This window comes from Sceloporus occidentalis, unplaced genomic scaffold, assembly GCF_023333645.1.
Source record: "Sceloporus occidentalis isolate IW3139 unplaced genomic scaffold, rSceOcc1.0.p SCAF_2, whole genome shotgun sequence".
NCBI lineage: Eukaryota > Metazoa > Chordata > Lepidosauria > Squamata > Phrynosomatidae > Sceloporus > Sceloporus occidentalis.
The window spans coordinates 166,677,390-166,965,747 of record NW_028316982.1 but is presented as its reverse complement, the minus strand read 5'-3'; the positions used below and the strand labels follow the sequence as shown (position 1 = coordinate 166,965,747).

The window sequence follows — 288,358 nt, the reverse complement described above, 5'->3', positions numbered from 1 at the left end:
CATGCACATTTTTATGTGTGTCAATTTAGTTCAGAAGTTATATATTGAATATGCACAGGGGTTATAACATATCATGTCATACAGAGTTCAGGTCCTGGCTATCTGAAGGACCATATCTTCCAATATGAGCCTGTCCAAGTGCTAAGGAGAAATACTTCTCTCTATCCCACCCCTGTCATAGCTATATTTGGTGGGGAATAGTCTTTTCGATGGCTGGTTCCAGACTCTGGAACTCCTTTCCCATGGAGCCCAGGATGGCTCCTTCCTGCACTGCAGAATCCATGCAGTTTGACACTAGCTCCTTCTTTGTTGTATTTTCAGTACAAGTAACTTCCTTTTTATTCCAGCAAACCTTTGGGAATTTATTGTTTTACAAGAGAATAGCTTTTCAGTGTGTAGTACTGCTTTTATTCTGTTTAAAAAGGTTTTAATGTTGCTGTTAGTTTAATACAGTTTTAATCTCAGTTTCTGGCATATTTTCAGCCATATGTGTTTTTATTGTGATTCTACTTTTAAGCCTCCCTGAGTTCAGTGTGGGCAAAAGGTGGGGTATAAATAAAGGGAGGGATGAGTAAAATACGAAAGACATTCCGCACAGACATTCATAGCTGACAAGAATACTATATACCGTTGGAGATGAATTGAAGCCCAGTGCTAAAACCTTGCATCGAGAAAGTCCAAGTATAATCCACAGCATCTACAAGGAGCAATGCTGAAGACATCTGCCTGAAAACCCCAGAGACCTACTGCAGCAGAAAATCATAAATTTGTTAGTCTCTATAGTACCACAGAACTCCTTCTATAGGCATGTACACATGTACAAAGATTAAATCACAGACAAATGTTTCAAACATCAGATATAGGATGGGAGACACCTGGCTGAATGAAACTACGTGTGAAAGGGATCTAGGAGTCCAAGTAGACCATAAGTTAAACATGAGTCAACAGTGCGATGTGGCAGCTAACAAGGCCAATGCGATTTTAGGCTGCATCAATAGAAGTATAGTATCTAGATCAAGGGAAGTAATAGTGCCGCTCTATTCTGCCTTGTTTAGGCCCCACCTGGAATACTGTGTCCAGTTCTGGGCACCACAATTTAAAAAGGACATTGAGAAACTGGAGCGTGTCCAAAGGAGGGTGACTAAAATGGTGAAGGGTCTGGAAACCATGCCCTATGAGGAACGACTTAGGGAGCTGGGGATGTTTAGCCTGGAGAAGAGAAGGTTAAGAGGTGATATGAAAGCCCTGTTTAAATATCTGAAGGGATGTCCTATTGAGGAGGAAGCAAGCTTGTTTTCTGCTGCTCTAGACTAGGACCCGGAGCAATGGATGCAAGCTCCAGGAAAAGAGATTCCACTTCAACATCAGGAGGAACTTCCTGACAGTAAGGGCTGTCTGACAGTGGAACAAACCCCCTTGGAGTGTAGTGGAGTCTCCTTCCTTGGAGGTCTTCAAACAGAGGCTGGATGGCCATCTGTTGGGGATGCTTTGATTGTGATTTCCTGCATGGCAGGGGGTTGGACTGGATGGCCCTTGTGGTCTCTTCCAACTCTACGATTCTATGATTCTATTATTCTAATTTTAGAAATCTATTCTTTTTTTTTAAAGGAAGTAAAATTTGTGTGTCATTGAAAAAATGATTCCTGTTATCTGTATAAATCCAGTATGAATGTATATGTCGAATATTTTATGGCTTGTTGGTTCAATTAAAAAAAAAACCTGTTCTAATCCAGGAAAATAAATTTTCTTTGTTGTTACCTGCCTCAATCCTCAATCAGAAGAGGTGGGATATAAATAAATATTTATTATTATTATGGCAAGAAGCACTTTATTCTCTTTCAGAGTTTATGCAAATGTGTTTTTAAAAAACACTTCTCCATACAATATGTATTAAGTACACCCATAATTACAAAACTATTTGGCTACTGCTCTCCAGTACATTCTCTATGACAATCAAGTGCAGTAAACTTGTTTGGAATCCCCTACAAGGATTGCTACCTTTTTTCTTTTTGTCTGCAGTTCACTAACACAGAGGAAGAAACTCAAGTATGAACTAACTGAGAAAAGATAAAGCCATGGGCAGCTTACTGAGAATTTCAGTTAGATGTGTTGAATTACACTAAATGCAATACCTTTAACATGTCTTATATTCTTACACATTTATATTACAGTCACATGCATGATTATTCAGAAGGAAGCCCCACTGCATTCAGTATAATTTACTGTAAGTATGCATAAGATTGGAGCCTAAAGTGGTGTTTATAATATATGAATCACTGAATTTACTTTTTTGTTAATACTATTAATCCCAGTTTCTAGATAAACTGTGAAATTTTATTCCAGACCTGACCTTTCTCAGGTCATTAAGAGGTTAGGGTTTTTATGTAACTGTGACTACATGTGATAATGACTATAACTGAAGTGATGCAATAACTAATATTCACACAGTAAATTTTGTCAAAAGGCTTATATACCACAATGGTACCAGATCCCATCTGATAAAATAATAATAAAAATATAACTTTTATTTATATCCTGCTTCTTGTTACCACAATCAAAGCTGTGTACAACCTTTAAAAAATACAACAATATATACAGCTTCCGCACCCCCATTAAAAAAGGATTAAACAATTATATCCATTAAAATTACAGACAATAAAATCTAAAAACAATAGTACAATAATAGAATAGGTTGGGCCCAAGCCATGGAGGGCTTTAAAGGTAATGACCAACACCTTGTACTGTGCCCAGAAACTAATAGGCAGCCAGTGGAGTGATTTCAATATAGGTGTAATATGGTCACTCCTAGTTGTTCCTGTAATCAATCTGGCTGCCATATTCTGTACCAGTTGAAGTTTCCAGACTAGGCACAAGGGTAGCCCCATGTAGAGCACATTGCAAAAATCAAGTCTTGAGGTTACCAGTGCTTGTACTACTGATCTTGGAAGGTAAGCTAGGTTAATACTTGGATGGGACAATGCCAGGTACTATAGGCTCTGTTTCAGAGGAAGGAACTGGCAAACCACCTCTGAGTATTTCTTGCCTAAGAAAACCCTACGAAATGGATGGGGTTGTCATAAAGGAACAAGTGACTTGAGGACAGATGCACACACACAAATGAAGTTTTCAGTTCTGAAGCCTGTTGTTAAAATATGGCAGATCATCTAATTGGTTTCAGAGTAGCATTTTAGGTATGCACATCTAGTAGTTTTTAATAATTTTGTTTTGTTTTTGTATTTTTTAACTTTTTCTTTGTCTTGCAAACATTCAGAAAATCTCATAAACAATGGCCTCACGCTACACGGACATTTGGATGTCCTCCTCACTAGAACTGTTGAGTATAAACTATATGGCTTATAATAATAAAGTGACATTAGCACTTTTTCTTGCAGCAAGTTTTATTTTTTAAATAATGCTTTGTAATTTAGTCTGAAGTATAATGTATGTTTTAGTTCAGTGCAGTAAGAATGTACTGTTTAATCTTTTGGTTTCCATTTAATGAATTAGTTCATACTGAAACTCAGGAGAGAGATCTTACATCCATACACAATTTAAAATGTGTTGATAAACTGTCTTCAGTTTAATTGTTACAATAAAATCTTTGTACTTGATAAGCATGCTTCTTACCTGAACTTGGCAAGTTTCCCTTCTACCCTGATCCATACTTTGTAAGACCTGAAATGTTTTGCTATAGGTTTCAAAAATGCAGATGCCTAAATTGAAGCCGCCTCTCAGTACAATAATAATCTTTAATTAAAGCATGATAAATCAAAGAGCCAATTAGAATCATTTAGCAATCTGGGTAGATTAAAATTATCTTTAAAGTGAAATAATTTTGAGCTTACATAAGAACTGCATTATAGTCACTGCTAAATCTTTCAGGTCCCTACTTCCAGACACTACATAACCAATAGAAGTCCTGGAAATGTATCACTTGTATCAGCTTAACATAGCTAGTTTTTCTATGGCTTTCCTCTCAGTTGGTTCCAATTTATGGCTTCATTTTAAAATAAAATATAGAACAGACCCGAATATCTTACGACATTAGAGCTAATTGTCTGCCTCTCTTTTGCAGTCATCTTGGATTCAAATACACATTCCCATGATGCTTCCCTCCCCTCCCCACTCCTTCACTGGAACATCTAAACCTGTGAAAAATTCAAATGGAGGTGGAAGCATTCCCTCACTTTATTGACTTTCTTTCTAAATATGAATTCCAAGGTGCATAGTAGAGTTAGTGGCAGCAATCAGTGTGTCAGAATTGATCATAACAAGGAAACCATATGTTCTGTTGCCAAATAATTAAGCAAGGAGGAACAAAAGTAGGAGAGGGAGCTAGAATCTTAATACAAAAAGAATGATGTGTGAAGGTGCAGATATAATTTAGGAAGTACAGTAAGAAGATAATGCAATACGAATTAAAGATGAAGTAGTTGGGCATGTTCTACTTGGTGAACAGAAGACTGAGGGGTAACATGATCACACTCTTTAAATACCTCAAGGTCTGTCACAAGAGGCAGACTCAGAGGGTGCAACTAGGGAGCTTATCAGATGAACTTGAAAACCAGATTAAGTGTCCCGGGCTGCAGCTGGGATGCGGGATGGACGTGGGAATTATTGCATGCTTATTTGCCGCCTAATTGCTGCCTGTCATCAGCCCGGTTCCCAATGGCGCTCTGGCAGAAAGCTCCCAACTTCGAAAAAGTGCTGGCGGAGCACAGCTGGGACCTGGCCTGGACTCAGGCTGGATGGGGGATAGTGATCAGGCGGCAATTTAGCCTGCGATAATCCCCACCTCCATCCAGTCTCCTGGCTCCAGCCTGAGAGACTTGATCCAGTTTTAAAGTTCATCTGATAAGCTCCTAGGTCTAATGGTTTCATATTACAGGAGGGCAGTTTCGATTGAGTATTAAAGGGGACTTCTTGACAGTGAAAGCAGCTCAGCAATGGAATGAATTGCCTAGAGAGGTGGTGAGGTCTCTTTCATTGGATGTCTTCAAAAAGAGACTGGAAAGCTACCTGCTGAGGATGCTTTAATGAAGATCCTTCACTGAGCAGGAAATGGGACTTGGTGGCCCATGGAGCCTCTTCCATCTCTATGATTCTAACCCCAGCTATAGATCAAACTAAGAAAAGGCCAACAACAACAATAACAAAACAAGCAAAACAAACAAACAAACAAAACAAAACCAGGCAGGTCTATAGAGTTTTCCTGAAAACCTGCAAAGGGTAGACTGGATGGAACAAAAAGATGCCCTGTGGCACTAACAAATTTATTATGAGTTTCATGGACTAACCAACATCCTCAGATGTCATTAAGCATTTCCAGAATTTAAGGAATATATCCAGTATACATGGTTGGGGACTGGATTGTAGACAGTGATGTCAGACAGAAATTAAATTCAGAAAATACACGTGATGGTTAAAATCATACAGGACAAGCACACTGACAATTACACAATTAGATTTACAGATCTTGCTTGATATGTTTGCTTAAAGTGATGCTTAGGGTGATCTTGGATAGCTTGATGCAGATGAAGGGGTATGCCAAATCCTTTAGGTTCATAAAGGCAGTGAAATAATTTTTTAAAGAAGTCTCCAATGCAGTAACAAAGAACCTCCTTTAAAGAACTGGCTCTGTCCTGACCAAAGAATAGGTGCTTTCTGCTTTTTGCTTAGCCTAACAAAGTGTGTTTTTTGGATTTTATTTCATGATCAACCATCACCCGTCCCTAAGCTCTGTTGAAGCTTTCCAACAGAGAAAAGTTAAGTGGCTGAGTCTGCCTCAGGGACAGGTGATGGTCGGGCGATGGCATGGTGACGGCATGGCTATGACTTGCCAACAGTTGCAATAAAATCCATTTTTTCCCTCCCTTATGGGCATCCCCAACCCATGCCCAGAATGAACCAAAAAGTGCATGCCATAAGCCCCTTTGTTTCTTTCTTTGATCTATGTACTCAAGCCTTTTTACCTCTTTCCTGTGTGCAGAGGCTGCTTTCCTCTTCTTCCAAAAGTTAGTTAGTCCTTTGGTTCCTTTTGTCTGGGAAGCAAGCTTCCACAAGGCTTCCACATTAGGATAGCTTACATCCAGAGGAGAGCCAGCTTTTAGGGTCTTTTTAACTGAAATATAGATAATCTTTTGTTCTTTTTTTATTCCAAAATGGATTTTCTGAAACAGATGTTTCCTAAATATAAGTTTTCCCTTTCTTTTACCTTATGAGAGCATCCTGCGTATCTTCTCCCACTTTCTACCACAAACTCCTATTTTACCAGCTATGCTTAATATAGATACCAAATATCCCTACAGAGAAGAGAGGCAGAATCTTGCCATTCCCTTAGGCTCAGGCAAAAAGTAAATTGACATAGCATCTCCTATGTTGTGTGTTCTTCCTCACTTTGCCATCTTGACCACATTCTGATGTTGCCTGTCCACATTTGTCCCAGTTTTCACCTGTGAAATATTGGAACGTATGAGCTACCCTGTCATCTATTTAAAAACTGAGAGGGAGACCATCATTTCCCTGATAGAAGCTAATTTTGAAAGTGCCTAATGAAGGCTATTTTATTACTCAAAAATTGGCAAGTTACTTTTAAGAGGAATGAATGTTATTTTGAAGCTATCCTCAATGAGCAATGGTAGGATAATACTCTGGGTCCCAAAGTTTTATTCTACTATTGTTCAGTTATGAATGATTTCAGCATGTTATTATAATAATTCTTCTGAAAAGCAACTTAGGGGCTTAACATGCAGCCCCTAAGCAGTGGCTCTGTGCAGCCTCATTCCTCGCTGCGACCCGATCTGGCCTTTCCACTGCACAAAAAGAAGCCACAAAAAGTAGCTCCTTTTTGTGCTGCGGAAGGTCACCCTAGCCATGGCAGCTTTTCACTGCTTCTTCGGTGGAAGTATGATGCTGCACGTTGTTTGGTCAGGTGGGCGGTGCAGGGGCTTCATGGGGTTGGAGTCGGGGTGGCTGGCATGCGGTTGCCATGCCCCAGCTCTTTATGCTGGTCTGTAGAGGGCCTATAGTGTTCCATTATATTTATTTGGTCCAGTATTCTATAATAGAAAAGGAATGGATGCTATAAAGTTTTATCTTTATCAATGCAGGAAAAAATGTCATGTTTTCCTGCTGTTTTCTGGATTTTGTTACAGAGATCCCTTTTAAAAATTCAGTTGTACGGCATATACATTGGAACAATAAAATAAATAATGAGCCCAACTAGCATTCTCAAATACGGTAAATGCAACTCACAAAAGCAAGGTTAAGTATACCTTGAAAAGCAGAGTCCTGCTTTGAATATCAAATACTGGTTCAGGTCTCTTCCAGCATCTAGATAAATTACCTCTTACCTATGCATATTGTCAAGAAAACATTCACTTCCTCCCACACAGCACAGAATGGTGGGAAAGCCTACATGTTATTTGAGAGAAAGAGAGAGTGGCAGGATGGCTTGATATCAAGTTTAAAACATTTCTCAGTTTAAGGCAATGACAATGAGTGTTCTCATTTCATTTCCCTTGCAAATCAGCATTGCTAACTCCTTGTAGACAGCTTTGCATTTGCTGCTTGTAAGTGTCATGATGTTAAACCATTCTGGGAGTGCACCTGCTTTTAATGGTTTATTATACAATTATTTTATGTTAGGGTAAAGTTGAAGCACCTGCTACTGCTGGACTTCATTTTCCATCATCATGGCTAATGACCAGGAATAATAGAAATTATAATCCAACATCAGCTGGGAATTACAGGTTTTCGCATTCTTATACTAGATACATGTACATGGAAGACCTACTGGCTTTCAGATCTAGTCTATGGGTTTCCAATCTAGCCTGCATCATGGTACTACTAGTTACAACAGCCTTTTTGCTAATGTTACTTAGCTGTCATCTATCTTTTCTGCTCTCTAGTACTTGCACATTCCACATTATAATTCATGTTCCAGGCCAGCTAAGACTGTATGTATATTGGGACCAGACAGAAATCCTGCTCCAAATGCTCAGTGTTATCAGCACCTGATGCTGAGATGCTACTACCATCTCCAGAACTTTGATCAGGAATGGAATATTAGATAATTATCCAGCAACATATATTCCAAGTTAGATTTCCCCTCCCCAATTGATCACAGTGTCATCTTTCTTTTTTAAAGGAGTATATCCTGTCAAGGACTTCTAAGGCCCACACAGCAAGTCCAGACTTGGTTGATTTTACTGGCAAGAAATGTGAGAATTCAAAAAGCAATCTTCCAAACATCTCTACACACTGTATTCTCACGTTTTCTGTGGCTGTCTTAACTTCCACTTGCAAGTTGAGAGTCTGAGAATGTCTTTTTTTTTACTTAAGCTGGTGATTAGTGTCTGGCAGATTCAAGGAATGGGTTCTTGTAAGGGTTGCCAGATGTCAGAGTCTAGTCCCTCTCCCCAAGCTGCAAGGCTAGGAGAGGAATTTCAAGGCAAGAGTGCTACCTTAAATGGCTGTTGTAGATTCTCCAGGAGTCTGCCAGCTGTTTTCTCTCCCTCTCCTAAAAGTTTATAAAACCACACTGGCATTGGGGCTCAATAGGAAGGATTGGCCAGTGAGGGGAAATACTGAGCAATCATATTCAGTGGCTCCTGGCAGTGGCATCACTTGGGTTAGTGTCATCCCCAAGCAAGCAGCTATGCCACAGCTCCGGTGAATGGGCACCACTGGCAGAGGGAGAGATCCAGTTTTGACTGCCTTCCCCCCTCACCCCATGGAGCAAATACAAGGGTCAAAAAGGGCCCCAAATCAGAGCCTCTGGGAATCCCCCCTCAGACCTGTAGAAGGGGGAAGGGAAGGGGTACTAAAGAGGATGCTGCCACCACCATTCCTGCAGCCGTTCCACCTGGCCTGAACACTCCAGGCAGGCAGTGCCAGGTGTTGAGTCCTTCCTCCTCCACCTTGGTTGGCCTGTACAACCCTGGGAAGAGAGTGGGAGGGATGGAGAAGTAGAAGCAGTCCAACACTCGAACCACTACACCACATTTGGGCTCCTTATGCTTGGTGGTGGTTGTGTGCCTTCAAGTTGTTTCCGACTTATGGTGACCCTAAGGTGAACCTTTCATGGGGTTTTCTTGGCAAGATTTGTTCAAAGGAGGTTTGCCATTGCCTTCACCTGAGGCTGAGAGCATGTGACATGCCCAAGGACACCCAGTGGGTTTCATGGCCAACAGGGAATTGAACTTTGGTCTCAAACCACTACACCACACTGGCTCTCTTTATGCTTACTGCATTAAAGATTATTATTGTTGTTGTTATTTTCTTTCCAACCTTCCACCTGGTACAGGGACGCAGGAAAAAAAAAAAAATCCTGCTAAAGGGACTGGAGAAAAACAAGCCAGGTTTTATTTTCTTGATCAGACAGCCACCTAACTGTTGCTTTCTATGAATCAGTGAGCAGAGCCAATGGGGTCTCTCCTGAAATTCAAAACATGGATCTGTTAAAAATTATTTGGTAAGCAGAGGTTTCCCTTGATTCAGTTCAAAGGACAGTATATATTCATGGAAATTTGGAGCAGAGATTTTTTTTTATGCAGTAAGCAAAAGGGGACTCAGCATGGTATAGTGGTTTGAGAGCTGGACTCTGGGAGACCAGCATTTGAATCTCCACTCAGCCATGAAAATACACTGGGTGACTTTGGGCAAGTCACACTCTCTCAGACATAGAGGAGAGCAAGAACAAGCCTCCTCTAAGCAAATCTTGCCAAGAAAACCCCATGATAGTTTCTCCTTAGTGTTATCACAAGTCAGAAATGATTTCTTGGCACAGAACATCAATAACAACTGTAGCTGGTTATCTGGTATAGCTGGCTAAAAAATAGGTCTGAATAGATTGTGTAAGCACTAACTAAAAACTAAAATAAAGTTTACTTAAAGAAGCATATTACAAGAAATCAACATACATTGTACCAGCAGCAGCACCATTGGATTGATTTGCCTTTCAAGTGACTTCAAATTGTAACATTTCACCCAACTGTGAATGTATTCAACTGCTGAGTGCCTCAAGATGTCATATCTGAACAAGACTTCTGATTCATGCTAAGTTAGGCCTCTCTCTCTCTTGACAGCTGAGAGGACAGAGAATGAGTATGGTTTTTGTTTCTGTCTTTCAAAAACAGAATGGAAGAAACATCCCACAGTGAGAAGCATAAAAGAGATGTTGGGAAAGCTGCTGATATTCTGAAGCTTCCAAATTTGAGACAAAAGAATACTGTACAGTGCTGAAAACCAAGCCATCACAAAGTCATACCAAAGAGCCTATGGCCTAAATCCTATTAATCACAACTAAAGCAGATGCCTTGAATCAATGATAATCTGATAAAAACATATACTGTATGTGAGCAAATCAATAGATTTATTCTGTTTTAGAATTAACAATAGCATCCAGGCCCATATACTTTATCATCCAATATCCAATATCTTTCAGAGGAAAGGAGCCTACAGTACTTCAAATGTTGTTGGACTGCAATTCCCATCCCATCATCTCTCATTATTGTCATGCTGGCTGGGACTGCTAAGAATATGCATCTGATTGGTCACAGGTTTCATAGTCGACCCACATGCCTCTGGGAGATTTATCAGCATGGTGTAAAGATAAAAGTTTCACTCTGTATACTGAGATGCACATTATATTTACTCAGGATACTGAGGTTTAATGCCTCTGAAAACAGACATTCCTCCTAATCCCAAACAACTTTTGTTCTCAATGTATAAAAAGATTCCATCCAATAGTGTGTCCTATCCTATACCTAAGACAGGAAGAATTGAAACCTTGGGCTCATCTACATTGGCCAGAATACTTCAGTCTGATCCCAGAGTATTCTGGCCCCAGGCCCAGATCTGCCTTAGATTCACCCTGTTACCTCCACACTCTGTAGCCACACTGGGCAGCTGTCTATACAGATGTCCCCACTGTGTTGCTCAGCACTGCCACCCCAGTCATTCCCTCTGAGGTCAGAAACAAGGTGCCCAGTTATTATCACATGGCTGGGTGCCTCATTGTGATCTCAGAGGGAGCAGCTCTTGCCAGCAATGGTGGTGGCACTGTGTGACATAATGAGCACCGGGTGACATGGTGGACACATGTTTAGACAGCCACCTGGCATCACTATAGACTGTTCTGGGTTTTCCTGCAAAATCTGAAGCAAAAGGAAAGTATTTAAAAAGGGGTTTAAGAGAGGGATAGGATGGAATCAATGGCCTTCTCGGTGGCTGCTTGTATACTCTGGCACTCCCTTCCCAGGGAGGCCAGAATGGCTCCCTTCTTTTCCTTCCATTGGAAGGCTAAGGCATACCTATTCAGATAGGCTTTAAAAACAGAATTTTTGTAAACAATCACCTTGGGATGATGTTTCATTTTACAGTGTTTTATACAGTTTTATCTTTTACAAATGTATTTTATTCTTTTAATAAAGGTAAAGGTAAATGTTGTCCCTTGACATGAATGTTTAGTCGTAACCAACTGAAGAGCCAGCTTTGTCTGAGGACTGCTCTGGTGGTCAAGTGGCCAGCATGACTGCACCGAAAGCTGTTCCCTTCCGTCTGAGAAGTGGTACCTATTTATCTACTTGCAATTTGCATGCTTTCGGACTGGTAGGTTGGCAGAAGCTGGGACTAGTGACAGGAGCTCACCCCATCGTGCAGCGCTTAGGCCTCAAACTGCCAACCTGCTGATCTTCCAATCAACAGAGTCAGCGTCTTAACCACTTGAGCCACTGCTTTTTTAATGTAAACCTTTTCTATGTTTTTATTTTTATTTCTATGTTTTGTATTGTTCTTTTAATATTGTGAAGCTGCTCTGAGTTCCAGTTCTGGGAAAAGAGCAGGAAACAAACAAACAAACAAACAACAACAACAACAACAACAATAATAATATGCTGGAACTGGTCTTACATTGTGAAGACAGTCTGCATTCAAATCAGGGAGTTGGCCCTGTATTGTGAAGACAGGTTGTCATGAGGACAGAGTGGGACCATTTTATTGGGCCTCTGTAAACAAAGCCCTTGTCTGAAAACTTGGAGATCCTGCAAGTTTAATTCAAGACAACAAGGCTTTTTGTGGAGTGCCACTGACCATGGCAGGGGATTATTTTTTTTATGAATGAATGAATGAATGAATCTTTATTTGTATACCGCTATTCCAATGATCACAGCGGTTTACAATCAGTTAAAATATGATACAACAAATCCAATAAAAGAAATCCTCCCACATTAAGCAATAAAATACAACAATAAAAATATCCATCATTCAATCACCTTTTAAAACCATTAAAACTAATAATAGCAATAACCCCAAAGACATCCATTACATTACAATTACAACAGCATAAAGGAGAAGAGTGGAATTAAGGGACATGGGGGAAAGCAAGGCGGAAAAAATGAGTCTTTAGGTTTTTCCTAAAAGACTCCAGGGAGGGGGCTGAGCGGAGCTCAACAGGGAGAGAGTTCCAAGCCTGCGGGGCCGAAGCAGAAAAAGCCCTATGTGCAGACATCACATATCTCGTGTCAGGAACTCTCAAAAGCTGTTTCCCACCCGACCGGAGAGTGCGGGGCGGATTGTATGGGGAGAGGCGGTCCTCCAAGTACCCTGGGCCCAAGCCATTTAGGGCTTTATAGGTTATAACCAACACCTTGTATTGCGCCCGGAAGCCAATTGGCAGCCAGTGTAGGTCCTCCAGTACCGGTGTTATATGACTGGCTCTGGAGGTACCCGTAACCAGCCTAGCCGCCATGTTCTGAACCAATTGAAGCTTCCGAGTTTGGTACAAGGGTTGCCCCATGTAGAGCGCATTACAGAAATCGAGTCGAGAGGTTACCAGTGCATGTACCACTGTTTCAAGGTCCCCCCGGCCCAGGTAGGGTCGCAGCTGGCGTATCAACCGAAGCTGATAACAGGCGCCTCTGACTGTCGCATCCACCTGAGAAGTTAGGTGGAGCGACGAGTCCAGAAGCACCCCCAGACTACGAACAGTGTCCTTTACAGGGAGCATGACCCCGTTCAGGACGGGTGGAAAAATTTCCATCCCTGGACCAGGGGAGCCTATCACCAGTACTTCCGTTTTCTCTGGATTCAGGCTGAGTCTGTTTTCCCTCATCCAGTCCATTACTGACTCCAAGCAGGCGTTGAGCGGAGAGATGCCATCCCTAGTCACTGCATCAGTCGGAGACACAGAGAAGACTATTTGGGTGTCATCAGCGTACTGATAACACCGCGCCCCGTGTCTCCGGATGATCTCTCCCAGCGGCTTCATGTAAATGTTAAATAGCATAGGGGACAGAATCGCTCCCTGAGGGACCCCAGATGTGAGGGCCCTCTTATATGAGCGACAGTCCCCCAGCTCCACCATCTGGAATCTACCCGAGAGGTAGGAACGGAACCACTGCAGAGCAGTGCCCCCGATACCCAACTCCCCCAGGCGCTCCAGAAGGATACCATGGTCGATGGTATCGAAGGCCGCAGAGATGTCCAAGAGCACTAACAGGGACACGCTACCCCTGTCCATGCCCAGACGGAGATCATCGACTAAGGCGACCATGGCAGTCTCAACCCCATAGCCCGCCCGGAAGCCAGTTTGAAATGGGTCCAGATAATCCGTATCCTCCAAGACCCTCTGCAGCTGGGAGGCAACCGCCCTCTCGATCACCTTCCCTAAGAATGGCAGCAGTGACACAGGCCGATAATTATTTCGAATTAGGGGGTCAAGGGAGGGCTTCTTTAATAAAGGTTTTACAATGGCCGTCTTTAAATTAGATGGAAAACGGCCCTCCCTGAATGATGAATTGACAATACGACGCAACATTTCTGTGGACGCCGTTCCCCCTTTAAACTCTTTTTGACTTCTTGAAATATTTGTCATGGAACTAAATTTTTCTGCTGTATTGAATTAGTGAAATTCCAACTAGAATGCTAGGATTCTAAATTACATGAATTAGTTCCAGGCTTTAAAATTGCTATTACTCATAATTGAATGTCACCTGAAGCAGTACTCATAGGTACATGTGTAATTAAGAGCTGTTTCTATCAGCTTTGATTCTGAACTGTTTAATAGCAATGTCCTTAAGATAAATGGCTTCCCTCATTGACAGTATCAGTCAGTGTGGTTTCAGCTGATAAACATAAGAAAAAACACAGATCAAGACAGAAAATATCTTTGTACTAAATGCAATCATATTCTAATCCTGAAATATATAAAAAGATCCAGGGAAGCTCTTTGGGCTAAAAGCAAAGAACAGATGGTGAACTAAAACAAAAAATAAATATTAACTTGTATGCTAATGTCAATTTCAAATTTTAAATAGCTGTATTTATGAAAGAAAGAAGAAAAGCTTGGTCATAGTAATTCAAACAATTGATTTACATAATCTTATTTGCGGAAGCAAATTGATGTTTTCCAATCAATCCGTATCCAATCTGCAAGGAATTCTTCTGGTTATGAAAAATTAGTCAGGAACTCAGATTGGCCATGACATGGACAGAAGACTGAAAAAAATCCAGGAGTGCATTTGGAACAATATAATGTATTTGCAGGATTCAGTGTGAAGCAATGGTTTGAATGTTGGGCTAGGGCTCTGAAAGACCAGAGGTTGAATCCTTGGCTGGCCAAGGAAACTCACTGGGTGACCTTGGGCAAGTCACTCTCTCTGAGACTTAGAGGAGGGCAATGGCAAGTCATCTCTGAACAAATCATACCAACAAACCCCATATAGGTTGCCATAAGTTGGAAATGATTTGAAGGCATACAACAGCAACAACATAATATAATTACAGAACTATATTATGAATAGTTTTGTGCTTTTATGATGACTCCCAATTATGGTGACCTTATCATAGAGTTTTCTTGGCAAGGTTTATTCAGAAGAGGTTTGCCATTATCTTTCTCTTAGGCCAAGAGAATGTGACTTGCCCAAGGTCAGCCAATGGCTTTTCCTGGCTGAGCAGGGATTCAGTTTATGGTCCCCTGGAGTCGTAGTCCAGCACCCAAACCAATGTACCACAGCAGGCCTATACTAATTTAGATTGCCTGGAGATGCACATATCTAAAGTGACACACTTCACCTCCTCAACAGTATGTGTTGTGTCCAAAGGCCATGCCCTCATATACCTAGCAATAAATATCTCTGGGAAGTGAGCATCTTCATATTGTGTCACTTGCTTCTAAGCAAGATGTTACAGTCATGAGTCACTCAAATTGTTTTCTACAGAAATACTCAGGATTCTGTATGTCAGAAATAGGTAGACAAATGTTTTAATATGGCTTCAAGGCAACACTGACTTAAGGGGATCCCATCCTAGAGTTTTTTTGGTAATATTTATTTGGAAGAAGTTTGTCATTGCCTTCCTCTAAAACTGAGGGAATGTGATTTAGGCAGTTGGTTTCCCTGAATGAATGGAATTCAGACTCTAACTTTGTTGAGTTCTAGTCCTTTATTCAAATCACTACACCATGCTGACTTTAATAAGATTAAGACACAAATAAACACAAGTATTATGTAATTATTACTTACTGAATTGAAATGAGCACATGAAAAGGGAAAAGCCATTCCTTTGTTCATAACTTTCCTCATTCAGTAAGTGGTAAGCGTCAAGAGGCAAGATTCCTATCTGCATGGAGACCTTCCATGTAAGCAAGAACCTCAGGAGATACTGCAATAATGAAAATCCTCCATACAAACAGGAGTAATTCCTGTTCAGAGGGGCTGAACAGACTGCCCCCCCTGGATCGGGGCCATGGCAACTACATGTTGTGGCCCTAATCTGGCCTTTCCACGATGCAAAATGGAGCCGCAAAAAGTGACTCCTTTTTGCATTGTGGAAAGGGCACCATAGCTGCCAGCCCTGCAGTTTTTTTGACACTCCTTTGGCACTGCCATCATAGGGGCAGAGTCGGAGCATGCACTGCCAGCCTTTGATGCCAGTCTGTCGAGGCTCTTAGTGAGGAGAGCGATGTCAGAGAGGAACAGAACTAGGCATTCCTTTTTCATGTTTTGGTTACTACCTGATAGCCTAAATAGGGTCACAGACATAGATATCTATAGATAGATGAATGGACAGACAGACAAACAGACAGAGGTACAAATTTAGGAGCTTATGCCATAACAAATAAGCCGGCTTATCTCTTCTGGCTTGAATTGAGGATTCAGGATGCCCCCGGATGTTATCATACCTAAATCGCCACCTATCTAGCTGGGATGCCGCTGCCTGGATGCATCCCAGATCGAAGCCTCACTCAGCTGTTGAATTTTTGGTTTGATTTCTGGCATTTCTGTCTAGGTCAGTACTTACCATGTTTCTGAGAGCCAGGTCATTATAGGCAGCCAAGGATTGCCAAACTTTTTCTTCTTCTGGAAGCTGCTGTTTGGAATTAACAAATGCTTGTCTTCAATGAAGGGAAAATGTTATTAAACAACTATGGATTTGGAAGAAAGGAAAGATGGGATCTTCCAACATTGGCTACATGATTCAGAGAAAGGGGAAGAGTGTATGAGAAAAGATGAAATCAAACCTGACAGTATCAATCTTTAAGCAAGGAAGCAAAAGAATAGACAAAACAAAGAAGGGACACACCAGGTGCCCCAACCATCTTTTTATACCACTGTTGTCCCCTGTAGGCTCATAATCAATTATGAAATCGTGGTTGCATGATTCTCAACTTTCAACTGTAGTCACACATTTTTCTACTTTAAAAAACTTGGTGCTTTTTCACAACTGTGTGACAGGCTGAACTACCCCCATCAGGCAGCTTGCCACCCATCACAGAATCTCTCTGCCAGGAAAAGCAGAAATTTCTATTTGTCGTTCACCTATTAAAAGAACAGTTCTTTCAAGACAAAAGGCATCCTAGATACAAATTGCTTGAAAAACTCAAGTGAATTGAAATTTGAATTCACTCTGATAACTAGCTACATCACTTACAGTTGTCTTCAAATGACAGTTACATCTAGTCTTAAATACACCTGACTTTACCTATTGCCACAGAAGATCCATTACCCCTAATGTTTTAAATTTAAATCTGCAGAATCCTTTGCTAGGTCATTGGGTGAAACCAGGTTGCTTTATGTCTTTGTCCTTACAACTTGAGCCATTCCTTGTAGTGAGGCAGCAGGTCAGCCAGGAGGTTTGATGCAGCATACCATCAAGTGACATTAGTTTAATTGAGTATGTTGTCTGTGCAGTTAGCATTCGATGATGAATACAGATGTGTATTTGGAAGCTTTGTCAATTACATCATTTTTGGTCAATTGATCTGTCTTGTGTAGCTCAGACGACTAGATCCATCAATCACCTATGAAAAAAGTGGGAACAGGTCTTAATCAATTAAGCTTGGAAGCAGTGTTTGACAACCCCCTCAGGGATGCAGGCTATTGTAGACATGGCTGTAAGAGAGGAATTAGCAGTTTCAGGAAACCTCTGCTGATAAATGCCAGTGGAACACTGCAGGTATTCAGACCAAAAAATAGCATTTCAATGAGTGGGCCATATAGAGGTGTTCACACAATCATAATTATTGCATTTTGATTCCACTTTAACTGACATGGTTACATTCTATGGTATGCTGGAATTCTGTAGTTTTGTGAAGTAATTAGAATCCTCTGACAGATAGCCCTAGTGCCTCACCAAACTACAAATCCCTGGACTCTGTAGGATACAGTCATAGCCGTTAAGTGCTACCAGAGTGTTATAGCTCTTCAGTGTGAAAATGAGATATGTCTCAAATTACATAATGCCCATCCATTTCTAATAGATCTTCATTCCAGTCATTTTCATTTCAGAATAACTCTGGAAATTTAAATTACGTTGCTATGATTCCTTGGTAGATTTTTAAAATCCTGCATGAATTCATTTCCATCATGGATGTGTCATTTCTTTTGGTTTTGGTGATGATAAAAGCAAAGTTTCTCCTCTTTTCTGAACTCCTCTCTCCATGCTTTCCAATCTTAGAATCATAGAATCATAGAATCATAGAGTTGGAAGAGACCGCAAGGGCCATCCAGTCCAACCCCTTGCCATGCAGGAAATCACAATCAAAGCATCCACGACAGATGGCTTTCCAGCCTCTGTTTGAAGACCTCCAAGGAAGGAGACTCCACTACACTTTGAGGGAATTTGTTCCACTTTTGAACCACCCTTACTGTCAGGAAGTTCCTCCTAATGTTGGGGTGGAATCTCTTTTCCTGCAGCTTGCATCCATTGCTCTGGGTCCTAGTCTCTGGAGCAGCAGAAAACAAGCTTGCTCCCTCCTCAATATGACATCCCTTCAAATATTTAAACAGGGCTATCATATCACCTCTTAGCCTTCTCTTCTCCAGGCTAAACATCCCCAGCTCCTTAAGTCGTTCCTCATCGGACATGGTTTCCAGACCCTTTACCATTTTAGTCGCTCTCCTTTGGACATGCTCCAGTTTCTCAATGTCCTTTTTGAATTGTGGAGCCCAAAATTGGACACAGTATTCCAGGTGGGGCCTGACCAGAGCAGAACAGAGTGGCACTATTACTTCCCTTGATCTTGACACTATACTTCTATTGATGCAGCCTAAAATCGCATTGGCCTTGTTAGCTGCCGCATCACACTGTTGACTCATATTCAACTTATGGTCTACTTGGACTCCTAGATCCCTTTCACATGTAGTTTCATTCAGCCAGGTGTCCCCCATCCTATATCTGTGCTTTTCATTTTTCTGCCCTAAGTGCAATACCTTACATTTCTCTGTGTTGAATTTCATTTTGTTAGCTTTGGCCCAGTTTTCTAGTCCATTCAGGTCATTTTGAATCTTGATCCTGTCCTCTGGAGTATTAGCTACTCTTAATTTGGTGTCATCTGCAAATTTGATAAGTATTCCCCCAATTTTGTCCTCCAAGTCATTGATAAAGATGTTGAATAACACTGGACCCAGGACAGAGCCCTGTGGGACCCCACTGGTCACTTCTCTCCAGGATGAAAAGGTGCCAATGTTGAGCACTCTTTGGGTTCAGTCAGTCAACCAATTACAAATCCATGTAACAGTTGCCTTGTCTAGCCCACATTTTACAAGCTTGTTTGCAAGAATATCATGGGGAACTTTGTCAAAGGCCTTACTGAAATCAAGATATACTATATCCACAGCATTGCCTTTATCTAACAAGCTGGTAATTTTATCAGAAAAAGAGATCAGGTTTGTCTGGCATGACTTCTTTCTCTGAAACCCATGTTGACTTTTTGTGATTATGGCATTGCCTTCTAGATGTTCACAGACTCTCTGTTTAATGATCTGCTCCAGAATCTTTCCTGGTATTGATGTCAGACTAACCGGACGATAATTGTTTGGATCCTCTTTTTTCCCCTTTTTGAAGATGGGGACAACGTTTGCCCTCCTCCAGTCTGCTGGGACTTCTCCTGTTCTCCAGGAGTTCTCAAAGATTATTGCTAATGGCTCTGATATTACATTTGCCAGTTCTTTTACTACCCTTGGATGCAGTTCATCTGGTCCTGGAGACTTATATTCGTTTAGGTTAAACAGGTATTCCTGTACTATCTCTTTATTTATTCGATGCTGAATTTCCTCTTTTCTGTCCTCTTGTATCTTGTTTGCATTTTATGAGTTTGATTCCTGTTCTTCTAACATTGGATCATTATTCTTGGTGAAACTGATACCATAATGTTTACTGAGGGCTCTTTCACACTACATCACACAATTATAGCACTAACTTCCACTTGAACTTCCTGTGAAATCTTGGGGTTTATAAGGCACTAGAACTCTCTTCTTGAGAAGTCTAAGTATCCCTCCCTAAACTCCACCCAGCTTTCAGAAGATTCTATACGATTCCTATTCCCCTTCCCCCATTTTTTGGTAGGATTTCACCTTTCATTACAATAGAACACAGTACCATATAAACTGCTACGCCACAGAGGTAAGTAAGGAAAGTCTACCAGGGTTGCTTTTTATGTACTCCAGTGGAGGCAGATTTAGAAAAATATGACACAAGGCACAGCGATGTATTTTAATTTAGAGGTACTCACGCTCCCTTTCAAAAATGAATCAAAAGGGACTGTTGATCCCATGGATGCAGAAAGGAGAACGTAGTGAATATATGGTTTTATGATGGACAGCCATAACCAGGGATTCAGAGACTGGTGAAGGATTAGGAAGATTGTGAAAAACTATTTTACTGCACAGAAAATACTGTAACTGGGAGCTTGTTCTACATAAAATTTGCACATGGGTGGTTTGTATAGAAAACAACATTTATTGCACAAAAACATAGAAATATTATTTTTCCCAAAGGAAATGTTGTTTCCTATGCAGAAAATGTTGTTTTCCTATGTGGGAAATGTCTATGAATTAATTTTGTGCAGGAAAAGTCCCAAACTGGGAATAGGCTTTACAAACTGTGAGGTTTTCAAAGGTTATCTTTCAGTGTGAAGAAAAAAGATAAAATTACCGTACTCATTGCTTCTTTTAATAAGTAGGAATTCCATCCCTACCCTCTATACATTTGCCCCATCTGAAGGAACTCTGCGTCCAATCTTTTGAGTGTTTGTAAATCCTCACCAATAAGTGCTATCAGAATCACTAGATTTAAAATAATGTAATGTAACATTTTGCTCATTGCCTACACTCACACAGCACACATATAAACAGACAAAATAGGCCAGGTCAGGGAAATATAAAACTGCTTCCTGGCCAGTTGACTGTGAAAAAAAGCATGAAGAGAATCCAAACAGAGTCGTTCAGGAGCTCATAAAATACAATTAGAACTTTTGCCACTATTCTTACTAGGCATCACATACCACACAATTTAGGAGATTTTAATATGGGGATATAAAATGGGAGCAAAACGGAATGCTCCTGTCATCATAGTATGATCACATGAACATTTTCACACTACACTGCACTCATCCAGTACATCTTTCATCAATAACCTGGAATGCTCCCATAACTTCACATTAACGGGGATACCCTGTGAATGATTTGCCAACAATGCTTCATTTGCGATATTAGGAAAGTGCAGAAGCCAATAATTATTCATTTGCCCTATCGTGGAGCAATCTGGAACCTTTTCCCAGACTGCATTTTGGTACAGGTAATTCATTCTTTTTGGTAGGATTGTTTTTGGAGTAGATTTCTCTCTTATTTCAAGGTGTAGGTGTGGGCGGGGGGCCGGCGTTGCGGATTGCATGCTGGGAAGTGTAGTCGGCCGCAGAGCAATTCACGTGGGAAACAAACTTTCAAGAGACAGCAGTTGCTGAAACAGTGACCCTGTTTATTAACACTAACCAACTCAAACAGTGCCAAACTCAAACAAACAGTCCTCTCTTCCTCTCAGAGAGTGTTATTTCCTATAAACCAGGTTAAGGGCTACCGCCCAAGTCCTCAGATGAGGAAGGGTCCTCAGCTCGGCGTCCGCCGGCATGCTTCTCTAAGGGCTCTTTGTCCGGCTTCTCCCAGTCCTTGGGTTTGGGCCCTTGTTCCCAACAGGCCCCTTTGATGTCCCACCACTCGTCCTCTATCTTCCCGGACTCCTTTTGCCTCCACTCCCCTTCTCTGGGCAAAACCAAGTCCCCTTCCTCTCTAGGGTCTCTCAGTCTAACGTCCTCGTAAGGGCCTGGTCTCCTAGGGCTAGGTCTCCTTAGCAGGGTCACCGCCCGCCCGGCTCTTCCTGGGCTGTGGGTTACCTTAGCTGTCCCTGCCTCGACCGCCTCACCGCGACCTCCTCTTCCACGACTCCTCCCTCCTCTCGCCAAGCCTTTCACCTCCTCTTATACCCTCTTGGGGCTCCACCTCCTTCTTCTCTGGCTTCGCCTTTGGGTCTCTCTCTCTTGTCTCCTCCACCTGACCGCTCTCCACCCGCCCAACTCTCCTTACACCTGTATCTGGGCTTGCCTTCTACAGTAGGGCATGATTTTGTTTGAAATAGATAAAAGTAATGTTATAAAATATAGAAATTATATTTTGTTCTGCTCAGGATGATACCATGATTTTCAGACATGTGCAATAATGTGAAAACAACGCCTGCATGAAATGCTCAATCATCATATAATAATGATAAACAAATGGGATAATTTTTTGTATGCAGAACACATTATTATTATTATCATCATCATCATCATCATCATCATCATCATCATCATTAACCTTTATAAAATGCTGTCAATTTACACAGCGCTGTACATACAATCTTTTTAATTATGTTTCTCTTTTGTTTTTATGTCCTTGTTATAGTGCAATTGTGTGACTGTGTAAAAATGTCAGTCACTATAGTGCTATGCTTCCATTATGTTCAAATAGTGCAATAATTGTAGAACTAGCCCTAGTGTGATAATCTCTTTTATCTACAATGCAAATGACACATGAAGAGTTTTTCCAGGCTCTCTTCTGTTTAGCACTTATGATGGGAAAAATATGTGCTATTATTTGCATCCTCTATGAAATTTGTGTGTCCCAACACTCAAGACATCCTATCAGGGGAAAATAAAATATGATGGTCAAGAGTGCCTGTTATCAGCTCTGGCTGATATGCCAGCTGTGCTCTTTCCTGGAGCCGGGTGACCTCGAAACTGTAGTACATGCATTGGTAACCTCAAGAGTTGATTTTTGCAATGCACTCTACATGGGGCTACTCATGTGCCTAGTCCAGAAACTTCAACTGGTACGGAATATGGCAGCTAGATTGAATATAGGAACAACTAGGAGTGACCATATCACACCAATATTGAAATCACTCCACTGGCTACCTATTAGTTTCCAGGCACAGTACAAGGTGTTGGTCATTACCTTTAAAGCCCTCCATGGCTTGGGCCCAACCTATTTAAGGGGTCACCTCCTTCTGTATAATCCGCCCCATGCACTCAGATGCTCTGCGAGGAATTTGTTGAAGTCCACAAAGACCAGATTGATGGCAACCTCCCAGAGGACTGTTTCTGAGATCACTCCCACCTTATGGAATGGCCTGCTGGATGAGATCCGTCAAATTACTAACCTAGAGAGCTTCAACAAAGCTGTCAGGACGGATCTCTTCCAGCAGGCCTTCCCAGAATAGAATCCAGCCACATAAAGATCCCCCCACAGACATATATAAGTGAAGACTCTGCCCACCATTATTCTATTATTGTACGATAGTTTTTAGATTTTATTGTCTGTAATTTTAATAGAAAGAATTGTTTAATCCTTTTTTAAGGGGGGGACAGAAATTGTATATATTGTATTTTTTAAAGGTTGTATGCCGCTTTGATTGTGGTAAGAAAAAGAGGGAAATAAATAAAAGTTTTATTATTTATTATTTATTATAGCTTCCTCCTCATATCATTTTGCATCAGTTTCATTTTTCTTCAGCTAGGAAAAACAAGATGAATATAATAAAGTTAGATAAAAGTGAAGAAATGGGGAAAAGCATTATCCGGGTCCTTAGTGTAAATTATTTCCAAAATACTATCTTCAGAAGACTTGGATCCATCACATCCCTCTGCAATATCTAAGAAATAAATAAAACGTTTTCGTCCAAGGGACTGAGAAATTTGCATATAATTTGGACACACTCTTGCTAAATTATCTGTATCCTTTTGCAGTTTACCATAATTAGCGGAACAACAGTTCTGTCTTGGCAGGAATCCAGACTGATTCACAGCTTCTTTGGAAGCACAGGAGCACTTTATTATTAAATTTATTGATATTCTACCTTCCCCCCAAATTGGGACTCCAGCTGGGACTTCCAAGTGCCCTTGAGGTTTTATCTAAGACACTGTAGTATGTGTCTACTCTACATTTGTGTGTTATAATATATGAACTGTTTCTCCATGGATCAGCCCTTGTTCACCCCTAGTTAACCTTTGATATCAATTTACTATCAAAAGGGATGTTTTAAGCAGTTAGCTGGAAGGGCATTTCCAGTGCAAGAAACTAGCCATGCTGGCTCAGCATAGGGGAAGCTCAAGGGCACTTAGCCAAGTTAGATCAATTAAGATCAGAATCTGCATAATCCCTTCATATAGGTGTGTGTTGCTTGGTGATAGACCAGGTTTTTGCCAGAAATCTGGGAATCAAAGAGCACTTCCCTCTGGTAATGACACCTCTGTGTGTAAAACATTTCCATTGATTGCCCTGCCATTTCCATGCATCCCTGGCAATTCTTCCTCCTGGAAAATCCACTCAAACTCCTGAGAAACTGCCTCAGGACACATTTCATCCCATAGATATGCCTACTTGGGCAATTCCAATTTGGTCCAGTTGGAATCAGGCAGAAGCTCTGTTGAATTTAAGCTTGACCCTTCTGCTGCGTCACAAAACATAGTACTGAGCCCCATTCAATTCACAGTCTTCCCCCAAATTGGAGCCTCACTTCTGGAATCGGTAAAGTATCATGCACTGCAATCTTTTAATTCATTGTCTTCTACCACCTTTTATATCTTAGTTCTTGCATGTGTGTGAGAAAGTGTTTTGTGTGTATGTGGTTTCTCCTTTTGGTCAATAAACTAAATTAATTTGGAACCTCCCTCTGGAGTTCTTGAGGTCAGAACCATTATACATAGGCGTGTGTCCCAGCTTTAGAGTTGCCTGAAGCCCTCTTACCACTTCCTATCGAGTTAAATCAGTTCCCCTATTGAATACAATTGAGGGTGCCCTCCTGGGATCCTAGCATTTTGGTAACAAAACAAGGCCAAAAATTGGTACCAGGTGTGCCAAATAAGGTTGAATGTGATTTTTAGCAAGATCTATAGCTTGGTAGGTAAAGGTGATAAACCTGCAGTTACCACCTTCTTACAAGTGTTGCTCTATCATAGATAGTGGTACCTGTAAAGAGACTACCTATTTTCCAACTACTGGAGTATAGAGCTTGCTAACACAAAAATCACATTTAACCATGGTACCATCTTGGTACCATCAATTTTGGTGATGTGGCTTTCGTACTATTAGCTTGCAGTCACTTCTTCCTTCTGCAAACATTTTTGTATTTCTGAGCTGTTGATCATTCATCTGAATATATGGATTCAACTCAGTTGCTGAGTGCCTTTTGCCTTGTCTTCAAATTCTTTAAAGTTACCTCATGGATAAATTGATGAGGGGGAAAAAAGCCTTTTTCTCCCTAATCCAACATCAGCAGGTTTTTGTAGGATTTCTCTCCTGAAGCTACTGTTTTTTCTAGGACTTTGTTGATACAATTGTTCTCAGAGGGGTGGGATACAAATTATTATTATTATTATTATTATTATTATTATTATTATTATTATTACAATCAAACTGATGAAGGACTTTATGCCATAAAATATTTTTCAAATATTTTCATTTTCTTTAGCAAAGAGTTTGCCTCTAACTTAACAACTGCTCTCTCTTTGGAATTATTGGCAATCTTTATTAAGGCTTCCAAAAATACAGTCATGACAGATGACAAGATTTTGTGTGGCATCTTCTCTGCAGGACCATCTTGTTCATGACAGGTTTTTCAAAGTGACCTTGCTGTACTATTTTTTTCAGAGCAGTGATTAATATTGTTTTGAAATACTTTCCATCTGTGAACAAATCCTAAAAACAAAGTATAGCAAGAAATTTGATGATATTTTTTATTTTATTTATTTTGCACCAAGGGCTATCATCCATGCTGGTTTTCTCAACATGTTTCAGGAAATGACCTGTATAAGGCACAAAAATAGATGGCTGTTCATACTACTAACAAAATCTTGCAGACAATGGTATTGCCCCTGCATTTTTCTTCCATTACTCTATATATATATATATATATATATATATATATATATACCCTGTAATTACTGATGTCAATACAATACTTCTGAAGAAAGCTAATGATAGTTTTACATACATTTTATTCCCAATGTGGCAGTCACTTGGTTGAAGAATGGCCCCCTGACTTACCAGGGAGCTCATTTGTGGTTTATACCAGAGGCAGACCACATTACCGCACTACATTCTTATAATGCTGCTACTCCACTTGTACTGCTCTGGATACCTCCTGTTGCATTTTGAGGCTTCTAGTTCAGTGAGACCTAAGAGCTCTCTCGCTCAGAATTCTAAATGCCCCTCCTTAAACTGCAAATCCTAAAATGCAACAGGAGGTAGCCAGAGCAGTTAAAGTGGAATAACAGCGCTATAAGAGTGTTGTGCGGTAATCTAGGCAGTGATGCTTTGGTATCATCTTCTTTCCACACACTGGCTTCCTCTTTCCAAGAAGAAAATGTAGTTTTTCAGGCTCTGCAAGAAAGGCAAGACGACCAGACAACCAGAGGTGGGCTGTTTTGCTTGGCAGGGCTCTATGGATGGGTTTGGAGGCTTCACTCTGGTCTCAGCCTAGAGCATTTAAACAAGCTATACAGATATGCTAGTAGTTGATTGATCCTGAGCTTCTTGAGAGACCTTTGAGAAGGTAGCAGCAGTGATGGTAAACTGGTGGTGGAGATGGTTAAGTAAATGGTGGCAAGGGAAACAGAAACATCTGAAGTGAGCAGTGGTGTGAGCTGAGTATTGGTAAGAACGTTTGACTGAATAGCTAGTCCAAAATCTTTGGCATGGCCTGTTAATTTTGGCTAAAGCCCCTTTCAGGACTCATTAAAACTGAAATGTGCCTCATTATTTGTTGTTGTGTGCCTTCAAATGATTTCTGACTTATGGCAACCCTATGGTGAACCTTTACTGGGGTTTTCTGGGGCTGACAGTGTGTGAATTACCCAAGGTTTCCATGGCCAAGTAGGGAACTGAATCATGATCTCCAGAGTTGTAGTCCAATGCTCAAATTACTACCCCATGCTGGACTATTATTTTTCAGTTGGTGCCACCAACACACCATGAAATTTGCAAAGGTCCTCTCACTTCCCTGCTTAAGTGGTACCAAGAAAGAATGTATAGCTGACTTGTATGAGAAATCAATGGTATAGAGTCAACCTTAAGAGAGAAGTATGTTGCCTCTTTGATCTCTGTAATGATTTTCATACAAACAGCATTTCCCATCATATATTGAAAAAGAAATCTGTGAAACATGTTCCCTCACTTTATCTCCATGATTTCTCAATTTTGTTGTATCTGACTTATGGTGACCCTAAGGCAAACAGATTGTGGAGGCTTCTGCAATTGAGAGTGTGTGAGTTGCCCAAGATCAAGAAAATGCGCAAACTTGGCAAGACATTCCAGTTTAATTTCCATTATGGGATGATCCCACAGTCTCTTTGCCGCTGTAGAATGGAAGAACTCTTTCTGCAAGAAAAATAATAGCAGCAACAATTCACTTTCTTATGTCTTCTATTGTTTGACCTTTTAACACATCTTGCTTTGAAAACGTTCCTCCACTTTGCTTGTTTTTTCTTTCTTAAAATCTAGGCCATAACAGAGTTACGGTGTGGGATGTTACTTTCATTCTCCTTCATTTTTCTTCTCCCCTCCTCCCATTTGAAAAACCTACTTTTTGAAAAGCATTTTTTAATCCCTCTAGATAAGTGAGTTTGCAGGCAAAAGAGAAAATAGTTCCTCATGATTCAACCTAAAAGAGCCATTTCCTATGCTATAATACTTGTGCCTGTGGATAACACTCATTTGAAATAAATTCATAGCAAATATTAATCAACCATCTTTTAAAGGCACACATTTACAAAAGCATTGTCTTATTCACAAAGTGAATGGCTACTTGAATTATATATATGCCCCATCCCTACTCACTCACCCACAGGTTACCTGAGTAACCCTACTCCTTCATCTCAATGAGGAGGAGGAGGAGGAGGAGGAGGAGGAGGAGGAAAACCCAATGTTAGTCTTTAGAGCCAAACTCTAACGGAAGGACAGAGGTGATTAAAGAAACATTGCGGCATAGACATTTTCCTAGTCACCACTGACCTTCCCACAGAGACTGGGGACATCACCACACAAGCCCTGTTCATGCCACAATTATGTTAGTTAACAAAAATGAAAACATACCAATCTGAGAGCTGCCATTATCACAAGCCTCTGCAACAGCACAACCACCACACTTTCTTCTGCTCTTCCCCTTAACCCTAATTCCCTGCTCTGGTATTTGATTTGGAAGAGCAGCCCTAGATGATACTATAGCAAAGCAACTCAGAAGATACTGTAGTTGAAGTTTGTTGTGAAAGTTTGTGGCAACCACACTACCACTGCCCAGTCCAACAAAGAAAAAAAGGCAGGCTTACTTATATCCTATTGATGGGAAAGAGCAGCTTCAAATCCACACTCAGGCATCAAATTCACTGGGCAGCCTTATGCCAGTCACTCTCCCTCAATTTGTTTTAATACGGAGGCTTTTTAAAGGACGTGTCATCTTCAATTATATGGAAGAAAGGTGGGATGTATAAATATATGAGTAAAAGGAATACAATATTGAGGCCACAGAAAAGCTTTTGTATTTGTTCATGTCACTGCATCTAAATGAGTTAATTTCGGTGGCAACAAATTCCTGCTCAGACCCATCATTCCACCTTCAGCCACACCTAACTGCAGTTTTTCAGGCTCCTTCCTTTCATGCACACACCTTTCTGACTGAAAAACTACTAGACCTTCACTCATCCCCTTTCTACTGCTTCACTCTCCCTTGCTTCTTCTTCTTAGGACCACAGATCCAGAACCTATACTGGCCCAGTTTGACAAATGACAAGTTTTAACGATAACAGTGATTTTTTCCCAGCTAAGTAATCTTATCACATTCATCTATTATCCTGTAGCTTTTTCTTCCTCTGGATTTCTAACTATCCATGGCTAGCAAAGAGCTGCTACCTATTAGATGTACTTGCTCTCTCATCCAGCTTTTGGAAGTACTGGCCCAGCAGCTATGCTGCCTCCTGCCTGCCATTTCTGAAAATTGGTTACCATAGCAACTTGTCATGCGCTCAGAGCATGTATGGATTAGCTTCTCAAACATACATTTCAAAACACAGACAAAATCAGCCAGAAAATGACATCCAAAATGCAGCAGCCAGAGAAGAACCAGCTCCTAGAAGTCCATACAGGCTTCTCAAGACTCCTCCTGAGCAGTGTAAACCAACCAGAGTCATGGGGCTAGAGCATCTTATGTTATATTTCTCCAGTAGGAAAATGTTCTGGGGTTCTGTCACACAATAAGAAGTAATAGCGCCACTCTGTTCTGCTTTGGTCAGGCCTCACCTGGAATCCTGTGTCCATTTCTGAGCACCACAGTTCAAAAAGGATGTTAAGAAGCTGGAGTGTGTGCAGAGGATGGCAACCAAAATGGTGAAGAGTCTAGAAACCATGCCTTATTAGGAAAGACTTAGAGAACTGAGTACATTTAGCCTGGAGAAGAGACAGTTAAATGGTGATATGATAACCCTGTTTAAGCATTTGAAGGGTTGTCACATTGAGGATGGAGCAAGCTTGTTTTCTGCTGCTCCAGAGACCAGAACATGGGACAAACGACGGCCGCCCGTCTCGCCGGGCAGGCCGTTTTGCCGAAGAATGGCAAAAAACTACAAGCCCCAGAATGCTCTGGGGCTTGCCCGGCTCCCTATTGGTGCAATCACTTTGATTGTGAGTTCCTGCATGACAGGGGGTTGGACTGGATGGCTATGAGTCTATGATTCTACTGGAATGTTCCTTTCATGCTCATGTAAGTTGGAAAAAAAATCTTAAACTGAGGCTGGGCAAGGCATGGCCATGCCAAGAGTTTCTGGCTGGCACTATTCCACTGCCATTTTTTGTGTGTATTCATGAGCATTTTTGCTCAGAAGGCTGCATATGTCCAAGAAGTGGAGTTAGCTGGACTATCATAAGCTAGGAGACACACATGTACATCAAAACAGGAATTTTCTAAATCCCAAACAATGTAGTTTCACAGCTAGATGCGATGGGTGGGTGGAGGGCAGGGATGCCATTTGACACATCTCATGTCAATTCCAGGGCCAGGAGCCACTTTTCAAGTTGTGTTGCCCAAGGGTTCAAAGGCTGCAATTGTTTTACAGATGTTTACGTATATTAACTGAAATCAATTAAAGTTAATTCTTTATTTAACAATATTGTTTAAGATTCCTCCACTCATCGTAACTCATAGTTGGTTATTATTACATTTATATTTTTATATATAAATGCAGGTTAGATATACCCAAAACTGAGCTTAACTAGTATGAGACTGACTATGAGATTGATTATCCCATTGCCTAAAATCCATTTAGCAGTTTCCTGCAGAATTTCAGAAGCAAACCACAATGTCAATCTTTTAAATAAGAATTCTGGGTAGCACTTACGGGTGGCAAAAAAGGTGAGGCTTGGGGACCATGTTTGTCTGTGGACTGTCACCTCACGATATGCCACAATAGTCAGAATTTTAAGAAATTAATTGCAAGATACCAAAGATGCAAAATCCAGTTCCTAATCAAGAAAGACACCCAAGAACTCTTGTCGATAGTGTGCTGAACTATTACTTTTAAAAGTTGGTACACACCAATGACTGGATAATGAGTATATTATCTACTAAACAGATGCAACATATTTCCACAATGTGGACATATGATCCCTTGCATTCATCCAATCCATCTCTTATATTTTCCTTGAATTTTTCTCACACATCCTGCTCCTCTTGTTGGGCAGGCTGGCACTGTCTTAAATTTCCCCATTTGTGGAAACAAACCGTAGGTAGTTTCTGTCATTTCTTGATAAAGGAAGAATCCTCCTTCCTGAAATGAAGTTAATTGCATAGAAACCCAAGACAAAAATAAACTCAGTACCTGTAAACAACCAGTTTGGGTGGATTCATGAACAATAGTTTACTTAGAATAACAGTAAAGGCAGTTATGGTGACTACTTTAATTGTAAATTATTCCACCTTTCAGAGGTATGAACACATATAACAGGGATTTATTTTACATCTTCAATATTATACACATATTTATTCATTATGTAACAGTAACTTATTATGCATTCTTTATATTATATGTGTGGGCAGCTGAGAATAAACATTACGGTTTATTTGTACGTAACAGTTACCTGACAAATACATTCTTCGTATAGAAAATGAAACCAGTGGAGATACTATACAACTCATCTTCCAAGTTTCCACCATGCATAATGCAATATCATCATGTTTTTTCGTATTTTCCATCCTCGATTCCCCACTGCATAAAAATCCATTAACATGTTGCTTTAGCTAAGGAGAGGGAATTCCCTGGTCTGTGGGTCTGATCTGGCAGATGGCCTAAATCCAGTCCACAGAAGGCCTGGATAAGCCATGCCCCCAAAGCCGCACCTTCACGGAGAGTGGATTGGGGTGATGTTTCCCCATGTCATTTGCAGTCACTGGTAACCATGCCTTCCCTCACCATCATTTAGTAATACAGTTTCTCTAAAGGGGCATACTGCTCAGGGTGGAATTAAAAAGCAAATAAATAAGATAACTTATTCCAATAACCAATATTATTTATAAAAATAAAAACTTTAGCAGCCATGACAAAAAATAATGACAAAAGCTGGAGCCTACTCTTTTATGTAAGGAAGTTTTTGGTTGTTAGTGTGTTGCAACAAATAAGATTTTTAATGGGGGGAGTACAATATTTTTATTTCATTATGTTTTAAGCATCTTTTAATGCTGTTTTAAACTTGCTTTCAATGCTGTTTTAAACTTATTTTTAACTTTATAAAAGAGAAATTTAGTTTTACATTTTATATTAAGAGGTCTCCAGAAATGTTGTCTGTCTGTGATAACACCACTGAATGTAGAGGACTGGTATCCATTGAGAATAGAAGTTGCATAAATCCTTGTAGGTACTTTGAGGGCATTAGAGAGTACCCTCAACGGGTGTCACACAGTTGGGACATGAGGAAGTCCTTACATTGTGGGAGATGTGGGGATCAAGGAAAGCCATCTATCTAGATATTGACATTTGGTGGGTTAAAGGTGGAAACAGTGGTGGGATTGTCTGAGAGCAAAACCCCACAGTTGGTGGGATAAGGGTTGAAAAAAACCCCAGATTTGATGGCATTGGGGTGGAATAAAAGCTTAACTCCCTACACAAGGGAGCAGTCATATCCTCCTAGAATATATTTATGGACAGCTATCGGGTAACTCTCCAGAGTGTCCTTCCTTCAGTAAGGTTTGAAAATGGAGCTTTTCAGTGTCACAATGCAATGTGCCTTCTGTAGTTCTTTAGGGCAATTTCTCCGACAGACATTCCCTACTAAGTAAATCAAAGGCAGCCTACAGATGGGTTAACAAATGTAAAACAGAAGGAGCATTTCTTTACCTTAACATATTTATGGATCAGTTGGGAGACTGCAAAAATATTCCTCAGCTGTTGAGTTGCACATTTGAATACTGTACTGTATTTGTTTTGGGACTCTTATGTTTTCCTTCTCGGCCCATTCCTTCAGCCTTACCAACAGATAACTGTGGATATAATTTACTCATAACAGACAACAGAGAAATCAGTTGGTAATTCATTGGATCTGTCTCATCACCTTTCTTATAGATTAGAACCACAATTCTTTCATTCTACTCTTTCATTAACTGTCCTGTCCCATTTATCACTATGAACAAGGAAGCTAATAATCCAGACCGCCCCCTAACATTGGACTGCAAAAAATTCCAGTGGGATATAATCATTTCCTGGGGCCTTTGTATTTTTCAAGCAATATATCATCACTTTCATTTTTTGCAGTGAAAACAGGTGCCCAGCCTTGACAGTGATCTGCATGAGCTCTCATGGATTCACTGGTACTTCTGATTCACTTACAATAAATGACCTATGACAGTGGACCTTTCAAATCCCACTTAAAATGCAGTTTTCTAAGTCAGGTCTGAATTTATTTTCCAGCTCACAAATAGCTTCCAACGATCTTGGCTCTGTGCCTCTGTTATTATGCAAAAAAAGATTCACCCAAACTACATAGCAACCTTCTTTTTTGCCACTGCAACTCCATCCTGAAAACTCTGGCTTATTCATCAACTTTTATCTTAATGATTATTTTTTCCCCAAAGCACAACAGAACTCCCACAACAAAGGACCCTATTGCTTGGGGTAAAAAAGCCAGCTTACCTTTCCTGAATTTGAATTCAAGAGACATCTGGATCCTATCATATGTAAATTGCCACTGAAATCACTGCCAGGATACAACCCAGGTCTCTGGAGATGGTTTGGTGGCCATTTTTTAGATTTGGAAGCTTCCGTTTTCGAAAAGGGGCTGGCTGGGCACAGCTTCGCCCCAGGCAACATCCGGGCTGGAGCCAGGCAGCAATTTTGGTAACGATTTGCATTTGATAGGACCCAGCTGCCTCCTGAATTAGAATTGAGTTCAGGAAAGGTAAGCCGCCTTTTTATCCCATGCGATATAGAGTCCTAGAAGGCATTTGAACTTCAATGCATACTTATGATCCATCACTGCTGCCAGCTTAAGCGAATTATGTATGTCTCACTCAAATTCTGGGAACCACCTGGCCATTTTCTGTGGTATCTCTTTGGTAGTTATCTTACATCAAAACCAGAGGGAAAATGTGAGGCTTCTGCGCTGCGTGTGGCCTTTGGGTGTCAAGTACAACCCTTTGGGCCCCACCAGCCCTCCAGTACCCCATAGATATTTTTCAGCTAAAACAGATATTTTTCAGCCTTAAAAAGACTAAAAATGGCAAGAATCTCCCACCAATAGTCCTAAAGATGGCCAGGAGAGGTATGATGTCAGTTTGAGTCACACAAAATAGTAGCTATGACACCATGGTGCATCTCAATGATTCTCCAATGGGCATTAAAATGGAGTACTGTTACCCCCTGGGCACCTGAACATGCCAGCCCCTGATTCCTCCATAACATGGTACATTGTAGATATATCGAACTACAGTTCCCATCACCTGCAGCTAGCATAAATAGTTAGAACCATTCCAGTTCTATTCACTGCTGCTTTTAACAAGAAAATAGTTATTGCTCCAGGAGATCCCGTTTCATTAAAATGTAAAATATCTAAATCTCTGCTATTCTTCAGGTCTTGAATATTTCCATAATATGAATATTTCCGTAACAGATGAAGGTCTCCTAGATACAATGTCATCCAAATCAATGAAGTATCCAAGAGACTGATCTACCTCCTGATCTCAGTGAAGCAGAAATAAAGACTGTCCTCTGATTTATTCACAAAGTTAAACCTTGCTCCTTTATTTTTTGTATTGATATTCTAAACATAATGGTATCTTAATCTTAATGTGAAAATGTCAGATTAGAAACCTGGAGTTCCTTTACCAAAGGTACCATAAATAATCAGTTACTGAAGTTAAATTATCTGAGGAACAACTCTCTGCCTTTGAGTTAATGTAACTCTCAACTTTTGTAGATTAAGCTTCCCTAAACATTTTAGCAAAGTCTTTTAAATATGATCTCTTCACAGTATCATAACACACTTGAGATAGAACCAAACTTTATATAGTAATTGTTTTTTCCTTTAACAGCTAAAGCTATGCGACTTGGCATTTTAAATATTAAATAACCATCAATTTGCCTTTTCAAACTCTTTGTTTTGAGAGGCAGCTTAGATGCTGAATTGCTCCAATATGGGACATCACACTTATAAGGAAGAACAAACAAGGTGAATTAAAACTACAATACCAAATTACTCTGTGAGCTAGTAGTTACATTCCCCACCTGTTAGGGATTCTCAGAGGTATACTAACAACGTCTCTTCTGTAGTTCTCTCTGGAATAGATTCAACAATATTGCTAAATTCTTAAGGTTATTTGATATAGTTGGTGGTAAATATGCCTAATCATTGGGGAATTCTCCTGCCTGTTGCATCTGCAGTTTTAGGACTGCTCTCTGTCGTTAACTGCAATGAGGCTAGAACATCAGTATTTTAAATGACAGCTTACTTGTGTGTAGGAATTCATATAAGAATCTATCCTGGGGGAAAGCTGTGTGAGGGGGGAAACAGACTGCTGTACTTGCATTATTTTGGAGTGAGCAGTCTCCAGGATGTTTATTTGTTTAAATTTTTGTATTTGGAAAAGTAAAACTCAGAATCAAAAGTGAAATTGTGCAGTAGCCACAAATCATGCAACCAAATGCCAAGATTGCATCATTAGAATTTTTCACTATTTGCGCACTGATTAAAAGTACTATCCACATTCCAACAAGTGATGCCCTTTGGCTCTGCCCTTTAACTATTGAGTAACTGATTATTATTAGTCTTCTACCCAGTAGCTTACATAGTTTGCCTCCTACATCCCCCAAAGGAACACAACAAGCAGTTTCAGGTAAAGTTGTTTTTCCTACTCCATCATACAGCTGCCTTAGGCTTCTCTTTGTTACATAGCATCTTGAAAAATGTTCCTTATAAATTTCAGTTGGACACAGTTACTTCCTACATACAGGCAAGAGGGAAAATGGAACATGGTACATTGGACAGCTATGAGTCAGAAACATATGCTGACAGGCTGATCCAAAATCATTCTCTATAGTTTGCACTAGATAAAGGATGGGTTCAAGAACCAGCACAGTATAGTGGTTTGAGCATTGAATTATGATTCTGGAGACCAGGGTTAAAATCCTGACTTGGCCTTATAAACCTACTGGGTGACACTGGACAAGGCATATTCTCTCAGCCTTGGGAGCACTGGGAGAGTGAAGGATGGGTCAAAAGATGATGAACCAGGAGGGAAGGAGCTTTCATTAAAAATATTGGCAGGAAAGCGATCTTGGCACCTTTAGGACTAACTGAAAGAAAGAAGCTGGTAGCACGAAGTTTCATAGATCTGAGTCTACTTCCTCAGTGGATGGTTCTGGAATAAACCTATATAAGCAGGATGTGTGAGAGAATAGCAATAGAAATGCAGAACTTATTGTTATGGAGATGGAGTGACAAGTACAGTTTTAACTATGGTTGTTGGGAGACAAAGGCAAAAAGAAATGTTGCCTAAAGCCAAGGTGAATAGCTAGCCATATGAATGGTGGTAGGAGTATTGGAATCTAGTGTGAGAACCAGAAAGAAGGTGTGATGTACAGGCTATACTCATGAGGCTCTGAGTATAGCTAGTGTTATAATGTGTGTAGTGTGCCAGAAAACTATTGTCTCTGTTCAACACACTATTGATGGTTGTGTTCCCATTCTGCTATTTTTCTTTTTAATCTCCCTTTGTAGGCAGTGTTGTTGTTCAAGGACTGCTGGTCTTGAATGACTATGTCTTTGAATATTGAATATTGGAAGAGAGGAATTTAAAAATGCAGGAGTGGAAGGGGGAATGCTCAAAATATTGCATGAAAAGAATCATTACAAACAGCAATAAATCTCACCACTTTTCAAAACATTTGAACAGTCTGGAAGACCTTATGATGAAAGTGATTGGAAAAGACTACAGATCGATATTTTTGCACAGGAACACTTGCTCGTTGTTAATTATGCAGCAAAGCATATGTCACTTTATTTCAGGAAAGATAACTGAACAGAACCTAAAAATAACAAGAAAGAGACATCCGACTGTGGAATCTAGCTTTAGTCCATAATAATGGAGCTTATAATTTAACTCTGTAATAGTCACTTCACTACATTTAATTGCTGACTAAAAAAAGATGTTTCACATAGTCTGCTTGCCCAGAATTATTCTTTAGGTGGAAAAGTGGCACTTGGCTAACGCAATGCATTGCCTCACTGTAGTGGCTGGTGGCCAAGGCCTTTTGTTTTTCAGCACAAGCTGTACTAACCCCCTGGTGAATAGGTAGCATAAGCAATGACTCACATGCTTATGTACACTTCTTCTCAAATTTCACATGAAAGGTTTGTGGTGTTTTGTAACATCTGAAGGTGCTTCCAATGATTATTGTCATGACCCATCTACCACCCTGTTAACAATGCAATCTAGGTTTGCATTGCACTATGAATATGAATATGCATATGTATGAATTGTTTCTTAATCTGAGTGCCATCTGCTCCACTATTTATTACTTTCAGAACTGCCACAGGTAGACAGACCATGAAATCATAAAATAACTTCACACATGCCTACACACCCCTACATGGTCAGCAGTTAGTTAAGAGTGATTGTGATTGGCCCTGCCACATTTTTCATGTCAGCTCCTCGAAAAATATTATGGTAAATCCCCCTTTCTTTTAATTTAAAAAAATTTAGATTCATTGGGTTAAAAATACTTTCAAAGTTGCAGAAAGAAAAAAAAACTTATAGCAGGCAGGTGTTGCATACTCAAAGGACTGGTGAAGAACAGACCTAAGAGGAGGAGGAGAAAAAAACTGGACGAACTATCAAAGAGCTTGCAACTGCTGGACCCACGTGGGATATAACAAAACATCTGTGGAATGACAGCTACAACTAAATATGAATCATTGAAGAAGTTTCTTTTAACTCCTTTCAGGATTTCTCTATGACCTAGATACTGAAAACACACATAGTGCCACTGTAGACCAATTACTTCTTCTGGACAGGACTTTGGGGCACAAGTCAAAGGCTCCACTTAGCAAAAGGAGCAAGAGATCCCTCACATGCAGCAGGGCTGACTTGTTAAATGAATGAAGGGATAAACATTGCTATCTGCATTCACCATACCCACAAGTTTTGCATGTCCATGGGTATTCATACAGTCTGTAATGGTCCTTCCTGGGCTTCAGTTCACTTCATATATCAAAAGCTTACACTACAAATTATTTTGCACAGCTAATCTCAGAGGTGCTGCAAGATCCCTTTGCTGTGTAAAATGTGAAGAACATTGAGAATATAACACTATCTAATCGCACTACTCTATTTTACCTAGCATATAAAAATCAAGGACTCATTCACATTACACAATTATAGGGCTATTATTTCACTTTAACTGCCCTACAGAAGGGGATTTTAAAATTCTCAGCCAGAGATGTCCTCTGGTGCTTCTGACCAAAATACCTGTTGTTGTTGTTGTTGTTGTTGTTGTTATATTTGTTTGTATCCCACTTTCCCCCAAAACTGGGACGCAGAGCAGCTAACAATTTAAAAGAACAAGGCAATTAAAAACATACAAAAGTGATGCATTAAAATAGAATAAGATTATGATAATACCAAAAATAAATCACCCGTTAAAATGATAAAATACAGTTTAAAAAGATAAAAATGTTTAAAACTGATCCCAGAATTCCACAGGAAGCAGTCATGGTAGTTGAAGTAGAATAATAGTGCTAGAATAATAGTGAATAGGCTCCAGTTAATTATAGTTCAAATCCAGGACTTTTAGCTGGATTAGAGTTCATGGATTCTGGGTCATTCACAACCTGCCTACTACTACTGAACCTATTTAGGATTCAGAGGCACAGTACAGACTGCCCAAAAAGGATGGCCTGCCGGCGCCTATTTATCCACCAGAGGGAAGCCACAGCTGCCAAACCGCGTTGTCAAAAGTGTTTTTTCCATCACTGCCGCATTACACCGTGCAGCACTCATTACATAAGTGCTGCACGGTGCCGTAAGGATGCCATGTGGCACTTACGTAACAATAGTGGCGCACTTGTATACAGTGGCGCACATGTGAGGGTTGCGGGGCGTGTTGACATTCTGCCCCCCTGGCAACCCTTGCACGTGACAAAGACGTCACAAATAATAATAAATATTTATTTATATCCCGCCTCTTCAGATTGAGGATCGAGGCGGGTAACAACAAAGTAAATACAATATCCAACAATAAAAACAACAAGCCCCACAAAACCCCGACCCAACCCTCCCTCTCAACTATAAAATTAAACAATAAAAAAAATGTTTAACAAGTACATAACAATACATCAAAGTTAAAAACAAATCACAAATAATAAAATAATAAAAGGGGGATTCAATTGGTTCTGGACATTATCAATCAGGGAAGGCCTGCCAGAAGAGAAAGGTTTTTGTCACTTTTTAAAAAGCCTTGAGTGAGGATAATTGGTGAATCTCTTCTGGCAGGTCATTCCAAGTTTTTGGAGTGGTGACAGAGAAGGACCTCCGGGAAGTCACAGCCAGTCTGGTCTTTCTAGATTGTAAAAGGTTTTTCCTGGAGGATTGGAGTGTACGGGAAGGATTGTATGGGAGGAGGCGTTCCTTCCAGTAGACTGGACCCAGGCCATGTAGGGCTTTATAGGTGATAACCAACACCTATGCGTGAAGGGTATATATCGGTATTTTATCATATGCTTGATTTGTTTCTTAATGGTGATGCAGAAAAGCCAGGTATGTACCGGGCCATAGTTTCTCTGTGTCATTTCACTTTTAGTTCACATGCCATCAAAGCATGTACAAATTTTAGTACATGGAGCAAACAAAGGATTCATACTTTTTAGCTTTGATATACATTATCAAAAGTAAGATACTTGCTTTCAGAAAACATAAAGTAAAAGCATCTGTGTTGATGTGCAGTCATGTGTTTTGAGTGGAGGAAGCATCACATGCCATTGAGGCCCGTTACAGACGGGCACGAAAGTACGCGCAGAGTGCGTACTAGGGTTAGGGAGGTGCGGTGCTTCCGCACCTCCCTTACCCTAATATGCGCTCTGCACGTAAAAAAGGATGGCGGCCATTCCAGACAGCCGCCACCATTTTTACGTAGCGGACGCTGTGCTTCCATACGTGTCACAGCGGTTATGACGCCGCGAGTGCGCCAGCGGCGCTTCGCGGTGTCATAGCCGCACCGCGAGAAGGAGCTCCATTTTGGAGCTCCTTTTTTGCTGCACAAGGGAGTCGCACGGTTTGCACGCAGCGGCTCCCTCGCGCAGCAAAGAGCAGCGCCGGCAGACCGCCGTATTTCGGCGGTCTGTAAAGAGCTTAAGTTTCTACAAAAATTTTTTGAAGCAGGCTTGATATTTGCTTTCAAATGGTTGCATTAAATATAGTTTGTAATGAGTGCATCTGTATGTTTCTAGAGTTGCAAAACCAGATATGAGGAACCACAATCCCTTCACCTAGGTTTGAGGCCATATGAGGAAATTTGGTGTAATTGTGGTAAGAGAACATTCACTTATTTTTAAAACATCTTGAGGAAAAGGTGGCCGAAGGGGGAAATGTGGTAACATGAAAAGACGTCTTAGCTGGAAGTGCTTTGCAGACCTTTAGGTTGACAGCTTTTATTGGAAGAAAGAATACATCAGCAAATAGGCTCCCAGTAGGTCCTTCTTTGTTTCCCTCTTTCTTGTTAAAATAACATTCTTAACATCTGGCATGGACCCAGAGAAATTATGGTACCCAGAGCACATGGTACAAACCTGAGATATCCACTTTCAATTCCTGTAGGAAGACAGCTCTGCATTATGAACTTTTTTCTGGTATCTTCCAACTCTATTTTCACCCTCCTGCCTGGCTAACAGAACTTGATTGGTTTCATAATACTGTCAGGGAAGAGGGTTGTCTGCAAAGGCCCTCTTTTTCCCACGCAGAGCAGCAATATGTGTCCAGTGCTGTCTGGATTGCTTCAAGGTGAATAGTTTTTTGTACAATTCTGTTTGAACACCCAGTATCTGCAGCCTGCTGTCTCAGGGCTTGTTTGCACTAGCCAGGGTGCAGAGGGAGCCTGGAATATCCTGGCTCCACAGCTGCCTCATATCCCCCTCTCTTACCTGACCCTCCATTTCTGCAACACAACAGCTGTCTCCTTGAGCATCTCACTGGGCTGTCTGGTGCATTTTATTCTGCTGCAGGTTGTTCACTTCTGAGATTAGAATGAGGTGTCCAGCAGCAGTCACCTGCTGTGGACATCACTCAGAAGGAGCAACCCACAGTGGTGGCAGATGTACCAGGTGGCCCAGTGGGACACCAATGCAGATAGCCACAGAAACTGAGAGCTTTGCAACAAGTAAGTTTTTAAAATATATTTTACCTTTGATTTGCCCCAGTTCTAGTGCAGGACATGCAGGATGCTGTGCAGGACATGCAGGATGCTGTCTGGACTGCCTGCACCAAAATTGGGATATGAGTCATGCATCATCCAAATAGGACAATGGTGAAACCAGAATTGGGGGATGGGTAGGCTTGCCATATCCCACCTGGGGGTGGGACTTTCCCAGTTTGGGGCGGGTCCACACGGTCCTGCCCCAGTTTGGCCCTGCCCCCGGGATTCCCCCCCAGCGAGGCCCTGGAAGGCTTTGCCAAGGGCTTGGGAGACACTGTCTCCCAGGCCCCGGCGAAGCCTTGGAGTGGCTCCACGATCGCGGAGCCCTGGAAGGCTTCGCCGGGGGCTTGGGAGACACTGTCTCCCAGGCCCCGGCGAAGCCTTGGAAGCGGGCTCCGCGATAGCTTGGGAGACGCTTCTTCTTGCGCCCCGGATGGCGCTTCTTCTTGCGCCCCGGATGGGACGCCGCGAGGTGCTACTCGCACACTCGCGGCGTCATATCCAGGGTGCGACGTGTGGACCCTATGCATCCGGCACATAAAAATGGCGGCGCCCGTGTGTATAGGATGCCACCATTTTTATGCCCCCGTCACGTGCTAGGGGTGAGGCCGGTGTGGACGCTAGGTCCTCGGCCAACCCCTAGCATGTGACGGGGGCGCCGCAAAGGCCCGTTTGTAACGGGCCTACGTTAGCCTCAAAATCCTGATCAATGTGGTATCTTACAATACAGAAAACATGCAGGGGTAACTGTGCTGGTATCACTGTTTGGTGGATTTTCGTTTGAATTTACTAAATGGCGAAAACAGCTACCCCTGCATGTTTTCTGTATATGGCGAGTGACTGTAACTTTGTTGAAAAAAATCTGGCAGAGAGAATAACCTCATTTGTTGCAGACTTGTTCAGTTTTTTGAAAACCTGCTACAGTGGAAATAAGGCTTCATTTCAGGTTCAGTAATAAATGTTTTCAGAAATGATAAGGAGGAAAAGACTTCATGAAACTCACATTAATATATGCTAAGCAAAAAGACAAAGAAAAGAAAAAGCAGTATGTTGAAAAGAGCACGCACACACACACTAAATATAGATACAGTTAAGGGAACTGTGGTGAATTGTAATTGTTAAGATAACAGGCACTTTTGAACAGGATTTTGTTAAGGAAAATAAGGAAAAGAGGTGCATTGAGTTTAGAATTATAGACAATTGTAGATATGAATAAAGAGCAACTAGGAAAAATGGAAAGCATGTTAATCAGCAGGCTGATCCCTGTTTGAATACATCCTACAATGTCAGCAAAATTGTCTAGCAATTAGCCAAGTTGATTCCCTAGAATCCTTAAAGAAAACAGAGAGAAGCACTGTTGGGGGTGGGAGGAGGTAACTTTTTTGCTAATTACTTTAACAGGAAAAGTAGCAGTTATGGTGAGTATTGTCTAGCAGAGTTAACCTAACTTTTGACTAAAATGAAGAATACAGTCTAACCATTCCTCTGTAAAGAAACAATAAATAAATAAAGTCGTCGGTAGCCTGGAAAACAATTTGTATCTGCTGGTGACAGAAGCAAAAGCCAGTATGGACAGAGAATAATCACACAAGGAACTTTCCATTTGTTATACAGTACCTCCATTAAAAAGCCAGCCCACACTGCCACTGCTTTAGGAACCAAATTTACACAACTAATCTTGGTGTGCCAGAATGGTATTTTTAATTCACTTCACTCAAATTGTACTCTTTTTCTGTATGTATGTAGTTATACAACCTATATTTTCTCTAAGGATATAAAGATGGTGCGTATCTCCTCAGGCAGTTTATCCATCACTCTGCAGTAGGCTAGGCTGAGAATGGCTATGCGATCTTTAGACAGGTTTGTCTTAGGGTCACTGTAAGTCAAAAATGACTTGGAGGCACAAAACAACAACAACAGGTAATCTTTATGGCTGAGTGGGGATTTGAACCTGGGTCTCTCTAGTTCTAGTCAGAGAAGATCCACATAGTGTAGAAATTGTATTTTGAGGAATATGCCACAATCCTTCCTTATATTAGCTGAGGTAAGCATGCCAAAACAAGATTGGTCTCCACAAACAACTGTATGGATCCATTTGTTATGTACACAACAGAGTTCAGACTGGAAACCAACCTACCTACCATCCATAGGAGCAACATTTACTGTGGTGATGTAAACTGGGCCCAGATATGGAGAACATGGCTATATTAACAGTTATACTCAAATGATGTATGCTAGCTTCTTTTAGTTTAGTTTGGAAATGTTGGTTGCATATCATTTGTGCTAGTGTTTGCTGCTTAAAATCCTGGCTTTAGAAAATTCACTTTAAAAACTAGCTAAAATGCCTCAGGACTTTTATCACACAAACTTCTGTCCCACCTTGGTCTTGCCGCAATTGCATCATTAAAAGAAAATGAAAATGAAAACACAGTTTTGGAACTTTTAATATTACATCTCTCTTCAATTGCATGATGGGGCTTTTGCACCATTGAGAGTCCCTGAATGCTCTCTTCCTCATTCTCCCTTGATCCCACCTCCTTGCCCTCCCCACCTCTTCGCTCCCTCCTGTCAAAGAAGGAATGGAAATGCTGCCTTGCAAGGTAGCAGCTATTCCCTCTTTGGCAGGCTGGCTGGCATCGAGAAGCCTGATTCCTCATGAGGAGGCAGTCATTCCATCAGGCCGTGGAGGACACAGAGAATCCTCCTCTGGAATAGGGAGGGGGAAGGGGAAGGGGAGGAACGAGGGGACATTGACCTGCATGACTTCCCAATACCAGAACAGCCATGCCAGGAGGTTACTGCATGGGGAAGAGACATACTTCAGCAGTATGTCTGGGATCTTTTTGATGGGTGTTTCCTATTAATGAAAAGGGATGCTCTAACAGCGAAGGAGCAACAAAATGGCTATGTTGTGATGCAATAAGTATTGCCAAAGGCACTATTCCCTATCTTGAACAGCAGATTTAAAGTCTCATATGATAAATTCTTCTATCAATACCCATCAACTGTCTTAATTTGGGAGGAACCATCCCAATCAGTCCTCTGTTGTTCCATGTTTTGAGCTGCTTTTAAAATCTCACAGTTTCTTTCTCATCTCATATTCCCCTTTTATCCTTAGCTCCATTCCATTTCTGCAAACTGAGTTCAAAATGCAAAAGCAGTTTGCACTCATATAACTCAGCTGAGGTAGATTAGCAGAGGGGGTGAAATCTTCCTCTTCCTAATAAGCCCAAACAAAAGCAAATTGCTACGGTTTCTCCAAGGTTATGTGTTCTTCTTCAGCAATAACTTCTGCCATCTTGACTGCACTCTGATGTTGTTTGGCCAATCTGTGAAACATTGGAGGATATGTCTTTCCTCTTACATTCTAGTTTCTCGTTAGTGCAATGGTTGTTGTCCTTTCTTTCCATGTTTGATTAAATTGCCCATAAAAGAACTGAATGTATAGTTTCACACACAAAAGTAAGTAGCAAGGTGAAGTGGAAACATCTATTTCTGCAGCTAAATTGTCCTAAAACAAGTGTTTCTTCTGATTTAGCATGTTACCTCCAAAACTGGTCCATAGCACAGACCAAAGGATGATTTTGTTGTTGTTGTGTGCCTTAAAGTTGTATTTAACTTAGGATGACCCTCAGGGAAACGTATCAGGAGGTTTTCTTGACAAGATTTATTCAGAGGCGGTTTGCCATTGTCTTTTTCTGGGGCTGAGAGACCTGCCCAAGGTTACTTAGCAGCCATCTTAATGATAAATCTACTGATAGCTTTCATCTGCTTAGTAACAGGTATTATGTTTGCATTTTTATAACCCCTTTGTGTACGATGGAAAAAAATGTACAGATTGTAAATATTTGGACCTGTGTCAATTTACACAGCCAGATTGAAAGTTAGAATCCCTATCCTTCTTGGTCCTTTGAAACAGAGAAGAATATAGACTCACATATAGACCAATACCTAACTGGTTCTATAGGCAACACTAATTGTTTCTGTTTTCTTCTCATTTCTGTGTCTACATCTTCCATTGGCATCTGAATTTCAGTAGGGAAAAAAACCCACAATTTCTTTATAAGGAAAAAAAATACAAAATTAGGGATATACTTTAGTCAGTAATTTCAGTTTGGATATTTTTAAAGGAGTGACATGATACATTTAAAGTCTTGTGCACTACTCTTTATTCTGTCTGTGGCTTTCCTATTTCAGCCTCTTTTTTGGTCTAGTGTCATTGCTGAATTGGCTGGGTTCAGCTAATTCAGCTAACTTTAGCTGAGTTCAGATCCCATTGAACCCAATAGAACAAGTTATTAAAATAATAAAATCAGATGAATTGGAGTGATATGCATTATCTGTCAGATAAAATAGTTTAAATCCTGAAATATTTTTACAGATCTTTAAGGAAATACTTGGCTAACAAAGGTAGTTAACATTAATACATAGATAACATGTATTGTGCTGTGATTGCACTTAGGTATGATAAAATGTGCAGTATTTTAGCAAAACAGTTTTGTAAAACAGATTATGGATGTGCTGTGTTTCCCACAATAAATGATATTACACTGATACTTTGTCAACAATGTTACCCTCAGTAATATTCCTTAACATGTCACCTGGTTTGAGATAAGTTGGTGTTTGCTTAAGATGGTTAATTCATCAATTAAATGGACTGAAGAAAGACAGTTAATCAACCAAAAATCATTAATCAGTTGGCAGCCCTGTCTGCAATGGACATCTGTATAATTATTGTTAGCTGCCAAAGAAACTAGATTTAGGTTTTTTCTGTAATTAAACAGTGAAAAAGAGGCCATAAATAGTGCTTACTGTAGCTATTTGCATGCTCAGTTAGCAGCAGAGAACTACAGTTTCCATTTATGCAAACAATTTAGCTCTGCATTTCTATACATTGTTTTGTATAAATTAGGCTCATCATAATGTAGATGAGTGTAGATCTAAATATTTTACAAATGAAATAGTGACCTGGTGTGCTTTTGAACTTAACACTTGCAGCAAAATTGTTGATTTGTTCTGTCTTCTTTTCTAGGAAATATTTGAAGTGTAGTAAGTGTAAACAATTTCATTTTTGTTTTCATTAGATGTTGGTATGAAATGACTTAATTTTTTTCCAGGTCAGGCAGAGGGCTAGTAAAACTAATAGTCAAGATGCTGTGTATCTGGTCCATCACTTTCTTGTTAGGCTTCCCCTTCTCTCCCCCACATAATAAAAAAAAAAGTGGTGTGAAAATACAGGAAGAGTAAAAGTGAAAGACCACAATGTCTGGACCACAGTGTGGAAATATCACTTTTTCAATGATAACTCCCCGAATCCTCTAGCAAGCATAGTGAGTGACCATGCTGTCTGGGAAGTTCTATAAATTGTCATCCAGAAAAGTAACTTTTCCAACCTCTGGTCTGGATTGTCCTGTGAATAGGAAAGTATGTTTGCTCATCAGAAAGCTTCATGTTTTCAAATTATATTTTTGCCTTCCATCTATCATGAAACAGAAAAATCTCCATGCTGGCAAATTATTAATTTCTGTGAAATGCCTAGCAAGTAGCTATACAAATATTGGCATTATGTTAACATGAAAAGTGACTACAATATTGTATTCATCAGGGACTTTGGTACAGTGCCATAATAGTTACTCAGTCATTACTAGACCATTTAGTATACTCTGAAGCATTTTCCAACAGTTTCAGTTTAGCACTTGAGCAATGGAAAGTACATCTTAAATAACGAAGGGGATGTTCCCACTTAAGATTTGAAACGATTTAAAATATAACGTTTTTAATAGATCCGATTCAAAATAACCCTGGTCTTATCCCGCGTTCCGAATCGCTTTTATTCTTCGTTCCCATCTGGTTTTTTAAATCGAAGTTTTTACCTGCAAGCGTTCCTACTTGGCATGAAATCGGTGTTTAAATAAAGCGATTCTTCTCCTCCATACCTTATTTGGAGCTGTCAATCAATAGTACGTCAGAATGACGTAACGTTAATCCGGAATATTTGGAAGCGATTTATCTTTTGGCATCGTTTCCATTTCATTGACTGTTTGTGAATTTAGCGAATTTAGGAAAGCGAATTTAGGAAACCCAAGCTCTTTCCAGAGGAACTATGGGATAGGTTTTGCATGACAGCATCCCCTCTTCATGTCTCCCAAGACAGCCAGGGAGAATCCCTTCAGAGAGCACAGAGATCAATGGGGGAGGCTTCTGGCAAAGCGAATTTAGGAAACTCAAGCTCTTTCCAGAGGAACTATGGGATAGGTTTTGCATGACAGCATCCCCTCTTCATGTCTCCCAAAAGACAGCCAGGGAGAATCCCTTCAGAGAGCCCAGAGATCAATGAAGGAGGCTGCTGGAAAAGCAGGGAGGGAGCACTCTTCCCAAAGATTCTCTTTCCAGGGTTGGAGGAGAAGGCAGATTCCATTTGAGAAATGGAGGGAGAAAGGCTCTATCCCCCCCCCCCCCATTGATCAGAGCCCTTCCTTGCCTGGGCGAGATCAGATGCCTCCTCGCGAGGAGCCTTCCCTTCCCTGTCTGGGCGAGATCAGAGCCCAAGCGGGCAGGGAATGCCTCTTCGAGAGGAGCCTTCCCTTCCTGCCTCTCCTCCGTTAGAAATGGGCTCTCCCCACACAGAGGGGAGGTTGCAATCCACCGGCAGATGCAGGCGCTTGAGCAGCCGGGACTTCAGGCGCTTAAAGCGCTGAAGAGATTAAGCGCCTGTAAACCATTAAAATAAAAAATAAAAATAATCCTTATCTCTTATTGAAAGACCACAGCGGACAAAGGGGTGAGGGAAGCAAAAATGGCGACAGCCATGATGGATGGGGACAGAAAGGGCAACTCCCCCAAGGCCAGCCCCATCGCACTCGGCTCCTCCCATCCATCTAACCCGATTTCAAAGGTTGTCGTTCCTATTTAAATGCTCCGGTTCCTAACTCGAATCAAGGGGAAAACGAAGGTCAGACCCTTCGTCTTTTTTAACGCGCGTTAAATGACGAAAAATCGATTCAAAATTTTAAACCGCTCTACGATTCGATTTGTAGTGGGGACGATTGCGGGTTGCTCTAGAACTGTTCTAGGTTTAAATTGGATCCTAATAGGAACGCCACTCCTTGGATTCGATTCAGAACGCGGGGTTTCACTTAATGGGAACATCCCCGAAGAAGCTTGAACCCTCAAACTGGTTTGCTGGCAGAAAACTCACAGGAGCACACAATCACAACATCACAGAAAGATAGTATCAACAAGAGAAGGTCCTCAAGTGTAAAGATATATCATTGAATACCAAAGTCAGGATTGACCATGGCATCATATTTCCATTGTCTGTGCATGGTTACAAAAGCTGGACAGTGAAGAAAGCTGACAGGAAGAGATTCAATTCATTTGAAGGTGATGCCGGAGAAGAGATCTGTGGATTGCAAGAAGAGAAATGAACAGGGCCTAGAGCAAATCAAACCTGAACTCTCCCTAGAAGGCAAAATTACCAGACTGAAACTACCATATTTTGGTGATATCATCAGATGACATGACTTGTTAGGGGGGGGGAATGATAGGGCTTGATAAAGTGAGAGGCAGTAGGACAAGAGGAAGACCCCATTATAGGTGGATTGATTCAATCAACAAAGCCACAAACTTGAGTTTGCAAGACCTGAGCAGGGCCATTGATGACAAGGTGCCACCTGTTAATGACAAGGTGTTTTTCATTCATAGGGTTTCCATAAATTCAAGCCATCTGGACAGCACTTAACAACAAGCTCAAACCTATATTTTGTGGATGAGAAGCATCTGCGGATACTTGAATGAGGTCTAGAATCTTCTCTCCTCTATATTCACTGATGTTTATTATTCATGGATTCAAACATCCACAATTTGAAAATATTTTAAAAATAGATAAATTCCTTGATTGTTACACTAGAATATTGATTCTTCCCTCTTTATCCTTTTCTTTTCTTTTTTTCTAGAATCATGTCTACTTTTGGACATTAGAGGATAATATAAAGACTGTCTTAATATTACTATCACTATTTTCTACTAGAGGACCCATGGAAGGATAACATTGATGTGTTTAGTTATTTTATGGTAAAAGTACAGATGAGATAACTTTCATGAGGTATACAGGATTAAGGAATAATGAGAAGTAAACTTATTATGGAAAGGGTTTATAATAACCATGTTTTTTGGACATCGGAGATATACGTTTATTAAAGAAATGTGGACATCATTCTGGAAATAGGGTTTCAGGAGTAAGAAGGCTATTGGAGACTCGACCACCAAAAGACAGACAAGGAAGAATGGAATGGGTGAAGAAGAACATTATTTGGGTTTTTACAACTACAGGGATATTGTAAAATCTTCGTTTTCTTATTTTATTGGAAATTTAATAAAGATTATATTTAAAAAAATAGATAAATTCCAAAAAGCAATTCTTGATTTTTTTTTTATAAGGGACACCATTTTAATATACTACTGTATTTAATGGTGCTTGAGCATCCGTAGATTTTGGTATACAAGGGGGGTCCTGGAACCAAACCCCAGTAGATACCAAGGTCAAACTGTTGTTCTTTTTTTGGTTGGGGATCCTGAGATCTTAGAAATCAAGAGACAATTTTAATGGAACTTGTTCTAGCTACTGCTTTCTCAAGAAACTGAATTCCTGCTCTATTGCACTGCTTTGGTGCAGCAGCTTTAAAATTGTGTTCTAAAGAATCCCAGGGTTGTTTGGAAACATATGCAGAGTTTCTAAGTAAAAAGATTGCTAAGAATAATCAAGCTTTTTTGAAAAACAGTTATTGCGTTTCAACTAATTTTCCACTAATACTAATACCCTTAAGCCATGTTTGTTCATTGGTTGGTTAATTGATTTTTTTTTAAAAGGCCATCCAGATTTCACCCTTAGGGCTGCCTCTAAACCATACAGTAGCTATCTTGGTTGTAAGACAACTTCAAAACTCCATATGGATTAGTCACAAGAGAAACAGGGATGCTAAAAGCTGCTAAAGCATCCAGTACATTTCAGACTGGATGGGCTAAAGCCATCTTCATAGGCTGCAACATGTCAAAATCCTCATGAGACATATGTCATCTACTGTGGATTTCATCGGATACTCTCAAGCTTTTGTTCTTAATAATTTTGCTAGACCATCCAAAAAGGTACAAAAACCTGCCTTCAAGTTCTCTAGGTACAAATCCTATCATAACATTCTAATGACATCATGATTTTGAGAGCTGCTCATCCACCCCCACCTATGTTTTGTGTATTTTCATTGTCTTTGTTGTTTTCAGCTAGTAGTATGGTGTCATCCACTTATCTTAGATTGTTGATATTTCTTCCACCAATCTTCACTCCTACTTCCTCTTAATTTAAACCTGCTTTACATATGATGTTTTCTGCATACAAGTTGAACAAATAGGGTGATAGAATACAGCCTTGCCTGGCCCCTCTGCTGACTGGACCATTCCATTTCTCTGCATTCTTTCCTAATGGTAGCCATCTTTTTCTGAGCACAGGTTTTGCATCAGGACAATAAAATGTAGTGGCACTGCCATATCTTTAAGAACATTCCATAGCTTTTTGTGATATATACTGTCAAAGGCTTTACTTTAATCCAAAAAGCACATACTTATTTTCTTCAGGAATTCCCTAGTGTGTGCCATTATCCAACATGTGTTTGCAATGTGATCTCTGGTGCTGCTTCCTGTCCTGAACCCAGCTTGCACTGCTGGGATTTCTTCCTCCATATAAACAGGAGTCTCTGCTGCAGTATTCTGAGCATTACTTTGCTTGAATGGGAAATTAATGCAGTGGTCCTGTACTTACTGCAATGTTTTGTCTCCTTTTTTGTGGATGGGAATCTATATTGATCTTTTCCAATCTGTGGGCCACTGTTTTGTTTTCCACATTTTTTGGCAGATTTTAGTTAGGACTAAAGTTGATCCTATCTGTGTAGATTGTAGCAGTTCAGTTGTTATCTGTTCTTGGTGATGTATTCTTTCTAATTGCACTGAGTGCAACTTTCACTTCACTTTCCAATATTTGGGGTTCATTTCTGCATGATTCCTCTTCCCATTTGTTATTTCTCCTTTCATCTCTTTTATATAGCTCTACTGTGCATTGCTTCTATTATCTTTTTATGTTTATGTTTTTGTTTAATACTTCATGTTTAATGATATCAGAGCCTGGCCCTGTGACATCATCAGAGGCCATCTCTCAGCCTCAGGCCTGCGATGCTCTTGACCTAATGACATTGTTCTTGGCAAATGAGTCATAGTCGTGAAGGATCTATGAAGCTCTAAAATGTGAAAACCATTAGTGGAAAGCAGCATCCAGTTTGGGTCTGCCTTTGGCAAGTGACTACTCATGTTTCCTACTAGAGTTCATGCAGTTCAAGATGGTTTTTCCTTTGGGGAGGCAGGGGTAAAAATCAGATCCACTACAGAGTCTCTCTTCAGGGATTGGTCTCAAGGGAACAACATGGAAAATATTATTTTCCTATTGCTAAATAATAAGCAGTGAGTCATGGGCTGTTATATGGGAGAAAATGAGACTACAAAGATGACTTTATTGAAAAGCCACATTAGTGATTCATTATACACTATTTTCTTGCATCGTTCTGATGTCCATTTCTCAAAAAGAAGACAATGTATGCAACAACAATAAAATTGCTAAGTAATGTTCTCAGCCAAAACCAAAAGTGTGAATTTAGATTTTTGTTTGTTGAGCTCAGACACAGAACTACCTTTAAAAATCAGTTACTAAATGTATATTCTTATACTAAATATAAGCAGGCCACAGCTTCTCTAGGGATCTGAGTTACTTTATAGTGTGTATCATATTCTAAATACTTTGCAAAGCCTCTGCATTTTAGAATAGTACAATAGTAAATGTGAAAAAGCTTTTCTTTTCTTCTTTACTGTTTTTAGATATATGCATGACCTATGGGGATTCTATGGGGATTCTCTCTTTATTCACGATGTACTTTCTCAAGACAGTATTTTGAGATAGTTGCTGAAATTTAATATTTTGTGTGTTGGGAGTTAAATCTTATATATGATCTTACATCAAGTTAAGGCAGAGAACTCGAGGCTAGTAAAATGCTGGTCAGGGATTTTTATCTTTACTACATACACTTGTGTGTGTGTGTGTGTGCGCGCGCACACATGCACACATACAGACAGATCTACTTGAAAATTTGCACCAAGAAGCTCCAAATTCAAGGATCAAAATAAATTATGAAAGTTGATAAATGTGCATTCAGTTTTATAAGACTCTACTAGATGAGGCTAGCAATTGATATTTTAATGGGATAAAATAATCTTTGGCTGATACTTATCACAGGTCATCATGTCCATCCTGCTACTATCCTGTTGCACACTTTTTCATTGACAGGCAAAACCCATCAATAGGCTCTCAATCTTGCTGCTATTCCATTACTGCCTTTGTGCAATAGGTCCCCTTTACTGCAGTTCCACTTCTCAGGGAGTCATATATGAGTGGACATGATTCTGCTCCTCTCCTCCTCTCCTTCCCCCTCACAGTGATCGTGATCACCAACACCTTCCCCAAGTTGGCTGCTATGTGCAGGCAGCTTTGGGATGTGGTAAGCAGCCATGATCACTAATCCCCCTTCCTCCTGGAAGGTGCTGTTTGACAGTGTGGAAAACAGATCATGCAATCATGGTCACCAAAGGGCTAGCTTGGGGCAATGATGCCAAACTAGTATGCTTCCATTCCTAAACTAGCATGATTGTTGTAGGATAGAAGGCTGGTGTGAATTCTGATTTTGGTAACCATATGGCAGGAGAAGATGCTGTGTAAAATCTTCAAGTTTCATAGACTTAATTTGAATGTTACACTTAAATCTCCGGTGGCTTCTGAGATTTCACTGGGCAATATCTATATATTATTAAGCTTCCTTCTGAAGATGCAAATGCTAAATAATTGCTGTTTGGTTTGGTTTTGCCCTCTGTAGGTGATCTTGTGGTGTTTATCACACTTGTGTGCACACCTTAGTGCCATCGTTCTTACTGTTAAGGATAATAGTATTTTTTAATCTATAGAGAAAATGAACATACACAGCCATGCAAAAGACGGTACCTCCTGAAGTATTTTTGCTTCAGATATCAGTGTTTTCCCCCCTTCATTTTTATTTGCTTGTAACATGTCAAATTATTTATTTAGAAACATTCCTTTGTATTACTTTTTTGTGATTGTGAATCCTGGTTTATTTTAAGATATAGCACAAAATGTCAATATATGTAGGTTATTTGCAGACGTTCCTAGAAAATTACAGTGTAACTCAACTTGAAAATGGGAAAATGTAGAGGGGGAAATTCTGCCTTCAGATCTTTTTTCTTTTTTTTTTAAATGAATGGTCTTTATGCAGCTTGTGGGTGAATTATGAAGTTACGAAGAAATTCAATTTTGGTAGTTTTTACATCTCATTTGCTGCGTTGACATCTAATCTATTCCATTCTTTAGAAGCCAGATGTACAGTGAGAGAGAGAGAGAGAGAGAGAGAGAGAGAATGCATTTAATAGTTTCATTGCCTTTATTGCTGGTTTGGGAAATACTTCTATAATGGCATGTTTATCCATTATAAACACAACATGGCCTCTGTATACAAAATAATACAATGTACATTTAATTTTTCTCCTTCTGTTTGATGCCTATACATATTTAGAGTATTCTATATGCTTTCTATGGCAGGTATGGCAGAAACTGCCCTGCAAGTCAGATGTATAGTTGGCCCTTCCCTTATGTGGGGATCTGTTTCGGACGCCCCCATGTGAGGGAAATACCACGTATGCTTGAACACCATTGAAAACAATAGGGCTCATGCACACAGTGCGATGCGGTGTGCACACCATGGCTGCATGCACCATTGCTATAAGCCATGTATGGCGCACATGTGTATGTGAAAGGGTTTGCAAAGCTTTAAATATAAATATGGATTTATCTACAAAAGTAGAAATATCCCAAAACCTGGGCCAGTTTTCCCCCCCTCTGCACAGTTTGTAACTATATGGCAGTATGATATTTGTGTGTGTTAATTATCCACAAAAGTCAAAGGCCTTTTAGGCCTTCTCTGTGCAATCTGGAAACCAGAGACCTAGCTCTTTTATTCAAATGTGTGGTCTGGGGGCATCAGTTTTAGCAGCAGTATCTATTTCCACTGTCCTGGGATCTCAACATCTAATAGTGTTGCTAGGTAAGTACTGCTAGTAAATGCTGCATACTCTGCACTGTATTTGGGGTCTCCATATTTTCATATTTCATATTAGAGCCAGCATGTTCTCAAGAATTCCCCATGACCTTTTTGAAACACTAGGTGAGGTTTCAGCAGGAAAGGAGCAAAGACCTGAGGGCATGTACATGATCCAGGTAATAATACAATCAAGGCTAAATGGATGTATTAAATACTTTCCACCAAATCCTCAGCATTTACTGTTTCACAAAGAGACAATGTAGATCTCATTTCAACCAAAGCATAAGCCAGTTCTCTCTGCCTACCCCCTTCTGTACTTCCTGCCAACTTCCCTGTCATTCACCCTAATCCAATCAGTTTTTCTTATCCTAAGGCCCCATTCCCACTATGAAAAGCTCCAAATCCTGATTTGAGCTTTATGTCTATAGTTTCCACTGGAAATCGATCCTGATCCCCATGTGATTGATTCCAGTGGGGGAAAAAACGGAGCAAATGCAAAAAGCCCAGGGTATTTTGGTAGCTGGGTTTTCAAGGTTTTTCCCCAAGGAAACGATTCTGACACGATTCCAACAGGTGGGAATGTCATCAGAATCAATTCTGTTTCTGCAGAATGGACAAGTGGCAGAGATTTGTCATTATTCCTCCCCAGAGACACCTCTAGTGCTGGTCTTTTGTTGTTGTTGTTGTTGTTGTTGTTTAAAAGAATGTTATCTCAAAGTTATATATTATATTATATAATGCTGAAGCAGTCACTTGCAAAGTGGTCGCTTTAGCAATCTAGCGATTTTTCGATAAGTTTTTTTTTAAAAAAAAAAAGAAAGAAAGAAAGGGGGGGGGTCCATCCATCTCCTCCTCCTCCCGGGTCCCCTGGCCTTGCCTCCATCTCCTCCAGTCTTGTCCTCCTTCTGATCCACCACCTCCTTATCCACTTATACCTCCTCCTCTCTGCTACTTTCCCCGGCCTCTGTGCTCCCTCGCTTGCTCCGCTGCCATCCCCAAGGCTCTGGGGAAGGCACTCTCACACACACTCCTTAGGTGTTGGAAACCCTCCGGGGCAGACCACTCCTCCATCCCCCGCCCATGGATGGAGAGTGCGCGTTGGAGAGCCACCCCTCAGTCTGCGAGTCACTCGCGTCCTTCCCCCATCCCGCCATCCAGGTTCGTTGGGTATAGTGCTCCTGAGAGGGCCCGGGGGGGGGGGAGGCTGGCCACTGCGGCCCAAGAGGCAGGCTCCCGCCGCTGGAGCAGCCTCCAGAGCAGTGAGGTGAGGTGCCCTGGATAGAATTTGATCAGAGGAAACTAAAACTCGCTGGTGTAAAGGGGTTCCGGGGGAGGGGGTGACCAGCTGAAGGGCTGCTGTGCCTCCCCAGGCCCCAATGGGAACGATAATGGTTCCAATGGATAAAAACTTATTCCAAAAGGATCCCTTTTCATAGTTAGAATGAGGGACCTTTTGGAATCGATTTCTATAGCGAGATGGAGCCAAATTGGAACGTGGGGTATTCCACCAGTGGGAATGGGCCCTAAGGTTAAAAACATCAGTGAGTCCAGAATCCCATTGCCAATTCCTGGGAAAGAACATCAAGTCTTTGTTACCTGACAAGATACTACATTCCAGGAGGCTAGTTTTCAGGTATAAATATTGGTCTCAAAAACCTAGCTTGTATGCACACAATACACATACAGTTACCCCAGGATGTGTCCAGCAGTGGTGTCAGTACAGTTGATGTCACCCAGTGTGGTAACTGATGGTGTCACCCCTCCCATTGACTTTCTCCCATACCACGCCATACAGAATCCTTATTAATATTTTTGGTAATAACGTTACTCATAAATTGTAATTCTCATACATCACGGAATGTAATAGTAATAGTTGTGACATAAAACAACTAGCAAAATTAAAATTATACTTTTAAATTACAATATCATATGCACAGCTTAAATGTATTTACATGTACATAGTTTCATATGGCTAGAGAGAAAACTTGGTAAGAGCTGATGTTTTAAAAGGACATTTTAAAAGAATTTTAAAATTAAAAAATTATAAAAATATTTCAAAATTATTTTTAAAAATCCCTGAGCCCTCTCCTTTTTCTCCCACCAAGCCTTGCTCCACTCACACCACCTCTTCAGTGTTTTAAAGGGATGTAGGTGAACTCTACAGCCAGTTTCTGCAAAGAACAGAGCATTGTGATATCTTGTATTTGTCAGACAAAAAAAAAGGTGTGTGCATGAATACACATGCATAAAGACATGAGATATATGTTATGGACTTCCTTCACAACATCTTAACAAATTCTGTACATGGGATACTGAAAAGTTCTTGGTTCAACCCTCTTTCCAAAATCTAAGCATAATTAGCATAATTAGCATAAAATCTAGGAATCTCCTGGTTCTCTGGTACAACACTGCTAGAGGTTGATCATAGAATCATGCTGGAGGACCTACAAATGCCTAGAGAAGTGTTTTCTTTAGGATGTTCTAGGTTCTCCAGCACAACTCTATGGTCAGTTTCTGGCACGAGTTGCTCTGGATGACCTAGTGATTCCTAGACAGAACATATTAATCAAAACTGCAAATAATCAAAGCCACAAAAGTCAAAGCTGCAAATGTGAAGGGACAACTGCCTTAGTGTGTGTGTGTGTGTATTGCTAGAGACCTCCAGATAGGGTTGCCATATCCCGCCGGGGGGCGGGACAATCCCGGTTTGGGCGGTGCTGTCCCGGTCCCGGCCCGGTTTGGGGCCCAAACCGGGACGGCCCCGCCCACCGCGGCCACCTCAGGCCCCGCGGCGGCTCCAAGGCCTTGCTGAGGCCTGGGAAGGCTCTCCGCGGTTGGAGCTCCAGCCGCGGAGACGCTCCCTCCCAGGCCCCAGCGAGGCCTTGGAGGCAGCTCCGCGGTCGGAGCTCCGACCGCGGGGTCCTCAAGGCCTCCACGAGGCCAGGGAGGAGGAGGAGGCCGCTTCCCACCGCGGCGATCGCCGCGATGAGGGGCGGCCCCCGCCTCCTTCCCGGCCTGGGAGCCGGCCGAGGCTTCTTCCCAGGCTGGGAGGAGGAGCAGGCCGCTTCCCACCGCGGCAATCGCCGCGATGAGGAGCAGCCTCCACCTCTTTCCCGGCCTGGGAGCCGGCCTAGGCTCCCTCCCAGGCCGAGAGGAGGAGGAGGAAGCCTGGCACCGCGGAGATCTCCGCGATGCCAGGCTTCCCCCCGCCCTTCTCGGCCTGGGAGACAGCCTAGGCTCCCTCTCAGGCCGGGAGGAGGAGGAGGAAGCCTGGCACCGCGGAGATCTCCGCGATGCCAGGCTTCCCCTCGCCCTTCTCGGCCTGGGAGACGGCCTAGGCTCCCTCCCAGGCCGAGAGGAGGAGGAGGAAGCCTGGCACCGCGGAGATCTCCGCGATGCCAGGCTTCCCCTCGCCCTTCTCGGCCTGGGAGACAGTCTAGGCTCCCTCTCAGGCCGGGAGGAGGAGGAGGAAGCCTGGCACCGTGGAGATCTCCGCGATGCCAGGCTTCCCCTTGCCCTTCTCGGCCTGGGAGCCGGCCTAGGCTCCCTCTCAGGCCGGGAGGAGGAGGAGGAAGCCTGGCACCGTGGCGATCTCCGCGATGCCAGGCTTCCCCCCGCCCTTCTCGGCCTGGGAGACAGCCTAGGCTCCCTCTCAGGCCGGGAGGAGGAGGAGGAAGCCTGGCACCGCGGAGATCTCCGCGATGCCAGGCTTCCCCTCGCCCTTCTCGGCCTGGGAGACGGCCTAGGCTCCCTCCCAGGCCGAGAGGAGGAGGAGGAAGCCTGGCACCGCGGAGATCTCCGCGATGCCAGGCTTCCCCTCGCCCTTCTCGGCCTGGGAGACAGTCTAGGCTCCCTCTCAGGCCGGGAGGAGGAGGAGGAAGCCTGGCACCGTGGAGATCTCCGCGATGCCAGGCTTCCCCCCGCCCTTCTCGGCCTGGGAGACAGCCTAGGCTCCCTCTCAGGCCGAGAGGAGGAGGAGGAAGCCTGGCACCGCGGAGATCTCCGCGATGCCAGGCTTCCCCTCGCCCTTCTCGGCCTGGGAGACAGTCTAGGCTCCCTCTCAGGCCGGGAGGAGGAGGAGGAAGCCTGGCACCGTGGAGATCTCCGCGATGCCAGGCTTCCCCCCGCCCTTCTCGGCCTGGGAGACAGCCTAGGCTCCCTCTCAGGCCGAGAGGAGGAGGAGGAAGCCTGGCACCGTGGAGATCTCCGCGATGCCAGGCTTCCCCCCGCCCTTCTCGGCCTGGGAGACAGCCTAGGCTCCCTCTCAGGCCGGGAGGAGGAGGAGGAAGCCTGGCACCGCGGAGATCTCCGCGATGCCAGGCTTCCCCCCGCCCTTCTCGGCCTGGGAGACAGCCTAGGCTCCCTCTCAGGCCGAGAGGAGGAGGAGGAAGCCTGGCACCGCGGAGATCGCCGCGATGCCAGGCTTCCCCCCGCCCTTCTCGGCCTGGGAGACAGCCTAGGCTCCCTCTCAGGCCGAGAGGAGGAGGAGGAAGCCTGGCACCGTGGAGATCTCCGCGATGCCAGGCTTCCCCCCGCCCTTCTCGGCCTGGGAGACAGCCTAGGCTCCCTCTCAGGCCGAGAGGAGGAGGAGGAAGCCTGGCACCGTGGAGATCTCCGCGATGCCAGGCTTCCCCCCGCCCTTCTCGGCCTGGGAGACAGCCTAGGCTCCCTCTCAGGCCGAGAGGAGGAGGAGGAAGCCTGGCACCGCGGAGATCTCCGCGATGCCAGGCTTCCCCCCGCCCTTCTCGGCCTGGGAGACAGCCTAGGCTCCCTCTCAGGCCGAGAGGAGGAGGAGGAAGCCTGGCACCGTGGAGATCTCCGCGATGCCAGGCTTCCCCCCGCCCTTCTCGGCCTGGGAGACAGCCTAGGCTCCCTCTCAGGCCGAGAGGAGGAGGAGGAAGCCTGGCACCGCGGAGATCTCCGCGATGCCAGGCTTCCCCCCGCCCTTCTCGGCCTGGGAGACAGCCTAGGCTCCCTCTCAGGCCGAGAGGAGGAGGAGGAAGCCTGGCACCGTGGAGATCTCCGCGATGCCAGGCTTCCCCCCGCCCTTCTCGGCCTGGGAGACAGCCTAGGCTCCCTCTCAGGCCGAGAGGAGGAGGAGGAAGCCTGGCACCGTGGAGATCTCCGCGATGCCAGGCTTCCCCCCGCCCTTCTCGGCCTGGGAGACAGCCTAGGCTCCCTCTCAGGCCGAGAGGAGGAGGAGGAGGACAAGGTTTAAAAATCTAGGACTTTTTTTTTTAATTTCCTAGCCAGGAAATAAAAAAAAAAAATGTCCTACATTTTCAAACCTTGTCCTACATTTGTCCCGGTTTCGAGGTCCTCCATTATGGCAACCCTACCTCCAGACCAATTCTCCCCCTAGAGTATAGCACTAGAGGTCATTATTAAAGATTTTTATGGCCCTGGACAGATGGGCCCTTTGCAGTGTCATGGCAACAAGCTATGGTTGCCTTGGGGTGGCGCGTGCACATGCCCTGCAACCCTAGCACATGACCTGTCATTTATTTGTATACAATGAACATTGGTGTTGATAATGGACCAGTTCAGTATAGAGAGGTTCCTAATTCCTACCACTACTTTCTAGAGATCATGGTGCTAATAGTGGTCAAAAGTTGGCACTGAAGAGCAAAAGGATGTAGGCTATCCAGATACAATTTGCATACCCCAAGTGGTCTAGCTGTCATAGCTTTAATGCCCCCCCCCCTCTTTTGCCCAGAATGTGATGTTCAAACTCTCTGGTTAAAGATTAACTCTCCCCTTCTCCTCTTACTGGCATTAAATAGCATTTGCATTATGAGTGCTATCTAATATATTTTTGCAAATGCATAACAGAAAGTTTCCATTCTGTGGAAAATTGGCAAGCCTGGCTTGTTTACAACAAGGACAGGTAACAGTTCGGGGGGAAAGCAGCACACGTTTCTTCTGTAATTACACAACTATCCATGCAGTTCTGGTGGAAGTAGTTGGGATTGGTGAGGAAACAATGCACAATTAATCATGCCTAGCCACCTTTGTACAAACAGAGGGAAGTGTTAAATAGTTGTTTTTCACACACCAGTCTCTTCACATAGGTCTGTGGAAGGGTCTGTTCTCAGGACTGCTTTTCTGGTATGGAAGCTTGGATGTACACCAATGCTTCTTAAGCTCTCCAATGTGGAAGGCAGCAGTTGTTTGCCCCCCAGTGTACCAGGGACTGGCACCATATTTGTGTCCATTGACTACAATTTTTTATTTCTTTCCTAGAAGTTTGCTATGGACTGGCAGCCAATATCTTATGGACTGGCCCTGGTCCATGGACCACCACTTTCAGTAGTGCTGCTGTACACTTTAACTGCCATGTGAAGACTCATCTGAAGCCAACTGTTCAGTTCTATCAAATTACAAGTCCCATCATTCCCTACTTCTTCTTTGGCTCAGCAATTTGTACTGAGCCCATAGAGAGACACGTGGCCTTTGGTCCTGGAAGTCATATAGGTGTATGTGACTAGAAGCCAGCCAGCCATTAGGGTTCTCAGGTCTCGGGGTCTAGACTTGAGTCTTAGGATCTAGCCTTTTTTCTCTAATCCTCAGGCAGGGGGGTGGAATCCCAAGGGGACAGTTCATCTCAATCAGTGAAGCAGATATAATCATGGGCATTACTTCTTCAGTAGAAAATGCGATAGCAGAGACAGAAATAACTTGAAAAGAATAGATAAACATATTAAACTCATCTTCTTTTTCCAATTTTATTGAACTACAATTTTTTTGTGGTATAGAGACCTATTACTGTATATACTCATGTATAAGTCTAGAAATTTAGATCAAAAAATGACCCAAAAAACCTGAATTGACTTATCCATGGGTCAATGTAAGTATTGTATCTTAACTCTTATTTAAAAGGAAGAATCATCCCATGGTGAAAGACAAGAGTGTAATCTGTCCTGGAAGCACCAATCCTCTCTATTCTCTTATCCATCCAGTGATAAGAGTGAGCACAAAAATCATAGCTGGAATTTTGTAGGTTCTTTGACATTGTTTTGGTTTGCTTCATCCTTTTGATCCTTTGCTATATGCCCCTAAGTTTTGCCCTCGACTTATCCATGGGCCATATCAAAATCCACAATTTTTGCCCCCAAACTTGCCCACGACTTATACATGAGGTTGACTTATAGTCAAGTATATACGGGTATATTCCCTATTCAATTGCTGAATAAGAGACATACAGCTGACAAGTAATTTAGCAATGTTTTAATATGGTATATCCATGAACTATTGTATATGTGAACTATTGGCCAAGATTCTATGCTGGGAGACATATGTAGCTCACATTGAGGTGTCTCCCTAGCTATGCCTCCCAATGCTACACCTCACAAAACCCACCTCGTAAACTGCACAGCCCACCCAACACAGACATTTCTGGGTTGTCAAAACAGAATTCTGACCTTCATAGTGACTGAAGAAGTGAAATGTGATGTCGTAAGGCAGTCTAATGAGATCATAATTTACTAACGGGATGCCAGTCAAAACTTTTAGTCCCCCCCCCCCCCCCCATTACAGTTCAACAATCATAAATAATTGAATTTGTAAATCTGGTCCCTTTTCAAAACTGTTTAATCATTTATGCTAATAAGACACCTATACCCTAATTCATTTCTCTTAATTTTAGGGCTCTAGCCATTGCCTCTGTCCTTTCACAAACTATGAGCACTCTAGTCACCCTTGTAAAAACCTTCATATTTGACCCATCAGGTTTCTACAATTCTCTTGTTAGCATGATATATTCCTACCTTTTCCATAAATTGGATTAGTTATTTAAATTGAAATCAATTGCATTAGCAGGCAATATCAATTTCAGCCATCTGCTATTATTTCTTTAGACTATGTTTTTCAGTTAATTCCACCACTAATTAATTACAACATCGATTGATTGTACTGATGCACTGCTTAGTTGCATCTATATGTGAGACCAAGGTTATTCATGGAGTATAACCACAGAGAAAGAGAGCAAAAGAGCATTTGTTTTAGAAACAATGGCTAGAGTTTTGCATTGGTATATGTATATATAAGATGTAGCTATGTCTACGAAGCAGTGTCTCTTGATGATGCCTCTCAACTCATCTTTTAATTGACACAGCTCCCACAGCATGGTCATTTCTGTGCCATTGGAGAGTAGGGGATCAGGAGAGACATGTACAACTATTTTTCTGTAATTGGGTGCATTGCAACAGGCATCCACAGGGACCTCCAGACATCCTCAGAAGGTCCTTGCAGATGAAGTCCTTGCAGCATCTACAGTGACAATAAAATAACTCCCACCATCCTCTAATAATATGGAAATACAGTGGGCCCTTGGTATCTGTTGGGGCTTGGTTCCAGGAACCCCCATGGATACCAAAAGTAGTGGATCCTCAAGTCCCTATATATTTAATGCCATAGCAGCATTTGTTGTTGTTGTTGTGCGCCTTCAAATCATTTCCAACTTATGGCAAGGCGACCCTATCAGGGTTTTCTTGGGAAGTTTCTTCAAAGGGGGTTTGCCATTGCCATCCTCTATGGATGTGACAGTAGTTTCCATGGCCGAGCCAGGATTTTGAGCCCTGGCCTTCCAGTGTCCTAGTCATTACACCATGCTGTTCCCATAATAATGTGGTGTCCCTTATATAAAATGGCAAAATCAAGGCTTGGTTTTTGGAGGTTTAAAAAAAATATTTTCAAGTTGTGGATGGCTGAATCTGTGGATATGGAGAGCCAATTATAGCTGTGTTGGAGGAGCTGTATCGCTTAAAAGTTGGAGGGGTGTGTGTTGTGCCATTGGTAAAGAATTCTGATACCCACAATGACCAAAAAAAGGAAGTTGTAATGGCATTAGTCTGACTTACTCCACTGTAATTCAACAAACGGATAAGGGTTGATATATTTATTTCCTGTATTTGTATGGTTGCCTCCCATTAATGTATATTCTTTGGGTGGCTCACAGAACAAATGATAAAACACAATATTAAAGTCCAAAATACAGTAATTGAAAACACCAGCAGAGCTGTGGAGGGTTGCCAAGCCCAAAGTCTCCAGTTTTCATGGTTCAGCCCAGAGCTGGTTCAGCCCAGAACTGAGCCCACCCAAACAGGAGGCAAGAGTGCAAGTTCTCCTGTTTAGATGGGCTCAGCTCTGGGCAAGAGGAGAGGACTGTGTAAATCAGCAAATCACCTGTTCAGCAAGTAGAACAGCAGCTTGCTATAATTTTGCAAGGCTTAACTGATTTGCATCTGCAACTTGCATAGATTCTCCAAAGGATCTTTGTATTTAATTAGTTAGCTGTCTCCTTCTGTCCCAGTTGTTGTGGCACTAGGTCTCACCCTCCACTCTGTTATGCATCCACCTTCTAGCTAGAAGCAAGGAAAATATGTTTCGTGTGCATGTGTGTTTCTTTGTTTGAATTACAAGTTGTGAGCAACTGTGGTCGACAATTATTGAATAACACTTTAATGACACCACCAAGGGAGTCCCTGCATCCCAGGTTTTGGCCTGGAAATCTCACTGCCCATAGTTTTGCATTTCATTTCTTGATGACCTGACTCCATTTCTTGCTGATCTCCCCTCGAAGGAGCGCTGAGAGGAATCAGGCTTTGAAAAAGACATTCTGTATGTTTATCAATTTTTTCTAGGTTAAAATCAGGCAAAGTTATTGCATTAAAGTTAAAGACTATAATCACTACTAATTCAATCACAATTTGTATTTTCATCCTTTCTGACATGTGTTCATTTTCTTAGCCCCGCCTGCACCTGGTCCCCATTTACCATAGTTCCTTCCTCATCCATCCAACCTTTAGGGTGAACACAAACAGTTATGCCTGCAGGCATTTTGTAAGTTATTTGCCATCATTTTGTTCTGTGTCATCTTTTATATCCCTTGTTACAAGCCCCTAAGTTTTACCCTCACCTTCTCCACAGGTCATATCAAAATCCATAATTTTGGCCCACAAACCTTTCCTCAATTTGTACATGAGGTCAACTTATAGTCAAGTATATATGTCCATGAACTTTATCGCACCCTTTTTTCTCCCTGTTACGGGTACGGGAAGAGGATGCTCATGTGCGCACCAACCATCCAAAAACGGATTTTACTGCACGCCAAAACATCCTCCAAAAGGCCCCATTCCGTCCCCCAGCACCAAGCCATCCCTGTTCAGTGCTGAGGGGTGCCATTTTCCTAGGTCAGAAAACTTACAAACAGAACATTTAATGCCCCTCAGCACTGAATGGGAACCGCTTGGCACCAGGGGACAGAACAGGGCCTTTTGGAGGACGCTTTGGCGTGCGATAAAATTTTTTGTTTTTGGCTGGTCGTGTGCACGCATGAACATCTTCTTCCTGTACCCATAATGGGGGAAAACGGGTGCGATAAAGTCCCATATCTGTCACAAAATGACCATAAAGAGATAAGCTTCTAATTGAAGGCAATTCCACAGCTGGGGTAATACCACCCATGGTACAGTTGGCCTTCTGTACCCACAGGTTTTTTTTTATCCATGGCTTGAAAATATTCAAAAATAATATCAATTCAAAAGCTAGCCTTCTTTTTCCCATTTTATATAAGGGACACACTTTCACTATGCCTTTGTATTTAATGGGACTTGAGCATCCATGGATTTTGGTATCCATGGGGAGTTCTGTAACCAAACCTCAGAGAATACTAAGAGCATACTGTACTTCCTTGGAGGATTTATGCAGCAGGATCCCTTTAGAGAATCCCATATTCCGGTAGGTATATGTGGAAGAGGCCCATCTTTCAAGTAAGCTGGTCCTAAACCACCAAGGATTTCAACAGTTTGCAGAAATAATACCATGAAAAACAGTGACTTGACAAATCATATGCTTGAATAGTGATTTCTGCTGTTCAGCTGTCACAGTTTAAAAAGTCTGTTAGGTAAACAGATCTGCAAAAATGTTTGGATTTGACCCAGAGCATCTCACTTTGTTTTCCTCTTGACATCCAAGACAATCTGCTAAGGGCCACGCTTTTGATTTAGCAGATATTTCAGACACAGTGGCTTTGAAAGCAACGGTACTATTCCTTTCATATATTGAATACCAATAGTAAAGTTGAATACAAACATTAATATTGGCATTTCTCTTGGCCATTATGTTTTTGGTAACCCCAGGCTTTCTGGTGCCAACAGGTTAAATGTTTATTTTACAACTAAACCATTCACGATTAGTCCTACTATTCTGTCTCACTCCATGTTTACTGGGAGACAGGATATTGAAGATACCTTGCCTTGATCTATATCTTGCTTCTCTGGCTACCATCTAGGGGAGATTCAACTGCTGAATTCTAATCTGCAATATAATCTATACCACTAGGATGCTTCTGAAGGCATTGGGTCCCTCTTTATGTCAGAAGTGGGCAAATGAGAAATCTTGCAATTGTGTGTTTTTAAATAACTAGAATAGTTATTTTACATTAATCCATTACTATACAACAATGTATGTTTTTCAATGTATTTTAACCATTGTGTAACATACTACAGCCCTAATATTTCAGTGAGGGAGCCAGTGTGGTGTAGTGGTTTGAGCATAGGACTATGACTCTGGAGACCAGTGTTCGAATTCCCACTTGGACATGGAAATTCACTGGGTGACCTTGAGCAAGTCACAGTCTCTCAGCCTCAGAGGGAGGCAAAGGCAAAACCTCCCTTTGAACAAATCCTGCCAAGAAAACATCATAAAAGGTTTACCTTGGGGTTGCCATAAGTTGGAAATGACGTGAAGGCATACAACAAGAAAAACAATATTTCAAGGAGGAAAAGTTTTAAGAAGTAATTTTTGTTATAGTTATGTTGTTATGATTATTAAGTGAAATGGTTTTTAGGGCAGTTGCCTCACTCAATAGATTCTAAGCTTTTTTAGCAGCACACAAAAAAGTGAATTTTGAATTATGGCTCCCAGAATCACTGAAGTACTACTGCTACTGACCATTTTGGCTGAGGGATTCTGAGAGTTGTAAGATAACTTTTCCATATTAATGAGGGGGGGAATCCTCCTAGTGAGCATTGATGGTTACAAAACACTTAAGTTAGTATGTCTTCTAACAGCTGGTGGCTATTAGCTATAATAGCTAGTAGCAATAGCAAGTACACTTCTGTACCACTTATCAGTGCACATAACCACTTCCTAAGTGGTTTACATTGTGTAAGCTAATTGCCCCCAACAATCTGGGTACTCATTTTAGCAACCTTGGAAGGATGCAAGCCTAAGTCAAGCCTAAGCTCCTGGCTGGTATTTAACTCACAACCTTGTGGCTAGTGAGTGAGTGGCTGCAGTACAGGCATTTAACCACTGTGCAACAGTTCTGGAGAGAAACCAACTACCACTGCAATGTAGTCAGCAAAAAAAGAAAGAGGTTATTGGGTTTTGTGGATGGATGACAAACAGCAGTGTTGTTCCAAGAGCATAACATCTGCTTATGGAAACAGGTGTGTCTTTAAGAGCTTGGAGCTTAAATATAAATATAAACACACACACTGTTTATTTGTGCATATAACACACACGCGCGCACGCATGCACAGATGTTATATTTAAAAAACATGTCATAATAAATCAAAAAAACCTTTTCCACACAAGGAAACTGACCTGGGAAAGATTGCTCTGGAAACTCCTGTTGTGTAGAAAAATGGAGAGCAGCAAAATAATATTAAGACCATTGCCACAATTGTGATGAGTGCATGACAAGATTGTATTTGGTTGCTTTTTATGTAGTCCTAACACTGCCAGATAACAGAAGGGGGAATATTTTCCTTCCTTTATTTTGCCTCTTATTTGGTCTTTGATCAGGATTTGAGCACTTTTTCTATGGCTTCTGAGTCAACTTGTGCTAATTTTGATCATCTGAATATGAAATGCATATTTTTATAGCACACCAAATTGAAAGACTCTTCCAAGTGAACTGTAGAGAATGAAAGCTTGTCTGTATCTTTAGATGCGTGCGTGGGATCTTTTCTATGTTCCTAGTTGCACAGAGAAGGAGTCTTGAAACATTTCCACACTAGTACATAAAGGAATTATGCCTCAGGGATCGTGCCAATCTGAAACATGAACAGCAGAAGTTAAAATGTCATGTCTGTCACCTGACAGATATGTGAAGGAGAAATCATCACTTTGGTGATTGGTTTTGTGCTTCTTGTTATGAATAAGATACAATTATATCCATCATCACAGCCATGTGATAATGAATCATACTTCAAGATCAGCTAGTTATTATGCAATACCACTGTATGATTCTGTGATTTTAAATATTTATCATTGTTGTTGCTCACCATCTGCAATAGAAGCTGCAGCTTCATACTACGGTTTATTTACAGCAGGGGTGGGAGTCATCAGATGCAGGTTCACAGTTTGGGTATACTCTTGGATTCAGGGGCAAAACAGTTTGTCCCTTGCGAAGGTGAATTGGGCCCGTGGCAGCCACATGCCGCGGCCCCAATCCACCTTTTGGCTGGTCAAAAAAGAAGCAGCAAACAGACACTCCTTTTTCTGCTGGCAAAAAGCCAGCTTTTCCTCCCCGCCGCAGCTGAAAGTTGGTTTTAAGGTGCTCCAGCACTGTGTGTTGTATAAACACCACACCGCCAGAGCACCAAGAAGCTGGCCCATGTCCAGTCAGCTGGACAGCTTGACACTGGCTTCTGGGCATCTTGGGAGCATCCTTCATCACGCCCCCAAATGTCCAGAAGCTGGCTTTTTATGCTGGTCTGTTTCTCACCCCAGTCAGAAAGCAGGTTTCGGTGGTGATGATGAGTGCATTTGCACATTTAAAGCTAGTGCACCAGCTACACCCACTCCTGGAGATGTCTGATCTAGCCATGATGACACATGCCTTGGTTACATCCTTTCTGGATTACTATAAAGTACTCTATATGGGGCTGCCTTTGAAATGTGTGCAGAAGCTTCCAGGTAGCCCAAAGAACTCCAGACACATACTCCCCCCCCCCCCCCCAATTGTCTTGATTTGTCAGGAACACTCCTGATTAACACTTTGTTGTCCTAGGTTTTCAGCTCTTTCTAAAGTGTCCCTTCTTCTCTCTCTTCCTCTCATTCCCCCCCTTTGTCCTTGGCTTATTTCAGTTGCTACAAACTGCGTTCAAAGTGCAAAAATAGTTTATACTCAGTTAACTCATCAGGTTGAAGAAGAGATGAGGGGCCAGAGTCTTGTGCTTTCCAGTAGGCTCAGGCAAAAGCAAACTGTTAAGACTCTTCTAACTTTTGCCATCTTGGTGTCACTCTTATGTAGCTTGGCCACATGCATCCCAGATTTCCTTTGTGAAATGTTCAAAGATATGCCACCAGATTATTAATTGGGGTTAGCTTCAAAGAGCAAACACCTCCCTTGCTGCACCATCTGTACTGACTATCTTGTCAAATGAACCTTACCAGGTTCTGAAGTGAAGACTTCTACGAAAAGGCCAAAAGACTTGGTTGTTTTAAACTGTATTGTTGACAGTTTGAAACTGTGTATGTTTTAAATTATTTCAATATGGTTAATAGCTTAATCTTAATTTTAATAGTCATTTTTTTTGTAAAAAAAAGTTTTTAAATATATTGTAAACTTTTCATTTTGTAAGCTGCCTTGAGTATTGGGGAAAATATTGGGGAAAAGGCAGGATATAAAGAAAGATGATACGAAGGAGGGAGCTGGGCAATCCAATTACAGCTCAGGGAATGCTGTGAAGGTGGGGGCTATGACCAGGAAAGGATACGAAACTGAGGCTTGTTTCTGACCAGGGGTGTCACTAGGGGATGTGTGTGTGTGTGGATTGCACCAGGTGACACATCAGAGGAGGATGCCTCCTAGTACGCTGGTGTAAAGGGGCTTCCTTGCAATATGGACCATACTGCCCTGTCTCTCCACAGGTAGACTGGGACACTGGGAAACAGAAAGTCCCAGGAAGGGACTGTCTTTGTCTTTGTTTTGCCCAAGGTCACCCACTGGGTTTCCACTGCTGAGCGGGGATTTCCCTCTGATCTCCAGAGTCATAGGTGAGCTCAAACCACTATACTGTCCTGGCTCTGTTATAAATGCATAATTTTTTAAAAAAATAATCACTCAGACTTCCTGATGTTGTTGGATTGCAACTTCCAGCATTCCTCACCATTGGCTCTGTTGGATAGGGCTGCTTGGACCTGCAAAGTCCAATATCTTCTGGACGACTTCATGATTCCCACCCCTGATTTATAAAAGGAGAAAGCCAATGTGGTGTTAATAGTTTGAGGATTGGACTAGGACTCTGGAGACCAGGGTTTGATTCCCTGCTCAGCCATGGAAACCCACTGGATGACCTTGCGTGAGTCACACACTCTCAGCCCCAGAAAATGCCTTAGGGTCACCATAGGTCAGAAATGATTTCAAGGCACAGAACAACAACATAATGCTTCCATCCTATAAACCGGAATCTTCCAATTACAGTTGAATCCTGCATTCTACATTTCTTTCAGCAGCAGGAAACGGGGCTGAATCCAAACTTAGTCATGCTATGCTGATTTAAGTCTCATGGATATCTAGATTCCATCCATTACATTCAACTTTGAAAAAAACAGTGTTCCTGGTCTCCCACGGAATCTATATTAATTGAAGAAGGAAGAGGTCTTTGAAAAGAGGCCACAGCATTATGATAAATTTCACCCACCAACCCCCCCCCCCGCCAAAAACAAAACAAAACAAAACAAAACCTTATGAAATAGAGAAGTGATTCTTAGTTCTATTGTCAGATTGTCAGGGAAGACAGTGTGATGTTCTGCAATGTTATTTTGGTTAAAATAATAACACAGATCATTTCATATGTCTGTCTATCAGTCTGCCGCCCATCTTAGCAGTTTTGAATTTGATGAGAGTCTGCACAAAACTATTCAGTCTTTAAATTTTCTTGAAGAATTAAATTGTGTCAGTGTATTATTTAACTCTCTATAGGGTATGATGGCTTGCTAAACCACTAATAACATTGCTAGCCTATATCATAACCTCCAACATTTCACAGATGAAAACTGTGGACACATGTGGCCAAGCAACAAGAGTGTCAAGAAGAGAACAAACGTTAACCAAGGGTAGTGCATTCTGGCCATAAAGGCTGGCCTGCTGACAGAGTCAGGGTGTGGCATCCACATGATGCAAATCCCGTCTTGGCCCCCAGGGCAGCATGACACTGCAGACCATACATCGTGCCGCATCACGGCGCTCCTCTGGCGCTGTGTCTGCACAATGCAGTGCCAAAGGAGTGCCGTAAAGCTGTGCCACTGCAGCTATTGCACCCTTTGCAGGGCACAAAAAGGAGCTGATTCTTGCAGCTCTTTTTTGTGCCCTGAAAAGGCCAGATTGGGGCCGCCAGCGTGCACTTGCCACGGCCCCAATCTGTCTGTAAAAGGGACGGTCTGCACAGTCCCTAAGAACAGACAAGTTGGGAGGAATTGCTGATTTGCTTTTACCTGACCTTACTGAGAAGGGCATCATTCCACCCCTTCCTCTCCTATCCTCCTTGCTGAGTTAACTGAGTGTAAACTACTTTTGCATTTTGAACTCATTTTGCAGAAAATGAACTAAGATGAGGAGGAAGGGGGAAAGTGGGAAAAGGAAAAAGAAACTGGGCCATTTTAAAAGCGGCCAAAAAACTAGGACAAAAGAGGAATATACAGAACAAGATACCCACCAACTATCTCAATTTGGCAAGGACAGTCCCAATTAAATTGGAATTTAATTGTGTTGTTGTAGCATAATCCCAAGCCTGCTTTTTAAAGGAGTATGGCCCATTAAATTTAATAGCATATACTCTCAAGTATGTCATATTTGAAAATGTAGTCTCAGGGTTTCGTGGGTGGGCATTTAAAAATTATGTACAATAATTGTTACCATGTAGCAAAGTCTTCACCAGCGGTGGTTTATCAGGTGAGTTTGACAATATGTTTGCAGTTTTTTAAAAATCTCAAAATGGAGCGTGTGCTTTTTTATGCATAATGGTGGTGAACACTAGATGAGCAACAGACTGAGATTCTATGCAAGTGGTTTATTATAACCTGTAGTAATGGTTCTCAGCTGCAGTGATTTTACATAACCTGGCCATCAAATAGATCCATATTTACAATTTTGGATTTCCATTCTTTCCATCCAGCCACTGATGAAGAAGATGAGACTTACTGCTTACAATAATAGAATTAATTGATTGTAACAGCATCTCAACTGGCTTCTAAATTTACACTGGAGTGTTAAAAAAACCAAAAACACATTTGATCATTTGTTGCAGTTAGGACAGGAATGCAAAAGCATTTTCAAGTCCTGAAATCATTCTTCTTTGAACCTGTTTTTAGTAAATGTCACTGACAATTCAACAGTCATTCTGCTAAGTGAGAAAAGCAGCTATGTAACTGTCAGACTGAATTAGAATCACAGCACCAGGGATTCATAAGTGAGTCAGTGGTAACTAATGAAGTATTTTGGATATGTTCTGCCCTCTGCATTCTGTAGTGGTGAATTAAATTGGATGTACAGATGGAACAGATAGAATACTAAAAGCATTTTCCTACCAAAAGCCTTTAAAGTCTCATTTATTGCAATGCAAGATATTGACAGCTGGATTCTATGCACAGTTAGGTATACAGCTTTTAAATTGTAACCCTGCATGTGAATCCATCCTAGGCGTGAGACTTCCCCACTGAAATCAGTGGGACTTAAATGCTTTGTCTGAGGTTACAATCCTGGGCTTGCTGTCTTGGAGAGCAGGTGGGATTTGTTCCCTAATAATCATGCATAGTGTTGGCCTTCTGTTTTTGCCACATAGGTTTGTTAACATTGGCAGAGGATGGATGCAAAGGTCTTTCCAATTTTTATAGTTTAACTGGGGATAAGAATGTTTCATGAAAACAAAGCCACTTTAAAATTGTTGACACAAGTTTTTTTTTAAAAAAAAAACAATTTAAGCAATTGAAACACTTGTTGTTATATGCCTTCAAGTCAAACTTTAAGATTAACCTCTCATAGAGTTTTCTTGGCAAGCTCTATTCAGTGGAAGTTTACCATTGCCTTCCTCTAAGGATGAAAGCATGGGACTTGTGCAAGGTTATGCAGTGCACTTCTATGGCTGAGTTGGACGTTTAAACCCTGGTCTCCCAGGGTCCGAGTTCAACATTCAAGTCACTACACCACATTGGTTTTGTGATTAAAATGCTTTTATCATATTTATAATGTCCCAATAACACCAGCAATGTATAAGTTCTGAAATCTAATACATTTGGAAGCTGCTTTATACCAGGTGTATTAATTGGTCCATCCAGCTCTGTATTGTGCAAACTAAGAATGGGTGGTCAAGTTTAGGATATAGAAATAAATAAAATTCAGCTATGTAGCCCAGCTGTGTGCTTATTCAGAAGCAAGTCCCACTCAGTAGGATAGGACACTGCCAAGTAACTTAAGATCAGGGCTTCTCAACATCTGATCTTCTAGCTGTTTTGTACTTCAGCTCCCAGAAGCTTCCACCAGCATGGCCAACGTTGGTGGATTTTGGAAACTAAAGTCCAAGTCATCTGAAGGACCAAACATAGAGACTGCAGTTTTGAGATATTGTCCAATCTTAGATATGTTTAACTGGAAATGTCCAGCTGCAGTGAATATGACCTACTTCCAGATGTCTTTTTAAAAATTGCAGCTTAAAGCTGCAATCCAATGAGCACTTTCCTGTGTGTAAGCCACTGACCTTAATGGCAACAAGTTTAATGTAAACAGGAACAAGATTTCAGGAAACTTGGCCTAACACCACGAGGGAAACTTTACATTCTGAGAGCCACGAGTTTTCTAATTAAACTTCATCCTCTTGTGCTTCTTTTATCCATAGAAAGGATCAGCAAATTTGACAATGAAGTCCAGTGGATGGATCACTGGCCACTTAGTATCTGCTGATGGCTGGGGTTGTTGCAAGGCATACTGAACCTTGCTCATATTCTGTTACACACGCTGAATAATTTAACTGAATTGATTATGCCTTAACTCCTAGAGATTTCAAATATGCTCAATTCCTTTTTAAATTTAGAACACATTGGCATCCTGTGGGGATCTAGTTAGAAAAGTGGGCCATGCAAGGTGAAGGCAGCTCTCTTCTGTTCTTATCTCTCATACTATTTGACAGCCTGCAGATATGGCATACAATTACTGCATATCTAAGTTAGCACCAGAAAAGCAGTGATCTAGATGAGGATTGCAGTGTGTTTAACCTCACTACTGTGTAATCCTTATCAGTATTACTGATGCAAGGGGGGGGGGGGAGCTTTAGTATCCTTGCCGTCCAGCGACCCTTCTCAAAATCCTTGTTCCTTAGCTGCTGTGATCAGTGGGAAAATAGATGTTTTTGTCAGTTTTGTGTGCAGGGTGGTAGCAGAAAGGTTAGACTTTCCTGTTTCACACTGCTAAAAGCTGTCTGTTTCTGGCAACTTGGATAAGAAAGGTATGTGAGTTGCCCCAGGCTTCTAGGGCCCACAGATTGCTCACATGTGTCTTAAAGGTTCAAGTTTGCAAGCTTGCATGTGCTGTTAGTTGTCACTTTGAAAATCATACATTCACAGCATGAAGCAACAGTGTGCAAAGTGCAGTTATCCATAGCCAGGTAACATCAAGACTTGATTCCTGCAATGTGTTGCACATGGACGTGGGCTTTTCTGGAATACTATTCAGAAACTGCAGATGCTTCAGGATATGCTGTCCAGATTGTTGACTAGTGCATAGCACAAGAGTTGCCAGTATTTCAAATTCTGGCTTTGTTTCTGCAAAAAAAAAAAAAAAAGCAAAATGATGGTACTGATCTGAAAAACTGTATTTGACTTGGGACCAAAAGAGTAACCAATGGATCACTTTCCCCCCACAAGTACCTGCCCATACAGGTTCAGAGCACCAATATCTGGTTCAAAAGTCCTGTACATAGGGAAATGAAGAAGCTGGCAAGATCCAGTGGGTCACATCTGTATCCAATGGTGTAATTCTGTACTTGATACTAGAAGAACTGGGACTTTCTTTCCCTTTTCATCCCTGCTGCAGTCCTCTGTAATGCCAAAAACCTATACCAGAGAGTTCCCCAGTTCTCCAGAGTATTGGGGAGGGGGGAGGCTGATACTGTTGGAAGAAGTAGAATCCAGTGCAAGTATACAGGTATTAACATATCATGGCCAATAGCCTAAATCCAATCCCTAGTCTAAATTGGAAGAAACCCACTGAATTAGTAGATTTACATCAATGATTATTGGGATTAGCAGTTGGATGTAAATCAAAGCCCTCTCTGTCAACCTTGAAAAAGTTACTTTTTAAAAATAACTCCAAGCATTTCTTGCCAGGAGCTATGATAGCCAGAGGATTCTTGGAGGAGTAGTTCAAAAAAGTAACCTTTTAAAACCTCTGTTAATACAGTACCCTGACAATGTAATGTTTTTTCCATTCAGGTTCCTCTACCGACTTGCTCTATTTTTGGTTTGTGTGTGTGCATGCCCTCAAGCCACCCATTGTGGCAACCTCATGAATTTCATAGGGTTTTTCAAGACAAGGAATACTAATTGGTTTTACCAATTACTTTCTTTCCTCTGTGTGTATATGTATGCACACATTTTAGATTGTATACCTCGGGCAGGACCCACTGTTTTCAGTTGTTGTAAAATGCCATGTAAACTGATGGCACTATATAAATAAGCAGTGATAGTAATAATAATAAATGTAGCCTACAGCACCCATTATTGGTGGTGGTCTCTCATCTAACCAGCATTGATGCTGCTTAACTTCCAAGCTCAGAAAGGATTTAGTACCTTTAGGGTATTTCTCACCAGCTCTCTGTGGATTAGATCCTTTTGCAGCTTTGGTTTATTTTATCTTCCTCAGGAGTTTATCATACTGGGGCTAATTTTAGCGATAAAGAGAGATTAAAGTGCATTTAAAGCAGGGGTAGGCAACCTTTTTGAGCCGGGGGCCAGGTTGCTGTCCCTCAGACAACTGGGGGGCCGAAGCAAAAAAACAAATAATTAAATAATTTTTTAAAAATTTAAATAAATAAATAAATAAACCGGAACAAAATTTTCAAATGGAGGATACTTTTTTTAAAAAAATGGAGGACACGTGGAAAAATTTGCTGATTTTTTAAAAAATGTTAATATAAATGCATGTTTCTGAGGCTTCTATAGACAATTGCCCCCCTTGCCCCCCACTTGCCCGCCGCTTGCTCCCTCTTGCCCGCCTCCTCTTGATAGGCCAAAGGCCCCGGCGGCAAGACCGGGCTGGGGCTGGTCCCAAGGCCTCGCCAGGCCGGATCCGGCCCACGGGCCGTAGGTTACCTACCCCTGATTTAAAGCATCCCACAAATAAAGCAAAAATGGTGAGCAATTACACGAATGATTATTCCCTAAAGTAAAAAGATTCACATTAATGCTTCTTTGTGACCACTTTAATGGTGGGTTTTGTGCGACGTCGTGTGAAATCGTTTCATGTAATTACGTGATTTTTCCAGGATATTCACGGGATAAACTCACAATTTCCTTTGTGTGATAAACCCCTAAGTTATAAGTCTGTCACACTTACCTTGGAAAAATGTTGAGCAAAAGAGGATATATACATAGGTTTGTGCTGTTCCATACTGCTTTTACAGTCTCACCTGACAATTTCATCGTTTATTACTAGTGTCTGTAATTGCATTATTATTAGTTTATTGACATATACACTTCAAAATGTTATTATTTGTAAGCTGCCTTTAAAAACCTGTAGGGTAATAGCCTAAAAAACACAATAACATCCAAAAAATCACAAAACAGCAATAGTTTTATTGGGCCAAACAAAGTGCACAAAAACATGATGCAAGCTTTCGGTGCTTCTCTGGCTTCTTCATCAGGCAAAGGTGTTAAAAACCAGACAGCAGAAGGAAAAATATGGCAGTTTTTTAGTCACAGGCATGCATTTTGTCAAGCTGTTGTTGTTCTCAGTTGCGATGCCTAATATAAAAAAATAAAAAAGTGAACACCCACCAGGTAAATAACAGCCAAGTTAAAACAAGATTGAATTGATCCACCTAAATACTGTAAAATGTGTGCATTTCCAGACAGTAGTAGTTTTATCCACTGGTGGCTTTTGTACATTCCCCCCACTATATATGCAAAATCCACAAAACAGTGATCTGTTTATTGAAACAACCCAAATGCACAAAATACATGCTGCAAACTTTTGATGCTCCACTGGCTTCTTCATCAGGCGAAGGTGCTAAAAATCCTACAGGAGGGAGAAAACGATGACAGTGTTAGTCTCAATCCTGTATTTTGTAGCTGTTCTCAGTTCAAGTAGCATGGAGGGAAATTTATGTAGGCAGGCCCCTCTTCCTGGCCATGTGGGTACTCCAGGAAATAAAGTTCCATTAGCAAGACCAAAAGAGATGTTTCTCTTGAGATATATGCATTTATGGCTATTGCTTTTTCAATAACTTTTAAAAATATGCTATTATATATATATTGGCCATGAAACCCACTGGGTGATCTTGGGCAAGTCACATTTTCTCAGCTTACAAGATGGCAATGGCAAGCCCCTTTGGAAGAAACTTGTCAAGAAAGCCCCGTAATAGGTTCACCTTAGGGTTGCCATAAGTCAGAAATGACTTGAACGCACACAACAACAAAACAGTATATTTTTTATGTGTGTGTTTCAATAAATGTATATAAATATCAATAGTGATTTTTAAAAATTGCCACTATATATATGTGAAGCAGCGTGACATAGTGGTTTGAGTGTTGGACTGGGACTCGGAGACCAGGGCTCAGATCCCGTCTCAGCCATGTAAACCCTCTGGGTGACTTTAGGCAAGTCACACTCTCTCTGCCTCAGAGGATGGTAATGTCAACCCCAACCTGAGCAAATTCCACCTAGAAAACCCCATGATAGGTTTGCCTTAGGGTTGCCATAACTTGGAAATGGCTTGAAGGCACACAACAACATGCTCTCTGTCTCTCTATAAATGTGTGTGCATTTTCAGTATATGCTGTATGTTTTACAAGGGATTTTTAAAATTGCCCCATATATGCTATATATGTTTTTTGGTAGTGATTTTAAATTGCCCCATGTACTGTACTGTATATATGCTTTTCAGTAGTGATTTTTTGCCACTATATATGCCGTAAATATTTTTAATAGATGCTGTGTTTTTCAATAGTGATTTTTAATCACTAGATATGCTATATATGTTTTTCAATATATGATTGATAGTTTTTCTATAATGATTTTTAAAAAATTACCACTACATATGCTATATGTTTTTTCCAATATTAGATAATGTTTTTAATAGTGATTTTTAAAATTGCCATTAGATATGCTGTATATGTTTTTCAGTATATGACAGACGGACAGACAGACAGATGGTAGTGTTTTTCAATAGTGATTTTTAAATTGCCACTAGATATGCTATATATATGTTTTTCAATATGATAGACAGATAATGTTTTTCAATAGTGATTTTTAAATTGCCACTACATGTGCTATATATTTTTCAATATATGATAGAGTATTTCAGTAGTTATTTTTTTAAATTGTCACTAGATATGTTTTTCAATATAAGATAGACAGACAGACAGATAGATAGATAATTTCAATAGTGATTTTTTAAATTGCCACTACATATGCTATATATATGTTTTTCAATATTAGATAGATAGATAGATAGATAGATAGATAGATAGTTTTTCAATACTGATTTTTTAAATTGCCACTCTGTCTGCGTTTATCCCTATTGCTTTTCACTGTTTATCCATCCATCTTTCCCTCCCTCTTTCCCTCCTTTTTTGGTCCCAAGTGGGGCTTGACTTTCTCCCATCTCCCTCCTCCTGGAAGGCGGTGACAGTGTTCCTGAAAGTCCACTTCTGGGAAGCCCAGGGGCCACTTGCTATTTTTAGTTGGCTGGCAGTGCGAATCCGGAGGCAGAGGTGTGGCGTTTCCTCTGGGGATGCAGGAAAATCACTATGCAAAGGGATCTTGTGAAAGAAAAAAAGGTGGTAGCAGGAGCTTTCCTAGACTTTCAGGGTGACCAGACGTCCTCCTTTTCTAGGACCTGGCCTACATTCCAGCATTCTGTCCAGGAAGAATTCCAAAAGGAATTTTGAGCATGGCCAAGAAGCATGGATTTAATATTTCTATGAAGTGTTTTGAGCTCTGGGTGACCAGAGGTCCTTTTTTATCAGCACCTGCCCTCTATTTTAGCTTTCTTCTGTCCAGGAGGCTTTCCAAAATGTCATCTATTTGGAGCATGGAGTAAAATTTCTAGGGAGTTTATCACACTAATTTTGGCATTAAAGAGAGATTAAAGTGCATTTAAAGCATCCCACAAATAAAATGAAAAATTGAAAGTAACTGCGTGAATGCATTGTCACTGAAATCTCGAAAGAAAAAAATAGGTGTGTGCTAATGCTAATGCTAACCCACTTTAATGGTGGGTTTTGTGCGACGATGTGTGAAATCGTTTCGCATAATTACGTGATTTTTCGGGGATATTCACGGGATAAACTCCCAATCTATTTCGTGTGATATGCTTTTAGCTTTTCTTTGGAAAGAAGCTGAAGTCTAGGAAAGCTTCTGCTACCAACCCCTGTCTTTTAGTTCCTCTCAAAGGTGCTGCAAGATCCCTTTGCATACAAATAGGTGGATGAGAGGAGCAAAGGAAAGGTTATCCAAACACACTATTTGTTTTTGTCAGGCTGGATCCCAGAGCAATCTACTTGCCCTTTTGCAGAAAATCAGAGCCAAGAGTCCAAAACACACTTGCAGAAATAATCCAGTATGAGACCACTTTAACTGCCATGGCTCAGTGCTAGGGAATCCTGGGAATTGCAGTAAAGTCACACTGGGTGACCCTGTGTGTGTCACACTCTCTCAGCCTCAGAAATTGGGCAACAAAACCCCATGATAGGTTCGCCTTAGGGTCACCATAAGTCAAGAAGGACTTGAAGGCACACAACAACAACTACAACCAAACAACAAGCGTCTTGTTTATTTGAAGGAAGAGACCAGCTAAAAAGAATTGCGGGGAATAAAAACTCCCAAAAACTCTTTCCTCCTAAACTTGGAAGAGACTGAAATAATGAGGCAAAGCTTAAAGAGAGGGAGGGCCTGGGGCTGTTTCCATTTCATTTCCTGAATCCTGAAGGAAGAACATTATTTTCGCTCCTCAGTCTTTCTTTCCTTTTCCAATAGTGATCAGTGGGGAGGAAAACAGGCATGAGATGCAAAGTATACTAATATCCCAAATCCACAAGACAGGGATATCTAAAGGTATCACTGTTCTGTGGATTTGGGATGTGGTTGTACTTTGCTGCTGTTGTTGTGTGCCTTCAAGTCCTTCCTGAGTTATGGGTCAGTGAACCTATCATGGGGTTTTCTGGCCCAGTTTCTTCAAATGGGAGGAAAATGGGTTTGCCATTCTTTTCTTCTGAGGCTGAGAGAGTGTGACTTGAATAAGGTCACCCAGTGGGTTTACATGGCTGAACCAGAATCCAAACCCTGGTCTCCAGAGTCCTAGTCCAAGGCTCAAATCACTAGCCACGTTGGCTACTATATACTTAGCCCCTTGGGCAAACCCAGGGTGACCAGAGGCCCTCCCTTTCAACCTTCTGTCCAGGAGGAATTCCAGCCAAACCTCCTCCATGTTGAGCATGACTCAGGAGCATGAACTTTAATACTTCTAGGAGTGTTTTGAGCTTTTCTTTTGCCACATCCTCCATCTCCCCCCCCCCCCCTGAAACGTCCTCCAACATTATTTTTGGCAGTGCCTTGTCCTCCTTTGAATTGAGGAGGACTCCTGGGCAAAGAAGTAAGAAGTGGCCACCCATCCTCCACACAAAAAGAGAGAGTTCAATGCCTTTTTATTGGGAGAGAGACAGTGTGGTGTAGCGGCTTTTGTTGGTCCCCAAACTGTGCCCTTTAAGAGGTTTTGGACTTCAGCTCCCAGAAGCCTCAGCCATGTTGGCCAATAGTCTGGGATTCTGGGAGCTGGAGTCCAAAATCCCTTAAAGAATAGAGTTTGGGGCCTGCCTACTAGGAATGTCTCTTTTGTCAAACCAGGGTTCAGCCTGGAGGGGGGAATAAAACAACCCATTGGCAGCGCTATAACTCTTTGTTTGGTTCTTTGCTATGGAATTCTGGGAGTTGGAGTTTGTTGTGGGCCCAGAGCGAAGCGGACTCCAACTCCCAGAATTCCATAGCAAACAGCCAGACAAAGGGTTAAAGCGCGGCCAAACCGGGTTATCTCTCCAGCGTGGAAGCAGAGGCCTTATTCCCTGCGGGCCTCCGCTCCAGGCCCGCCTCATCCCGACTGGAGGGAGGCAGGGAAAGAGGAAGGGGCAGGCCGGGGAAGGAGGGAGGGAGGCGGAGAGAGGGAAGGAGGGCCTGGCCTGGGCAGAGGGCGGAGGAGGGACCCCGATCTCTCGTTGAGGCCGCCGCCGGGCTGCTGGTGGGGCCTTGGGGAGGAGAGAGGAGGCAGCGACCCCGGGGCTGGAGCCTGAAGGACCCCGCGAAGGACGCCAAGGAAGGGAGGGAAGCAGGGAAAGGAGGAGGGAGGGAGCCTCCGAGACAAAGAGCCGGGGAGGGAAGCCCTCTCTCTCCTTCCCGCCTCCTCCTCCTCCTCCTCTTTCTGCTGCTGCCATTCTTCCTCCGCCGGAGAGTTGAGGAGGCAGGCGCCCAGAGAGGAGAGCCCGAGGCGGCCCCAGGGCCAGCGCCTCCCCAGAGAAGGTAGGCAGCACAAGGGCAGAGCAGCAGGGCACGAACTTAGGGGAGTTGGAGGGCAGGGGATTGGGGCAAAGCCCGGCCGGCCTCCCCTTCCTCCCCCCTTCCCTTTCCCCTCCTCCGCCTTTTCCCGTCCCATCGCCGCCGGGCCTAGAGAGGGAGCCCCGGGGGAAGGAGGGAGGAAAGAAGAAGGGGGAAAGAAGGAAAGGAAGGAAGGGAGGAGGCAGGGAAAAGAAGGGAAGGAAGGAAGGAAGGAGAGAAAGAAGGAAAGGGAGGGAAAGAAGGAAGGAGCGAAAGGGAAGGAGAGGGGGAACGAAGAAAAGAAGGGAGGGAAAGAGAGACGAATGAAGAAGGGAAAGTAGGAAGGAAGGAGAGAGGCAGGGAAGGAAGGAAAGAGAGGAAGAAAGAGGGAGGGAAGGAAGGAAGGAGAAAAAGTAGGAGGGAAAGAGAGAGGGAGGGAAGGGGGGAAAGAATGAGGGAGGGAGGCAAGTGAAGGAAGGAAGGAAAGAAAGACAGGAAGAGGGAGGGAGGGGAGCCTGAGGCCCATGCCTCCTCCTCCTCCCTTCTGGCCTTCCTGGGGTTTTTGTTGCGAGGGGGGCATTTTGAGGGGGGGTCTCCTCAGAGGCTGAGCAGAGGAAGATCGAAATGAGGGACTTGTGTGGGAGGGGAGGGGAGGGGAGGGAAGGGGCTTAACCTGAATTGCGAGGCTCCCTGGAGAAAACTCTGTGTGTGTGTGTGTGTGTGAACTATTGTTGTTGCGAAGGAGGGCAGGGTGTGCTGTTGCCCGGGGAGTGTGCCTGCCTTTCCTCCGAAGGCAATGGGAGGGAGGGGGGTCTGGAAAAGAAAGAAAGAAAGGGCTGGGCTTGTTTGCCCAGGGGCTCCTCCAAGGGTCCCAGTGGAAGAAGAAGGTGTGGGTGGGAAGGAGCCAAAAATACCCTCCAAACACTTCAGCTGGAAATAGATTTGCTGCCTGGGACTGGGAGTGAAGGAAAGGGAAAGGGGTGTTGGAAACCACATCCAGGTTTTGGACTCCATTATGGGCTGAGAGAAGCAGGGAGGAGTTGAAGCATTGTGTCCACCAACCCCCTGGTTCCCTTTCTGGTGTGGAGTAAAGATGGAGCAGCAGTGGCACATGCTCCTGGATTATTTATATATATATATATATATATATATATATATATATATGGTCAAGGCAGCTGCTGGTTTGTATCAGGGTGGGGAATGGAGGCCTCTTGGCATGGAAGGGGGTTGGTGCCTAAAGAGTGTGCTGGTTTTCCTCCCTTCTTCCTTTCTCAGACATACAAAAATAATAACCCTTCACTTGCCTCACATGCTAGTTTCACAGAGCACTCTTGTAAAGGCTGAGTACTGTTGTTATTTTGGGCAGACAGTCAGCTCTTGCTTTTGTTGTTGTTTTGCCTTCAAGACCTTTCCGTCTGATCCATTTCCCCCTTTCTTCTTCACATAAGATTGCAGCCTTGTTATGGTTTAAATTAGAATATTTTTGGACAGGGAGGAGGACACAAAATATACTGTCTTCCATGTGTACATTTGCACTCACATTGTACCCATGGATCTTCCTAAATTACTGAAATCAGTGTTAGAAATAATCTTCCATCTGTACGTTTGCACTCATGTTGTACCCGTGGATCTTCTTAAATTACTGAAATCGGTGTTCTTTGTTCATCGTTACCTTGAAGCTTTTCCGGCTTTATGCAGAGGTGTGCCCAGGTACACTCTGCAGGAAGATGCAGCCAGGGCTTGCACACCTGTATGATAGACTTGTCAGTTGAATCCACATTTTATTTCTATTTTTCTTGGTGTGGGCTGATTGGAGGCTGTGGTTCCTTCTCAAACATTGATCCAGGGCCAAAGGCAGCAGTTTTCTATGCTGGCATTTTTATGTCCCCCTAAAAGGATGAACGATGCTGGGTATTCAAATTGCAATTTCCAGGAGGATGTTGGTACTGTGAGGGCTGCTTTCCCTACCATTTAAACACAGGGAAAGTGACATCTGGTACAACCCCTACTTCACATCAAGCTTTCTGAATTCATCTTGCAAGTGCTCTCCTGTTTTTTCATTGTATGGTATCATTTCTGTTGTGAACTGCTGTCAAGCTGACTTCGACTTAAGGCAACCCTATGAATAAGAGACCTCCAGGACACTCACCCTATCATGGACAGCTCTGCTCAGGTCTTGCAGAATCAAGGCCATGGATTAAGTCTATCCATCTGGAATGCAGTCTTCTTTTCCTACTATCTTCTACCTTACAAAGCATTATTGTCTTTTCTAGTGAGTCATGTCTTCTTATGATGTCCAAAGTACGACAGTCTCAGTTTGGCCATTGTGGTTTCTAGGGAGATTTCAGATGTGATTTGCTCTAGGACCCATTTATTTGTCTTTTTAGCAGTCCATATTATTACTGCTTTTAAATATTGAGTCTGGACTTTCTATGCTAGAAGTAGGAGAAAGGAAGGCCACAGACTTGACTTTGAATTATTGCCAGAAGGGGCAGGGCCAGCCCGCTAAAGATACCCTCCCCATACCATCTTAACTAAGGAACAACATAATACAGGCATCTGGTTAACATCTCCAATTGCTTTTCTCCTGTTTTGTTTGTAATACCTTGCTGGAAGAAGAAGGCATGGAGCTTCAAAAGCTTGCAACAAGTATATTACGTGTTTCAGTCGGCCAGTAAAGGTATCACTGTTTGGTGGATTTTTGTTTGAATTTACATAAATAACTGACTGATTATTTTCATTCATATGGAAACCATTACGGTGTTCTTTGGGAAACTGAAGAGCAAAAAATATTTGTATCTAAGTCAGCCCTGTTGGGTTTTTTTCTCTTGGCAACAGAACTCTGAGATCTTGCCCTTCTTTATTTTCACAGTGTTAAGTTGCATCAGCGTATCATTGTCTCTCTGTCTGCAGAAGATAAATTATGCTAGTAGATAAATATGTGCTGACTGGTTATTGATGCTTTAATGACTTGAGTAACCAGGGTCAAGAACAGGGCCTGTCCCCACCCCAGCTGTGTCCCCACTTGGAAATCCTTTGCTTTCTTCCATGTCCTATTCCTTTCTGTAAAAGGTCCTGCACTGAAGGCCAGTATAACACAGTGGGCCCTTGGTATCCACTGGGGTTTGGTTTTGGATACCAAAATCTGTGGATGCGCAAGTCCCATTAAATACAATGGGTGTAATAAAATAGCGTCTCTTATATAAAATGGCAAAATCAAGGTTTGCTTTTTGGGGAATATATATATTTCCAAGGCATGGATGCTGGAATGTGTGGATAAAGAATCCATGGATATGGAGGGTCAACTGTACTCAATTTTGTCAATGGATGGTTCACCTCTGTTGGCAGGTAACTTACTATAAGTAGTCTTTTCCATACATGTCCTTTATCTTGTCATCAGATTTCATTAAGTCATGCAGCACCTGGTTGTAGATTAGGTCAGCCCAGCTTCTCTGCTTCAGGCGTAGGTGTGATGAGTAAGGATGTGGTTAAATGGCCATTATGGTTTTGGGAAAAGACTAGAATTCCTCATCACTTCCTTCGTCCTTCAAGCTTTAATAACTGGTTTTCAGCTAGTTGTTAAATAAAAGCAAATAGGACTCTGTAAGTGCCTTGGACATAAATGAACAGTCAGAAATCTCAAGCAGTTCATTTGAAATGTGAAGGGATATGTTCTAAATTAAAAGGAATTTAGAGTGTTTGCTTAGGATGGCATTGCGAGTCCAATATTTACAATCCATGTTTTAGGCCTGTTCAGGCTTAGGTCTTCTTCAGCAAGGTCTTCTTCAGTAGGTGGAGGATACTCAGGTAATGTACTCTGAAAGGCCTACATTGACTTCAGATGGACTTTTTAGTCACTCTGTGTGTGTGTGTGTGTGTGTGTGTGTGTGTGTGTACACATACACACACAGTCACCCCCCCCCCCCCAGGTGCACGGATCTGGTATCCACACACTTTCCACACACTTGAATATACGCAGAGGGGTGACCTCCACTGTTTGCAGTGGCACATGTGCCATTGCTGTGCGCACAGGGACATGCTCCATTCAAGCCTATGCGGCTTGAATAAGTGTGAGCCTCCATTTTCGCGGGGGGGGGGGGGAGGCAGATCCCACACAGAAATGGGCAGGGGACCAAGTAAATATCACTTGTATATGAGAATGTAGCACTGATTATTTGAGATTTTCTGTTAGATGGAGTAACTTTATTAAATAAAATCTGTTACTTGGATTGAAGTATATTTTAAAAATTGAAATCCATATAATAGGGTTAATTTATAGATCCTATAACAACTGTTCAAAGTTGATATCTTTTCTCATTATTTTCCTTTTACTCACTAATACTGATGAGTATTTAATGGTCAGTTGAAATGATATTGTTTAGTGTACAGCATCTCTATTTGTTTACTGAAAATTAGCTAATCCTCTGCAGTGCTGCTTAAAACAGTTATGGCTTGGGCTGCTTTTCTCAGTGATTTGTTTGCGAGAAGCAGTCTAGTGTGGGGTTTATAAAACAGGTTTCACTTTTAAAACAATATTTCATATAGCAACTGGAATCCCAAATACATTCACCTGAAATTAATGGGACTTTTACTTACACTAGGACTCGGGCTAGTTAGAACTGTATAGAGCAGATTGTAAATTGTTTAAAAGGGTACTTTAACATTTTTTTTGTTTTTCTATTGTGTATTATGCTGAGGACCTTCTGTGATTGGGTTTTATTAAATAGCACTGAGTAGTAATAAGAGTAATACCATGTTTATTTTACTGTAGTGTAAAAGAGAATGCTGGATTGTTTCTGCATGAGAAAGAGTCTGACAATCTTAATTTCTGAAAAATACTAGCCAACAATTTGGTATTGGTAAATATTGGTTACTACTACTACTGCTACTACTACTAATCTTTTTACTAGCCTCTTCCTCTGGATTAAGGTGGAGAACAACAATAATCAGACACATAAAAGCAATGAAAATTTGTGACAGTGGGCATAATGTTAGGAATAATGAGGGAAATGGAAATGTATGAGTAAACTGGTAATTGTTTAAAAGTGTTTTGTGCACTGAGAAATAAAGTAAAAAAAATATCGCTTAAAACTTTTGCATGTTTTTAAAGGCATTGATCTTTTAAGTTGTAAGCCACTTTTTGTCCCAGTTTTTTTGGGGTGTGTGTATGTGGAATTGGGATATAAATGTAATAGCAATAACAGAAATACTGTATGCAGCTGACCTAGGTAGGACCAAAATTGTTGAAATGTAATATGTTTATATGTAATATTTTTCTTCCTGTAGTGTAGATAATTACATTTGGACCCCATGCCAAACCATGTTTCTGTACAATGAAATGAATTTAATTTTCTCTTGGGTTTTCATGTTCCTCTTCTCCCTTTGCAGGAAGGGAGAAGAGGAAAATAGCAAAAACATTTCTTTCTGTTTTTAGTTCCTCAGATGCATCTGAGGAAGTAGGATCAAGTCTATGAAAGCTCATGCTTCCTGCTTCTTTCTTTCAGTTAATCTCCAAGGTGCGACAAGATCACTTTGTATACACTGTAAAGGTGACAGTGTGTAATATTTTTTCCTAGTTAATTAATTTCTATTTTTTTCCTGATTAAAAATGGTTTCCTTATTGGGACGAACATGTGAAGTGCCACTGTAGAATGGCAAGTCAACACAGGATGAAGAATCAGTAGTCAATATTTAGATGTCTGGTAATTTCTCTCTTGGAACTATTGGCTGAAATCTTCCCCAAAGTAATGTATTAAATAGAAGCAAAAGACAAAGTGACTTGGCTTTTCTAGTCACGGTTCTGTTGTGGTTCTACTCTGACAGTTGTATAAATGGATGGGTGTGCTTCCAGTAGGCTTGTATAAGGAGATCTCATTCTGCAAACAGTTCCCAGATGACATGACAGTCCATAGTGCTCCTTATTTGATACTTGGCCTCAGCTCTTCCCCCAACATTGGCCACCTCTATCTTTCTGCAGTCTCATGGAAATTCACTGCTAGATCCTTTCACTCCAGTAGACAGGGTTCCTGCCTGTGACTTAATTTAAAAGATTCCAAATCTTGGATTGGCTGTAGCTCAGTGGAGGACAGATTCTTTGCACATGTGAGGTCTAAGATTGTGTTTTGAGCATCTTCAAATAGGACTGAGGCAAATCTTGCTGAAATCCTGGAGAGCCATTTCTAGTCTGTGGCCACAGTTGCATGACACAGGGAGTTTGGGATCTACACAACTTTCTGTGAGCAAACATCATGCTCAGTTGCTCTTGGTTGCCACAGCATCACCTAAACATCCTATGTAACTGGCCTTTTGTGTGTGTGTGTGTGTGTGTTTTGGTTGTGGTTTATTTATCTTGTGCAAACCCATGTGCAACTTCTGCTCTGATTTCTGTTTCTGTGCCAGCAAACCAAAAAAAGGAATCTACGGCCTGTTACAGACAGCCAAAATAAAGCTGCTTCAAGTCACAGTGGAGGTATGGTGTTTCAATGATGCATGCGTCCTAAGAGTCCAGAAGTCGCACCAAAGCCACGCTCCAGCCCTAAGGACTAGAGCGTGGCTTTGGTCTGGCTTCTGGACTCTTAGGACGCATGCATCATTGAAACACCATACCTCCGCTGTGACTTGAAGCAGCTTTATTTTGGCTGTCTGTAACAGGCCGCACAGTTTGTTTTAGGGTTCTTTATGGTACCCTACTTTGTTTGGGGGGAAGAGAATAAGATTGGAAAAGCTGGTACACCTGCCTTTGCGTGATATAAAGCAGTTGAGCATGCCGCTTTTCCATGGTAAGTGAGGGCTCCCTGTATTGTCATGTGGTGTGAACTGGACGCATGTCAATAGTGCTAGACTAGGTGAACCAGTGGTCTGATCAATATCATATAGTCCTGTATAATTATGGTCCTATATAAGATTATCAAATAAAGAAGAAATGTCTGTAATATATTTTCTGTTTTAAAGCGATTCATTAGAATGACACATTTTGATTTTTAAGAATGTTCCATTTGACAAAATTACCTCTGTTTTAATTAAGAATCTACATTATTAAAGACGTAATTGAATTCAATCAATTTTTCTTTGTATTTAAAACTTGGGAATGTGTTTTTCAAGCGTATATTGCACAGTGTGCATGTACCGTTTTAGACATTTATTGTTGGCAGTAGCAAAAATATTTTTCATCATTTATGCAATGATTTGCTATATAGTGTATTAAATAGTCCCGGAAATGGGTTTGAAGCCTAGTATAACTGTGCTAATGTGTCTTGGAATGAATTAATTTATGTGTTGGTGCATGCAAGAGGCAAGCATGACATAGTCCTGTTAGATGAACAAAAATAAGCACTTGAGGTCTACTGATCATATTGATTACATCATCTATTGTCTTTATTAAATTGTCTTTATCAAACTATTCTGTGTGAATGAAAATTCTTTGGGGCACTATATCATTTTTTTCTGTGTAAAAATTTCAAAAAGTGCTATCGTTGAACCTGCAAACAAACAAGAAAAAGAAAAAAACACCAAACAAAAGCTTTAAAAGTGAAGTTATTCTTTCTAAACCCCCATTAAGTAGAATCTAGCCTTATTTCAATAAACAACTCATTAATACTTAAAATTCTTTGGCAAGTGATTGTAGTGATTGAAAGTCTTATTATAACTTATGATCCACCCTAGTTTTTTAGTGTGATATTAGGAGTTTTTTTACTGAAATGATGATCCCAATAACTTTTAAAGATAAAAGAACGTGGAATACTTTCATATGCAGCAAATGTGAAGTCAGAAACTAGCATCCATTTTGTGTAGTGTCATTCTCCTGATCCACATTTCTCCTGCAGATTTAATTAGTTATATTTAATCATCTTGTCATGCATTATTCGCTAGTGTTTCACTGTATACTCAAACAGATAACTCTTTCTTCTTTGTATGAGGTCTGTCCTTTATCTATTGTATAGATAGATATAATCTTGCAGTCTTAGGAAAGATGCCACATGTTGAATTTTGTAGTTGTTTGAAACTAAAATAAATTAAAGAAAACATGAAAATTATGACAGGAAAATATTTCAAAATTGTGTCAGCATTGGCATAGAGGAGAGATGGTTCTGTTCAGAGTTGAGGATTAAACACAGATTTACAGATACCAATATAAGATAAGATGACCAAGGATGTCCAAGGTTTTTCAGATACTGTAGTGGCTCTAAGAGACATTGGAATCAAATTGTTTATTAAAATGGAGCAGATTTGTTTCTGTGCTATAAATCATATATGCCATAAATTCTATATGCTTTCTATGCTGTAAGTTCTGTATGCTATGCCCTAAGAAGCATACAATCATGCTTTTACTTATAATATATTGGATGAAAGCCAGTGTTGAGAAAAATATTCACATTCTGAACACCAGAATTGGAAAACTTTCCACATAGGCAAGTTGTAAGCAGTTTAAGTACAGTGAACCCTTCCCATCCAGTTCGCTTCTGGAAACTCCCATGGACTGGAAAAAATGCAGAAGGTCAAGCCCCATGTTATTCAGTGGGTGGTGACGTGTGCATGCCACCATTAGATAATTTGGAGCATGGCAATCTGTGGATGGTCTACTCCATAGATTGCTATCTTGCCAATAGGGCAGGCCCACACAACACACACACACATACACACTGTAATGTATACTTTAAGCTGTCACTCACAATGAATGAATCCCATTTAGCTGAATGGGATTAACTTTGCTTCAAATTGCATAAAATAGAATAAGTAGGTGTGATACCACACCAGGTGTGGCTTCAGACAACCTGCTGCCATATCTCTTAGCCTACTTTCATCACATTGTAGTATTAATCATAGAAGGAAGTTGGTCATGATGTCTTCAGGCTTCAACTTTCTTTGGCCTGTTACAGACAGCCAAAATAAAGCTGCTTCGAGTCACTTTGGAGGTATGGTATTTCAATGATACATGTGTCCTAAGAGTCCAAAGGCCGCACCAAAGCCACGCTCCAGTCCTAAGGACTGGAGTGCAGCTTTGGTGAAGCTTCCAGACTCTTAGGATTCATGCATCATTGAAATACCATACCTCCAATGTGACTCGAAGCAGCTTTATTTTGGCTGTCTGTAACAGGCCTTTGTTACATAAAATGCAATGGCTATTGGATTCCTTTTTCCAGTCAGTGTGCAAATCCGACTGTACTGTGTAGTGCACAAAACACTACTAATTGTAAAATATATATGTTATGTTTTCCAGTGGGTATTTATTTATTTATTCAGTTTTATCTGTTGCACTTCCTAAATACATAGTATGTGATTCTCTGTTCCCTCCTCCTAATTTTTATCCTCACAAGAAGAAAGAGTTTATCAACAGCTGTTGAATTCTACTGCTAAACACAAGTTTCTAACTATTATTAGTCTATAGTTCAGAGCATCTAGTCCATCTTTATGATGTTTTAGCACAGTGTCAAAAGTTCTCTGAAATATTCTTTATATGGTTCTAAAATACTTATTGCTGCATTTACTTGTTGGATTGTAGGGTAAATATTAGTCACAGTTTTTTCAGAGCATCTACTTTATTACTGGCTTGTTGCATTAAAGATCATTTTAGGCTTTACTGAGCAAAGGTCTATAAAGGGCTCTTTGTATATTTGAAAGACTGTGTGTATTATATATGAATTGGAATGTGACATATCAGTACACCGGGTACTCTTAGTGTGAATTAAAATATTTCATGTACTTTGGAAGCTAGTTAACCTAGGATAGTGTTACAGTTGATAATCTTACAGTAAATTAGTGGAGAATCATCTTCATTTCTGATTAATGAAAAAATTAGTAGTCAGGAAATGATCCAGAATTAGACGCTAGAACAGTCAGTGTTCTATCAGACAGCTGAGCATGGCAATACATTTTGTTCTTTTTACCACCTACACTTAATCCATTTTGGAGGATGACTGAAATAAATGGTGTTTTTTATGGTTCTTGTCTGTGTGATCAATCTGCATGCCTTCATCCTAAATCAAGGAAATCATAGTGATAAAGTTGAAATAATTCATAAGGTATGTAGGATTTTCAGACCATATTCTAAAGTTATTCAGAGGTGAAATATGATGGATTGTCTGCAGAGGTGGCTCCACACTCTAGCAGAAGGCATAGCTGTTCATGAAGAGCCGGGCACCTGCTTTTTCATCAGTTCTCCTATAACTGTGACATTCTCTGGACAGCTGCTTATTATGATAGTAGAAGGAACTACCACAACTGTATGAGATTTTGCAGAGAGCTGCTGTAAGTGTGAGGACTGGGAAAAGGCGTGTACTGTCTTTTAAGGAGCATATTGCATGAACTGTACTTGACACCAAATCGACCTCATGTATAAGTCAAGGACAGGTTTTGGAGCCAAATTAATGGATTTGTGGATGAGTTTAGGGTAAAACTTAAGGGTATGTAGCAAAGAATGTAAAGGATGAAGGAAAGGAAAAGGATGCCAAAGAACTTACAAAATTATGGCAAGAAAACCCTAAAGGCTGGATGGATGAGAAAGGAACTACAGGAAATGGTGGCTGTGTGATGCGGAGGGGGACCAGGCATAGACAGGGCTAAGAAAACAAAAACATGTCAAAAAGGATGAAAAGGCAAAACAAAGAAAACAGCAATTTACATTAGCAATCATTATAGCCTTTAATGTGATAACTTTGCCTGATTTTAATCTAGAAAAAAATCATGTACAAATGTCTTGTTCAGATCCTTCAAAGCCTGATTCCTTTTGGCACTCCTTTGAGAGGAAGCCCCAAAGAGCTGCCACTGCTGCCACTCTTCCATCCAGGCATTCGCAAAGGTCAAAAGCCACAAAATGGCAGAGAGAATAGAGGGGGGGGGGGTGTCATTGCTTCTTTTAGGTGCTCCCGGGATGAACTTCTTGGCTTTTGCCACTCTACTCAGAGAAGGGGATAGTTCTTTTTTTATATATAAGAGTTAAGGTACAGTACTTACACTGATTTGTGGGTAAGTCGGCTTTGGTTTGGGGGGGGGGTTAATTTTTTGACTAACATCTGTAGACTTATACATAAGTACGTATATACAGTAAGTGGTTTCCAGTGTTACCCAACCATAGCTCAGCCCTTGTTGTTAAGTTTGGTTTGCTAATAGTATTTTTTCTTTTTACATTTTTTTCAAAAAATTATTAACATTGAGAAAGGATCTTGGGGTAAAATAGATGGTCAAAAGGAGTCAGCTTCCCAGTGGACTGGGTGCATAGCATTCAGACAGTAGCATGCCCCCATTCCTCTGGGAAGCCGCATGGCCAAGTGTATGTATGGCGGATCCACAGTGTTTCGGTAGCTCAGCGTTTACACATGATGCACCAAAGAAATGCTGAAAAATGGCGGCCACGGCCACAAAGGCACCCTTTCCCCAGCACAAAAAAGAGTGGCTTTCTGCTGCTCCTTTTTGTGCCAGGAAAAGGCCGGGTTGGAAACGTGGTGTGCGGTTGCCACAGCTCCAACCTGGCGAGCAAAGGGGCAGCAGTAAACCGCACCTTGCCCGCTGTCTGTTTCACCCCTTAGTTAACAAATAGTCTTCCGGTATAACAAAAGCAGGAAGATAAAAATTCAAAGAGAGGAAAAATAACCATATTAGTCATAAGTTTCTGTAAAAGCTGTCTGAATGACCAAATAAAAATTCTTTTATAAATTTAATCTATACATCATTCTTTCAAATGTTGCAAATATTTTTAATTCTTCTATCCGTTGGATTGCAGGTGGAGAAAAATGATCTTTCCAGTAACAAAGTCTTTACCATTTAACAGTCAAAAGGGCATGAAAAGTCCACTTTTGTTGGCCATTTGTTAATTACCAAGAAGCAGGTAAATAATTCAAAAGAAAAAGCACACCCCTGAACATCAAAGAACTTTCAAAAACTAAACTTACATATGTGATTATTTCTTCTTAAAATGTTGCTAGTATGGGACAACTCCACAACATTTCCAACAGTTTACTGATTTAGAAAGCCCATTCTTAAATAGATACTGTGGCAACCAATGTACCTGGAAAAAGCAATTTCTACTGTATAAGACATAGTGGGAGATCTATAGCCATTGTAGTTATAGATGTTAAAACTGATAGCCATTGATCAGTCAGAACTGTGTGTTCCAATAGTCTTTTCCATTCTTGCATTACACCTTGCATATCATATTTATTAATTGATAACAGAAATTTATATAAATTGTTAGTTTGGGTACTTGGTTGGCCTCAATTAATGTCTCAAATATTAAACCAACCTTCAATGCACTTAAAGCTGCAGGGTCAAATCTGGAATGTAACAAATGTTTCCGTTGTAAATATTTCCATTTAGCTGATATAGTTTAAATGGCTCCTTCTACATTTCAAAAAGTAACTGTAATTCTAGGAAATCATATTTTTTGGCTTACAAGGCAGTGTTTCATCCTTTTTTTAACAGGGGTGTGAGGAGCTTTTACTTATTTTAGTAGCTAAGCACAGGCTTATGTTGCAATCATAAACTGATAGATATCTCTCACTCTTGATCAAGATGAAAGTGAATAAGCCAATCCTGTAGGATTCGTCGTTTAGATCATAAAAACGTCAACACTGCTGTAGGAAGATCGTAGATTCAAGAGAAGGTAGAAATTGCTAGCTTCTTGATGCGACAAACAGTATCCTCTTGAAAGGAAGTTATTTTGTTTTCCAGCTTTAGTAGTGGTTAACATTTACTAATCCTTAAAGGAAGTAATCAAAACATTTTGAACATCTGATCTTTGCTTTGACAGGTTGGGAAAGGTGAATACTGGAATGTATAATGAGACAGCAGCTAGTTGACGAAACTAGGTCAGACTGAATACCTTGGTGTGTATTCAGATGCTTGGTTTATTTAGGCTCGTGAGCTGCCTTTGTATAACATCTCTTTATATTGGAATCCCCATATGAGAGAAGGAGAGGATTTTCAAAGTTAATAACTCAGAAAATAACACGTACCATCTGGAACTAGAAATATACTGAATTAATTAGGATTGTCTTCTTTAACCTCAACACATATATTGCAAATGCATGTCCCTAACTGATGATATGAAATGTAAGTATGAAGAGTTGTATCTGTTTATGCCCTTGCACCCATAGCATGGTGCCTGACACTGCATGGTTTTAGACTTCCATGCAGCCTCAGACCCTCCATTTAGAGGGCTGGGGGACTCCGCACAATAGAATTCGTGCAGAGGACTGTGGAGGAAAGAAAGAAAAATCCTATCATGCAAGCTGATGTCCATTTATATGTTGATGAATTTCATCCATACATTTTCTATAGTGTTTGAGAATATACCCCAGATAGTATTTTATAAAAGAACCTACAGTATTGCATAAAGTCTGGAGGATGGAATGGGATTGGTGTTCTGTGTTGTTGTTGTGTGCCCTGGATTCATTTCTGACTTACGGTGACACAAATGTGAACCTATACCAGGGTTTTCTGAGAGCTCAGAGTGTTGGACTTGCCCAAGGTCGTGAAGTGGGCTTTTATGGTTGATCAAGTAATCAGCCAAAGACAACAGCATCCATTTCTTGTATCTTGTATCAAAGTTCTGCAGTCTTTAAAAACTTATTTTAATGTGTTAGAACATTTGTGTGTGTGCATTACAGTGATAGAACTTATATTGGGGGGGAAATGGATGATGAGATACATACAGAGTAACAGTTCTGAGAGCAGAGACTAGCATGTCTTTACAATAGATATAATCTAGTTTGTTTATTCTAATTTTGCTTTCATTTTTTCTAAAGAAGTGCAGGAGTCCAGTAGTTCATCTGTTTGTTTTGCTTCCTTTATGCTTCTGTTAAAAGAAAATGACAAAGGAGCAGAGTATCTTCTTCATAGGTGATGGTTGCTTAAGGACCCGTTTCCATAGTTTTCTGTCTGGTTGTTGCCGGTCATCAGTGAGGTTACTATAACATAGGTGTAAAGTTGTAATTTACACTGAATATCTTGGTCAAACCTGATGGGTTAATAATTTTCCATCAGTTTATACTGGAGGGAGAAAGTGAATGGGACAGTATCCTCTAAATAGTGGTCTCCAAACTGTGCCCTTTAAGAGATTTTGGATTTCACCTCCCAGAAGCCTCAGCCTTGTTGGCCAATAGTCTTGGATTCTGGGAGCTGACATGCAAGATCTCTTAAAGAGCACAGGTTGGAGACTACTGCTCTAAACCAAATTCTGAGATAGATTTTAAATGATATCATAATCCTTTTGTGTACCAAATTTAAAATGTGAAAATGGGTTCAGCTTGAACCTGTTTTCTGTATAATGGTAAGAAAATATCAGACATGAAGTAGCTATCAAGAATAGTTGTCATGGGTTAGGACTATCAATAAGAATTAAGGTGTAAAACAAGCTCTTTTGTATCAGCCATTCATTCAAGTGCAATAGGTGGATGCAAATCATATCAATAGATTATGCCCTCTGTAGTGAATTAACTTAATCTAGAGGGAGGTCTGTGTGTAATTTATAAGCGAATGCTTTTCTGTGTTCTTTCTCATATCCATCGCAAGTTAATGATAGACACATTCTTTCTTTTTTGTTTAGTAGTTGCAGTGTACGTTTTCTGTATTTCCTACTCAGTTGTTCACCATTCTTTAATTTATGCTGGTATACTTATTTTAGGAACTTAATTTTTCTACAGAAACACACTTTCTGTCTTCCACTTAAGGTCTGTTCTTGACTGAGAAGTTAATCTCTTACTACTGTTAAAACTCATTTGTAGGTGCTTTTTTTGGCAACTATAAGAAATGAGTAAGCAGTGTAAGACGTTGATGGTTTATTCTTCAGGGCTTCATGATCCTGTGTTATTAGACTGGTTGCTCTATAGAATAATGGAGGACTGCTTTGTTCATGTTGATGGGGATGTAGGCAGTTGCGGTCCAGTACTTTCAGAGGACACCAGTTGGTAGATGCTGGTGTGACACGTAGGTAAAGATGGATCTCAAAAGTTTAAAGCTTCCTTCATATGTATTTGCAGCTTACTACCAATAAAGGATGGTAGAACAAAGGAAACTGCCTAAGAAGTATATCAGTGATAGCTTTTCATTGTCCTTATGAGTGCATTAATCACACAAGAGCCATATGGAAATGCACCATAGGGAAGCAACTCCCATGCTATTGGAGTTGTGTGTGAAGGAGTACAAGAGTCCCAACTGTGTGTGATGGTAACAACACTGTTAGCATTAATGTATGTTTTCTAAAAGTTTAATAGTGGTGTTCCCCTCCCCATTTTCATTGGCTCTGGAATATGCAGTGAGGATTTTTTAAACTGTCTCTTGCCAGCTGTAATCTTAATACGGGTTGAATCTCCCTTACTGGAATTCTGAAATATTCCAAAAACCAAAACTTTTTCTGTGGGCAGCTGAGATAGTGACACTATTGCTTTCTGATGGTTCAAGTGTAGACAAACTTTATTTTACGAGTATGCACAAAATTATTAAAAATATTGTAGCAAATTACCTCACACTATGTTTATAAATGAATTTTGTATTTAAACTTGGGTTTCATTTCCAGGTTATCCCATTATGTACATACAGTATGTGAGCCAGGGTAGTGTAGTGATTTGAACATTCAAATGTGACTCTGGAGACCAGGGTTCAAATCCTGAGTCAGCCCTGTTAACCCACTGGGTGACCTTATGCAAGTCACATTTTCTCAGCCAGAGGATGACAGTGGCAAACCCCCTCTGAAGAAACATGCCCAAAAAATCCTATGATAGAGTTGCCTTAGGGTGATCATAAGCTGGAAATGACTTGAAAGCACACAACAACATATAGTACTGCATATACAAATACAAATATTTCAAAACCCTCAAAAAACCAGAAATCCAAACATCTTTGGGAGATTCAGCCAAATCATCTTGTTATTGTACCTTCATGTCGATACTGACTTAGGTATCCACCATAGAGTTTTCTTATCAAGATCTATTCAGAAGATGTTTGCCATTGCCATTGCCTTCCTTGTGGATGAGAGCATGCAGCTTGCCCAGGGATACAAGCTACTGTGTCTGTACAGATTCGGGCCTTCGTCTCCCGGAATTCTAGTCCGATCTCAAATCATATGGTCAAATCACTGCCTCTCAAACATATTATCTACTCCATTGCCATTAACTTTGCAAAAATGTTCAAAGTGGCTACCCCCAAAGTACAGTTGCCCATTCATATTCATGGGGGTTCTATTCCAAACACCCCCCTTTGCATGGCAAGTTCCGTGGGGCCTCATGTCCCGTTCTCTTCCATGGCGGTGCAACATGCACACAGGCCACCACTGAAGAGAATGGGGCGAAGCCATCTGCAGATGCTCCAATTCATGGATGGCAATCCCATGGATAAGAAGAGCCCACTTGTTCCTATTGGTATAATTGCATATAGTTTGACTAAGCAGGTGTAATACATACTTCTGAATATGTTGTATAGAAGGGATGAGGTATAAGGTAGTCTGTACTGCAAAGACAACATGCATATGCATATACAATGCCTTTTTGTAATGTTGTGAAATCAAGATGTTTTAAACTATAACTCCCAGTGGAAGTTAGTTTATTTGAGGATGATGGGAATCATCTGGATATTGCCAGGTTGGGTTAGGCTGTACGCAATGAGTCACTAATACTTTGCATGAACTGCTGTAAGGGTTCCTATATTTTATATGTACATATATTTATATTTATTTATATTTATCCCAAATCTTTTAATGAAAAATTGGTGGTTGAATAAACTTGCTTATGAAAGAGAGATTTACTTTCCTTTGGCTTGTCTATTTTTAAAAACCATCCCTTGTACACCACTTGGTGTCTTCGGTTGAGATCGATCATCGATGTGTGAAGTGACCAAATTATTACAGTGGACATTTTGTGAAGAAATACATTTTCATGTGTCACTAAGAGCAGTGGTGTTAATATACCAAAAGTGGCAATTGTTTATGCTTCTGTTTTTGAAATGAAGTGATCTGTCATCTTTCTTAGTGGCAGGTTTTTTAAAAAGTATTTGGCAAACATGCTAACACAAATAGCAGAATAAAATAACCAGTGTGGGAAAAATTATCCTTAAAGAGTTCACAGGCATTTGAAATGTTTTACTGATGACTAACCAAAAGACAAAACCATATTTACAAGTGTGATATGCCACATATTAAGAGCTGAAGATTTTACTCAGCTGGCAGAATGAAAGAATTTGCTGTAGATGTGTGCACACAATTCTAATTTCCATTTTATAAATGTGATTTATTTCCTTTGCTCCTATGCCTACCAAACCATACTTTTAACCTCTGCTTTATTGTAAGACTAAATTGAGGCAGTTGCCATATAAAAGTAATTGCTGATAAAATCTAGTGATCTATCAAATTAAATGTGTAAAAATGATATTTAGAATTTGCCCTTGACTATTAGATTTGGTGATAAATGTATTAACTATAAAATATTGCTTATTTATATTGCTGCACAAAGAAGAGTAAGCAGTAGACAGCTCATGTGTATTTTATACAGAGTCAAATCGTGTTCTTTGTTGTTGTGTTTTTTTTAACAACCCTTGTATTATCTAGCAGGGTCTTAGAGCATTTAATGGTTATGGGGGGAGGCATTGGCAGTTGTAGTTCAGTCCACTTTTGAACAAAGACAAGTATCCTTTGTTATGCTTGTTACTATTCCTAGTAACTGTAGATAGAAGGAAGCATGCAGAAATAACAGCAGCACACATCCATATTTGTGCAGTTAGGGATTCTACAGATTTTGGTACAGGTGGGAATAATTTCACCACAAAAATATTTTTGCAATGCATCTTGTGTGCTTCAGCCTACAGAATTATGTAAAATGCCAAACCTTGAGGGGTCCCTAGCCTGAATGATGAAAATGAGAATCAAGTTAGTAATTGAAAGTGAATATTTGAAATAACCTCTGGGTTTGTTACTTCTCATTTACAGCCATACAAACCATTTTACACTGTCTTACAAGGATATTGTTCCCAACATGTTATGTTATTCTGCTGATCGGAGTAATGTGAATAAGTCAGATCTGAAGAACTCTACCTTAGCATTCCCTGATGCTCTCCATTTAGCTACTGCCAGATGTGTGCACTTCATGATGAGTGTTCTCCTTGTGAAATTTCTGCTTGTTTCCTTTTTGGAGCCCTGTGTCCTAATAGTACATAATTTGATTGCCACGTATTGATTTCTGTCATGTAGAAAATATTAACTGCATCACAGATTATTTCACTTCATCATGGATCTCTCTCTTACCTAGAAATGAAAATATAAATTAATGTGAGTATAAAGAGGTTTCTCAGCCTCTAGGCTTCTTGTACAGCAACTTCAGGGAGAAGGAAGCCTTTTCTTTCCTGCTGACTTTTTAAAAAATATGATAGTTATTTAAAGTGCTAGGTTTAACATGTATTTATTTATTCATTACATATGTAGGAATGAATACTCCCCCCTTTCTCATTGAACTTTACTTTTGGTCTGTCTTTGTATACTGCTGCTTGCCTATGGCAAGTGAATGTGTCATGTGTTTGCAAAAGGCTGATCTGAACATGTGAAATCAGTTTATGCGAGTTTGATCTTTATTTTCAATAGTATGCATATGCAGTTATGGTCCTATATAAATGTCACAGTGTAGTTTTTATATAGAACAAAATGTTGTATATAAAACTAATGCTAATTTTCTTTAAAAAGCTAAAGATTATTTGGCTCCTTCGGATATATGGGAAAATTATACCCAAATTTGTTGAAATCCAGAATGTTGCATCCTACTACAGATGTGAACAAAGGAGATTTACTGTTGCTATGAGCACTTCAAAGTTTAATTTCAGTACTTTATCATTTACTTTGGGTGACTCTTAGCATCTTCTTCACAGTGTTTATGATATATAATCATTTTAACATTTTAAAACATAGTCCATTTTATCTTTACATCTGTTTTCCTCCCCTTTCCCAATACAGTAACATAAAAGTGATCTCATTACAGAGAACTGCCAAGATAATACTATATCACCAACTTTTGATGGATCAAGTTTGCTTTGAACTGTTCAGTAGGTCATCCTCTTTGTATTCAAACATCATTCTTCCCCCCCCCCCCCCCCTCAGGGTATGAACTGTTTTTCATTAGAACTGTTATAGTCGTTCTCTGTGGTAGAATTTCAAGCGATTTCTAACCAACAAATACAAGACAAACAACTAGCAATAGCTCAGGACCATGGGCTGCCCCAACATATTGTTAGCTTAACACGTGTACTATGTATGACACACTTTTGATTTGGTTTCTGTGCCAGATAAACATGTGGGTAGTAATCTGGAAGAGTGTGTGTATGTTTCTTTTTGTCAGGATCCAATCATTTCCTGCTGAAGGTTCAAGTCTCAATGACTTTACAAGGACTGTAAGGCTAGGAAGCCTTTTAAAATGGTCAATGCTTGGTTTCCTTGATTCCTTTGGCTATCTGTGGTCTCTGTGGGAGTTTTTTGGTAGTACAGGTTGAGCTCCCGTATCCAAAATGCTTGGGACTGGAAGTATTTTGGATTTTGGAGGGTTTTTTGTTTTTGTTTTTTTCTTTCTGCAATATTGGCATATACATAATAAGATACCTTGGAGAACATAAAATTCATTATGTTTTGTATACACATTATAAATGTAGCCTGAAAGTAATTTTACGCATAATATTTTAAATAATTTTGTTCACGAAACAAACATTGTGTATACTGAACCATGAGCAAGCAAAGATGCCACTATTTCAGCCAGTTTTGGAGTATTTTGGATTTTGGAAATCTGGATAAGGGATACTCAAACTATATAGATAGTGCTCATGTAAAAGCCTTGATCAATCTTTGAGACATGTAACTCATTTTATTTAATGCCTTCCCTAAATATCTTAAAACTCAAGCAGGCAAGATACGATCTTTCAAGCAATCTTTCACATGCTAAGTTTATGATTGAAGTACAGTATTCTATATTGCTGAGCCAATAACATAAGGAAAAGGTATTGCATGTACTGTATTTCATTTGCCCTTAATCTGCCAAAAGCCATTTTTCTCTTGAGAAAGAAAGCAAAACAAGTTTTGTCATGGCTCCAAAACTTTCAGAAACTGTGCATCTCTAGTTGGGATGTATTGCAGAAGTTCCTTTTTTGCTTGGCTCATCCCCTTGGAAATTTTGTTTCCATCTTACACCCTATGTTTCCACATCTCCACATGAAACTGCTGGGAAGGGTAGTTGGGAAATGTGTCCTGGATTGTTGTCAGGAGGCAGATGATACTCAACCCTAGCTCTGTGTTGTGTTTTTTAAAATCAAATCCAAGAGGGATATTATGTGTAAACAGTCAGTGTGTGTATACTATCGTAGACTGAACGATAGCTAATAAGCTGAGACGTGATTCATGCAAGACAGAAGTACTGTTAATGGGTGGTGTGGTATTTCAAACACCTTGTGGATAGGGTTGTACTTTCCCTAAAATGGGTGGGCAGTGTGCCTCGACCACTCCAGACTTTCCAGAGTATCCCATATCTGTCCCTCAAATGTTCTATTGCTTCTCTTGGAAAATTCCAGAATAGGTTAAATAGGTTGCAGCTCCCCCTCAGTTTAACATCAATAAATATTCACTTTTCAAAAGCAGAAGTAGACCTACAGTCACTTACTGTTTTGTTTTTGAATCTGGGTGTTGTTTTTTGCAGTCTGCGGTAACTTGTGGGTCCCAGAGACACACAGCTGGCCCCTATCCTACCTGTATTATTAACCTTTATTTATAAAGCGCTGTAAATTTACACAGCGCTGTACATACAATCTTTTTAATTGGACGGTTCCCTGCCGTCAGGCTTACAATCTAAAAAGACACGACACAAAGGGAGTGGTGGTGGGGAAGGGGCCTCTCTAGTAGGATAAAACATATAAAATACATAGCAATATAGGAAATGATTCAATAAAACAGGCAACAAAAGAACATCAAATAGCAAGTGACAATTATGTAGTATGTAGGTATGTAGTTTTGGATACTTACTGATCATAAATTGTCACCAGTGGCCTGACTATGGTCTAAGGTGGCTTCCTGTAAGACATAGGTGGTCTCATTGGTCAAGATTGCTTTTTATCTGCTTTGGATGACCTTACTTAGAAAGAAATGGTCAGGCTAATTATCAGTGCTTTGGGGATCTCCTGTTTAGGTTAGCATGCTGTTTTATATCTGGTTTGCTTTTTAAAAGAATTTGGAAATTTTGGTTAGTCTAACACAAGGGTTATAGGCCCGGGTGATCTGAACATGTTAGCAGTTGTTTTTGTCAGCTGCCCTGATTTTTGATATATTTTCAGGGCAAGCTCCAAGTGCTGGTTTTAACCTTTAAAGCCATAAATGTCTTGAGATTACCTCAGGATATCTACTCAGACTCTCAGGTCTTCTTCAAGAAGATCCTAGTGGTAGCATGCCAGTTATGGAAGAAGACTCCATAAAGATGTTTGCTTGACAATTAGTTCTTATTCTTTCAGAACTAGCAAGATTACAAAATCTAGGTGTTTCTTTTTTAATCTGGGGAAGGGTGAATATTTTAAAATTGTTTGGTATTTATAATTTTAGGGCCTGTTTGTAATTATAAACTGCTGTCAAGATATATTTGATACGGAAATTATATCTTTGTAAATTATATTTTATTTTTGATAACTTAGCATTCAGAGAAACTCATGGATATCATAAAAAAATCATTACAGGTTGAGTTTCCCTTATTTGAAAGTCTGAAATGCTCCAAAACACAAAACTTTTTTTCATGAGATGCTGAGATAGGTGACACCTTTGCTTTCTGATGGTTCAGTGTACACAGACCTTGTTTCATGCACAAAAGTGTTAAAAATATTGTATAGCTTTACCTATAGGGTATGTGTATAAGGTACATATGAAACATAAATGAAGGTGATGTTTAGACTTGGGTCCCATCTCCAAGATGTCTCATTCTATATTTGCAAATACTCCAGAATCTGAAAAAATCTGAAATACTTCTGGTCCCAAACATTTTAAATAACCTGTAATAAAATCTAAGTATTCAGCAAGTCTATCTAAGGATCAAAATGGCTGTACATCAGTAGACAACTCATTTCAGTTGGTTATGATCCAGGCTTGGGTTTTACTTGGATGTAAAATGGAAGACCTGTTCTTAGAATACAGTAGTTTAAATGATGATGGTTAATCATTGTCTCAGCTTCCTAAATTTGACTGTTTTGAGTTTTACCATACCCAGCATATCTTTTTTCAGCAACAAAATGTGTATTATTGACAAATATGCAAATATGATTTCTCATCATATCCTTTTGTGGTGTTGTTCAGCAGTGTGTTAGTGCAAACTAAGTTTGCTCTTCTCTCTACTCTTCCTCCAATCCCAGTACCTTCAGTGTACAATGCTGGAAGAAAAGAGTGGACTAAATGTTGTGAGAGTTTCAAAAGGGATAATTATGTTGTAAACTCATGTTCCAGATCTCCAATCCAGCATTGTTTTAATCAAAGCTGGTGTACCCATTTCCAAGGAAATGAAGAGTGGGGTGACTATGCTGCTTTACACCAGGTCAGACTATCCATATAGACCAATACTGGCAGTAATTCTCCAGGATGTACAGCAGAATCCCTTTATTTTATCTGCTACCCTTATTCTTTTTTAAAACTGAAGATGCTACTGGGTGAACCTGGTAAGGCTTGGATGCTCCACAGTGCACTACCTAGGTGCACCTGCTCCCCAAGGGGCTTTGAAATTGAAATAGGCAATGGAATCTGGAAAATGTATCTCATCTTTTGCTCTGAGGTCTCATACTTAATACATATGAATTCATATTGAAGTTCATCTCCCTCCCTTGTAGTACAGGAATGCAGTTTGAACATGAAAAAGAGAATTAGGAAGATTGGTACATCCCGATTCATCACTGTCCAAGGTAGTTGTTATGTTACCAATAAAGAATAATAGAGTGCTGAGTGGGAGTGCTCTGACTAGGCCAACGCAATATATGCTATGATGTCACCTCTTTCCAAATTTCCTCTCCCAAACAAATAACAAAATAGATTAAAGGAGGGAGACTTGTAACTTCATTACATCGTGTCATGTGTATTCTGTAACAAGCCAGTACAGAGGAAGGAGAAGGTGACAAGGGACTTCACTTACAGAACTAACTATACTGGTCCTTGTTAGAACAAACAAATGTTGGAGTTTTCTAGTGATAAAGCTGTCTGCCTTTCAGTGTTTTTCTATATGTACAAGACCCTTAGAGTCTGTCAGCAATTTGATATTATCACATGCCAGAGCAAAATGTGTCTGTGTTCAAAAATGTTGGGATCATTAAATACCTAAAATGTACCGTATTTTCCGGCATATAAGACGACTTTTAAACACTCTACAATTGCGTCAAAAGTCGGGGGTGGTCTTATACGCCGGGTTAAGCCCGGGCACAGAGGGCGCAAGAGAGCCTCGCAGCCCAACATGCACACCTGCCCTGCTCCATGGCCTGGCGCATTTGCCGCTGATCTTCCCTATCTTCCAGGCCTCCGGAGGCCCCTTGAAGCCAGCGCACGTGCGCACAGCCAGCTGCCGGCTTCCAGGCCTCTGGGGGGGCCTTGAAGGTGGCGTGTGTGGGTGCCAAACCCCCTTAATTCGGCCTATATTAGGCCAAGGCGCTGCCTGCATGCAAGGCAGGGTTTGCAGGCCTCAGTAGAGGCCTGGGGAATCGGCGCACGTAGCCGCTTTTTAATTTTATTTGGTATGAAGAGGAGGTTGTCTTATACGGTGAGTATATCCCAAACTCTATATTTTAACTTGAAAAGTTGGGGTGTTCTTATACGCCGGAAAATGTGGTATGTGTATTTTAAAGTCAGATTAGATTTCATTCCATATGGTTTTTAATCATCATACAGAAAATTAATCTCAGAGTGTCACTGTGTTTGTATATTCAGGTGATGATTTATGAAATGCTTTTTATTCAAATGATTATTTTCCTGAGGTTTTTAATATCCTGTTGATTGTTTGGCTGTGGGATGGGAAGGAGGAGGGTGTGGTAGAGTTAAGTTTCAGCAATAGTGCTTGAGTGTTCTTTCATGGGTGTTGAGAAATGTGCTGCAGTAATGCATAGTAGTGGTAAAAAGAGGCTTTTTTTCTTGGTGTATATTTTCTCAAATGGAAAGAAGGAGATTATCCCTTAAAAACATAGCAGCAGTCTAGTTTTCCTTGTTGGCTTTATCTTTGTTTTGTACTTTCTTTTGAAGCAGCCCAGTAAATTCAAATGTATGATTATTTGAGACTTCCATAGTTAAATATATTTTCCCAGTGAAGGATTAAGATAGCTGTTATGCTAATCAAAGCAGTAAGAGGCATTCAGTTTTCTTCTCCCCCCAAATTAATGTCTTACTTTGAATGAACACTGCCCATTTGCTTCAAAACTGTTTCTCCCCTTGATCACATCATGCAAATAAATTATGTGCCATTGGACATTGATGCTGAACTGTCATTGTGTCTACTGCAATTGGTGGAATTATGTGAGAGAGTTATTACTATATTCTTATAACAGTTGGAGACAGTATTATTAAATCCTTACTATATTACTTGGGAAAATTAATAAGAACAGTTTTCCCCCTACCATTTTCATTTGTATCTCTGTTACACTCACTGTGTATCTCTGTTGAATGAGATGCATTCCATTTTTCCTGTATTTGTGCAAGATCATAAATGGCCAGTGTTCTTTGCCCCAAAGGTTGAATTTAATTCCCTGGATTGTAAATCAGCAGAGCCAGTGGTCAAGGATTCTGATTGTTGCAGTTCAACAGCTTCTGAAACTCAACGTTGGTAACTGTTACATTGGTGATGCTAAGAGCTTGCATCTAAATTTTGTTTGGTTGTATGACCAATTCGTCTCTCCTGTAATCACTACAGTCTTTGTTGCTGTGTGCTTTGAGTTTTGGCAACCATAAGGCTATATCACTGGGTTTCCTTAGCAAGATTTATTCTGAGATGAGCTTTGCCTTTGCCTTACTTTGAGTGTGACTTGTCAATGTCACCCAGTGGGTTTCCATGAAGAATTGGGAATTTGACCCCCGGTCTCCAAAGTGATAGTGCTTAAGCCACTACCAAGCTGGCTTTCTCACTGGATTCTACCACAAAATATTCTTTTCAAGAAGTGCCTTTTATTTAAAGCAGTGGTTCCCAATCTTTTGGCCTCCAGATGTTTTGGACTTCAATTCTCAGAAGTCCCAGTCAGTATGCTCATTGTTCAGGAATTCTAGGAGTTGAAGTCTCAAAAATCTAGAGGACCAAAGATTGAGAACCACTGATTTAAAGGAATAGAGGTAGTCCAAATGGCACTACTAACGTTGTTCTTTAGATTCACACCATTTTTATATTACTATAGAGCAATATCTGCAACCGGTGGCATCAAGCTCTTCTAATGCCAGTGCATTACAAGGATCAGTGCCAGAATTACATGTATCTTTTTAAAATGGAATTGAGGTCAGAGGAAGGAAAATCACGTGTTCATACGTCTCAGAATAAAGGTGTCTGTGCCAGCTAAACTTGGCTGGGGAAAAGTATTTAATGAGTGTAGCTCCATAACCCAACATCTGAAGGTAGGATCAACAGGAAGATGTCTGAAATGTAAGCTCTCTTGGAAGGGAACATTTTCTAACTACTTATGATTTGATATTATATGTCTTCCTGTGTAATTTTTTTTTAAAAAAAGAAAGAATCCAGAAGTAACCATCTTTTAAATCCTAGAATCATAGAGTTGGAAGAGACCCTAACTCTTGCTTTTAATTTTTTTTTCTTACCTAAAACAGGACAAGGAGAGTGTTTACATTTACACGGCTTTTGGGAAACACAATTTGACATTTTGGAATGTGGAGGGAGTAGCCCACTGAGGTCTGGGAAGGCCAACAGTGGCCCCTGAATTCTCATAGGTTGCCCACTTCTGTCCTACAGAGCATTATAGTTATCACCAGTATTAACCAGCAGACCAGAATTTGATTTCCAACTCAGCCATGAAACCTATTGGGTAACCTTGCCTAAGTCACATGCTCTCAGCCTCAGGGGAAAGCTATGGCAAACCTCTTCTGAAGAAATCTTGCCTAGAGAACCCTGTGATATGGTGCCATAAATCGAAAATGACTTGAAGGCACACAACAACAACATGGTGATACGACCTTAGAATCATGACATAGGAGTAGAATAGTTTTATTCTATTTCAGATTTGTATCACTATTTAATTTGGCCTTGCTTGTGAACTGTTTACATTTTGCTTGTTGTTTAATGTTGCTACCTCAACTGAGGCCCAAAGATTTCAGTTAACAGAATATACCATTTCTTCAGGAATCTCCCTGCTTAGTCTTGACTTGCTAAGAGTTATGTTTCTCAAAAATGATGAACTGCATAGCAACTATGACTTTGAACTGTGTGGAAATTTTGTGAATCATTCCTTAATTTGAGTCTTAATGTTTAAAGACTTGTGGTTTGTTTTGTTTGTTTACTGTGTTGGTTGAGACATGTTCTTTAGATAAGGAATGACTTCAAGTAATCATTTCCCCTTATATTTTCATGGTCTTTAGTGCTTCACTGTTGGTCTTTAATGCAAGCAAAAGCTTTCTGTGATGTACATGGTCCTGTAATTCAGGATTTTTCAAGATCCACAAATTTTTGGACAGTCAGGAGAGAATGCAAGTAAACAAGAAATAAGATTTTTTTAAAAGTTGGGAATGAAATGTGTGATCATAATGAAATAACTTTACTGTTATTTCAGTACCCTCTATAAAAGTGTTATAACACAAGCAGTCTAGGAAATAACGTAGACTTTATAGGCTTAGAACATCAGAAATACTGGGACTCCAGATGACATATGAAAAGTTAAATTTATAGACATGTTAAATAAAAGAAATCCTGGACATATAATTTTATTAAAGTGTACTTCCTTAGGATTTCTGTGATGTAGTAGAGCTTTAAAATGAGAATAACAGTTGCATTATCTACAGAAATTAATTGGAAGAAAAACTTCAACTAAGGGCTAGCAATATCTACATTATTTTATATTAATGCAACATTTAAAAGACACAGCTGATGCCTAGTCCCATATAAACAAAGTAAACAAGAGCAGGTAGAAAGAATAAAATATATTCCCAGGCAAAGGCATTCTTCTTATATATTTGATAGAAAGCTCCCAGAGTAAGGATTTTCTTGATGGAAAACTTCATGTATTAATTGAATAGGCTGTTAAAACAATATGTGCAAAACAGCTATTGTTCCATATATTGCTGCGTGGAGTGGTCAATCAAGAGCATAATGAGTTAAAATTATACCCTTTTCAACAGTTTCAAGTGCTCACATCTAGTAAATAGTGCAATTTAGGCATGGAAAAATCTACAAAATGATGATATCATCTCAGGAATGTGTGTAATTGAAGAATAGTTATATTGAAAGTAATCTCAAAAACTTTATGGCCTTAGTGTTATTGGTAGTTTCAACCTGACTAGATTCATTGAATCAATGGGATTTACATATATGTTAACTCATCATTTAAGAAACTGATAGTTGGGACCAGCAGTAGGGTTCACAAAGACATTTGTTGTTGTTATTGTGTGCCTTTAAGTCATTTTTTTACTCATAGCAACTCTATCACAGGGTTTTCTTCACATGTTTCCTCAGAGGGGGTTAGTCATCACCATCCTGTGAGCCTGAGAGAGTGTGATTTACTCAAGTCACCCAGTGGATATTTATGCTAGAGTAGGAGATTGAACCCTGATCTCCAGAGTCTTAGTCCAACACTCAAAACCACTACATTACACTAGCTCTGTATTTTATTTAGTTATACCTAAGAAATCACTAACTTGCTCTAACTGAAGTCCCATTGATTTCAGTGGGTCTCCTTCAAGGATGACTTAATCTGGATTCAATTTAGTGTTCAGAAGAACTTTTCTGTTTTGTAAGTAAATATTATTAATTCTGTTTTGATAGCTGAAGGTTTTATTTATTTCGAGTGTCGTTTATTTATGTTTGTATGTGTATGCATATTAAAATAAACATTAATTACAGGAAGATTGATTTTTATCTTATTACAAATGCATGAAGTTTGTACCAACAACAGAATTGAACACTATAGGCTTGTTTTTAGTATATAGTTTCCAAAATGTGTCCTTTTCCTTACATGTTCAAAATCAAGATGTAGCATTGTTTGTGTTCAAGTGTCAGGACTATTTATGGAGTTAATCCATATTTTAGTATGATTTCCACATCTAATCCTATAGGACATTCTCAGAGTTCTGAAACAGAAATGACATGATTGGATTTGTGCTCAAATATTGTATTCAAATAGCTTTAAAGATGCCATTAGATTGACAGATGAGACAGACGCTATAGCAAATCTCTAGCAGAATATTGTTTGGGGATTTACTATGTTCTGTCATCAGTCTTTGACACAAGTCTAGTAAAATAAAAATGCAAAATACAATAAAGATGAACTTTGAAAAGGAGGGAGTTACTGGAGTCCAGAGAAGAAAGCTTTCTTTTTGGTCAATCCACGAGTCAATTTTGCTGTAGTCAAGAATACTAGTATGCCTAATTTTATTTTTTTAGGGTTTGCTAGATGGTCAGATATTGTTGAGTGAATTAGGAAAATAGCATGCTGTTAAACTTGCTTAATGCTCTTCATGACAAGTTCTCTTCAATTGTTCTTATGTTTGCAAAGCTAAACCCATTCAAGCTTAAACCTTTTCAGGGCTGATTTTTACCTCAAGCCAATCATTTATGGATAACAAGGAGAAAAGCATTCCCTTTTATGAGCCAGTTGTACAGTGGGCCCTTGGTATCCACTGGGGTTTGATTCCAGGACTCTTGTGGGTATCAAAATCCATAGATGCTCAGGTCCCATTAAATACAGTGGCATAGTAAAATGGAGTCACTTATATAAAATGGCAACATCAAGCTTTCCTTTTTGGAATGTTTTTTTAAAAAATGTATTTCAAGCCATGGATGGTTGAACCTAGGAATACGGAGGGCTGACTATATTTCAATAGATGTTTGGTATGATATTTAAGACATGAACAGCTGAGATTAAACCTGCATGCCAGGCACTATCTTGGGGTACCTATGCATCCCTCTGCTTTGGAAAGCTGCTTCTTTTAGATTCTAGATGTTTTTATTTCATTTGGATCATGCAGAAGGCTTGGCAGCAGTTTTGTATCCAATTGGTATCATTCTATTGATGCAACACTTTCTGTGCCATTGGAGATTTCCACTACTTCTACTGGGGGACGTAGTTTTTGGTGATTTCCCATTACCTCTTCAGCTTCTGTTCTTTCCTTTTAGATCAGCTCCAGAGCTGCAAAGTAGGATAGTGCGAATTGCAAATAAGTACAAATAGACAAACCTCTTTCCCCTCTTTTCTGCTGACAGAGTGTTTCTGGTTACTCAAAAGGTCATTTCATTAGCACAATAACAAAAGTTAAACACAACCTACTGTCTTTATCCTTCCACTTGAATATGACTCTGTTGTTCCCCCATCCCCCACTTCATGGAAACTAGTATGATTGAAGAGATACTGCAAATGCTGAAAGGAATGTGTAATTTTAAAGTTGACCTTTTATCACAGTGGTGTTCTCAAAGAGATAGTCCTGTTAGACTGTGCCAGCATTGGCCTGTGAAGAAAAAAAGGTGCTTGAGAGAATAATCTGGCAACATCTGTGAGACTGATAGTATCAAAAGGTTGTGCTAAAATAAATCAATCTCCAACAGTGGCGTTCCAAGTGTTGGTGTCACCCAATGGAAGTGCTGGGGTGGACGTGGCCTGCCCTACCCTCCCCCCTCTCAGATGCTTGTGGAGCTAGCCCAGGCATTGGGGAAGGGGAACAGGCACACAGATGCTCCTTCCTCTTTCCTCAGTGCCTTGGGAGCTGGGTATGTTTAGCCTGGAGAAAAGAAGGTTAAGAGGTGATATGATAGCCCTATTTAAATATTTGAAGGGATGTCATATTGAGGAGGGAGCAAGCTTGTTTTCTGCTGCTCCAGAGACTAGGACCCGGAGCAATGGATGCAAGCTACCGGAAAAGAGATTCCACCTCAACATTAGGAGGAATTTCCTGACAGTAAGGGCTGTTCAACAGTGGAACACACTTCCTAGAAGTGTAGTGGAGTCTCCCTCCTTGGAGGTCTTCAAACAGAGGCTGGATGGCCATCTGTCGGGGATGCTTTGATCTGGATTTCCTGCATGGCAGGGGGTTGGACTGGATGGCCCTTGCGGTCTCTTCAAACTCTATGATTCTATGATTCTAGTGCAGTCAGCAAAAATCAGATATCCTGACCTGTATGATTGGAAATGCTTTCAACTAAGGGAAGACAATGATTTAATAAAATGTTGTTTTTGAGGCCATTTGTCTGGTGAAAATGCAGCATCCCACATTACAAGCTTATGTGGTGGTGGGGGGGAGGAGTGATGAGAGGCATATGAGTAAACACCATTGCATACACTCAGGAATGGGGTAATCTCAAAAGTCAAAAGCAGTTTCTGAATACCTTGCTGAGTAGTTCAGTCTGAACAAGCGTTCTAGAGGAGAGACCTCCTCGGTCATTTAAGGGTGTGCCTAAATGAAGTTATCGGTGTGTCTGCAGCTAGCTCTTTGTTCAAAATATTACATCATATTATTGAACAAGCCCTTACCCTTTTAAAAAAACTCAGTTTCTCAGCATTAGAGCCAGTTGTGTCTTTGAGAATTAACAACTGGTTCTGTTTATAAAGTATATATTTTTTGCATATTATCCAAAACATTTCAGTTGGGTGAGTGAATCATCATTGGAGTAATGTATGTAGATGCACATTTGCCTGCATCAGTGGGGAGGGGAGGGATCTTGGTTGGGCACTCTCTGAATGACCAACCCCTTCCTTCTTTGTCCACCCTCCATCTCCCTCCTTTCTCACCTACTTTTCTTTCCCCATTTGGGGCTGCCTGTGAAGTGGTGATTGATTCCTGTTTCTACTCTTCCTTAGCTGTCCTTGGCAACCCAAAACTCGGGCTGGTTGGGCAAGGTTTTGGGTCTGCTGCTGTTGTTGCTAGAGAAGTCAGCTGAGAATGACTCAAAACATGCACCAGTTAGAGGGTGAACCCAGTTCTTGGTGAACCCAACCAAAACAGCCAGTTGGGTGAACCAGTACAAACAGGCTGAATGAGATAATGAGTTAGAGCTCCAAAAGAGACAAGCAGGATTTTTGTTTTTTAAAAAAACTGGATTAGATCTAGAGTGAAGAGAGGAGCATCCCACAGTGGCACAGTGGTTAATAGCGGGTATTGCAGCCACAAGTTGTGAGTTTGAACCCAGGGCTCCAGGGTTGATTCAGTCTTCCATCCTTTTGTAGGTTGATAAAATGAGTACCCAGCTTGATGGGGCAATTGCTTACAGATATAGAAATGTAATTGCTATTGCTATTTGCTCTGAAATGAGGAAATGTGTTTTTGGCCCCACAAAAAGAGACTACATATCTTCAGGTCAAATTCGCATCTCTCTTTCATAGATTTGGCAGTGTACAGAGAGATCTGTGAGTCACTTGGACTTGATCCTTGCAACATCCTGTGGACAATTCAAGAATCTCTCAGGCACGATTACCCATTTGTTCTTTATATTCTTTTCAGTTTGTTTAAAAGCAACAGTTTGAAACAACAGAAAGAAAAGGCAAAAGTTATAGGAGAATATTCACTGGTGGTGTTCTGCTGGCAGAACAACAGAACCAATGGAACTTGGAGTATGATTCTTCTGAGTACCCCCTCCCCATGCTTATCGCAGCTATGTAAACTGGAAAATGCCCTGGAAAAAGGTTTTGGACATACGGAAAGTTGAAGGGAGAAAAGTTCGACTATGAGCTCCACAGAATGCTTAGTTTAGCCCACTGATCCTCAAGACTCTGGCCTTCCAGATGTTTTAGACTTCAACTCCCAGAATCCCTGACCATTGGTCAACATGCCTGAGGCTTCTGGGAGCTGAAGCTCAAAACACCAGGAGGACCAGAGTTTGGGTATCATTTGTAGCCCACAGTTTGTCAATTAAGGATGTAATTGATGGGGGTTTACTTTTTTTTATATAATAAATTTTATTGGTGCATTAACAAAACACTTATTTAACAATCACAATATTAGTGAACATACAAAACAACAAACAAAAGAAAAAAACAAAACACAAATATAAGCAAAACCTCAAAAACCAATGGGGTTTTACTTTTGAGTAGATGAATATCGGATTGTGCTACTCATGTTTTAAATTCACTTCTTTTTAAACTATATATTTGAAAATTGATTAGCAAATAACATTGCATGAATTAAAGTGACTTTAACCTCCTAGTTCTTTCTTTATTTCTGTAAATATTAAGATTGTGTGTACATTCTACTTTATATTAATTTAAAATCAAAACATTAAAACATGCTAATAAGCCAGTATGATTAATTTTTTGGGGGGTCATCTTTAAGTTTTTCATTGAAAGTATTTCTCTTTGTTTCAGAATCTTGGAAGCATAATTTTGATCAAGACTTAACTTTCATTGTCTGGATCTTGAGTTGTGCCAAAGGTAAGTTTGTTTTAATTTAAGTAAATGGGCATTGACAGTCTCTTTCAGTTTTTCAGAACTTCTCTATAAGTTGAGATGCCTATGATTGCAGACTGAAGAATAATTCCAGACAGATGAAAGTATCCTCTGGCATGAAACTTCTTTTAATCATATGCGTGAATAGTTTATATATTTAGTGGGTATTTTTTAAAATACTGAGTTGCTTGTGAAACTAGATTTTTTTCGGTGTAGTTCATTACCAAAACTAACATGCAGTTAATTTAAGAAAAGAAAAATTACTTAGAATTTTTAATGTATGCTTTCTCAAACACACAGTAGAGATAAAATATATGGGGCTAAATCCAGTCCTACCTAGAGTACACCTATTTAAATCAGTGAGACTTAAATTAATTGCTAATCACAATGGAATGAAAATGAAGTCCCATTCATTTCATTTGGTCTACTCTATATAGTGATCTACTTTTAACACTTTAGCCCATAGTAGTGGCAGTAATTTTACATTATTGTAGACTTAGATACCTAGAGGCTCTTCTACCCACAAACTTAACCTCCAGGACCAACCCTTAACGCATACAGCTATTCAAACTGAAACAGTCAAAGTACTCTTTAAACAGAGGCTTCCATCATAACTGTTCATTCTGAAATATAGTTCAGGATGTCATTGTTACTCTGCATTGTAGAGAGAACAGCAAAAGAAAGTTCCTGGGTAGGAAAAGCTTCTCTTAGGGAATTCAGCTGCGGCTGGCTAGCCAGTGAAACATGGGATGAGACAAATAAGAAAGAAACTGTTGTAGGACTTCTGTTATTGTTGACAAAGGGTTAAAGAACCGTATTTCTTTTGAGTGATCCTGAGAATACTTCCATTCTTCCCTGTAAACCAACATTTGAGCTAAGAAACACTGTAATTCTTCTACTGTGCTTTCATGTTCATTGCTAGAGAAAAGAATGCAACTATTCACTTACTGTCACATAACCTTGCAGTCTATGGAACCTGCACATTTATGGAGTATGTCACATATTTGACTTTGCTACCTTTGTGAGTAGAATTTGGTCTGAACATGTTTTCATGTGATAATGAGCATAAGAGTAAGCACTCACATGATCTCATCAGTTATCTTAATGTTGCTACCATAATCCCAAATGAGGAAAGAATGAGTAGATTTATAATATTGGCCTTGTTAAGAAGTTGAATGACAATGTTAATACAACTTCAAGTAATGCAGATTCTATTTATTTTACACACACACACACACACACACACACAGAGAGAGAGAGTGTACCCTTGGTACACACTGTGTTTGGTTCTAGGACACCCCATGGATACCAAAATCCATAGATGCTCAATTCTTTAGAATTATTTTGGGGGGACTATTTTCAAGCAGTGGATGGTGGAATCCATGGATGCAAAATCTGTGGATACAGAGGACCAGTTGTATGTGTGCAGTGACATTTCCTGTCATCCACATTCCTAGCAGAGTTGTAACTATCATTCATACTACCTTGGACTTTATTACTGAGTCTGTTACTATGAACTGTGCTTTCTTCCAGAGTCTGTATTGTCACAGCTGTGATAATGAGCATTTGGGGATTATGTGGGTACTTCTCTGATCATGTGAAAGGATGTTGTGGTGTGTTGCTTACCTTGCAGAATCAGAATGAGCTAGAAAGACATAATGATGCTGTAGTCGGAAAGCAACCAGGGACAAAGTGGCACATTGGCAGCAAAACTGGCTTGGGAGCCAAAGAAGAGAAGCAAGCTAGGGAAAGATAAACAGAAAACCAAAGTTCAGTATTGATGTTAACAAACTTCAAAATCTACAAAACAGTGATACTTCTATTGGGCCATCTAAAATGTATGAAATACATTATGCAAGATTTTAAAGCTCTACTGGCTTCTTCATCAAGCAAAGGTATTAAAGATACAGGAGAAGGGGAAATAATACAACCATAAGAGTCACAGGTATATATTTTGTCTTGAGGTGTTGCTTATGTTGCTCATGGTGATCACCTGTGTCTCCAGAAGGAATTGACTGGGAAGGTGATTGCACAAACAAAGCATGCATGTGAAGCAGCCATGTTCCTAATGGAGAAGAACCAGTGGGAGCTTCCCTTACTTTGGCCAGTAAATACCTTCTGGTGCAAGGAGTTTGGGGAAGAAAGAGGAAACCAATAAAAAGCCATTCATATTACGTTTCAAGTACATTTTTTCAGGCTTGCTAGATTTTTACACCTACACTGTGGAATGATGATTCTTTTTGATATGCTAAATCTCTGTTATCTAAAGAAGATTACATAAAGAATAACTAGCAGAGCTTGGAAGAACATATGACTGTTTCCAAAACCTTTTAATATCTGCATGTTTAAAAGACTCTAGATTCTGAACAGCTGAGCCTGTCTTAAATAAAATCAACTCAGTAAGGACTGTGGAAGGTCTTTTTTATACGCTGATAATGTATGTTATACCTTAATGCTGTAATTTTTTTAAAAGAATGAACTAGTTACTATCTACTGAATTTACCTGTAACCTGTTGAAGATTGATATTTACAGCATACATGAATACATGAAGCCATAAGGTCATTTCTGCTTATGAATAAATTGATATAGTCAGATAAATTTTCCATTATGATAAAAGTGTATAATTAAAAAGCAAAATCCATCACCTAACTACCTAAAGAATAAATGGCTTTCTGGAACCCATAGCATAGGGCTGCAGTGACTGAAGACAAAAAATTACTAATCCTATTAATTAACCCTCTGTGAGAATATAAAAATGTCACACTTCACAAATTGTATACAGTAACCTTTAAAACTTCAGCACACTGTAGCAATCTCATATAACTCATAGCAGTTCCATTTTTTTCTACTTTGCTTCAGATACTGGCAAGAGATTTCTCATCAAGTAACAATAATGGCGGCAAATAATGGAAAACCGGCACCTCAAGTGTAACAGTGCTTCAGTCTTGGCTGGTGGCCCAGTGGCACTGGCTCATAGCTAGAAACAGCCTGTTTCATTATAAAAGAAATCTTCTGCATACCAGAAAGAGAACAATATTTCTCCTAACATCAACCAGTTTTTGGATTTACAAAGATGGTGATCATCTGAGATCACTTTTTCTGAGATTATAGCAGTCTGCAAGAGTACCAGTCTCAAAATGGTAGTGTTGCTTGCAGTGATAAGCATTTGGTTTTACACAAGGAAAATGCATGCAGTGGACAGTTACTTCTCTAATTCCCAGAGGAGATATACCACACTTGAACTAAAGTGTATCACAAGACACCCATTTCCATTGCTTAGCAATGAAGTTTGGCTTGGATTTCTAGTGTTTTCAGTCATTTCAGTCAGCTGTGAAGGAGCTTAGCAAAGACAGCATTATGAGGCTTTACAACCAGGGTGGAAATTGTGTGGTCCTCTAGACATTGCTAGGCTGTTACCATCCTCCTCCACAATTGGTTGTCTTAGCAAGGGCTATGGGAAGTTACACTCCAACATTTGAAGGGCCACACTTTGCTTATTCTTGCTTTTTAGGTTTCTTTGAAGAACTCTGCTTGTATGTCCACTGCTCGCTCTCTCACACATGCTTTACAGATATTCCTGTGTTTTCTGCATGTATCTGATGCATCAGGCTAGATACTTAGTTGAAGGTGGTTTGGGATTGACTCTCTGATCCTCACTTTAATGGAGCAGGTTTTCATAAGGCCTCTCTGCACTGGGTCAGTCCACTACATGGTTTGGTATTGTCTCCACTCCTCTCCCACAGCCTAAGCCATGAGCAGCTGTCACTTTTTACCTCTGCTGAACAGGCGGGATGGGTCAAGCGCTTGTGGTTTGTCAGAATCAGAATACTTCCTTCCCTCTATGGCTTGCCTTGTAAACTGATGTTTCTAAGTTGCAGAGAAACAATACAGAACTCCATTGGCGAAAACACACACATGGCTTTATTCTGTAACTTATGGCTGTGTTTTCTTCTAGTTTGGTGTCATTTATTGTTTCTTTCCTTGCCTAAATTCATTGCCAGCAACAGGCACAGTATCCTTTGCCATCTTTCTTTCAGTTGAGCATGGAAATCATATTTTGTTGTTCCTCATTCTCATCCAGGGCCTATGCAAGCTGTTAGAAGCAATTTGCTTGTTCCTTTTGGACTTTTTTTTATATAAAAAAGATTTTTTTAAAAAATTGGAACGTGGTAAGAAGAGGCAGTTTAATATACAGTTGGCCCTTCAGAGCTGTACACTTCACATCTGTGAATTTGATCATTTGTGGATCATCATGCCCCATATTATTAAATGGTGGTGATGTGAATGCAGTCACACTGAAGCTTACACATTCACATTGCTGCCATTTAATATGTGATGTGATTATTCACCTAGTTCATTTCTGCAAGGAGTCTCAGAACTGAAACCCAGTGGATCCAAAGGGCAAACAGTATTTGTTTATGGCTTCTTAGCCTACTAGGACTGCCTAGGTGACATACACAGTATAAAAACATCAAAAACATTGTTTAAAAACACATCAAATGCACATAGTTAAAATAGTCCAGAAGCCAACCTTCTTTGTAGAGCTCAATAACCATACAAAGCAAATCATATGAACATTTTGAAACTTTTAAGAAATCTGTACCAATTCTTAGGATTTTATGCAGTTGCCTTTACTATGATTAAGGCTGCAGTTGTATATGCACTTACCTAAGAAAAAGCTCCATTGACCTTCTGGAAAGATATGTACAGAATCACAATTTTCATCATATGGCATGCACAGTGCTGTGTCCATTGGCTTGCGTAGTAGAAAAATGCAGCACTCTGCCTAAAACAGCTGGGAAAGGGAAAGCCCAGCATCCTAAGTACCTTTGGGATGACAAAGTGCTTGCTATGAGGTGGATTCTTGTTGAGTGGTGGAGGAGTGAACCCATTTTAAGGGTCACGATCCCCTTCCCTCATGTTAGTTAAGGTAGAAAGTGATGTTGGCATTGGCTTACACACATGTGGAAGGTAATCTGTTTCCCAGAAAAGGGCTGGGGATGGAGGAGAAGATGGAGTACTGGCCAGAGTTGCCATACATATCTCTAACCAGTTTTGTCCATCCATTCTGTCTTCTGGCTCTGTTCAGGATGGAAAAGGTGGCAGCAGAGATGATGTTGCAACATCTTCTTGGTACCCCTCAAGGAACCTTCAGCCAGGGTTGCACAGCAGGTCATTATCTTGCCAGCCTTTCTGGTGTAAGTGGAATGGCTACTTTTAGCAGAAGACCAAGTAATTCACCCATCACCCCGGTCTGCATATACACATTTCAGTCAAAACAAAACTAATTAATAGAAAGAAACTAGATGGTTGTCGTGGTCCTATTTGGCTCTAAGATCCTATGAGCCTGTGAATGAAAGTGCTCAAACCAGTTTAAGAAAAAATGAGCATGATTTGAGGTAGAGCTAGTTTTCAGGATTGTGTTGCATTCGTGAATTCAGAATTGATTAAGTGACTTAGACAAATGGCATCCACAAAAGATTTTATTTTCTTTCCATATAGTAGTATCGTTCTGCTATAAAATACCTGCAACATTCTGATTATAACATGGGACTGAATACATGTTTTCCTGATGGGGAACAGAAGGTCAATCATAGCATTTATAGAAAGCATGTTGTGAAATCCTTTGGAAAGTAGGTAATGGTGTTCCAGCAGATTAGTAATAAAATAGCAGTATGTGAAATTTTGAAGCTTTGTCATTGAATGTAAGACCAAGGTTAAATTCACACTTCAGAGCAGTGAATGCCCCCCCCTAATATGAAAGCACTAGAGTACTTCTATAAAAATTGAACTGATAACAACCAGTATGTCTTTTTCATGTAGGCCAGGAGAACAAATGAGGTCAGATCAGTCTCTTAGTTCAGAATTTTTGACCACTTCAGGGGAAATAGCCAAGAGACCTGGAGTTCTCCTCTTTTTTTCCCCTTTTTCTTCTAATGGAAGTGAGATCTAACTGTTTGAAAGGATCAGACCTTACCATACCTACCACACAGAGCCTTTGTGACTCTGGTTCATGGCCAGCAGAGGGTCACTGATCCCTTACCTTACAAGGAAATCCCTGCTCACAGTGGATTTGATTCAAGGTGCTATTCAGTCATTACAAGAAAAGGGTTAAGATTGGTCTGAACTGTGAAATAAGGCATTTGCTGATCTCTCAAATGGGGTGGGTGATATTTCAAACTCACCTGCCGCACTGCATCCCTTGCTTCAAGTGAACATTTAGTTTGTATGGAATCCTTAATCTTCCTTCCTCTGAGAGGAAATGCTTCAAAGTAGACAAGGCCTAAAAGATGGATTTGAAGGGAGTAAGGAAAGGGAGTCCTAATTTTCAACTGAAATGGGACAGGTTGCTCCTCAGGCAGTCATGGGTGGGGTGATGGAGCAATAGTACTAAAGAGGAATAACAGTCAATTTATGATACTTGTTCTCTGATAATGATCAAATTGGGGTTCTCAAGAAATTCCTCTATGGCCTCATGGCTGCAGCACCTGGCATTTGAGGTGGTGGGTAAACTTTTGTTTACATTGGCGCATTACAGACGGGCCCTTTGCAGCGCGTCCACGACGTGCTAGGGTTGCCTCACCATACATACGGCGTGCGTTTCTGTCACGTCACAGCTGTGCAGCTTCCAGACGGAGCTGTGCAGCTGCGACGTAACAGCGTTGTCTTTGGGGCTTTGCGGCGCCGCAAGAAGGAGCCGCTTTTTTGCGGTCCTTCTTTGCTGCGCAGCTGCACCGCACAATTTGTATGCTGTGGCGCAGAGAGGCGCCGAGGAGGCGCCTCTTTTGGGCGGTCTGTAACGCGCCGTAGTGCACATAAAGACCAGAAGGGGGAAAGATATGTTTGAACATTGGCATAGAAATAAAAAAGGTCTCTGTGAATATTGGTGTTTTTATCATGTGCACTGGAACCATCTTATAGGGTTTATAGTGTTATGTAAATAGGAAGAAGGTAATTTCTGTCCTGAAGACTCTTCAGTTGCTCTTGAACTGCAGAACTGGAAGGTAAAATTTCCTTTCTGGTAATTTAAATGGTTATCTTCCTTCTTCAGTACACATCCAAGATATCTCCTCTTCAGTTCCCATTTCATCTCTTCCATCTCTCATGCCAAGGGGTGATGATACACTGGTAATTTTTCTTTGTCTTTGCTATATTTGTTGGGTAAATTTTAAGCACAGATACTTCCCCTCTTCAATTTTTCTGATTTTACCCAGAATAGTCCCCTTCCCTTTCTTACTCTTCTTCCCCACTTTCCAATTTTTGATGCATTCACCCTGTGTTGTACACATACTAGAAGTGTAATCCACTGCTTCTTTATTGCTACCACTTGGATGGATGGATAGATAGATAGATAGATAGATAGATAGATAGATCTGATGCAAGTAACAATATCTAGAGGGGGCTTGTTTTGCAGTTCTCATGCAGGATTCTGCCCACACCCTTCATAGCTGGTGCCTTTTTTAGTTGCTTCCATTTTTAGACAGAAATACTTACTCAGCCCTCTGCATAGAACAGCTGTTTTGCAAACCAAGGAGACAGTGATGGAAGGGAGATTTCTAGGTACAGATATTCTTGTACAGAGACATTTCTTTCTGTGTTCTGTTCTCTGTTGCAGAAATTGCTGTTTATGCAGCTAGAAATTCTTCCTAGGTAACCCTGGTTTGATCATTTGTATATTTTTGGGTATACATGTTGATCGAGTGGATAACATTGCTCTATATTGCCAATGGTAGCCTTGTGGCAAATGATTACAGGTCTGTTTATTTTAAATACACAAATGTGGCAACCCCTACCCCACTTTCCACCCACCCACCCCCTTTTTTCAGGAAAGCTGTGTGTACTCTGATTCTCCTAATACTACACTTTCTAGCAGTGACCTTTTTTAAGTAGGACCTGTTCAACCTTCATGTTAGAAAGCTGTTGGTAGCCTTAGCCTTTTTCCCTCTTAAAGGTCAGAGCAGATTGGGTTATTTTTCTACAGAAACAAAAGTCTTAGTGGCACAATTTTGCTGCTTGGCAGAAGCAGTATAATTCTAGCAGTTGCTCATCTTTAAAGCTTCTTGACATTTAATGGTAGGCTCATTTAGACTTTTGATATATCTAGGATTAACCGAATCTTCTGGTCACACTTTCTTCTTTCAAACTTCATAAAATATAGGTAATTATATTAATACTAGAACTGTATTCCCACCCTGTCCCCCTCGTCCCCACCATATTTGTGTGAATAGGGTACTATATTTTGAGGGATCCTGACCCCCAAAATTAACTTATACATTACACAGACTTTGCCTTTCACTGTACAGGTAGAGGGATGTGCAACAACTGTCTTTTTTGGTGGAGGAGGAAAGGAAAGGATAGGTAGTCAGCCATTACCCACAGACTCAACGATCCACAGCTAGAAAATATTTTTTAAAATATATAAATTTCCAAAAGCAAACCTTCAATTTGCTGTTTTATATAGGAGACGCATCATTTTATTATGCCATTGTATTTAATGGGACTTGAGCATACATGGATTTTGTTCCTGGAAGCAAACCCCAGTGGATACCAAGGGCCCACTGCAGTATGTAGTACATGCATATGTTTTATGTGTTTATGTATTTTTAATCATTTTTAAACTGATGTCTTAAACTTAGCAATTTAATTGACTGTTTAGTTCTTTTCAAAGTTTTGTACCATATTCAGGCTGATTCTCCCTTATCCAGAATTTTGAAATCCAAAATATTTGAAAATCCAAAATTTGTGTGTGTGTTTGGCTGAAATAATAACACCATTGGTTTCTGATGATTCCATACACAAACTTTGTTTCATGCACAAAATTATTAAAAATATTATCTATAAAACTACAAATATATATGTATAAAACTACCTTACACTATGTGTATATGCTGTGTGCATTTATTATGTGTATAAGGTGTATATGAAACATAAATGAATTATAGACTTGGGTCCTTCTCGAAGATATCTTTGCCTTTAACTGTACAAGTTATGTACATGCAAATATTCCAAAGTTCAAAAACACTCTGAAGTGCAAAACACTTCAGCTCCCAAATATTTTAGATAAGGAAGACTAAACCTATGATGAAGCTGAGCATCGAGATGACTTATTGAGTTAAGTCACTGTGAATTTCTCCAGTCCTGGTGTAGGTTGTGAAGCAGCTTCTTGATGGGAATACATAGCACCCAAATTCAGTTGGCTTTAGATGTGTAGACAAATTCAACAGGATATGTCTCTCTGTTTAATTTTGCAGGGGCTCAAACCTGTTTTTTTTTTTAAAGGAAGTTCAGTGAAATGAACTGCAGTTCTTAAAATAACAGTTGAATTTAGGGTTTTTTTAAAATGATATTGAGAACTTTTCTTTACTGACTTGCAATCTTCAAGATCAGGTTAACAGTGACCTCAATATGATAACTAGATCAGCAGCTTTCCAACCCATGTATGTGTGTTGTGATAAACTATGTAAATTCTAGGCAATGTGTATTTTCCTTCTTGGAAATTGCTGCTCTGTGGGAGCCAGCATGATGTAGTGGTTTGAGTGTTGGACTACGACTCTGGAGACCAGGGTTCAAATCCATGCTCCTCCACGGAAACCTTTTGGGTGACCTTGGGCAAGTCACACTGTCAGACTTGGAGGAAGTCAAAGGGAAACCCCCTCTGAACGAATCTTGACAAGAAAACCCCTGTCATAGATTCTCCTTTGCATCTGCTTGAGTCAGAAATGACATGAGGGTATACAACAACAATGGGAGAAATGAGTAGTACATAGAATCCCTGGTTTTCACCTCAAAATGGTGTAAATCTCCCTTTCTGTGAAGGGAATTAAGGACAGTTCTTTTAGTTTAGTTTAGTTCAGCATTTTGATGGCAAGGGATAAGCCTGTAGTGTTCTAGTTTTTGTTTCAAATTAGCTGTTCAACATTATTACATGACTTGAATTTGGGAGAGAACATTAAATATAATATTTCAGACCTAGGTAGTCACTGTTTCTCAGTTAACCTTCGTCATGATCCTTGCAATAATAAAATGAAATTATTACCATAGGTTTCTTTGGAAGAAAAAAATTATAAGATAATGGCCAGGATCCAAGGCCAAAATCTGCTCTGTCTTGCCACTTTCACCAACATTGAGCATGTCCCCTTTCTCCTGTAACCCACTGTGAACCTTAACACTGGCTTTAAAGGACTCTGAAAGCTGCAGGAGGATTTTTTGTTAACAGTGCTTCAGTAGGAGTAGGAGGAAAAATCAATGTTAGCACCCTTTATAGATTGAAATTCATTTTGTTGCTCTAGAACAGTGATGGCCAAAATGTGGCTCACAGGCCCCTGTGACCTATTAGTCACAGCCTTCCCCACCATCAAAGTGAAGAGGTCCCAGAGCCTAGACAGCACTAGTAGTGCTTGCTACAGCTTGCCACGGCATGACGCAAACGTATCAGCACAATCTAAAGCAAGAGAAACACTCCTGCTTTCTTTTTCTGTCCACTACTCTCCATTTGTGTGCTGTATCTGTATCTTTCGATCCCCCCTCCTTCCTGTTTCTGGACTTTTGTTTCTCTTGTAATCCCTGATAATTCTTCCTTTATGTCCTATGGTTGGTGTGCCTCCCATTTCTGTATTTCTCCGGTACTAGTCTTCCTGTCACTTTTCTTTGCAAATTTCTTTCCTCTTTCCCCCCACCGCATTTCCTCTGTCTCCTTTGTTCCCTCAGCTTGCTTGTGAACACTCTCTGAAAGTGTTTGTGCTATTCTCTTATATTCAGTCAGTGAAAATATTCAGTATTAGAAATGAATAAAATAGCATATATTTAAATACGATATTTGTATATATTAGTTTATATAAATATATTAAAAAGTGTACCATTAAAGCAAAATATTAATCAGTTTAATTTTTTAAAAAATATATAAAGATGTACAGTCCTCAGGCTCTTCTAAAAACCTAAATGTGACCCCAAATTCCACTGTTGTTGCTCATCCAAGCTTTAGATGATTTTATTTGGCATAAAATCATCATGGTGTATAAAAGTACACTTAGTTTAAACAAAAATTATTAAATTTATTTTATGACTGAATTTATAATAATTGGGAATTGGTGATGGTGTTGATGATGATCTGCCGTGTACAAAACAGGGCTAGTTTTTCAAGATAATTAGGAACAGGAAAAGTCCTCAATAATAAGAGGGGGGAAAATCAGTATTAGTAAAATAAAGAAAATTATTTTTTCTCCTCTAGTCTTCCACAGTGTCAAGCAACCACAATGCACTCATTCCTCTAAAAAGAATGCAGGAAAAACTGAAAAGGGAAAAGCGAGACCAGGAACTGTAATGATTTCATGTACTTGGATTTACATAAAATTCTTCCTGTTACTCAGGCGCCATACAGACAGGCCAAAATAAAGCTGCTTCGGGTCACTTTGGAGGTATGCTGTTTAAATGATCCATGTGTCCTAAGAGTCCGGAAGCCATGCCAAAGCCACAATCCAGTCCTAAGGTCTAGAGCGCAGCTTTAGTGCAGCTTCCAGACTCTTAGGATGCATGCATTATTTAAACAGCATACCTCCAAAGCGACCCGAAGCAGCTTTATTTTGGCCTGTCTGTATGGAGCCATAGTTTTTAGTACTTCTTTTGGGGGACTAGGTATATGAACATTCTAAAAGAAAGTATTCTATATTCGTCTTCCACCCAACCCCCATCCCATTTTTCTGGGGGGAAAAGTTTTAGAAATAAATTGAAACCCTCCGATTTTCCCCCCAGGCCTTCACATCTCTAGTTTGGAAAGAATTTCCTGTTCTGCTATGTAACAAAGTAAAGTGTTGAATCTTGGCCTTGGAATGTACCTTAATGTATCTTCTTGCAAATTGTGGAGTTTTCAGTGAAGTCAGATTATAGATATTGCCATAGGGAAGAAATAATGGCTTTCTCTTTCTTCATTGTTCTAGCTTGCAGTTTGAATAATGTCGACAGCAGTGGAATTAATGTGCATTTATTCAACTGATAATATCTTCATTAGATTTTCTATTAAGGATGGGTAGTTCTTAGATAAACATATCTTTTTGTGATTCAGATAATTTTATGGGAGCCACTAGTATTGTCTTCTGTATTTTTTTAATGACTGTTTCTCCAGAAGACGTAAAGGCATATTTTGGAGGATTTTCTTTTTAATTTGCGTTAGAACATAACCAGATATAAATAAAAAATTATTATTATTATTATTATTATTATTATCATCATATTATTTTTAGAAGTTTGATATGTATCAGTATTTTCCCCACAGTTGTGATAAGTTGACAGTATACAGCTGACTAACCATCACTTTTGAGGTGAAAGCTACAGTAGCCTTATAATTTAGGACTTCATTGATCATCTGCAGATGTGTATTGAGTTTCCCTTATTTTAAAATACTTGGGGCCAGAAGTGTTTTGGATTTTGGATCCCCCCCCCCCCCCTAGATTTTGGAATACATGTATATGTACATAATGAGATATCTTGGAGATGGGACCCAAGACTAAACATGAAATACATGTATGTTTCATATACACCTTATATATATTGTATATGAGCCAGTGTGGTGTAGTGGTTTGACTGCTGGACTACAACTCTGGAGACTAGGGTTTGATTCCTGGCATGGCTATGAAACCCACTGGGCAAGTCACATACTCTCAGTCTCAGGGGAAAGCAAACCTCCTCTGAACAAATCATGCCAAAAAAAACCCCAAACAAACCACGATAGGTTCACTTTGGGATCCCATAAGTTGGAAACAACTTCAAGGCACAAAACAACAATATGCATCTTATACACATACCCTGAAGGTAATTTTATACAGTATTTTAAAATAATTTTTGCATGAAACAACGTTTGGGTACATTGAACCATAAGAAAGCAAAGGTCTCAATATCCCAGCCACTCCTGAAAAAAGTTTTAGATTTTGGAGTATTTTAGATTTCAGAATTCCAGAGAAGGGAGACTCAACCTATACGTCTTGTTCGTTACCACCATTTCTGATGCAATTAGTAGAAGAGTGTACAAACCTGGCAGCATTACAGCTCTTTGAAAACTTTACTCTTGGCTTGCTGATTTCTCATTGTTCAGATAGCATTAAAACATGGGTGGAGTTGGAAATTGTGCACTATAGTGTTATTCTTTTAAGCCTAAACATGGGTTTTATCTTGCGTCTCTGGGATGGCCTCAGAACAAGAGGATAACACAATTGAGAGATATGAAGAGAAATAGTAATACAAGTGGGATAGGGGAGTAGACAGATACTTCTGACTATTAAAAAAAATACTGTTAATTTGATTTTAAAAGTCAGAATAAAACATGGACATGCACACATTCCTCTCTGAAAGCAAAGGAAAAGATGATAATTTATCAAGGTTTAAATCCAGTAGTTAATTCCAACTAGAATAGACCCATTAAATGGCATTAGTACTTGCATGAGTTCAAATGATTCAGTGAGTCTGCTCTGGTGGGATTTATAATTGGATTTAAGTCCAGAATTCTACTACAGTTACTTTTCTGTAGCAGAATATTGACTTGAGGCAACTGGGTGTGTGGGTTTCACATTAGAAGGGTCAATTCACTGGGGAATTTGATCGACTTTGGATGTACAGGAAGTGCCGTGAATGGAGCCGTAGAGTAATGCCTTGGGGATCACAAATTTCTTTTGCTGAGGGTGGTAGTGGGGAGGGATCATACTAGTTTGGATTGTCTAAGAGTCGGTGGGGGGGATTCGGGAAATTACGTTGCTTATTTTGAAGTGTTATTATTATTATTATTATTATTATTATTAAACTTTATTTCTAAAGCGCTGTAATTATACACAGCGCTGTACAAAGATGGTAAAATTAGAGAGAATATAAAAGCCTGCCCAAGGCGTACATTCTAAAATAATAACAATTAAAAGAGGAATAGTTAAAATTACCATATAGAAAAGAAAAAACAAATTAAAAACATCAAATATCAAACAAATCACATCACATCAAATACTGTCAGACAGCCAGATGACAATCACAAATTCCCTGAGAACGCTTCCCTAAACAATATGGTTTTCAGCTCAGCCTTAAAGCTGGTTAGGGAAGTGATGAGCCGTGCATGCAGAGGAAGAAGGTTCCAGGAATGAGGAGCAGCAAGAGAGAAGGGGCAGATCCGGGACGGGGCAGAGAAAATCCTGGGTTGAGAGAGGAGACTTTGGCTACCAGAGTGGAGAGTGCGAGTAGGAATGTAGGGAGATCAGTTAAATACAGAGGGCCCAGCCCATGCAGGGCTTTAAAAGTGAATAGCAAAAGTTTGTACCTGATGCGGAAAGGAAGAGGGAGCCAGTGAAGGGAAGACAACAGAGGGGAGACATGATCATAACGGCGAGCGAGTGAAATAATGTGTGCAGCTGAATACTGAACAGAAATTAATGGGTGGAGATGAGAGAGAGGAAGCCCTGCCAAGAGGAGGATACAGTAGTCTAGTCGTGAGACCACTAGGGCATGGACCAGTGTCTTTGCGGTAGAAGCTGAGAGATATGGATGGATTTTGGCGATATTGTAGAGAAAGAATCTGCAGACTTTGGCTGTAGTTTGGATCTGAGGGATAAATGACAAAGAGGAGTCAAATATGAAACCAAGACTGTGGGCTTCCTGGACCGGCTGGATAGAGATGTTATTGACAGAAATAGAAAAGGAGTAGTGAAGGGTGGGCTTAGGAAGGAAAACAAGAAGCTCGGTCTTGGACATATTGAGCTTCAGGCGCCGATGGTGCATCCAGTGGGTTTTCTTTTTGTCATCCTGTTCTTTCTTGACCTCCAGCACACCTGTTTGTTAGAGCACTGGCATTGCTACTCAAAAGTGGTGGATCATGGTACATTTCCAATAAAGGAATAGTAGAAGTATGGTTCTGCTCCCTGGCACATATTTTTTGGGGGGGGAGGGGGGGACCCTGCCAGACTGCCATATCAGATAGCTGAAGAAGCACTATTTCAGAGTGCTAATAAACTGCTTTACTAACTGTTGGCATGCAGTTCATGAGCTGAAATTACAGGTTTGGGCCAAAGAAAGGGATGGCAGGCTTGTGCAATGTGTGAGAGAACACCTGCTCACCATTTGAGTTGAAACAGGGCAAAAGGTTGACAAAATATTGCATCCAGAGCTTCTTTTCCTTATTGTCACACGTCTTTGCATTGAGGATCACTGGATAAATGGTAGGAAAGGAGACTAGTAATCTTTGTCGTCCATGCATTTAATACCTTATTTAAGGCTTAGCAGTGTGGTGTTCTGAGTGCATTTAGCAGTGTTTATTAAGAGGCATGTGAATAAAATATGTGTGTACAGAATTGCTGTACCATTAGTGGTGCGTGCAACAGATTTTTCCTCTTCTAAGGGAACTGCATATTTTTGTTGCCTCAAGGGTAAGCTAACTTTTGAGGTTTCCTGTAAGCAGATCTGTGCTGCAAAGGATGTGCAAGTTCACTGGAGTGTCTGTATGCTGTTGGTTTTTTTGGTTTTTTTATCAGATACATTGCATACTTGGAGAGACGAGCAGGTGTTTCTTAACATTGCCATTAAAATTAAGCACTCACATGTGTCTTTCAGCAAAACAATGAACAAAGTAGGAATAATTAACATGCTTTGCCTTACAATGTACAAATGGATGGTATCATTGCTGAAAATGTTACTGCTAAATCCATCTGTCGTTCCCATTAGAGTAGACCAATTGAAATATATAGGACTTACGTTAGTCTTATTGACAATCCTGTTAATTTAAATGGGTCTACTGTATTTGAGATTAAAACAAGGTTTAGCCCACAGTCTGGGAATGGTATCTGGCTGTAACACACAATTGTAAATTACAACAGATAAAATGTGTTTATAATAGGATTGTCTTCCCTCATCTTTGTTACAGTCAAATTTTATCAGTTATAATTAAAGAAAGGAACCTGTTTGTATTTATACTAAGGTACTGTAGAGCAAATAAAATGTTCAGTTTGCATGTTATTGCATATCTATAGTAGATTGAAGTATGCTAAATGTTTGTAACCCAGATTCAGTGCATAAGTGTCTCTATTTGAAGCATAAAAACGTAGGTATGAAAGAGAAGAGTTTAGGAGTAATTTGGGGGTAGAAAGACTATATCTTTATCTTTTGTGACTTAAGTCAAGGTCCAGTGGATGATTTACATCAGACTGAAAAGGATTTCCAATTGTCAGTGTTTTAAAATAAGAGAAACAAAATTGTTTCCCTCTAACCCTAAATTATACTGTAGAACTAAGAAGTAAGGAAAGTATTTGGTAACTGTCAAGAAGTAGATTTTTCTGAATGACAGTAAGCTTCGTTAAATTCTGGTGCTCAGATTCCTGAGTTCACAATTCTTTTATTCTAACCGTATATCTTTTGCACCAAGGCTCAAGATGGTAAATTTTGAGGTTGTAATAAAATGCAAGGGAGCCAGCGTGGTGTAGTGGTTTGCGTGTTGAATGACGACTCTGGACACCAGGATTTGATTCCCTGCTCAGCCATGAAACCCACTGGGCAAGTCATATGCTCTCAGCCTCAGGGGAAGGCAATGGCAGACCTTTGAACAAATCTTGCCAAGAAAACCTCATGGTAGTTTCGACGGCACACAACAACAACATCAACAACAACAAGCAAAGCAGATTCCTCAAACATCAAGTCTGTCCAGATTGGTTTAACTGATGGTGAAATTAGGCTGTACAGGTTTGCTAACTGAGGTCTGTTTGTGCTGTACTACAGATTCTTCATTTACAAATGGGATGTTAGGGAAACCCTTGTAAGCTTTACGTATACCTAATATCAGTGCTGACATCCTAATAAAGCAGAATTGAGAAGTGAGCGTGTTCCAGATAGAGTCAGGTACAGTGGAGCCTCGGGTTACGAAATTAATTCGTTCCGCGGCCGCTTTCGTAACCCGAACGGCTTTCGCAAGCCGAATCCCCATAGCCGCTAATGGGGAAAAGCCGCGATTTGGTGTAAAATCGCGCCGAAAAGCACCAAAAGTTTTTTCGGGACCCGAAAAAACTTTCGTAACCCGGGTATTTCGTATCCCGAGGTTCCACTGTATGTGGTCCTGGAACACACATTCCTAAGACAGGTTTCCTTCTTTGTTAAGGGTAAGGAAGCAGTTAAGTCTCCCCCAGGTATAGCAGGAGTTGTGCTTTATTTCCAGAAAAATAAATATTAAATAGAGAGGGTTTTATGTACTAGCAGTACAGTGCGTTCTTGGTATACGCGGGGGATCCGTTCTGGACCCCCCCTGCGTATACCAAAATCCGCGTATGCTCAAGTCCCGTTGTCCCCAATGCCATTGGGGACAACTTCCTTCCCTCCCCTCTCCTCCCCCCAACTCTTTCCTTCCCTCCCTCCCTCCCTCCCTCCTTACTTACCTTTTCCTCGCTGGTGCCGCATCGCTGCTGCTGCCGCCGCCACCGCCTCAACCAGAGCCGGGGGGAAGGCCAGGTGGGGGTTTTGGAGGCCAAGAAGCCTCCAGCCTGCCACCCGGCTCTTCTGTGGCGGCGGCAGCGGAGCACCAGCGCCAGAGGCCTCTTGGGCCCCCACTCCGCCGCCTCCAGCACCTCTGTGCAAGGGCCGGGTGGCGGGCTGGAGGCCTCTTGGCCTCCAGTCCGCCACTCGGCCCCTGCATCGAGGTGCAGGCGCCGGCAGTGGAGAGGGGGCCGAAGAGGCCCCAGGCGCTCGGCCTCCTCCTCCTCCTCTCCGTGGCGCCGCCACCGCTGCCAGGAGAAAGGCAAATCCGCGTATAAGGAGGACCGACTGTATTTCATACCTGAAGGCCTTTTTAAAAATGGATGTAATATTGGCAATTTTAGAGACTAATTGGACCTAACCCTTGTATTTTGTACAGTCACATTGTTGTTGTAGATAGCTACATCACCGTGGATCAGTCCCCTTTCTTTCCACACTATTTAATGGCTCAGATGAAAACCTCTGGTAAAAACAAGACAAAACACCATAGCAGTTGTGTTTGGTCTGGACTGTGGTGTCACAACTTTTGCTTTACTTCATGTTTGGGAGCTTGCACACTGAATAGCCCCAAAGCATAGCATTATATTGAAGACAGGATCCCCACCCATATGTCTGGTAATGACCAGGCTTAGAGGGCTCCTAAAATTGTCCAAAATTTGAGAGATTCTGGGTGTAACTAAGATTGCCTTATTGAATTCTCTCTCTCTCTTTCTGTGTGTGTGTGTGTGCCTTCAAGTCACTTGTCAACTTACGGCAAGTCCATGAATTTCATAGGGTTTTTCTAGGAAGGAATACTCAAAGGTGGTTTTGCCAGTTCCTTCCTCTGAAATATAACCTACAGCACTTGGTATTCATTGGCGGTCTCCTAGCCAAATACCTACCAGGACTGACCTTGCTTACATTTTCTCCCTTAAGTTGTAACTTAGCTGATTTTCTACCTTCTGAGAATTGTTTGGTTACATGAAAGTATTGTGTGGTCATGTCCCAAGTTACCCTTAGTGATGATAATCTGCTAGCTTTTCATGCTGACACTGCAGTTATAGAAGATGGACAATTTCAGCTGCCTCTGCTCAGAATAATTTAAATTAATTTAAATTTGTATTGACAATAAGGGGATCCAGGGCAGGCTCAGCTGTAATCTCCCTGTGGCTAGATCTCATTATTGACCTGTAGCTGTCTGTTTTGGAACTGTGGCGTGTTGAGCTTTGTTCACATATTGTGTTTTGCTCTTGCATAATTCTAATGGAGAAGTATTCTGAAAACTGGAGGAGCTGTGTATCCACAGCTCCACAGTCTGATTCTTCACTTGAAGAAGCAGTTTTATTGGTTGTATATTGAAAACCAAAGGGAGTGTAACCGCCCAAAAGCAGAATTGCTTTTAGGGCTACACTGGGCAATGTAATTTAGAAAAGAGAGGGTGTATGGAAGATAATTTTTGGATTTTTTTTTTAAATTCACATCTTTGATGGTGTAGTTGGTCCTAATCAAAACATGCTGCTGTTGCTTTTGTGTCTTTGATATTCTACATTGTTTGTGTATGTGATACTTTTTTCCTAGTCCAGTAACAATACTGGACTATCAGTGTGCGGTGGCACATTTATCTTACTCCTGCAACTCCCTTTAGCTTTATGTGTTTCTTGTTTAATCTCTTTTGACCTTTTTTCTGGCAATGGCTAGTGCTTTTTTTTTTTAATCTCAGTATAGCTGTTGATGATAGGGTGAGATGGAGGTCTCTCATTCATGGGGTCATCATAAGTCTAAATGAACAAAAACAACAAATCTCACTGAAGTACAAAAGGTGATTGGAAACTTTTGCAGTACATAAATAGTTTGCATTGCTTTTTCACTAGAAGATTTCAAAGGAATGTAGAATCAGAGAGTGAGGCATCCCTCTCCCCTTGTAGGTATTATGTTGTATAAGAAACCTATGTATTGCTCCCTTGCTCTTCAGAAGAAAAGTAGAGTATTGTCTACTTGCCTTTGTCAAAAGCCTTCTCTTGAATTTGGCCTCTAGTAATCTAAAAGTGTTATGTAAAGACATTGTAGCTAGGTGATCATCCTGTGTACTCCATTTTTTAAAGAATGACAAAGGTAAATCAGTTATAAGTGGAATGGTGTGGAGATTTCCACATGGCATTCTATACTGTTGCTGCAACTATTTGTTCCATCGCAGAGACAAAACAAATAAAACTGAGAACCACACCCTATGGTTCTAAATTAGAGTTGTACTCCTGGAGGTTTTTTTAGTTCTGTCTGTTGTTTTAAGAGAAAAATAAGTAGTGTAATGTGAGTGAAATTTACTAGTGCATTGCAGCAAGGTTGATAAGCAGTGGTACACTGGCAAAGATCTGTTAAAAGAACAGGCACAGTGTTCTGAAAAATTTTGTCAAAATATTTCAGTCACATTCATGGCTTGGGTCTAGAATACAGGTACAGGAATATGGGAATCCCAGGAAAATGTGTAAGCTCATAAATATGGAGCTTTTCATGACTGGCTTTAGCATTCTGCATTCTTGTCACTCTTCCTTCATTTTGTGTCAGACTGTCTTGGTTTTAGATTTCATAAAAATGGCTGTTCGTCTGCTGGTGACATGAAACTTAAGCAGAAAAACAAACTTGGTATCCATTATGTTTAGCTCTGTGATTCAAATTAAGTATTTGGGGTGTGGGGAGAGCTCCATAAATGAGAAGAGGAAGTAATGCGACAGTGGTTGGGTAGACAGACACTACAAGATTTTGGACCTAACAGAACATGGAAATATTTTTTTCTTCCTTTATGAGGAACAAAGAAACCTAGAAGTGGAATCCCGAAATGGAATAATGGGCAGCAGATAATAGGATGCATCTACAGTGCCACATCCTCCTATTGTTGTTAACAGCAGGTCCTGCTGGTTTGAACACATTACAGGAGTCGTTGTGGTTTAATGCCAAATCAAAAATAAAATGACTTTGCTATTATTTGCAACCAAGTTCTAACTGTTTAAAGCTTCTTTTATGTTTTCAGGCATTAATGTTGAAAACATGATAGACGAACACATGCAGTGTTTCAATGAATGTGTTTGTTTTATGACAGAGGGACTCCATGAAAGATGACAGAAGAAGTTATTGTTATAGCAAAGTGGGATTACACTGCGCAACAGGACCAAGAACTTGACATAAAGAAGAATGAGCGCCTCTGGCTGCTAGATGATTCCAAAACATGGTGGAGGGTAAGAAATGCAGCCAACAAAACAGGATATGTGCCATCAAATTATGTGGAGAGAAAGAACAGCCTGAAGAAGGGTTCTTTGGTTAAGAACCTGAAAGACACATTGGGTAAGTCCTTATTTGGAATATTACACTGCTTCTATTACGAAACCAAGTGGATGAAAAGGCCTGTGGGATAGATATAACAACAGTTTTCTGTACAAAAAAGGGTATCATTTCTGTTAATTTATTAAACAACTTAAATTTTAGAAGATTTGAGGTGTTAAGGAGCCATATTTTTATTTCTTGAAATAAATATAAATAGATCTGTCATTTTTTTATTTTGTCTTTATTCTGATATTCCGTTTTTAAAATAAAAAGTATGGGTGACATACGTCTCATGTTTTCCCCCCAAAACTAGAAACTTGTAAATGGGTGAACTTGCTAATATGTTGTCATGGAGACTGATAGCAAGGTTATGTTCATTGTGGCTTTGCTGTTATTTAGTCTTACACTTGCACATTCATTACGAAGTTTAAAAATACTTTTATCTTTTCTGGCTTATTACCTCATTCTTTAAATTGTATGAGAGCATAACTAGCCCAAGAAGATCCTTTTTATTTGATTTTTCTCCCCCCTCCCCACAACACATTATGCTGTCTTGCCATTTACTGATACAAAAATCTGTGATGAAAAAGATGTATACCCCTTTCTCATATCACAAAGATTTATGCCAACTTAAAAGTCATTCTGTCTCCCTTCCCTCTACTTGTTATTTCAGTGAATCAGCTTAATTTTATTTTATAGTAAGTGTGCCATGTTCATATAGTGAGGTTGTTAGGAAGAAATTATTATTGACCTGTTGTTAAATGCCTTAAGTCAATTCCAATTTAGGGCAACCCGATGTAGGGTTTTTTTGGCAGGATTTATTTAGGGAAGGTTTGTCATTGCCCTCCTTTTAGGCTTAGAGAATATGACTTCTCCAAGGATGTCCATGGCTGAATGTCGATTTCATCTGTTGTTTTGCAGAGTCCTAATCCAGTGCTCAGATTGACCTCAATTTATTCCTTATTTATAGGAAATATTAAAAAAAATAAAGTATAAAAATAATAGTTTATTATTTAGAGTCAAACATCTGGTTTTGCCAAATGGACTGACCAAAAAAAAAATACTTTGTTGCTGTAAAGTCATTGTTTTTTCATGAGAGCCAGGTGGTTTAGTCATTTGAACGTTGCACTGTGACTCTGGAAACCAGAGTTCGAATTTCCACTCAACCATGGACAACCATTGTGTGACCTTGGACAAGTCACACACTCAATCTTTTTATATTGTTGTGATACAAGTAGGCCCTTGGTAAATGCTGGAGTTTGGTTCTAGGACTCGTGTGCATACTAAAAAAGGAGGATGTTTAAATCCCATTATATACAATGGCATATCAAAATGATGTCCCATATATAAAATGGCAGAAGCAAGGTTTGCTTTTGGGATTTTCACGGGGAATAGTTGGATCTGTGACTATAATTGATTCATATCCAAAGTTAGAAGCACAAAGGTTCATATTCTTACTTTACAGTTTACCATTTGTTCGAATCTGAATAGACTGCACTCTTGATTGCCTTTTTTCCTCTCTCTTTCTTCCACACAACTTCCTGTTTATTTTGAAAGTTTGCTAGAAACTGTCAGCTATTTCCTCCTTTTGAATCAACACAGTTTGCTAGCAATCTGGATGCTTTATATGCCGCCCCTCCGCATTTCACCACCAAAGGAAGTGAAGCTTTCGTTTAGCTGCTGCCTTGGCTGTGAGAGGGCTCTCACTCCATTAGTTCCTATGATTTCTTATTTTTAAAAAGTTTTTTTTTGTCCTGTGTCCCTTTGTGTGTGTGTGGTTTGTGTGATCTTATGTCTGGAATTAACATGGTTTATGACAACACTGTGTGAACTTCTCACTCAGGAGAGAGTTGTTTTGCCTGATGAAGATTCTAGGCATTGGACTCCTTAGTTTTGGTACAAAGTTGAACCTAGATTCCATATTGATTAAGCAGCCACACAATCAAGGGAATATATTCCAAGTATATATCTGAGATTAGGAATAGAAAGGACTCAGAAAGTGAAACTCAGGCCTTTTTTGCATCTTCAAATTGCAGCAGGCTATTGAATAGTGGTTTGTGAGAGCCAGCATGATATAGTGGTTTGAACGTCGGATTATGACTCTGGAGACGAGGATTCATATCCCCATTCATCCATGGAAACCCACTGGGTGTCCTTGGGCATGTCACACTCTCTCAGCCTCCAAGGGCAGAAAAGGCCAAAAAAAAACACCCCCTAACCCTGAACAAATCTTGCCAAGAAAACCCCATGATAGGTTCACCTTAGGGTCATCATAAGTTGGAAACAACTTGAAGGCACACAACAGCAAACGACCGCATTGAATAGTGAATATGTACATATGGATAGGTGCAACATCCAGCAGTTGTTTACAGAAGTGAATTTATCTCTGTTTTTTAGTGATCACTGTGGCATTCCCGAGGTAGCTGAAGCAGCCTCAGAATAAATGTTTCCTTAAAATATGAATTGAGATACAATACTTTTCAGTAGAAACTGTTTGCAGATTCAGCTCTTAATCATAAAGGGATCAACTATCAGTTGATGAATACAAATGAATGAGCTTTCAGTTCAGTCCCAGCCAGAAAAGTCTTTTGAAAATTGTTTGCTGCAGATTTACCAGAGACTGCACAGTTTTATTCCAAGGGTCTTCAAAGAGACAAAAATGGCATCAAGTAATTGTGTGCAAGTACAGCAGATGTTTTTCAGTTGATCCACCTACAGATCATGAATAAAATTGAGAGTGAATGCTATGCAGGTGCAGCTGTCAGATATTCTGCAAGCCTGCCTCATTCCATCTTCTGTGAGGATCACAGTACTTCTAGCACTTTTTAATGTGGTAGTATCAAAAGTCAGTATATATGTTAACACATGATGGATGTTTGTGAGAGAGAAAAAGGTCATTATAAAAATGCTTGTTCTCATTTTTAGCCAAACCTATATAGCCTGAAGAACTTCAAGAAAGAAAGAAAAAAGCCTTAGACTAGAGATATAAAATAGAAATTCTGAAGCCATGGGACAGGTGGTAGGGTCCCTGGTATGCTAGTGAATATGTTTTCCTTTTCAAAAACCAGGCATGTTATAGTGTTGGAATTTTGATCAGGACCATAGCAAATACATGTTGAGTCTCCCATATCCAGAATTCCAAAATCTGAAAATTTCCCAAAAAACAAAACCTTTTTTCAAGAGTGGCTGAGACAGTGACACCTTTGCTTTCTGGTGGTTCGGTGTACACAAACATTATTTCATGCACAAAATTATTTAAAGTGTATAAAATTACCTTTATTTTATGTATGTAAGGTGTAAAATCAGTGATTCCCAAACTCTGGTCCTCCAGAAACATTCATCATGTGTGTTAATATATGTACTGACTTTTGGACTTCAACTCCCAGAATCCCAGAGTATTGGCTAAGATGGTTGAGGCCTCTGGGAGCTGATCCAAAACCCCTGGAGGACCAGTGTTTGGGAATCACTGGTGTAGATGAAACATAAATTATTATTTTTTTGTTTACATTTAGGTCCCATCTCCAATGTATGTTTGCATATGCAAATACTAGTATTCCAAAATCCAATAAATACATAAAATAAAATCCAAAACACTTCTGGTCCCCAAATATTTTGAACAAGGGAGACATCCTGTAGTTTAACCAAAAAAAAAAAAAAAAGTCCCTCTTTGCCATTACATTGGCTATTTCTTTAAGGGGAAAAAAATCCCCAAAATGCAGAATGGCCCTTAGTTCTGAGATACTGTATCCAATGATAGATTAGGTGCCAGGAAATGAGCAAGTATTCTGTGACATGTTGCTTGTCCAACATCAAACTCCATATCTATATAATATCTATACCCAGGTAACCTCTACTTGCCAAACATAAAATATCTACCAATCTGTGCCAGATATCATGTGGTGTCTGTCCATCACAGTCTTTTGGAGTTTTTAAGGGAAATCTTCCTAATGGTGTTTAATTTTATCATGCAACAGCATATTTGGTCGCAGAACATTAAACTGGTTGAGAGCCAACATGAAATTCCATAGATTGATCTTCCATTAATAAAAATGTAAAACCTTTTGTTTGTATTGTTGATGTTGTGATCTGATTTTAAGACAGTTTGATTTCTTGTAAAAGCAACAGTTTTACTTGGCCATTTTGGTCTGCTTTCTAAACTTAGTAGGTTTTGTTTCTTTTGTTCCCTGTTCTTAGTGCTTAGTCCATTGAAAACTTGCTGCAACAAAATAGATTGTTAAGCATGTCATTCTCATTATCTTTGTATTGGTAACGTTGACATTTTTGGAAGTTATAGTTAACTGATTTAAAGCAAATTCAGTTTATAATAAAGTGTCAAATATTGAACACCATATGCAGATATCACCTTTCAATGCTTTTAAAACTATGTATATGACTCGTTCCTGCCTTAATTCTGCCTCTCCCACCCACACGGAGAATGATGGCATGACTAAAGCAACAGTTTTCCCTCATATAGCTCTACTTTAACTTCATTTGCTTTATATAATATAATCAGTGGTGTCACTGAGCCAGTTTGCACAAGCTCTGTGGAAACGGTTGTTAAAATTGTGAAAAGATGCAGCGACTAAGGAGGTTGAAAGGGGAGCCAGGGAAGAAAAAGGGAGGAGAAGTAGGAAGTGATGGGAACAGAAGCAGAGGATGGAGAGGCAAAAAGGTCAAAGAAAGGGAAGGACTAGTTCATCTAGAGCTCCGGGGGAGAGCCAAGGATGAGACTCGGTTGTTAATTATTTTGAATGACAGCACTGAATATAATAAAGTCATCCATTAATTCAGGCTTATGTAAGATGGTTGCTTCTTATCTGGTATAACTGGGAATAGAGCGAGGACCTATGTTTTGTGTTCACTGAGGTTTTTAGAATAAGAAGAGTGGAACGTGTGGCTTCTCTTCATTTGAATCCAGAGGCACATCAACTCTGTAAAAATAATGCAGTTTGACACCACTTTTAACTGCTGTGGCCCATCCTACAGCATCCTGGGATTTGTAGTTTTGTGAGGCACCAGCACTCTTTGGCAGAGAAGGTTGAATACCTTGGGAAACTACATACTGTATGCCCTGCAGGATTCCATAGGATGGAGCTACAGCACTTATAGTGGTGTCAAAAGTGCATTATTTCTACGTTGCAGATGCATCTCAGGTTACTTGAATGTCAACGTCTGCTGTTGTATGTAATAGGAGTATTTTTTGAGACGAGTGCCTTTTTGAGACTGGTAATGCCGATTTCTGTAGTGGCAATTTAATACCCCCTCCCCAACAAAATTCTTTTAATTAATTTTTTTAAGTTTGTTTTGTTCCATTGAACAAGCTTTAACAAGTCAATGTGGCATTCTTCAACAAGATGACAAGCCATACCTAATTCGGAAAATATCCAACCCCTACATTTCCATGGACATTTTCTCTACTTGAGCAGGAAAGGCAACCAGACACGGTTCTCTGCTGCTCCTTGAAGAAACGTAGGGTACCTTCAAGCATCAGCACTGAACTGACATGAAAGGCTAGTAGGGGAGGGATAGGTGGTTTGATGAGGACTTCTGGGAAATGTCACTCATGTCATTCTGTTGCACTCATCTTCATAGGTCGTAAACTGCATTTTGAACTGTATACCACACACATAATTAATGTTTACTATTCATATTGGTGAGAGTCAGCATGGTGTAGTTGTTTGAGTGTTGGACTAGATTCAAATCCTTGCTCAGCCATGGAAACTCACTGGATGACCTTGTGCAAGCCATACTCTCAGACTAAGGTTGCTACCAGACTGCAGAATTAATGCAATTTTACACCGCTTTAACTGTCAAAGCTCCATCCTATTGGAACCCTGGGATTTGTAGTTTGTTGTGGCATCAGAACTCTCTGAGAGGGAAGGCTAAATATCTCATAAAACTACAGATGCCAAAATTTTGTAGCATTGAACCATGGCAGGGTGTCAAACCACATTAATTCTGCAGTCTAGTGTAGTGTAGTCTAGTGTAGATGAATCCTCAGAGGAAAGGGCAAATCCTCTCTGAGGAACTTCTATCAAGAAAACTCATTGATAAGTCAGAAATGACTTGAAGGCACCCAACAACAACTCATAGTGGCACAACTGAGCAATGCTGCTCTGACTAGTAACTAGGTACTGTTGCTTCTACAAGTTTATAGCAAGCACAGTTCTGTGCATGTTTGCTCAAAAGTAAGTATGTTGAAAGGAGGAGTATCTTTGTGCAAGTGACCAGGAGCGTTTTGGACACAGCTGAGGCTGAGTGTGCCCAATATACTTTTAACTAGAAATGTCTAATGTTAGTTGCATTACTTACATCCCATTTTGACCACCATAACACACTCTGGCTGTCTTTCAAGCATATTCAGAAATCTCAAATGGTCCAGAATGTTGCAGCCAGAGTGTTCGACAGGAGCCAGCTACACAGAATATGGGATTTCTCTTATCCCAACAGCTTTGCTAGTCTTGTTTCTAGGCACAGTTCCAAATGTTGTTTATAACCTATAAAGCTCACTACAACTGGTGAGTAGGCCATTTGAAAGACTCCAATCTCCCATAAAAGCTTGCCTAGATTCTCTTCCTTCTAGGGTTGGCTTTTGGCTTGTGCCCATTGCCATCAGAGTAATATTTGCAGGATCCAAATAAGTCCTTCTTGGTGCCATTTCCAGGTTCTGGAACTGCTTGTTGAGGACAGAGTCAGCTGGCTTCCCACTCTTGCTGCTTTTGTCACACAAAGACATTTTTATTGTGCACCAGCTGGCCTGATGTTGAAGCAGGCTTAAGTGATTGAGTTTTGCCTGTGTCTTGCTATGTTCTTAATTTCTTTGTTTTATGTTATATTTTAGTCAAGACATCATGTTTTTAATCTATTATTATTAGCCAGTTTGAGCACCATTTTTGGTGGAAAGGTGGAAGATAGCCCTGTTTATAAAATAAATTCCACAACTGAGCTGCCACCACTGAAAAGACCCTATTGCGGGTGATCATTTTGCAAAAGTACCCACTCTAGTTTCTCTGAAGTAGGTCTTAGGATTTGGGTAGTTACATATGGAAGAAGGAATTCCTTCTGATAGTTGTGACAAGCTGTTAAGAATTTTAAAAGGGGAAAAACAATTAGTACTTCAAATTCATTTTGGAAATAGTCTGTGAGACCCTGCATCTAATGAAGCAACCCTCAGCCTCAGCCAACATTTTTGTAGCCCTGTTGTGGAACAACTCCTGTTTTCAGTCAGTTTTTTTTTTTTTTTTTATTAAATTTTATTGAAACTTAAAACAGACAATCAAATATACCAACACCAAACATACACAATAACACACTTACATACTCGATGCATTAACCTACTTACAATGGGGATTCAAAAAGAGAAAATAGTAATAATGATATATTGAGAGATAACCCATCATTAAAATAATACGTTTTTATATAGGGAATATTGCTCTATGATCACTTTCTTTCCCCACTCCTATATTTCCCTTCTACATCTTTCCCTTCTCCTATTCCTTGCTTTACTTGCTTTACACGTGTGAAAGATTGATCTAATGACAAAGTTAAGAGAGTAAAGTAAATACTCTAATGTAGGATTTGAAGAATTGCAAAGAAAAAGGAAATATTAAATTAGAATGGGATACGTAGGGGATCAAAAATAGGGAGTAACAAAATCTAAATAATCCGAGGTTCAAAGATAAGGAGAAAAAGAGAGAGATATATATATTACTGCTGTGGATTGATTTCAAATAAAGAAATGAATATAAAGAAATAAAAGGGACACTCAAAGTAGAAAAGACAAAGATATCTAGTAAGATTAGAGAGAGAAGTCAGGGAAGAATGAAGTGAATGAAGGTAGAGGATGGAGGAAGAGTGTTTAAGAGAATGTAAAGTAAGTGATGGAAGGTGAGAGTAAGTGGTAGAAGAAGAGGAGAAAGTGACAGAGTGAAGGTTTGTAAGCGTGAGGATGAAGGCGTAGTAATCGTAGGGAATGGGGAACTGGAAAAGAAAAGTAAGTAGTAATAAGGGGGAAGAGGTTTTAGAAGGAATTTGAAGGAAAGAGAAGGAAACAATGGAGGATCAAAGATAGTTAAGATGAGAAGGAAAGAAGCAGGAGATGGTCAAGCTGTTTTCAGTCAGTTTTTAAAGGAATCCACAATACATTGCAGTGGTCTAAACAAGAGATGGGTCTGGATTAGCAGGTGTAGAAGGATTGCTGAAACTATGCTGACACCTGGTAATAAGTTGAGTGAAGATCAGTAAACTGGAACTCAGCTTTGACAAAATGGTGGTTTTCTGGATGACCTTCAGATTCATGAAGAATGTTTTTCATCTGCACTGCCCTGATTTGGGTTGCTTCTTGATCAGTTTGTCACTGGATGTTAAAGTGTCTGCAGTGGCACAGAGCTTCTTTTAGGTTTGATTTCCTAGTTTTGGTAGCCTTTCAAAATTGTATTATTGAATTGTGCACTGAGGAAAGCCTGTTCTTCCTAACATCACTTTTGTAAAAAAAAAAAAAAAATTGGTAAATAATGCTACTGATTATATGACCAGATTTAAATAACCAAGTATAAGCTTGAGTTACACCTATGCCAGGTAAAACAGAACTGAGTGTAGATTAACAGTAGAGTTACCACTTTCATAATCTTTTTCTGTTTTCTTGGAGAGTACACAGAGTGTAAAATGCTGTAATGAAGCAATTCCTAAACAAAACCTACAAATGTGCAAAAATAGTTGTAAAGCTTAGTGACACAAGACCTCCTATGTATACACATGCTTTTAGTGGAAATGAAATGCTGCAGACTATAATTACAAACCAGCACATAGGTCTATAGAAACAGCGACCTTTACCTGTTGCAGAAATACAAGGAATGAAAAGTACAGATTTCCCCACAGTGCTTTCAGCAGTTGCATTCCTACTGGCAGCTCTGTCAGTACTGCTGAAAAGGAGGTTTATATGTTACGAGGAGGACTCAGGGAGGCTAGAAATCCTATCCCTGGAAGCTGGCCCTTTTCAGATATTTTAAGGCCTAGTGATAGACTGTGATGGCATTGGGGGAATGTACTATATGAATTGCATTAGTTATGTGGTATAAAGAGCATAATTCATTATTAGCCTTCATTCTAAGTTGTTCCTAGTGGATTTAAGTACTAACTTCTTTCTTTATCATCTTGAACCCTACATGAAGTTCAGTTTTCCATGACAGCAGGTGGCCTGTTAGGAACCCCACTGAGGTCCCTGCAGTGTACAGTCCTTTTTGTTCTTAACATTTATTCTACTTGTCATAATGATAAGCATTATCTTTACAAATAACAGTGTGTGGGACTTTTTTCATGCAAGCAACTTTGTGTGGGCTTTGTTCCTACTCTTGTGTTAAAGAAACACTCAGATTTTCCCAGCAATTAACATTAAATGTCATAAGAATGTGGTCACATTGAATGTATGCATTTTGACATTTAATTGCTCTTCCATAATTCTGTAATGCTATCAAAAGATTTTTTTTATTTAAAAAATCCTTTCTTCAATCACTGTGTTAGAAATTCTGAATCATTCACTGTGTATTGTATCATGGTAAGGGATTTCTTTAATTATTTGTGGCTTTTTGTTGTTGGTTAGAAGGACAGACTTGTTCTGAATATTTAGAAATATTTATGGGTGGTGTCCATCCAAATGGAAAATGGCTTAGTCATTGCAATTGAATGAGGAAGTACTGTAGTCATGAATCCAGGGTTCTCTCCCCCCCCCCCTCCGTTTCTTCATAATATTTTATCTTCACAGTTTCCATCTTGGCTTCTTGTATTGTAAGTAGTGTTGATACAGATATATTGTTCAGTTGCAGAGACAGGAATTTTTCATTGTAGATCAGAGTGTAGCCAAAATCTGCTGGACTTTTCTGTTCTATAAAAAGTAAAAGAATTTTTTTCCTGAGATTGTATCACACAGCACAACAACTTGGTTTCATGTTGTCAGCATGCCAAGGTGCACAGCCATTGGATTTTTTAGCATAGGGAAACATTTTGTTGCAATTATTCAGATAAGCACTCAGAAACAATTAAAAGGGAACATGTCAGAATGGAACAAATGTATTAGGCAGAATCATTGTTGTTTTTATCATTTGGATGTTGACGATGCTTAGGGTAGTTTGACCTGTCTAACTTGACTCTCTTTCTCTCTGTGTGTTTGCATGTTAGTTATGCTCTTGCTGCTGCTGTTTCTACTTTTGTTTTGACCAGTAGGTATTTATTTATCCTGGTGACTAACCCTCCAGAATGGGTCAGGTGTGCTGAGCTACCGTAGATGAGCATTAAAGATTTTTTCCCCTGTCTTTTCACATCAGGATTATTTCATTTTATGTAATCCAAAGAGTTTATATCCAGTATTATAGGTAAAATAAAAGAGTGGGGATGCTTCCTCACTTCTGGTGTCTACCCATTATGTTTAAAGTCAGAATGTGGATGGATTTGTGTGCCTTTGTTTATACAGAACTGACTTGCAAAATAAACTTGAATTCTGCTTGGCCCAAAACAAACTGATTCTGCAGCCTAATTGAAGTGCCACATGAGGTTTATTAATCTCTGTGACATGGAACTAATAAATATGGGTTGTCTGTTTTTTGGGTGGAGTACTAAAGGATTGTTCCTGGGTTAGATCTTTATCACAGTGTCATTCAGTGTGAATATTTGTGGTTGGAAATGATGGACATTGTAATGCTGTTTTATTGTTTAGCATATGCTTTAAGATTTTGCTGCAGGTTTTTGAAATCTGTTTCAAGAATATGTCCTTCTTGGTAGTTGTTGGTTACACATTGGAAGATTGTAAAGTTCACTACATGACATTATGCATGATGCATAATGTGCTCATTTGGGTACATTTTTGGTGCTAAAACATTCCAGTGAAGTATACAAGAATAAATCTTTCTGTATATATACTATTTGCTGGTGGGAATTATTTGTATTATATTGCAATGGTGTCAAGACCTGAATGGCAAAGAGAGGCCAGATAGAACTTGTCCAATAACAATTGTTTAACATGTCCTTTTATTTAGGTTGCTTCAAATAAAAGGAAAATTAGATAGTTACATTTTAAGAGATGTTATTCCCACAGTTCAGCCTAAGGCATAACTGGTTATAAAAATAGTATTTCCTTTTCCACTCTGCCTACTGTTCTGTGTGTCTATTAAGACTCTAGTGAATCTGAAAAGAAATGTACGGAAAGGACACATCAAAGCTTCATTTAGCAGTCCTTCTGAGATGAAAGAGAACTTCTTAAAAAGTTAAGATGTTGGGATTTTTTTTCCTGACAGCTTTTCTGGCATGATAATTTAATTCTTAATTCTTTTTTAATTCTAAATTCTTTTGTTGACAGATTCAGGAGATGAATGAGGTATTTTTTTCCAGTTCTATATTGGATCAATAAACTATTTTTATGGAATGCCTATTTAAAACTTCTGTTCTTGTTTTTATTTTTTATTTTAACAGGCTTGGGTAAAACAAAGCGAAAGACGAGTGCCAGAGATGCCTCACCGACCCCTAGTACTGATGCCGAATACCCATCCAATGGTAGTAGTGCTGATCGGATTTATGACTTGAATATCCCAGCATATGTTAAATTTGCCTACGTAGCAGAGAGAGAAGATGAACTGTCTCTTGTAAAGGGATCTCGAGTTATTGTTATGGAAAAATGCAGTGACGGCTGGTGGAGGGGGAGCTACAATGGACAAATTGGCTGGTTTCCTTCAAACTACGTAGTAGAGGAAGTTGAAGAAGCAACCGCTGATTCACCAAGTTTTCTGAGTTTGAGGAAGGGAGCATCTATGAGTAATGGCCAAGCCATGAAAGTACTTCATGTTGTTCAGACGTTGTACCCATTCAGTTCTGTCACAGAAGAAGAGCTCAACTTTGAAAAAGGTGAAACCATGGAAGTCATAGAGAAACCTGAAAATGACCCTGAATGGTGGAAATGTAAAAATGCCCGAGGGCAAATTGGTCTTGTTCCCAAAAACTATGTAGTAATCTTAAGTGATGGCCCTACCATGAACGCTTCCCATCCACCCCAGATAAGCTACACGGGGCCCTCTTCTACAGGACGGTTTGCAGGAAGAGAATGGTATTATGGGAATGTTACTCGGCATCAAGCAGAATGTGCTCTAAATGAGAGAGGAGTAGAAGGGGATTTCCTTGTCAGAGATAGTGAATCTTCGGTAAGTGGAGCTCATATCAGAACTTGAAGGAAAATGGTTGAATTTGATTTTGCAATGATTTCTATGGGGCTATGAGGATAGGTATAGTGGCTTGAGTGTTGGCTTATGATTCTGAAGACCAGGGTTCAAGTCCTTGATCAGCTGTGGAAACCCGCTGGGTGACCTTACCAAGAAACACTCATGCTACATTTGCCTTGGGGTCACCATAAGTTGGAAATGACTTGAAGGTACACAACAACAGCAATAGCAACAACAACAACAAAATAGATATGAAAGAGAAGGGTCCCATACTGGTTGAATATATTAGTTTCCCTGTTACAAAAATAGTGTTCTCCATCATCCATCATTACTGATAATTAAGTTGTTTTTAGAGAGAAACAAAGTAGCAACCAGGACCTCATGTGTGATGTATAGTACATCTTTAAATTATCTGGAATTTTATATAAATTTATCAGTGAGGTTTTCAATAAATTCCATTTTGTATTTCCAACTTTAGTTGTGCCTGGTTGGTTTTTCTGTTTAAAAAGAAATGTTTCTGTGAAGATTTGAGCACAGAAGTATTTCACAAAATAAGACCCAGCTGTCTTGATATCATAGGAAAGTTTTAATTTAATTTATCCTGAATGGATACAACTTCCTTGACGTCCCGTTGTCCCCCCCCCCCCCCCCGGGGTACTCTTTGCATTACTGTTCATGTTCATGTAAAATTTCAGTGTGACAGTGTGCATTCTGAATCTAAGAAGGTTCTGCCAAGGCAAAGTAATATTATGAAGATGCCAGGCACAGATGCTGGCAAAACGTCAGGAAGAAACTCTTCTAGAACATGGCCACATAGCCCGAAAACCCCACAAAAAACAAAACAAAGTAATACTGTTCTCTCAATCTTTTTTCTTCTTGCATATTTGTAAACCTACATCTCCTGCTTCTGGCTTTTTCATATAAATCAATTTAAATTACTTATAAAGAAGAAGACATATTAGTATTTTGCACTAAATACAAGAATTCTAATCCAAATCATGTTTGGTAGTATAATCCCCTTGAAATAAACTGAGCAGAACAATGTGGCACAAGAGTCCTGTGGCACCTTAGAGGCTGATTAATTTTATTGCAGCAGCAGCTGTCATTCGATACAGATGAATAACTTTCAGCTCTTTGATGGGCTTTCTCTCTTGCCACTTCCTGTGGGTTTTACGCTAGGGCTCTCCACAGTTTGCATTTCAAGATGGACTAGTCTAAATGACTTCTTAGGCAGTAAAAAAATCCCTACATATTTCCCTAGCTTTATTTCATACTCTTTTAAAAGTGTACCACTGTCCTTCTTCCAGGATGGTATCTGAGTGTCAGGAGATATTTTATAGACTATTCTGTGCTAAGTCAAATTATTGAGTATTCTGTAAATTCTCCTCTGGTGCAGAGTTTGGCAGTGAAAGCTACAAAACTTTTGTTGTTGTGTGCTTTCAAGACTTCTCTGACTTATGGTGACTCAATCACAGGGTTTCCTGGGTCTGAGAATGTGTGACTTGCTCAAGATCACCCAATGGGTTTCCATGGCCGAGCAGGGAATTAAACCTTTATGTCCAGAGTTGTAGTCCAATGTTCAAACCACTGCACCACACTGGCTCTCAGCAAAGGCTACTCCAGAGAAAGGCTTTGCTACAAAGCTTAATCTAGCAGAAAATTATCTGCCCATTAAAATTTGGCGCTTTAAAGATTGGTAGCTTGCAATACCACATATACATACCTGGGAATAAACCCTACTGAATGGAGTGGAGCTTCCTTCTAAATTCCTTTACATAGTGCTGGCAGAATGGTAACTATAACACATTATATTTTGTAATTTTTAATAGCTTGTTAAAGAAACATTGAAACTTGATTGGGACATTTAAATGTTTCTAGAGGTAACTAGGATTCCAGGTTCGCTGTTTTACCCCATCCCCTCACAGTAGATGCGGAAAGAATGATGGCAGAGCACCACAAAAAGAAAAAATGATGGGAGAAACTTAAGATGATGAAAAAAAATATTATCTGAAATGTATTCAGACTACAGTGGTGGTGGTAGTGGGGGGCAATTCTCAGCCTGTTGAATTTCTCCCACCACTTTCCCCCCAGTAATTAGTTTTTGGAAGGGGGGCATGTTGGTTGTACACCAGATGGCTGGACCAAGTTTTTCATTTCTGCCCATGTTATTTTTTTAATTTTTGTTTTAACACAAATTACTAAAAGAATGGTCATCAACCTAGTTTTGTTGTTTTCTCACCAGGACAGTTTGTGTTTATTTAAGAGAGAAATGTCCTCTCATGGTAGATAATGGCCCTTGGTGTACTTGAATGCTCCACCATATGTTCACAGGGCATGAAATTCAGACCAGCTGCACTAGAAAGGGATGGAGGTGGGGAGAAAACATTTACCGTGTTTCCTGTCTGCTTCACAGCAGTAGATTTAGAGAATGAACAAGAGATCTCTTTTGACTCTGCAGGTGATGTTGAATGTATGGTGCCGATCTTGATTTCTCTCCTGGACAGTGGGGCATAACATGTACTGTATATACACATGTATAAGTCTAGAAATGTTAGTAAAAAATCAACTAAAAAAATCTGGGTCAACTTACTCATGGGTCAGTGTAAGTACTGTACCTTAACTCGTACCCAAAAAGAGACAGAACCGTTCTCTTCTCTGCATATAGTGGTGAAAGTCACTAGCCTGGTATATCCTAGGAAAACCTAAAAGAAGCAACAATCCCCTCTGCTCTCACTGCCATGACACTGATTCTGGCCTTTTTGAATGCCTGGGCAGGAAAACAGTGGTGGCAGCTCTTTAGCATTTTCCCACAAAGGAACTCGCAAAGAGCAGAGGGGGCCAGTGCTTCTTTTAGGTTCTTCCAGGAAGCACTAAGCTCTTTCCTTTCACCACTGTACTCAGAGAAGCGGATGGCTCCTTTTTTTTCTTCAAAAGAGTTATGGTACACTACTTACCTTACTTGGGTAAGCGTTAAAGCCCATATTTTTGTCAAGCTAATTAACCCCATAATATTAACTGTCATGATAGTTGTTCCAGCCACCTGACGTTTTGATTGCATATTTCTGCGCCTTTTTCAAATTCAACAATTTTTTTAAGGTATAATGAGATATAATGATCAGAACATGCTATTCCAAGTGTGAATACATCATAACCTTGTATGAAGGCATTGAAATATTGGCAGCTTTATTTTCAGTGTCTTTCCTAATTTCAAACATTAATATTTCCGTTTTCAAACTGCTGTACTCTAGTTTTTCTTTTAGTTGTCCATGATGATTACCACATCCTTATCCTGGTCATTCCCTTCAGCCTCAGATCTTGTCAGTATACTGTATGTGCTAACTTAGAAACTGGCCAAAGCACCTTTGAGTATTCCTTGCCTAAGAAAACCCTATAAAATTCAGGGGGAGGCCATACGTTGACAGGCGACTTTAAGGGTGCATGCATACACATAGAGAGATTATTTTACATGTAACTTGCTCTGAACTCACTTGGCCCTTTTATTGCATTTTACAGCTTGTTTTCATTTCAACCCTGAATAGTTTTGATTCTGTTTGTCTAGGTTTTTGAGTTGTTTTGCTGTCTAGTTTATTATTTTGTGTTAGACACAAATAGAGGTTTTACTTTATATGCAGGTTATCACATTGTTAGACTTGTGGGGTGCCTTAGGTAATTGACTCTGACTCCAAGCCATTATTTTTTGTATGTGGCTTGAGGCTCTAGTATGAAACTCAGAGTAGATCCCTTATGCCATAGGTCTGACTACTTCCTTTCCCTGTCATATTTTAAACTATTTGAACATGGACAATAAAACCAGATTCACTTATATAGGTTTTCATACATTTTTGCTGCATTTAACTAGCAAGTAATTAGTTCATGTTTATCATTTGCAGTAGAGTTTTAAAGACACCCTTAAAAATATTTCTTTAGGATTATGTTTCATAATGGTGTGCTGCCAAGTTCTAACATAATACTTTAATATTTAAAATTTTAAAAATAATCACTTGTACCTACGATACTCTGTCTGTAGATAGAAGGAAAGGTACCTCCACATAATTTTCAAGGATTCCTTTTCCTCTGGCAACACAGTCACCTTATTCAGCAGGGTATCCCCAGTCTTCTATATAGTATTTCCAAGTAAGAGAGCAATAGTTTATACAGTGCGCCCGCGCTCAAGCCGCGGGGCGCACGCAGGGCGGAAGGGGCGGCGCATCCCATTCAATTGAATGGGCGTGCGTGCCCCGCGCCGCTGCGCACGAGCCCCATTGTTTCCAATGGGGCTCGAGCACAGGTGGAATTCGCCTTACGCGGAGGGATCCGGAACGGATCCCCCGCGTAAGGCGAGGACGGACTGTATAAAGTAATCTGGAGGCATCATGGGTGAAGTGAGATCTGAATCATTCTTTCTCAGGTGTGCTCTGTGCCAAGTCCAGCAGGAAGTAGTAGTAATTGTGGTGGTGGCGGTTGAGTCTCCCTTATCCAAAATGTTTGAGGCCAGAGGTGTTTTAGATTTTTGAGTTTTTCAGATTTTGGAATATTTGCATATACATACATATTGAGATATTTTGCGATGAGACCCAAGTCTAAATGTTAAATTTATTTATGTTTCTTATATACCTTATATACACAGACTAAAAGTAATTTTGTTCACAATTTTTGAAATATTTTTATGCAAGAAACAAAATTTGATTACATTGAACCATCAGAAAACAAAGGTGTCACTATCCCAGCCACCTATGCGGACAATTTTGGATTTTTGGATATTTTGGATTTTGGAATTCCAAATAAGGAAGACTCAATCTCTACCATATTCATAGAAATGTGGGGTAAGGGAATGGGGTAGGAGCTTCTCACCACATATAGTTTGTAGGCAACTTAACTCCTTTCCTCTCTCCTGCAAATTGAAATTTCTACACAAAAGATCACCAAGAAACCATCTGTGGTTCCAGGTGCCCATATTTGCTGTCAAGCAGTTTGTGGATTTGAAAAACTGCATGCAAAGCCTTACTGCTAACCATGGATTCTTAGGAAACGTATTCAGAGTAGCCATGCAACAAAATGCAAAGTCCACAAAACAATGATGCCTTTATTGGGTTAGCTAAGAAGCACAAAATACATAATGCAAGCTTTCAGAGCTTCACTGGCTTCTTCATCAGGTAAAGGTGTTAGAAATCATACAGGATAATAAAGGTGACAGTGTTAGACCATGCCTTATGAAGAGTGACTTAGGGAGCTGGGTATGTTTAACTTGGAGAAGAGAAGGTTAAGAGGTGATAGGATAGCCCTGTTTAAGTATTTGAAAGAGTGTCATACTGAGGAATGAATTGACAAAACCACCTCTGAGTATTCGTTGCATAAGAAAACCCTATGAAATCCATGGGGTTGCCACAAGTTGACAAGTGACTTGAAGGTACATGCACACACATTTATTTGCTATTATTTCTGAGGAGAATTAACTATACTTTTAAAAATTGACTGGGTGGATGAAGGAAAAGTATTCCATTTTAATTGTTCTAATTCTTGTAGATATGGTTCAATATGTTGTCTGGAAAATGGAGGAATGGGTGAGACTTTTATTCATAACAGCACTGAGGACCTCAGCTTTGTTAAAAACAGAAAGCAGAATCAGTTTCTGGTTTGCCAAACTTTGTGAGAATAGGTGCATCATAGGTCACACACATTTTGCAGAATCGTGTGTGAGGCTTTTGAGCTGGCATGTGAAAATGTCTACAGACACAAGTGGGTGTGAGAGTCAAAGTCAGACTGTAGCATCTGGCCTGTGATATTCTAGTACTTTCCAACTAGTTTTATTCAGTAAAGGTTAACATGAAAGTGGGGGGAAACAGTCTGCGTATTCTGTATAAAATTGCGTTGGATAAATTGATATTCAAAAATACATTGCTCCTTTCACATTTTCTTGTCCTTTAATAGTATTCTTATTGATTATTTAGACTCTAAGGAGTCTTGTGCATGATCAAAATTACTTCTCCAAATGGACTGGTGTAAGGCTGCTTTTAGGATTGATTTTAGGGAGTATATAAATTGAACAGTACTAGCTGTTGGAAGTACCAAGGGGGCGCTGAACGTTCCACCAGTAATCTTGTAAAATTATAACCCCCTCTGTCAATTTAAAAAACTGAAATTTTGACATGGACTATTGATGTGATCCAGCCAGGTTCTTGATGGGCTTTTACGTGTAAGCAGGTTTTCATGCATCATGGCAGATATCCCAGTCATAGAAAAGGGTTAGAAGATCTAGATTGACAGAACAAGTCAAAAAGAAGACAGAACAGTTGTATCGCAGAGTATGGATAAAAGAGAACTTATGGATAAGCAAGTATTGTAATTGGAGCAGAGAACAGACTAGGGAGCAAACTGAAATAACCAATTCCTATAGGCAAACCTTATAACGATCGCTTTGCCTATTTTCTGCTATTAGTTCAGCTTGCTTGCAGAGCATTTATATCTCTTCCATTACATCTTCTCTGTTAAGCAGGGTTGGCTGGTTTAAGCCAAATGCCTTGTAAAATAAAACACTTCCTTAAAAAAAGGTGTATTCGTGTGTGTGTGTATAGAAAGTCTGACCATTATTACTATTTTGCAGCCCTCTTACTAGAACAGCAATTACCATTTGAATTTAAATATTTTTACTTTAACAGTTTGTTGTACATTGTTGGGCCAGTATCCAATGACAGTTGCTTCTTTTTAATCACTTTGTTTTACAATGCAAGAAGTGCCATTCAGAAACCAATCCTTCAATAAATTCAACCAAAACAACTTGCTTTAAAAAGAGCAATTCTTAAAAAACAATTATTATTTAAGCCAGTGGCCCTAACATCTGAATGGTATTTTGCTAATTAATTTTCTGATTTGGTCTTATATTGGTGTGGCTTAAAACATTAATGTAAAATCCTAGTTTACCACCACCACCTGCACAAAACAACAACACATTTTACACACACACATACACATGCAACACATACCTGGGTTTTTTGGTGGGTGTTTAACTGTCTTCCCCAACCCCACTATTGAGATTTGAGACCAGTTGGCCACTATGATGTCTCTGATCCTTCTGGATCCACTGTTTTCTGCTCCCTCTTTCCCCTAATAAGCACTTTTTCCTCTTCCAAAATTTCTGAACTCGTTACAGTTAAAGTCACTGTTGTGCCATTGCCACCTTTTCCTTGTTCTTGTTGTTTGGACTCCTGAGGCTGAAGTTTTGCAGTTTTTGGAAGAATAATTGAGTAGTACACAATCAAGTATAACCAAAGATACAGAAATATCATTCTTTGAATTAGAAAAGAGTGGACAAAGGAATACTAGTTCTGCACTGTTGATGAGACTGCATACCCACACCATTGTTTGGGTAACAATGGTTTGCAGCAGGAAAAACATTGTCATTTATTAATGAGGAATGGAAGGATTTTTTTTTAATTGTTGAGCATTTCAAAACATTGTCACATGGGTTTTCTCAGAGTTGGTCAGTCTGGATGGCACAGAACAGCTCTGCGTTGCTGTGCAGACAAAGTATTCAAAATGCCACTTACAGGCAGTGACCCATAGCAAACAACTGGTTCAGACGTGCCCTCAAAGTGCTTGTGAGCGCTATGTACAACTCCAGAGGTCTAGGCATGGGAAAGATTGCGTGCAAACCATCCAGCTGTAGCAGCTATGTCCAGTGGGAAAAGGAGCAAAAATATCTGCCAAGAACTGAAACAAAAAAGGCAAAGAGAAACAAAATATAAAAATAAACTGCCTTGGAACAAGTTCAAGGAAGGCAGCAGGGAATTGCTTTAGACTGCCTTTAACCTCCATGCAATATATAGAATGGCAGTGTTAAGGTTTAAAAAGCGACTTTTTTAGAAAGACTTTAATTGAATGGAATATTTGCAGTGGGAAGAAACCATGAACAAATATTTCCTAATACGTTTACATTTTCTCCATGTTTCCTGTGTTATTTAAAATATGAGGCTATGGTAAGTAGGAGGGAAATAGCCTGAGAGCAGCTGTTCAAGATCTTCAGGTCCTCCTAACTGGCAATTCTTCTCTTTAAATACCTAAAATATGGTCTTATCTTTGCCTTCTTCAAAGAATAATGACATGAAAGGAGAAGCAATGTATTTTATATGAGTAGTAAATCTTGCATCTGGTTGTTTTTTATGTCACCCATTCAGCAAGAATTACTTTTAAAATGACAGAAAAACACCATTCAGTTTCTATATCTGCCTTCCAAATAAGGCAGTTGTACTGTATATCCCATGCTCAGATTGGTTCCCACACTCATGGACAATCTGCTGCAGACAAAGAAAGCAGCCATGGTACTGCATTTTGTTTTCCATGGCACTTTGTTGTTGAGGCTGTCATAATGTTACTCTGTGAAAACAAAATGCAGTTCTCTTTACAGATCTATCTTGTCTTCTATAGTTGTCTTACCTATGGTAAATCTGACTTCATTATTAACAACTTACTGTTCTGAGTAGTAGGCAGCACTACAGGATGAGGTAGAGAAAAGATGTGATGGGGCTTTCCACTCCAGAATGATCAGATTAGCTGTTCTTCACCATAATATTTATCTCCAGAATTCCTTCCTTGCAAGTGACTCCTCTGTTTCAAGAGAAATTAGTGTCACATACATGTTTTGTGCTGTATAATGTACAGTTGTGTCCAAAACATGTTCTAGTAGCCAGCAATGCTATGTTTGATCATTAAGATATGCATTTCCTAGTCTGTCTTTTGAATTTTTAGTGATTTTCTAACACTAGGATTTATTGCCAGAAAATGCCAGTGTAGTAACTTGTTAGAAATGTTCATTGCATTTTATCTAAAGAAATGATTAAAACCGACCTCTTTGTGATTATACATCCTAACCATTCTCTTCCTGATTGATCTTAGTATCTCTTAGTATTTTGAAGGTGGGTGAGGGTATGGATGACAGAAACAATACATAGATATTTGGTGTCCGTGTTTCTGCACAATGTGGAGATCAACCCAGAAATGTGTTGGCTGACTGGCAATTTGAGAAGGTGGGTTGGACATGGAAGACAACATGTCTCAGACAGAGAGCTACAACTGGAGAGTTAAATCACTGGAATTACCAGAATGCCTGGATGGAGTAGTAGAAAGCTCCACCTTTGAAATGAGTTGTATCCAAAATAATTGCTGGTAAATTCTGTACTACCCTCCTTTTAGCTATGAGTGGAATATAGCTCTGTGCCTCTAAGTGAAGGTGGAGATGAAGAGTTCCGATAATCCTTAAGGAAGTATACATTAACAGTGCAGTATTGTTCATGAATTATTACCATGGAGCTTAGTAATGGGATGTGCTTAATAATATCCTACCCAAGAAGGCTTTCTTAGTAATAGATACAATCTTTTATGCTAGTCACACCCAGTTCTTTAACAAAAAAGAACTTTCAGCAATCTAAACACAGTATAGCAGTGGAACCTGAACTATTTTCTTTTGGTAATATTTAACTAATGTTGCTAGTGCTGTTCTTTCCAACAGATGTACCTCATTCATTTGGCCTAAAACAGGTGTACAAAATGCTATACAAATAGAGTATTACATGTAGTTTAATGTAGATTAAAAGAAAATGGGAGGTATCAATATTCAGTTTAGACAACACTCATTGCATTAGTGCTTTTTCAGTTTACGGAACAGTCAGGTTTATACATAGTAAAAATAAACCAGGTACTTAAAACACTTGAAGAAATGTTGGCATGTCTGTTGCATAGTGAAATAAGAGAACCAGATTTCAACTATCTGTATTTGGGAGTAATTTGATATTGTAAAAAAAATTTCTGTTGCCATGTTGTTAAATGCTTAATTGGATGAACCTTGCCATCTGTATATAGGTGAAAGGTACATTTTTTAGCACAAAGCAAAAAAGGCCCTCTTGTGGCCATGGAGTCGACCATCAGGCTTTTCTGTATGAATATCCAGTATTGTTTAAAATGCTTACACAAGTTGGGTCTCCCTTCTCTGGTTTCGGAAATCCAAAATACTCCAGAAACAAAACTGTTTTTCATGGTTGCTGAGACAGTGACAGGTTTGCTTCCTCATGGTTCAGTGTATACAAATTTTGTTTCATGCACAAAAATCTTTTTAAAATGTATAAAATTACTTCCATGCTATACACCATATAAGGCGTATATGAAACAGAAATGAAGTTTGTTTTTAGACTTGTGTCCCATCTCCAAGATTTTTCTTATGTGTGTGTGTACACACACACACACACACACACACACACACACGCAAATACAAGTATTCCAATTTTTTAAAAAAATCCACCCAAAATTCAAAACTTCTGGTCCAAAGCATTTCATATAAGGGACACACAAGGGATAATGGAGACCTATTTTTCACTCAGTAGGTGTTGGCCTCTAATTTAAACTAGTAATATTCGGGCCATGTGCATAAATTTAATGTCTCTATGGTGGTTTTGAGATGTTTTTTCACTTAGCTGTATAGAATGTTTATGCTGTTGGTAGTTTACAGTTTAAAATATCGAAATGAAAGAAGACAGCTCCTTTGCCTCATAACAGTCTTATTAAATCACATATTTGCAATCCATCTTTAACACTGTTCTTTTCCTTTCTCTTCACAGCCCAGTGACTTCTCAGTATCGCTAAAGGCATCAGGGAAGAACAAACATTTCAAGGTGCAGCTGGTGGACAGTGTCTATTGCATTGGGCAGCGTCGATTTAATACTATGGATGAGTTGGTGGAACACTACAAAAAGGCTCCTATCTTCACCAGTGAACATGGGGAAAAGTTATATCTCGTCAAAGCACTTCAGTGACATTGAAGATGGACTAGGCCTGCCAAGGCCTCTTATAACTTCCAAGCCTTAGGTCTGAGATTCACTTTTATAGAGCAGAGCAGTCTATACCAGTCTGAGATAGTCGTCGAGAACGACCTTTTCTAAAGTATTTGCTCTGTTGATTATATTCTTTCTCTCTTTGACCCCCCTTTTTTTTGTTTGCCTACTTTGTCTTTTAAAAAGTTCAGTTGTTTCACATGCCCCCTCAGGTTGAAAATCTCACTTAAGTGACCATTGCAAGTACTCAGTTTGTTCCCTGGGTTCTAAACCCCTCTCTTCTGTGTACGTTTACATAGTTAATTCACATAAATGAGGGGCGTTCTCAGTATAAAACAGTGTTAAATTGTTCTGGTAGTGAATGTTAGCAAAAAGCTAGCAGAACTCGTCATTAAGAGACTGGGCACGGTTGGAATGCACTGAACCTGCAGCTAACTAAGTGAAACATAGTAGGCATAACAGGTTTTGGCTGTGAGTTCTGTAGCTATTTTGCTTACCAAGTAGTATATTCCAGAAATTCCTAGTATCTAGAAGCATTCTTTACACTCTCTATTCAACTATTACATTGCCTCCTTGACTCTTTGTGAAGAGTACACTAACTAAAGCATTTTGTAATAGAAATTCTTAAACTACTACGGTAAGATTGTAGTTAAAGAAAACTATCTAGCGTACTTTGACATGTAATTGCAACAGAGATGTTTCATTGAAAGTTGGTTACTTAGAGAATCATTGAATTGTAATGGTTGAATGTTTTGGTAATATACAACCAAATGTGCCATCCACATAATGCTTTTTCTTCTTGCCCTTCTGCTTGTTTGAATTAAACAATTATGTATTTAATTCTTAAAGTAATATGTATCTGTAGCTGATTGACACTAATACAGAAGTTTAATAAACATAACTAATTATGGGTGGGTGGGGCTTCCAACACATACATGCATACATATAATATATATCTATATATATTTGCATTACAGAAAAGAAATCAGGGTTTACAAAAGGTGGTGTGATTGATAGTGAGACACACAGAATGTTATATGAAGAAAATGCTTTTTCTTTTTCTTTTCTTTTAACCTTCTTATGGTTTTAAATATAGTCTTGATGGCACATTCCTGAAATTGGAGAAAGAAAAAAAAGGACCTTATGATCCAAGAAATTTGCATACCCATTTTTTTTGATATTGTAATAAAAAAAAGGTATCATATGAAGATGGAGTATTGAATTTATCATTTAGTAATGGCCTTGACAATGATACAGCATGATAAAATGTGGTAGATTTTTTTCACATTCATATATTGAGCATAAGGTCTGAGTGACTTGAAAAGGCTGGATAAAATTGCTGATATTCTCTCTTTTTTTAAAAAAATGACATCATGAATACAGTAGTTAGAATTTTAAATGTATGCACAGTTGCAGTGTTTATTTGTCTGAACTCCAATGTTATGCTAATACCAGGACCACCACAACCTTTATAATTTCTTCTCAAGGGCGGGCTACAGACCGCCGCTTTGTGGCGGTCTGCCGCCGCCGCCGCTTGCTCCATGCGGGAGCCGTAGCAGTCACACCACGCGGCTGCCGCGTGGAGCAAAAAAGGAGCTCCAAAATGGAGCTCCTTCTTGCGGCGCCTCTGTGACGTCGCGAGGCGCCGCTGGCGCATTCGCGATGTCATAGGCGCCGCGACACGTCTGGACGCTATGCATCCGATACGTAAAGATGGCGGCGCCCGTATGAACAGGGCGCCGCCATCTTGTACGTATTCTATACGTACTAGGGTTAGGGGGGTGCGGAAGCATCGCCCCTTCCTAACCCTAGTACGTATAGAATACGTACTAAATGGCGGTGTGTAACCCGCCAAGGTCTGCATTTAAGCACCATCTGCATAGCAAGCTTTGCTACTTCTTAACTTGTATCATCGAAGATGACCATTCTTTGTAGTATGGAAACGAGAGTGGGTAAGATAACTCCACAAGGTGATTAAAACCCTCTTGGGTTGCTTTATACTGTATACACTGATCGCTTACAGGAGGATTAGACAAATTTATGGAAGATTGGTATGGCTGGTAGCCATGATGGCTATATGGAGTATTCATGTTCAGTTCAGTATATCTCTGAATACCAGTTGGTGGCAAGAAGGTAGAGCCACTATGGCAAATACGATACAGCACTGGATGGTTCTTTTGAATGAATGAATGCAGCAAGGCTATGTTTATATTCTCACTGAAGGTATACTGTTGTCTTAGGTTCTGGGTCAGAGCATGTGTATTTAACATGTCTAGGCCACAGTAATTTACTTTGACTGACTTGTATTTATGTTAAAGAGAACTTGCTCTGGTAGTTAAAGAGCTTTGACTTGCAGCCTTAGGATCCAGTGGTGCTTAGTAGGCTTAAATCCAAGTATATTCTTGTTTTGCTTATGTGCCACAACTGTAAATACGTTTAGTTGCCAGCTGTCAGGAACAAAGACATTTGAAGCCAAATCAGGAAGTTGTACCTTTATTCTGGTATCCTGTCTAACAGAAGCTGGCGGCAGACACTTGAGAATCAGTTGGCAGCAGATCCTTTTGTCTCTCCACAGGCAAGATTCTTCTCCACCTCCAGCTTAATGACTGGTTGAAGCTCTACATGCATAAACACTTTATTTAAAATGAGTTCAGCTCATCTGATGTAACTGTGGATGATTTCATCCATGAATGGTTAGTATGCTATGAGTCTGCTCATGAGCTTAGTAGAGCATGCTGATCCTCAGATAATCATTCACTGTGATTCAAAGAAATCTTTTCCTCCATTTTAAGTTGTTTTCAAAGGTATTCATTTTTATTGTATATTTTTTCTAGGAGATAAATAGCTGCACCTGGTGTTTATTTTTGGATTGCCACTTTAAGCTTTTCGAAGATGAATCTACATGTGAATTCTAATTGATGATAAGTTATTGCATAAATTAGGCTGCAACCCTTTTTAAAGGGGGTTTGTTTTTCATGTATTAAATCGAACCTTTATTTGGGGTGGAACAGTTGTGTACAATAGACCAATATTCTCCATGTTGCTTTCTGTTTCATTAGAACAAGAATTGTTTGCCTTTACTGCTAAAATATGCTTGCTCATTATGTTCTAGACACAGAGACTTGTATTTTTTGTCTTCAACAATTGGCAGTTTATCACACCTTAAATGCAAAATAAATAGCTCAGATAATTTCTTCCAGTGGATACTTTCTCATCACTGAATTCAGTAATTGACTTAACACTTAGCCACTTGTATTCAAATCCTTCTAGCATTCCTCTTTCTCTGCATTTAATCTCAAAAACATGTCCTTTTAAGAGTTTATTAAAGAGTTGTTTTTTAATGGAGTCTTCCTTAAACATAGATAATAATGATTAATTTTAAAGAGTTTTTATTAAAGGCAACATTTCTTTAACAAAGGGTTTCTATGCTAGTGAACTAGGGCTGGTCCAAAGATTTAGTCATCAAAGTGGCAGATAATCCTTTTAAGCATTTGTACTGTCCCTGTTCTCAGATGTTAAATTCATTATCTGAAAACTATGTATCTTCTTACTGCAGTGTTAAGTTTTTGTGTGAGTCTTGCTTTTTGTATAATGATATTTTGAAACAGATGAGCTGCCCCCATGAAAATGATGTGCTAGCAACTTGAAAAGAACTATACCACTTCAGCTACTAAACCTGGAATCAGATCTTTTAAATTCTTTGATTACTCTTTGTGGAGTTTGTTTGTTTGTTTTGTGTGTTTATTACAGAGCATATGCATAAGAGAGAGAACAGTTACCTCTGGCTTGGTTTGTACATAATTATGGATGGAAGGCTTCAATTCGCTGGAGTTTATTCTGAGAGAAGGCTCTCATCATCCTCTGTCCTGTCAGCCTTTTCAGATGAGTTGCCAAGGTGGGAAAGACTTCGAAGAATGGCTTGATCACGCAGAGGAGAAAAAGACTTAGAGGTGCCATAACCCAATGCTCGTTTATCTCCTCAGCATCTGCCTTTTATTTTGTAGTGCAGCGTCCCTTGGTTTGATTGTTTTTGAGGCAAAGAAGGAATTACTTCTGAAACGAAATAGATCGTTGCTGATGAAGAAGAGAGGTAGGAAGAAATGGACAGCGTTCTTCCTGGTACTTTGGTGGCCATTTCAGAATTTGCCCAGTTCTAAATCCTAGTATGCATTCCTTCTCTGTGTCTGAACTGAGCCTAGCTAAATGAGTTAATTTTTCCACAGTCAAATGCTTCAGTTCCTTGCTAGCTTTTTGCTAATTCATTTCACTTTTTCTTTAAAGTTTTACTACTGGCAATGAGCTAGGTATTCTTTTTGAACATCTACAGGGAAATTATCCAGCGAATGAACTATAATTATGCGCTCTGCTTGGAACTTGTTTTAAGCATAGCTTTTACACTTTTGTGTAAATTCAGAATCAGCACTTGTGAGAACCAATTATTCAAAGTGCAGAAGAATTGTAAAATGCTACTGCAGTGTTAGCTAGCAAATATAACATCTGTGTTCATTGCTGTTGTGTGGCTTCAAGTCGTTCCCAACTTAAGGCAAACCTACTATGGGGTTTTCTTGCAGGATTTCTTCAGAGGGGATTTGCCCTTGCCTCCTTCTGAGGCTGAGAGCATGTGAGTTGGGTTTCCACGCCTGAATAAGGAATCAAATCCTGGTCTCCAGAGTTGTAGCCCAACGCTCAAACCACTACACTATGCTGGCTCCCAACATCTATATTACATATTTGTTAACATTTAATGCCCTTTCCAATTACTCTGCCTTTCTGCAGTTTCACTGTCTGCTGTAAATGATAACAGCTCTGTTTGGAGTACTGCAATTCATTGGTTTGCTTACAAAAAGTAGGCTGTGCCTAATGACTAGAGGGCCAAAAACAGGGACAGTTGTACCATTAGACAGGTAATGGATGTTTTTAAGTCATTTCTGACTTGTGGTGGCCCTAAGGTAAACCTATTATGGGGTTTTCTTGGCAAGATTTCTTCAGTGGGGAAGCTGTTGCCTTTCTTTGAGGGTGAAAGAGTGTGACTTGCCCAAATAGTCTCTAAATAGCTGAAGGGATGTCATGTAGAAGGTGGAGCGATCTTGTTTTCTGCTGCTCCAGAGACTAGAACACGAATTGGTTGATTCAAATTACAAGAAAAGAAATTCCGCCTAGACATTAGAAAGAACCTATTTACTGTAAGAAACATTTGACAGTGGTATTGAATTGCCATGGAAGATGAACTCACCTTCTTTGGAAATCTTTAAAGAAGATGAAAAGGTTGACATTGCTGGAACACTTGATTTCTCTTGTCATATCTGAAATGGAAATTGGAGTTGGTTAGTGCCATTCTGTTTCCTGCGTACAGCATTCTGGTATTCATTGTGTAGGTGGGTGAGAAAGAGAGAGATGGGCAAGATATAAACTTGTTTCTTAGAAATGAGAGTCATGCAGTTTCAACTGTATGATAAAAATCAAATTCTGAGAGAGAAGCAAATTCCAAATGGAAAACAGTTATGAAGTAGAGGAGCATTTCATAAGTAATGCTTATTTCTGTTGGAAGGTTATCATCAGTCATTTATTACTTGAGTCCTTGTATCTTGCTAAGCACATGTACAAATGTGGAAGGAATTAAGATACAACTTAGTGATCTGGAAATCAGGTTTGTCCATGATCTATACAATATCTGTAATGTTGCAGGCTTTCAAGTCACCTTGTTGGGTTCCCCTAACCCAACAGACTCCAAAGAGTTCCTTATATGTGTACAGTACTCCATGGATGCCAACAATACAGTTCAATTATACATGTTCCTGTTCTTCAAGCTACACATTTCTCTTGGATCTCTGCTTTTCAGGAAGCAAGGAAACTGACATGCGTTCCCATGTTTACTATGTACAGTACTACCAACAAAACACATCCAGCTCAGAAAACAGATAAAGTACTTTAACTGGGGTTTCAGTGGGACTGTAGAACTGTCCATAGAGAGTCTCTGAAATCATTGTGGAGTAAAACAGCTGAATCATGGAATATGTGAAGAAAATACCTCTGAATGTGTGTCAAATGCATTTTCCATACTAAGATTCTTAGACCTCACCCCATGCCAAGAGAAGCAAGTTTGTAGAATATGTAGGATGCCCCTCACACATAGTCTTGAAGTCCAAGCAGCTGTATCTGATATTAAGCATGGCTTTCACCACATTGGTCAGCATAATGTTCAGAAAATTCGCATGTAGGGTTTTCCCAGTCCCTTTTTAGAAATCAAATTCTTTTCTATGAACCATTCGTGTTTGTCCTTGTTTCTTCCTGGATAAGTTCTGCATTCTTTATTTTCCCCTTTTGGTTTCCTCATTTAAATACATTAGAGTTCTATGGTAAAGTGCCATCTCTTTTCCTTCCTGGCTTCCACTTCTAAATAGATTTGGTTTGTTGTTTAATGCCCAAATTGAACGATTGTTCATTTCAAAGCATGGTTTATTCAGAAAAGCCAGGATCATACACCAGGACTGAAATTGTAAACTAAGCACAGTTTGTGGTAACTGAGAAATAAAGGTAAACAAGGGAGCTGGATATGTTTAGCCTGGAGAAGAGATGGTTAAGAGGTGATATGATAGCCCTGTTTAACTATTTGAAGGGGTGTCAAATTGAGGATGGAGCAAGCTTGTTTTCTGCTGCTCCAGAGAATAGGACATGGAACAATGAATGCAAACTACAGGAAAAGAAATTCTACTTCAACATTAGGAAGAATTGGCTGACAGTAAGAGCTGTTTGACAAGTGGAACACAATTCCTCGAAGAGTGGTGGAGGTCTTTAAATAGAGGCTGGATGGCCATCTGTCAGGGATGCTTTGATTGTGAGCTTCTGCATGGCAGGGGTTGGACTAGATGGCCCTTCAGGTCTCTTCCAGCTCTGTGATTCTATGATTCTAATAATTAGATTATTCAGATTTTTCAGCATTGTTAACTATGGAGGAAAATGGAGAAGTAAAAGAGGCTTGCTCAGACTCATCTCCTGCAGTAGAAAATACAACCATTGGATGCTACATTATTCTCCAGGTTAGTGCAGAAATTTGTTATAAAAGCCACCTGAAGTGCCTCCTTTCCTTCAGTAACATTCCCTCCACTATGATGAACTCTTTATCATAAGATACAGAGCTGCTTCTCACTGAGATAATGATCTTATTAAGGAAACACCTTCACTATGCCAACCAAAATGTCAAAAATAAATACTGTACACGCTTTTGAATTATCTAGAATTATTCATACAACTAAAGTGTCCCATGGGCTGCATGTCGTGCCTATCTCTGCCCTTTTTAGTCCCCATGCCCACACTGAGTTCCTGAAACCTCTTACGCACATGCGCACAATATTTTGGACAGGTTCAGAATCCCTGATCCTGATTGCCTCTGATCTCAGAGCTGTTTCAGGAAGCTGTGGTCTGCTGTGGTAATACAGTGGCTAAATTTTTTTCCCGCTACAGTTTCCCGTCCCTGAGTTAGATAGTAAACAAAGGTCCAAAACACACTGCAGCAACAATCCAGTTTGAGACTCCTCTAACTGCCTGGCTCAATGCTAGGGACTTCTGGGAACTTAGTTTTGTGAGACAATCAGATAGTTTCTAGATCCTGTGATAAATTCAGATTGTCTCTTAAGTCATTTAGAGTGAAGGAGCAAACTGGTCTTCCATTCTTGAAAATATAAATCCCATCTCTTATGAATTTGTCTCCATCTTTTTCACCAAAGTTATTTAGAAGAAAGAAAGCAGAGAGGCATCAAATGGGTATCCATTTAAATACTACATCGGATAAACAAAAGTTGAACTGGATAGCTAGACCTAGTAGTAGGAAAGAAGATACTACTGAGACATAATATCCCATTTTCATTTGAAATAGAAAGCTATGCTTCTATGATTCCACTGTTGAATGGTAAAATTTGGACACTTCACACTGCAAGTCATGGAATCTGTCATGTTTCTCTATACACATCATTTCCACTGAAAATAGAAAACTGTTTCTAGAATCTTTCCAGAAAGCTAAGAGTTGCAGTGGTGGTTTTGAGTGTTGGACTAGAACCTCAGGAGACCAGAGTTGGAATCCCTGTTCAGCCATGGAAACCCACTTGGGTAAATCATATTTGCTTAGCCAGAGGAAAGCAATTACCTCTGAAATCTTGCCAAGAAAACTGTGATAGGGTTGCCACATATGAGGACTTGACTTGAATGCATCTAATAAACTCTTCTGTATACTACCTCACCTGTCCAGGAGCTCCCTGCCTCCCAGCACAATTTGAAATGGTTTAGTGTTTCCATGTGAAGTACGCTATAGACCAGTGGTGGGGAACATATCACCTTAATATCAGACTGGGATGCCAGTCAACACTCTCCAGTGTTGAAGTGATATAGAAGCTCTTGTGTAATAATATCTGCAGGGTCATACATCTGCCAGCTTTGCTGTAGACTGGCTGCAAACCTGCATTCCAATAAAGAAAGACCTTGGTAAAGCAAGAGATGGATCAAGCAGGAAATTAGGGAAAGATAATATTAAGTAAGTTATTGTAGCATGAGTGTTAAGGTTTGGCTCGAGATAGAAGATCCATAAGTGAAAAACAGCTAGAGAAAAAGAGAAAGGATGGAACATGGATCTCACTTGAAATGAGAAAGCAGGAAAAACCTTCAGAGCATAATCAATACACATTTGGCTATGGCTGTTGGATATTGCGTATTTCATTGATTTTTATTGCAAAACAGTTTGATTTTCAGACTTTACATACCAGCTGTCTTGTATGAGACATATAATACCAATTTCTCATTAAAGAATTGTAAGGGAATGTATGTGATACCTAGGATCAAACATTGATCAGAATGGTGATTGCAGTCAAGAATTAAGAAGACTGGGGAGGGCAGGTATGAAGGAACCAGACAAGATCCTAAAGAGCAAAGACATACAACTGAGCAGTAAAGTTAGAATTGTCCAGCTATTGTATATCCTGTCATCATGTAGGGATGTGTGAGCTGGAGAGTTAAGAAAGCAGAAGGAAAATCAGTTCATTTGAGATGTGGTGCTAGAGAAGAGTCCAGAGGATACTATAGACAGATGAAGAGTAAAATCTCCTTGGAAGCCAAGATGATCCAATTGAGGCTGGCATACTTTACATAATGAGAAGATGCAGGTCACTAGAAAAGACAATAATACTAGGAAAGGTAGAGGGTGGAAGAAGGAGAGGAAGACATGCCAGATGGCTGGACTCAATCAGGAGGTCCCAGGCATGAATTTTGCAGGATCTGAGCAAAGGCAGTGAAGGACAGGAGATCTTGGAGATGCCACATCTACAGGGTTGCCATGAGCTAGGGTCAGCCCAAGGGAAGCTAACAATAACAATTACTGTCATAGCAGTAGTACTTTGATAAACATGCAGAACCCCTTGAGTAACTACCATTTGCAATTGTCTGTGTATATACTTGTCTGTGTATTTACATATTAGTGCAAATTTTCAAATAGACAACTACAGTATGCAATGGTCTGTTTGTATCAGTAATCAGATAAAAAAGAGGAAGGAAATGTGTGCCAAGGTAATAATTTTATGTCAGAAAAACTGCATTCTGTGATGTGTATAAAAATATGGACACTTTGTATTTTGTATTAATCATGACACTAGGCACTCCTAAGTGTGGAAATGATCTTGCGTTGACTGAGAAGACTAGGGTTGGTACTCTGATTTCTGGAGTAAAGAAGATAGAACTTTTGAGGGTATTAGAAGAGTTCCCATTTTGCCAGAGAGTTCAAATCCTCAGGCTGCTGACTTGCTGTAATATATGGAATAGCTATTAGGTACACATCAAATGGTTAGCTGTTCATTTAGACCCCAACCAAGCATATAAATTCTTCAACTGATCATTTGTTTCTGTATTTCAGAGAGGAAGGACATGGCATGTTGGTTAATTGCCCTTAGAACTAAGGTGAAGGTGGGTGAGTGGATAAAGAGGGGATACCACTTCATGTCACATTAAAGGGCATTAATGCTTGAGAAAGATTAACTGATGGTTCCCACTGTTTCAAAGGTGTATCTATCAGACAGCCCTCAAAGCTTTTCCCTTGAAGATGAATGTGTTATTGACTAATGACACATTCCACCAACTAAGGCTGCGGAGGTTGTTTAATTAAAACAGAGTAGGTAGCAATATTACATCAAACATTTATTTTAGCTCTGAAAGCTTGTGAAATGCAAAGTAATAGCTTCATGCAGGAATGCACTTAAAGGGGATTAATGACTTTTGTTAAACTGGTGATTATTCATTTTCATTTGAATGCATTACTTGGAGAGTATTCTCTGAATACCAAAAGAAGTGGCTGAGAAAGGAGGGAACACCAGGACTGATCTGTTCCTTTTCTTCTACTATTTGGACTAGCACATTTGGGCTGACTCTAGGAAACATAATCAGGGGTAGCCATGTTGGCCATATATAAAGTACAATAATATCAAAAATCCACAAAACAGTGATATCTTTGTGCATTTTCTTCAGCCGAATAGAAGTATCACTATTTTGTGGATTTTGGACATTATTGTACTCATCTGAGTCTGACTACTATTCTAGCCATTTTTTATAATTAACTGACACTTTATGCATGATTTAAAGGTATATTCTACTACAGGCAATACAATTATTATTATAGAATTTGTTGTTAATAGTTTCTGTCAGGGATAAAAATGAGAGACCTTCAAGTCACCCTATCACAGTGATGGTGAACCTTTTACAGGCCGAGTGCCCAAACTGCAACCCAAAACCCACTTATTTATTGCAAAGTGCCATGTCTCTCTGGCTTTCTAGTAACAAATTCTGGAAAACTCTGTGCTGGGCCGATGGCCATAGGTTCGCCATGGCGTGCCATAGGTTCGCCATCACTACCCTATCATCAACAGCTCTGCTCTGGTCTTTTAAACAGGGTCAGGATTTCCTTCATTGAGTCTATCCACCTGTAATGGGGTCTTGCTCTTTTCCTGTTGCCCTCAACCTTCCCAAGAGCAATTGCCTTTTCTAATGAGTTACATATTCTCATGATTTGTCCATAGTATGACTTCTCATTTTAGGCTTGATTTGTTCTTGGACTCATTTGTTTGTCTTTTTGGCAGCCCTGGGTATCTGCAGAACTCCTCTGTTGTTCCTGCCAGCTTTCTTCACTACAGTTTTCAGAACCATACAAATGAAATTGGAAATACAATGGCATGGACCATCCTGACTTGGGTATTCAGCGATATAACTTTGCAGTTGAGGATCTTTCCAGTTCCTTCATAGCTTCCCTACTAAGTGATCCTCTTAATTTCTTGATTCCAATCCCCATTTTTTAAATGACTGAGCCATGAGCCAAAGTATAGGAAGCCTTTGACAGTTTCAGTGCCTTCTTTGTCTACTGTAAAGTTATGTAAATCATCTGTAGTCACTATTTTTGTTTTCTTAATATTCAACTGTAATCCTACCTTTGTTCTTCCTTCCTTGACTTTCTTCAATAGTTTTTCTCAGTCTTTGCTATTTTCTGCTGGTAATACGATGTCATCTTCATATCTTAAAATGTTGATTTTCCTTACTTTAAATATCTTGCCTTTCCTCCAAGATTAATCCAGCTTTAGATATGATAAATACAGCACACAAGTTTAAACAGATACCGTGATAAAATGCAACCTTGCCTGACAGTGGCCTCTTGTCAGGTTACACATCAGGATAATCAAATGTTGTGGCACACACATTTCTCTAAGAATGATACATTCTACACCGCCAAAAGGTACGTGCTCAGCACATACTAGGGTTAGGAAGGGGCGTCCTTTCCGGATGCCCCTAACCCTAGTACATGCTGAGCATGTACAAAATGGCGGTGCCCTATACACATGGGCGTCCGCTTAGTATCTGCACAGCTTAGCGTCTGTACGTCGCGGTGTGGAAATGACTCCGCAAGTGCACCATTGGCACCTTGCGGTGTCATTTCTGCGCCGCAAAAAGAACCCACTTTTTGCAGGTTCTTTTTGCTGCGCCAGGGAATCACGCAGTTTGTCCGCTGCGGTTCCCTGGCGCAGCAACCACTGGCACTGGCAGAGCGCCATAGTTTCTCATGATCTACAGTCAATGTCTTTGCTATAATCTACAAAGCACAAGTTGATTTTCTTTTGAAATTGTTTGGAGCACTCAGTTATCCAATATAATCCCTAGTGCCCCTTCCTTTTCTGAACCCAGCTGGAACATCTGGCATTTTTCACTCTCTATATGGTAAAAGTATTCATTGTAAACTTTTGAGCATCTTTGCTTGCATGGGAAATTAATGCAGTAGTCTGGTAATTACTGCAGTCCCTGGTGTCCCCTTTCTTGGGAACTGAAATGTATATTGAGTGTTTCCAATCAGAGGGCATTTTATCTGTTTTCTGTATTTGTTGACATCTTTTAGTTAGGATTGCATGGAATCTTGTCTCTGAAGTTGGAAACAACTCCGTTGGTATGCCATCTATTTCTGTTTATTTCTCCCAGCTACTTGAAGTGCAGCTTCCATTCACTTTCTAAAATTGGGGCTCTTCTTCAAATAGTGCTTCCTTTAAAGACTCTATCATCCCTATAGAGTTCTTCACTGTATTTTTTCCATCATCTTTTTATTCTTGAAATTGTTGTGCTGTTGTTATAAATGCTGTCCTGAAGTGGGAGCAAGTTACAACAGCTTCCCCAGATACAGTACTCTGCAGGTTTCAAGACACCAACTTTTATAATCACAAGTTAGCTAAGACTAAGAGTGAGCTGCAGTCTAGAACCTCTGGGGGACACCATTTTAACAAAAGCTGATTTACACTTTGCTTTTGCTTTAGAAGTTTGCTTAACTGTAGTTGAACAGTAATAAACTTACTCTTGAATGCTGGTATAGTTTTGACACAGAGAGCCAGCAAGATTTAATGGTTTAAGTGTTGGATTAGGACACCAGGATAGGAGGGTTTGAATCCCCACTCAGTCATGGAAACCCACTGGGTGACCATGGGCAAGTCACACTCTCTCAGCCCCAGAGGTAGGCAAACTCCTACGAACAAATCTTGCCAGGAAAACCCCATTATAGGGTTGTCTTAGGGTTGTCATAAGTCAGAAACTATTTGAAGGGACATGACAATAAGAGCTTATAGACACAGTAGCCATATCCTTGTGGAATTCAAAGAATTAGGGGTATGGCTGTCTAGATGTACTGTATTTAGAAAGTACTGGGGAAGGTAAATTGGTGGGACTCATTCTGTGACAGTGGTTTTACAAAACAACAAATTAAGAGGAATAAACATGTATAGAAACACCATTCTTCTCTCAAAGAGTTGATTGTTGTGAAAGAAGTCAGAACCATGTTTGTCTGGAATACCATTATGCAAAGGGATACTGCATTGCCTTTGAGACTGAGCAAAATAATTTGTATGACTTATTCTCGCAGACTAGCCTACTTCATCAAATGCCTGCAGATCCATGCATTTGAGGAAGTAGAAAACTAATGCCACAACTTCCTTTACTTAGTTTGTCTCAAAGATGCTACAAGATCCCCTTCCATATTGTTGTGAAAGAAGTTTGTGATTCAATTTTTTTAAAGAGGCTGTGACCTGTGGATGACCCAACAGAACAGTTAGCAAACTGTTACCTATCCATAAGGAGAAGAACTATTCATATTTAGTGGTGACCCACATTTGATAGGAATGTACAGACTATCTGATTTTTACCTATTTTCTTTTTCAGAGATGTTTTTCAAGTGGAATAGAAGGCTAAAACTCTATGAATCATTTAAGACTGTCCACTTGCCAACAAGTGATTGTTCAGCTGAAAGGGTTGCATAACCTGTTTTCTGTGCATGAAAAAAGAAAAATTTCCCTTCTAGAGAAAACCAGAAATTGTATAACCTGTAATGTGTGTCTTAAAAGGAGAATGGGCCTCCCCAAACTACCCCACTCCAGCATCATTTAAAAGCTACAGTGTTCTGTTTTTTAAAAGAATGAAGCAACAAAGTCTGATTAATTTGTTTTCTGTTTTGTAACATTCCTGCTCTGGCTAGAGAGAAATCCATGAGCTTTACTGTTGATAATACAGGTTTGGAACTCTTAATTTAGGACAGGGGTCAGCAACCTCCGGCCCGCGGGCCAGATGCGGCCCGCGGGCGCCTTTCTGCCGGCCCCCGCTCCCTCCTGCCCCCGAAATCGCCGCCGATTTCGGCCGCCATTTTGCCTTTCAAAATGGCGGCAAAGTCTCGCACGACCATAAAGGCCGCGCGAGACTTCGCCGCCATTTTGAAGGGCAAAATGGCGGCGCCCATTGGGAGGCCCGATGCGGCCTCTGGAGCCCTGAAACGGGGCTCCAGGAGCCGCACCGGGCCTCTGGGAGGCCCGATGCGGCAGCCGAAGCCCTGAAACGGGGCTTCAGCAGCCTCACCGGGCCCCTGGGAGGCCTGATGCGGCCTCTGGAGCCCTGAAACGGGGCTCCAGGAGCCGCACCGGGCCTTCAAATGGGCCCCGCCCACCTCCCTCCTGGCCCCGCCCTCCTCCCTCCTATAAATGGAGGGGCGGGGGGAAGGAGGAGGAGGCAGAGAGAGGGAGGGAGAGAAGAGAGAGGGAGGGAGGGGAGGAGGAGAGAGAGAGAGTGGGAGGGAGAGAAGAGAGAGGGAGGGAGGGGAGGAGGAGAGAGAGAGAGAGTGGGAGGGAGAGAAGAGAGAGGGAGGGAGGGGAGGAGGAGAGAGAGAGAGAGTGTGAGGGAGAGAAGAGAGAGGGAGGGAGGGGAGGAGAGAGAGAGAGAAAGGGTGGGAGGGAGAGGAGAGGGAGGGAGGGAGGGGAGGAGAGAGAGAGAGAGAGAAAGGGTGGGTGGGTGGGAGGGAGAGGGAGGGAGGGAGGGGAGAAGAGAGAGAGAAAAGGTGAGAGGGAGAGGAGAGGGAGGGAGGGAGAGGAGAAGAGAGAGAAAAGGTGAGAAGGTGGGAGTGATAGGGAGGGAGGAAGGGAGAGAAAGAAAGTGGGTTGAGACAGTGGCATGCATTTTTTGCTGTTTTGTGGCCTTGCCTAGTTGCTTCCATTCTTGCAAATATTGCTCTTATTATTGTTGTTGTTCTCCTTTGGTATTCTCTTTGCAAAATCCCCCCACATGGACTTGCTTGCTCTTTTGTGGGTTGAGACAGTGGCATACAATTTTTGCTGTTTTGTGGCCTTGCCTAGTTGCTTCCATTCTTGCAAATACAGTGGTGCCCTGGGTTACGAAATTAATTCGTTCCGCTGTCAATTTCGTAACCCGAAAGGCTTTCGCAAGCCGAATTCCCATAGGCGCTAATGGGGAAAAGCCGCGATTCCGTGTGAAATCGCGCCGAAAAGCACCAAAAGTTTTTTCGTAACCCGAAAAAACTTTCGTAACCCGGAACAATGTTTTCCAATGGGATTTTTTCGTATCCCGAAAATTTCGTAACCTGGGTATTTCGTATCCCGAGGTACCACTGTATTGCTCTTATTATTGTTGTTGTTCTCCTTTGGTATTCTCTTTGTAAAATCCCCCCACATGGACTTGCTTGCTCTTTTGTGGGTTGAGACAGTGTGCATGCGTTTTTCCTGTGTTATGGCATTGCCGGCCCTAGTAGCTTCTTGCAAATATTATGCGGCTCCGCCCCCGGAGGGTGGAAACTCCGCCCCTGACATGTGGCTCCGCCCCCGGATAGTGGAAGCTCCGCCCTGGCATGTGGCTCCGCCCCAGAGGGTGGAAGCTCCACCCCTATGTGCAGCTCCGCCCCCGGAGGGTGGAAGCTCCACCCTCCGGATTCGGCCCCCCAGTTGTCTGAGGGACAGCAACCCGGCCCCCGACTCAAAAAGGTTGCCTACCCCTGATTTAGGAAAACATTTAGATTGTACATTATTCAATAAAATTGTTGGCACAAACAGAAGTGATGTGATATCTACAAGAGGAACTCTCCCATAATAACTGCTGTACTAGAAAAACTCAATTGCAGACTTACCATTGTGCAGAATGAAGTGATCACTTCAGCAAACCAATGCTAAAAGGCGGCAGCAATGTGTTTGTTGAAGAGAAAAGCTGTGTGCCACATGGGCTGCCCTTTGCCCCAAACCTAGGCTGTTGCATTGTGGTGCAATGAAGGAGACTGTCCTATGTTCACTTGCCAATCCAGGCAGGTTTTGTACATAGGCACCATTGTGTTTTTTGCATTAGACCTGCTGGAAGTGGGGAAGTCTCAGCCATGCTTATACAAGTGATTGTGTTCTTCTAGGGGACAATAAAAGTAGAGGGAGGGGAGGGAGGGTTGGTTCCCCATAGGGTTTCTTTTTGTCTTACCTGCTCAGTAGTTTTCTTACCTATTGTTGTTGTATGCCTTCAAGTTATTTCTGACTTTTGGTGACCCTGAGGCAAATCTGTCACACAGGGACGTAGCCAGGATTTTGGGAAGGGGGGGTCCAGACTAAGTGCCACCATTATAATGGGACTTGGATGTGGCGGCGCAGCAGCACACACCATTCATTTTATCTAACGGAAGGGGGGGTCCGGACCCCAAGAACCCCCCCCCCTTGGCTACGTCCCTGTGTCACAGGATTATCTTTGCAAGATTTGCTCAGGGGAGTGTTGCTTTTGCCTTTCACTGTGGCTGAAAGAATGTGGCTTGCCCAAAGTCACTTAGGTTTTCCATGGGTGAGTGAGGATTTGAACCCTGGTCTCTAGAGTCATAGTCCAACACTCAAACCACTACACTATACTGGCTCTTTAGCCTGATGTTTCATGGCTTGATTTCATTTCCTCCTACTCTTCCTTTCTTTTCTAATCATGTAGTAGTAGTAGCAGCAGCAGTAGTAGTAATATGGTATATATTTATTTACAGTCATAGACCAATAGAAGGAGATACCATTTATGATGTTGCCAGTGGTAGCCAACCTCAGCTTTTCTCTCTTCCAAATAGGTCGCTCACATCGATAAAACTTATATTTGGAAACTAGACTTTTATTGATTATTTCAAGCGCCACCTTCCATGTATGGTAACAAGGCATAGTCTCTCAGACAGCTGGCTTAACTTGGATTAACTTCCCCAATTTAATATACCATTCAATGATAAATTGCTGATTTATTTAAAATAATTTTTATCCTGCATTTTTCTTTTCTTTTAAAAATTACTTAAGGGAAACAGTTCTTGGATGTGGCAGCTTTTAGTCAAGCGTTCCGCACACTGACTGTACTAAAAGCCTTTTGGATGCATGTTTTGATGAATGGTGTACATGGAAGTGCTGAATGTCTTTCCCCAAGGCAATGCTTTTGTTTCAGAGAAATTTCATTTCCACAACATTCAGAGTGTAATATTTTGTCACTTAAGAAACTGAATCTTCCACCAAGTAGCCGCACATCAGTTGTGACTGTGTTTAATGGAATGTGGCTGCATTGTTGTTATGGACACATATTTATTGGTATCTCTGTAATCACTGTCATACTTCCCTCAGCATGTTGCTATGCCCTTTCATGTACTCCAGTACACACACACACACACACACCCTGTGTGTGTGTATACCGTATATCTTTTCCAAGTTTTGGTTTTATTGCCACACTATTTTTTTTCTACTGGGCAGCATCATTCTCCTGGCAATACCGCTTATCTGCATTAAGAAAAAGATTACTGCAGAAGGATATTATTGTTGTTATTTTCTGCTAGTGGACTTCACACAGATCTGATGGGCCACTATGAGAAGTCGGATGCTCCACTAGAAAGGCCTTTGATCTGATGACTCTTGTAATGTTTATATTGGGAAACTACCCTAATTTACAAGGTGGTTGTTGCAGTTATTGAGAAGAATTCTGGAGCACCCAAGAAAAATACTAAGGAAGTGTTAATGATTGATCTCACCCCACCAATCATCTTCAAAAAATTGTTATGCAATTTTCCCATCATTTTGTTAGTGAACTGTCTATATCAGCCTTCTCCAATCTGGTGCTGTTCAGCTGTGTTAGATTACATCTATCACTATCCCCAGCCCACATGGTTAGTAACTGGATCTGATGTAGTCCAATATATCTGGAGATTACCACCTTGGGTCATTTCCCCTATAGTGCTTTCAAAAGTTGAACTACAGTGCTCAGATTCTGGGCACCATAGTCCCAAACATTAGTTCTCTGTTGCTACCGGAATATGGTCTTTTCCCCACATTGATCATGCCACAAATGCTATTTCTGTTAAAGCAATAAACATAATTTCCTTTTTTTTCTGTTTAAGGTTGAGCCACAAGATCTACACCACATCAGTGGTCTATAAATAAATTATTCCTCTCAGTACTCTGCTGACCTTAGCTAACTTAACTATGGCAGAATGTTTTCTGAAGTAATCTGTACACATTTTGTTGATTATGTTGTTTTGTATATTGGGTTGATGATGATAGAAAATTGTATAACTGCTAGAACACTGAATCTTCTCTGTCTCGCTCTCTTTTTCCTCCTTCCTCCCCCCTCCTTTCACTTCACGCAGCATCCGGAATGCATGACTTCATCTGCTTTATTAATTTGGACCTTGGGAATGCTGGCTTTCTATCAAAACCTACTAAAATGTGCTGAGCAAACACCAGCGGAAGTCAGGCTATACCAGAGCTTAGATTTACAGTCGCCTTATATGCAAGTAAGCTTCTCATGAGCCGTCTTTTTTTTATGAGTTCATATTTAATGATACAGCTTTGTCTTCTTTTACTAATTGAATTAGACACATAGGCCATTGCTAAGGATCAAATAAATACTTTTGAACAACAGACCTTTGTAGTAACCTTTCAGGGACATATACTGCACAAGCTTCTTTTTAAATTGCAGATTCACAGCCATTAACTCTGACAGTGATTGTTTCTCTCCTTGGATGTCATTCAGTCCAGATCCCCAGGAGATTTAGCAGTGAGTTTTATGCAAAGACAAAAACAGATGCCTCTTTAGTAGGTGTGTACTTTCCCCTGCCTCCCTCAATTAACATAATTGCTGAGATTTGGGGGAAAGACCCAAAGACTGTGTGCCTTTGAATGGTCAAAAGGTGCATTTTTCTCTCTTTTAGAAATTATTCCATATCTGTAATCTTGCAATGATTTTTTTAAACCTTTTACCCTTGACTACATTGGATTTGATTTATTTGATTTGCAGAGAGATGGTCGTAACCGTTTAACAGAAGAACTGACAACTTGGTAATAATAGTAGAATACATCCATCAATAAAGCTTGTAGAAAGCAATGAAGTATTAAAAAAATCACAGTAAGAGAATTAAACATCAGTTGGATAGTGGACTTTTTACTAGGACACACAGAGACTTCTAATTGTTCTGGGCACTGATGTAAATAAAATGAGCTACTTATCTACCCCCTAGCATCTAAATTAAGCAAATTACTTAAGTACGATGTAGTAGCAGTTTGCTTTTTCTGGGCAAGAATTCGTAGCAATAGGCTTCCTCCCCACCATAGAGGTTTTATAAAATATTGCAATTTTTGAGGTGATTATAGTAAAGGCTCACTTTAGATAGATACACTGTATCTAGCCAAAGGACATTACACCTAATTCTGCACAAGGGAGTTTTAAACTTCTGTTTCTCTAGTGGTTCCCAAAATTCAGTCCTTCCGCTCTTTTGGACTTCAGCTCCCAGAATCCCAGCTTGGTTAACAGTCAGGAATTCTGGGAGTTGAAGTGAAAAACTTCTGGAAGACCACAGTTTGGGAATTACAAGAGAATATTTTATATTGCCTGGGTGGGTGCAATCCAAAAATGGAGAAAGGACAGGAATTCCATTGAACATAATCTAGCCCTTGAGTATGTCTAATATTACAGATTCCAGAGTTTTGCATGACACCTTTCCCCAGCCTGGAGCCCTCCAGGGTTTTTGAACAATAAATCCATCACCCATAGCCAACAAGGTGTTACAAGTGGCTGATATGATTTGTAGTGAAACACATCTGGAGAACCTAGGGTCAGAAAAGCTGGTTTGAGTACTCTGGAAAATAATTGGAAGGGTAAGGGTGCAGGGAGGGATGGGAAAATATTTTAAATGCACACCAAACTTCCACCACCTTTTTTTTTTTTAGTATCGAAACCATGTACAAAGCAGGGAAGATAATCGGATTCCTTATTAATGATGTCAAATGTTTTTCAATTGATTTGTTATTGTTATTATCTGTTAACAAGCCAACTTTGACTTATGGCAACCCTAAGGTTAAGAGACCTCCAAGTCACCTTATTATTATTGTCAACCATCCTGCTCAGGCCTTGCAGTTGTGGCTTTCCTGATTAAGTGTATACATTTAGAATGCAGTCTTCTTCTTTTGCATTATTGTCTTTTCTAGTGAGTCACGTCTTCTTGTGATATGGCCAAAGTGTGACAGCCTCAGTTTAGTCATTGGCTTGTAGAGAGGGTTCAGGCTTGATTTGTTCTAGGATCTATTTGTCCTTTTAGCAATCCACGATATCCACAGACTGCTTCTCCAGCACTACATCTCAAATGAGTTGATCTTCTTCCTATCAGCTTTTTTCACTGTCCAGCTTTCATAACCATACATAGAAGTGGGACAAAAACACTATACATAGACTGCATGAACAATCCTAACTTTAATATTCAGTAATATATCTTTACGCTTCAGGATCTTGTCCAGTTCTTCATAGCTGTCCTTCCAAGTCTTATTGATTTCTTGACTGCAGTCTTCATTCTGATTAATAATTGAGCCATTATGGGAAATCTTAAACTATTTCAGTGCCTTCATTGTCTTCTTTAAAATTATGTAAATCATCGGTTTTCATTATTTTTGTTAATGTTTAACTGAAAACCTTCCTTTGCACTTTTCTCCTTGATTTTCTTTAGTTCCAGTTGATGCACCCCCACAGTTAAGTGGAGTTGGTGAATTGAGCTACTAAAAGCTCTTCTTAAAAAATGGATACAACAGGCAATATCAGCTGTATATGGCTCTACTTTTCTGTCATCTAGTAAAATATTTTATACCAAGAATATGTAAGAGAGTAACTGTAAGACCTGTCAGCTTATTGACACAAAGGACTGAATTTGCTCAAGAATTATCAACTGGATCAAATGTACATGTGGTGTGTTGTTATTCTTTTTCTATTTAAGAAACATGAAGCAAGCAAATATTCAAGGTAAGCAGGTTGCTTGTTAGCTGCTTTTCAACAAGAACCAAAGCCGTGGCTAAAGAAGTGTTGCATGACTCTAATCACCACTAATATCAGCACTGTGTGATGGCAGTCAGCAATAATGTCAGATGAGGCATATAATAGTATAGATATAGCTTCATTGTTTGCTAAGGTGTTTGTTTCCTTTAATTACATTAAAACAACTAGTACAGTTTCTATGTCAAATTTCTTACAAGAATTGGTTTATTATGTGAATGAAAATTGTGAAACAGGCAGAAGTGAGTAGAGGAAAGTAGTCATACAAAGGAGATGGGAAGGTGCAAACAGGCAAGCACAAACAGGCACAGGCAGATATACAGGTAGAGGCAGAGAAAGAGAAGGAAGTGGACAGAGGGATCACACTGACAACCACAACCACCCCTAGAATACCACTGATGCAAAGCTAGGACACAACCCAGACAAAACTGAATGCTTCTTAGTGCATCTTTAATTCTTTCCTTGAAATTAATTAATTTCTCAATAACTCACTGTGTTGGTGTATTGCAGCAAAATAACATTTATTCTGGAGTAAGCAATTTAAAAAATGAAATTATGCTATAATACATTTGTTAGTCTCTAAGGTACTGCAAGACATTATTGAAATGAATGCCTTGTAAAAGTGCTTACCAGCTTCTAGATCATGGCAGCGTTAATGGTAATAAATATGAAGTATAACCTTGGTCAAAGTAATATAGTTAGAACTTAGCATAAATAGAGGAGGAGTTTAAAATTAACATGTTGGATAATCATTTATTGGTTGATTTGGCTGTCATCTCTTGGTTGTTGTCTTTTTTCTCTCTTCACTGTCTGGGATCAAGAATCTGCTTTACAAATCTGAGATAAATGCTCTAGAATTTTGTAAGCAGGATGATAATTATGAGACATGCTTAATTGGCCCTAAAAGCATTCTCAAATGCTGTACTTCTGGGTGGGCATTATAAAAGTGCTTTATTTCTCCAGTAATTTAGGCAGTCTCTGTAATGCCAAGACATCCTGTCAGCTTTTTAAAAATAAATGTTTGTCCAGCAACAGCAGAAACAGTGATGCACTGGTTGGTTTGTAGGTGGGGGGATGGTTCTAGACCCTGAAGAATGTCAACTTCTCTAATCCAAAATTTCATATTATTTTAAAATTATATAGTTTAGTCATCTGCATTGTTACAGTCATATGGATTTGGTACTCTTACATGTATTAACCTATAGTTATCCAAATGTTTCTAATATTCCTGAGCTGTTTAGCCTAGCCTAAACAGGATGCTTCAGAGAGACAGTCCCACGAGGCCCTCCTACATATCAAGCAGTAATGTCAGTTTGTGGATTATTGGTTAGAGTGCCCCAAATGAGAGGGAAGAGAAACCAAGTTTGGGTGTGCGCAGGATAGTTTATGACTAGGGCTCTTGGAGATCTCTCATTCATAGGGTTGCCATCAGTCAAAGTCAGCTTGGCAACCATTAACAACCCTGCCCAAAATGCACTGAATGGTGTTGGGTTAGTCATTGTCTCAGCCTTCCACATAGGATTAAAATGAAGTGAAGAAGACAAAGAATCATGAATGAGAACTTCAGGCATACCTCAGGTAATGAAACAGATATGAAACAGAAACATTGGTACCAGAGGCAGAAATAAAATAGAAAGAATAGAAAGAGTTTCCTATATCATAAAAAAGAAAAGAAAAAGAAAAAGAGTAGCTTCAGTGTGTTTCAGCAGACTTTTTCTTCAGAACTAAAGATATGTACATAGAACAGCCAGGTCGGATAAGCCTTGCATATGTAAACAAAAACACTTTGAACCTTCTTTCAGAATGCATCTAGGATGGATGTTTTCTTTCATCAAAATCTACTTTTCTTATGATTTCCATTTTGGTGGCCAAACTGATTCATATACACACACGCACACATGCACACACACACACACCTCTCTGTTTTCTTCTTCACACATGTTCAGTAAGGGATTCTGGAGATAGTTGGTGTTCACCTTGTCTGTTGTGAGCTGACATACCCAACTACCATAAGATCATCTTTGCAAAGAGAAGCTTATTACTCAGAGGCTTTGTTAACTGAGTTGTACCTCTACATGTAAAAATATAACCTCCTGCATATTGGGGAACAGCCGGTTTGAAATTCACCTTCCTGGTAATACATAAATAGGTTTGAGTACAGGAAGTTCTGAAGAAACCAAAATCTCTGGCAACTTCCATTTTTAAAGCCAAATTTATGCAAAAGCTTAAGTAAACCACAGTTTAAGACCTGAGGTGATGAGATAGTTCAGGATATAAAGTTGGCCCCCTATAGCCACAGATTGAAAATATTCCAAAAAATATAAAATTGCCACATGCAAATCTTGATTTTGCCATTTTATATAAGGAACACTGTCATGCCTCCAGAGCATCTTTGATGCTCTTGAGACATATATTCAGTTGAGATTATAATAGGCTTTTCTGTGTATCAGTTTGGGAGGGAAAATAGAGATCTACAGCTTTTAAGAAAGACAAGGATTGTGGGAAATCCCAGGGTCTCTTACTGTCTCTCTCCAGCTAGTTTCAGTTGTGTAGTAAGATTTCAGCCAAGTCAGACCTGGAGATAGTATTTTCCTTTGACGAAGATAAGTCCACAGAAGAGTAAAAATAAGTCCACAGAAGAAGAAAGATAAACCCTCCAAGAAGAGAGAGCAAGGTATTCGAAAAGGACTGTTGAGAAAAAGATCAGTTTCATGTTTTTGTGTTTATAACCAGTAAAGCTTTTGAAAACTTAAGAAATTTGTGGACAAGTCTTTTGTTCAGGCTGTGTTCCTAGGAGCCAGAGGCCTTACTACACCTAAAGTCCATAGCATTGCTCTTGGGACAGAACAAACACCATATACTATAATATTGTATTTAATGGGACTTGAGCAGCCATGGATTTTTATATCCATGGGGGGTCCTGGAACCAAACCCCAGTGAATACCAAGGGCTCACTGTATATTATTTTTCTATCTGTCTTACTACAGGGCCTCTTAAACATGTCATAACTTAGAGCCTTAGCATATCTTAACCTGATTCTGTACATCCTCCTTTCTAAATATCCTGTTTTCTTTTTCCTAAGAACAAAACTATCAATCAATTGGTGCAATTGCCAAAGAATGTCCTGCCCTGAAAAATGTCAGGTTACTCTCTTAATGGAGCCATTCCTTCTTTCCCCTGAGATGTTTAGTTGCTTCACAGCCTTGATTACTGAAATGGAGCCCTACTGTTGAACCAACACCAATCTCTCTTGGATTCAGTTCAGGCCTTTGATCAGATGGTATAAATCATCACACAGCCACCAAGGTCAAACCCGGGCTCACTAGCTTAGGGCTGTGTCCTGTAACTATCAATAACAGTCAAATTCAGATCCATATAGTAAACTGTTTTTTTCTTCCTCTACTTAAATGATCTACAGTCTACAAGCATAGATGTGCTTCTGGCTACAGCTGAAAATATCCCCTGCTCTCAGGCAGGTTTATACAAATTATCTCCATCCCTTTACTGAATGGATATAGCAACCTTTTATTTTAAGCCTTCTGAAGGCTTATTTCCACTGCACTGAGCAGAACAAGGATAGCATCAGGAATCGTACTAAAAGCTTGGAAATTACTGTATAAAGAGAGACTGTTTAAATATCCTGATTATTTGTACTGAAGAATATTGCCAATAGGAGGGATGGGAGGGGCAGGAGGAAGAGCGGCTCGGATGTATTTACAGAAGACAAAAGAATTTTCCATAAATGAAGCCAACCATGATAGGAGACATTGAAATTGATTTGGCTGTGTTGAGTAACTTCTGATTAGGTTTTAACCGAAGCCTTGCACAGAAGTGAGGATAAAACTGAAACAGACTGCAAAAACTTGCATTTGATTATTTGCTCTATGTGTCATTGGAATCTTGTTGATGACAGATATTAAGAGCCCAAGAATCCTAAGCTAGTATGTCCTAGAGTTCTCATTCAATTGTGGTTTGAAAGCTACAGGTCTATAACAAGATGATGTCAATGCAATATGTGGCAAATATAGGAAATATTTAGATGGAATCTGGCACGTAAGCCCATGCTATGATGCCATACCATTGTGATTGTTGCTACCAGACGTGCCTTTTCTTTTGTATTGACTTCTTCATTTCCAGGTGCAATTCAAAGTGCATTTGGTTGAAAAGGTCATTGTGATGGCATACTCACTATGGGCTTGCTTTGAAGAAATCTCAACTAATCATTCCTGATGATCAGCAAGCTATCCACTTAACAAATGCAGAATCACTTGATAGCTACATCATTTTGCTTACTTCAGGTTCCTTTCTAGCCAAGCAGAGCTTCCACACTCTTTTGGTATTCTTCCTAATCAGCTGGAAGTTTTTTTTCTAGACCATGCCATGACATCATGGCAGAATTTTACTAGGAAGTGGGCTTACAGGTGTTCATCAATTTAGTCTTTGACTGGTTTCAGATGACTTAAATGTCAGCCAATGAATGATTTTGTTACTGTTAAAAATCCTCTGTGGTATATCATCAAATTATATGACCTTTTATTTTTAAATAGTTTTTTTTAATTAATTTTTTTGGAATTCCCATCCTTGTTTTTATTTGGTATTTTCCCTGTGAGATCAGAATATTTTCTTGCCATCTTTGTGACCAGGCTGCTGTGGTTTATGTTTTAACCGATTTTAATTTATTGATCCCCCGCCACCACCACTTTTGTGTTTTGTGAATTTATAGCTATATGTTTTTACTCTGGTGTAAGCCACTTTAAGTCCCAGACTGGGAAACGGGCAGAATATAATATCAAAAGACAGAGAAGGAGGTGAATTGGTGGTTTGGTTAAAATGCTTATTTCACAAGCTGAGAGTTTGGGCTGAATGAAGTGTACAATGATCTTATGTTAAGAAAGTTTCCCCTCCCATAAAGTGCTTTGAAATTTAACTTAACATTTAATTAGTGCATTCAACATCTTATAATCTCCCTTTGATGGCCACATTAGCACTTTTTCCTTTCCTCTGATGAATCCCACCTTCCTTATTTAATGCTCTCTAGATGGAGGTAGTTGAAATGTTGAAGTTTTAATGTTCTAATGACCAGAGGAACAAAAAGACGTTTTACATTCCTAAAAATATGAGGGGTTGTTAGATCAAAGTTCTCCAACCTTCTTGGATAATATTTCCCAGATTTCCTAAGAATTTTTGTGAGAATTCAAAGACCTACTGTTAGGATGTTTTATTTTAGGCGAAGCCATGATAGCTGAACTAGTATAAGCTTGGTGCCACTATTCTTAGCAATTAATGAAAGAACATTAGGTGTCCAAATGCCATGAAAAGTTAAATCAAAGGTGACAGATTACAGTAACTGTTAATGTCTTGGGACCAAATCCTATTTTGTTCTCCAGGTTAGAGTTTTCATTCAATTTGGGTATGAGATGCACACATTACCCTAGTCATTTCACACTTGATACCGATGATGAATCTTCCTCTGCTTGGAAATGTTCATGTTTTCTGGACTTCTAGACACAGGGTGGTCAATAATGTTGGGATGAACAGATGCACGTGTACAGATATGCAAATGTTTCAGTTAAGTTGAAACACAAGTACATGTGGTTTTTTTTTTATCATCTTGCAGTTTGAACAGGTTTGTCCAGGCCCTCTTTATCTGCTCTGTCCTCATTCCTTTACATTCACATCCTTCTGCCTCTGCCAGTACATTCATATTATCCACCCTGTTCCAGTTGTACTTTCTGTGACTTTAATACCAACTGAGCAAAAATTTTTGTAAAACCTTAAACTGGTTTCATTAATCATAACTCCTTAGCAGTGTGGTGTAACGGTTTGAGCATTGGATTACAGCTCTAGAGATTACGGTTTGTTTCCCTGCTTGGTCAGGGAAACCGACTGGGTGACTCTCACTCTCAGCCCCAGAAAACACCATGATAGGGTTATCTTGGGGTTGCCATACGTCAGAAACGACCTGAATATACTCATCAACAACAAAAAAGAAAGCCCCTGCATTCATCTTTCTGAAATTTTGCAGGTTTTCTTGCCTAGGGACATCTCTATGATGTATGCCTTTTTCATAAACGTTATAAAAAAAGTCATAGAAGGCAAATGAACTCATTTTTAGAAATTCATAGTTTGAGAACTTCCACAAGAACATCTGTGCATACCATTCTGAAATTTTGCAGATTTCTTAACAAAGGTCACCTTTCTGTTTATGTTCCTCATAGTTGTTCATACGAAATAAAGGAGCATAATTACCAGGGATGTAGCTATGGGGGAACAAAATAAGACATCATCTCCCCCAATTCTGACCCCACCCCATGAAATTCTCCTTCAGTTCCCACATTTCCATCATTGGAAAATTTCGTGGGAGGACTGTTATTTGGAAGAGAAATGTCTTCATTTTGCCCTCATCCTACCCTCCATTGCTACATATGTGGTAGGCATATCCTTTTTTGAGTGTCCACACCAAATCTGTTCAGCTGCTTATGCATAAAATTCCATGCTTCCATTCTTAAACATGGTAGGCTTGATTCCTTTAGAAGAGGCAACACAATCCTGGCAAATTTTAGCTATTTCTGCCAGGAAATGAACATGGCATGGAAATGCACCTGGTAAAGCCCTTGTACCTGCTCAAATGGAAACTTGATAAACATAATCCACTCATTAGGGGCTACTGTGTCTGAAGATTTCATCCAGTTATCTCCAATAATAGACAAAGGAAGACATGAAGATTTGTATTTCTGAATTAAGATTTGGATATAGAACAGAGTCAACCTCTGAACTGATCCAAACTAAATCAGACTGTTTGCCAAATCTGGGTCAAAACTGAGGACTTCATCTAATAATAATAATAATAATAATCATCATCATCATCATCATCATCATCATCATCATCATCATCATATGAGCCCTGGTCTTGCCTCTGCCTTGCTGCAACTGAGTTATGAAAATAGAAACATACCAGTTTGGGAGCATTTATTACCACATCTCTCTTTAATAGCATGATGGGTGCTTTTTGTGCCATCATCAGTCCCTACACATGCTCTTCCTCATTTCCCCTTAACCCTGCCTTCCTGCCTTATGTCCTACCCAGCATGCGTTTCTTTATATGTATTTGTAATGCAGCATTGCTAAATCCTTCTCCTTCTACTAAATCATTTCCCCAGAGTTATGGGAATGTGATTTAGTAGGAGTAGTAGTAATAGTGTGTGTGTGGGGAGGGGGGAGAAAACAGACTGCTTAGGAATAGCAAGCGGGAGGGAGAGAAAGGAGGAGACTGACACCACATGTCTGCCCAATATTGAAATTGGCATGGGCTATCACTATTAAATCTGTGGAGTAATGAGCTGGCAGTGTGATTGGCTGCTTATTTATGGCTTTTCCCATCAGTGAAAAGATGCCCTCTAACAACATTTCAGAGCAATGGATTGGAGGCAACTTTGTGCAATAGGTACTGCCAAAACCACTATTCTCTTGCTAAAATTGCAGTTTAAAACCTGTGTGTGATAAGTTCCTGTGTCATGTAATGAGTACACACCTAGTAAGTAACTTCATCCACAAATGTCTTAAGATTTATATGCACTAATTTTTGGGTGTAACATTTAATTCAGAACTAAGGGCACTCAATAAAGATCAAACTGCACAGAGCATTTAATGCCAACCTGGCCAACCTCCAGATGATTTTGGCCAGCAGTTTCCATTAGCAATAACCGACATAGGTATCAGTGAGGGATAAATGCAGTTGCAGTTCAGAAATGGCTAGAGGACCACAGTTGCCTGGCATTAAATGCAATATTTTTCCCTTTAATGTTTGTTTTCAACACTGCATTTGGTGCAGGCAAGATCAGGATCTCAGCTGTGGAGATGTGGAGTTTAAACAGCAATGAAAGCTTTTCTCACTTGTGAAATAACAGTGGAAGAAGGAGCCTCCTTCCCTGCTCTTCCTTCCAAACTTATCCTTATCCTGTGGTGTGATTCTGAACTGCACTGGAGCCATTCCCTGCTGCTTTTTTTTAAAGATATAGAAAAGCCGGCTCATACTGAATGTTTGGTCAGTTCTGAATCCTACATTTATAGCTCAGCTGAGATATGAAGTATGTTTTCAGCTATCATTTTCCATTCCAAGGGCATTGTTAAAAAAAGGAGGTTCTGTACAGCAAGCAAACAGTTTGTTGGCAAAAACACCAGTCCAAATGGAAGGAAAAGAACAGTGAAAGCAGCAGTAAATGTTTTTGCTGACAGAGAAGTGTCAGGAAGTGGAGAGAGGGGCACCTGGGGGAATTCCGAGTAGCTGCTTCAGGCATTGGCAAAGATTTGGAGGAATTAGGCACACAGACGTCTCTTTCATGTACAGCAACAAACATGAGAGGCTGTCACAAGACCACCAGGCATTGGCTAAAACAATGTCTAAGAAATGCACACACGTACTGCTTTCAGTATCCAGTAAGTCCAATGCACAACTGAGACACTGCAAATTTGTTTGGAAGCAGTGTTGAAAATAATGAGTGCATACAGATGAGAAATGGAAGAGATGTAAAATGCCAGATTTTCTGAAAAGGAATCTATTACACATATACTCCAGCCTGGCCTTATTGTGGGATGGGAAATAGGCAAGAGGAAATGGTTGTACTTAACATTTTTGCAGCTTTAGCTGGCCAAAATTTAGAGTAAACCAAAAGGCTGTTCCCCCCACTCCCAAATTGTGCTGCATCTTCTAAGGCAACAGGGACCTATAAACAGTGAAGAGTTCCTGTCTTATTTCCTTGTACATTGTTGCCATATGAAATCCACCCAATTTGTATAGATCTCTATATGCTATCTATCCACTGCCATCCATTCTCAGACTAAGATTCATAAAGTGCTTTTAAGTGTACACACCCAGGAACATGGACAATTCCACCAAATTTCACCCTTATGCTCTGCTTGAAAGTCTATCACAAATTACTTTCTAATTCTAATTCTCCTTCTTTTCAAAAGAAAGATGGGGAAAGGAGACTCTGAGATTGTGACTGGCTCAGGGTCTCTCAGCACATTTAATGGCTCACTGGGGATGAGAACTTGGATCTCCCAGGTCGCAATCCAACACTGTTAGGCATTACACTACAGTGTCTCTTGTTCATGGCAATGCATGTTATATATGGAGTTTATAACTGAAAAGCAGACAGTTCTGAGTTTCTTGGGGAAAGTCCATCTCCTCATCACCTTGGAATGTTGTGCACAGCTGCAGGCAAAGGTCTTTGTGCTGGGAGAGGGTCATGGGAAGATTCAAGGAGCCCTGGAGAAGGAGGCATGCTCTGTCTTTAACTCAACTTGTATACTCTTCCCTCCATATCGAGCTTTCTCTGCACAGAAAGCACTTGGCATATAAGTCACTCTTCACATTTGCCACCAAGATCCAGTGCTCTGGATTTCCTTTTTGCAGTGTTTTCTAGGCACCATCTCAAAGGATTCTTGAGACATTCTTGCAGGTCATTGTAGATAACAGGGATATCTGATATTTCCCTAAGTTTTAGACATGCTTCTTTCTAACAAAGAATACTGTGTTTATGTTCTCCGAAACCACATTGCTGGAAGAAAAGGCAATGTTTACGTTGCTCTCCCTCCCAAGTTTTCCTAGATAGTTTTAAAAAAACAACTGACTTCTTGGAGAATTTTAAAAATGATATTAAAATATTCTACCTATTGAAGGAAATCAGAATTATTTTCGAAAGCCTCGTGAATACATGGATGACTCTGTTGGAAGCCCTCTGCCAAAATCCCACATTGGGTGGAATTTCATCCATGGTGTTTCATTGACCATTGCTACCTAATTTGCAAAAAAATAAGCATTAAGTGATGGGTGAGTAACTGTTGAGAGCAAGATTAAAAATGGATAGTTGAATATGAATTATGGCCATAACATTTTAAAGCAGCCTCCATGGATGGATACATGCAGTGAAATGCAACTTCCTCTGTCAATTAGCCTGGTTTACCCAAATCCTAGTCTTGTGGCTGTGTAGGCATGAGCCTATGAGAAATCTCTATATAAAAGCTGTTTCAGAGGCATCAGTCAAGTTGCCAGTCTTAACTGCAACAGGCCATAGAATTAATTACTGAATAGTAAGTCATGATTTAGTAGGCTCTGTTCTTGGATTTAGGATAAATGTAGAATGGATGGAATGGATTTGCCCCATAAATGTAGCACAAGATATAATTGCTCAGAACTATAACAATCTGAACTAGAAACCTAGAGAGAACCATGAAATTCCTATGAATGTTAGCACTCCAGCCAGCATTGCTGGGATGTAGCAGGAATCTCAGGTGCATACTGCTGAAAGATCAAGGTGCCCCTTTCATTCCCCTGCCGAATAATATTGACTCCCTCATCCATATGTTGTGAAGAAATTACTTTTGTCCTTGCCCTGTTTTACTATGTTTTTGGAGTATTTTGTCTGGGGTTTTGATTATGTATTGTTTGCATATCACTGTAACTTAAGCACTTAATGATATTAATACTTCAATAAGGTATGTTTTTAATATAAACCAGCCTGGTCCTGAAACAATGGCACCCCAGGTCCAAGGCCAAGTTGACTGGGGCAAGGGACCAGTAGAGGAAACAGGTACTACAGGTTTGGGTCTCTTTCTTCCTACTGTTTTGTTCTCACTCTGTTTCTTTAGCCAATATTGATTCCCAAAGCAATTGACTCACACAAAGGTAGGCTGTAATGTGGGGAATATGTGGAGCTGCTTGTGGCAGTCATGTTCCTACCAGTTGACATCACAATCTAGGCTTCTGAACAGTATCTTATTTATTAATTGCTGCTTAGTAATAATCTTTTCTGGGTTGTTCACAAAACAGAAGATAAAGGCATAGGCTGAGATCCTAGATCAGCTACTCAGTTAAGTATACTTAACTTAGCTGGCATCTACTGGCCCATTTGCCCCAACCCTATTCTACCAGGTGGGAAACACTGTTTCCATCCCCCTCTGACCAGCAATCTCCATAGTGACAATCAGAAGCAGGATTACTTTTTTGCATTTCTCTTCACATGGAAGATCGCTAGCAGGATGGGAAGCGGAAATGTCGGTATGCTGCTGCATCCTGATTGATAGTTGCTTGCAGTGAGAGTAGGAATTAGGGACTTTTATAACTGTGGCAATTGTGCTACGATTGTAAATATGTAGGGACCATAAATATGAAGCAATTACAGATACGTAACTGTAATGGAAACTCATCCATTACTGCAATAAGGAATTTCAGTGATAAAATATAAAATTAAAGCCACAAGGCTCTAAAACAGAAAGCCACAAAATAAAGAAAGGAAAGAACAATCAGTTATGAAGAATCACAGTTGCAAGGACTGGAAAAGTACTGATGCTGCTTTGAAGATTTGTTGAAGGCCAGGAAATTTCAGAGGGCGAGGGCAGAAAGGCTGTATTTACATTGCAGAATTAATGCAGTTTGCTACCACTTTAACTGTCATTGCTCTATGCCTTGGAATTCTAGGATAAGTAGCTTTGTGAGATATGAAGCCTTCTCTGTCAGAGAACTTGGATGGAGCTATGACAGTTAAAGTGGTGTCAAACTGCCTTAATTCTGTGGCTGCAGCCAATAAGCTGGAGCTGGACTTCAGCAATGGTTTGATGAGAGATGAGAAACAGAATTTAAAAAATTACTTTATTGAATTAAACCTCCCAGAATTCCTCCCAGCCAGCATGGTGACTGCTGAAGGGTTCTGGGAATTATAGTCAAAAAGTAACTTACCTAAGTTCTGAGTCATAGAGAAAATTCCTTTGGTCCAAAATAGACTACATAAATAATCCAGTTTGAGACCACTTTAACTGCCCTGACTCAGTGCTAGGGAATCCTGGGAATTGTAGTTTATTGTGGCACAAGAGCTCTCTGACAGAGAAGGCCAAATGTCTCACTAAATTACAGTTCCCAGAATTCCCTAGCATTGAGCCAGGGCAGTTAAAATGGTCTCAAACTGGATTATTTCTGCAGTGCGTTTTGGATCTTTGACTCCTTCCTTGGTCTATTTTCTGTATCAAGGTGCTGCCACAGAAGAGGTTAGATTCAATAGGCAACTCCATGGGGAGGCCTTTTTTCATTTGTTCTGAAAATGAAAAAAAATATATTCTGCATATGTTTTTGCTCTCAATCTTAACTTGCAGCTGTATGCTCAGCATAAGCTACTCATGAATATTTGGTTATTGGCTGCTGATGGGTTTTCTTCCATGCTTTGTTGCTTTTTGAGATGTGCTCTGTTGTGATAATTGCAAAGTTGAGAAATCACAGCATTTGTCTCTCTGTTGAAGCTGGAGATAAGCTGATACAGTGGCTCTGGAACAGGATAAGCAGAAGCATGCTGCCCCCTACATGTTGCAATGGGACATTTTGTCTCAACCTCTCCATAGCTTACCACAGCTGTGAATTACCTGAACTCCCATTTCCCAAATTCACCATACATGCATCCCCATCACCACCACTGAGAAGGAATCGCAGGCCTTTCATAAGAAAGGAACTCATGCTCTGTTGATGGTGTGGAATGGAGCTAATTACCCATATTTAGATAACAGTTGGTTCTTTATATTCACAGATTCTGCATCCATGGATTAAACCACCCATAGTTTGAAAATATTCCAGAAAAAAAAATCCAAAAAGCAAACCTTGATTTTGCCATTTTATATAAAGGATACCATTTTACTATACCATTGTATTTAATGGGACTTGAGCATCCACAAGTTTTAGTATCCATGGAGGGTCCTGGAACCACAACAGATACGAAAGGCCCACTATATCAATAGTGCTCTCAACAAAAGTAAGCAACTTTTCTTTTGCAGCATTGGGTTCATACATTGGGAGGCTAATACACAAACAGTGGGCTAAAATTCCATTAAAAAATACAAAATGTATGACATCACATTAAATATATTAATTGGCTGAAGTGTTTAATAAAAAAAAGAAAGATCACACTTGTTGCAATGAATTTATTTCTGGCAATGTATAGGTTTCTGGTTAAGAGCAGGATTGCAGCAGCAGCAGGCAAGATCAAATTCTGCATAACCCTTTATTGTTAAATTTCCAATCCTCATTTCAAAGATTTAAATAGTAACTACCTCCCTCCTCTCTCTCTCCCTCTCTCAAAGGTAGGAATGGGGGACAAAATCTTTGAATTCAGTATAATCTGTTGCTCATATGCTTTAAGCACCTTGGTGCACACAAATATTTATCTGCTCTTTCTCACCTACACAATAACCAACACTGGTAACAAAAACATGTCATAATAGAAGGTAGTTCTTGCTTATATGCCATGAGGCAAGGTCTTCAACTTCACAGATCCTTGGAGTAACCAGCAAAAATCCTGTCTTTCACCATCATACTGGATATGCCATTAAGATTGGTGAGGTCAAGAGAAAGTCTCCCCCAGAAGAGTCCAGACTCCAGAACCTATATGAGAGAATGCAATCTTTTGGTTGGCCTGGATCCCAAGTTGTATAGTGCTTTTATCTGGGAGCATATCTAGCACTTTGATTTTAGCCTGGAAGAAGACTAGGAACCAATGAAGCTGTGATGGCAAGAGTGTTGTGTGCTCACTTTTGCCAGACTTCATCAACAATCTCTTCACAGTTGACCAGCTGAAGTTTCCAAACACTTTTAGCTGTGACATATTCAGACATAAATAGTTTATTTTGATGCTTTTAATTATTTAAAAGTATTGAAAAGTTTTTTTTTAAAAAAAATCTACAGCCCAGACATTCCAACCATGGGCTTGCCATGCATGGATTTAAGCATCCACAGACGGCAAGCCCCATTATACATAATGGCTGTGCATGCACGTGGTTACAGTAAAGTTGCCACATGCATGCAGCCATTAAAAACCACAGGACATGGGGTCCTGTAGTATTTTGCATCCACAAGGGGGTCCAGAATATTACCCCCATGGAAACTAAGGGCCACTGTATTTGTGAGCGCCTTGGGTCTCTTTTTGGGCGAAAGGCAGCATAAATAAATAAATAAAATTATGCCTGTTTATGTCTCATGTTGGTCAATGCAGACGTTGGTGTGTTCTTCCCCTTCCATAATAACCAAGGCCCTCCCCACACAACTCAGTGTTCAGCCACTGCAAGCTCACCGTGGTCATTCCAGTAGCAGCAGTTCATCCACTGAGACCTCCAGAGGACCCCAGTGGATTTCAATGGATTATTGTAATCATTCTGTGTCTAGCTAAAGAAACATAGTGAGATGTCTCACTCCATTCTCCCCAGCAACAGAATGGTTGAGAGTGATGCTGCTGCAGCATCTAAACAGAATGTCTAGGAGGTATAGGGAGGAGATGTGGCACAGTTCTGAATGCGGATTCCGCTACACTATAATTACACTACAGGATTTATTGCACTATTACTACAGGCTCTTGGCTAATGAAAGCAGTCCCACATACAATGCATTACAGTAATCCAAGCAAGATGCTACTAAGGCATGTGTTCCCATGGCCTGGCCAGACCAGATATCTTTCAGGATGGGTGGAACTGATGGGAACCTTAACCCTGGAGACATACTCCTGGCTATTGCCCAAACCTTACAAAATCCAAGTTCAGGACTAAACTCAGGTCCATACCAAAATGCAAACCTGAGTTTTTAATGGGAGTGTCATTCCATCCAGCACAAGTTGAACCTCATTTGATGTTTTATTTATTTGTTTGTTTTGTTTGTTTAGATAAATGGTGCTTGATGAAGAATAGGTGTGATACATAGGGAAACAGTAGAAAGAAAGGGAAATCAAGTGAGGGTTAGGGAAAGAATACAACATTATTTTGATTATATACTCTTCTGTCTACTTAAATATTTGGTAACATATTATTCCAAATTTAAAACTGGGACTTTGAAACTGAAAAAATTGGGACTTTAGGAATAAAGAATGGGTTTCCAACAAATCAATGAACCTTTTTCATTGTATTTAACATAACCTAATACATAGGCTGCTGTAACTGTGCCCTTTTTCATGTTCATGGTTTTTAATGGTCAGAATATACAAGTACGAGGTAGATTATTTGTACCAGATTTCATACTAGTAGGACAAATATTCTTTCACTTAGTCATTTAATTTTCGGGATATATAATTGTTGAAAAGACCAGATGCCCTATAATATTTTAGGCATAGCCTGAAGAGACAAATGTACCAAGATTTAATACCAAATAAAATTGTAATTGGTTTTGTTTTAAAAGTGAAAGAAAAGAAGGGAGCAATCTTATGGTCTCTGAAAGGACATCCTCTCCATGATCTGATCCATGGAGTCTTCTACTGCTGCAGACCTATTCCTTGGCTGTGGAAACTGCAAATGCCATCACTCTGCCACTAATGCCATAATGTCTCAGCCCAGGATTTCCTCTGCCCCATCCCGGATTCGCCCCTTTTCACTTGCTGCCCCTCACTCCTGGAACCTTCTTCCCCCACAAGCAAGAGCCATCACTTCTTTAACCAGCTTCAAAACGGAGTTGAAAACCATCCTGTTCAGAGAAGCCTTCCCAGGCATTACATAATTGTCGCTTACTATTTGATGTTCTTTTGGTGCCTGTTTATCAAACCATTTCCTGTATTATTATGTACTGTATATGCATTATCCTACTTGAGAGTATGTATTTTCCCTGGAAAATGATTAACCATCCATTATGAAGCCAAGCCCTCCCTCCAGTCCATCTGCCTTGGTCCAGGCCTCGGAGGTAGAGAGGAACTGCTGGACCTCTTACCCTTTCCCTCCACCACTCCCTTCTCCTTCTGTGTCATGTCTTTTTAGATTGTAAGCCCGAGGGCAGGGAATTCATCTAACTAAAAAGATTGTATGTACAGCGCTGTGTAAATTTACAGCGCTTCATAAATAAAGGTTAATAATAATAATAATAATAATAATAATAATAATAGTGAGGGTACAGAAGAGCCATCCCTTGGGTTCAAAGGCAGCTGACTGAGAGCTGGCATTCGATCTGCAGAAAAATGCATCCCTCCCTAAATTTAGAAAAAGACATTATGTCTGGGCTGCTGAGATACCTAACAATTATTTTGTAATGTAATGTATATTTTTGCCCTGTCCAGCACTGGAGATTTTATTCCCTCCACAGTCCTTAATATACACATATATGGGGGTGGGGCGTGGGGGCAGGTCAAAATTATAGTTAGTATAGTTAATTCCCCTCCCTTGAAATCAATGGGATTTACTAAAAAAACCTTCAAGGCCTCTCTTACACAGTCCATCCCTAGGTACCCCAAGATATCAGGGCTGCATCCACATTGCAGAAATAATCCAATTTGACACCACTTTAACTTCCATGGCTCAGTACTATGGAATTCTGGGAACTAGTTTTGTGAAACATTTAGCCTTCTCTGTTGGAGAGCTCTGGTGCCATAACAAACTGCAACTCCCAGGATTCCATAGCCATGGTAGTTACAGTGCTGCCAAACTGGATATTTCTGCAGTGCAGATACAGCCTCAGACAAGAAGCAGCCAAAGCTGAGCTATGGAATCTCAGTTGCCATAGGGTTGCTGTGCCAGATGCTACTGAGCTGCTAGCTTACAAGATCTAGAAGTCAAGATCACACAAAGTGGCCTGACGCAGCTATTGCACTGCTCATTTAATTATCAGAAACAGAACAAAAAGAAAACACATAACTTGGCTGTTGTGAGTTCCAAATTCCATTTACAATAAGATGGAGTGTTTCTTTAAGTTTTATTGGTAACTGTATCCAAACCAGCTCAGCGTTTTCCATATGGAGTTGTTCCTTGTTTTCCCCCAATAAATCAAACAGAAATAGTTTTCCAATCCTTTGTCTTTTTTCTACGTTGCAAGGGTAGATTACTACAGTTATTCACAGACCATGGTAAGAATCTACACCATAGTTATGAAAATCAAGCGATGCTTGATAAAAGCATTTGAAAATTCATTTCCTTTAATTTAAAATGTCTGCTCTGGTATGTTTAAAAATGTATGTTTGCTCTCCCTGGAATCTTTGCTTGCTGGAATATTTGCATATGTCTGAGATACTTTCCTCGGAAAGAGACATCTTTTCCTGATGGTTATTCACCTCCTGAAATTTTAATACTTTGAATACGACAGAAAATGGATCAATGAATGCTCTACCTGAAGGTCCTGCACTGAATGGGGAGTTGGCCTATAGAGCTCCTTCTAACTCTGTGATTCTGTATCTGAAGTCCCAACTTTACAATAAATATCAGTTTTCAACAGCAAATGTTGAAAATAACACTCCAGCCAGACTGAAGAGTCTTCACTGCAAATTGGTGCACCGCTGTTCTCTTGGAATATTGGAGTTGGAGGGGGGGTTTTGGGGTTGATTTTTCTTTTCTTCTGCCCTACTTTCCAAAAGTTCCATGTGACCTTTAAAGTGGATGAAGATTGTTCTTAAGATATAAGATAGATGCATTCACAAAAGGGTAAGTTTGCTTATAAAGGTTAACTTTGCTGTGATAATTTAACATCTTTTAGCAAAGTTACTTTGATATCATTTAAAAAACACACACACACCAGAAGACCTTCCAATGACCTTTGTATATTTGGCTTTAAATCCACACAATGTAATTTATACTACTTGTGTGTTTGTATTAAAATAATATATACTTCATCCTTCCATGTTCCATCACCATTATCACCATTCTTGTCATCATTTCTTTCCCCACACTTTTATGTATAATAGAAAATCCCAAATCACAAGATGTGTAATCTCCCTCCTTTCACATATTCCCTGGGATTGCTTGTGCTACTTCACTCATGCCTGAAGAGATAATCCCAGCAGGCAGATGCCCAGCGTCATTTTAAAGACATCCAGAAAAGCACAAAACATAGTGGGACTATTACTTTCTTGGTATAGAAACTATGGGTCTATTAATGCAAGGTAAATATTATTTGCCTCCTTTGCTGCAACATCACACTTCTGGGTCATGTTCAATTTATGATCAACAATGATCCCAAAATTCTTTCCACATGTACTACTGCTGAGCCAGGTATAGCTCATCCTATACTTTTATATTTGTTTTTTTGAATATATATATATAGATAGAGAGAGAGAGAGAGAGAGAATTTTACATTTATCTTTATTTCAGCCCAGTTTTCTAGTTTATCAAGATCTTGTGATTTATCTTCCTATCTTCCAACATATTAGCTAATCCTCCCAATATTGTACAGTGGAACCTCGCCATACGTGGGGATCCGTTCCGGATCCCGCCGCGTATGGCGATTTCCGCCTATGCTCGAGCCCCATTGTAAACAATGGGGCTCGTGCACGGCGGCGTGAAGGTGTGCGGGGCGCAACGGGCGCGCGCGCCCATTCAACTGAATAGGACGCGCCGCCCCTTCCGCCCCTCGCACGCGCCACGGCTTGAGCGCATATGCTCAAGGCCGCATATGGCGCGCCCTCCTATGGCGAGGTTCCACTGTATCATCAGAAAACTTGATAAGGGTTCCCTCTACCTCATTGCTGGGGAGGAGGGGTGCGGTCTGCACTGGGTGACACCCCAGAAGAGGGGTGACACTCGATCGGGCCATTCTCCTACCAGAAGGGAGGGATGAGAGCTCCTCGCTCTGCTTCCCTATGGTGGAGGTGGTTTCTTGTCAAGAGTTGCTGCCACCACCGTTGTGAAGGAAAAGGGGTCAGTGTGTCTTTTGGCCAAACCCCCCACACTGAGTGACACCGGGGATGGCAATGCAACTGCCTCATCATCATCATTATCTAAATTATTGATAAAAATATTGAAGATTGGTGTCCCCAGAACAGAACCCTGCAGCACTCTGGTAGAGAATATTTAAGAGATTGAAGCGTTTAGATTAAGAACCACCGGGGGTGGGGTGGGGTGGTGGAAACAATGAGATCTCCAATGACCCAAAACTGAAGATATCTTCTTAAATACCATCAAAGCTTTATAATAACTAATAATTACATAATAAGATGCATATGCTTCACAGTAGACAAAGACTATGTGAGACAAAATGGCATGAACATTCACTTTGGAATAAGGCTCTACTGACACAGGATGAGATCCTGAATAGACAGTGCAATGTTCCACCAGGGTATTTTCATGCGGTCTAGGCTCCTGGAGAGGGAGGACAGAGCTGGCCACTGCCCAGCCTGACAGTGATGAAAAGAAGCATTCCCAGTCCTCCTCCATGGACAATCAGTATCTCTTTGTGGCAGGTTGAGCTTTGCCCAAGCTTTGTCTGGCAGCTGTCGCACTGCTGAGCAAAACTCTTGCATAAAGATATACTGGACACCTCTTTCTGCAACATTGTAAAAAGCAGAGCCATTTGTGTTATCCCAGTTGTGCTAGCAAAATAGGATTCTGCCATTTGTATGATTTGGGGTTGTGTAAATCTTCATAGAGTTGGTTTTAGGTTTTTCACAGAATATATTTGTTTTGTTGTGTGCCTTACAATCAATTCTGACTTACAGTGGCCCTAAGGTAAACCCATCATGTTGGTTTTGGGGGGGCAAGTTTTGTTCAGAGGGGTTTTGCCACTGCCTTCTTCTGAGGCTGAGAGAGTATGTGCCTCTCTAGACAATTTCTATGGCTTAGTGGAGGTTTGAAGCCTGGTCTCCTAGGGCTCTAGTGCAACATGTAGATCACGACACCATGAAGGCTCTTTATAGAACATATACATTGCTAGATTTCTGCACAAGCTAAGCATGCTATAGTTTAGAACTGAAATTATAAAGGTCATCGTTTTAAAAACATGCAAAATACGACTCTAATTTCAAGTTTTCCATAATATATATTTTGGGGGAAATGCTATGGAACTTCAAGTTGAGGGCTCTGTAAATAGGGTTCTGCATTGGCCAAAGCCTGAAGCAAATTGGGTTTGTTTTGAATGATGTCTATAAGCTCCAGATTGAATCAGTTTGGTCCAGTTAGGTTATGCAGTGAAATGAAACAGTCTGAAGTAATTCAAACATCTCAAGTGTTTAAAAATAAGTGTGTGTGTGGAGGGGGGGGGGGGCAGGGAGCCAGAAATTGTATCTTCAATATGGTCATATAAGAAAACCACCAAGGTGGTGTGATGGGGAAGGAATGGAACCAGGCTTTGCTTATTGACAGCTCTGTCTTACAATCATTACCTGCATCTCTTTCTTAATTTGCTAGGTTTAATTGCTAGTAGCAGATCATTGAGAGAACTGTACTGAAGATTTGGAAATTATCAATCATTTGAGTTTTATCTCTGAGACTTTCAGTTCTAATTTCCCAGATTTTTGTACTTTTGAATAGAATCATGGTATCATAGAGTTGGAAGGGGACGCATGAGCCTTTGGGTCCAACCAATCTCCAGTACATTCCCAGCAGCTGTCCAGCCTCTTTTTGAAGACATCTAGAGGAGGAGACTTCACTACCTTGATTCAGTTTGCTGAACCACTCTGTCAGAAGTTTCTTTTAATTTTCAATCAAAATCTACCCTACTGTAACGTCTATCCTTTGAGGCAGCAGAGAACAAACCTGCATCCTCCTCTTTGTGGCAGTCCTTGGGATATATAAAGAGTGGGATCATGCCTCCTTCAGTCCTGTCTTCATCATGTCCAGCTCCTTCAGCCTTTCCACATATGTTTCGTTCTGCATACCAATAATTTTTTGTCGCCCTTCTCTAAACCTTCTCCAACTTATGTACATCACATGAGGTGCCCAGAACTGCTTGAATAATAACCCATTTTTAAGTCTCTGTGTGTTTTGGGGAGCATATCGTATACTTTCCCAATCTCTAGTTTTTAACTGCCTGATTCGCTTTTGTCAGTGTGGTTCATTTATAAAAACAATCTTTCTAATACTTCACATTCTATGAGTGCAATTCTGGTTCTACAAGAAGTACATTAATTTAATTCTCAGAGCACCTATATTGTTTATTGTACATTTAATTCATATTGTGAATTAAAGCAATCCATTTAATTGAGTAAGGAAACTACTAAAATTCCATTGGACCTCCTTGTTAGTTAAACTGGTTGTTGTTGTTGCCAACTGCCCTTGAATCAATCTCAACCCATGGTGACCCTGTGGATGAGATATCTCCAAGACTCTCTGTCCTCCACTGCTTGTTGTTTTTGTTTTTGTTGTTATTGTTATCTGTTCACTATTTAGCCATCATGGGGCTCTTCTACAGCAGCAATGCAAAGCCACATGCTGTCTCTGGGCCTGGAGAGAGACAGATTGGTTTGCCTTGACCCCTGTAAGATGTCTAAGCGGCAGTACTTTTAATGGTAGTTGGAATAAACTTGCTTCACCCTCAGTAAGCCTTGCAAAGATTCAGGTGGTGGTAGTGGATAGTGGGAACAGGTCTGCTGCCACTGTCAGGATAGCTGCATTTGAGCCTGACGAGTGAGCAGAGGCAGAGAGGCAGGCAGGCAGCAGTAACAGCAGAAACATCATGACACAAGCATCCCATGAGAAGGGAGGCAGGGCAGACTAAATTACCAATCAATCAATCAATCAATCAAGATACCTTGGTCCATTTTGAGGTAGGAGCAGGTCCCAGCACTGATGTATTTCTTCACCATAGGTGAGAATGAGCAATGATAAACTGGCAGGGCATTACAGTACCGGTATCCTGAGCAGCACAAAGTGGTTTTGCTCAGAAAAAAGTCTCAAGCAGCTAGATAGTTGGAGAAAGATTCTGTGACCATGAAAAAACAACACCAATTACCTTGGTGGCAGTGGTTCTCAGTCTCCCCTCACCAGCTTAGCCAGGAAACTATTGAAGAAATGGAAGTTTCCAGTGTCAGGGAGATCATCAAATGCCTTAGGGAGGATCAGGAGGACATCACCAGGTGAAGTGCCTTAGACAAACCTTATGGAAACAAGAAGGGGACACTCTGGGCCACATGTCACCGAGAAAAACCAGATTTTACCACACACCAAAGTGTCCTCAAAATGGCCCCATTCCGTTCCTCGTCCCCATTCAGTGCTGAGGTGGCCATTTTGCTCGGCCGGAAGACTTTTGACCCAAACATTTAATACCCCTCAGCACCGAATGGGGTTGGCTTGGGGCCGGGGAACGGAAACATTTTGAGGACACTTTGGTGTGTGGTAAAATCCATTTTTTCTCGGTGATGTGCAGCCCTGAGTGTCTCTTTCCCATTCCCGTAATTGGGCGGGGGGGGGGGGGGAGAATGAGTGTGATAAGGTTCTATGTCACTGAATCTCAGTAGGCCTGTAGAATCTCAGCAGCACTGGTAGAATAAAGCAAAATGACCCCTCATCAGAGAAGCTGTCATTTCATTGTCAGAACTGATCATTTGTAAATCTTTACCAGCCTTAACTGACTGATACACCCTTCTTGCCATCCTAACTCAAGAAGCATCAGGAGAGTGATGCTTTGCCTCTCTCTCTGCCTGCCTGTCCACTGCTACCTGTGCGCCTGGTACTTCGTTGCTTTTGCTCTTCCTTGGGGTGGATTTCTGTGACTATTGAGGTTGGAGGTCCCCTTGATACTGTAGAAAGGTGCCTCAGTACTAGGGGAAGGTCTCAGGACAAAATCATAATAAATTGTCAAGACTGAGCAGTCAACTGCTTTTATAAACTGTTTTGTTCTTTTAAAAAAAGAAAACCCAGAAAACATCCCAGGTACTTAGAATAAGGCCCCTTGAATCTGCTTTAATCCTTTCTTTATGGTCTAATATGGCCCAAAATGCATGGACCGAAAGAAGCAGCTTCCTGCCACTTTGGGGGCATGGCGTTCAGAAGTTGCTCCAGTGCTGTGATCCTGTCCTTTGGACCAGATTAAAAAAGGAGATGGAATAATCTAGCTCCTGGTGATGGTCAGCTCGGGACCTTGACAGCAGCCTTCTTTGGAGACTGGTGACCCATCTGCTTTGCCTCTTATGTCTCCAGATTGTATCCAGATGTGTCAAAGAGCAAAGGCATTGCTGCCATTTTAGTTTCCTCATGCAAGTCAATGGCAAGCCATATTTCTGAATTTTCTGATGTGTCACAGTTAATGGATTCTGATTCTGATGTGTCACAGTCAATGGACTGAAATAAGACTGGATGGAGTCCACATTGTTTGGGATGAATCCAACCTAGATTTGAATCACGAAACTGGACTCTAAATTGAGTCAGGAGCCATACAGCATCCTACTTACTCTGAACCTGAGTAGACAGAGAGCCTATTGAGAAATCCATTTAAAATTTAGAGTGAACTAAGCATTTCCATTCTTCATTTTATCTCTGACTATCCAGATTTAATCTTGAATAAACAGGGTATGATATATTTATCAAAGAAGCACATTTAAATCACGTTTTGGTATATATGATTTAGTAACTGTATAACAGAGGCACAAAGCTGGAGTCTTTGCCTGAAATAATTGCTATGTAGTGGATGGGGAATTGGCAAGACTACATGGCTAACAAATGTTTACAGTGCTAGAAAATGGTTGCTGGCATTACAACAAGAGCTCTAAAATACTGAACAGATGAAGATAAATGTGAGAGCCAGGCAGTAACACATACTGCAGCAGATGTGTGCAGAAATTAATGGTGTGGTGGCAATAACAGATTCTGATGTGTCACAGTTAATTCATCTCCAAACCAGACTGTAGTGGAACAAACATTTAAGCAGCATTAAAAGGAAGGCAAAGGTCTCTCTGTTTCACGGCAACCTGTTCAGCATTGCAAATAATGTCTCAGAAATTTTGAATCTCATATGGAAAAGCTTAACTTAGTTACTATAAAGGTTTAAAAGTTTGTTTGTTTTGTTTTAAAAGGGCTGGGATTCTCAAGTTTTTAGGCCACTTAAATTTACTAGGCAAAAATGTCCAAAGTCAAAATGTCAAAAGACTAGAATTGTGTCACACACCTACATGCAAACAAAGGTACACAGTCAAAAATATTGTCACTATTTATTTACAGACATCTAACAGTAATAGTTGTGCAAGTGCTTTTTAGCCATGAGGGGGCTTCACAAGATCAAATAACAAAATGTAAAAGAACTAAACATATTTTGACACTCATTTAATCAAAAGTTTTTAAATGCATAGGTGAATCAGTAGAATTCTATCACATTCCTCCAACATTTGGGTTTGGATAGTAATCAAAGATATGTAACAAAACAAATTTTAAAAGCTATCCATGAAGTGATGGAAAAAGAAATCTAAGTGACATCTAAGCCTCATTTGTTTAAACATATAAAAGAATATATATTATTTGATTTCTCTAGGGAAAGAAGGCTTAAATATATTGGACAAAGCAATAAAGGGTCATAAATGGGAAACTTCATTAAGACATTTATCACACATCTTTTAAAGAATAATAATAATAGGATTTATTTCTAAACCGCCCAATCACTGGGAATCCGAGCGGCTTACAACGGAGGGGATAATAGACGGTTCCCTGCCCTCAGGCTTACAATCTAAAAGACACGACACAAAAGGAGAAGGGAATGGTGGGGGGGGGGGGAGGAATCAGGTCCAGCAATTATTCTCTCCCTCTGAGGCCTGGACCAAGGCAGATGGACTGGAGGGAGGCCTCTTCTTCTTCCAGGCAGGCCTGGTGGAGCTAGCCTGCCTCTCTCGCCCTCAAGATGGAGGATGAAGGAAGGGCAATTTTGTGGTAGTGGCGATGAAAAAAGATTCCATTGAAGATGACCTTCACCAGACTCTGCAATTCTTCGTGTTTGTCTTGGAACTTTCTCTGCTGCTGCAGGAGCTCTTCCTATTTGTCCTGTTCTCTCTGGCTCAAAGTCTTAGCCCGCTTGGCCTTGTGCTGGTAACGGCTGTAATCCTTCATGACGCAGACTCTGAGAGTCACACGCAGCAAGCTGGTCATCAGCTTCACATCTTCCAGAGTGCTGGTGTGGTGGAAGGCGCGCACTTGTGATGTGGCCATGCTGGTCAGCAAGGACACAAGGCTGCTCACTACGTACTTGTCATAGATGATGCCATGCTGGGTTTGGTCCACCAGGATGGCTATCAGCTTACCAAATCCCACATGGAAGTGGTGCCCCGCGTGTGTATTAAGTGAGATTGGGTACTCTGTCGACTCCTCATCCAAGGACTCTGCCAGCTGCTGGATGATCCCTGTGCTCTGGTGGCCCCTTAGCATCTGTGCGGTCACCTCTCCTGTGCAGCCGGAAGAGTGGACAAGAAACTGGAGAAGTTGGAGAAATCCAGCCTCGCGGTCTTTGAGGTAGCCTTCCAGCCAGTCCTCCGTCAATGGGTCCATGTCACATCAGCTGCTGACCACCGCTGCAAAGAGCCCTCCCCCTTCCTCTGCCTCTGGGCTGCCCTCCCTCCACCAGAACCGCTTCACCGCCTCAGCATCGGAGTGTCGGCGTCAGCGTCTCATTCATCCGGGCACCAGTGCAGCCTGACAGTCGCTGCTACAGCCAGGCTCCGCTTCTCCTTCCGCCTCTGAGGAGGGCATGGCTGGGCCACCCCTGCGTGAAAACACTGAGGCCTGTGAGGGGGAGGGGGAGTACTCCATTGCAACTGAATGGGTGTGAAACAACGCCTGGCCTTCTTGCCGCCTCCGCTGTCGCATCGCTCATGCCCTGGTTGCGCACGGCCCTAAGCATCCCCTTCCAGTTCCGATAACGAGGGAAAAAAAGGTGAGCAATAAACTTCTAAGAAAGTAGAAGAAAAAATGGGGCATGAAGAAGTAAAAAAAATTAATGAAATTTTCCATATCTCCAATAATGACAGTTAATTTGCATGGAATGTATGCCCTCTGTGTGTCTGTTTGTGGGAGAGGGAAAGGGAGCCAAAAAAAAAAAAAGGGGGGGGGAGTATATTATGGATAATAGAACATATAATTTGTACTATGTACTATGTAAATAATAAATTTACTTAATGATTTCTGGGAACAATTTTTTTTAAAAAAAATACACTCTTAACTACATAACCCAGATTTGCTTGGTGCTGATTGGCTAGTCTTTACATCAGTTACCAAGCTGTATTTTTCATTTCCTAAGCAGGTCTGCACTGAGAACTGGGTGGCTAGCTCTTGGACAAACCATAGAGGCATTCTCTCCCAATGAACTATGTTGAAAAAGTTTTAAATGTGGCCGGGGGGTAGGGGGAGAGAAAGGAAACATAGTGAGCAAACATTTGGCAGGATAAAACAGTGTGGCACTTGAATTATTATTAGTGTCTTAAGCTAAAGCAGAAAGCCTATATAAAGTGAGAGAAATGGATTTGAATCAAACACATAAGATTTAATAAGAGTTAGAAACACATGACTAGTGTAGAAAGGATTATATAATCGTATGCTATAATTAGATTACATGTATAAATAGTATGCCCTCCATGGGCTGGCCCCTGCTTACTTATCAGACCTTATTTCTCCTCACCTTCCCACTAGGGCCCTCCGTTCTGGTAGTCAAGGTCTGCTGTCTCAGCCCAGGATTTCCTCTGCCCCATCTCGGATTCGCCCCTTTTCACTCGCTGCCCCTCACTCCTGGAACCTTCTTCCCCCGTGAGCAAGAGCCATCACTTCCTTAACCAGCTTCAAAACGGAGCTGAAGACCATCCTGTTCAGAGAAGCGTTCCCAGGCATTGCATAATTTTCACTTGCTATTTGATGTTCTTTTGTTGTCTGTTTTATCGAATCACTTCCTGTATTGCTATGTATTTTATATGTATTATCTTACTAGACAGGCCCCTTCCCCACGACCACTCCCTTCTCCTTCTGTGTCGTGTCTTTTTAGATTGTAAGCCTGAGGGCAGGGAACCGTCCAATTAATAAGATTGTATGTACAGCGCTGTGTAAATTTACAGCGCTTTATAAATAAAGGTTAATAATAATAATAATAATAATAATAATAATAATATGGAACCACATATATACATGTATACTATTATAATTAATATATCTATTCTAATAGGATTGAGTAAAGGTCAGCTGAGGCCCTTTAACTGAAAGGGAATTTTATAAAAATATATAAGTTAGTAAAAGAAAGAGTTTTTTGGTAATCTTTTTATAACATTGTTATTCATTAAATATTAAATATATTGTTTTATAAGAATAAAGGGGGGTTATATCTTTGATAATAAATAAGATACACTTATAAAATATGCTGGACCTAGTTATTTTAAATAGTATTTTTTTTCTCTGTTAAGATTATCAAAATGGCTAAGTGTTCTGTTTAAATAAATAAATAAATAAGACTGCACCTGGAAGTCAAAGACAACTTTGCAAAGAAGGAGGCAAAACAGTTTTTGGAGCCAACTGATAAGAGAGTTCCATCCTCATTACATGTCAAGAACACTATTTTTTTGGTGGGGTTACTAAAAGTCAAGAGATATCCCCTTCTGAGCATGCGTAATGGGGGGTGATGAATATTAGAACACACCTATGAATCTATAATGGCTAATTTAAATGGTCATGAGACGTATGATGAGATATGTTATGGGTGGAGTTTTTACATACATGAACAGGTGGTCTTAAAATTGAGCACATGTCTAGATCTAGCCAATAAAAAAGTGAGATAGAAATATTGTAACAAAAAATGTCTTATAAATACTGTGTGAAACCTCAGACGGTGTGCCTCTTGCTGAGACACCCCTTCCTGCAAGATTGTAATGAATAAATTGGAAATTGCTGCTTCACTTGTTTTGTCCTGATTAATTTGTTTTGGTACTTAGAAGAAATCTGTATCTCACATAAAGCACAGTATGGTGCTTACAGAAAGAAGCAGCAGGATGTATTCCTCATGATGTACTTGCATCTTTTAGGTGGAAAGGCTGGAAGCTAAGGCAAAGATTGTGTCCCTCAGTCTGCAAACAAAATTTCTGTACTTGCTCTAATACACAAATATGTCAAAATGTGGCTTATTAGTTTTGCAGTTGGCTTGGACTGAAATTTCCTTTCTCACCTGAGTGTAAAATAGTTTGCAAGTACCTTGAAAATTCTTTGCAAACAGCACTGATGAAGTTTCATAACCAATGGTTTCTCTGTTTATTAGTTTTGGATGAAAGCTGTATATTAACCATTTTATTCTCAGCATTCAGAAAATGGGCAGGATCCATATCTCTCACTGAGAGGCTTCAAACTCCATTTCCTAGAGGTCCTAGTTATGAGTTTGCACTCAACGACCAAGTTCTACCTACCATAACACCTTTCAAAGTTCTGAAAAAAACCTAAAATTTGGCTCTAGCCTGAGCTTTGCTGATGTTGTGCTCTTCTATAAGCCGTACAAAGTAGACATTCATCATTTCAGTGTGCTTGTATAAGTGTACAAATGTCTGCTGGATTTAAATTATTGGTTCGGGAGCTGTGAAAGACTCTTGTGTAACCTGGAATGCAAGGAGAGATGCCAATGAGACAGAGCGCCCAAGAAAACAGGAAGAATATTCCTTTCTTCCCTTACTTAGCTAGACCAGTTCCTGTATATTTGACTATATAAGTATTGAGCTAATCATCTGCCTTTTCTCCCCCCAAAAACAAAGATAGAGTGGTACTGTTTACTCAAGGAATAAGCCCCCACTGAGCATACCTAAATTTCATTGTATGTAGTCTTAGTCCATCGCAATTTAGTACATAAGAATAAAATGAAAAAAATATAAAAAGATCCAAAGTACTAAGCCCTGAAGGATGGCCTCCAGCCGCCCCTTCTTCAGCTGGATTGGAGCTGTGGCAACCACATGCCATGACCCCAATCCTGTCTTTCAAGGGCACAATAGCTGTGGTGCTGCGGCTACATGGCGCTCCTTTGGTGCTGCGTCATATGGACGCAGCATTGGAGGAGTGCTGTGATGCTGTGCACTGTGTGGAGCAGCATGTGGTGTCATGATGCCCTGGGGGCAGAGCAGGGCATGCGTCGTGGAGACGCTACGCCCTGACTCCACCCCCCAACCGGTCCAAAGTGCCGGTCCAAAGCGCTGGTCTGTACAGGCCTCCACCAAATCCAGCAAACAGCAGCAATGGCTAAAATGATAAAACTTGTAATAAAGTTTTATTACATCCTGTACAAAAGGCACACTATCCCCTGCCCCAGCAGAAAAACAATAAGCTTAAAAAGACAAGATGTTTCTCTGTTCGCCCAGCTATTTTTTTGTCCGTGCCCTAATTTTTGTATCAGCCACACAAATTTTGCAATATGCACAGCAATGAAGCTACCTCTGCTTCTTAGCTCTCTCTCTCTCTCTCTCTCTCTCTCTCTGTGTGTGTGCATGTGTTCTATGGAATGAGGGGTTCTTTTCACAAAGAACAGAGGATTTGACAGATAATTTGTGCCTTAGAGACTTTTACAATGAACTGCTTTGTGTAAACAGTGGAATGTATCCACAATTTCACCACTCGGTGACATAAAAATCTTGGTGAGATGGGGCATTATTAAGCTTCCTGTTCACCTCCCCAATCCCCCCAAAACAGTGTCCATACATTGAGCTATAAATGATTTTCTTAACAGACTACAGTGAGGAATGTAAAATATTGTTCTGAGACGAATATACAAGACTTCAGCCATAAAGAGACTGATGTCTTCAGATTACAATCTTTTCAACATGATTTCCTTTTATTCGTTTAATCAATACCAGTGGGGAGATTACACTCCTCCATAGTCAGATTTGGACCTAGGGAGAAATGCTGTAGTGGAATGGTAAATTTATTGTTATTTTCTCATGCTGTGAACTTATGAACCAAAGATTTCATAGCACTGAAAATCTCATTTTGGGGGAAGTAGAATACAATACACTGTATGTTTTTTTTGTTTGTCACTATGTCTTATTGTTAATAGCACAAAAACATTTGGAGCCCTGGTGGCGCAGTGGTTAAATGCCTGTACTGCAGCCATTCACTCAAAACCACAAGGTTGCGAGTTCAAGACCAGCAAAAGGGCCCAAGCTTGACTCAGGCTTGCATCCTTCCAAGGAGGGAGCTAAAATGAGTACCCAGACTGTTGGGGGCAAATTAGCTTACTTGCTAATTAGCTTACTTGCTGTTCACCGCTATGATATAAATAAAACAAATTATTATTAATTATTATTTAAAAGAACAAACATACATACTAGTACTGAGCCTGTTTGGGGATGATGGGTAGAGATACAGCCATGCAAAGGGAAAAAGTGATAGTCAATAGTGCTAGCTGTTCGTCCACACCACCCCAGTCCCTTACCATGGCTCTTGGCATAGTTGTTATAAAGCCATAGTGAAACTGACAGGTTTTTATCTGCCTAGGACTGGTTAGAGTTAGAGAGAAAACCTTGTCAGTGCTTTAAAAGCATCATGTTTCCATTCTCCTCTTAACATTTCAGCAGTGCTTTAAAGGCATCACATTTAGTGCTGATTCTTGTGCATACTGTACATGGTGAAATACACAGCCAGCCCTGTGTGAAAGTAATGAAGCTGGCTGTTGACACAGGCAGGTGACAGTTTGATGAAAATTGCTACTAGTTTTACTGCTTCTGCTGTTGCTCAACCTTTTCAAAAAGAGAGGCAGGAAGAATGAATGAAAAGTGGCTGGAAAACCCCTCTTTGTTCACAGAATAATGGTGGGATTATTGCGATGGCACGCAACTTCATCTTCACCAAATCATGCAATACTGATGGGAGCATTGCACTATGCTCCCGTCTCTTTTGCACGTATGAGAATGTCCATCGTCTCAAAAGTGCTACACAGTCCCTTTGGGACTGGAGAGGCAGGAATGCTCATCCTCACCCACAAGGTAAGATCTACCATGAAATCTGCAGGAACTTGATTTTCCCTGTTCCAAAGCTTCATAATGCCAGACTGCCTCAATGGAATTTGCAGCTGTCCCTGTCTCTGCACTTGAAATTTACAGAAGTATGTGCTTGTGGATTGCATTACTTTTTAAAGTGATAAATAACTGTGGAAGAGATGCAAGGGCAGAAGAAGAATACTGTGGCATACACAAATGTGTATCAATAACTTCCTATTATCACATCTTGTGAGAAAATGTGTATTATTTTGCATATTATTTTCCACCCAAAATTTGTTAGGATGGAGGGGAAAATAAACCAGAAAAAGTTCCCTACAGATGATGCAGCAGACAAAAACCCTGGACTCGCTGGAACACATGCAGGGTAGATTATGTTTGATTGGTACACCAGTATTAGTACTGCTCCTACTACTATGACTTCTATTCCCCAACCCTGATATATATCATGCCTTTACCCATCCCTGATAAAACTCCATGTCATTAAAACGTACAAAAGAAAAAATATAATTAAACTATAAAACAGAAAGAAAGATGAAGGCTTTCACGGCCAGCATCCATAGGTTTTTGTGGGGGTTTGGGGGGGGGGGGGGCTATGAGGCTGTGTTCTAGAAGAGTTTATTCCTGACATTTCACCAGCAACTGTGGCTGACATCTTCAGAGAATGCTGGCATGGAAGAAAGTAGGATATATATACTGTTTGTTGAGAGGAAATGATTTGCATGTTAATCTGTGTATTATTCTGTTGTTGAATGGCAAAGTCTCAGGGTGTCTAGTTAATTAATGATCCATTGTCTGCTGGGAAACCCCCCTCAGCCTTGAGAGGTTTCATTTGCATTTGCTGGGTCTTGATTTTTGTGTTTTTCAGGTGTTTATGGCTTCCCTGTGCATTCTGACCATGCCAACAACTATCAGATTATCATAAACACCAGGACAACTTCAACAGGAAAGAAGAAACCCTTCAAGTAAATAAAGTTTGACTACCAGGACTGAAAAATTGGTCATTCACATTACGAAATAACCTGGTGCGGAAACCGGGTATTTCAGGACCGTTCACACTGTGTCCCGAATGCACCCAGTGTGGTGTGCAGCGAGGCCAGTGAAAAAAGCTTTACCCAGTGCATTCGGCAAATGGTAACTGTGTCTTTTTCAGGAGTGGGCAGAGCAATTCACATCTTTGGTAGTGTGAATGTGGTACCCAATCTATCTGGTTCACTGGGATCCATTCCTGACCATGAGGCACTGCCATGTTGATCCGAAAGTGGAGACAGTATGAATGTCGGACTGGTTTGGAGAGATTCGATCACGCTAAATGTAGTGTGAACGTCGGTTCAGTATTACAACACTGCACAGATCTGCATCTCCTCAGTATAAAAAAGTGAGTTTGAATGATCCCAAAGAGTCTTAATTTCAGGAAATAAAATTTTTACCCCATTAGCAACACAAAAATATGTTTTATCTGAGATCCAGGCTGCCTCTATACTTTGTAAAGGAATTGGGAATGGTGGGAGTGGTGGAGGCCTTCTATCCTGCCTCTAACAGAGTGGTCAATATGGACTGAAATGGGTTGATCTCTGTATAAGGGAACTTCTTGTGTTCTAGTTTATCGTGTCTGTATGGCTCTTCAGTAATACTCAGGAGAAGTAAAACGCTTAATTCCAACAAGAGTAGACAATCAAACATATGGAAATACTGCTTATGCTAGTGCCATACTTTGGATTTCCAAAATATGCTCGCCTCCATCATCTGCAAGAAATTACAAAAGATTAAAATACACCCTGAAATCTGTTATTCATCATTCTGCCTACACACACACACTCAAATTCCTTTAACATGAGAACACAAATATACATCTGCTTGCAATCATCTCTTTCCCTTTCGAAATGCTTCCGTTCTGATTGAGCAGAAATTTGACTCTTCCAAATTCAGTTGCAAAGTGCTTAGTACAACATTCTTTTTTCCTTGGAAAGTATGGATTTCTGCAAAATGAAAAAGAATGTATCATTCACACATTGGTCCTGCTGGTTTCAATAATCTGTTTTTTTCTTCTAAAGCCCAGTTACTTCTTCCTTCACTTTAAGAAGTCAAAGTGTGCTTAAATAAAGAGCGGCTTGTTTCTGTGAGAGAAAAAGTAATGTCTTTTGGGCAAGTATGAAGACATGAAATAGATTACAGTGGGTCCTTTGTATCTGCTGGGGTTTAGTTCTAGGACCCCAATGGATATCAAAATCTGTGGATTCTCAAGTCCCAGCAAATACAAAGGTGGAGTAAAATAGTGTCCCTTATATCCCATAAGATGGCAAAATCAAGCTTTGCTTTTTGGAATAAATCTATAACTGTATTGAATATTTTCAAGCCAGGGATTCTTGAAGCCTTGGACAAAGAATCCATGGATCCAGATGGCCAACTGCATTTGAAAGGCAACTTGACTAATTTACTATCAAAATTTAAAGAAAAAACCCCCAGCAAATTGAACTGTGATGGAAAAGGGGGAGAAACTTTCACACTATTATACTGAAAAGTTAAATGCTGGTTAATTGTAAGTGGTCTAATTTAAAACTCCATGAACTCATACAATGTAATATTGTTCTATTTGCTCAAAGAAATAAAGTCTATGACATGTTTCATCTTATTCTATTCATAGCTGAAACAAGCTGAAATCTTAAATTAAGATTTAATATTAAATTAAATTCCATTCAGCATATTTTAACCTGCATTCCTACATTCCTATACTTACCTAGTTGCATGGCCCAGTGAACATAATGGAGTTCACCTCTGAGTAGACCAAATTGCACTGAACTCCCAAGCTACATTAGTTCATAGACAGATGGACTACTTTCAGACAATCTTCAAACAATAACCTTTGAGGATTGTCTGAAAGTAGCTTGATAACAGTATCAGTTGTAGATGAAAGGTGGAGAAAAGTGTAAAATCCTCTATTATGAATAGTAAATCTGGAGCACATTACATTTTAAGTAGAATTGCTCATTTGGTATCTAAAGATTTTGTGACATGATTTCTGGACACAAGCCACCAAGATCTTCACCTTAATATACTGAACTGAGGCTCCATTTCTCTGCACTTTATTGGGTAGGTCCCACTGAATACAATGGGATGTACCCAATATGCATGCATAGGATTGCACTGTTCAGCATTGATGTTACAGATCAAATAATTACCGATGCACCTGTCATTAATGTATTTTCTGTATTTTCCTAAGGGATAGCTATCTTACTCTGTAAAAGCAAAAATAGCAAGAGCACTGTGATATTATTTTTTAAAAAATAACAAAACAATTATAGTATATCTGTGCATATCTTTAGAGATTAATACCATTCTAGTTTTCTCCTTCCTCTCATCAGTTATTAGAAGGGTAGCCATGTTGATCTGTTGCTTGTAGCCAAAAACAGAAACAATAATCCAGTGACACAAACAAGCTAAAATAAATAGTTAGGTACTTCTTTTAACATAAAGGAACAGCTTGCATTTAATTTTTAAATAAAGTGATTGACTTAAGCTGGAGTGTGATAATTAATTTAATCGTAGAATTCAGTTATCAGAAAAATTATAAATGAATTATAGTGTGAAAGAAATAATAGATTACCCAGTCGGTTCTTTACCCAATGCTTCTGTTGGATAAAATTCAACATCCCAGTTTCATAATTGCCTATGAAGTTCATGGGGTCACCATAAAGCAACAGGTGACTTAAAGGCACATGCATACACATACAGGGGGAAGGAGACAGATAAAAATGTATTAAACGTTTTATAGCTGTTTTATTGTATTTATTGTTCTCAGATTGTTTAAATTTTAATTCTTTTAACTGAACTGAGTTACTTGAGTTCCCCAGATCTTTTTCTATTTCAGCTCCCCATTTTTCTACTGCAACTCACCTGTTGACAATGACTGATAGGAGCTGAAGGGCTATGAACTGCTTATTCTTATTTTAATTTAAAACAAATATTTTAATTTAAATTAAAATAATGAGGAAAGGTAGGCTACAAAATCTTAAATTAATAATAATAAATGAATTTATATTTCAAAGACTTTATTTATTCATTGTGGGATAATATGAGTTATTTGGAGTCTCACGTAAGGATGACAAATTTCTTAAAACGAATAAGACCACTGACTGCAATAGACTGTATCCATGACTTCAGTTATATGGAAAACAGTGACACAATGCCATTTTGGTGTCAGAGGATAATGGCTCTTTTAGCATGATTCCAGATGATGAATTTATCAAACCATCATCTTGCCACATCCATTGAATTTTATAGGCAGGCTAAACAGTATAGTCCTCCACTTGTAACCCCACTTTATTTTTCCACTGCTTCTTCCATCTTTTTTCTTATTGGAAAAATCTATCACATAGATGTCAAGTAGAATAGTTGCACAGTGCCTTCAGACTACTTGCATGAGGAATTTTCCTTCTGGAAATGCTCTTAATCTCTTGAATCTGGCTTTTTAGCAGAAGAGGAAATATATAGTACATTTAACAAAAGACCTATAGGAGTAGGAGTTATATTGTACTCTGTTGTCTTCCATGGCCATCTAATCTTCATCAAGCCACTTCTTTCCCACCACTGTGGAGCTTGCAGCTAAACTCAGAAGGACTACAGAAGCCTGAGATCAGAATCTTGTTAGTGACATATACACTACACACGTAAATGTGGATTACACACATCTATGTCTCTTTTCGGATGGGTTGAAAGGTGCCATTCTGTAGCCCTTTGCACCTTATTTGAAACCCACCTCCTTGCAGGTCTAAAGCCCTGGAAGGAACTGCTGCTGCTTACTAGTGAGAGTGTTGGGGGCGTCAGATGATGTAACTCCAAGGAGAAGGGACAGAGAATCAGGATCCCTTTCACAATTCCCCCTCATGCTACAGAGCACATGCACAAAGGATAGGTGCAAACCTCAGTCAGCTGTTTCCTGAGAGACAAGGGAACAGATCCCCATGAATCACAGAGATTGCTGCTCAGTAAATGGAAATTAGGGGACTTTCACAGTCCCTATGTAGCCCCTGAACTAGGTGTGACGTAGGAATTGTGTATATCTAACAGACATGCGTGCATAACTCTGGATTACACAGTCATAACAGCCATAGAGGATTCCACTCAATGCTCTTGCCCTTAGGCTTCTGTTACAAAAAGATGCAAAAAGAAAATGGATTAGGAGCGAGAAGAGAAAAAGACAAACTCAGGCAATAGTTCTAATATGTTACAACAGTCCCAATTTGGCAGAGATAGTCCTAGTTAATCCTCTGTTGTTTCACTTTTACAGATGCTTTTACAAGTCCCACTTTCTCTCTCCTTTTCTCACTTCCCCCCTTTGTCCTCAGTTTAACTCAATCGCTGCAAATGGAGTTCAAAGTACAAAAAATTATTTTGACGCTCAACCAACTCAGCAGGCAGGAGAAGAGAGGGCAGAATCCTGCCCTTCCCAATAAGGATAGTGAAAGGCAAACTGCAGCTGCCTATCCTAGGTTATTTGTTCTTCCTCATTAATAACTTTTGCCATTTTAACCACACCCTAAGGCAAACCTATCATGAGGTTTTCTTAGCAAGATTTGTTCAGACGAGGTTTACCATTGCCTTCCCCTGAGGCTGCCAAAGTCACCAAGTGGATTTCATGGCTGGGAATCGAACCCTGGTTTCCGGAGTCCCGGCACTCAAACCACTACGCCACACCTGACTTTCTAAAGCAGCGTACAGTAAAATAATATGAATACCTAGAATGAATAAAAGCAATAGAAATGCAAATTGCATTCTAAATATTTTAATCATGTTTTAAAAATGCAACACTTGTCCAGTCAAAAGCCTGTCAGCTTCAATAGAGGTCAACTACTTGAATAAAAAAGGTCTTTGACTAGAAAGGACATGCTTCAACTAATATTAAGGACATCTTAAATTCACATTGATCATACTGGGTATGTTAAGCAAATGTTAAGATCTCTCCCTCAGTACCTATGTCTGAAAAAAAAATCAATGAAACATAGATCTATGCTTTGTCTCAATCATATCAAAACCATGGTGAGTCCCTTTACCATATGATTCTTCTCTCCATTTGTCCAATATTCCTTGCAAATTTCAAAGAAATGTTTGTGAGATAAAATGAACTAAAAGTCAGTGAAATATGCTACAAGAATTAGGATTGTGGATAAAAATTATCCCAACACTAATTATTGGGATCTGTTTTGTTTTTGTTTTTTAAAAACACTTTAAAAATATCAATCTTCCTACCGTAACATTTCAATGTCTAATAAGTAATGTCTACCCAGATTGCTCAGATGGTAGTAGCCTCTTGGGAACTATAGTTTCACTCTACGTTAATGTGATGCTCACTGAAGACAACGAGTGCTTTGTACTTGCCTGATTTTCTCTTCAGTCAAAGAAAGGCTTTTGAGCATTCCATTCCATTGCCCCCAATTTACAAGTGATTACCCAGCCCAAATTACATTGCACATCACATATACTGTCAGATACTTGACATGAAAATATGTACTAATCAGCAGCAACAGAAGCTACTTCCTCAAAAGCATTCATGTTTGAGAATAAAGACCCAGCCCAATTCAAAAGCACTGGGGTGGGGGGAAGACTTTCTTCACATCATCACCATACAGTTGCTGGTGCTGATTCTCTGCTGCATCTGAATTAGGATAGTAGTCAGGATAGGAATGAAATTGGAAGTGCTTTAGTCTAGGCAAAGCTATCATTTTCCAAACAATTACCCTTGTCCAGTCATCTTCTCTTGCTTTGTGTATTGGAGTTAAGGCTTAATGCAGCTTCGCAAATGCTTTATTAAACAGGGGCATCCTTCATGTATCAGGAGATGTTGCATACTAAGGGAAACATGAGGACTTTGGTGCAAGCTTATGGAATGGAAAATTGTAAAGCAAGAAGCGACTCTACAGTGGTACTTCTCTCCAACACTTAAGACATTAAATCAGGAAAGGGGGTAGGTAAATTATATGTTATCTCCATGGGCTGTATCTGCATTGCAGAAATAATGCAGTTTGCCATCACTTTAAGTGCCATGGGTCAATGCTATGGAAATCTGGGATTTGTAGTTTCTTGTGGCACCAGAGCTCTCTGATAGACAAAGTTAAATATCTCACAAAACTACAAATCCTAGAATTCCCTAGCATTGAGCCATGGCAGTAACAGTGGTGTCCAAGTGCATTATTTCTGCAGTGCAGATGCATCTCTATGCCTCACACAAATGGGTTATCCTGAGCCTGGGCAATGCACCATTCAAAACCTTCTAGAATCTAATAGAAGTGTTTTTGTGGTACCCCCCCCCCCACCTTCTTGAGCATCCTCAAAACCACTAGCTCCAGCGACTCCATGCAGCCCTCCATAGGACTAGGAGGACAAGATGAGGGGAGGATAGTGTGGGGTTGTGTCAATGCACAGGTGACCACTCACTGAACTACAAACGGGTATGCAATTTGTCTTTCTTTTGGTCTCTGTGCCTCACACAAATGGGAGATTATCAAACTGTACACAAGAAGGAGGTGGGGGTGTGTTTGCAAACAAGTGAAAAGTTTACTGAACATTAAGTAAAATGCAAAACATCAAGCAGGAAACATGAGCATCATCCATCCCATCCGTTTGTATGAGTGTACAGATGACCACTCAAAGAACTATAGTTACAAATATGCAACCTGTTCTCCATTCACCATCCCAAAATCCAGGAACATTATGGTACAATGGACTCTCAAATTATGTAGCATATGTGAAGGAGATCCTGCTTCCATCTTGCCAGTTTAGATTGATCAATGGCTCCCTGCTTTATGTATTATTGATATGATTGTCTATGCCTTCTAGGATAGGTAACAGGGCCTTTTGTGGTAACATCTCTATTTGGGATGTGTACTCTCCAGTAGGCCAGCCAGAACACTTATCTCATTACAAATAAAAATGGGCTAAGATAAATTTTTTTAGCTATTTGGGAACAGACCTGTTTCTGATGTATTGGTGCTTTAACACCACAGTTATTTTATAGGGGTTATTTTGGTGATAACTATGCATTTAATTTATTTAATTGTGCTTATGGGTTTTGTTGCCAGAAAATAAATGGGGAAGGGGGGGGAGAAAAACATATAATAAATTAAAGCCAGGTACAGTCTTAGACTATGCAAGGCCCTCAGGTAGCAGCAGAGAAGCACATGTGTCTACAAAAAATGAACAGATGCATGATAAAAAACTACTAGCAAGCAAGACCAGCATCTGCATCCTGTTATCTCCTTTGAGATAGGGAAGCAAAGAACACCTGTACAAATATTGTCAACACATGATTATTAGATGGTTCAAAAGGGATGTCAGGAGCTTATTCCTTGGGCAAATAAACTTACCTCTTCCAGCTTCAGTTCTGGATCCAGGATGCCCCTGGATGTTACAATAACTAAATAGCCACTGATCTACATGGGATGCAGCCGCCTGGATGCATCCGAAGTCGAAGCCTCGCTCAGCCTGCACTTTTTTGAAGTCAGGGAGTTTCCAACTTAAAACATGGCTGGCTGAACGAGGCTTTGACCTGGGATGCATCTGGGTGGTGACATCCCGTGTAGATTGGTGGCGATTTAGTTATGATAACATCTGGGGGCATCCTGGATCCAGATTTGAAGCTGGAAGAGGTAAACTGGCTTATTGGCCAAAGTGATAAACTCCATATTGTGGATGGAGCAAGCTTGTTTTCTGCTGCTCCAGAGAATAGGACTTGGAGCATTGGATACAAACTACAGGAAAAGAGACTCCACCTCAACACCAGGAAGAACTTCCTGACAGTAAGAGGTGTTCAACAGTGGAACACAATCCTTCAGAGAGTGGTGGAGTCTCCTTCTTTGGAGGGTTATAAACAGAGGCTGGATGGCCATCTGTTGGGGTGCTTTGATTGTGTGTTCCTGCATGGCAGGAAGTTGGAGTTGATGGCTCTTAAGGTCTCTTCCAACTCTATGATTCTATGTTTGTCTCTTGACATGACTCCCCAAACTTACCTTAACAAGCAGCAGCTTCACCAAGTAATGGAGGTCTGTTCTGCTGGCAATTGAGGCACTGAAGGATGTCATTTCCAGGGATCTGTAGTAGTTGCAGCAGGAGCCTTCTTCTGTCACAGTGCAGATTGCTACTAAAAGTAGTCTGTCACTGACATCCTCCTGCATCCCAGTCACCAGAAGAACAGACCTCCATTATTTGGTGTGACTGATAGTTGTACAGGTGTGGATTCTTGCAGAAAATTTATTTTCCTTGTAAGGAAAAATTTGTAAGATGGTAGGGAAAAGTGAAAACTCTTGGTGCCCGTCAGTAGGGCAAACAAGCCAATCTGTATTTTAACCTGAACTTCATAGGCTCTATCTAAGGTTTCTCAAACTTTTGACACACACACACACACACACAGTTTGAGAACCACTGATCCAAGGTGCTAAACCATTCCCCCCCCCCCCGAGGGGCTGGGTTCAGCCCATTCAATCGTTCCTTTAACTTTCACACTAAAAACTCAAGCAGATTTGCTGCCCTACAGACATCAGTGCCCTCAACCTCCACTGCAGGAGGGTTCTAAACAGGTTTGGCCTCATTTGGCCACATTTCCACTGACAGATAAATCAGTGTGCGATCCGAATCGATGGGTCGATTCAACATCGGGTCATGGCTTACACTACACTTGCCCCGATTGCATTTTCTATCATCAGAATAACCCACTTGTGGCTCCCATTCATGAATGAATTGATTCAAAATGATTCAGCTCCACCCGGCCAAAGGAAAAATTTGAATCGATTATGACCCTCTTGTGGTTCACATTTGCGTGAAATTCATTTATCAAAGAAGTGGGGAAAAATTGGTGGGAATGAGGGTTAATTGGGTCTGGAGCATGGCCCCTGCTCTTGGAATTGTTTCAGCGATTCGAATTAAGTGGGAACCAGGGTCGTTTGAAACGCTTCAAACCGATTTGCAATCTGGTTTAAAAGGTAGCAGGTATGAGGCCAAAACATTGTGAGTTCCTGCATAGCAGAAAGGGGTTGGGCTGGATGGCCCTTGGGGGTCTCCTCCAACTCTATGATTCTATAATATTTCTAGGAATAGTTTTTTCCCCCCAAATAGAAAGCTTTTATTTGGTAAATGTCCTCCATTTTTCTAGACGGGGCTTATGTGGACACCCTGCAAAGCCTTGCCTGCCCTTTCCCTCTCTTCCCACATTTCATGGCTGGAGCCAGGGCCAGGGGGGTGGTGGAGAAAGAAGGCAGGTTCATCCTTCTCAGCCTTCCATGGAGGCCCCTTTCCCCGCCTTTCCTCCTCCTCCTTCTCCTTTTCCTCCTTCCCCATTTTCCCCTCAGAGGCGCCAAGTAGGTGGAAGGAGAAAGAGGAGAAGGAGAAGAAGGGAGGCAGTGGCGACTGGCTGAGGAGAAAGAGGGTGCCCCCCAACATGGTGCTGCCTGTGCCCTGCTCTCTGCCCTGGGCTGCCCTGGGGCTGGCCCTCCTGCTTTCCCTGAGCCTTGGTGAGTCTGAGCAGCCCCACACTTGGGGGTCCTAGAGGGGCTCCAGGGAGACCTGGAAGCTGTGCAAATGGGCCAGAAGAATGGGGTGGGAACATTGGCTCTTTAAGTCACCAGCATGATTCACTTCTACAGATGGCCATGATGATAGCCAGAGGGAAGGATAGTCAGATCTTTTTCAGGATGGAGGGTGTGGCTGGGAATGTTTAGGGGGGAAAGGGGCACAGGCATCATGAATGGAGGTGTGTGTGTGTGTGAGAGAGAGAGAGAGAGAGAGCAGAGTGACCCAAGTATGTCCTCCTTTTCCAGGACCTGTCCTCCATTTCAGCCTTCTGTCCAGGAGGAATCCCAATATGCCCTCCATTTGGAGCATCACTAAGAAGCGTACATTTACATTTCTAGGAGTGTTTTTAGCTTTGCTTTGCTCATGTCCTCTGTTTTTCTGGAGGGTCCTACATTTTGCAGTTCTTCCTCTTCCTGTGCAATTCGGAGGACATCTGGCCCCCAAGCTGAACCTAGAAGACCCCCCCTCAAAAAAAAATATTCCTGAAATAACATGTGTCTAGAAATGGGATGGAGTTCCAGGGGCTGGAGTCACATTTGGGAATATTTAATTTGAAATAAATCTTTAAAATATGTGTGTGTGTGTGTGTGTGTGTGTGTGTTTTATTGTCATCCAAAATACAATAAACCAAATATTGCAGAAAGACCAATGTCATTGAATTTACAGTGACAGTATTTTCATTCTTTTGTTGTTGTATGCCTTCAGGTCATTTCTGACTTATGGCAACCCTATGATGGGGTTTTCTTGGCAAGATCTATTCAGAGGAGATTAGCCATTGCCTTCCCCTGAGGCTGAGAGAGTGTGACTTGCTCAAGGTCACCCAGTGGGTTTCATGGCCAAGCTGGGAATCAAACCCTGGTCTCCAAAGTTGCAGTCCAACACTCAAAGCACTATGCCATGCTGGCTCTCATTTTTCATCCTTAACATTTCTTAATATCTTTATCTCTTTATATCATATCACCCATATGTTAGTTGTGCTAATGCCTATATCTAACCTAAGATATATCTAATGTTTCCATCCCATAACTAATCCCGTCTAATGTTTCCAACCCATATTACCCTATACAAATCTCTTAGTATGTTTCTCTTTTTTTCTTCACCCTTTCTTAAGTTCATATCATTCCTTTATGTTCCTCAGCCTTTCTATGACTTTTCTACCTACAATTCTTTCCTATTTCTTATTTTAAAGGATTTTTTTTTGGGGGGGGGGGATTCCAGGTGCAAGGAAGGCTTCTTTTTCCTGCCTCTTTAGCCCAACTTATTTAAAAATCCAGGTGCAGGGTGACCAGATGTCAAAATTGCAAAGGAGGACAATGCACCCCAAAATGTAGGATAGTCAAGAAAAGCAGAGGACATTACCAAATAAAAGCTAAAAGCACTCCTATAAATCTAAATTCCTGCTTCTTAGCCATCTTTAGAGACAGTGGTGTTTTCTTAAATGGAATGGATTGTAGGTCAGTCCTAACGGGAAGCACATTAAAATGCACATTCCTATTGGGTTTCAGGCGATGCTTTTGACCCATAAGGAATGCTGAAGTTGGATCTGAAATTTAACAACTTGCTCACCATTAGCAATGTCGCCATGGCTGGACTTGCACTGCAGAATTAATGCACTTTGACTGCCATGGCTCCCTGCTATGGAATTCTGGGGTTTGTATTTTTGTGAGATATTCAGTCTTCTGTATCAGACAGCTTTGGTGACTCACCAAACTACAAATCCCTGGATTCCATAGGAGGGAGCCACGGCAGTTAAAGTGGTGTCAAGCTGCATTAATTCTGCAGTGTGGCAGCAGCTCACCTCTTGGCTGTGCTCCTTGGCTCTTCATGATCAATACAAGTTCAAAAGGTTTTTGACAAGATGAAGGTGCAGAGAACAATAAATACACTGAAAATCAATGCTACATCCATCGATGCACTTTGCAAGGGGAGGGGGAAATTAGTGAGTAACTTCTTCTTTGTTTCCTTATAAGAGCAATGCCACTTTTGCCTTCTTCCCATCAAACATACTCATGGTCAAAATCAGTATTAGATGTATATATACATATGTGTATACTACCATATTTGGAGTCCTATGTGGAATTGGGGAGGAAGGGAGGAGAAAGTTATCCCAGTCATTCCCTCCTTGCATAGCTATTTTAGTAGCACTATGTGCAGAAATTCTTCAGCACAGAGATACACTAATAGGAAACCTTATTCTGTTAAAAGTTTTCCATATGACTTTCATGCAGCTTTTTTAAAAAAGTTAATAGGTAAAGAAAGTATGGTTTTTACAATTCACTGTTTCCAAACATATATAAGGGCATTAGCTATGACTAGCTAGAGGTAGATTTGTGCATAATAAGTCAATTTCAAGGGACTTGTGATGGGCAAATTCAATCAATGTTTCATGAAGCAAAAGTCCACTTTAAACTGACTGCTGGTCCCAACTAATCCCAACACATTAAATCAGTTGGATTTTCACAACTGACTTACTCTTCAAGGTTTGATAGGTCTACTATAGTTTTGACTATTAGCTTTAGGACAGAGGTGAAATTATACAGCCTTGCAAATGTTATTGAACCGCATCTTCTGAAAATAAATGATTTCTGTGTTTGATACTATAGAGGAGAATGTTTTACTATAATATGAATGTTTTTTTCCCTTCTGTTTTCAGCATTAATCCTTTGCCTGATTTTTATGAACTGGCAATAGCTAAGATATGATGGTTACCTTGGCATTCAGCACTTTTTTTTAATCTAATGATTTTACTGTTCACATATTTTATAGCATGATATAGTGTCATTCAATACAGAACAAAACTAAAATTAGATGTAAACAAAATTATACACAGATGGTTGACTATGGCCTGTTACAGACTGCCAAAATAAAGCTGCTTCGGGTCTCTTTGGAGGTATGCTATTTAAATGATGCATGGGTCCTAAGAGTCTGGAGGTCGCGCCAAAGCCACACTCCATTCCTAAGCACTGGAGTCCAGCTTTGGTGCAGCCTCCGGATTCTTAGGATGCATGCATCATTTAAACAGCATACCTCCAAAGAGACCCAAAGCAGCTTTATTTTGGCAGTATGTAACAGGCCTATCTTCCAGAACTTCAAGGCTAGCAATGGTGATCCAAGCAGAGAAGAATTCTAATTGGCAATAACATAAAACAAATTTATATCAAACACTTCTAAATTTGTCTTTTTTCTCACATCCTTTAGGAGAATCATTTTAGCCAACTTGCAAGGGCTTAAATGCCACCTGAGGATAATTTTGAAAGAGGATTAACATGACATCTGTCTGTGAGAGCTGGTGACAAGTGATTATAGATGTTGTCATGTAAGGCTGGTGCTGAACCTTTATAAATTCAGTTGCAGTTTTTACTATGTGTGCATTGTTTATGTTCCCTCCCTCTCTCTCACTTTATTTTGTAGGCACTAAATCCCATCGTAACCTGGAGGGTAGACTTTTTGGTGGTCTCCCATCACCATCAGATACAGAGGATTCAAACTCTTTAGGAAAGGGTAAGTCCAGGGCTTCACAAAATATGGTCGTTTGAAGCTGTATTGGTAGCTGTCCAAACTTTCCCCTACTTGTATATCATTCAATTAAATGGGAACTCCCACTGATAACAAATTCCTATTTCTCTTAATGGATGGAACTCGCCATATCTTCTTAATGTATTAAAAAAAACAAAAAAACAAGATTACAATGTAATTGAAAGTGAGCAAGCATAAGGCACTTAAGAATTGTATTTTGTGGGGGTTTCTTGCAAAGCAGATAATGATGTCCCTTGCATTTCCTTTTTTTATTATTATTATTATTTCCAGGAACTTGTGGTTTAAGGCCCTGTGCTCTATATTTATTTTACACATTTGGAGTTGCTGAACTGAGACTTGAACAATGTGCTCCCAAATATTAGTAGAGCTATTATGACTATGCCTTTTCCTTTGCCCAGGACCATTCAGAAGCACAGGTTTGGTTTGTAGCTTCTGTTTGTTGTTTTTTTTTTCAAATCTCCGCTTTACTTTTCAATATGGCTGTCAGATGTCAAAGTTCAATTTGGGTTAGGCTCCAGTCAAGTATTCTAGGTTTAAATCAGGTTGTTGTTATCTCTTGCTGAGAGTTGCATTGATAGGGATAGAGCCACAACTACCGTATTTTCCGGTGTATAAGACGACTGGGCGTATAAGACGACCCCCAACTTTTCCAGTTAAAATATAGTGTTTGGGATATACTCGCTGTATAAGACTACCCCTCTTCCAACACACACCAAATAAAATTTTAAAAAACATCAGATTTTATTTCAATATGGTAATTTTAATTCAAATGCTTATGGCATGCAAGTACTTAGCAGGAAAACTTGTTGTATACAAAGCCTGCTTGGATTGATCAGCTCTCCCTGTCTCCAAGACTATCAGAGCAGTAGTGCAAACACAGCTCTTTTTTCCATACCTCGCGGCTGTTTTTGAGCTCCCCCCCACTATATGCGGCAACCACAGATTCTCTAGTCCAGCTCGGAAGTTTCAGCACCTGCCATATCAGATGACCCCCAGCGTATAAGACGACCCCCGACTTTTGAGAAGATTTTCCTGGGTTAAAAAGTAGTCTTATATGCCAGCAAATACAGTAAGTCATATAGCTCTGTTCTGAGTTGCTGTGCTGAATTCCACACACAGATTCTTCTGAAACTCGATCTTCTTTTGGTGCTTTTTGCATCTCTGGGCACCATGTCTGCAAAGACATTATGACTGGAAGACACGGAAGCAGCCTAAAAATTTAGCTATTCTCTTGGTGCAAAATAAACTGTCAGATCCAAATAATGCAGTGGTACTCAAACTTTGTACCCTTGGGACCCCTTTCCATCTACATGTGGATGTTGCACCCCCCCTCCCGCATAGTATGTGAATAAAAATATTTTATATAGTGTGTGTATTTTCATTCATACATTCATGTATACTGATTTTAACATTATAAAATTAAATAACATTGTTTACATTAAAATGGTTTCATTCTTTATTATTTATTTATTTATTTATTTATTTATAGTATTTATACCCCGGTCTTCAGCCAAAAGGCTATCAGAGTGGCTTACATTATTTTAAATTAGACATTATGTAAATTCAATATTTAACTCAGTGCATGTGTAAATTTGACACATAAAAAAGTTTTTTTTGAGGGGATACCATATCCTCCAAGTCTTTTGCCCCTTTGAGCACGTCTCATGCCCCTCACCCCCCATGGGTCCTACCCCACTGTTTGAGAACAACAGAGATAATGGACTTAGCTAAGTATTTATTTCCTTTCAGTGGAATGTTTTAAAAGATGCCTGGCCCAGAAGCATAATAATAATGCAAAAAACATGCAGAATGTTCACAGGACTCTCAATCTGAATGCCTGTCCTTTTAGCGCCATTTAGATCAACAATTAGAAATAATAAAAAGGATTTTAATTACCACATTTGCAGTTATTTTTTAGATAAATGATATTTCTAAGTATCATAGATTGCATGGATTAAGAGCAAATAGTGTGCTAGATAATGCAATTTATGTTCATAAAGTAACAGTGGTTATAGTAATTTAAAACAGTGCTTTCAAATCCATATGAAAGGGATGTGATAAAGGCATCACAAATGATTCACCCAGTTGGTGACCAGAGACCAGAAAAATGAACTTTTAAACCAAAAGAAAGATAATTTATAATTCTAATTTTTCCTAATGCCCACTTTTGTATGTGTGCACTTTTGTATGTGTGCACTTGGAAAGCTGCATCTTAAAATCTTATGGCATAAATACAGCTAAGTTTTTATGCCTATGGTTGTTTATTTTCTTGTGCGGGAATACCCTTCGCACACATTACTGTGCCAAAGATGACACTCATGGAAACTCGTGCCACCTTACTAAGTCAGTATTTTTGCTCTACTTCCCAATCAAGAGATGTATTAGTGACACTCTACTCTGCTTTGGTCACACCTCACCTAGAATACTATGTCCAGTTTTTGGCACCACAGTTCAAGAAGAATATTGACAAGCTGAAGTGTGAAAAGAAAAGTATTGCCAAGATGATCAAAGGTTTGGAAATCAAATTTTATGAAGAATGGCTTAGGGAGCTGAATATGTTTTGCTTGAAGAAGTGAAGACTGAGAAGTGACACGGCAGCTATCTATATTAGAAAGTGAAGCCAGCTTGTTTTCTGCTGCTCCAGAGACGGGAACATGAACTACTGGATTCAAATAGCTATTCCACCTAGGAATAGCTTCTTGACTGTGAGAATAGCAATAGCAAGTACATTTCTATATCACTTACTGATGTACTAATTTGTTTACAAAATGTAAGCTAATTACCCCCAACAAGTTGAGTACTCATTTTAGCTACCTATGGAAGGATGCCAGGCTGAGTCAACCCAGAGCACCTGGCTGGTCCTGAACTCACATCCTTGTGGTTTGTCAGTGGCTGCAGTACAGGCATTTAACCACTATATCACCAGTGCTCCTTACTGATCAACAGTGGAATGGACAGTTGCAGAGAGTGTTGCAGAGTGTTTTAGTTGTGTATTCCTGCATCTCAAGCATTGAACTAGATGCCCCTTGTGGTTCCTTCCAGCTCTTAAGATTCTATGATTCTACAAAGGTGTCAGCTTTAAAGCCCAGCTGATATTTCAAAGATTTTTGAAATACTTAACACCACTGCGACATTGGAAAGCATTTCACCACACATGTAATGACCTTGTGCTTGATTTGATATCTATTTTACAAGCATAAGCACAGCACCCATGTTAATGTATTGCCTTCTTTAAAAAGTTACAGAACCCAATAAAATCCATGTATGCACCATTCCTCAGATTTATAATGATTCTTTAAGGGGGAAGAAACCCTTAATTATTTGAAACTGAATTCCATTTGTTTGACCATAGTGACAGCTGAATATTTAGAAATGCCTACATTTTCCTGGTGGTTTTTAAATGGCCAGACCAAAAAAAGGAAGCTGTTTTCTTTCATGAACTTAGCTTAGAGAAGGGGCTTTCATCTGCATGCAGGGTTACTTTCTTCAAATGAATCTAACCACATGTGTTAGGAAAGTAATATTTTTAACAAAACATTTTTTAAACTTTTTGTATCCTATTGAATTTATTTGATTTTGGATTCTTTTAGGCGTTTCAAGGGGAAATAAACTTAAGCTGATGCTTCAAAGACGAGAAGGTAAGCCTGTTTCATCTTAGCGATGACATTATCTCTTAGATGTTACTTGGGAGGAATAATAGCATGTAAGTAATGCAAGAACTACACAACCTGCCAATATATTGTTTCCTGAAGCTTATTCAGCTGCTTCCGTCCTGCAAAGTAATATTAAGAGGGAGGAATTTTCAGAGAAGTGCTTTCAAAGAACATTTTTGCACTGGAATGTCTTCCACTTGCCTCTTTCCTTTTCCCAACAGGCAACAGAAGCACAATTTGTGATAGTATTTTGTTTCATGTCCACATTAACATGCTATTCTAAAAAAGTCCTTCCCCCAATTTTGTTTCAGCATGCATTTTGGTCATATTTTATCTCTTTGAGGATGTTCTGTGTACATCATCACAAAGGGTTGCACATTTTATGCTTATCTTCATAGGGTATATGTGAAGGAGATTTTGCCATGTCAGCACAGTGCCTTGTCACATAGCCCTATTTCCCATGGTATGCTTTCTAGTTTTATCCTTAATTATGTGCTACGCTGGCACACTGCCTTGCAATATATCCCTGTTTATTCCACACTGCCTAGTTTTAGCCCTAGTTGTTTGACATGCTAGCACAGAACCTTGTCACTTTTCTGCCAGAGGGCACTGTTTGTTTATTGGTTAAAATAGTTACTGTATATCCCACTCTGTATGGCTTTCAGGACAGTGTAGAATAAATTCAGTTCAAACTATTTAAACACCATTTAAAATTTAAGGCACTAACGAAACAAATACAGCTGAAAAATGTATTAAATTAGACAACAATTTAAAAATGTTAAAAGTATTATATGTAGAAATCAGATAAAAGTAATAAAGCCCAAAGGCTTTAACAAAAAGCTTTGTTTTAACCTGGCATTGAAATGAAGTCAATGTTGGTGCCAACCAGGATTCTAAAGGGAAGGCATTCCAAAGCGAAAAGGCTCTCTTCCATGTCCTCACACAGGTATTTTTATGCAACAGATGGGAGGGCCCCTCCAGCAGACCTCAATCCTTGGGCAGATATATATACTGTATTCTCTTGCAGGACTGCTAAATGCTGCCATCTGGGGGCTCTGCACCAACATCTCTTTTTCATGTGGTTTTTAATACTAGCTACTATTGGTAATGAAAACTAGGTGCTGTAGGCTACGTTTCAGAGGAAGGAACTGGTAAAACCATTTCTCAGGATTCTCTTCCTAAGAAAACTCTATGAAATGCATGGGGTCACCACAAGTCGACAGGCAACTTGAAGGTGTGCACCCACCGACACACCCACATTATTTCTGTCATTCTGTCCTGATTTTGTGTTTCTTTCCCATTGCACTGTTGTGGTTAACTACCTTCAAGTCGACCCCAACTCATGGCAGCCCTGTGGATGAGACATCTGCAAGCCCACCATCCTCCACTGTTCTGCTTAGGTCCTGCAAATTCACGCCCGTGACCTCCCTGATAGGAGTCTAGCCATCCGGCATGTAATTTTGCTCTTTTTCTACTGTCTTCCTCCTTCCCTAACATTGTCTTTTCTGATGAGTCATACTTTCTCATGGTGTGCCCAAAATACAACAGCCTCAGTTTTGTCAACTTGGCTTCCAGGGAACGTTGAGCCTCAATTTCTAGGATCCATTTGGTTGTCTTTTTAGTCATCCATGGTATCCTCAGCACTCTTCTCCAACGCCACATCTCAAATGAGTTGATTTTCTTTCTGGCTTTCATCGCTGTCCAGCTCTCCCATCTATACATGGTGATGGGAAATACGATGGCTTGGAGAATTCTAACTGTTCAGTTGTATGTCTTTACTCTTTAGGATCTTGTCTAGTTCCTTCATGTCTGCCCTTACCATTCCTAGTCTTGTTTCAATTTCTTGACTGCAGCCTCCATTCTGATCAATGTTTGATCCAAGGTACAGGAACTCTTTTAACTATTTCAATTTCCTCATTACCTTGGTTGAACTTATGTAGATCCTCCATGGTCTGTATTTTTGTTTTCTTTATGTTCAGCAGTAATCCCGTAAGCAGTTAGTGTGCACAGGTCAAGAAAAGGTCAGGGCCCTCAGCCGATGTGGATTGCAACTTGCAACTACAGGGACATTGTAATTCTTTGAGTTGGACATTATCTATTAAATATCATGGACTATGATGACATGACAATGTCTGATACAAGTAAAATAGTGGTTAAAACATACCACCTGCCTGGATTTATTCATGTACATCGGTAACACCATCAAAGCCTTTGACCTGTAAATCTAAAATAACTAATTTATATAAATTTGCAAAAAATGAAATTACATTATTTTTGCTTAACTGATTTTGACATCTCATTCCAGCCCCTGCTCCAGTTAAGGCAGAGGTTTCTGTCAAAGAAGACAAGGCCAAGGAATTTCTAAGAAGCCTAAAGCGCCAGAAGCGCCAGCTATGGGACAGGAGTCAGCCAGACGTACAGCAGTGGTACCAGCAGTTCCTTTACTTGGGCTTTGATGAAGCTGTAAGTAGCAAAATAATTTGTTCAAACATTTTAAACGGTAATTCAGTGATGACAAGCATTGGAGAAATCTCCCTGAAACAGTGATATGGTGAGTTAAAATTTAACACTAAAATAAAATTAACATCAAATTTTATTTCCTCGCAAAACATGTTAAATTTGCTGTGGACAATTCTCAAAAGGTTGCTAAATTCACTCAAAATTATTTTAACAAGTCTCTTGTGAGGCTACATTTTTGTTGACTTAGGCTGTGTAGGTAAAGCTTCTACACAGACTATCATCTGTGAAAGACTATCATCACACGGTTTTAAAGGATTGCATATGGCTGAGTCCAAGAGAGGGTTTCAGTTGTACAGAAGTATAAAAAACTGCAGCTAAACAAGTTGCCTTGAAGTCAGGCCATGAACAGAACAAAAAACTGTAAAGCACGTATTTGTAGTAGAAGAGTAAAAGGAAACAAAGTCCCACGTGCTGCTGATGGTCCAAAAACTTTATTATCTGAAAAAGCCCTTTTTGAGATAATAAGGTTTTTGGACCATCAACAGCACACGAGACCTCATTTCCTTTTACTCTTCTGCCAGGTCATGAACATACTGGTCATAGTGGGAATAGTATGCCTACCCTGGGGCACGTGTGGGCAGGATGCCTCCCTAAGAAGAAATTCTTCAATTATGTGATTTTGCGTGGCCTGTGCAAAAGAGAAGATGAGAAGCAGCATGGGATAGCAACTGGAGTGTTGGACTCTGAGAAACAAAAAATGAAACCCCCATTCAGCCATGGATACTCACCAGGTGTCCTTGGGCAAATCGTATTCTCTTAACCTTATAACAGAGTGGGAAAAGTGTGACCTGCAAGTTCATGCAGGGCAATTTTTTCGACCCAGGAGTCATTTTTTGGCTCCAACGTGCCCTCTAGGAGGTGTGGAGGTCCCCAGCGGTCAAGACAAATTTATGCAAAATGTTTCCAAAACATTTTCCATATTTTTGGCCTGAAGTGCCCTCTATGGGCCCAGGAATGCCCCCAAACAGATTGAGAATGCCCCATGTGCCCTAAAGGGCGACTAGGGCAAAAAATAATATCTTTGTGGAAAAGGGTGTGGTGGGGAGTGTAACTTCTGAGGGGCTAATGCAGCACCCTAACCTTCTACAATTGCCCACTCCTTCATTAAAGGAAGGCCATGACAAGCCTCCTCTCACTAAATCTTGTAAAAAAAACCCTTAAGTTGCTTTAAATCATAATTTATTTGAAGGATTTTAACAATAAAAACAAAGAATGATGAGACATTCCCAATTCCTATTGAACAAGTACCCTATAGAACAGGTGTTATAAACTCGTTTCACTAAACATACAAGTGCTGTGACCCAGCTCCTGTCTTCTATATTTCAAATAGAAGCCTGTATCCACACTATTAGGAATCCTGTTTTTCCAGTACTCATACAATATAGGAGGTGCTACTCTTGGTTTTACTAAAATAAGATTCATAATATTTAAGCCACTTTAAATCTACCTTTTCCTTCCCTTTCTAGGAGTACCTAGTTACTGTAAACTGAGGCATCAGGCAACCGTTTTTTAAAATCAGGGCAGCTTTAAAGGGATAATTCAACAAGTCTACAGCCAGAGCCAGTTCTACAATTAGTTTCATCTTAACCTGGAAGGAGTTTAAAAATTAGTTCAGTGATACATGGGACAAAAATTTAGACCATCCCATGTACGTTAGGTAGTCACATTGGCCAACAAATGAGCCAAAGACTGTGTGGATTGTGGGAGTTTGAAGGGACTAGATGTGTAGTTTTTTGTGAGTTTTTCGGGCTGTGGGGCCATGTTCTAGAAGCGTTTATTCCTGACGTTTCACCAGCATTTGTGGCTGGCATCTTCAAAGAAAGTATGCCAGCCACAGATGCTGGCGAAATGTCAGAAATAAACTCTTCTAGAACATGGCCACATAGCCTGAAAAACCCACAAAAAATATGGATGCCGGCCATGAAAGCCTTCAACTTCAGACTAGATGTGTATCAAACCCCTACAACAATTTGTGCCCAAAGGCTCTGGATTTCTAACAAACATCCATTTCTAGTTTCAGAAATTCCTAGCTTTGAACACAAAACACTTAATGACACTATCCTGAGACATTTTCACATGAACCAAGCAAGTAAACAAACAAACCATCCCAATATCCAGTTGGCAATTCTCTCACAGGAGTTTATCACACTAGCGAGATCCCACGAGCAAACGGGATTTAAACACGATTTAACACAAAGAAAACCCAAAAATGTCCAAAGTTTATCACACAACATCGCAGTTAATGTGGAATAATGTGAAGTTAAACCACAGTTAAAGCGGAGAAAACCGGCAGCTTTTTACTTTTGGAACAACCCAAAAGTAAAAAGCTATTGGTTTTCTTCACTTTAACTAGGGTTTAACTTTGCGTTATTTCATTTTGGAAGCAATTTGGTGTGATAAACTCCCCGAATTTGAAAGTTTTGTTTAAATTTGAATTTAATTTAAATTGCTTTTAACTCCTGTTTGCCGCTAGTGTGATAAAGCTTACAGAAAGTATAAATTTAACTGCTTTGCAAACATTACTAGAACATAAGCAAACACACACACACACACACACACACACACACACACACACACAATATCTCTCCTTCAATCTGTAGAAAAGAAATTTCTTGGTGGTTTTTTTTTTTTGTTTCTGATATATTTACAAAGTTTCCTCATTGAAAGAAAAATAAACTAAGGGGCCAAACAGATGGTCAAAATAAGCAGGTTTCTGGCTGGCTTTGAGGAGGGGCATTTAGACAACACATACCTTGAAGCCGGCTAGAAAATGCACTCAAGCTGCGCTACGGGAAGAAAAGCCGGACTAAAAAGGAGCTGGATTTTTCTGCTTCTTCCCAGAAAGTGCATACCTTCGCATGTACGTATTAATGCACTGACACCAGGGCGACTCTAAAGGGGCACTCTTTCCAAGCCCTAACCATAACCCTAATTGTGCATGTAAATGCCCCATCACAGGAGCACATTTAAAAGAGATGGAGCTGCCGTACCCAAGCAGTAAGGGTGGCAATGCCCAAAAGAGAAACTGTGACACCTCTCAGGGAGATCAGTACAACATAAACAAAACAGACAGTCAAAGGGGCGAGGGGGGCATGAATGTACCTTGCTGGCATCTTCATGGGAACACTTCGGCTCCAATGCCCTGTCCTGGTGAAGCGCTGACATGCGAATGTGTGCAGGTTCCCAGGGATGGCCAAACAATGGGATGACAGTTGCTGGCAGTTCGCTCCTGTGAAGGTGCACAAGGATGGTGGGGGGAACAGTAAAAAAAAGTACCTAGCGGTACAGCTTGAAGCCATGCCATGTGGTCATGACATGTGCATTCTAGCTGTCTTGGGATCAGTTGGTGCAGTTGGCAGGGTTTCAATCTGGCTTTGGAAAAGGCAACTTCAAGACACTTTTTCCTGTTCATCTGTTTCGCCCCTAATTTTTTAATTCAAAAGGAAATGCTTTTGCATTGGATTTTTCTTTTCAGCTCAAGGAGAATTTTTCTCTGGAGGAACTACATTTGAAACTGTCAACATATTTTAAAATGCAGTGATGGCCAATAGCATGTTATGCCTTCCATGTCAGTGGGGCGATGACTCTCTGCTGGGTTCTAGTAAGACCTTTAAAAGTAGTAAAATAGAACTAACTTATTTAGGGGGTAAAGCATGTTGGATAATATCTTTAATAATTCAGATTAAAACTTAGAGCAAATTCACCACCCCACTGACATGGAAACTATCATGTACCACTGGTAATGTTACTTCTACTAAATGCCATACATTCTGAGAGTTTGGGACACACAGGTGAATACCTGAAATTGAACTTTTGGAAATTAAGGATTATTAAATATGAACATGCAACTGGGCTTCATAACTTGTTGGAACAGCTCAGTCTTACTTTGCATACATAGAAATGTTCAATCCAATCAGCACAAAGAAACAGACTGGAATTCATTATCACTGTTATTCATGCCTAACCTAGAGCTAATATTCATAGCTTATTCATACTCAGGATCCTTACATAATCAATTGTATAGTGAATATGTAGGAACTGTAAAAGTCTTTCATTTCTGATTTGCTGGGTAGCAGCTTCTGCAAAAATCAGGGGTTGGTTCTCCTGTTGATCAGGATGCAGCAGACTGAGATTCCCACCCTCCCCCTCCCACAAGTGATCCCCGGTGCAAGGAGGAATTGCTGCAGGCATTCTGCTTCTGACTGTTGCGCCACAGATCACTCTTGGGAAGGAGTACCAGTCTGCTACATCCCAGTCAACAGAACAGTCTACCATCTGTTGCTTGCTAAACCATAAGTGGAGGCTTCACAATCCCTACGTATCCCCTACACTACTGAATATGAAGGGATCATGAATATGTAGGGTGGAGTAGCAGGTAAACCAGGAGGAGATAACACATAACTAAGTTATATAGCTAAGTAGCTAATATAGAATACTAGCCACTGTAAGCAGTAGATTCTAAATCAACACAAACATTTGAAAATGTGTGAAATGCCGACATTATACTAATCAATGGCTATTCATAATGCCTGTGTGCAAAACCTTGCATGCCTGTCTAACAGCACACAATATGATAAATATTTTCAAAGTAAAAGCCAATGAAATATTGTGGAAACTTAAACCTGGGCTGCCATCTTGTTAATGACTTATGATGGGCTCAGTCCAACTTATACCACTGCAAGTCACTTTTTTGGTTCTTGCAGAAGTTGGAATCTTCTTCCTTCAATGACCACCCAATCAACCTTTCAGTTTTCTATATTCCCCAACACAACCATTAACTGACTATTGCAGGAGTAGGGGACAAAGAAGTATTAGAGTTATGTTTCTGTAGCAGGATGCAGAGTAACCATGTCAGCCTTTGGAAGTTCCCATGGGTCTTGGCAGATAACACTGTTACACTGCATCCAGTTATGGGCACAGAGCTGGATGCTTCTCTGCTACTGGGACATAGTTCTGCTGTGGTGGAACTTTACATCCCTGCATTATCTCTTCAATCAGGATCTCAACCATTCCATTGTTAAAAGTCCCAAGTTTACTTTATTTGTGAATTGCCTCACAAATAACTGGAAGGATATTAGCTTGTACTTTGTTTTAAAGAGTTGCATACATAAAAAATTATTTAGGTTCATATGCAAGTACCTTCAAATGGGTAACAGTACACCATTCCTGTTTTTGAAGCAGTATTTTAAAGCAATTTTTATGCAGCTCCAGCTTTTAAATTAACAGCTTCTACTTTTCTCTCCTTGCATACAGAAATTTGAAGATGATGTCTCATACTGGTCAAACCTAGGTCGTAGTGGCCATGAATATTATGGTGGATATTACCATCACCATTATGATGAAGATGCACCTATTGGCCCCCGAAACCCACACACCTTCAGACATGGAGCAAGTGTGAACTACGATGATTATTAATCTTTCTTCTTTGTATGAGAACAACAGGAATGTTGATAACCCCTATATACCTTTACTCCGCTCTTTTTTTAACTTTCTTAAAAACAGTAAGAAAAATTGTTATGAAATGTTTTTATATCCAACCAGTAGTGCACAATGTACAAGTGTTAGAATTAAAGCTTTTTGATAAACTATTTCCCCAGAGTACTGGGCTGAGGAGACCTAATTCAAGATTGTTACACTATGGAATACTATTCTGGATCTTTCTTTTGATGGGGGGTAGCCCTGTATCACAAGGCTATGAAGAAGTCTCCTGCTTTCAACACAAAAACATGGGATTAGACTCATAACAGATATATGAAATAACTGCTTACTGATTGTAGAGGGGCATGGAAAGTTGTAATATGATCTATTACAATCCTAGCTAGCAGAGCAGCCCTAAGTGAATTTATGCATAACCATTACAGAATATCAGGGCACAGTTTGGCACACATAAAGATTGTATGAATTTGAATTTATTATGGCATACAGCCAGCTTAACGTAATAAAATGTTTAGATTGTTTTCAGGAGTAACCATCACATCAGGCAGTTTGCAGCGCTGGCACTCTAGTAGCAAGAGTACTTTCCAGTGCTGCAGGGAGAGAGCAGTATGGACAGTGTCTATAATGCAGCTGTTTCTGCATGATTTATTTAAAGGTTTATTGATAAAGACATACAAAACTACCTGGACAGCTGCCATAACTCTGCAGTAAATTAAACACAGAATATATTCTTATGCAGCATATTGTGAGTGTAAATCTACTGGCATTATAGCCTCGCATCAGGAAAGACAAGACGAGCAGAGCAGTTTGACAAACAGCCTCATGACTGTAGCAATTTCATTCTAATCTGTTCACTATTAAAACAGTAAAGCTGTTAACAAGTTTACCTAATGTAGTCAAAACATTTCCAGCTAATATAAATACATCAGGGAAACACTATTTTTGTAGGCATTTTGCACTAGTGTAATTAAATTAGGTCACTATGAGTGACTGACAGAGAAGTGTTGTTACTGCAAACGGGATATAGTTTCAGGAGTAAGGAAAATGTAAACTGTAATATGCTATACCCAGTTTAAGGACATGACTAACTGCTTCATATAAAATCCAAGGGATTATTTTTAAATGGACTAGATTCGGTGGTACATATTACTATAAAACTTTACTCAGTATTGATTAAAAGAGTTAACTACTCAAAATATAACGAATGCCAAAAGTTTGGCATTACTTTTTATAGACCTTTTATACCAATTGGTTATTGTTTTATAACAATAGGTTATGCATCCCCACAAATGGCATAGAATGATTACTTACTGAAATCTGTAAGTTTCAATATTTTATTAAAATAGCATATTCAACCACTGGTAACCAATAATACATCAACTTTTGCCCCAGAGTATGCACAACACAGTAGTGATTTAAAATAGCATTTATCCATAATAGTCAGTGAAAATATTTTCAAATTCAAGTGTGCAACTAGAACTAAGCATTTGAAAAACAAACAGATTTCAAAGGAATAAACAAAGCTCTCATACAGAGTTTTTATAATCCTATAATACTAAATGCCAGTGTTTGTCACCTGACAATACTGCAAACTTTTTTCCTTTATGCATAGTATCTCTCACTTAAAGTACACACTTTTATAAATAAATTGGCATTTTCCATCTCATCTGCAGCTTCACAAAGAAACCAGTAAATAAAACTGTCAAAGACAGTCACAACAAAATGATCTCACAGCAAGATATAAAACTTGAAGATACTAAAAAAGATGCTTCTATTTTACATAAAAAGACAGATTTAAAAAGTGCAAGGCAAAGATTGCAGTTTTCTTATTTAGGCACATCCACTTCTTTAAAGCAAGCTTCAGAGTGAAATTCCAGTTTTCGCTTCTTCATGATACCTGTTTCTGAGGTCTTTTTGAAAAAAGACAAAATTACATCTTCTCAAATGCAAGGTAAGGAAATGTATCTCCTGTCCAAGAGTTCTTAGTTATGTCTGGTTCTTCCTTTTTTTATCCTGGCAGGTTTTGGTTTGGGAATATATTGATTATTCGCTTGATATTCAAGTTCTTTCCGAAAATAATGAATTGCTTTATTTAAGCCTTCTTCCAAGGGAACCTGTTTTCAAGGAGAGAGGATAAAACCAAATGAGTGCCATCACTACTTTTCAAAATGTGGGGTACTGGAATATAAAAATGTTCTGTGGTCATCAAATTTGTCATAGTTGTTATAACAATAATCACAAAACTGGTTACATTCAGTTATTTTTAGAATGTCTAGCCAAATATCCTTTTTTTCTCTCCACTCAGAGGTGATCTCTATGAAAGCTGTGAAAATTGGGTGATGCTTTCAGCAACCCCATAAAAAACTGCATGGAGAGGTTATGGTGTAAAAATTTCAAAAGTGGCAAAAATTACATCTGGCCATGCCTACGCTCTTTTGGCTTTATGTTTTTAAACACTACTCTCTTTGGGAATATGACACCTTTTCCCACAGCTTGGAATGTCACTTTTGAAAAAAAGATCATGTTGCATTTTGTTACTCTGCTCACTGGGTGAGGCCATCCTTGTTCCAATTGTATTCCCTTTTTAATACCTCATCCTTTCCACTCAATATGTCTTACAAAATTTAAAATTAACATGCAGACTCTTCCTAATGCCAAATTGTAGCATCATTTCTGCCAGCCCTACTCCCATGCAGTGAGGAGAAAACTTTCCCAAGAGTTCAGTCATGAATGGAGCCGGTCACTCCCCAGCTTCCCTCTCCGCCATGATTTGTTGTTCTTTATTTTATTTCTTTAAACAAAATCCAAACTGCATCCCACTTGTCTTTTTTTTTTATAAACCCACAGTGCTCTTTGGGAAGTCTCCCACAAGTGCTAATGACATTATTTTCCCTAGACTACCTTGTGCTAAAGTGCAAGAGTGCTGTAACATACAGTTCTAGAGTACTCTTGCCAATAAATCTCAATGATAGTTGAGGAACCATGTAATTAGCACTTCTGAGGCTTCCCAGAAAGTGCTGTCAGCCTTACAAAGGGGGAATGTGAGCCTGAATTTGTGTAAATAAATGGAAGGAAGTATAGGAAGAAGGGAGAGAGCAAAAGGACAGTTTTAGAGAGGGGCTGCAATGAGTAAAAGCATGCAACTCTTGTCATTGTGAAGAGGAAACAGATCTGAGGAGGTGGTGTTACTTGGCAAAGGAAACAATATCACTGGCCTCTCATTCCTCCCAAAAGTACAAGTAATGTTATCATTTGTTGCATGGTACTTCTGAGGTTCCTAAAAATTGGAACTAGTCCCCTGGGGTGGAAAAGGTTCCTCATGTGATTTGTAGGAATATATATGGAAAAAGGATGATATACATCCAACTCTAGTCACCCTGAACTTCCACTGAACAAACTACATTGGCTTCTGCTAGAAAAAGCAAAGAGCAAATGTAAACACAACTTGGTGAAGGCCTGTGGACTAAAAGCCTTATATTTTCTATCAGCAAGGCTACTGCTTGGGAAAATAGATATTAAGATCTCAAAGCAATGCCTAGCAATGCATTTCAAAAAACAGAAGCCACAATTGGTTACAGACTCTCAATAATGGCCCAATCAATAATAAAGATGTCTGAGTAGGAACACAGACCCACATGCAAAAACAGAAGTGCAACTACTGTATTTTCTTTCAGGTTTTTTGTTAAATTGCTTTCGTTTTTAAAGAGTCTCTGCTGGCTTGTATTGAATCTGATCAGATTTGCTTTTGAAATGAATAGCAGAAATATAGCTATTTTCCATTAGCAGCAGAAATATTGATTAAAAAATTATTCCCACTACTATGAAAAAGCAAGTAGAAAAACAGATGTAATTTCATTACATTTGTCCTGCACAGCTCTGAGGATTATTCTATCGCCAACAACGTTAGATTGTGAAAATATTTAATTACAGCTCTGTTTCTCCACAGTACATACCACAGGTTCCCAACCAAGTAGCAACTTGGCTTTCCTGATGTCAGGCTTCCTTTTCTGAGGATCATCTTGAGCTTCTGATAAAAACTGGATTTCACTTCCACTGCCTGTAAATCAACCAAATAAAAATCCCAATACACATGTACATAACTCTACAGACTGATTATGTGCAGGTGGTTATAAAATTTTAAACTTTAACAAGTCTAAACAGACAATTTGTTATACAGTTTACAATACTCCAAGATAGGATGCCTTTCAAAGCTTTCACAACCTTTCTAAAATATAAAAAAGAAACTCAAGTCACCACACAGACCTATTTCAGTTTTAATTTGGGCCATTTTTCTTAAGTTTTTAAACAGATCTTCATTGCTCTGTAGGCATATATGTTTCTCTTTTCACACACAACTGAACTGTTTTTTTATTTTTATTATAGTGTCAACAGCTACATCTCACTTTCTCTGTTTATAGCTTCCAGCCCCAATTGACAACTATTTCAATCTATTGAATATGTTTCAATTGATACAAATACATGGCATGTAACATTTTTCTCAAAAAGAAGTATTCATCATACTCACCAACAAGTTTTTTAATTAACTGGGCAAATTCTAGAATAGAGTGCTCTTCTGGGTTCCCCTAAAGGTGCAAATAAGTATTAGAAGCATCATATTTTTTAAAAAAAATGCATGCTACAGTAGGTTCAATCACCAAGATAATAAAAGCTTGGATTCAAATTTCTGTGATATAAAATAATGTTGGGTTTCCTTCCTTCTCATTCCTTTCACTAGCACAATTTGAAAATATGCACCAGAATTTGGGAAACACTCTGAAATGGAAGAGCATGCAGCACATGGGCCAGCAAGAATCTCAGGCATACTAATAAAAAGTACTTATTACCTACAAAATCATCCTTGAAACACAACATTTGCTAATAAACGTAACTTCATCTCAAAAGCTATAGTTAAGAATTTTAAATTATTTTTTAAAATGTGAGTTAACAGCTTAAAGTATTTTATATTCTGATATCAGAATAATTGGAACTAAAACCTATTTTGGTGGGAACACTGCACACTACTGTTACAAAAGCAGATCATTACACTTTGAACTAATCAGTTATTAGTACACAGTGAAGAACCTGCATCAAGGAGAAGGCTGGAAGAAAACTATGCTTACCAAATTAACAGGACTGCTAACATTGCTGTTCATTAAGGCCACCAGCCCATTCACAAGGTCACTGAAAAAGAGAAAACATAGTTTGAATACAGTCATTTCTTCACAATTGTGCTGTCTGTCTCTCTGAAATGTTTATACCTAAGGGGGGGGGGGTGTCGAACCCCTAAAAACTATATGTATGGTGATAGCGGTAGCTCATCCCTAAAAAGTTATGCAAACCACTACACTATTTGGAATCTAGCAGAGCATACAGCTGATTTGGATAATATATCTCTGCACTGACTATTTTCACATACCTTTTTTTAAAATACCAACCACTTTATGAGACAGAATACATCCTATCAAAACACAGAAAGAATGTACAATGTGGGTTTTAATAGTAACCAGGCATTAAAGGGTTACTGTGAGCCATAATGATTAAGCATTTAAACAGGAAGAGACATAGAAAGATAGTCAACAAGTGCTGTAAAGTACTGTAGGATACTGTCAGTCTAAAAGTGACTCAGGCAGGACGGCTGGATCCTTTGTGGCACCAGAGGGAGAGGCAATGCCTAGAAGGCCTCACAGAGCTTTTGCTGGAGTAGCGACAAGCATTGTACTCTAGAGTGGGTTGCTACTAGTGTGGATGGTGTCGATGTATATATTGTTGTACACAGTGGAACGTCTTCTAAGAATAAAAGCCTCATCTGAGAGAAGTTTACAGTGTCTCTTTGCTCACTGAGAGAGGTCTTTCTCCAGCTCACAAGCTGCTGACTACAGTCACGAAGGTGGAAAATCTGGTGCCAACCATTGACATGTTGCCTCACGCGCTATGCAGCAACATCAAAAGCATTTTAACAAAAACTGCTCTGGGGTGGGGTGGGCAGGAAGCATTTTGATAGCAGAATCCTTTGTTCACACTGAATCTGGATGGTGAGCAGGGCATGTGAACTTGATATGGTGATGGGATGGAAGGTTCCTTTATTCCCATATTGCTTCTTGGTTAAAAAAAAAAGCCTTGAATGGAAATGAAAGTCACTTCCTCCCCCTGCAACTTCCCAAACTATTGCTTTTGTCTCTGCACAGTACTTAAAACTATCAGAAGGGGAATTGTTTTTGAGAATAATGGCAAAACAACAATAGCACCATAAAGATAAACAAATCTACTGCCACTTTTGTAGACTAGAACTTACTTCCATAACCACTACATTATCAGTGAAACTAAAGTCTTTCTAATAATAATAATGCTAAAGTCACAGATAATTTTCTCTTAGAAAGACAAACTGCATATTCACCCTATAAACACAAGATGGCAGCAATGTATTAAGAAAAACAGGAGACCGAAACTAAATGTTATCACTTTTTAAACTCTAGAAGTGGCTGCTGAAATCTGCATGCTGGATTTTAGAGTTTCAGATAACCTAATCATTTATAGCATTTACTTTCTATGTTGTAAAAACACAACATGGGAGTGCTATTATTTCACATTTATTTAGTACCAGAGGCATCATAGCCACTCGATAAGCAGACAATCTTTAAGCAAATGCTACATCCTAATAGCCTCATGAAATTACCTGCTCCCAATGACTAAAACCTGGACCAACTTAGACGCCATGTACATAAGCATTCTGACATAAGAATAGTCTTCACAAAGGTTTGACACTGTGCCAGCCAAATGCATGCACTGGCTGCATGCCACCACAGCTTCTGTCTGGATTGGCGGCACGCCAGTTATGTGTATATGTGGCACAGGAAGTGTGAAGTTAGCAACAAACGGTACCGAAATGCAATAAATACTTTTCAGTAGCATAGGTTGCAAGACCTTTAAACTTGCCTTAGGAAAAGTCTAAGCCAGTAATTCTAGGGTAGCTGGCACTATCCATAGAGTTTTATTGCTTATTGGTTTTTACTGAAGCATCACTACAAATTTTAATTTTTCATTATCAAAGTTTCATTCAGAAGTCCGGAATACTCAGCTATTTGTGCCATCCACATGCACAACAATTTTGCCCTGCAACTAGAACAGTATTATGATTAACAGCTGGAATGTATGCTTTACATCTGGAAGATCCTGAGTTCAGTACCTGGCATTTCCCAAGAAAAGACCTTTCCTGAAGCCCTACCAAGAAAAAGACCCTAGCAAGAGGTAGAAAATCTCTTAACCTGAAAGTCCACTTCAATTTCAGGGGATCTCAGGGAAGCAACCAGTGGGGGGAATAAATCAATAACAGTAACACATTTTGAAACATACTCAGAATGGGGAAAAAAACACCAATGCTGGACAACCACCAAATGGTGTGCCATGGGAAAGATGTGAGAAGAGCTGGGTTCATATGTTGAGCTTGAGGTTCCCCTAGTGCTCCCCTAAAGAGCCACTATCAAGAGTAAATAATACTCAGTAGAACAGTAAAACCCATTATAAGGCAGCTTCTCAACTACAGCCAGCCAAAAATGCATATCCAAATCAGCAGAATAGCTCGATTTTCAAGTAAAGCGCTCAGATAGTACTCCATACAGTGGCTTATTATTTTTCACAACAGCCTCTTTTTCTGACTTTAGTCTCTTGAGGAATGAGTTGCTTCACCCTCAGTTGCTGAAAGCAAAAAAAGCTGATGGAAGGAACAGAATATGGTGTAGTGACCTAATGAATTTTATAGCGTTATCTTAGGCAAGGACTACTCAGAGGTGAACAGAATACTAAAAGAAGGAAAAGAAGAGAGCTGTGGAAGCAGACTTTGACTGATCTGCCTATCTCTAATATGCATGTCACATCACAAAGGATTCTCAATCATGAAATTAAATCAAGATTTTTGGGTTTGTTTTTTCACAACACTTCAATCAAATGCAAAGTACTGCCATGCATCTGCCTCCTGTACGAAACAAAACTGGGGGTGGGGAAAAACAGCAGAAAAACTGCAACAAAACTGAAAAATGCAGTAAAACTGTACACATGCCACTGCCAAACACCAGTTTTTAAAAAGCTCAGATCTAAACGCAGGTGGAGTGGAATGTAGACCAGAAAGAACCCACAGAATCTTTAACAAAATGTTCAGCAGAATTCAGAAGGTTGGTTCTAACAACATGGTGGAGCCAAGTTGAACTAAGCTGGCAAGGTGCAAGAGCTGTGTGATGAAAGAAACCCACACACATCTTATTCTCTGCTGCGGGAAACAAAATAATGATTCTCATTGCTTATGCAAACACGACTCCTCACATAAACAGAGTTTTTGCATGAGTCAGCCTCAGAAGCTCCATTGGAACTAACTTTGAACAGGAGGGTCACACTTTATTTGGCTGCTTGTCATCAGAGAACAGCTGCATGGCAGGCCCTGTGAGAGGCAATGGCAGCTTCAACAGGGACCTCACTACTGAGTAATGTTAGTTCCCCTACTCAGATCTCCTAAGGGTAGGGAAGTGCAAGAAAGAGGTTTTATCTTGAAATATGAAAGGTCAATATTATTCATTATTTTATTTACTTTACTATAGTCACAAACTGAAGTTCTACGATCCCCTGAGCTGAGAATACTGATCTAAAGAACTCAGTATTGAATAATACAGAAGAGACAGCATCAAATAGAAAACACACCATTGTTACTTATGTTAAAACAAACCTCTCTCCCCCCACCTCAGTGTTTCACATTTATTCTCTTTCTTTTTCGGTTCTGTGTCACACAAAAAGAATGTACCTGACATATTGGAATGCTCTAGTTTGTGTGCCAGGCCCATAGACCTACAGGGAAGAAAAGAAGAAAACAAAAAGAAAATCAGTATTATTAACATCATTGGCAATTATTGGCCATTAGTTGGCCCTCGGTTCCTGTGCCAGGGCTGCTGTTTGCATGCATGTCCTTGCCGAGCCACCCAGTTCATCTGCCACCACACGATTGGACATCCTGGACCTTTCATTCTGATCTCAGTGCAAGAGATTGGTTGCAGTGCAGAGCAAGAGACTAAGGGCTCAGCAGGACACACGTGCACATATCCATGCTGGGGTGGAAAAAGGAGACTTCAGATCTTCCCGAAAGAGCCAGAATAAGAGGTAAGTTTTTAAAAATGAGTACTAAGGGTGTTGTATGCCAGTTTTAGTGTTGAATGTGCCAGATATTGCCCAGACTGTTTGCACCAGAACTGGGGTTTGGACTGTGCTTTATCCAAACTGGATGCTGCCAGAAAGGGGGGGAAATGGCCTTTTGCCTCATGCAGACAAGGCCACACAATTGATTTCTATTTAATCAAGGGATGAGCAGCCTCTGGGGATAAGATGAGGTCACAGTGGCTCACTCCAAACCACCAGATGGATTTCTTTTGAGTAAGCTTATTCTTTGAAACAAGATATGGATTTGGCATGTACATTTCCTTCAGATGAAAAGTTCAGGCTGCCACTGCAGCATTACAATGTAGTAGCAGGGAAGCAAACAGCAAAGACTGTACAAAACAGATAAGACATGAGGCACTTGTGGCCCCAAATGTCACCATGACTGAATGCCTTTCAGAGTGCACATTCAAAGCAACATCTATCTCAATCTACCAACACTTAGCTAGATGCCCAGGAAATTGAGGTCACATATCTTAAGAAGCATGATGCAATACTTATGACAGTAAGTTCACCATGGCATGAATGAGTTTTCCCAAATTTGCATCCAGTTTCTACCCGTACACCAACCAACTCTATTCATTTTTCACAGAATACACCAACTTGTTCCAGAAAAGAAGCCAGCTTTCTGCATGTACCTTCTATACAAGAAAAGGATTCAAAATGTTCAACTCCAATTTTTGCCAAATGAATTGTATTTTTGTTTTCCAAGTGAAAGGAAATATGATGAAAGTCATCCCCAGTGCCTTTCCTGACAAGAGCTGGAGGAAGAAATGAAGAACTGTACTTTCATTCTTTTCTTTACTCAGTTCTAAAGACTAGGCAATGCAAAAATTGTAAGAGCCCTGCTGATACTCAGTGGTGTGCCAGAAATTTTTTTTCTGTGGTATGACTCTCATGAGATTTTATTTGTCTTCAAAATGACTACAAGACCTCAAAGTATATTTATCTGAGGATTCTCCTAGGAAAAAAAGGTTTATTTGTATTTTGCAACATGTCACAGCTCTGCCATCTTATACAAAGCATTATTATAAGGAAAAAGGAACAACTTTTTTCCAGTTTTAAAAACATAATGGCTCGCATCCTGTTGATGGATTATGATGCTATAAAGTCAGACTTGTGCCATTGTAACTCACTTTTTTTGGTGATGTGGCAGTCAAAATTAAGTTCTGGCCATGCAGTGACCAAATTCCCCACCTCCTTGGCCATTTCTGAGTTGTTGGACAGTGGGGACACATCCAGATATTTTCCTAATTGCCATAGATAAGCCTGATATATATGTCTGCCATATTATTTAGTTTTCAACTGAAAGGCAACTCCAACATTTGTCTGAAAGGTATCACTTGATCATTCATCAAGTAACATACCTGGATGTGTGAACCTGCCATGTATGGAAAAAACCTTTCTCTAATTTTGAAATTATAGGATGTAGAACCTTTGAGACTAACTGGTATAACCTGCTCTGCAGAAATAATGCACACTGCTTTAATGGCCATGGCTCAATACTATGGGATACGGGGACTTCTAGTTTTGTGAGATATTTATTCTTCTCTGTCACAGAGCTCTGGTGCCACAAATAACTACAAATCCCAGGATTCCATAGGATGGAGCCATGGCTGTTAAAGAGGTGTCAAATTGCATTATTTCTGCAGTGTACATTAGACCTCAGTAGCATAAGCTTTCCTAGACTTGTTCTACTTCCTCAGATAAATAGGGATTCTATTAAATTCTATTTTAATTTCTCTTAACAGGTGAAATGAATTAGATGACTCCACAAAAAATATTTCAGCATTAAATATACGTAAACTGGGCGGTCAGCACAAAAGTCTGCAAAAAGAAGTATTTCAATACATGCCCTAAGACTGCAGTTCTATGGAGAACGTTCTACTGAATATAGTGAGCTTATCAGTGAGCAAGCATGCACTGCCCTGTAAGGGTAAAAGAGAACTGAAACAGAACCATTATCCTGCACAATGTTTTGGTTATAAAGTGGTTATAAAGGGTTACAGGAGGCCTGTGAAAGTGGGAAAATTAAAAAAATTTTTTTTACCTGGGATAACACCTCTCTAGGAATCTCTAAGTCCACCAGTGCAACTCTATGGTCAACATGACTCAGAGGGTGACCACAGAATCTCGCTGGAGAACCTACAAATGTGTTTTCTCTAGGAATCTCTAGATTCTCCAATGTGATTGTACTGTCAACTTCCAGAGAGCATATATCAATTAAATCCACATTTAATCAAATCCACAAAATGTCAAAGCCACAAATATAGAGGTCCAACTACACATTTCAGCATCATTTTATCAGAAGCTTTGATTTTTCCACAGCATTCTAAGATTATTTATCCAGAGCATTCGAAGCTCAGGATTCAAGCCCATAAACCTGCTCAATTCCTACAAGAGGCATGTCACAAAATGACATTCATGTATGCCTTTCCTATATATCTAATAAAAAGTAATTAAGTCCAAATGACATGAATACATACAGTTAAAGGTTCTCCCTGAAGAGCCTGCAGGATAAAGTTACTGACAACTCTGCCATCGTTCATGTGCATCCGAGGGCCGAAAGTGTTGAATATTCTTGCAACTCTTACTTCTACACCTTCCTGAAAGCACAAGTGAGTTTTTAAAAACAAAAATACTATGCAAATAAGCTCTCCCTAAAGTGCTATCCCAGACTATAGTCAACAACTGATGAAACCAGAGGTGGGCCAAGGTGCCCTCCCTGTCTGTAGTCCTTGACCTCTCAGGCAGCCTGTGTGATTCTCTGAACTGCCCTTTTAATGTCCTTCCCCACAAGTGAACTACACAATTCACCTCTTAAATACCTGCACAGTTTAACATTAAACTTTCCTTGTTTTTCAAAACTAAAAATGGGTTTGTTTGTTTTGGGGGGCAGTCTGGTCTCTGAATCTGCCAGAGTTGCCCTTCCTTGGACTAGACCAATGAATGCTGTTTCTGTCTTTAGTTATGAAATGGAGGGCAGGGAAGGGGGGTATTATATTGTGTTCAATTCCTCACATTTAGCTTAGCTTTATGAAAGAATGAGCCTTAAAGAAATTGCTCTAAGGCCCAAAACAGACAGACTTAAAAAGCCAACTTCCATGGCACTTAGATGACGTATACCCCCAATCCACGTGGAAACCACACCAGGGTTGCTCTCAGGCCGCCTAAGGTGGACCAAACCCAGCCTCAAAAGGAGGGGATTTTTTCCACTCCTTGCTGCACTCCATTTGGGACTGCAACAGGGACCGGCATCAGGACTGTTGTGTGCAGTCACTGTGATCCTGCAGTGCTCTAGGTGCTCCTTCCTGCCTGTCTATTCCACCTCTAACACTACACTTAGCCAGAAGAAGAAAGCCATCATCCCTGCTATTGGCAACCCCCCCACCCCCAAACCTGTCAGCAAAATATTTTCTTCCCCCTCAACCTGGCAAAATATACCATTTCAGGAACTTGAATTCCACTTGTCCCAATAAAAGAGACTCAAACATTTTCAAGACCTGCAGCCTCAGCCTTAAGATCCTTCTGCTTTCACCTTTTGTTTAGAAGATACTGTTCTTCCCAAAGCCATTCTCTGAAACTATCTGCCATATCGTATGTAACTGTTCGAGCTCTGCATATATTTTATGTGTAAGTCCTAGAGCTAAGTACTTCACTATCCAAACACTGACATCAATACCTGCTTCATATAGGCATAGCACATTGTTTCAGCAACTCTTTTTCCTTCATCATAACATGCTCTGGGTCCTATAGGATTCACATGACCCCAGTAATCTTCATTTTGTGGATGAACCTCAGGATCTTAAAAGAAAAAAAAGAAAGTTATTTTGAGTTTTTATCATGTAATAAACAGAAAGAATTAAAATCAGTTTACTCCCAACAGACTAGGAGGTGTCATGATTTACATAAATATTTTGCCAGACTTATTTTTGTCTTAAAAACAGCAGATTCAGGGAAGGAAACCTTCTTCCATAAAGCTTGATCTGTTTTATTTTATCTCTTTACATCCATTAGTTCTCCCAGTCCTGCAGCTATGGTACCATTTCCCCCTGATTTCTTTACTCTTTGAATGAATCCAAACCATCCAAACCTATGTAATGTGATTATCATGATCTTATATAGACAAGGCTGGCTTTTCACTGCCTTCACTAAGACAATGATGACACAATCACAATCAAGATAAAAATTAAATAAAGGAGAAGAAGAAAGCTTTGATATCCTCAGTTTTTGAAATAAAATATGTTTACCTTCAAGTTAGCTGTAGCTGATACCTCATTTTTCAATTAAATTGGTTCATAAGTTCACCTTAGTTAAACTTAAATGGTTACATGTAACAGAAAGTGCCACTCCCACAACTCTTAAACTGACTTTTCCCTCTGTGTGACAGCTATGAAAAGCCGATGTTAAAGTATCATTTAAAGATGCACTTATTTCAAGTTTGTAAGTTATTCAGTGTTGACCATTCTTATCTGATTTGAAAGATATGTGGATACACACTTCTAAAATGGTTTATCATGGATTACTGGACAAAGAAGGAGAAAGGAACCTCTTTCAACTTGAGGTCTGAATTCTCAAGGGATGGAGAGGTGTTAACAGAGCTAAAGACAAAAGGGTGGGACAACATATCAGCAGACTGGCTTAAAACTCTTACTATCAGTAAGAGGCACGAAGCCCACTGTTATTCCAAATAGTGTAGGAGCCACCATGTCTGTGCCTTCTGTGCACCTTAATGTCATAAAATACTTTATGCAGGTCAAGTGTTCTGTCCACTTTGAAGGATTTCTAACAACCCACGTCAAAGATCATGGACATTACAACTGACTCAGTGACTACTGAAGGCAACACAATAGGAACATCCAGTTCAAGCAGAAAAGGTAAAGCATTATGTTTACACGTGTGCATGGCAAGTCAGGCCTATTTTCTTATTTATTTCCCAACATTCATATACTGAATTTAATTCCTAAAAATCCCAAAGCTGTTCATAAAAAATTGAAACAAAACAATAGCTAAAACGATAGAGCAATAAAAGTAATATCCATAAAGCTATTGTTAAAAACACGATTACTGATCAAGTTAACAAAAAACTGAAGAGGAAATTCCTTGGGAAATATGTGCATCAGAATAACAAAATCACTTAGAATGGAGACTGCCTAATTTCAATGGGGAGACCATTCCACATAGAGGAAGACACAACAGAGAAGGCCCTCCTTTGCACCATATCCATATGAGTCTTACCAATCCATAGTACAGTGACCAGTGTCCCACACAATGTAAGGAAATCATTAGTGTGCAAAAATCAACAAAAACCATCGTAGCACTCTTGGGACTGTGATAAAGGGAACACTTCATGTGCAATGAAGTGAAGTAACTATTTACTGGTATATACTATAAGTCGACCTCATGTAAAATTCGAGGGGGGCCAAAATGATGGATTTTGATGTGATCCGTGGATAAGTTGAGGGTAAAACCTAGGGGCATATAGCAAAGGATCTAAAGGATGAAAACAATGTCAAAGAACTTACAAAATTCCAGTAGACATAACTCTTTGTGTTTACTCTTAATAACTATGGCCAATAGTTATTCAGAATGGTGGGATCCAGGAAAGCTTTTTTTTTTTAACTACTGTATTTTCCGGTATATAAGGCGACGGGGCGTATAAGACGACCCCCCCCCCCAACTATTTAAATAAAAATATAGAGTTTACCATATACTCGCCGTACAAGACCACCCGAGGCCTCAGAAGGCCAGCGCTGGGCGCGTGCCTGCCACCCCATAGGGCTGGCCTCCGACACCTCAGAAGGCCGGCGCTGGGCGCGCTCGCGCCGCCCCTTCAAGCCAGCCTCCGAGGCCTCAGAAGGCCGGCGCTGGGCGCGCTCGCGTCGCCCCTTCAAGCCGGCCTCCGAGGCCTCGGAAGGCCAGCGCTGGGCGCGTGCCCGCCACCCCATGGGGCTGGCCTCTGGCCTCCAAGGCCTTAGTAGGCCGGCGCTGGGCGGGCTCGCACCGACCCATGGAGCTGCCCTCTGGCCTCCTCCGAGGCTTTGGAGAGCCGTCGTTGGGCGTGCGCGCGCCGGCCCATAAAGTTTCCCTCCAGATTCCTTATACGGGGCGTATAAGACGACCCCCAACTTTTCAGAAGATTTAAAGGGGTTCAAAAGTCGTCTTATACGCCAGAAAATACGGTAACAGCCTCACCACAGCCTCTTTAGGCAGGATGGAAATCTCCCTTGCTACACTAGGGCATTCACCATTCCCTTTACGCACTTGTTGCTTTAAGGAGCCAGGAAGGGCAACTATTCAGTTTACATGCAGAAGCCCTCACATCTCCAAGAGTCCTGTCCATATCCTCAGTTCAACAAATTGAAACATATCTAATAATACAGGACAAGCAGGCACCAAGATTACATCCACTGGGCCTGTTTCAGCTACAGTATCCAAGTCAGAGTAGATCTGCGTAATTTTTGTCTGCAAAGTGTCCTCCAAAGTCATCACAAGAGGCTGTCAAGTGGTCTCAACAATGAACATCTCCTGTATTCATTCATGGAAATCTGTCTTTTGGAAGGGAGAAAGAACATCTCTGAATAATGCCTATGTAGCAAGATTCATAGACCATAAGGTAGGAAGCCATGTCTGAGTGATAGTGCATATGGACAGGTTGCTTACCTGTAACAGTATTTCTTCGAGTGGTCATCTGCGAATACATACAAATGGGTTTTACTGCGCCTGCGCAGTGCTGTAAAACCCATTTGTATGATTCGCAGAGACCGAACAGCACTGTGCAGGCGCAGTAAAACCCATTTGTATGATTCGCAGAGACCACGAAGAAGAAATAGCTAGTTACTCTTCTATTAAAAGAAGACCTGTGTACCGTGAAAACTCTCTGTTCAGCAAGGGGATCACAACTCACAGCATTCCCAACCAAGTTCATGGCTTACCTCCATACACTTCAGATGTGGATGCTAGTAAAAGCCGGGCTCCAACACGTTTTGCTAACCCTTAAAACAAAAGGGAGAGTCCATTTTAGAAGGTGGCAAAAGGAACAGTTGTACACATGGTCCCCCTCCAAGCTATTGTTGTAGTCTTTGTAGAGCCCTCCAGAGCCCCACAAATGTCCCTTTGACCTCAAATGCACCACCCAGTTGTTTTTCTGCCATTTCTAAGAGGCTTCCAAGAGTAGCAAACCCTCCAAAAACACCTAAAACATGCATCTGAAACATGAAAAAATGAAGCAGAAATGATCTGAAACCACTTCCATGTTGTTCTTGCTGTTATTAGTGATGCTGAAGAAGAAGCGGAACATCATCATCATCAGGGGTCTAAGGTGCCCTGCAGAAAGTCCTTGTGGCCAGAAAGTTTCAGACCTCTGGAAACTGTCCAAACTTGCCCAAAAATATCCAGAGTCCTAGAGCACCTTAGTTAGATCCTTTTCAGAACAAACTTTAGTAGGCTATATATTGTACTAGTTTTATTATTTTAGTTCTTTTCTTGCTTTTGCAGTGAAACAATAATATGGAGACCCTGATGGAATTTATATGGTTTATATTGCTTCACCTTCTCAAAGTACCAAATATACCTCCTTAGTAATATCCTCATTCAAGACACCATGACTACTGGAACTTATGCTATACATCAAAAATTGTCTCATTCACTCACTACAGATGGGCAAACATCTGCTCTGGAATAGCCAGGATTACATGCATTTATAAAAGCTGCAAAAAGTACTCAGAGTGTGGTGGAGTGTCCTTCTTTAGAGGTTTTAAACAAGGGCTAGATGGCCATCTTTGAATTGCTTTGTGTATTCCTGCATGGCAGAGGATTGGACTGGATGGCCCTTGGGGTCTCTTCCAATTCTATGATTCTAAGCAATTATGGCGGGTTACACACCGCCATTTAGTATGCGCTCTGCGCGTCCTAGGGTTAGGAAGGGGCGTGCTAGGGTTAGGAAGGTTCTCACCTTCCTAACCGCCCCTCTCCCTAGGACGCACGGAGCGCATACTAAATGGCAGCGCCCGTCCACATGGGCACTGCCATATTTATGTCTTGGACGCACAGCATCCAGACGTGGCGCGGAGGAAGTGATGCTGCGAGTGCGCGCCTCGCGGCGCCACTTCCAGGGGCCAAAAAGGAGCGCCATTTCGGCGCTCCTTTTTAGCTGCGCCGGGAAGCCTCACGGTTTGGCCGCTGGGGCTTCTCAGCGTAGCTAATGGAGCTGGTGCCAGACCGCCCACTTTTGGGTGGTCTGTAACGCACCTATGTTTTAATAGGAATACTAACTTGATGTGGTGTAGTGGTTTGAGCACCGGGCTACAACTCTGGTGACCATGGGCATGTCACACACTCTCTGCCTCAGAGGAAGGAAAGGGCAACCCCCCACTGAACAAATCTTGCCATGAAAACCCCAGGACAGGTTCACCTTAGGGTTGCCATAAGTCGGAAACAACTTGAAAGTACACAATCACCTTGTAACAAAAGCTCTTTCAGATACAGTGGTGAAGCACATTGAGAACCAGGGTACTGGGACTTAGGTCTACACAGTCACCAAGATTGTACCATTTGATTTCAGCGGCCATTAAAGTGAACTATTAATTTTAGTTTACACTTACCCAGCATGTTCAGTGTCCCAATCGTGTTGGTTTTTAGTGTCTTAATGGGATTATACATATAATTTGGAGGGGATGCTGGAGAGGCTAGATGGTAAATCTGGTCCACTAGAAACAAAGGGAAGGGGAACAAGAAAGAGAACAAAAATAATCTTACATGTTATGAAAAAGTTGTAGGAATTACTGGCAGTTCAACTAAAATAACTGTGACTCTTCTAGCCTGGCACTTCAGCAAGCAGGGTTAAGGACACATGCATATCTAAAACACAGCTTGCACTTGAATGAGCAAGATTCCCTAGAAGATCAGTGGGAGAGTAAAATCTTAGAACAGTCTTCTCCCAAGATGGTGACATTCAGATTATTAGATATAATAATGCTTCTACCAGAGTAGCTGGCTGGAAAATTATGAGAGTTGTAGACTAGTACTTCTGGGGGACAGCAGTTTATGGATAGCTTTCTACAAGAATCCAAATGAGAAAGCTTGGGGGGGGGGAGGATAACCTAGCATTCCAATTAACTATGGATCACTTTGCACACAGAACAACAGTTTGACTTCTCATCACTTGATAATTCAATATGTTGATATTTGAGCTCACTCTGTAGAAGATTACTGAATCAGAGGCAATAAAGAAATTTTATGTGACAATCTCTCTCATCATCAGGCAAGCAGGAAAAGAATGTGAGTTCTTTTCATCTATTTAGTATACAGGATAGAAATATCTCAGGAAATACACTTTGGGGGTAACAATAGGAGGTAGAAGTACTTTAGCAAGGCCAATGGGAGGACTATGTGGTCTACAGTAATCCCAACATGATAGAAAACAGCTCCTTCACTCCCTGCATCAGCATAGCACCATGAGCATCTCTACTTTTAAAGCAAAAGGCAGGAAAGGTTGGAAAGCAAAGAGAGGAAGAGTTGTGACTCAAAAGTTGAGATGAGGACCTGGAGCTATATATAACCTCTTTCGCCGTTGCAGCACCCCAGAGTCATCTCCCTTTGCAAAGCCTGTCCTACCTAGGGTTGCCATATTCCAGTCCCACATATCTGGGCATCTGGAATGTACATTATTAATTTGCTTCTTCACCACTGCCACATTTTAACCTTCCCAGTGGCCTGCAACAAAGGAGAAATCAAGGATTTACTACTTCAACCGTCCCAGCTGGCCAGCACATTTTTAGTCCCTTCAATCTGGAATTTTTCAGGTTTTCTGGGACAAATGGCAACCCTAGTCCTACCAAAGTAGTTAAAACTTCAAATTATGTCAGTTGGAGTATACACCAGAAGTGAAGCAAGGGGGCAATACCTGCTGTGGGACAAATAGGAGGAGAATGAACAAAGAAGTATAAAAATAGTGCAAATGCAAGCCAAGGAGAGAATGTATTATACACATCATGGTTGAAAGTCTGTGAAAACACATATTCATTTCTTAAAGCACACGTTACGCAAAGGAAATCAAATCATTTTTTTCCAAATCCCACCCCACTTACAACAGATTGAAGATTCAATTTCCCCTCCTCCAAACAAATACCCACTGTCTTACACTGAAGTGATGCAAACACAAAACCTTCCAAAACCTTCCTTACCCATTCCTTTTAGACTTTTAAAAAAGTTGGTTGGCTAAATATTTATGGATTCTAAAGGAATATGTCAAAGCAACCTTATATAAAATTGTAGAAAAAATTTGCTCCAGTCTGGCAAACTAGCTCCAAGGGTCCGCTTTTACAGACAAGTGATTTCCACATTGTTTTCTTCTCACTACAAACACAATAGACATTTTGAACTGTGACTATCTTCCTGTTATGGGAATCACACTCAAATTGCCTTTCATTATACAGTTCACACCCAGCCAAGGCTGGAATCATGCATTAAAAACAGGCTGTCAATTTAATAATGTCCCATTGGTATTATTTAACCAAGAGCTCTTGATTGTGTAAGTGAGGTGCTGTAGGCTATTTGCAAATCCCCACTGTGAAGCAACACTCCCACAGTCCAACAAATGTCAAAGGAGCCTATTAAATTGGAGTTAGGGATTATTAAACATATTAACTCTAGTCTATAAAACACTGAGAGCCAGCACAGTGGAGTGGTTTGTGAGCTGAACTAATACTCTGGGAGACTAAGAGTTCAAATCATTTAGTGACTTTAAGCAAGTCACACTTTTACAGTCTTGAAGGAAGACAAAGGAAAATTTCCTCGGAATAAATCTCATCAAGAAAACCCCAGGATAAGGTCACACAGTCAACTTCAAGACACATGACATTTAAAATTTTCAGCAACATAGCTAATGTTCTCCTCCCATCCCTGCATTGATCTAAATATGTTCTTCCATTACATTTAAAATAGTAATGATGACATTCTGTAGCTGTAAGATCACAGCCATGAAGGCAGCATTTATCAAAACAGTAACTTCAGTTTTAAAAATGTACTTAAAGTGTGATAGGGCCTGGGTGAGGAACTGAAGTGAAAGACAGAAAGGTCCTCCCAAAGCCAAGATTCTTCTTTTTTAATGCTGGGGTGTTACAGGCGTGTCATGAAAAAGTTGAAAAGTTTTAAGTAATCTAATTTCAAATAAATACTATCCTTAATTGGTAATATCTCTTTGCCTCAATGAGTCCCAGATATTGTCAAAAGCGTGACATAGTCCAGGTGCTTCCCCACTAGTAATGTATCTTTCTGTATCTGCCTGATGATTGCAGTACTTTCTACATACCTAGACATAGTCTGATTGGCCAGGACAAGTGGGAATCATGCAGACCTCTAAATGTTGTTGGATTGAAACTCCCAGAACTCTTCACAATTGGCCATACTGGCTAGGACTGTTGGTCCAACAACATCTGGAGAACTAGATGAAGTGCAATAACATCTGGAGGGCTACATTATTCCATCCATTCATTTTAGAAAAAAAATTGGATTGTCAGTCATACATAGGTTGCTCTTTATGGGAAGACGGAACAGCTCATCAGCACCCATGCACAGACAACTCAACCAGTGCACCTCAGGCTACTCACCTTCAATGTAAAGGGGCTCTACCACATCATGATTAATCAGTTCAAAGTTCTCATGGCCAATCCAGTGCTCCACGTTTCTTTTCCTGCCCGTAAAGAAGTTGTCCACAACTGTAACTTCATGGCCATCCATCATTAGTTTGTCAGTAAGATGAGAACCCACAAACCCTGCTCCTCCAGTTATCTGCATTAGGACAGTTTGCATATAAATTTTTCTTCTCTTTTAAAAGAAAACACCAGACAAAAAGTCCACAAACATGAAATGAATGAAAACAGCAGTTTTCAGAATTCTGTTTACATCTTGACAGAGGAAAGGGAGGAGAAAGAAGGGGGAAAGAATGCCATTTCCTTTATTTAAATGAAATAAGCTTCAGAGATGTATTTGATTCATTTCCCAATTTGCTTCATGTAACCACAAGATTTGATATGGAGGATTCAAAAGTAAGTACAATTCATTATGTGCTGTGTATCTCTCTTCTGTTAAGTAAAACAGCCTGCCCAAATAAGGATTCCCTGACCATGTTCATCAGAGTTAAAACTTGGAGGTAATCCCAAACAGGCTTTCCATCAAGACCAATAATTCGAAATACATACACCTTGTTGATAAGGTATTTGACTTTCTCTCATGTGTAAACCTCTTTTTTTTTAAACATTAAAGCATACAAGTTGAGTTTTCCTTATCCAGAATTCTGAAATCCAAAATCATCCAAAACGCAAAACTATTTCCATGGGTGGCTCAGAGAGTAACACCGTTGCTTTCTCATGGATCTGATGGATCCAGTGTACACAACCTTTCTGCAGGCACAAAATTAAAATAATTAAAATATTATTTATAAAATTATATTCAAGCTATGTGTATAAAGAATTTCATGGTCAGACTTAGGTCCCGTCTCCAAGAAATCTTATTAAGTATATGAAAATATTCAAAAATCCTGAAAAATCCAAATCGAAAACATCCCAAGCATTTCAGATAAGGGAGACGCAACCTGTATTTTAACCATCTTTCTAACATGCTACCTATCCATGTACCAAGATCCTTTCTAGGAGTGGGTATTCCATCTCTCTCTTTCTCTCACAAACAGAAAATTGTTACTTGCATATTGAAGTGGAAAAGTCTAGAAAAGACTGTGTCACATACTCATTTTGTCACACCTGTATTCATACCATGACAAATTTCAAGACAATGTGGATTAAGTTTTATACTTCCCAATTCACCATTTGCTTGGATGTGGTGGTGAAACAGAGGCATGTTCTGAATCATGTCCTTTCCTTAGCTTGAAAACTTTTCCTAAATGTCTCTCTCATCAACTCTGCATTCAGACAATAAGTGAGGTCATTCAGTTTGTAACTGAGATAGATATACAAGGGCCCATAGTTACTTTGCTTAGAAGTTCTCATTTCACACAGCATACCAAAGTGTGTAGAAAATAACTGAGCACTATTGAACTCCTGAAGAAAACAAATGGGCTTCAGTCTTATACAGCAACATCCTAAGGGTCAATTAGATAATCACCCAAATTCAGTACTCAACTAAAGCAATCTAAATAGAAGCTGTGAGATTACAAGTGATTACTGATACTCTGAATAATTCCTTATACGTAGTTACGGAAAAGGTAAAAAAACCTCAACAATAAACTAATGTGGCCATTTAGCTGGTAAATAATATGTACACACTAGTAATGCCTACGTAATAACAGTGGGGAAATTGCATTTGCTCTTCAGATGGAACAGAAAAAGGGGATGAGGATAATGCACTATTGCTCCTTGCCTTTGCCGGGTTAAGCAACTTTAAATTTACATTTCACTTTCTATTAAGTCTCACTAATTAATTCAGATGTCTGACAAAGTAATCCGTACAAGTGTGGCACGTAAGCAATTCTGCACATCCAGACATCTCATAAGGACTAGGAAAACCTGATTTGCCCACTTGGACAATCTTAGAGAGCTGGATTTTATATATCTAACATTGGCTAGGTATACTTCACTCACTGTTACTTTATGTGCTGCTACTTTAGAACAGGAATCAATTCCCTCAAGCAGGGACCAGATATTTTGTGAACCCCCCCCCCCCCCCCAACAAAGTTGTCAGACTGCAACTCTCATCATCCCTCACCACTGGCTAGGATGGTTGGGCCTCTAGTTCTTGTCTGAGAATATCTAGAGAGCCACATGTTGCCCATCCCTTCTCTAAAATCCCTGAACACTCTGGTTTTGGTCTCACCTGCATAGTTTCATTGATACATGTATTACTGGAGTACTCTGGGAAACAGTTCCCATACAATGAAGGTAACACATAAAAACAAACCAAGCCAGAAGAGTTTTAATACCTGAACAGCTTTACAATACACGTGTCACTACATCACGTCCTTCCCCATCGCTTTACTTGTTCTCCAATTATTTCCTTGTAAGTAACTTTGCTGGATCAACCTCATGACCCATCTAGTCTTGAGTCCCATTCTGCCTTAAATCCCACTTTTTGGGAAAAGGTGTGATATAAATTAACTGATTGATTGATTGATTGCCCAACATCAGACTTTCTCACAATGTCCATTGTGACCCATCCACAATATTTTATTTACACTATAAATTTTACAAGAACAAAAGGAATACACACTGACTTTGATATTCTGAGTCCTCCCTATCATAACAAGGTAGTTCTTTAAATTTGCAAGTGTGATTTTTATGAAACACTTCTATCAGTAAAGCAACTGGGGCTACATCTGCATTGCAGAAATAATGCAGTTTGACACCACTGTAACTGCCATGGTGCAATGCTGGATTTCTGGGATATGTAGTTTTGTGAGATAGTTAGCCTTTTCTGTGCTGGTGCCATTACAAAACTACAAATCCCAGAATTCCATAGGCTGGACCCATGCCAGTTAAAGTGTTGTCAAACTGCATTATCTCTGCATTGCAAATGCAACCTTGGTTGGTGCAGATTGCATGACTAGAATCTATCCCTTCATATTATTCCTTGCACTTCCTGAAAAGCCATTCAGAGGTAGGGAGATGGCAGAGCAGTCATTGTTGTAGCAGCAGCCACAAACACAACTCTACTCACAGACATCCCAAGACATTCTTGGTTTCCCATGACATTCTTGCAAACAAGCTTGTAAAATGTGGGCTAGACAAAGTAACTGTTAAATGGATCTGTAATTGGTTGACCGGCCGAACCCAAAGGGTGCTCAACAATGGCTCTTTTTCAGTCTGGAGAGAAGTGACCAGTGGGGTCCCACAGGGCTCTGTCCTGGGCCCAGTGTTATTCAACATCTTTATCAATGATCTGGATGACAGAATTGGGAGCATACTTATCAAATTTGCAGATGACACCAAATTAGGAGGAACAGCTAATACTCCAGAGGACAGGATCAACATTCAAAATGATCTGAATAGACTAGAAAGCTGGGCCAAAGCTAACAAAACAGAACTTCCTAACAGTAAGGGCTGTTTGACAGTGGAACACACTCCCTCGGAGTGTAGTGGAGTCTCCTTCCTTGGAGATCTTTAAGCAGAGGCTAGGTGGCCATCTGCTGGGGATGCTTTGATTTGGATTTCCTGCATGGCAGGGGGTTGGACTGGATGGCCTGTGTGGTCTCTTCCAACTCTATGATTCTATGAGAGTGTCATGGCCAGCCAAGAGCAGGTCTCGGAGCAGGAGGGTGTGATTACTCCAGTGCAGGAGGAATTGGAGGCTCCATCAGGTCCTAATCCTGCTCTGCCAGATCCTAGCCCTGTCCTCCCAGCGCCAGAGGAGGAAGCCCAGCCAGGTCCTAGCACTGGAGGGATTCCTCCTGAGGCTCAGCAGCCTAGTGGTGACTCTGGGGAAGAGCCAAGCCTGGAGGTGTCTTCCTTTAAGCAACGCAGGGCTGAGAGTGCTTGCGTGCATCGGTCCAGGAGAATTGCTGAGAGACAACTGGCAAACAAGCCTCAGCTGGCACCAAGAAGAGAGTCTCCTACTTAACCACCTGGGAGACGCTGACTTGGTACCAGTTTATTGCAGTATCCTTCTGGGTGATTACTGTCAGTACTGGAACCCTTGTTTGCCTTGAACCCTTGACTTCGCAACAGACTGGACTCGTTACCTTCTGGCTGCCCTGACCTTGGACTGAACTGACTTCTGTGGATTCTGGAATCCTGACCCTGGCTTTGTTACTGGTGTGCTTCTTGTGGACTAACCAAAAGGTCTGTAGCCTGCCTTTTAGCTCCTTTCTTGTTAAACAATCCTTATCAGCGTTTGTTTGGACTTGTGCTGGCTGTAGTCCAGCACACAGAGCTTAGGATCTCAGACAGTGATTCCTTACACAAAATAGCTATGTATGTTGGGTTGCAGCTGGGGAGAGGGTCAGGATCTTTTCAACCTACAACTCTGAACTTTTACCCTGCAAGTTGCTGTAGCATTTGAATCTCTAGATGTAATTTAGTTTTTTAAAGATATAAAAAAGCAAGACAAATATTTTGAGTAAATAGGTCTGAAACACAATGCTTTACTGGCAACAGATACAGTGGGTCTTTGGTATCTGCTGGTATTTGGTTTCAGATCCCACCCCACCCTAGTGGATCCCAAAATCCATGGATGCTCAAGTCCCATTATATACAATGATGTGGTAAAATGGTGTCCCTCTTATAAAATGGCAAGATTAAGATTTGCTTTTTTTGGAATTTTTATCGGGGTAGGATTTTCAAACCATAGACGGTTGAATCTGTGGATAAACCAGGCCAACTGTATATTTATAACATACACAAACTGATAAACCAAATAAAATTAATGAAAATTGAAGTAACTGTGCAAGATGTGCCCTAATTAGTAGGCACTGGATGTATAAAGTAGCCCATCCTCTAGATGTATCAGAATATATGTCCTATCATCCTCATCCAGCATCAGTGTAATAGTTGGGGAATGATGGGGGTTGTAGTCCAGTGCATCAGAAGGGCTTGGGTTGGGGAAGGCTGACAGAAAGGTCAAAATACTCAGTAGGCAGCTGCTTACTAAAACTTGTATCATAAATAAACTGTTTTGTCCTTGGGAGAAGACCAGTCAACAGAAAATGCAGATGTGTTACTCATGTCTAACAGTTCTGTTATATAAGCCAATCATTTTGACAGATATTTTAGACATGTCTGACTGCCTGTCAGGGATTAACACAATTAATGAAGAAATCTCAGTTACTGGACTGATGCATACACACTTCCTAGTAAATTTAATCTTCTGGGGATGGCACATCTGAACAGAACACTGATGATATGAATTCCCTTCACCTTCTCAGACCCGCACATGGATTCATTCATTCAGTATTCTCCTAGCTTTAACAGCATCACATGCCTTCAGTCTCTGGCATAACTGGAACTTTATATTGATCTGAACATCGCAGGGGAAAAGTAGGACTGGCAATTACTCCAGGAGACTACAGTGAGAATCATACTGATCAGTTCTAACTACAGTAGAAACACTGAATTTATTGTTGGATGGTGAGTCAATGGATAGATAAACTGCACTGATTTAATAAGTATACTGTAGTTGGGACTAACAAAATGACTCAGACCAGAATATTTTAAATGCAGGATGCAAGGAAATTTGAAAGCATCCATACTACACAGTTATAGCCATTTAATAATACTTTACCTACTGTGTTTTCATTCTATGGCATCTTGAGCTTTCTAGTTTGATGAGACTCTTAGAATTCCCTGTAGAATGCTGTAGTTCAGAATCATGCACTGCAGCTGTCTAGCAGAAAATTCTAACTCACTCATAAAACTACAAATCCCAGGATTTTGTGGAAGGAAGCCATGAGAGTTAAAGTTGGTATCAAGCTACTGTAACTGTGTAGTATAGATATATTCTTATCAGTCAAAATCTAGAGGAACTCCATGCAAGTAAAGGACTTTTAGCTATCATATCTATTAGCAATCCTAAGTATGTCTAAGCCATTTAAGAAACACCTACCGTATATACTCATGTATAAGTCGACCTCCTGTATAAGTCGAGGGCAGTTTTTGGATCCAAAATCATGGATTTTGATATGACCCATGGATAAGTCGAGGGTCAAACACTGGAGGATGTTACAAAAGATCTAAAGGGGGAAACAAAGCTTCACTTCCCTCCCTATATCTCCCTCTCTGGACATCTCCCAAGCATCAGTCTTGGCATGGAAAAGGGGAAACAAACCTTAGCACACTCACACTTCCCCTTACAAAAAAGGAGGACAGACCCCACTCTTCCTCTGCCTTTCATCCCAGGACTCCCAAGGCTCATAGCTTGCAAAAAAGGAGGACAGACCCCACTCTTTCTCTGCCTTTCAGCCCAGGACTCCCAAGGCTCATAGCCTGCAAAAAAGGAGGACAGACCCCACTCTTTCTCTGCTCTCCACCCCAAGAACTCCCAAGGATCAGGGCTTGCAAAAAAGGACAGACCCCACTCTTTCTCTGCTCTCCACCCCAAGGATCAGGGCTTGCAAAAAAGGAGGACAGACCTTTCTCTCTCTTTGCCTTTCAACCCCAGGATTTCCAGGCAAAACGGGGGGACAAGCCAAGGCATACAATGTGTTTGTGCCCTTTGACTCAGCAGCAGCTTGTTAGCTCTGGCTGTGCGGGAAGGCTGAGAGGGAAAACAAAGACAGACACACACACACACACAGGAAGAGAGGAGGAGAGTGCGCGCCGGGGCTTCAAACAGAGAGCTACAGAAGAAGGTGGGCACTTGTTATTTCAGGAAATTTATAAGCATAAACTCATTGCCCCATCTACAGTGCGCCCGCGCCATACGCGGGCACGCCATACGCGGCCTTGAGCATATGCGTTCAAGCCGCGGCGCGCGCGCGGGGTGGCGCGTCCCATTTAATTGAATGGGCGTGCACGCCCACGCCACCGCGTCCCATTCAATTGAATGGGCGCGCCCGCCCGCGCCACCGCGCACGAGCCCCATTGTTTCCAATGGGGCTCGAGCATAGGCAGAATTCGCCTTACGCGGAGGGATCCGGAACGGATCCCCCGCGTAAGGCGAGGACGGACTGTATACGTCTACCCATGATTTTGGAGTCCATTTTGGGGCATAAATTTTTTTACTTATAGTCGAGTATATATGGTAAGCTATTGGACACAATCTGTGGTATGTCCTGGAAATATGTTCCATGATTTTTAGCAACTGCTACTCCCAAAAGGCTTCCCACTACAAAGTTCATCCCCACCACAGGAAGTGTAAAACAAAGTGCTGAAATAAGTGAGACAAAAAACCCCATACTGCACCATATTGTGAGATGCTCGATTCAACTGAGAATGCTGCTTTACAGTCTTTGCATAATAGAGAACACGCATACCTTTCTAATGGTTAGATGTCTATTCTCATTATTATTTTTATTTACTAGATCTTACTTTCCCTTTTGAGCTTTCAAGTGTCAATTTTAATGGGGCTCTAAGGAGCATCCATTCTGGTCAATCTACACCCACTTAGATGGTCTGGATGATCAGACCATTTCCTCTCCTTAGAATCAACAATGAGCACTCCTTAATGAGTCCATCTGTGCATAACAAATTAAACAATAAACTTCAGGGGAATCTGCAATTTAAAAAGGAGCTAACATTTTAAATAAATACAAGAAGTTTGCTTTTCCGTCTGTCCAATCCCATATTGGCTGTTTTAGGTACTTTCTTTGCATTAGCCCGCTGAAGAAATTTAAAACAGTCAATTAGTTTTGAGCATGTTACTAACTTACCAAAATTCTTTTACGATCCTTTTCGGATAGGAACTTCACTGGTGGATACTTCTGAGTAAAACTATGAAACATTGCAAAAATGGAACCACAAACAATGTTAAACTTTATTGAGGCTAGTAATTACTACGTCTACATATGTGTATCTCTGAAAGGTACACTGTAAACATTTCAAAAGAGAATACTAGCAACTGCTAAAACTAAGCACAAATTATAAGTATGAGTTTTCACTTTGTTGTTTAGCTCTCAACAGACTACTAAAACCACAGAATTTGGAAACATTCCCCCTTTTTGGACAACTCCCAGCTCTGCATGACCACTGATCATGCTAGTCAGGGTATTCTGAGTTGCAGATCAAAAAAACCACTTTTCTCACCTCTGCATAATTTAGCTCAGTTCTGCATAATTTTGCACTGACACATGACATACATTATGTATCAGTCCATTTGGCCCATATCAGGGAGGGATGGCTTTTGCCCTCATGCTATTTTGAACTTCACCCTCCTCTCTCACAACCCTAATCAGCATAACTAGTGGTAAGGAATTATGCTAAAGCTGTATTTTTTTATTTATTTTTTAAAATCTGATTCCAGCTACATATGAGGAGAGGCTCTTTAAGCTAAGAGCTGGACTACCCTGAAAAGTGGAGGATTCTTCTTGGGAGGTCTTTAAACAGAGGTTAGATGGGCATCCTTTAAAAGTGCCTAAGTTGTTTACTGTTTACTTCCAGTCCATGAACTGGAAGGGCAAAGGTTCTCCACCTTTGACTTAGATGTTAAGATAGCCTAAGGATGTTTATGGCCTCTTCCACCTGTAGTCATGGCAGCTTCTCTGGCTGGGATAAGCAGACCTCCTCCACAGCAAGGGAGAGGGCAAGGCTGGCTGCTAGAAGAGTGGGGAAACATTCAAAATAGAACTTTGCTCCTAAGGGAAGTTAAACTTAGGCAAGGTCACAGCAGGAACATTTCCTGTATCTTGCTCCATTCTCCAGGCCCATCCCACATTCACAAAAGATAGCCAGGGGCAGCAGATGGAGGAAAGAACAGAAAAGTTTTCTGCAATGCCTTTCTTTATGTCAGAATTGACAGCTATGTACACATATTTTAGAGTATTAAAAAAACTTTTCTAAGTGCTCCCTTCACTTTCACATATTTGCAGGCCACAATGGTAGAACACAATGTTGGAAAGCCCTATTATTCATAAACTGCATGATGATACACACAGCACTTTCATTCTTGTTTTGCTATTTCTACTAGAAGGAGGGGCTAAAGAACCAGAATTTGAACCAGACTCGTGTTGTCCAAATGGGGGTCCTGGATTCTTTTACAAGTTTTTTCTTAATTCGACTTGTTTGAAAGCAACAAGTAAGGAAGCTCAATTCATTTGCTCATGATAAATTCTCCAACAGCTGTTAATTCAGCTGCCCCTACTTGGGAGATAAGGTGTTATGTGCACTAACATGCAGTTCACAAATGGGAAGCAAGGATCTACGTGTTGGGTGCAACAAGTAGTAAAATAATTGGTGCCATGTGATGCCCATTCCAATGGAATAAAAATGGTCTTACTTGAAAGTAAATCTTTGCCATTTTTAAAAACCAAACTGTTGTTCCATCTTGGATCCTGTTGCCCTCCTGCTTTAGTATAAATTTACCACACAAAATTAGGGAAAATTTATTTTAAGGCAGTGGACAATAACCTTGCTACAAAGCAGCATATTTTCTAAACACAGCATTGCCCTTGAGGATTTAGTCAATTTTTGTGCTTGATAAATGCTCTTGATGAAATAAGAATTACTAAAAGCTGCCCTTGTATGCCCCGGATTGTTGCTGTGGCAACCACACGTCGTGGCAACAATCCGCTCCCTATCGGGAGCAAAAAGAAGCTGCTGAAAGCAGCTTCCTGGAAGGAGTGTGATTGGTGTATTTGCATGCCACGACTGTGCCCCTTCCAGCCAGCGCCATTTGGGCGCTGCGCCACGCTCATGTCATCATAGCGCCGCCCATGTGGACAGGGGAAAGCCATGATGGTAGAGTGCTGGTGGACTAGGGCTTCTGGGCATGTAAATGTCCAGCCTCATCTAGCCCTACATTCAAGACAACTGAAAAGCCCATGGGGGAAGCAGTCTTAAAGTCTACTAGCGAACTAAAAGTGAACATTACTGATGGCAGGGAGAATCAGAGGCATTCTACTCTGGCCAACTATTTCTGACTGACCAGAATCAGCCAGCTGACCTTAAGCATCACAGCTTCAAAGTGACTCACTGTGCTCTTCATGACTCAGTCAAAATTTTACAGGGATACAGAGGACCCTAGGCATTACCAGTATCTTTTGTAAAAGATTACATCCAGCATAACTAAGGCCCAGGACGGAAGGGCCTTTGCGGTGCCCTCATCACGTGCGAGGGTTACCTGGTGGGCGGAGGGCCCACACACCCGGCAACCCTTGCATGTCATGGATGTGCCACAGTTGCGACACGCCCACCAGATGGAGCGCGCAACGAAGACGTTGCAGCTGCACCACTTCCAAACGGGGCGGTGCAGCTGCGACGTCACCACGACATCTCTGGAGCTTTGTGGCGTCGCAGTGGCGCCGCAAAAAGGAGCTGCTTCCGGGCACTTTATTTGCTCCGCAGCAGCGCTGCACAATTTGGTTGCTGCGGCACTCCTGTGGAGCAAAGAGAGGTGCTGGGGAGGTGCCTCTTTTTGGTGCTCTGTACCGCGTCTAAATCCCCAGGGAAGTATAATGGCCCTTTTACCTTTGGATAGTACTTTGTATGGTTCTTTTAACATTGGAAGGTGGTAAGAATTTTGAGCTGACTTCAGATACAAATATTATTGGTTAGAGAACTGTTAAAATACCCTGCAATTATGAGAATGATCCTGATGTATCAAAGATTGGAAGGAGGGAGAAGATGGGAAATTGTTAGAGGTCTTGTTTCATGCTGAAATGCCAACTTTCATTTTCTAGCAGAAAAAATATGATGTCTAGAATCCATGACAATAGTTTGTAAGCCATGCCTGTCAAAATCGGGCAGAGATACTGACTTCGTTGATTACACTGTAGCCAACCTTTAGAAATCCAGAAAACAGAACGACTGTGGCATAGTGTGTTTTGAGAGCTTCAGCCCAAAGACCGAGAGAAGTCTTTGTTTATCCCGTGAACAAATCTGTAGCTTCTGTCACTCTTATCTCATTTCAGGGGATGAAAATAGATGAAGAAGTTCTGCTTTGGCTGACAGATGTGACAAGAGCCTGTAATAGTACATGCTATTATAGGCTACTATGAATATAAATATATAGCACTAGGAAAAAATAAGTGGTAATTGTTTTAAGTACTGAACTAGGTCACAGTGACATTTGCAAAGACAATCACTAGGTCACAGTGATATTTGGAAAGACTGTTACTTCTGTGTTGAAGAAATATTTTGAAAGGAATTAAACAATACAAGTTATTTTTGGTATAGTCTAGAGCAGGGGTTCCCAACCTGTGCTCTGAGGAGCCCTTAGGGCTCCGCATGTATTTTCCAAGTGCTTTGCGGCTGCTCCAGGAAAATGAATGAAATAAACATTGAATGAAATAAAAGAATAAGAATATATATATTCTTATATATACTCCTAAACATCAGTAACTTGTAAGACATAGGGTAGGCTTCTTAGGGGCTCCACCATAGAAATAAGGGCTCAGTGAGACAAAAAGGTTGGGAACCGCTAGTCTAGAGCAATGGTTCTCAAATTTTTATACCCAAGTGTTTTGGACCTCAATTTCCACAAATCTCAGTCAGGAATTCTGGCAGCTGAGGATCAAAACATCCAGACAATCAAAGTTTGGAACCACTGATCTGGAGTTAGTAAAGTTATAAATATTTAAGTTTGAATTTTGATGTGAAATTTGTGATTTGTGATGTGATTTACATTTTAGAATAAAAATATGCTTTAAGATATAGGAATTGCTTTTGTACTAACATGATTTAATTAAAACACCCCCTTCAAGATGGCTAAATAAATGAAGTTGGTATGAAATTTACTAAATGCTACTACATATCAGTACAGTTTATTATGGACTGGTGCTGCATGTCAGATACTGTCAAATGTTGATTGCTGCTGAACATCACTGTACATGAAATGTTGATGCTGACTCAGTATTTTGTACTAAAATTTGCATAGGTAAACTTGAAGAGGTAGACCTGATTTATTTTCTTCTCATCTACTAGCTTTGGGGCTCAACAGACCGCCCCTAAGGGGTGGCTTCATGCCACCCCTTTTCTCGCTGGATTGTGGCCACAGCAACTGAATGCTGTGGCCCTGATCTGGCCTTTTGGCAGCGCAAAAAGAAGCCACAAAAAGCAGCAGTGCTTTTAGGTGTTCCTTTGGTGCCAGTGGAGCACAGTAACACCCCCGCCATGCACGTGGTGTGGGAGCGGCATGGGGCAGCCAGCGTGTGTATGCTATGTCCCCATGCTGGTGTATAATGCCGGTCTGTATAGGCTCTTTGTTACCTCTGCTAGTTCAATCTTAAGTTCCATTTTTGAAGGGAAAGCTCTTTATACTACAATGCTTATTCACACTTACCTGGGAGTCCCACTGAACTCAACGAGACTTAATTCTCAGTAGACTTTTACATGTCTGCACTGTTATGTATGCAACAGACACATGTGTATACGTAGTCTAGAAATGTTAGTCAAAAAATCAATCCAAAAAACCTGCACTGACTTATCCACGGGCCAATGTAAGTACTATACCTTAACTCTTACTTAAAAAAAAAAAGAAAAAAGAACCATCCCCTTCTAGAGGAGTGAAAGATGAGATTTTAGTCCCTCCTGGGAGAATCTGAAAGAAACACTGATTCCCTCTACTCTCTTTGCCGTGGTGCCATCTCTGGCCTTTTTGGATTTCTGGATGACTCTTTGGTGCTTCCCCTCAAAGGAATACCAAGCTCTTGTGTTTCATCTCTCAGCTCAGCAAATGGGAAGGTTCCTTTTTGGGAAGTGTGGCTTTAGACAAGTCACACTCAATAGCCTCAGAGGAAGGCAAACCCCTCTGTTTTTCTTGGCAAGATATATTAAGAGGGGGTTTACCTTTGCCTTCCTCTGAAGCTGAGAGACTGTGACCTGCTTAAGGTCACTCAGGGATTCAAACCAAATGGCTTCCAAAGTCATAGTCCAACACTCAAACTACTATGTGCAAGCATCGTTACAGCAATTACTCAGACATGCTTAAAATATCTGTCAAGGGATTCTCTTGCAACCAACATCCTAAGCTTAATAACAAAAGCTAGGAGGCTTAAATGTTTATTGCAAACAGGAACTCATTCTGTTGCAAAATTTCATTCAATTCAGCTATTCCCACCAAGGGTCTTTGACAGAAATCCAACTGCTAGTACCAACTAGGGCAGACTCCTTAAACCAATGATATTTACTTAAGTGTTGACTTGTCATTTAGCGACTGATTCAATAAGTCTACTCTAGTGTTGACAACAGCAACTGGATTTAGATATAAAGGCAAGTGACAACCTATTACCGGATTCCAAAATATGCATACCTTTTCTCCAGTTCTTGGATCTTCTCTCTTAAAGGTGCAACAACCTAAAGGCAAAATTAAAATTAAATACTGAGTGGTTTTCTTTGCATGAACATCTTTCCAGAAACAAATTACAAAGCATAAAAGGAAGACTAGGAATTACAAGCATTGTGTAGCTATTCTGAAGATTAAAGGGTAGAAATTCACCATCTTAAATGACAACCACAATTATACATGCTGTGCAATTTCTTATGGATTTATAGTAGCAACACCTTACTTTCTTAATGGCTGCATATCAGGTGCACATAATACAGAAGCATAGGTCACTCCCAAAACTATTTAATTGCTGTTTGATTCCTAAAATAGCTTGATTTCCAAAATAACCCACTTAGATACTGATTTAGGTTTATGATAGGTACACAGAAAGGAATCTAGAGTAGGATCTGGAAATACTAGGTTAAATCCAGACAATCATACTTAGAGTAGCCCCAGTGAAATCAATGGAATTTAAATTTATAACTTAGAAGTCTCATTGAATCGAACGAGCCAACCCTACATATGACTAACTTGGAGCAAATTTATTTTCATGTTAGCACCACTGAAGTAATGATTAAGCATGTCAACAAGTATACAAGAATATATTCATGGGACCCATTTAGATGCACATGAAGGTTTCAGATAGGCTGGAATATGTTGGGGAGTTTGGGATAACATTTAAGCCCAAGTCTAATTGTACTCCCCAAGAGATGGTGTACTGAATCAATTGGAACTTGAGAAATCAGTACTTATTCAGGAACCAAAGATTAGCATATTAAGTAAGATTTAATATCTGGGTTTCGTATCTAGGAAATTATCTGGGCTGCAGAATAATGAATGGTACATATATTGTATTCTAGGTAAAAAATGGGGCAACAGAAAGAATATAATTTTCATTAAAAAAAAAAACAACTCCAAATACCAGACCAATCCTCCATCCCCTGAATAAATACTGCACATTTCTCACAAAAGCAAGAAGCCTAGCAAAGCAACATGCTGTGGTGGGAGTAAGCTTCAGCAACATTTAAAAAAAAGAAATAAGAGAAGCTGTCTTCATTCAACAGAAAGAGTCAAGGAAAAGCAGCCAAGAACTGATACAGTACTAAAAATGAAACACTGAAAGACATGGGGAACACAACGAACTGTAATGAGTACATAGCATACTGACCTCTTCAATTTTATTTTCTACTTTCTGGTCACCATTATCTTGGATAGACCTGTTGGATATAAAGATTTTTTTAAATGGTCGAATATGCATCTACTCCATCAGACACAACCTAATTTTAGGTTTGCATTTCAATATCTTTAATTAAATAATATAGAAGCCATTTGCCTCTACCACTCAAATCCAAACTGTGGGCTACAGCTGTAGTGAAAAACAACTCTACACACTGTTTGAAGTGACAGAAGACACATACATTTCTATTATTCCTAATAATAAAAATCATTCACAAGACTCAATCATATCACTACAAGGAACTAGATTTCTGCCACACTGAAAATATGTATGTTATTAGGAAAATGGTATGTCCAGGAAGAAAGACACTATTATTTTTGCTAGGACAATAGATATGAGGGCTGGTTCACAAACACCACTGATACATAGGAACTAGTTGTGCAGCAATGCTGGAGGTATATGTACACCCACCTCCTGCACACAGAATGTCATATACAATCTGATGCACTCATATATATGGATGGATTTACCACAATCACATAAGAATTACCCTACACACAAGAGCTATGACATTCTGCAAAGAGTGGCAACTCAATGTTATGCTCCAAGGATACTAGTCCTTGGACTGGAGTGAAGGTATAAGATCTTTATTTTAAGAGTAAAAAAGGTTGCTGGGTGAAACCTTCCCCTTGGCTGAACTATATTATATGTATCATATGTCAATAAACAACCAGAGCTTGTGCAACACAGACAGATGCTCATTTAGGGCAGCATGGAAACCAGCTCACATTAAGCAACCTCTACAGGATTAACACAAGTAAATGCTTATTTTTATCGCTAGAGTAATCATCTCTGACTTTCCACACACAACATGAAGCAGGAGTGGTTCTTTGTTATTTTTTAAGGAACATTTTTATACAGTATTTGTTTTCCTAAATACAGTTCTTCTGTATATGACTTTGTACTTCTTGAACAAAAGCAATTTAGCACCCGCTGCAAAGTGAGCAAAAATAACTTTACAGTAAAGTCTAAGATTTATCCTAGGATAATAATAACCACAGAGGTTACATCTCCACTGCAGAAATAATGCAGTTTGACACTGATTTAATTGCCATGGCTCAATGCTATGGGATTCTGGGATTTGTAGTTTTACATGATGTTTAGCCTTTTCTGTCAGAGAATTCTGGTGCCACAACAAACTACAAATTCCAGGATTCCATAGGGTAGCCCATATTAATAAGACATGAAAATTAAAGCAATGACAAACTGCATTAATTTTGCAGTGCAGACTATCCTAAAATTAGTAATTTTGGAAGCCGGCAGCCAGGGAGGCACCCCCGCGCCGGCTTCCAAAGGGCTCCTGAGGCCTTTGGAAGCTGGCAGGACAACCAGGTAAGTGCTCTTACAAGACGCCCCCCCAACTTTTGACCCCGTTTTAGAGGGTCAGAAAGTAGTTTTGTACGCCGGAAAATACGGTATATAGGATTGAACTGTAAGACTGCACTTTTGAAAGGCTAATCCTACATGTATCTACTGAAAAGTAAGCTCCCCACCAATGCAAAAAGCAAAAACTCAATATTACCTTATGTTGAGTACATTTCCCCAGACAGCTGTGGGAAACAAAAAGAAAGGGATGAGTTAGTGTTCTATGAAAATAATCTGAGACACTTCTGAATGTAAAACAGTTATATCACAGTACATGTCACAAAGCATATATCAAACCAGAGATGAATGGATTGAACGAAATTTCGTTCATGTCACTTTTGCCTAGATTCATAATAAAGCCTCTTCTATCTCTTTTCTGAGCCACACATGTGGATATCCTCCCATCACACTGTCATAAAAGAAATACATATGAGGTGCTCTAACCTCTGCCTTTCAATATTATTTTTTACAGTCAACACACTGGCTACTATCTGGGCTACTGCCACGCATATTGGAAACAGGACCATAAAAATGGAAGTTAGCCATATTTTTCTTCAGTGTCCTTTCCCTGCTCCATGTTCCACTGCTCAGAAGTTTTGGTTTGATTAAGGAGCCATTGGACTCACAAATTCAATTTCTGTGTGGCTTCTAAAGGACAGCAGTGTTCCAATCTGCATATTCATCCAGCAGATACAGATCAGACATGCTCTCATCAGCATTCTGACTGAAAAAATGCCTTGCTCATCCATAGCTTAACATATTAGAAAACACGTGAGATGCTGAAACAAATCAAAATAATTACTCTTCCAACAAACTTTAAAATCAGTCTATAACATTCAACGCAGAAGAACATTCAACGCCTTAAACTGCAAAAAACTTCAAGCAGGGTCTAGATGTTCTCCTTCCTTAAGTTCCTTAAGGCTTGTTCAGATATCACACATTACTTTATAATGTGCCATTCACATATCTATCATCATATATGATGAAAGAAGGATTTCTCATTGTTTCAGTTTCTGGTTATAAAAGCATTGAAAACCTTTCCAATGTGTGTACTCGCATCAGTATAAAATCTATCAGATACAGTTATGTACAGTGGGCCCTCTCCATATGCGGGGATCCGTTCCAGATCCCTCTGTGTATGGAGAAAAATGCGTACGCTCAAACCCATTGGCTGTAATGTTGAGCGCTTCCATGTTTGGCGTGGCGCGTGCACCACAGGTACATGCATCATTCATTGTTCTACAGTTTAACCTTCCGCATAAGGTTAAAGCCATGTATGGCACAGGCACGCTGTACTGTCTACTTACATGTTACTTTCTGCAAAGAAGTACCTTATATGTTAGGATTTCATCAAATTAAGGAATCCTTTATTTGCCACTTTTCTACCACATGAACCCCACTGAACATAAAACATATTTCAAAGAGAGATGTATGGCAATGAAGACACACAGGACATTCTTGCGCTTGTAGCTTCAAATATGGTGGACACTCATCAACTAACAGACCGTTATCCATTGACCAATAGAAGCAACGGACAGCTCAGCAGCCAAAAGTGTGCACAACAAGGTAGGAAATCCCTGGCTGAAGTCTCACCTTACCCATGGCAATCAACAGGACAACCTTATAATAAATAATAATAATAAATTTTATTTTTATTTTCTGCCTCTCCCGATGGATCGAGGTGGGATTACAACCATAAAACAGAAGTTACATCTAGATTACATACAATAAAACAATACATCACTCAAAAAATGCAATTTGAAACAATAAAAACATAATCTAAAATGCACAATTACAGCCAGAAGTGGGATTTTTCTTAGGTTCTTTATAAAAGATCAGGTGGGTAGGCTCGCCAGAAGAGATCCGTCTTAAGTGCCTTCTTGAAGGCCTCTAAGGTGTTAATAAGACAGATCTCTTCCGGCAAGTTGTTCCATAACTTGGGGGCTATGGCTGTATATGCTCTATGGGTATGAATGTCATTGACATCCAAGTAAACAGGGTCACACTTAGCTTCAGGTTTGGGGGTGGGGCTAGGCAAGCTATCCTTGGTGGTCCTCTGCCCACCTCATTATCAGTTGCCCACCACTTACTAAGTGATGGGCAAACTGTAGCACCAAGTGGAGCTCCAAGTCCAAATGTGTCTGCTGGCTGGCACTGCTAGGTAAATGATGCCAACCAGGACTCATACACTGAGCCCAGAGTTCGCCACATCACATTCAGCAGCTTCATGCCAATCAGTCTATCTGAGCTCCAGTGATAGTATCTTCCTTTTGAGTGTTGGTACAGGATTGAAGACTAACTGGTCTTACATCAGTGTTTCTTTCAACCAGAACTTGGAAAAGTTACTTTGGAGGGGTAGTATAGTTCACAGGATCCCCTAGCCAACTGTAGGTTTTCCAAGTTAAGCTTTGAACCCTAACTTTGATTCCACACACACCCCATATATATAAAGTGGGAATAACAAAGAACAACCTTTTGGGATGATTATGAACACTAAAGTAATGGACATGAAACATCCCATATATTATTAAAATCACTGTTCTTTTCCTTAAGAAATCCAAAAAGGAACTATCATCTGAAATACAGATCTTTTAGAAGGCCTTTACAAAAAGAACTGGAAGCTACATCAGTCACCATAAGCAAAGTCAAATTACCCAAAGCATGGCAGATACATACAAATAAATCCTGCCAAAAAAGCAACTATAGCAACTATAACAACTGGTTTTCCTACAACTGCAGAAGCACACGGAAGGACATCAGGCCAGTATGTGTAGCCAAGGGTCCGTAGGGGAATTTTTATTATTGTAGTTTAGCTCAAATATTGCAAGAGGAGGGCCTGCTACGACAGCCCTTGCAGAATCGTCTCCCGATGTGTATACGGAGTAGACCAGGGGGTCCCAATAAATGGAGCTGAGACAGACTTCTAGAATTAATAACCAATTTATTTATAAGGGGAAAAACACATACGATTCACTAGCATACACACACACATACAAGGCTCAGGAAAAGCATAGGTTAGCATGGAATAGGATTTTAGGCATCACTGGGGTGATACGTACCAGAATGTAGACTCCCTCCAGGAATCCAAATGGAATATGATGAGGATGGCATGAGGCTCAGCCATGGAATGACTGGCCAGGAGCCAGGTCAGGGCTCAAGGGGACAGAGCTTCCCCCTGAAATCCAGACTGGCCCAGTGAACAAGCAAATCTGGGAGTATTTATAGGCAAAATCTTGCTTCTGGTAAAGGTGCTTGATGGTGAGAACAAAGGTGTTTAATTACTTTCTTTTCACCTGGATGTCCCTGTCTGATTGTCTTAGTGGTCTTAAGCTGCTCGGACAACAGACCTGGGGAGGGAAGAGCCTCAGGCAAGGCAAACATTTGCTCTTCCTGGTCCTATAATAATCCTCTTATGCGACTTCCCCAGATATGATGATGTGGGTGCTCCTCAGGGGTGTGTGTACATGTCCTCATGCCTTGCTGGCAATGGTGGACAGGCTATTAGAGTTCATCTAGGGGTCATAAAGGGTTATCATTTATACCAAAATTTATATGGAGCAGCATGGGTAACATATGGACCACTGGGAGAATACATCTTTTCCCTCCAAGGAAGAAAACTATGGTGAAGGGAATGTCAGCCTGTTCCTAGACATCAGTTTCCTCCTGCTTCTCAGAAAACAGCCTTGCCCAATCCTGTGCCCTCTAGATGTAGTGAACTATAATGTCCATCAACCTGAGACAGCATGACCAACATTCTGGAACAGGAATTGATCACTCGAGGGCAATGAGTTGGGAAAGAATCGGACGGGACTAGGAAATGATGGTGTCTGCCTTTGGCGTGAGAAATAAAGGAAACCACAAAGTTGCAACATTTTTATTCAATAAAGGTTACTAGCCAAAATAGAGGCGCCTGGACCCTATTGGATATAAATCCCTGCTTATAGCTCATCAAAATTGTTCTGGCATTGTCAGTTTCATATTTCTTCTCTGCACACCTTGATACAGAGAATATGAGCTACATAAAATGGTAACTATCTTTGATTACCTTTTAGCAATGTACTATATGTGTGACTTGCTTAATCTCTCCCCAATGATAAGGTACAAATGCATCAAGACATCCAGGGGCACATACCAGCCCTTTCAAATTTCATATTATATGTTGGGGTAATAGTTGTTAAAGAATGGAAGAAAAACAAGTAATGTTTTAAACCGTTCCTGATGTAAACTACTGAATACAATTAAGAACATAAAGTTAGTATTTCTGTGACTTGTTTAGAGAACAAGTACAGTTGGCCCTTCACATTCGTGGACTTGGGATTCACAAAATCAGTTATTTGTAATCTGAGCCTGAGCCCTGCCCAACTCTTCCTCCCATGCCAGGGACAGCTGTAGGGACATGGGAGGAGGTGAGTGGGGCTCACATACAGGCTCCCCTTGCTGTTCTTCCCCTGCCAGGCATCAGAGGAGGAGGTGGGCAGGGCTTGTATTATTCACAAATTTCCCACATTCGCAGGGGTCTTGTTCCCCTAACCCCCGCGAATGTGAACTGTATTATATAGTATTATTGGTATTTTCACATCAATAGTAATTTGCTTTCTTAAGCTTGTGATCATAGTAAAAGCACCTAGACATTAATTTTTGTATTTAATTACTTTAAACCAATTTAAAGTCTGGGAGTTAGAATGACAGAAGTAACCAGCTAAGGAAGACTTTATTCTTTTGATGATGAACAAAATGCTAACAACTGATAATATTAGCTACAAGTCTAATGAGACATCTATAATAAGTAAAACAAACCAAGAAGGTCAACCTGCTCTTTAAATCAGAATTAGTAACACACAAGTTTTTTTATTCTTTAATATGCTTGCTTGAACAGGATAATCACATATATATGAAACACAAAGCAATTAATTACACATAAACTGCTTTAATTACACATAAACTGCTTTAGGACATTTCCACACACAACAGAGCTTCTTAGGTCCACTCAAAAGCAAAACTTCCATAAGACACACTTAATCGACTTAATGGTTGCTGAACAACCAGAATGTTAAAAACAATGGCACAAATGAATAAAACTGTCCCAGATTTTAAGCATGACTTGGGGGAGAAACAGATCACCCAAAAAAGGGTGGACTGGGGCCGCCAAGGCCCAAATAGGAACAGAAAGGACCAGCTCCTATTTGGACTAGCATAAAGCCAGCTTTCCTGGCCCCACCGCAGCCCCAAGCCAGCTTTTTGGTGCTCTGGCAGTGTGTAAACGCCATGCTCCTGGAGTGTGGTGAAACTGGCTACATCTGGTTGGCAAGGGTGGTTTCCAGGTGGCTTGGGGGAATGGGGTGCATTGTCAGCATGCAAGATTCACTATTTTGTAAGGCCATTATTATTATTATTATTATTATCATCATCATCATCATTATTATCCTACCCTTCTTCCAAGGCTCCTATCATCATCATCATCATCATCATTATTATCCTACCCTTCTTCCAAGGCTCCTATCATCATCATCATCATCATCATCATCATCATCATCATCATCATCATCCCACCCTTCTTCCAATTCAGGATAGCTTACAATATTTTAAAAAACACCATACAGTTAAAAACATACAAAAATAGTATACATCCTATATTCCCTGCTTCATATAATGTGACCAAGGAGAAAGAAAAGCTGTGTTCTGAACAAAAAAATACCACCTGAATGTCCCAACTTCTTCTTCTTCTTCTTCTTCTTCTTATTATTATTATTATTATTATTATTATTATTATCTCGCCTTTCCAACTGGATCGAGGTGGCTTACAACATTAAAACAGCATTAAAATATATTTAAATACAAAATAAACTAAGCAGACACATAGGGGAGTTGTTCCAGTGCCTTGATTGTTTTGGCTGCCCTTTTCCACACCTTTTATTGCTCTACAATATCACTTTTTTTAAGGAGAGGTACTGGTATATGAGATTCATTCAAGCAAGCAGTTAAGCAGGATTGAAAGGTCAATATTGTTTGAGGCTATCAAGAAACTCATCAACAGAAAAACAAGTGCCACAATATAGTTTTAATTACAAATTAGATACCACCAAAGCTATTTGCTTCTGAAGATGCACATTTATAATTTGATTACATGAACTTCAATAAAAATCACAGCATGTGCTAGAACAAAACTGTATTACAGCTTATGCTTTTTCCTGAAATACAAAGGGCAACAAAGGTCTAGCCCTGTTTTGGTGTCCAGATTATGGGTTAATAAAAACAGAACAAGCCAGACCAACTTCATTTGCCAGTCACTTTCAGTACACTGAGAACAACAGTCTAAAGAGGAGAGTCTCTACTTCATGTAGAGGCTCTTCACATGACCAGGAACTCTGAAATGCATTGCACAGTAAGGTTGCATGTATAACAAAGAGACCTCTTCTTTAGACTGCAATGGCAAAGTGAGCAAGCTCACCTGATCTCTCTTCTTGTGCATTCATATTTATATGAAGACAAAACCTCAGGATAAGAGTAGCCTATTTTGCACTGCCCATACAGATTTCAATGAATTCATGCTATAGAAGAATTAAGAAAGGGGTCCAGAAAGCTCAATGAACGAGAACAAATGTCATCCTGCACCTCTCTCTAAACTGCGTAGACAGACATGTGCTGGCAATCCAATGCAGCAATTTCTGAAAGGTTTTAACATACCACATTAAGAGTAACTGAATGGCAGATCCTTACAATGAATACAAACAGACCAGCAGGTAGAATTAGTTCTGATGGAGATTACATTTTATTTAACCAACCACCAGACAATAATTTCACAGTGTGCAAATAAAGGATGGTTGATCACTTGGGAATGAACAATGGAGAGCAATGGCAAAACATGAAAGCACCAAAATGAGAAAAATTTTGCTTCATATACAGTGCTATATAAGCTAAGAAGAGGGAAAGAAAGCAATGTGTTTGTGTGCATGCACATGTGTGTTTTGGTTTTTTATACTGCCTTGTTCTAGACCTAGCGTCTCTATTCTGGCAAAATGTGTGTGTACTGTTTGACAAATACACTGGACACAAAAGTTCAAATAAGTTGCAGTGGCGGCATTACTCTGATCAAGCTGATGTGTAGCCACAAGACCATATCAGGTTCAATAAACAAATGGCAATTCTTCATTAACTTCAAGGAACTTCAAAGCCACCCACCCGACTGTAAGAGGACATCTAAAAGCCTTCTTGTGAATCCATTAGCGGCATTTTAACATTAACTCCAATGGACAATAAGCCAATTGTTCCTCTCTCAATTTAGTTACAGACTCACTCCATTAATTAGACACCTTACAATTTTAAGCATTTTACCATCCAGACAAAGTCACCCTGCACCTATCTCTAAACAGAGCAGCTGTCAAGAATGATATACTTACTGTGAATGCCAAGATCAGGTTTGGATTTTGTTCCAAGGAGTCATTAACTTTAAAGTTGATTCTAACACTTCACAGGAATTTTGCAAGTGCCACTACAAGAAACTGGTTTTGTGTCCTCTAAACTGAATCCAGATTATAGCTGATCATCTGCTCACCCACCCCATGTCTTTCGGCCTACATGGCAGTGGTATACAAACTGTACCAAGGGCGTGCAGCCTTGTTGATCCTCCCAGGCTGCTCATGAATGAATAGATGATTGAGCATGATAATTCTTGAAAAATGCTTACTTTGAGGCATGGGGAGCAGAAGAAAGACATGGTAGTACTGGTGGTTGCAAAGGATATCAACAGCATGTTTTGGATGTGTCTTTACCTACTCTCTTTGGAATCTGCTCTAAGGATCTGATCTATGCTAGGTTCCACTCTCTCCCCCATAATGTTTCATGTAGACATGAAACCACTGGGAGTTATCTTCCACAGATATGGAGTTCCACTGCATCAGTATACTGGCTCTTCTTAATTTTAACTCACACTGCCAGCCTTGAGACTACCACCAGGTCAAATATATATTTGCAATAAAATCATCAGCAGCCTGAAATATGCCATTAAGCTCAAAAGACTGGAAAGGGGTATGACAATGAAGGAAAGGGTTGCTGCAGATTTTGAAACCTAATAGTCTTCCAAATCTGACTGTGAAAACTTTTGTATTATCTAGACACTTGAGAATTGCCAGCAAATTAGCTTTTATTACTATGCTATTTTGTTGATTTTGATCTTCTATCATTTAATGGATTTTAAATGGTTTTTTAATTTTATAGATTACTTAATGGTAATTTTAAAATACTTTCTATGTGCTTTTACTGACATACTTGCATGTATTTTAATCTGTATTGTTTTAATTTTTGTAAGATGCCTTCAGTCCCAATATTGGAGAAAGGGAGGGATATAAATGAAAAAAACAACAAAAACCCCAACAGAAGACTCGTTTTCCCAATCTGGTGCCCCTAGGTGTGTTAAACTACAATTCTTATCATCTCCATCCATCTAGCACAACCATCAGCCACTGAGACTGAGAGTGATGGGAGATAAAGTCCAATGTATCTAGAAGGCCCTAGGCAAGGCTACAGACTAGCTTCTGTCATATTCTTCCCACTCAGCTCATACTGCAACATCAAAGAACAACTCTCCTGAATAGGCTTGTGTTGCCTATCAACCTATGGTGACCTCATGAATTTCACAGGGTTTTCTTAGACAAGGAACACTCAGTGTTGGTTTTGTAAGTTCCTCTGAGATATAGCCTACAGCACCTGCTATTTGTTGGCAGTCTCCCACCCAAGCACTAACCAGGGCTGACTTTGTTTAGCTTCCAAGATCAGATGGGATCTAGTACCTTTAGGCTATTTAGGCTTATTATCCCAGTAGAATTTATCCAAGTAACCCGCCTCCCCCCCCCCCCCCCCCCATCATTGCAGGCATGGATAACCATTGGACCTCCAGGTTTTAGGACTACAACTCCCTTACTAGGTGAAGAAGATGAGAAATTTGGGACACCCAGTCTCCCACCCCAATTCATTTGAACTGTTCGTCCATTAGTTGTTCATCCATTTAACATAAAAAGGTCCGCAGGATTTCTTTTTAATGGCATTTAAGTCCAATCCTAATAACTCTAAATACAGATTTCTCTCTCACTCTTATCTTGGCAGGCAGAGAGGAATTAAACCATTCCTGCTGTTGATTAGTGCCAGTTGTACACCTAGAATGCAGAAATCTAGGTTTCCAACAATCAACAGCTGAAAAACAACTGAGCATGTGTAACAATATTTCCATCTTCAAAGAAAAGGTGAGTCTGGAATCTAGGGCTTTGTATCAAAAAGCCTGGCAGAAATTTTAGGCTAAGTTGTATAAGTCACTTCACTATGAGCCAAACTATCATGTGGCACATATATGCCTTTTACAGAATAAGCAGACAACATAACTCACGTTGTCCAAGGGTAAAAATTATAAGTCCCACTAGATCAGGATAGGGAAACAGTGGCCAGCAGACCTCAGGCATCCCCCAATGCCACTGGGGATGGGATTAGGTTTTTTAAATTTTATTTATCTATTTTTTAAAAAACTTGTTTGCCTCTAAATGCCCTCTAGGAGGCATGGGGAAATTTTCCCATATTCTTCCCTGAAGGGCTATTCTAGATTCAGAAACGCCTTTTTTCTAGCAGGAAATCACTCTAAAGATTACTTCCCCTGGTAAAAAAAGGTTCCCTTAGCCTAAAATGACTTGAGGGCATTAAAAATGGCAAAATTAAGCCTCATCCCTAGATAGATAGATAGATAGATAGATAGATAGATAGATAGATGGATGTAGGGGTGCAGGGCAGGGGGGAGTCCCTCTGAGTTATCCTGGCAGACCAATGAGGCCTGGGGGGTCTGAGTTTGCAAGACCTGGGAAAGGCAGTTCATAACCAGGGCTCTTGAAGATGGAGCAAGCTTGTTTTCTGCTACTCCAGAGAACTGGGCCCGGAGCAAAGGATGTAAACTGCAGGAAAAGTGATTCCAGCTCTACATTAGGAAGAACTTTCTAACAGTAAGAGCTGTTCAACTGTGGTACACAGAGAGTGGTGCAGTCTCCTTCTTTGGAGTTTTTAAAACAGGGGCTGGATGGGCATCTGTCAGGAGTGCTTTGATTGTATATTCCTGCACAGCAGGGGATTGGGCTGGACGGCCCTTGAGGTCTCTTCCAACTCTATGACTCTATGCCTCTCATTTGCAGGGTCAAATCATCTTCATCAAAAAAAGCAACTCCCGTTTTCACCCTGAACACACTACTAGATCCATAGTCTACAGACAAGCCCTCTGTAGACTATGATACAATCCCATGTGCACAGACCCACAAGACAGGAATGCCAAACTCAAAAAATTACAAAAAGCATTCCTCAAACTACAGTACCCACCACATAAAGTGAAAAAACAAATAAACAAGGCAAAACGTGTACCGAGGAGTCCAGGACTGATCTATTACAGAACAAATTAGAGAGGGGAAAACAACAGAACCCCACCAGTGGTCACATACAGTTCCCAAATAGGACCACTCAAGCGCAGGTGCTACAAGATCTCTCTACGTACTGATTCTGCTAATGGTAATGCTTGAAGAAGAAAAAAGATGGAGAATTCATAGCTAATAAAATACTTTTTATCATTTCAGAAGAGAGCATGAGAAGATATTGCCAACACATCCAGCTGCAAAATCAGAGCACTCTTCTCAGCTCTTAGAAACTACTGCTCTTTCAAATTATCTTGCTTCTACATATAGTATCTGGACCAAAGTGTTTTGGATTTTTATAAAAATTCTCAACAGCCTGTTGTGATAAGGCAACAATTAAAGATCTTATATTTCAGATGTAAAAGATATAAAGATTATTTCTAAAGAACCAATTAAAAGAACAAGTACAAATTCTCTCAGGGAATCATGGTTCTATTTCAAAGTCAATCATGGCAGAGCCATGCCTATTTTGTCTACTGCAGACATTATGTTCATGATATATGTCCATTTGTCCACTGTTGTTGTTAACTACTGTCAAGTTGACTTCACGCAGCGACCCATGAATGAGAGACCTCCAAGTCCCCTTATCATCAACAGCCCTGCTCTGGTGTTGCTTCTTGACTGAGTCCATGCATCACTGTTATATGATAACAGGTTGAGGCACCCTTATCCAAAATGCTTGGGACCAGATGTGTGTGTTTTTAATGTGTGTGTGTTTATGTATCTATATATAGAAAGAGTATCTGGACCAAAGTGTTTTGGATTTTTTAAAATTTCTGAATACCTGTAATTATATATATGTATGTACGTAATGAGATATGTACAGAACCCAGGTCTAAATACAAAATTTATTTATATTTCATACACACTGATGATAATTTTATACAATATTTTTTTCATAATTTTGTGCACGAAATCAACTTTGTGTACAATGAACCATCAGTAGACGAATAGAAGAAAACACGTGTTATCAGATGGTCCAAAAACTTTTATTTCTGAAAAAACCTAAAGTGTTTTAGCTTTAAAGGTCCACTTTGATTGAGAATATAGACTGCAACTCCAGAAATTTCTGATATTTGCTCCTGAAGTAGGCCAATTGGTGATAAAGACAAAATACCTTCAGCTTTTTAAGAGATAAATGTTTTTGGACCATCACATAAGCATATGGGATTTTGTTTCCTTCTGTCCTTCTTCTACTATGAATATATGCTTTGCACTTTTTTGTTCTGTTCTTACACTGAACCATCAAGTAAGAAAGTAAAGGTGTCACAGCCACCTATTAAAAAGTTTGGGTTTTTGGAGTACTTCAGATTTTGGAATTCCAGATAAGGGAGGTTCAGCCTGTACAACAACCATAATAAAGAAATCCAGAATATATTGTATGTTGCTAGGAAGAGTGTGCCTTTAATTATCCCACAACTTTCTCTTGTTTATAGTTTTTCCCTGTGAGCGCTCAAGCAATCACAAGCAAGGGTTGTGGAAAACTACTATGAACCGCCAAGTAATCTTTGTGGGTTTTCTGCTCATTCTTTATCAGTGCAACAAGACACAGTAAAAGGTTGGCTGGAAGACAAAAATGCTGCAGGATATGGTTCAGTGCAATTGGGTTAAAGGAATAGAGCTATCATAGTCTCTAAGCTAGCATCCCCCAAAGGTGATGTGAATATAACTAACCTTAGTGGATTCATTCAAGAGACAGTATCGTGTGTACTACATATACGTGACTATTAGTCCTTATGTATAAGTCGAGGCAGTTTGGGGGCCAAAATTATGGATTCTAATTTTAATTTTAATATGATCTATGGATAAATCAAGGGTAAAACCTAGGGGCATGTAACAAAGAATCTAAAATTAAGGATGAAGGAAAGGTAAATGATGCAAAAGAACTTACAAAATTCCAGCAGACATAACTGTGCTCACACTAAAAGGCTGGATGGATGAGAGAGCAGAAGGGGGGGGGGGGACAGTGCTTCCAGGAGAGATCTTGCCTTTCACCAGAGGATGCTTCCATTTTTAAAAAACAAGAATTACAGTACAGTACTTACACTGTCCCATGGATAAGTCGACTCAGGGATTTTGGGGGTCAATTTTTAGACTAAAATGTCTAGACGTATACATGAGTATATACAATATCTACTCAACAGCATTCCCCAAAGCTACAACATTCCCAATTAAACTGGGGGGGGGGTCCCCAACCAGAAACCGTAACAATTTGGGGGTGAAAAAAATCTATAGTGTAAGAAAATCCAAACTAATAAATATAAAATAAATTGGTTTGCACGCAGATCTTCTAAGCCGAAATACTATATCCTGAATCACATAACCCTGAGTATACAAACTAACTCCTGCTAAAACAGTGTCAAGCAAACTGATGATCTAAATTACTTTATGGTTTCCACTATGTTCTTCCACCATCTGTATATTAAAAAAAATCCTTCACACATACAATCTCTCAGCCTTGTTCTGTGTCACACATCACAGAAACAGCTTCAAGACAAGAAGACCACATTCACAACTTTGAACTGGCAATGCCGGTTAAACAGGTTCAAACAGTAATGCCCACTCTTGCTCTTCAAATATCATACAGATTATTGCTGTTGCCTTCAAGTCATTTCTGATTTACAGTGACCCTAAAGTGAACTTAAAATGGGTTTTCTTGGCAAGACTTGTTTACAGGTGGTTTCCCCTCTGCAATCTGTAATCATAAAGATTAGTCTTCCCCAATCTTGTGTCTTTCTGAACTGAAACTCTCTAGATTTCTTGTCACTGACCAGGACCTCAGCTCGATTAAACTATATACCTCTGCAACCTACTGGACAACCTCTGTAACTGTCCTATATGGCCAGTTCCTTCTTTGTGGGGAGGAGGCAAGATCTCAGAAATGTCTGTATATGTCTGCATAGCCAAATGTAAAATTATTACAGCAGAGCTGAAGCCACTGGAAGATTCCAGCAGATCTCAGTGATGATGCCATCATTTCATATCTGGTCATGGGAGACAGTTCTGAGATCCTGCCTGCCCCAGAAAACAGGTAATGTCCATGCAGGGGGGATTCAGTAAGTCCAGAGGGGGTTGGGATACTGCAGAGGAATGGGGAGGGGGTGTTACCAACCCCCACACATCAAAAGAGTTGATCCCCAACTTAATCGGATGCATTCAAAATACATGTGAACAACAAAGATTCAACTCAAGTTCTACCTGGATTATTTCCACCATCTGAATAAGTCCTAAATCTCTCTATCTCTACACAGATCCCTATCTCTCACTCAATGACCCCCCACCATCATTATCATTATTTTATATCTCACATTTCCCCCGATATTGAGTCTTGGCAGTTTACAAACTATTAAAAGCAGAAAAGACATCGGTAAACATACATGTTATTTTAAAAAGCAATCAAACAATCTATAGAACTAAAACCTTTTTAAAAATTATGGAAATACACACACACACACAGAGCATTAAAAACACACTGCAGTCAATTCCTGTTGGAATAGGAAAGTCTTTGCTTGCTGGCAGAAACAGAGCAAGAAGAGAGTCATTCTAGCCTCCCTAAGCAAGTATAGGGCCAACCGCTGATAAAGTCCTCTTCCTTGTACCAGCAAGAATGCCTGGGAAGGTGGTGGGCCTGACAGAAGGGCCTCCCCACTACCACCAAATCTTAGTGCTTGGGGGGCTCATACAGGGAGAGATAACAAACCCTCTCTGAAGAAATGTGCCACAAAACCCCCATGATAGGTTCGTTTTAGTATCACCATTAAGTCAGAAACAATATGAAGGCACTCAACAACAACGATGGTCCTTCAGATATTCTGGACCAGAGCAAAATAGGGCTTTATGTGTCACAGCTAGCACTGTATTCTATGTTTTTTTCTTCTTCTCAAGAATAACAGAAGTCTTCTCTTAAAGGGCTACAAATTTTTACTGGTGTAAGTTTTTGCAGACACCATACTTCATCAGGGACCCATGTGGTTACCTCCCCTAGGAATTCCCTTATGAATGTTATTCTTCAGAAAATAATGGTGACAATTCCATAGTTAATATTACAGGAAGAGCAACTATAAAGTTCTGCAAGCTATGGCAACAAAAAGCCAACTTTAGCCCCCAAATGAAAATGGGATAATACAGTAAAAGAGATGTTGGGAGGGAAAATGCAGGCAGATGTAACTAGGATATCCATAGGTTGCAGGATGTCTGCAAGCTTGAATTTGCCCACTAATATTGTACATGTGAGCATGCTCACACACATAGTTTCATGTGCTACCCTTCCCCAGTCTATGTGATTCAAGCCAATACGTACCCACCACAGACTCAAGTGTATATGCATTGGATGAAGACAAGGCATGTGGCCTAACAGATGGTTTCTAGGGCCTTCTTCCCTCACGCCTGCCCCCAAATAGGGCATGCTATACTATTCACATTGTTAACTCGTCATGTGCTGCACCAGTATTTACGAAGGCATAAAACTATCTATTCTTGCGATACTTGTGTACGTCAATCATCGAAAAGTCCACAATGAGCCTTCTATGTGTACAATTTCTAGCATGTTTCTGAAAATACCAATATAAAAGGCAAATTTTGTATATGATGGAAAAGGAACCCAGTTGGTTTTAAACAATGATTTTTAAATTAGGATATGATGGTTTTAATGTGTCCTAGATTTAGGTGTTTTAATGGTATTTTAACTATGTTTTACGGTGTTTGAATAATTTTGTGTGTTTTAATCCATATTGTGTCCCACCTTGAGCCTTGGGAAGAGGCGGGTAAGAAATAAAACTTATTACCATTATTTATTATTATTATTATTAATTCAGATAGTCTCTCTTATACTGCAATTCAAGTGACAAAAAAGATAGACTGGTTTGTGTGTTTCAAGAACCAGCAGCAAGATCTCCATGTATATTCATCCTTTCAATTAAAAAAAGCGTTCAGAAAATACTAATTGTAAACTAGGACACACAACCCTCTTTTTCTTTGTTGAAAAGGCAATGGGGAAGTTCTCGCCCTCATTGTAAAAAATAAAAAGGAACGCATGAGGGCTGCGGTGGTTTGAGCAATGGACTGTGACTCTGGCAATCAGGGTTCGTATTGCCACTTGGTAATGGAAACCTCTGGGAGACCTTGGGTAAGTCTCATTCTCTCAGCCTCAAGGGATGCCATTCTCTGAAGAAATCCTGCCAAGAAAACCCTGTCATAGGTTCACTTTTCGGTCGCCGTGTCAGAAACAACTTTAAGGAACAACAACAACAACAACAACAGGGCTGCCTCCTTGTAATTCCGAGGGCTGTCATTCTGTGAGATACTTATCCTTCTCTGTCAGAGAGCTCTGGTGCCACAATAAACTACAAAACCCAGGACCGCATAGCGTGGAGCCATGGTAAATAAAGTGGTGTCAAACTGCATTAATCCTGCAGTGCAGATGCAACCTGGGAAGAAGCCCAACACGGGATGATCAATATCTCAGAAGGCACTGCAGACACAGAGCTAAGGGTGTATTTGTGGTCTTTCAGTGTGGATACGCTTCTTCAATAATAAAAGGTTTTGACACAAAAGAGGTGGCCAGTGAGCACAAATGTAGCATAATGGTTTGAGTGTCAGACTATGGCTCTGGAGACCAGGATCCAATTCCCAGCTTGGCCATGGAAACCCACTGGGTGACCGCTGGGCAAGTCACACTCTCTCAGCTTCAGATGAAAGCAAACTCCCTCTGGACAAAACTTACCAAGAAAACCCCATGATAGATAGGGCCACCATGTCACAAACCCAGACTTCAAGGTCTCCAAAGGTCTGTGGGGCGATGCGCAAACCCACCAACCCTCCTGTCCTCCACAACCCTTGTGTGTGTGTGTGTGTGTGCAAGAGATGGAGGGCCCCCTCTCCCACCCTGAGTCCTCATCACCAAAGAGGAGGCCAAAGCACACCACAAAATGTAGATGGAGGACATGGCCAAATAAAGAGCTGCAAACCCTCCCATAACTGTAAATCTATGCTTCTTAGCCATGCTCAAAATGGAGGCTGAAATGGAGAACGCCTGGCCACACTGGAGAGATAATAACCCGGTTTGGCAGCGCTTTAACTCTTTGTCTGGCTGTTTGCTATGGAATTCTGGGAGTTGGAGTATGTTGTGGGGCCCATGGGCTCCACAACATACTCCAACTCCCAGAATTCCATAGCCTTGAGCCACAAAAAGAGTTACAGCGCTGCCAAACCGTGTTATGTCTCCAGTGTGGACGCAGCCTATCCACAAACACCCCGCCCTGCCCTCCTCGACCCACTCACAGGCGACATAGGCGACCAAGGCGAGCCCCATGAGCAGCTTCATCCTCCTGCGGCTGTTGAGGGCGGAGAGCACGCGCTGCAGCCTCCCTTTGCTCAGCATCCCCACCTGGGCGGGGAAGGAGAGAGGACTAGCCTGGGACCGAAAGCATCGGCTACACGAACCAGGGATGCACCGCTTCAGAGCCGCTTCGCTGGGAGCAACACTATCGGCAGCAGCAGTTTCCTGGCCGCCACATTGCGCATGCGCGCCCGGGGCGCTCTACACACACATTCCCCCGCCTCCTCCAGCCCGCAGCGCGTGTTTAGCCAGGCAACGGAAGGGGTATGATGTCACTCACGACGAAGTGCGCCTGCGCACGGAGGAGGAGGAGGACGCTTTTTGTGGCGCGCGCATGCGCGCTCACTTGCCTCCTCGCTCTCAACGTTCTGGGCGCGCGACAGTAGCTTTGACTGTTTTTTGGACACACCCCTTTAACCGTCGCGCCTCTGGGCTGAGGGATTCTGGGAACTGTAGTT

General features: G+C 40.2%; 3 protein-coding genes and 2 long non-coding RNA genes across 11 annotated transcripts; 3 read left to right on the top strand and 2 right to left on the bottom strand.

The window, feature by feature from the left end:
- Positions 1 to 80,371: 80,371 nt before the first annotated feature.
- On the top strand, positions 80,372 to 158,228 carry NCK2 (NCK adaptor protein 2). 5 transcript variants are annotated; one of them, XM_089511383.1, is made up of 6 exons: positions 80,372 to 80,686; positions 113,150 to 113,215; positions 114,864 to 115,125; positions 133,783 to 134,024; positions 145,464 to 146,185; positions 156,808 to 158,228. In XM_089511383.1, exons 4-6 carry the CDS (start codon positions 133,799 to 133,801, stop codon positions 157,000 to 157,002), a joined length of 1,143 nt encoding a protein of 380 aa, XP_089367509.1. In that variant the 5' UTR covers positions 80,372 to 80,686; positions 113,150 to 113,215; positions 114,864 to 115,125; positions 133,783 to 133,798; the 3' UTR covers positions 157,003 to 158,228. The 5 variants fall into 5 exon arrangements, with proteins under 5 accessions (XP_089367509.1, XP_089367506.1, XP_089367508.1 ...); XM_089511384.1 differs by lacking the exon at positions 80,372 to 80,686 and adding an exon at positions 112,172 to 112,253; XM_089511380.1 differs by lacking the exon at positions 114,864 to 115,125.
- A 2,758-nt stretch (positions 158,229 to 160,986) lies between these two features.
- On the bottom strand, positions 160,987 to 168,531 carry LOC149319254 (uncharacterized). Its single transcript, XR_016280170.1, has 3 exons — positions 168,474 to 168,531; positions 162,254 to 162,323; positions 160,987 to 161,073 (listed from the first exon to the last, which is right to left on the bottom strand). It is a non-coding gene; the product is annotated as an uncharacterized LOC149319254 (long non-coding RNA).
- A 7,005-nt stretch (positions 168,532 to 175,536) lies between these two features.
- Positions 175,537 to 193,618, top strand: LOC149319253 (uncharacterized). The gene is made up of 3 exons (XR_016279853.1): positions 175,537 to 175,621; positions 190,716 to 190,937; positions 193,343 to 193,618. It is a non-coding gene; the product is annotated as an uncharacterized LOC149319253 (long non-coding RNA).
- A 25,499-nt stretch (positions 193,619 to 219,117) lies between these two features.
- On the top strand, positions 219,118 to 235,630 carry ECRG4 (ECRG4 augurin precursor). Of its 2 annotated transcripts, none has more exons than XM_089508005.1 (5): positions 219,118 to 219,268; positions 222,741 to 222,830; positions 226,457 to 226,504; positions 228,825 to 228,982; positions 234,293 to 235,630. In XM_089508005.1, exons 1-5 carry the CDS (start codon positions 219,196 to 219,198, stop codon positions 234,452 to 234,454), a joined length of 531 nt encoding a protein of 176 aa, XP_089364131.1. In that variant the 5' UTR covers positions 219,118 to 219,195; the 3' UTR covers positions 234,455 to 235,630. The 2 variants fall into 2 exon arrangements, with proteins under 2 accessions (XP_089364131.1, XP_089364132.1); XM_089508006.1 differs by lacking the exon at positions 219,118 to 219,268 and adding an exon at positions 222,575 to 222,645.
- A 165-nt stretch (positions 235,631 to 235,795) lies between these two features.
- LOC149319251 (UDP-glucuronic acid decarboxylase 1) lies at positions 235,796 to 288,097 on the bottom strand. 2 transcript variants are annotated; one of them, XM_089511379.1, is made up of 15 exons: positions 287,843 to 288,097; positions 271,288 to 271,315; positions 269,697 to 269,745; positions 268,514 to 268,557; positions 262,980 to 263,040; positions 255,277 to 255,457; positions 252,271 to 252,375; positions 250,603 to 250,662; positions 247,350 to 247,471; positions 246,154 to 246,273; positions 243,261 to 243,304; positions 239,596 to 239,656; positions 239,001 to 239,058; positions 238,429 to 238,532; positions 235,796 to 236,589 (listed from the first exon to the last, which is right to left on the bottom strand). In XM_089511379.1, the coding sequence occupies exons 1-15, from the start codon at positions 287,940 to 287,942 to the stop codon at positions 236,458 to 236,460; spliced, it is 1,269 nt and encodes a 422-aa protein (XP_089367505.1). In that variant the 5' UTR covers positions 287,943 to 288,097; the 3' UTR covers positions 235,796 to 236,457. The 2 variants fall into 2 exon arrangements, with proteins under 2 accessions (XP_089367505.1, XP_089367504.1); XM_089511378.1 differs by lacking the exon at positions 262,980 to 263,040 and having other exon boundaries at positions 255,277 to 255,359; positions 287,843 to 288,032.
- Between the last annotated feature and the right edge of the window lie 261 nt (positions 288,098 to 288,358).

Bases quoted from the DNA above. Each gene is read 5' to 3' on its own strand.
- NCK2 (XM_089511380.1), top strand. From the start codon at position 133,799: ATGACAGAAGAAGTTATTGTTATAGCAAAGTGGGATTACACTGCGCAA. The intron at 134,025-145,463 runs GTAAGTCCTTAT...TTATTTTAACAG, and splicing joins GAACCTGAAAGACACATTGG to GCTTGGGTAAAACAAAGCGA. The intron at 146,186-156,807 runs GTAAGTGGAGCT...TTCTCTTCACAG, and splicing joins TCAGAGATAGTGAATCTTCG to CCCAGTGACTTCTCAGTATC.
- ECRG4 (XM_089508005.1), top strand. From the start codon at position 219,196: ATGGTGCTGCCTGTGCCCTGCTCTCTGCCCTGGGCTGCCCTGGGGCTG. The intron at 222,831-226,456 runs GTAAGTCCAGGG...GGATTCTTTTAG, and splicing joins TTCAAACTCTTTAGGAAAGG to GCGTTTCAAGGGGAAATAAA. The intron at 228,983-234,292 runs GTAAGTAGCAAA...CCTTGCATACAG, and splicing joins ACTTGGGCTTTGATGAAGCT to AAATTTGAAGATGATGTCTC.
- LOC149319251 (XM_089511379.1), bottom strand. From the start codon at position 287,942: ATGCTGAGCAAAGGGAGGCTGCAGCGCGTGCTCTCCGCCCTCAACAGC. The intron at 239,657-243,260 runs GTACATTCTTTT...TCTCTTTTTCAG, and splicing joins AGAGCATTCCAATATGTCAG to TGACCTTGTGAATGGGCTGG. The intron at 236,590-238,428 runs GTATGTACTGTG...CCTTGAAAACAG, and splicing joins TACTTGGTTGGGAACCTGTG to GTTCCCTTGGAAGAAGGCTT.